Source organism: Macaca mulatta, chromosome 4 (genome assembly GCF_049350105.2).
Source record: "Macaca mulatta isolate MMU2019108-1 chromosome 4, T2T-MMU8v2.0, whole genome shotgun sequence".
NCBI lineage: Eukaryota > Metazoa > Chordata > Mammalia > Primates > Cercopithecidae > Macaca > Macaca mulatta.
In genome coordinates, this window is record NC_133409.1 from 165,082,078 (window position 1) to 165,330,768 (window position 248,691).

The window sequence follows — 248,691 nt, forward strand, 5'->3', positions numbered from 1 at the left end:
TAGAGAGAGCTCTTCTACTTTCTGCCCGTGATGTGTAGAATAAAAGCTAAAGTTCATTTGGTCCTCTGCACTCCTTAGGAGCAGCTGAGTTCTCACAATTTCCAATCTGAAGTCTTCACATATGGATAAATCCTTCAGGAAAGGCCTATGTTTCGTTTTGGCCTTCTTCTTTCTTCTCACTTTGTTTTAGTTGTGGCTAGTTCCAAATGATTCCAAGCTTATACAACAGCCAGGGACAATCCCTCTCCCATCACAATGTGGGCTGGAGCCTAGTCAAGCTATTCCTAAATGCCAGTCCAGGCCTGGGCTACTTCAGAATCAGGCCAGCCCAGACCTCCAAACCTCTGCCTAAGGGAAGATTCTGGCATCTGAGATGGTTCCAAAGGATGCTCAGCCAGGTGTGGGATCCTGGAGAGGTTATCATGCTTATGAGGCTGGCTTATGGGTCTGTGCATTGTTAGAGACCACAGACCCTATTCTGATCAGATGCCTGTCTTGCTCAGAAGAGGGCAAGGGAAGAGGGTTCTGCCAACCTGGGGCACAGACGGGTATCTCCATCAAGAGATGTGTCCTGAACTTTCTCTTCCTCACCATTGTCCCTGCTGTTATCCCGCTTCTGACCCTCCTCACTTCTAGCTTGGACATTCCATTCCCAAATAATTTTCAGTGTCTGATTTCTCTGGGGTCAACTCTTTTGTATACAATACTTGATTAGATTCCTAAAGCACAGCATTTCATTGTTTTCCTGCCCACGTGCTTAGTTCCTGCTAGTCTCTGCTCTTCCACAGCTATTCATATTGAAATTCTATTGCCTGTAATCCCAGCACTTTGGGAGGCCGAGGCTGCCAGATCACTTGAGGTTGGGAGTTTGAGACTAGCCTGGCCAACATGGTGAAACCATGTCTCTACTAAAAGTACAAAAATTAGCTGGGCGTGGTAGTGTGCACCTGTAGTCCCAGTTACTCGGCAGGCTGAGGCAGAAGAATCGCTTGAACTTGGGAGGCGGAGGTTGCAGTGAGTTGAGATCGCACCACTGCACTCTAGCCTGGTTGACAGAGTGAGACTCCATATTAAAAAAATATATATACACACACACACATACACATATATATACATACATATATATACACACACACACACATATATATATATCCTTTCCTCAATAACAAGAGCTACAACAATACCAATAACAACTACCATTTGTTGAATGTCTGTTACCTATGTGCCAGTCACCACACCAGGAATTTTACATACATTATCTCATTTAATCCTCACAAGAACCCTGTAAAATGGGTACTATGATACCCATTTGACATGCAAGAGAACCAAGGCTTGCATGTCCAAGGTAAACACAAAAAGTAACTAACAGAGGCTGAGCTAGGTGCCATGGCTCATGTCTGTAATCCCAGCACGTTGGAAGGGTGAGGTGGGTGGATTACTTGAGTTCAGGAGTTCAAGACCAGCCAACATGGCAAAACTCTGTCTCCACAAAAAAAATACAAAAATTAGATGGGTGTAGTGGCACGCACCTGTAGTCTCAGGTACTCGGGAGGCTGAAGTGGGAGGATCACTTGAGCCTGGGAGGTTGAGGTTGCAGTGAGCCGAGACTGTGCCAGAGCACTCCAGTCTAGGCAACAGAGTGAGACCCTTCTTTAAAAAAAAGAAAAAAAAGTTACAGAGGCTGGAAAACAAACCACAGTGGGTCTGACATCAAAATCTGCTTTTCCTACTCTGCTACTCTGAGTCCAGTTTCCTTTACTCCTTACTTTTTTTTTTTGTCTTTTTTTTTTTTTTCCTTTTTGTGGAGAACGGGGTCTCGCTATACTACCCAGGCAGGTCTTGAACTCCTGGGCTCAAGCTATCCTCCCGCCTCTGCCTCCCTGAGAGCTGGGATTACAGGCGTGAGCCACCGCGCCCGGCCTACTCCTTACTTTTTTTTTTTTAGACAGAGTCTCGCTCTGTTGCCCAGGCTTGAATGCAGTGGTATAATCTCAGCTCACTGCAACCTCTGCCTCCTGGGTTCAAGCAATTCTCCTGCCTCAGCCTCCCATGTAGCTGAGACTACAGGTGTGTACCACCACACCTGGCTAATTTTTGTATTTTTAGTAGAGACAGAGTTTCACCATGTTGGCCAGGCTGGTCTTGAACTCCTGACCTCAGGTGATCCACCCGCCTTGACCTCCCAATATGCTGGCATTACAGGCATGAGCCACCGTGCCTGGCCTACCCCTCACTTCTGTCAAAAGAATTATCATCTTTTCTATCTCCCATTAATTTTGTAACTCTTTTGTGGAGACTACATATTGCATTGAACTGTAAAGCATAATACTAACTCAGTATTGTTTATATTGCTTATATTTTTTGTGCCAGAAAAATAGAGATGAGTCAAGGCAAATCCATTATCACCCTTAGAAAAACCACTCACATGCACGTTCCAGTTATGTAGGTCGGCAGCTTTATTTCAGAAAACACATCTGAAGCAGTCACACTGTAGAAGTGAGAGCCGTGGTTTTTGAAGACCTGCATTTAAATCCCAAGGCCATCACTTCCTAGGTATGTGACCTTGGGCAAGTTGCTTAAATTGTCTCTTTACTTTTCACCGGTCAGTTATAATGAAGGATGACAGTAATAGTTTGTGCCTCATAGGGTTATTGTGAGGATTAAATAATGGAACTATGCTTGGTAAGTAGTCAGTGTTTAATAAATGTTATCTACTGTTAACTGTTGTGAAATGTAAATGTTCTTGTGATAAATGGTTTGGAGTCCCCCCCTGGGGGAGAATTCTTTTTCCCTGTTCCATTGCTGCTTGGCTTGACCGTGTGACTTGCTTTGTCCAACGAAAATTAAGAAAGGATGTGTACCATTTCTTTTTCTTTCTTTCTTTCTTTCTTTCTTTCTTTTTTTTTTTGAGACAGAGTCTTGCTGTGTTGTCCAAGCTGGAGTGCAGTGGCATGATCTTAGCTCACTGCAATAGCCACTTCCCAGGGTTCAAGCAATTCTCCTGCCTCAGCCTCCCAAATACCTGGGATCACAGGCACCTGCTACCACGCTTGGCTAATTTTTTGTATTTTTAGTAGAGATGAGGTTTCACCATGTTAGCCAGGCTGGTCTCAAAGTCCTGATCTGCCCACCTCGGCCTCCCAAAGTACTAGTATTACAGGCATGAGCCACTGTGCCCAGCCAGTGTGTACCATTTCTGAGCAAAACTTGAGGAGCTATTGTGTGGTCTGCCACCCTCTCCTTTCCTTCTGTTACAAAACCAGCGTTGTCTCAGCTAGGGGCTGTTTCGTCAGCCTAGGACTCAGAAAGAAAATGATAGAAGCAAAACCACAAGCAGGCTGTGATGGACAAGTCATGCGTGTAGGGCATAAAGCTTTGTGTAAGCCACTGAGATTCAAGAGTTGTTGGTCACCATACCTTAGCCTACGCTGACTCATGGTTGTTAAACTAGGTTTATAGAAAGCCTCTTATTTAAAAGTATTTGCCTGTTCTATGATTATTCTTTGATTCTCTGCAGACTTAAGACATTAGCAATTTTTAGATCAGCCTGGCAGGCTGATCTGCTGCTTCTGACTGAAATAGCTTTGGAACTTAGTCTTACATCTGAAATGGGATGATTCCAGAGTCCTTGGGATGTTTGTTATCTATCAGTTGTCTGCCAGTTCCTCAGAACCCATGGTGTTTCCGGTTTCTAAAGTAAAGCTATGCTAACAAGCTCTTCCTGACAAAGGAGCATAGACCAGGGCCCTCTTAGTGACTAGTACGCATGGCTGTATTCACTGGCATATGGTGGTCTGTGGGCATTGTAGGGATAGCTGACGGCTGGGCCAGAGTGCTCTGTCAAGGAAGCCTCACTGGTCTTTCCATACCTCAGCCCCAGTCCAGGGCCTCTAGCCAGGCTGGGCCAGCCCTCTGATGGGCCTTTACCTATATGCAGTGGGCCCACACTCTGAGCTGCTTCTCCTTGCTGACTCCAGAATGGGACATTGTCTGTCCAGCATCCCAAACTTTCCTGTTGTCATGATAGAAAAGTCCTTGCATCCCTCCCAAGTAGCTGGGACTACAGGCACACACCACTAGATTGTTGTTTTAAGACACTAAATTTTGGTGGGATTTACTACAACAGTAACCAAAACAGCTCTAGGGGAACGGAAACAGTTCTAGGGGAACGGAAGTCTTCAGAAGGATGTGAAAGCCAGTCTCAAGTATCTGAGGGGCTTCAGGTATAGCAGGAGTTAGATCTGGAGGCTGGGCATGGTGGCTCATGCCTGTAATCCCAGCACTTTGGGAGGCTAAGGCAGGTGGATCACTTGAGGTCAGGAGTTTGAGACCAGCCTGGCCAACATGGCGAAACCCCTTCCCTACTAAAAATACAAAAAATTAACTATGTGTGGTGGTATGTGCCTGTAATCTCAGTTACTCGGGAGGCTGAGGCAGGAGAATCACTTGAACCTGGGAGGCAGAGGTTGCAGTGAGCTGAGGTTGCGCCACTGCACTCCAGCCTGGGTGATACAGCAAGACTCCGTCTCAAAAAAAATTTGGCGTGGGAAGCACAAGGAGGCAGCACTTCTGTCACTGGGTGGAATGCCCAGGGATGCAAATCTGATTCTTCACCGAGGCCTTTCCTAGGTGAAGAACTTGATGAGTCCCCTGACTGAATTCAGCTTCTCTTCAAATTTGAGCACTCTGTCACCAGAATTCAAGCACAGAATGGGTGGCCACTTTGGGGGCTGCTGTAAAAAGGTCCACAGGACCCCCAAAGGCACCTTCAAACTCTAAAAAGGCATAATTCCTAATGATGTAAGGCTAAACTGATTTGAAAAATAAATGTTTAGTAAACACAGTTTTTTTTTTTTTTTTTTTTTTTTTTTGAGAGAGAGAGTCTTAGTCTGTCACCCAGGCTGGAGTGCAGTGGCTTGATCTTGGCTCACTGCAACCTCTTGTCTCCTGGGTTCAAACAATTCTTATACCTCAGCTTCCCAAGTAGCTGGGATTACAGTCATGTGCCACCATGCCCAGATAATTGTTTTGTATTTTTAGTAGAGACAGAGATTCACTGGATTGGCCAGGCTGGTCTTGAACTCCTGGACTCAAGTGATCCGCCCACCTCAGTCTCCCAAAATGCTGGGATTACAGGTATGGGCCACCATGCCCAACTAGTAAACTCTTCATAGAAGAGGTGAGGACTAATCTGGTCTTTAAAGTTGGAAAGGGTTGGAAAAGCAGAAAGAAGAGTCATTCTGCAAAGAAGCAGTGGGAACTGTTTTTTTTTTTTTTTTTTTTTTGAGACGGAGTCTTGTTCTGTCGCCCAGGCAGGAGTGCAGTGGCTCAATCTTGGCTTACTGCAAGGTCCGCCTCCCGGGTTCACGCCATTCTCCTGCCCCAGCCTCCCGAGTAGCTGGCACTACAGGCGCCTGCCACTGCGCCCGGCTAATTTTTTGTATTTTTAGTAGAGACAGGGTTTCACTGTGGTCTCGATCTCCTGACCTCGTGATCTGCCCGCCTCGGCTTCCCAAAGTGCTGGGATTATAGGCGTGAGCCACCGCGCCTAGCCAGGAACTGCTTTTTTAACCTGTAACACCAAATGAATCATGCCCCTCTCACCTTAAGACTTATTCTTCTCATCCATTCATGGTGTTATGGGCCATCATCCTCCCAATCCCTTTCTCAGTCACTTGCAATCCTTCCCCTCCCTCAATCCTCACATCCCATTGGTTGCTAAATTGTTCCGCTTTTCTCGCTGCAGTAAGTTCTGCATCTGTTCCTTCTGCTCCATTTGTGCTATCATTGGCTTTGTTCACGCTATCATCATCACCTCTCATCTGGATGACTACAATAGCCCTCTGGATGGATACAGTGTTGCCAAATTAATTACCCTGAATCAATGCTCTGAATATGTCAATCCCTGGCTCCAAATTCAAATGCTTCATTCAGTTCCTATTGCCTTTGCAATAAACATGAAATTTCTCAGGCACTCAAGGCTTTCATGATCTGGCAGAGAATGAGGGACAAGGAGAAAATGAGACAGAGAGGGGATTGATTAAATTTTGTATAACCAACCTTCCTTCCTTCCTTCCCTCCTCCCTTTTCTTTCTTTCTTCCTTCCTCTCTTTCTTTCTTTTTTTTTGAGACTGAGTCTACCCTGTTGCCCAGGCTGGAGTGCAGTGGTACAATCATGGCTCACTGCAGCCTTGACCTAGGCTTTCTAGCAATCCCCCTGCTTCAGCCTCCCAAGTAGCTGGAACCACAGGCACATGCCATCACGCCTGGCTAATTTTTTATTTTTTGTAGAGACAGAGTCTCCCTATGTTGCCCAGGCTGGTCTCAAACTCCTGGGTTCAAGTGATCCTCCCACCTTGGCCTCCCAAAGTGCTGAGACTTCAGGCATAAGCCACTGTACCTGGCCTCTGTATTAGTTTCTTAAGACTGCTGTAACAAATGACCATGAACTGGGTGGCATAAGACAACAGAAATTTAGTGTCTCACAGTTCTGGTGGCTAGAAGTCTCAAATCAAGGTGTCAGCAGAGCCACGTTTCCTCTGGAGGCTTCCTTTCCTCTTCCTAGCTTCTGCTGGCTCCTGGCAAACCTTGGCTTGTGACTTTATCACTCCAATCGCTGCCTCTGTCTTCACATGGTCTTCCTCCCTGTGTATCCAAATCCCCCTCTCCTTTCTCTAATAAAGACACTAGTCAGGCCAGGTGCGGTGGCTCATACCTGTAATCCCAACACCTTGGGAGGCCGAGGTGGGTGGATCACCTGAGGTCAGAAGTTCGAGAGCAGCCTGGGCAACATGGCAAAACCCCATCTCTACTAAAAATACAAACATTAGCTAGGCATGATGGCACACGCCTGTAGTCCCAACTACTTGGGAGGCTGAGGCAGGAGAATTGCTTGAACCTGGAAGTGGAGGTTGCAGTGAGTTGAGATCATGCCACTGAACTCCAGCCTGGGCGACAGAGCGAGACTCTGTCTCAAAAAAAAAAAAAAAAAAAAAGACACTAGTCATTGGATTTAGGGCCCATCCTAACCCAGTATGGCCTCATCCTAACTTAATTATTTCTGCCAAGACCCTGTTTCCAAATAAGGTCACATTCACAGGTACTGGAGGTTATGGCTTGTACATACCTTTTTGGGAGATACAAATTCAACCCTCTACAATTCCCATTGACAGAAACTGCCAGAGCAATGACTTAGCATAGGGATGGCATCTTGCTTGTGAAAAGGTCCTGGATAAAGTGAAGAATTTCAGGAATGGTGGGAGGTAATATTAAATAGGGTAGGCCAGAGTGGTTTTTTGTTTGTTTACTTGTTTGTTTTTGAGATGGAGTTTGGCTCTTGTTGCCCAGGCTGGAGTGCAACGGCATGATCTCAGCTCACCACAACCTCTGCCTCCTGGGTTCAAGCGATTCTCCTGTCTCAGCCTCCCTAGTAGCTGAGATTACAGGCATGTGCCACCATGCCTGGCTAATTTTGTAATTTTAGTAGAGATGGGGTTTCTCCATGTTGGTCAGGTGGGTCTGGGACTCCCGACCTCAGGTGATCTGCCCGCCTCGGCCTCCCAAAGTGCTGGGATTACAGGCATGAGCCACTGCGCCCAGCCTGAGAGTTTTTTGAACAATAGAATAGCATGCATGATTAACGGATAAAGTTCTAATTTTGTGAAAAATCAGTCTGGAAGCTGGATTTAGGAGTGATTAGAGGAAGGCAAAGCTAGGAAGGTTAAGAAGATGTCTTAGTAGCCCAAAAGTGAAGAGGTATGCACAGACCTAGATTCTTAGCCCCAGAAGGCTGGAAATTTCACCTCTTTCTGGGCAGCAGCCAAAAGTCTGTAGCAAAAGCCTGCAACAGTGTTTGTAACATAGTAGGGCGCTCAGAACACATTTGTTGAACAAGTGAATGGACAGGCAAAGTGAGATTGCACCAGTAGGAATGGAGAGGAGGAAAGATGAAACAGGCCCTTCAGAGGTGGACTGAGATAGCTGGCTCTACAATAAGGTGGGGCTGAAGTAGCTGTCTTCCAGTGTACACAGGGGACTGGCTCCAGGATCATCCAAAACCATTCACACTCAAATCTGACGATCAGCTCTGCAGAACCCACAAACAGGAAAAGTTGGATCTCCCATTTTTAACCTGCCAAATACTGTCTTTTCTTGTTTCTTTTTTTTTTTTTTTTTTTTTTTTTTTTGAGACAGGGTCTTGCTTTGTTGCCTAGGCTAGAGTGCAGTGGTGTGAACATGGCTCACTGCAGCCTCAACCTTCCAGGCTCAAGCGATCCTCCCACCTCAGCCGCTCCAGTAACTGAGACTACAGACACGTGCCACCATGCCCGGCTATTTTTGTAATTTTTTTTTGGCGAGATGGGGTTTCTTTACATTGCCCAGGCTGGTCTTGAACTCCTGGCCTCAAGTGATCCTCCCGCCTCAGCCTCCCAAAGTGTTGGGATTACAGGCGTAAGCCACTGTGCCAGAGCACGAATATTGTATTTTCAATTAGACTTTGGTTGAAAAAAAGCCACGTGTAAATGGACTCGTGCAGTTCAAACCCGTGTTGTTTGAGAGTCAAGGGTAGCGTCTTAACATCAGGCCCATAGCTCGGCACCTGGTGGAGGCGGACGAGGCCTCTTCTAGCACCTGCCCCACACTTTCTAGCATAATAGGTCTCCACGCCCTCTTTTCCACCTTAGCGTGTGCTTCTGCATCATGCTATGCATGTTTCTGTGTGTCCTCAACAGCACCCTGCACACAGTAAAACCTCAGTACATCTTCCAATAAGTGGATTTCTAGATTTAAGCAAAATCGAAAGATTCCTGCATCTAAACTCTGGATTTTTGACTTCTGTACGCTTCAAAATGCCTGGCACTCGGTGAGCGCATCTTAAGCACTTGTTGAACCAAACAGAATAAATCAGATTCGCCCAGTTCCGCCCTGGCAGCGAGGTCTGCATTTGGCAGGATGACAGAAACCATTGCTATTAAATTCTTATGTAAGAGTTAATGGCCCTTCCAGCCCACTTGACATCCCTCCCACGACAAGAGAGGCCGGGAAGGGAAGAGAGCACTATTTACAAACATACACTGTTTCGGTGGTGGATTCACAGATTCATTTCTAGTCTCGGTTCACCACAGAGATCTTAAAATACCGCTGCAGGCTCCGTGTGGGACAGAGGGGGCGGCGTGCCGGGGCTCGTAGGGGAAGGCCTGCCCACCCAGTGCGGCGGGCCGTGGTCCTTGCTGCCGTCCCGGGGCTCCGGGTGGCAGCGGCGCCAGAAGGCGGCTGGAGCTCACGGTATCCGGGGGGGCCCCGCGGGCGCCGGTGCAGGCTTGGCCTGGGAGGTCCCCTGGGGAAACAATGCGTCCCGCCCCGGACTGCAGCCTCCCCTAAGCGCCGCGCCGCTCGCCGCTCCCCTCACTGCCGTCCCGCCGCTCCAGGGGGCGCCGCGCGTGGCCGTGTCCGGCCTCTCCCGAGCCCCGGCGGGTGGCGGGAGCGGAACATGGCGGCGCGGGGCCCCGGGCAGCCGCGAGGGGCCGCGGCGCTGCGGTCTGCGCTGGGGCGGCGCGGGTAGAGCTGCGCCTGGGCCGGGCGGCGAGGCCTCCTCCCCGCCCGCCGCCGCCGCCGCGCCCCGCCCCGCGCGCCTGCCCCTCCCCGGGCCGCGGCCGTGCCCCGCGTCGCGCTCCCCCGGGATGGCCCGCGCGCCTCGGCGCTGCCTCTCGGAGCTCAAGGCAGAGCGGCGGCGGCCGCGCTCGGGGGGCGCGCGGCTGCAGCGGCGGCGGCGCCGCGCGTGAGGGGCCTCCTCAGGCCGAGCGGTCGCGGCGAGCGGCCGGGCTAGCGCAGCCAACATGTCGGATACCAAGGTAAAAGTTGCCGTCCGGGTCCGGCCCATGAACCGACGAGGTGAGGAGCTTTTCGCTCTTTTTTATTTCTGCTCGGGCTGAGGGCGGGGGCAACTTTGGAAACTGCGGGGCCGGGACGGCGAGAGCGCGGCCGGGGCGGAGGCGGCGTCCGCGCTGGCCGTGGTGCCCGGGGCGCCGTCTCCAGGCTCGGCAGCCTTCAGGGACGGAGCCCCGCGCGGCGCGGATGCTGGACTTTGCAACGTCCCTTTCTCTCTGTGCTTTCAGAACTGGAACTGAACACCAAGTGCGTGGTGGAGATGGAAGGGAATCAAACGGTCCTGCACCCTCCTCCTGCTAACACCAAACAGGGAGAAAGGTAAAGCGGGTTCCCAGAGGGCGGCTGGGAGGATCCAGCCTCTCGGGGTCCCGCAAGTTTGAGCCAGGAAAATGGGAGTGCTCTTTCCTATTGTTAGGAGGATGGCTTCAAGTTTGTCGCCCGCTCCTGTTTGAAGCTGTTGCAAGTCCAAGTTCCTCTCCTCCCTCGCCCGCCTTCCCCTCCATCTAGAGCGGCGGCAGGCAGGGCACCCTGGCCACAGCCAGCACCAGTCAGCTGAGTCCGGGCGGGCTGCGAGGCACCCGGGAGGGAGAGGGCCGGATGGGACCCTATAGGTGATTCGCCCAGCCGCCACATTTTACAGACAGGAAAACTGAGGCCCGAGGCCGGCAGGTGACCAGCCCACGTCCTCATTGTTCGTGGAACCCAGTGCCCGGGATTCTTTTCGTCACTGCAGCGTTCGTTTCCTTTGGCAGAATTGTTTAGGGACAGTGTGTGTAAAATGGGAGGAAAAAATAGAGCAAGTCTTGTACGATGCAGACTCAGGCTGGGCTAGTTAACACCTATTTTAGTTGTTGTTGCTGCTGAGTTGAGATAATGCCTCAATGTAATGCGCGAATTTTGATTTTCAAAGAAACAAAAGTAGGGCCCTGAACTGTATAGACACTGAGGGATGTTTAAAAAGGGGCTGTATTTACTAGATGGCAACATATTTGCATTTGAAAAGTGGTAACTGTTGGATCCTTATTATGTTCCATGCAGCAGTATGGGATAATGCCCCAAAATAATTTGAATATTTGGCATTTTTCTAGTAAGCCTCTGAGAAGAAATCGGTTGGAATTCATTCAATATAATAATGCAGTAGGTTGTGAATATATATGTGTGAAAAAACGGGATAGTTTACAAAATTAATTTTCATTGGAAAAATGAATATGAGTTTTTGTTTCCAAGAATCACCTGTTGATTGATGGAATACAATTTAGTGAATTTCGTTCTTCAGAGATTTTCACTGAAGAGAGACTCTGATGCAGGGTTTGTTACATTATTGCTTAGAGAAGCGATGCCTCCATTCTATAATGTGTGGTGTTCAAGCTCAGTTTTGCCAAATTTGGGGAAATAAATCATGAGGAGATAAGATTGGAGATTCTTTGCTTTTCGTGTTGAGCATAGCAGTTTTTATCCAGTTTGCAAACATTCTGCTACCTTTAGCAGATTCTAGTGGTGATACCAAATAGCTAAGCTATATTTAAAATGTTGTGTTTAACACTGGATGTAGTGTTTATTGTACATTGTACTGAATGTTGTTTAGTAATGGATGTATTTTTAGATGCATTTATAGCAGTGTAGATAGTATGGTATATTTCATGGTGATAGTAAGTCAACTCATTGAATACATTAAATATTTACAGATTAAATTAGATGCCCATATCACCAACGAATGTACCGCCCCAGCCCCCCGCAAACTGGGTATCGTTACATTGTTTCGGGAAAAAATTCTATTGGGTCAGATTCTTGAAAGCAGTCTGGGGGAACAGGTAGAATATTTTTTAGCTCCTGTTGTGTAGCTGCTGCTATTTTTCCTTGCTGGCTTGGCACCTGCTCCTTGTCACTCTTAACCATAAGGAGTGCGACTGTTAGCTACTGTTTAATGACATGAAGTGTTGTCATTTGTGAAGAGAAACAGATTTGATTTTGTGGAATTTGGATACAATCTATAACTGTGGACAGTTGGTTCCAAATGCTAAGTAATCAGTTGATCGTTTTCCGGGCTGAACCACGTTAGTTACTAATCAGGATCTTTTAGGTAAATATTTGAAGAGTGATTTTGGGATCTATTCATCTGCTTACTTACTGTGATAGTCTCTTATCTGGAGTTATAAAAATAGCATTGAAATATGGGTACTCTCGTGTTTTGTCCTTCTGACAGATCTAATTCTTTGAGTAGCAGATGAGCTTTCCATGGGATTCTGTCTGAGTACCGGTCATTTCGTTTACAGACAAATTGAGGAGTCAACACAACAGTGCTCCTTGTACATTAGGATGACTGTCTTTGCACAGATGAAGACACCAAATGCATTTTTATTTTCATTATGCAGCTTGGTTTCATATTTCTCCACAGACTTTTCCCTTAAAGTAACAGTGCGTTTAAAAATAGAAACAATTCCTCCCTTGGGTTCTGGGTTGATTAATTGCAGCAATGCTTCATGCTATGTTTGCAGTTCATTTCTGTCATTGGTTTTTAGATAGTGCTCAGGGCAGGGCAAAGGTGAAGAGTAGAATACTGAGAATGTTATTATTTTTCATACCTACAAGTCCAAGGTTTGAAGTGTAAGAGGTCTTTAAATGCATATTGGCAGACCTGTGTCGAATTGAGAATTACTGTTTTTCTGAAAGTTGTAAGAAATTACCAATGATTAACCATGGATAGAAATTCAAGGTTAGTGGGTGAAAGTTTTCAGTCTTACCAGTAAAAGCAAGTGAGATTGCACTGATGTCCAGGGAAAACAAACAAACAAACAAACAGATGGGGTCAACTTTCATGATTTCCCCATTTACAAAACCAAAGCCAACACTGTGTAGCAAGGACTAAAAGATCAGAGGATCTCTGAGGTTAAAGATGTTTGTTTTGTTGCTGAAATTCTAGTATTGTAATACATTGCATAGGTCCAGGTTAGTAATTGCTACGTATACTGATCACCATTCTGAAACATTAAGACATATGGATTTGTTTCTTAAAATACCATTGCATTGCTCTCCAGGAGACATGAAGTTCAGATCATTTCAATACCATGCTCAGCATAGGGGATTCTAAGATACTTGTGGATCTAGTACCTACACCAGAGTCACTCACCTTGGAGAGATAGGTGAGAGGGAGGAAAAAAATAGTTAAAATACAACGTGGTAAATTACACTGGTGTATACTTTTGCCATTTCCTGAACCACATAATTTCGAAATTCTGTTTCCTCTTCTTTCTCTCCCTTGAGGCTGTGAACTCCCTGAAGGCAGGTACCTTGTCCTACTTCTCTTTATGCCTCATGCTCCCGCATACTGGCACTTAGCAAGGGCTTAGCAAATGTGATGGGAGCATTGAGGAGGGGCTGTGGATGCTACCCAAGGTCCTGGCAACTTGCCAAGACAGGTGGTGTTTGTGTGGTCTTATGGATGCTGAGAGTACAGGTTCACTTTTGCAAGATGAGGAGAGAGTCCTTTGCCAATGAAAGTGAAAGCATACCTGCCACATGTTGCTTCTGGGTGATTGTACGTGTGTGAGTGAGGGTGTGGAGTACGATTCAGAAGCAAGGCAGTTCTGGACTGGGTGAGGTGGCTCACACCTGTAATCCCAGCACTTTGGGAGGCTAGGGTGGGTGGATCACTTGAGGCCAGGAGTTTGAGACGACTCTGGCCAACATGGTGAAACCCTGTCTCTCCTAAAAATATGAAAATTAGCCGAGTGTTGTGGAGCATACCTGTAATCTCAGCTGCCTGGGAGCCTAAGGCGGGAGAATCGCCTGAACCTTGGAGGTGGAGGTTGCCATGAGCCAAGATTGTGCTACTGCACTCTCGCCTGGGCAACTGAGTGAGACTGCATCTCAAAAAACAAAACAAAACAAAACAAAACAGCCAGACAGTTCTGGGGGTGGGGTGGGTGTGGGTGAAGGGATGGAGTAGGATGAAGGGAGCAATGGAATGAGAATCCCTAACTTGCTATAAAGGCTGACATACACAGTGAAACATCTCCCTCTTCACTCCTGCTGTCATCCCTACTTTGCCCATTTCTTCACCTCTCTGAAAATGGGTAGCCACTGTCACTTAGTTCTCATGCCTTTTTCTCCAGATATATATGTGCCTTTTTAATACACACAACTATGTACACAAATAAGTATCTTATTTATATATATTTTAAGAAATATCTTTGGTATCTTTCTTTTTTTTTTTTTTGAGACGGAGTCTTGCACTGTTGCCTGGGCTGGAGGGCAGTGGCGCAATCTCAGCTCACTGCAACCTCTGCCTCCCGGGTTCAAGCGATTTTCCTGCCTTAGTCTCCCAAGTAGCTGGGATTACAGGTGGCCATCACCACACCCAGCTAATTTTTTTTTGTATTTTTAGTAGAGACGGGGTTTCACTATGTTGGCCAGGTTGGTCTCAAACTCCTGACCTCGTGATCTGCCTGCCTGGGCCTCCCAAAGTGCTGGGATTACAGGCATAAACCACTGCACCCGGCTCCCTTTGGAATCTTTCAATACCAGCATATTAAGACTTACTCATTCTTTTTTACATTCAATGTGAATGGTGGTGGTGGTTTTTTAAAATATAGGTGGTTGGCTTATGGGTCTGATCCCCGTGACTTTTAGGATGCTATGCTGTGAAAAGAATACAGTGGAACTTGCTTTCTACAGAAGTTTTGTTCTTAATTATTTTATGTAAGTGAATTGTAAGGTAAGACTCCAAAATAAAGTACGTATCTAACCTGCTGTGTAAAAATAAAATGTTGGGCTAAATATGGGCTCTCAGTAGAAGAGCATGAAAGTTTTTAGCTTCCTGTTCATATTTTCCATATGGCAGGATGAACAATACACCTTGCGAATCGTGCGAGGGAGGGTCAGTGGAAGAAAGCTTCCTCTTAATCAACTTTGTATGTATTTTCTAGTTTATTCACCAGCGATATCCCTTTCTGAACATCTGAAATCCAAAATGCTCCAGATTCGTGGGGGCCAGGCGCAGTGGCTCACACCTGTAATCCCAGCACTTTGGGAGGCCAAGGCAGGCAGATCACCTGAGGTCAGGAGTTTGAGACCAGCCTGGCCAACATGATGAAGCCCCGTCGCTACTAAAAAAATAGAAAAGTTTGCTGGGTGTGGTGTTACACACCTGTAATCCCAGCTACTTGGGAGGCTAAGGCAGAAGAACTGCTTGAACCCAGGAGGCAGAGGGTGCGGTGAGCCGAGACTGAGCCATTGCACTCCAGCCTGAGCAGCAACAGGAGCAAAACTCCATCTCAAAAAAAAAAAAAAGAGAGAAAAAAAAAAAAGAATTCTCAGTTGGTAGGTATATAATGCATATATTCTAAATTCAAGAAAAATTCAAAATCCAAAACACTTCTGGTCCCAAGCATTTTGGGTAAGGGCTATTCAGTCTGTAAATGTTGCAAGTTTTTATTTCTAAGCTGGCTTCCTCCACCATTCTGAAGGCTTCTAGAATGGTTCCTTGGCTCCTGTGTCTCTGTAGACCAGAAATTTAAATATTAGTGAAAGTCATACATAATTAGAAAGATAAGTCACCTAAGAAGCGGTAATACTCCACATTATAAAATCACCTGTGGGACTTTGAATTCTCTTTTCTGTGTTGTTATTCTTATCTCTGCCCATATTACAGAGTTAATTGTAAGAAAGCAAAGAATAAGGCTGGGTGCAGTGACTCACGCCTGTAATCCCAGCACTTTGGGAGGCTGAGGCAGGCAGATCACAAGGTCAGGAGATCGAGATCATCTGGCCAACATGGTGAAACCCCATCTCTACTAAAATACAAAAAATTAGCCTGGTGTGTTAGCGTGAGCCTATAGTCCCAGCTTCTTGGGAGGCTGAAGCAGGGGAATGCTTGAACCCGGGAGGCAGAGGTTGCAGTGAGCCAAGATTGCGCCAGTGCACTCCAGCCTGGTGACAGAGCAAGACTCCGTCTCAAAAAAAAAAAAAAAAAATTTAGGTTTCACTAGTATAGGAGTGACCATTCTTCAGGCATGACATGAGTGGGAGTTTAAGGAGCGTTATAATGGGCTATTTTCATTAGCTATTAACATTTTCAATTTGTTTTAAAATAAAGGTACATGAAATCTTACTTTAAAAAACAAGACATTAGAGCTGGGCATGGTGGCTCATGCCTGTAATCCCAGCACTTTGGGAGGCCAAAGTGGGCAAATTGCCTGAGCTCAGGAGTTCAAGACCAGCCTGGGCAACATGGTGAAACCCTCTCTGTACAAAAAAAGACAAAAATTAGCTGGGCATGATGGCATGCACCTGTAGTCCCAGCTACTTGGGAGGCTGAGGTGGTAGTATCGCTTGAGCCTGTGAAGTTGAGGCTGCAGGGAGCTGAGATCACACCACTGCGCTCCAGGCTGGGTTACAAAGTAAGACCCTGACTCAAAAAAACAAAAACAGAAACAAACCAAAACAAAACAAAAATGAAAACGTTGGGAATGATAGTAAGAAGTGTTAAGAAAAATAAACAGGCCAGGTGCGGTGATTCACGCCTGTAGTCCCAGCACCTTGGGAGGCCGAGGCGGGTGGATCACTAGGTCAAGAGATTGAGACCATCCTGGCCAACATGGTGAAACCTTGTGTCTACTAAAAATACAAAAGTTAACTGGGCGTGGTGGTAGGCGCCTGTAGTCCCAGCTATTCGGGAGGCTGAGGCAGGAGTATCACTTGAACCCAGGAGGCATAGGTGGCAGTGAGCCGAGATCATGTCACTGCACTCCAGCCTGGCGACACAGGGAGACTCCGTCTCAAAAAAAAAAAAAAAAAAAAGAAAAGAAAAAAAGAAAGAAACAAAACTAAAAGTAATTATAATGCAGTGTAGTTTAGAGTTGTTATTTCATATTATTTTGTTGATAGTCAACAGTTAAAAATACATTTTAAATTATGAACTTGTATATGTATATTTCAAAGGTTCATGAAAAAATACTCTTAACTGTATGCGATGTTTTTCCGTCCCCTTCTGTTAGAATTCATTAAAAAAATGATGGCTGTGTCTTACTGAATTATTTCTCAACTCACTAATGAGTCACAAACTTATATTTTGAAAACCATAGGTTTAGTGAGTAAGAACTTGGGCCCTGGGTTTTTTTTTTTTTTTTTTTTTTAAACCTGTGTACACAGATTTAAAGTGTGAAGTAGTTATAAAATTTATAAAGGCTGTGTTAAAAAAAAAAAAAAACAGGTCCTCCTCTTCATTTCTTTCCCCAGAGGCAACCACTTTTAGTGGTTTTAGTTCATTGTTTTGGAATTTCCCGCCATATTTCTGAATAACATTCTGGTAGTGCTAGTTTTTTATTTGGTCTCTTTGTTCTCTTTCTCTGCTTTATTCTCACCTCACCCCCAAATTCTTCCCACCTGCTCCCTATTTTCCCAAAATAGTAATTTTGGTTGGATCAATATTTAGTGTTGACATTATTTATATGACTATACCGAACATTGTTGACATTGAGCTATGAGTTGTTCAACGAATTCTTGTCATACAAACCTTTTTGTTTTGCCTGGCGTTAATAATTGTTACTTTTTTCCCTCTTTTTTTCTTTATTTTGCTTCTTTTTCTGTGTACTTATTATGCCAACATCCAAACTCTCTGCTGCTTGCCTAAATCTTTTTTCAAGACTTTCAAACATAAAAGGTACTCTTTGGAGTTCCTCTTCTTAGAGGCATTTCTCCTTGGCTCTTCTTACGTGTTCTGTTGTGATCTGGTAGCCCTCTCAGCTTGGAGCAGTTGCCTCCCTGGGGTTTCCCGCACCATCATTCAGGGGATTCCCTTGACCTTTCTTCTGTGTGGCATCTCCTATTTTTCTATTTTCCTTCCCTTCTTCTTGGTTTCCTGCTTCCATTTTGTAGAGCACATCCTTCAGTAGTTTCCTAAGAAAGCATGATTGGAAGGTGAAGTTTTTTGAAACTATGAAAAGTATCTTAATTCCACCTACTCACCTTATTGATAGTGTGGCTGTGTATCATATTCTACTTTAAAGACATTATTCCACTGTCTTTTATCTTTCATTGCTTCTGTTGAGAAGTTATTTGGGTTTCTAATCCTTTGGATGTGACCTAGTTTGTTCCCCTCTGGAATCTGTTAGAATTTTTTTTCCCTGTTTTTGTTAAATCACAATAGTGGGCCTTTTTGACCTGGAAACTCATATCTTTCAGTTCTGAAAAAAATATTGTTGAATTAGTTCATTAATAAGACTTTCTATTTGTTTTCTCTGTTTTTTTCTGGAACACCTAATAGGACATGGGGTTTCCTGAACTGGTCTTCTGATGGTTTTATTTTTTCTTTTTACTTTTTACCTCTTGTCTTTTTGTCCTACCTTTTGAGAGATTTCCTACACTATATCTTACAAGCCTTATGTTTAATCCTTATGATTAATTTTTCTTTTCTGCTGTCACATTTTTAATTTTCAAGAGCTCTTTTTTTGGCCTCCTTTTTTTTTTTTAAGCATTTTATTCTTGTTTCTTTTGTGGTATCTTCTCTGTCTATCTGAGGATGTTAATGATAATTTTCTCCATATAGTTTGCTTTTTGTTTTCTCCCTAAAGCACATTGTTTTGTTTGTTTGTTTTGGTGTATTTTATGTTAAGGACATTTCTCAGATGTAACTGTATCTCAGCTAAACTCTGGGGTTTCTCCAGAGCAAGAACTATACATGATTTATCGTTGTGTTCTCAGTGCTTAGATTCAAGAATGCCCCACACCAAAAGCATTTTGTAAATTCTCTTTGCAGTTACTATTATTATTAAAAGTTTTTGTCAAATCCCTTTTCTGTTGAACTTCCAACAATAAAAGCAATAATTTTCTTTTTCTTAAGAACTTCGATAAATGCTAGAATTGAAGGTAGTAGCTACTGTAGACAACTCAGTTACCCACATTCATAAAGATAGTTTGTTACTACAAAAAGCTGGAATTTTTTTTTCTTTTAGATGGAGTCTCGTTCTGTCGCCTAGGCTGGAGTCCAGTGGCACAATCTTGGCGCGCTGCAACCTCTGCCCCTCAGGTTCAATCGATTCTTGTGCCTCAGCCTCCCGAGTAGCTGGGACTACAGGTGTGCATCACCACGCCTGGCTAAATTTTTGTATTTTTAGTAGACATGGGGTTTCGCTGCACTGGTCAGGTTGTTCTCGAACTCCTGGCCTCAAGTGGCCTCCTGGTCCGCCCTCCTTGGCCTCCCAAAGTGCTGGGATTACAGGCGTGAGCCACCATACCCGGCTGGAAAATTTTTAAAAATTATACTTTTTGCATCACTGTTGCAAAAATTTTAGTTAAGAAATTGTTTTGTCCTTTTTAAAAAGGTGTATGCCTATTAGGCTGGAGGAAAATGCCATATTATTATATCTTTTGTCTTACATCTTTTCAGAATGGTACCAAAATGGCTAGTTTATCATCCCACTACTTAACTCAGCTTCCTGTGGCGAAATCCAGCTAGAAATAGTGGAAAACTTGAACTGTCTCCAATTTTCAATAAAATTGCACATGCCATGTACTCATATTTTTAAGAAAATTTACAGGAATAAGTTTCCCTCAAATAGTAAACATTCTCCAGATATCAGTTTATTGGAGTAATCCAACTAAAGTTACCCTTTCTCAAATCTTCCCTGGAACAAGAGCAGAGAAGATGTTTATATGTTTAGAATTTAAAGAAATTTTCAGAATATTACCTGCAAAGGAAACAGAATAGCACAGAAATAAACAAGACATTCAGAAGCACTTAGTGAGATTACTTTGTACCTTGGCATATGAGAAATTTTTATTAATGTCAGAGCTATCAACAAGGGATGTAATGGAAATGCTAAAATTTAGATGAAAACATGTATTAAAACAACAGTTGATTTATGTGAGATCCAGTGGCTATTTTTTCAAGAAAGACCACTCTACAAAATATTTCTGGATATTTAGACATGCAAATGTAAGAAGAAATTCCTCCTTGGAAATTAGTTTATTTGGTATTTTACCGCTGAACAACTAGGTGAAAACTAAATAAAAACAAAATAAAGTTTTCACAGCTCTCTGTAAAATTTTATTTGTGAAAAATGTATAATTCTTATATGCGATTGTAGATCTAAGGTTAAACTCTGTAAAATTTTATGCGTGAAAAATGTGTAATTCTTATATTCAGTTGTAGATCTAAGGTTAAAAAGGAAAAGTAGAGAGGAGAATCCTCCTAGACTCACAGGACTAGAAAGACCTGATAGTTCACCAGTCCAAGCCCCCTCATTTGATTGAATCCAGTGTTAATTTCATGTTATTGTGAGATTAACAATTCGGTGAGTCATTGATCAAGTAGGACTATTTTATCAAATTATCCTTGCAATGTACTTTTCATGTCAAAGCACAATCGTGTCTTTTTTAAAAGTTGCATTGTTAGACACTCTAAAATGTTTTTGCATAGGTAACTTTGTAAGAAGCATGACAGAAACAAAAAAGGGATGTGAGAATCGTTGTCCTACCAAGCTTAACAAATCAGTTATTTTTCCTCGACGTTTATTTTGTCCTTGCCCATGTAATACAAATATTTGCTGTTATAATTTTGTGTTTTGCTTTTCTTCCACTTATATTTTGTCATGCTACATATAGTCATAGTCATAGTTTTCGCATTTATAATTTTAATAATTGAATATAGTCTCTTGAATTTTTAACCATTTCTATATTTTTAGGCCTTACAGTTGTTTCTATTAGAGATTACAAATAAGAGCATCTTCATGAAACATTTTAGTGTCCTTTGCTTGCTAGTTGAAAGGCATTTCTTCTCATGATTGCCAGCACAAAAATACATCTTTGCAATTGTGTGACAACATGAACTATTCTTTTACATTATAGTGAAGCTAAAAGTTGATAATTTCCATATTTAAGTACGAGAGACGACATGGCAAAAATGATTTTGTATGGGTAGTAGTAACAAGATAGGTGGTATTCAAACTTGAATGTACATCAGAATCACCTGGAGGGCCCCACCCTGACAGGTTCTGATTTGGTAGGTCTAGGGTGGAGCCTGGGAATGTGCATTTCCTTTTTTTTTTTTTGAGGCGGAGTCTCACTCTGTTGCCCAGGCTGGAGTGCAGTGGCACCATTTCGGCTCACTGCAAGCTCTGCCTCTCGGGTTCACGCCATTCTCCTGCCTCAGCCTCCCGAGTAGCTGGGTGGTGGCACATGCTTGTAATTCCAGCTACTCAGGAGGCTGAGGCAGGAGAATCGCTTGAACCCGGGAGGTGGAGGTTGCAGTGAGCTGAGATCGCGCCACTGCACTCCAGCCTGGGTGACAGAGCGAGACTCCGTCTCAAAAAATAAAAATAAAAAACCAGGTTCCTAACATAAGGACTCTCTAAACAGATGTATTTAATTAAAGTGCATCTTGCTATTTGTTTTTACTTGAATTACAGTAGAGGGGAAAGAATTACCTAACTTATCTAAATGCAGAGTACTTGCCTATCCTTCACCTGATACTGACTTGTTAGAAGACACAGGTTGTTTCTCAGCTTTCTGGTTTGAGAGTTTTGGGCTTCAATTCCCGGTTTCCAGTCCTGTAATGATGTGACAATTCCAGCAAAGCCATGGGGACCCCATCCATGCAGAGGCTCTGGTCTGGGCTGTGGAGAAGCAGCATGGCACAGTGAACTGTGAGAAGTCTGGGTGCCATCTGGTTCTGCCACCGACTTGGTCTGCTTCTTTGAGATAGCCGTTGATCCTTTTGCAGCTAAGTTTCTTCATCTGTAAAATTGAGGGCTGGACTAGATAGTCTGTAAGGGTTTATTTTCTTTAAGTTGTAATGTTCAGATTGATCCCAACTGTACTTAAATACAGAGTTGAGTTAAATAGAGTAAGTAGGTAACATTTATAGGAGCTGAAATACGTTGCATTTTAATTTACTTCTTGGCCAGGGTGTTAGGTGAACTGAAGAGGACAGGGTCACCATTCTTGGGAGGCTTGGTTTGCATGCAGTAGCTGATAGAGAATGGAAGGTGTCAAATGAAATAAAGCAGCAGCATGAAGTTGTTATCAGCTAGCTGAGAATCCTGGATTCCTTACAGACATTCTACATGCCTCCTTCATTGGCTTGGGTAGTAGCCTTTGCCTGTGTCTACAGAGCATTATAAGAAAATCATCTGATTTGAATCTTTTAATTAGTCTTCATCTTATACAGTTGTGTTATTTGTGGGATCCAGTGATTTTTAAGCTGTTCTTAAAGGTATACAGCTGTTTTATGCAACAAGTATATATGTGTGGGAGTGGAGAAATGACATTTATTGTTGGTTTAGAACTTCCTTGGGCATTGTGTTTTGTTTCTGAGGATTCTGTTGCAACCCTACCAAACTCCAGTTCATCTCCAATATTTCCTGTCTTCCACTGTGGAATAAACTCAGGTTAGTGTGTCTGTGTCTCTGGTTTATGCCCTTTTTCCCTTTCTTTCAAAAGCAGAGTGGTTATTGATTCTGTGGGGCTCTTCAAGGTCTGGTCTGTAGGTTTGTTGAACTGGCTGCTGTTGGAAGAGGCTTGAGGGAAACCTCTGTTCGTAGTTCCCTTAGGGAAAAAAGTTTGGAGCCTTGTTTGTTTTTTTTTTCTCTCTCTCTCTCTCAAAGATGAGGAACAGGAAGGAAGCCTTTGAGGAAAGGGAAGCTTTGTTCTTTGCTGTTGGCCCTTTGTATTGTCTTAGGGAGACACTCCCTAGACTGCACACCCACCACAAATGACCATAAATATTTCTGTGTATCAAGCTGGAGCCTCAGGAAAACCAGAAAGCATAAACGATGAACTGCATAGGCATCCGTTGTGAGTGTTGGAAAGATCTGTCCCGGATTTTGGAAGGGCCACATACAATAAACCAACATGTAGTTTGTTGGACAGATTAACAAGCCTTTAAACATACTTACGTTCTGTTCTAGGGTTTAATAAAACAAGTCCTCAGAATTGATGCCTTTGGTGCCCACCTATTTTCCCAGCTAAAGAGAGAATGTGTAAAGATTTATAGCTGAACTTGCAGTTATAATTGGACCTTTGTAATTGTAAGGTTTTTAAATGAAATACCGTTTTTGGTTTTGTTTTGCCTTTTTGCTCTCTACTTCTAATCATACAGTTAATTAAAGTTTAGTATTCACTATACAAATTGTAACAGGGAATGGTTACATTATGACATTGAGAGAGATCCTTAAAATTACTTGTTTCAAGGATAATGTGTTGAGTAAAGAGGAAGGAGGATAGTAGTGGGGAAGGTTTATCAAGATAACGGTGTTAAATTTGAGCAGCCGTATCCACTTTTAAGCATCTGCTTTTTGAGTCTAGACTTACAAAGAGTTACAGTACAGATAAGTAACATTAGCATGGTAATGCCATTTTAAGTTTTTTGAAGCCTTGAAGTATTGTTGGCTTTGATGGAATAGTATTCCTCTTTCTAGGATTACAGCCTAGTCTACATTTTTATGATGAATTATGCATTGGAAATAGTTTTCAAAAATTGCTGGTCTACTGTAATCCTAAAGAACTTTTTTTAAAGTTCTGTAGCTAGATTATTTAACTAGTTTTTTTCTTTTTTTCCCCCAAGAGTGAATGTTAGCTACCCTTGCTCATTGGTTCTCAGACTTAAGGATTTTTAAAAAACAGTAGAAATAAAAATTTGGATAAACAGAGAGTTCCCAACCTCTTTTAAATGTGCCAAGTAATCACACTGAAACAAGAGCAAGCCAGGCATGGTGACTCACGCCTGTAGTCCCAACTCTTTGGGAGGCAGAGGTGGGAGAATCGCTTGGGCCCAGGGGCTTGAGATCAGCCTGGGCAACATGACAAAACCCCATCTCTACAAAAAATAAAAACATTAGCTGGGTGTGGTAGTGTGCACCTGTAGTCCCAGCTACTTGCAGGGCTGAAATGGGAGGATCACTTGAACGCAGGTGGTCTAGGCTGCAGTGAGCCATGATTATGCCACTGTACTCTAGCCTGGGCCACAGAGTGAGACCCTGTCTCAAAAAAAAAAAAAAAAGAAAAAGAAAAACAAAAGCACTACTAAATCTTAATATTTTATTGTAAAATAAAGGTCAGCTTAACACCAGAATAGGAGAAGGGACATAATCTCAGGATGTAAACCTTGGATACATTTAATTTTGTGAAGTCATCACATTAATTATCTTTTTCCTGGAAATTGATAGAACTATCACCATAGCTATGTGACCCCTGAACTGTGAAGTGCAGTTAGATGTCCCTGGTGCATGCAATGTCTAACAGTACCTCAACTATTGGAGTTCTGAGAATCTTGGGTCCTTCAGGCCAGATCATACTATGAATCATTAAAGGATATTTTCCTTTAAAAATTGACCTGTCTCTGTTATTTGTATGTAGACTGAATTTTTTTAGTGGTAGGCTACATCTTTGCTTTTGTATTTTGATGTATTGAAATAACCTCACCAATCTTTTTAAAAGTTAGCCGAAATAAAATTGAAATTTGTAAAAGTGTTGTAAATTACTTTGTCTCTGAGCTGCAACTTCTCCCCTGGGAATCTCTTATTTGCCTTTTGCACTGTTTTGATAGATCCCTGTTGAGTATAAATAAGTAGTTTTGTAAAGCACTATCAAGTGTTGTGGCCAAGAGTGTGCTCTTTGGAGACAAACTGCTCAGGTAAATAGATACAAGGCTTTTAAGTGATTATAACCTATGTCTGTTCAGTACTCCTATCTGAGCCTATCACTAACATCCTTAGAAAGAATTCAGTAAGTAAGAGGATTAGGGAAAAGGAGGTGCCTGTCATTAACACTCATGGCCAGGCCTACCCAGGATGCAGATATTTAAGTCAAATATTGCATTAAGATTAATAAAGAAAGAGGGGGGCGGGTGAGAAAAGAAAAGGAAAGATAAAAGAAAACTACCTGGTAATTGAAGCAGGCAAAGTGCTGGAAGCATGTAACCGATCTGAAATCTATTTACTTTCACACTGTCATTGGATCTCCTCTCTCAGCATCCTGATATATATATAATTTTTGTATTTTTAGTAGAGACAGGGTTTCACCACGTTGACCAGGCTAGTCTCAAACTCCTGGCCTCAAGTAATCTGCCACCTTGGCCTCCCAAAGTGTTGGGATTACAGGCTTGAGTCACCATGCCCGGCCTGCTTTTATGTATTTCTATACACAGAAACTTAAATTGAATAAATGGATCGAAAACTGTTCTAAGAAAGCATGCATCAATCCCTTATTTAAGAAGACACAAATACATACACGGGCGTTTAGGTTTGTATGGCATATTTTAAAACTTTTTAAAAGAAAATAATAAATTCAAAGGAAATTAGAATGTTTCTGTTAAATATCCTAAATATAGTCTCCAAATTTTAGTGGATCAGTAAATGAATGCCAAAAACCAAAAGATTTCCAAAGTAAACATTTCTGGGGTAAAATATATTCGTGTAAGGGATGCCAGGGAGCCAGATATGCAAGTAAAAATATTTCTCTATTCTGAACTTTAACAGAGAGGCCCTCCAGTTCATCCTTTCCAGGATGGTAAACCCTGGAACAAGAGTCCTCAGCATCAGTATGGGGATAATAAAGTCAGTTGCCTCAGGAAGAAAAATAAAAGTCTAGAAACCTAATATTGTTGAACACAGTATGTCACTAGCTTTAGCCAATCATTTCCTCAGAAATCATTTATGACTAAGTAGTATTGGCAGTCTATGAATCCCCTATGCTAACTAAAGCCTAGTAACCTTATATCCAATTAATATAAATATAATTATGTAGTACAACAAACATTTAGTGAGTATATACTGTGTCTAAGATGGCAAAGGGCCAGCCCCCAATAACTAGAGTACAAAGCAGAAGATACCACGATTGGAGGCAGAGCCTCCAGCCATGTGGTCAAAACCTATTGCTCTAAATAAAGACAGTGACCAGTTCCATGTCCACGAATAATCTGCACAAATGGCTTATCATACCCTGTAGAGTATCAACTCCTTGTGAGCGGAGCCCCTTGTCTTACTTGTCTTTTGTTTCTTCCCTCTTTCTCGGAGCAGCTAGCATATGCTTTGTGCATAGTAAGTGCCTTGTAGATGTTTTATAGTTGAATACAATGAAGGATGTGGATATAGACTTTATAAGAGCTGTGCCTAGGTAGATGAGTCTGTGGATGGAGAGTCCTCAGGTTGTGTCTGTCACATCACTGGTGGTTCTAGTGCTTCTAGTCTGGTCCCTCTGAGACCTCTAATTTCTGCATTAAATTGTTACATAATGATAGCCTTTGTGCTGTCATGTGGCTTCTGGGGGTAATGGCAGTACAAATGTAGCTCTGGACCCTTCCAACTTTGGCTACCACTGCCTTTGGCTGACAGGCAGAGGCTGTAGCTGCTTAGGACTACATGAGATAAATAATGGTTGATCCAGCCAGGAGGTCACCAGTCTTTGACAAAGTTCACATTTTTAACATTCACTGCACAACCTATATAACAGCATTAGCTGCAAATTCTATGTAGGTAACTAGTGGAAGAGAATTCCATCCTAGGCAAAGTTGTGAGGTCGGAATGTTTCATTTCCTATACTGCCAGAGCTAGACACCCAGAGGTGGTATGTGGTCCCAGACTGGATGGGTGGACCCTACACCAACCTGATGTAGTTGGCATTCCTGTGAGTCAGCATAAGTTGTTCCTCCTGTTGTCATAGGGAGAGAGGGCTGGAGTGAAAGAATTGAGAGAAAGGAGAGATACTGGTAGATTGCCAGTGCACCTTCCTCCAGCTCCACCTGGAGTCCATTGCCTGTGAATCTGGGAGTGGCAGGGGCTGCTGGCCTGCTTACTCTTCTTCCGGTGAGTAAGGGGGCATCTCTGGTTGCTTTTCGTTCTCTGGTTCCTAATTGGCCATTGGGTTGGTGCTGCATCTTCCATTTACCCTTGTGGCAGTTTTCAGCATTTTTTTGTTCCCCACTGCAGCACATGTGTCAAATAATACGCCTAAGTTTGCCAGTCCCCCAGGGTTTCTCAGCATTGTGGGCAACTCTCAGCATGCCGTCCAAAAATGTACATTGGAATAGAGGTCATGTGAAAATGGCAGTCTACAGGGGATAGCTTTGAACCTGTTTTTATTTATATTTTTAAATAAGCCATTTGCAGGCTTTATTAAGCATTTATTAAGACCTTCACAGACTTTATTAAGCTTTTACAGACTTATTTAATGAGCACCTTATTAACAAGTTACTTGTGATATGTCTCACAGTGATTGTCAAACATCAGCGGGTCCTGGTCCCATGGTTGAGGTTTCTTGGTTCAGAAATAAGAGCAGGAAGGCAGACGGCTCAGTGGCTGGGCAGTTGAGAGCAGGAGGAAACCTAACACTGCAGGTCTTTCCTTTGGGGAGTAAAAGATGGGGAGCAGCTTATACAAAGTTGTTGCTGATAGCAGGCTGTGTATGGGGGCAGCTCATGACTGTGGAGATGAATAACCAAGCATCTCTGCTCCTGACACCGGCAATCTTCCAGAAAGGCTTCAGATAGTTTTCTCTGCCTTAGAGGAGTTTAGTTTTCCGTCCTTGAGTGATTGAGCATAAGATGAGTTCTCTCTTTCTTTATTCATATCATAAGAACTTTGTTTTTAATGTAACTTTTTTTCTAATTATAAATGTGATGCCCATTCACTGTTGAACACTTTGAAAATATACGATATTAGAGATAAAATTGAGTTTACTCATTCTTTTAACATCGTGATGCATTTTGCTTTTTCTGTGCTTGGTAGTTTATACCATAGTGAATAACTACTGAGTTTTTACGATTATGAAAACACAGCAATTGCATATTGCCTCGAGGCACGAGCACTATCTAAAAATTTACAGCACTAGGTTCAGCTGAGTGTTTAGTCCAAGTGAAAGTTCTGTCTGGTTGAAATTTTCTGTTTTGCTTTATCTTTAACATTTTCCTTCACCAAAGTTTTTCTCTCCTCAGATTACTTTTCCCCTGAGAAAGTGCTTAATACCAAAAGGGAACAGAGTGTCTACTAAATCAAGTTAGGTACTGCTGGAATATTTGGAATTTTCTTTCCTTAATTAAGGAAGCAGCATTAGGAGCATGAACTCTGGAGTCCAGACTCCCTCAGCCAGTCTTGGCACCTGCACTTCCCAGCTGGGTGATTTGGGGCATGCTGCTTAACCTCACTGTGCTTTAATTTCCAGCTTCAGGTAAAATGGGTAATGCACTTGGAGTATTTATAGCAAATACTCAAAAAGTGTTAGGTATTTTTCTTTGTGTGTGTTATTATTGTTCATGCAGTGGTAAGAATCATAAGACAGAGGGATGAAGCTGAAGTAGTGAGACACATAATGATATTAAGCATAAAAACACTTTTTGATACATTTCTCAAAATTATCTGATGGGAAGGATGTGGTCAAGTGAATCCATACTGATCCATGTTGAGACCATCCAGCACTGTGTTGTGTTGGGATTAGATCTAGGAGACGCTCTATATTTATTCACCCTCCTTTCTTGTTAATGCTCAGATTGTCATACTTGACCAGTAAAAGTTTTCTAAATAGTGGGGTTTTTTTTTTTCTTCATTATTCTTCAGAACTTTTGAAAGAATCCTGCCTACTCACTGTCAAAAAAAAAAAAAGAGGCCAGAATCTTGAAAACTTACTGTTTCAAGATATGAAATCCCTTTAGGGGAAAAGGACATTAGAGACAAATTCTAATGGGTATACTAGGGTATTCTCATGCGTACTAAGGTTGCTATGTTAAACCACTTTAGAGATGGAAATAAAAAATAACACATACATACATATGCACATACTTTTTAATGAGTTGACTTGGACAGTTTTCATTTTAGCCTTACTTTTGGTTTGTTTGTTTTGAGACAGAGTCTCTGTCACTCAGGCTGGAGTGCAGTGGGCACAATCTTTGCTCACTGCAACCTTTGCCTCCCGGGTTCAAGCAATTCTCATGCCTCAACCTCCCCAGTAGCTGGAATTACAGGCACACGCCATCACGCCCAGCTAATTTTTGTATTTTTAGTAGAGATGGGATTTCGCCATGTTGGCCAGGCTGGTCTCAAATTCCTGACCTCAAGTGAACTCTTGTCCTCAAGTGATCCGCCTGCCTCAGCCTCCCAAAGTGCTGGGATTACAGGCGTGAACCACCGCGCCCGACCCCATTTTAGCCTTACTTTTATCCAACCACCTACCTATTTGAGAAATAAGATTGTACATCTTTTTAATTTTACAAGCAAATAATTTGATGAGCTTGTGGTTATTCCTTTATCTAAAATTATGTCTAAAGGTAATATGTTATCTATCATCAAAAAGACAAACATAAAACAACAAAGTCAAGATCAACTCTGTTAATAAAGCTACTGGATAAGTAATGAGATTTAACATGACACATATCTTTATTGTTATGCTCTGGAAACATCTCACTAATGAAGCACAGTTAAATTGCTTTGTTTTGAGTCACTTGTAATAATTTATTTTCCTTCCTGCTGCTAAAAAGAGAATGGAACTTTTGACTCATTAAAAGCTATGTGAAATTTTGTAAGGATTAGAGAACCATTTCTGTGTGTGAACTCTGAATTTCTCTCAATCATTTTTGAAATACTTGTTATTAAAATGGTCTGTAGAGGATTTGAATCATATACAACAAAAGCCTTATTCATCTCTACCTATGATATTTCATATTTGAATACTATTCTTAGTAAAGTTTTAGATGGTTTGTATGGCTAGTCTTGGTGGAAACGACACTTATTTATCACCTAAGTAAATTTGCAGACAGAACATAGCTAAAGATTAGACATGATTAGAATATCTAAACATGATACCAAGAACAATTAGAGAAAATTAATCCAGACTTCTTGGAAAGCTTGTAACCTTTTCATTTGGGACACATGTGTTTCCTTTGATTTTTAAAATCCTGGCCCGGCGCAATGACTCATGCCTTAATCTCAGCATTTTGGGAGGCCAAGGTAGGCAGATCACTTGAGGCCAGGAGTTTGAGACTACCCTGGCCAACATGGAGAAACCCCATCTCTACTTTAAAAAAAAAAAAAAAAAGGGCCGGGCGTGGTGGCTCACGCCTGTAATCCCAGCACTTTGGGAAGCCAAGGCGGGCGGATCACGAGGTCAGGAGTTCAAAACCATCCCGGCTAACACAGTGAAACCCCGTCTCTACTAAAGATACAAAAAAATTAGCCAGGCATGGAGAATGGCATGAACTCGGGAGGCGGAGCTTGCAGTGAGCCGAGATCGCGCCACTGCACTCCAGCCTGGGCAATAGAGCGACACTCCATCTCAAAAAAAAAAAAAAAAAAGCTGGGTGGCAGGTGCCTGTAATCCTGCTACTCGGGAGGCTGAGGCAGGAGAATCGCTTGAACCCGGGAGGCAGAGGAGGCAGAGGTTGCAGTGAACCGAGATCACATCACTACGCTCCAACCTGGCGACAGAGTGAGACTCAGTATCAAGAAAAGCAAGACAAAACAACAAAAAACCCCACAAAACTTTTAGAATTCTAAAACCATTGACCTGAGTTTTCTGGGATAAAATCAAGACAACTGTGAAGCTCTACTGACCTAAGCCCATGAAAACTTTGCCAGACTAGTATCATTTCTGTCCAATTTTATATGTTATTTCAAAGAAAACCCTTTAAGCTTCTGTCTTTCTCTTCGAGAAAGCAGCATTGGTGCATGCTCATTTTGATAGGATTCCACCTACACTTTCTTCCTCACTGACGTTTTCTGCTGTTTTTATAAAGTAGATAACACTGACTTTTCTACTGATTTTTATAAATTTGCTTTACTTACATTTTATCCAATGATTGGGTTTAGTATTTAATTTTTGCTTTTTTAATATATATATTTGAGGGCAGTAGAGAATAAAGAACAGTTACTTGATGTCAACCTTTGAGAACCACAGACAAGATTTATTACAACATCCTTTTAGGCCAGTGAATGATTACAGCTTGTAAAAAGTAGAAACTTGGGCTTTTCTGATTATCATTTGCATTTTTCAAGGGTGTTTTATAAGAATTAGGGCGATGGCTATGATATGAGCTGCTAAAAAAGAAGGAAGAGAGTTAATGGAGCTGATTTACTCTAAACTGGAGAATTAGTTCTTGGATATTATACTTTAAAATTAACCTTATTGAGGGGTGTGGGTGTATGTGGGTGTGGATGTTCAGAGACAGGGTCTCACTTTATTATCCAGGCTGGAGTGCAGTGGTGTGATCACAGCTCACTGTAACCACAAACCTCCTGGAATCAAGCTGTCCTCCTGCCTGAGACTTCCAAAGTGCTGGGATTACAAGCATGAGACACTGTGCCTGGCTGAGGTATACATTTATCTACATTAAAATGCACCCATTTTAAGGGTACACTCTCTTGAATTTTTACAATTGCATATGCCTGATCCACCATCACCATTAAGATATAGAACATATTGGCCAGGCATGGTGGCTCACGTCTGTAATCCCAACACTTTGGGAGGCTGAGGCGGGCGGATCACAAGGTCAGGAGTTTGAAACCAGCTTGGCCAACGTGGTGAAACCCCCGTCTCTACTAAAAATGCAAAAATTAGCCGGGCGTGATGGCTCGTGCCTGTAATCCCAGCTACTCGGTAGCCTGAGGCAGGGGAATCGTTGGAACCCGGGAGGCAGAGGTTGTAGTGAGCTGAGATCACACACTGCACTGTAGCCTGGGCAACAGAGCAAGACTCTGTCTCAAAAAAAAAAAAAAATATATATATATATATAGAACATATCTATCCCACAGATCTCTTGGGGCCCTTTTGTGGTCATCAGTAATGTGTTTTTTCATATTGTAAGACCTTATCTATCCATGTTACTTCACATGACACTCTTTTTTTTTTGAGATGGAGTTTTGCTCTTGTTGCCCAGGCTAGAGTGCAGTGGCATGATCTTGGCTCACTGCAGCCTCTCCCTCCTGGGTTCAAGCGATTCTCCTGCCTCAGCCTCCCGAATAGCTGGGATTATAGGTGCCCGCCACCATGCCCAGCTAATTTTTGTTTTTAGTAGAGACGGAGCTTTGCCATGTTGGCCAGGCTGGTCTTGAACTCCTGATTTCAGGTGATCTGCCCACCTCGGCCTCCCAAAGTGCTGGGATTACAGGCATGAGCCACCGCACCCAGCCTTTCACATGACACTCTTACTCCCTCACCTCACTTCCATTGGTCACAACATTTAAAGGGAGGCAAAATTATTTGATGACTAGATCTGCTGGTTATGTAATTATAATCATATGGGATAAACAGTTACCTTTATGCACTTGGAGTTTACAGTGTAGTGGGAGAGGGGACAGACAGATCTGCAGTCTAAAGGGCTGAATCAGATGCATCTGAGTAAGAAACTTTAGGGCTGGAGTCAAGCATGAGGAAGATTCCAATTAAATGGAAAGGTATAGATTGGCTGTGTTACACTTCCAGTGTATGGAAGCTCAGAGGAAAGACAGAGAGAGAGAGAGAGAGAGGACGGCAGGAATTTGCCTGGCCAGAGTAGATATAACAGAAGTACTCTGTGGCTGAGCTGCCTCTGGGTGCATGTGGATGTTGTCCAGACTCAGCCCTACTTGCACGCAGCCCCCACACCAGCATCAGCTGTTCCTGAGGGCAGGGCCGGTACAGATGGTTGTATCCTGCCCCACCCTCTTTCTAGTGGAGCCTCTCTGGCTGCTGCCTCTTCCTGGCTGTGCTCATCTCTGTGGTCCGTGTCCTCTGCTCCCTCCGTTGCCACTTGCCTGCACAAATTTTCTCCTCACTCTGCTTTTTTAACGGTCTCCCTTATGACTTATTGCTTCTTCTCCTCAGCCTTTGCAGCAAAAGCTTGACCTTTTATGGACGTTTCAAGCCTGTTCTTTAATTTATTACCATATTTTTTTTCTTTATTTTTTGAGACGGAGTCTCTGTCGTCCAGGCTGGAGTGCAGTGGCGCAATCTCAGCTCACTGCAACCTCTACCTCTTGGGTTCAAGTAGTTCTCTTGTCTCAGCCTCCAGAGTAGCTGGGATTACAGGCACATCCCACCACACCCATCTAATTTTTGTATTTTTAGTAGAGATGGGGTTTCACCATGTTGGCCAGATTGGTCTCGAACTCCTGACCTCACGTGATCCACCCACCTTGGCCTCCTGAAGTACTGGGATTACAGGCATGAACCATCACACCCAGCCTATTACCATATTTTCAATGCACCTAAAGTACCCTCAATTATAAGACACATTGGTATGTAGGTGCCACACAAAAGAAAGAAAAACCATTACCAGTTGAACTATTAAACCTTGATTGTCAAATGTTTCCCAATTCTGAAATATTAAGATGTGGAAAATAGACAATATTGCCAACCAAACACGAAGCACCCCAACAGAGGAACACGGGGCTTAGAGGAGAATAAGAGAAGAATTTGAAACTAGAGGTAAGACCTCTAGTGTGCGCTGTAGTCTGTGTAGTTGCTGGAGGGGGACTTCGTATTTGGCTGGAGAATCCTAGAAGCCCATGCAAACAGGAAAATAACTGTTGTACAATTGTATATAAGAAGAAAACAAGCTAGTTGCTCAAAAAGAACATAACTATTCTATTTACTAAGCCCTGGGTGAAGTATCTTTCTGTCCTTTTAGTGTTATTTAGAGAACAATATCTTCAATAACATCTCTACCAGTCACTGGGCTGTTTTGTTTAATGCTGAATTTATGGTAGTCAGTTGGTAAAATATTAAAAGTGCGGTTTGACTCTACATGGTTTAGCCTAATTTGGGGAGAATATAAAGGGCTTAAAATATGCTTGGTGCTTATTGGGCCAATTTTGTGGTGGTTTCAGGTCCCTTTCATGCTGGGACATGATTTATGGCATATCTTAATAACTTACTTATTATCCCACATCAGTTGCTACCTTCCACCTTTGTAATCCCAGCTCGTTTCCAGGTCCCCTTACCAACCCACACTAACGAAGTCCACCTCCTTGCCAAGTTCAGATCTTATTAAGCTGCACATCCCAGTTTCCACTTCCGTATTTTCTCTAGTCCGAAATGCTCTTTTAGCCTCCTCTCTGCAAACTCATGTTCATTGGTTCATTTTGGATGTTTCAGCGTACATCTTCCTTTAAGAATCTTTCTCTGACCCTTGGCTTAACATTAAGCCCCTGTAACATTATGTAGATAATTTTAACCATATTTTTATGAACTTGTTAATCTGCTGTTTAATACTTTTTTAAACTGAAAGATGCTATGCTTCTTGAAAGGAGGCTTAGTTTCTCCTGCTTTGGATCTTGAAAGGTGTCTAGTGCAGTGTTCAGTACTCAATTCATACTCAAAAACAATGAAAGAATGAATGATATGTTATACTGTGAATTCACTCCTTGATGATGCGTCTTCCCAGATCATTTCACTTTTACTTTGCTGTTTCTCCTGCACTACTATATGATAGACACCACAATTCTTTACATTCCTTTATTCTGCTGGGAATATACCTCTGAGGAATGACATATAAAAGTATTTCTCAAACATTTAAAACCCATGGTCCCTTTGGATCAACTTAAAAATCTCACCTCCTCCTGAGAGGTGATGCTCCTGATATATCCCCTGGGTAAAGGAAGGAGCTGCCCTGTACCCCCACCCCAACTATAACTGATAAAAGATGATTCTCTTTGGGTAGTAGTATTGAAGGTTATTACTCCAAAATGGTCACTGATTTGTTAGCCAGGCTGATCACATTCGTAAATGCATAGTTAACATGCAGAAAGAAATACCTATTTGTGGGGAGAGTTTGCTTAGCAAAAACATCTTGGTTTTAAAGTTTAGCACTGTTAATTTTAGTTAAAGTTCATTTGTTAAGTTCAGTCAACAAACATTGGTGCCCAGAGGCTGGTCCATTAGTGTTTCCAGTTAAAGCAAAATCCAAAATTATTTTTTATACTCTCTCTCTTTTTCCTGCTCTTAAAGAATGTTTACTTTTTTTTTTAGTTACTGAAGAGTGATTTTCCCATTGACTCATACCCTTTTTTTTATGATTTTACCTTGTTGGCAGGTTTTAACTCCTAAAATTTCTCCATGGGTTGAGGAATCACAAATGCCATTCAAAATGAATGCATGATAAACCTTTTTCTAGACTTCAGCCACCGTTTGGGAGGACATGTTAATTGGTGAGAACTGAGATTTTTTTTTTTTTTTTTTTTTGAGATGGAGTTTCGCTCTTCTTGCCCAGGCTGGAGTGGAATGGCCCAATCTCGGCTCACTGCAAACTTCGCCTCCTGGGTTCAAGTGATTCCCCTGCCAGCCTCCTGAGTAGCTAGGATTACAGGCATGCGCCACCATGCCCGGATAATTTTGTATTTTTAGTAAAGACAGGGTTTCTCCATGTGGGTCAGTCTGGTCTCAAACTCTTGACTTCAGGTGATCCACCGGCTTCGGCCTCCCAAAGTGCTGGGATTATAGGTGTGAGCCACCACGCCCAGCCAAACTGAGAGCTTTTAATTGAATAAGGAAAGCTACCATTAGATGTCCCTGACTTTCGTGTTTATTTTGGGTTAATGTGGAGGTTTAAGAAATATAATTAAATAATCCTGCCTCAAGAGGAGTACTCTCTACTTGTTGATACAGAAGGTGTTGAGATCATTTTATTTTAGAGTTGTTTACACTGACTGCCTGTTTCTATCCAGTTTATTTTTCTAAGAATACATTCTTTCCTCTGCTGCTTTCCAGCCCTTGACTCTTATGTGTTCCTACAGAGAAACATCTGGTATTCTGAGAACTTTATTTTTGGTGGCAGTGGAATATTTTATAAAACTCTTTTTTTTTTTTTTTTTGCATTGCATCTCCGAAACATAATGTAGTATAAGTAATAAAGAGTAATTTGCAAATGTACTTAAAATACATGGCTTTGTATGGGCGTGGCTATTTTTCATGCAGGCTCTATAACATAGCTGAGGCTGTCTCTAGAAGCTCTTATGAAACTTCAGGCATGATGTCAGTTTTGCTTGTCATTGTATACCTAGCACTGAGTAAACAATGAATGAATGATAAGATGTGTGTAGCTCCTTAAACAGTGACCTGTATATGACTTATAGTAATTTTTTTTTTATTTAGAGGTAAACTACACAGCCTGGGCAAGATAGTGAGACCCCATCTCTACAAAATATAAATTTAAAAAAAAATGAGCCTGGCACGGTGGCTACTTGGGAGGCTACTTGGGAGCTACTTGGGAGACTGAGGCAGGAGGATTGCTTGAGCCTGGGAGATAGAGGTGGCAGTGAGCTGTGATTGCACTACTGCACTCTAGCCTAGGCACAGAGTGAGACCCTGTCTCAAAAAAAAAAAAAAGATTAAAAAAAAAGAAAAAGACACACAAATGTTAGCATTGTCAACATGGTTTTATAATTGGATTTTTATGTATTGAATAAGATAAGTAGTAGATGAAAATCAGTTTTGCATTTGGATGAATAAAACACCTTGACAATGGATTAGGTGGCGTAAATGGAATTAAAGTATAAGAATAAATCATATAGTTGAACTATCACATTGTATATTCAAGGTGAAGATGAAGAAATGGAATAAAACTGTCAAATTTGAAACATGAGGATGGTTGATAAAAGAAGTAAACTGCTGTTAGAATACCTATTGTTGTAGTCTTTGCGTCTCAAAATTCAAATAACAGCTGTACTACATCTATAGAGAATAGTTTTTACTATATATAGCTTCTAACGAATGTTATAAACCACAGACTGTATTTGCCTATTTATAGATATTTTACTTAGCAATTTCAGTTACTCAGAAGTTTGATGTATCTAACTAGATGTAGTCAGATGTGTGCTGTCCAGAACACCATTTGCAAATACAAGTATTCTTAAAAAGTAATTGGGAGGAACATTTCTGCTGAGAGGAATGGAGAGCCAGAGAATATTTTTTAGGGAAGAGTTTTTGCAAACCCCTTCAGTATCTTTTGGGGAATTTAGGTTGATTTGATGATCATCTAGAGATAGTAGATGAAATTAATGCCACCAAAGACAAATTGCAATTGATTAGAATGGCTGGTGACTATTCTTTGGTTAAATCCCTCATTGTGCCTGAGGTGTAATTGTAACTGTGAGTGGCAGCTTAGCAGCTTGTAGAGGCAGGTGTCTATTATATAAGAAGCTTTTTATTTCTGTGTCAGGTAATCAGACTGAAGCTACTACAAAAGCAGGGTCTGGTGAGGGGTTTTAGAGACGTTTCCCCATTGAGAATGTTTTCTGTGACTGTTTCCTAGAGGAAGGCTGGTCTAAGACCTCCGGCTGTTCTTTTAAAGTGTTTTGAAAAAGTGTGTGAAGTCATTGTCATGTTAAGCTTTATGACAATTTGAAGAGGAAAAACACCAAACAACTCTATCTGGCTATTAGACACATCATGTCTTTAAATATTGTGATAAGCCTGTGTTTTGGAAAAAACTCAAATTGTGTTTTCCCTCTGCTCTCACATCACAACAATCAACACGGAAGACTTCTGCGGCCAAATGTTCGGGGGTTTCCCCACCAACAAGCAGTGAACACCAGCTGGGTGTCCTCTGATTCAGTTCTGACAGTGTCTACTCAGAGATAGTGTCAGATTCCACAGGTTGAGGGCTCAGTCCCACAAGACTGCCCCCCCTATTTTAAACATCAGTCACAAGTCTGGGCTTCTGCAACTTCTGACTTACCAGCTTCAAGTTGGGGTTTCTAGGACCCCCTCTTTGGGTTTGATTAATTTGCTGGAGGGGCTCACAGAACTCAGGGGAGCACTTATATTTACCAGTTTATTATGAAGGTTATCTTAAAGGATACAAATAAACAGCCAGATGAAGAGATACATAGGGCGAGGTCTGCAAGGGTCCCTAGCACAGGAGCTTCTGTCCCTGTGGAGATGGGGCACACCACCCTCCCAGCATGTGGATGAGTTCTTTTTCACTGTCCTGTCTGCTGCCTCCACGTGCTCAGTGATCTGGAAGCTCTCCAAACCTTGTCCTTGTGGGTTTTTATGGAGGCCTTGTCATATAGGCATGATTGAATATGGATGGTATAAAAAAGTGATTGGGGCCTGGTGCGATGGCTCACACCTGTAATCCCTGCACTTGGGGAGGCCAGGGCGGGCAGATCACTTGAGGTCAGGAGTTTGAGACGAGCGTGGCCAACGTGGTGAAACCCTGTCTCTACTAAAAATACAAGAAATTAGCCAGGCATGGTAGTGGGTACCTGTAATCCCAGCTACTTGGGAGACTGAGGCAGGAGAATCGCTTGCACCTGTGAGGCAAGGTTGCAGTGAGCCAAGATTCCACCACTGCGCTCCAGCCTGGGCTACAGAGTGAGACTCTGTCTTAAAAAAAAAAAAAAAAAAATGTGATTGGACAGAAAGGTTGTGATCTCATACTAATAGACTGAGTGGGGAAACTCAGCAAGGCCTGTCTGTTCAGTTCCTTCTTGGCCTCTATGCTATGCAGCATTTCTTCCTCCAGAGTATAGATCAGAACCCTCTCTGGAATGAGGATTTTTTTGACCCACAACCAGATTAAAGGACAGGAGAAGGTCAGCGAGAGAGAATCTATTCCTTGAGGCCTCCTCCTGAGACCTAAAGTGCCCCAATATTATAGCAAAAGACTGTAACAAGGGGTGTGGGAGTTATGAGCCAGGAACCATGGACAAAAACCAATATATGTCTATCACCATAATATCGCAGCCTAACACCGCCTCTGCTGCTTAGGCATAACTTGCCTCCCTACCTAGACAGTAAATCTCTTGCATATTGGGTTTGTTTCTGTCTTGGTTGCTTTTGCAGTGCTAGGCACAAAGTACATGATGGACAAGACTGCTAATTAGGGAGGACCACGAACAGGTGGCACTTGGCTGCATGGTTGATGGTCTTTGAAAAAGTGTGCACGTGCTGCATTTTTCTGGACCTTCTTTGTAATGGACTTATTGTTGAGTGTAATAACAGAGCAGTAGTTAAAGGCACAGACTCTGGAGCCAGATTGAAAGTAAATCCTAGCCTTTTCACTTACTACTGTGTGATCCTGGATGAGTTACCTGTCCTCTCCATGCCTCAACTTCCTCACTTGTAAATGAGGATGATAGTACCTGCATCTTATATATGTAAGGGTTAAATGAGTTAACGCTTGATGAGTCCTTAGTACGGAGCCTGGCACTGTGAACCTAAGTCCGTTGCTTTGCTTGCTGTTCACGCTCAAAATGCTTGTCTGTAGCTTTAAAGCAGTGTTAATACACTTTTTAAAAATTGTGCTTATGATCTGGAAAATATGGCAGTCTTTTCAGGCAAACCTGTGTATAAGAATAGCAGTCACTATTAGTGGCATTACCTTTAAATATAAAAGACAATGGTTGATGGGATGAATACATTTGCATGTATTTAGGCAAAAATGTAGATGTGTGAACACAAATTGGCATGAATTAACTGTAGAGGTTAATGCATGGAAACAAACTACATTGAATTGGTGCAACCTTATCCTGAGACTCTGAAAGGAGTTACAGAAAATAGGAAATTGCCAGCTTATAGACTTAGTATACAGTGTCTTTGCTTTAATAAACCATGACTTTGTCTTCAGTATTATCTTATCCAAACAACCAAATCATTAAGGTTAGTTGCATTGCTGTTCTTAAATAAGACACATTTAAACCCAGAAATGACTACTTTTGGTATTACATCCAATATAGTGAATGTACATTGTCTTATGGGCACAAGAAAAGCACTTGTTCAAATATATTTGTGGAAATTATAGGGAAGATTTTACTTACTGTATATGTAATTTGTTTGGTCAAATATCCAGATTGGTGTGAAGGGGGAAAAGTCTACATGAAACTTTGCTCTATCAGTTACTCAAGTGAGCACTTCACAAATGAAAGAAGGCAGAGTGGGTGTTAAATGAATTGGTAGAATAGAGTTTGTTACTGTTATATTTAAATCAAACAGGTAGAAACCCAGGTTCTTGGTTCTAGTCCTGGCTTTGCTACTAACAGAAGGATCTGGAGTAACTTTAACACCTGTGGAAACTAGTCTCAGTTTGTACATCAAGGGGATTAGACCAGATCAGCTCTCATATTCAGTGATTCTGAACGTAAAGACTTGTATAATAATACTTGTAGGTCGGGTGCTGTGGCTCACATCTGTAATCTCAGCACTTTGGGAGGCGGAGGCAGGAGGATCACTTGAGCCCATGAATTCAAGACCAACCTGGGCACCAGCATTTTTTGTAGAGAGATATTCCATCTCTACAAAAAAAATTTTTTTTAATGAGCCTGGTGTGGTGGCACACACCTGTAATGCCACTGCTTTAGGAGGCCAAGGTAGAAGGGTTACTTGCGGCCAGGAGTTTGAGACCGGCTTGGACAACATAGCAAGATCCCGTCTCTTAAAAAATTTTTTTAAAAAATTAGCCAGGTGTGATGCTGTGTGCCTGTGGTCCCAGTTACTCGGGAGTCTAAGGAGGGAGAATCCCTTGAGTCCATGAGTTTGAGGCTGCAGTGAGCTATGGTCGCACCACTGCACTCCAGCCTGGGCAAGAAGAGTGAGAGCCTGTCTCTAGCAATGATATAAACAATAACAAAAAATCCTCGTAAAAATGCATGTAATAGACAATTTAGCTTTGGTTTGTGAAAATTTCTTATAAAGGTAGATATAATATTGATAAGAATGTAAAATCAGGTTATTAATATGAAAACTAAGAAAAATTTTTCCAGAGATGCCTAATATTATATTTTAAATTGTGCTGTGTATTATACTTAAAATGTAATACTGGTAGCTTAGTCAGCTGTATTTATTGAGCAGCTATTCTAAGGGTTGAGGGGATTTGTGAAAACCTTCAATCACCTACCCCCTAAAAGGGGGAATATGTGGTCTTTGAGCTATACGAGTTTAGATGTTGGAAAAATGCTGATCTGATTTCTTTTTTTTTTTTTTGAGACGGAGTCTCGCTCTGTCGCCCAGGCTGGAGTGCAGTGGCGTGATCTCGGCTCACCGCAAGCTCCGCTTCCTGGGTTCACGCCATTCTCCTGCCTCAGCCTCTGGAGTAGCTGGGACTACAGGCGCCCGCCACCACGCCCGGCTAATTTTTTTATTTTTATTTTTATTTTTAGTAGAGACGGGGCTTCACCATATTAGCCAGGATGGTTCGATCTCCTGACCTCGTGATCCACCCTCCTTGGCCTCCCAAAGTGAGCCACCGCGCCCAGCCGATTTGATTGTTTTAAATCCGTTTCCAAGAAAAAAAAAATTTTTTTGAGGAATGTGAGCTAAATTTTTTATTTGTTCATTTCTTGCGTTTGAAGTACTCTCCAGTGACATCCTTGGCCTGAGATTCTTTGCCATAGTCCTACTGTACAACTGCACAATTGCAACTAGCCACTTGACGGGGTTTTTCCTTTGTCAGTTTTACAGAAGCCTACCTGTTTCCCCTAGTCTCCTGTTGTCATCAGCCTTAACTAGGTTGATTTGGTATTCAGCACAAAGGGCCTGCACCAACTTGATATACACAGGCTCATCGTAGTTGGGTGCAGACACACAAAGATGGGCTGGCGCTTGTCTAAAGCTTTGCCAGCTTTGTGAATTCTACGTGCTAGGCCATCCTCATGTAAAGCAGTATTAACATCCATGACACCAGCAGTAGCGGTGCCTTCTTCGGCCATGCCGGTGGTTTACTGGTGATGGGGAATCTTCAGCGCACCCAAGCCTCTACCTCTGAATTTGATGGAGGCAGAGAAGGAACCCAAGGAATTTTTGTCATTTCCATTACATGACATCTGAGGTTTTAAAGATATTTTTTTTCCCTGCTTTTCTCCCTGGTTAAGAGAGGAGAAATAATAAACGGAAAATCTCCTTTCTTCTCTTTTGCTGTCTAAGTAATCATTTCTAAAAGTTTGGAGTGTATTCTTTGAGAAAGAGAGAATATGGGTGTGTGTTCAGGCTCTCGTGTATATGTATGGATCCATATGTTTTACATAAATAATATCTATATGAACTGTTCTCTAACCTGCTTTTTTAACCTAACAGAATAACGCCTTCCTTTCCATGTTAATAGATGTGTGTCTACCTCATTCTTTTTAATTGCTACATTGTATTTTATTATATGGATGAATGATAATTTCTTTGCTTAATCCCCTATTGATGGACATTTAGACTGTTTCCAGTTTTTCACTATAAACAGTGCTCCAGAAAGCATCATTGATATATTCCTGTCATATCCCTCTTAACCAACTCTCCCCTCCCCTCGTCTTCTCTTCTTCTCCTCCTCCCCTCTTCTCTTCTCTTTTTGTTTTGGAGACGGAGTCTCGCTCTGTCACCCAGGCTGGAGTGCAGTGGCAGGATCTCTGCTCACTGCAAGCTCTGCCTCCCGGGTTCATGCCATTCTCCTGCCTCAGCCTCCTGAGTAGCTGGGACTGTAGGCGCCTGCCACCACGCCTGGCTAATTTTTTGTATTTTTAGTAGAGACGGGGTTTCACCATGTTGGCCAGGATAGTCTCGATCTCCTGACATTGTGATCCGCCCGCCTCAGCCTCCCAAAGTGCTGGGATTACAGGCAGGCATGAGCCCCCACGCCCAGCTTTTCTTTTCTTACAGAGTCTCTCCCTGTCACTCAGACTGGAGTGGTGTGGTCATAGCTCACTGTAGCCTCAAACTCCTGGGCCCAAGGGATCCTCTGACCTCAGCCTCCTGAGTAGCTAAGACTACAGGTGCAAGCACACCGCTAAGCCTTGCTAATTTTTAAATTTTTTATAGTGGCAGAATCTTGCCATGTTGCCCGGCCTGGTCTCAAGCTCCCAGCCTCAAGTGATCCCCCAGCCTTGGCCACCCACAGTGTTGGGTTTATAGGCAGGAGCCATCACGCTTGGCCAGTTATTTTCTTAATATAAATTAGTTGAAGTGGAACCTAGGAAAAGACTATGAGCGTTTAAATTATAAATATAAATTGCCAAATTGCTTCTACAAAAGTTGGAAATAAAGATATTTTTGGAAGGCTAAAAACATTCTTTTAAGAAAAAAGATTTTTGTAATGAGGCACCAAATGTCCATCAACTGATGAATGGATAAAGAATATGTGATATATTCATACAGTGGAATTCATAAAATGGAATAAAGTGGTGACATGCCATGTATAACATTGATGAACTTTTTGTAAACGTAATACTAAATGAAAGAAGCCAGTCATAAAGACCATGTACTGTATGATTCCATTGATGTGAAATGTCCAGAGCAGGCATATTCGTGGAGACAGAAAGTAGATTGATGGTTGCCTAGGCTTGGGGGAATTGGGGGAAATGGAGAGTGACTGCTGAGGGATATGGCATTTTTGTGGGGGGTATTGAGAATGTTCTACGATTAATTGTGGTAATGGCCACATAACTCTGTGAATATGCTAAAAATCACTGAATTGTATGCTTTAAGTGAGTAAATTATATTGTATATAAATTATATCTTAAAGCTGTTTTTAAAAAATTTAGGCTAGTCATAGTGGCTCACATCTCTAATGCCAACACTTTGGGAGGCCAAGGCAAGAGGATCACTTGAGCCCAGGATTTCAAGACCAGCCTTTGCAACATGGCAAAACCCCATCGCTACAAAAAATTTGTTTACAATTAGCTGGGCATGGTGGCACATACCTGTGGTCCCAGCTACTCAGGAGACTGAGGCAGGAGGCTCCAGTGAGCTGTTTGAGCTACTGTGCGCCAGCCTGGGTGACAGAGCCAGACCCTGTCTCCAAAAAACTAAAAAATAAAAGTGGCATGAGGTGAGTTGCATCAGACCCCACATATGAATAAATGGATGGTTGGCAAAGTGTTATAAGTACAATTCCTTAGGTGTCCTTAAGTGTACTACTAAAGTGGGTTTGTGATAGCCCATATATTTAGTCATTTATGTTCAATAGTGTTATATTCATTTGAGAAATTATTTTAAGAAATTTAAAATTAAGAAAGGTTTAAAAGTCCTTTAGTAATTAGAGATTTTTCTAGGTGGGTGGATACGGTTGTTTCTAAGTATCCCACATATTTAGTCATTTATGTTCAATAGTGTTGTATTCTTTTGAGAAATTATTTTAAGAAATTTAGAATTAAGAAAGATTTAAAAAGTTCTTTAGTATTTAGAGATTTTTCTAGTTGGGTGGATAAGGGTTATTTCTAAGTGTCTTTGAGTATTTTTTGTCATATATTTCATTTTTTAGGTATGATTAAAAGTGTATTTGAGGACTCTTAGACACATAAAGATGAATTCCTCAGATTGAGAGATAGTTACTGCTTTTTAATTTTAAGATGCTCAGCTGTTGGATAAATAATGCTTTTGTTAAAATCCTGTGGGGCATTCATCCAACAAATGGGGTATAAGAAAGGAATGTGTGTTTGTATACATGTTCTTCTCTCTGTTGGTCCTAAAGAGTGTAAGAAGGTAAATTTGACCAGTGAAATTCATAATTACAGAGTTTTATTTGGTAATCCATTAATAAATCATTTTCTGAAAGCACATGTCTGTGAGTCATTATATTTTTAATCTTCTGTTCCTCTAACCAAATATATAAAGTTTGCGCTTAGATTTGTTTAAATCCCTTCTGGTTTGTTTGAACTGAATCAGCTTGTTCTCAGCTCTTCTTTTACTTAGATATGAGGAAGCAGAGATTTGTAATTTTGTATTTATGGAGATCAACAGGAAAAATCAGATACACTCTGAGACTCTGCCAGATGTAATTTACATTTGAACAAGGATTTACAAAAGAACATGGATTAAGTTAAACAATTAGAGCAGTATGCCACAGACTATATCCTAGGAAAACTATTTGGGTCAGTAGTTTTTGTTTTCAACAGACTCTTGCATTGTGAGTGCCCAGTAAATTGGTTGTAATTAATAATTGTCTCAGTACAAGTCTTTGTTCAGGAATAAGGGAGCTAGCTAAAGTAAGTTTGTGACTGCATTTTGTAGGAAAGATATGTTAGTTAATCAGTGTGTTTTATGAATGTAAAAATCTTTATAATTATTACTTTTAAAACCACCAGTAGTGCATTTGTTATCTCTTAACTCTGTTTAGATGACCTCTTAGTTTGTCATTCTTTAGGCGTAAAAACTCGAGTTGGCGTTCGTTTTCTTATTACTGTATATGCAGTATAATGACTGTGTAGTGCAGGACATTTAAACTGAAGGCAGTGAACCCCCGACATTAAAAGTAAAATGGTGTGTTTGTGTATGCATATACAGTTTCTAAGAGTGAGACTTCATGTCTTTGATCAAAATTTCAAAGGCTTCTGAAACTCTAGAAAATTAAGAACTGGTGACAGGTGTATTTTGTGATGGTGTTTACAAGTATGTTTTTCTTTTCCTTTCCTGTCTCCTCCCCTTTACCCTTAAGAGACCTGCACTAACAACTAAGTACATTTAGAGACCCCGTATGCAGTTAAGGTCTCCAGACAGTCACAGTTGTTTATATTAAAGTGCAGAAATAGATCAGTAGCTACTTATTATTTCTCTAATCACTCAGGAGCCAGAATTAAAATGTTGATGGTGGCTTTAATTCATAGCAGGAAGGCCTTTGTGGTTACTGTAATAAATATTAAACAGAGCCTTCTCCAAAGCCATTGGTCACATGCTTTGTCCCACTAGTAATTAACTTATCAATGAGCTATGGTACACTCTGGTGACTTTTTCCTAAAAGATTTATACTTATGACAAACCAGGGCATGATAAATTTTTCTATGAAAAGTGCCTTTTTGACCCAGAGGAGACTAATGCAAATTCATAATGAAGTATGATGTATAGTGGTTGGCGAGTTTTAGCATCTCCTTTGAGATGGTGTACATTCCCCTCTCATCTGGTCTTATTTTTCTTTGGGTCATGTTGTATATTGTACATTTGACATGTGTATTCATATTGAATATAATGTAAGAAAGGCAAAAGGCTGTTTAGTGTTAGTCGAAAAGTATTTATTAGAGTGTGGATTTTGCTTTCAGAGGGCTTATGCTCACTCCCTATTGCATAACGTGTTTATACTATTAATATAAACAAGGAAAAAAGATGTTTAGGCCAGGCGCGGTGGCACACGCCTGTAATCTTAGAACTTCGGGAGGCCAAGACGGGTGGATCGTTTGAGGTTAGGAGTTTGAGACCAGCCCAGCCAACATAGTGAAACCTGTTTCTACAAAAAACAGAAAAACTAGCCAGCCGTGGTGGTGGGCACCTGTAATTCCAGCTACTCACGAGGCTGACACAGAGTATCGCTTGAACCTGGAGGCAGAGATCCCAGTGAGCCGAGATTGCGAGATTGCGCTGCTGCAGTCCAGCCTGGTCAACAGAGTGTGACTTGTCTTTAAAAAAAAAAAAAAAAAGTAAATGGACCATATGTGGTGAGTACTGTGTCAAGTTTGGGAGCCAAAATGTTTCTCTTCAATGTTCATGCAGCCTAACTTACTTTGCTTTAGAAAAGCTACAGTGTTAAGAGAGTGAGTTGAATTCTTTCATTTTTTCTGAAGTTGGGAGTAATTTGACTGTGTATTTTATTTTCCAAAGAGAACTATACTCTTTTAAAACAGAAATTTGTTAATCTACAGGGTCTTCTCCCAGAGTGCCACCACTTTTGGTGCCATATAAAACCCTTGACTACTCAGTGACAGTTAACTTTAGTCTAGGACACTTTGGTGATGAATCTCTTCAAGTCAAGCCTATTCTGGCTGTTTCAGCATCTTTTAGTCTGAAACCAGTCGAGGGAGAGCAAGTAACTCGGTTATGTGATTCATTAAAATAAAACCAAAATAGAATAGAAAAAAGTAGGATAGAGACATTAAAAGTATATTCTCAGTATCAAATGATGTTTCCTGTGCCGAGTTTTTAGTGTCTCCTTGGACAACACAGTTTTAATTTTGAAAGAATGACAAATTGCAAGAATAGCAGACTTGCACATTTTAAAGCTTTGCTGCATTTGCCTTATATTTTTGTGGAAAAAATACATAATTTATTTTTTGAACTCTTTGAGAGTAGGTTAAATACACCATATAGCCCTTTAGCCCTTAATACTTGGTGTACTTTTTTTTTTTTTGGAGATGGAGTTTTGCTCTTGTCACACAGGCCGGAGTACAATGGCGCAATCTCGGCTCACTGCAACCTTCACTTCTCAGGTTCAAGCGATTCTCCTGCCTCAGCCTCCTGAGTAGCTGGGATTACAGGCACCCACCACCATGCCTGGCTAATTTTTTTTGTATTTAGTAGAGACAGGGTTTCACCGTGTTGGCCAGGCTGGTCTCGAACTCCTGACCTCAGGTGATCCACCCACCTCGGCCTCCCAAAGTGCTGGGATTACAGGAGTGATCTACTGTGCCCAGCCCTTGGTGTATTTTCTAAGACTATTACCAAATTCAGAAAACTTAACAGGCAATGAAGTTTTGAACTTTTGAAGTTAAGAAGGAATCTGAAAGAAAAACAAAGTAGCTAGCCTTAATTATTATGTATTATCAAATTTTGCTAAAATAAGTTTATTGTCCTTAAGTTGATATTTTTAAAATAGAACTATTTAGATTTGCTTTATTTAAAAAATTCAAAGCATTGCCTGTATAATAAAGGAGTATATAACTTATATATTAGGTTTCAACAGTTAAGAAAAAAATGTAAGTACCTTGTATCACCACCCAGCTTGTACTTTTTTGTCTCTTATATCACGTATTCCCATTTCCACTCCTTCCCATTGTACCTGTGAAAGGAAATGACTGTCCTGAATTTTATATTTATTTTCCTTAATTTTCTTTATAATTTAACAACTTTAATATTATATTTGCCTGGTTTTGATATTTTTGTAAATGGAATGATACTTTTTGAACTTTGCCTCCCACTATATTTGCTCATCTGTTTTTGGAATAGCTTTATTGAGGTATAATTTACATATAATAAAAATTTACCCATTTTAAGTGTACAGTTTTGATGAGCTTTGATAAATGTATATCCAGTTGTGCAACCACCTGCACAGTCAACTTTGTTCTTGAGATTCATTTGTCCATGTTGATGCACGTAGCTGAATTCACTTTTGCTGTTGCATGGTATTCCATTGTATCAGTATACTACAGTTTATCCTTTCATTGTTGATGGACATTTGGGTAGTTTCCAGTTTGGGGCTTTTATGAACAGTGCTGCTATGAACATTTGGATTGCTGGATCATAGCATGTGTGCATGTTAAACTTTACTATGTGCATGTAAAACTGATTTCCTAAGTAGTTAATATCACCAGTAGTATATGATAACGACAGTACTTAATATTATCAGAGTTAAAAATTTTTACTGATGTGGAGCATGTGAAATGATATTTTATTGTGGTTTTAATTTGCATTTCCTGCATAACAATGCAATGGAACATCTTTTCGTATATTTATCAGCCATTCATTTGTTTTCTTTTAAAAAGTACCTGCTCTCTTTTTACTCGTGTTCTCAATTTTTTTTGGCCTTTCAAAATTGATTCCTTGGAGTTATTTATATATTGTGTATATTAATCTTTTGTTATGCAAAATCTTTTTCCAGTTTGTGGATTCTCTTTTTGCTTGGTTTTATTTATTTTCTGATTATTAGAAGTTCTGATTTTTTAAATAGTGAAGTTTACCCTTTTAAGATGAATGCTTTATTGGCCAGATGTGGTGGCTCATATCTGTAATCCCAGCACTTGGGGAGGCTGAGGTGGGAGGATCGCTTTGAGCCCAAGGGTTTAAGATCAGCCTTGGCAACACAGCAAACCTTCATCTCTGTGTGTTTTTTTTTTTTTTTAATGTCGTATGTGTCATGTTTTAAAAAGTTCTTCTCTAAGCTCATACAAATACTCTCTTATACCTTCTAAAAGTCTTAAACTTTACAGTTCACATTTAAATCCTTGAAATTGATTTTTAAAAAATGGTATGAAGTAGATATTAGATTCCCCCCATCAAGATAACCTATTATCCTAGCACTATTTGTTGAATAGTGTAGCCTTTCTCACTGATCTGTGATACTGGTTCTATCAGACCAGGTTTCCGGATAACTGAGGATCATTTTCAGGGCCGTCTCTTCAGTTTCGGTGTTCTGTTTGTCTCTGAGGCAGTACCACACTGCAGTACTGACAACTGTAGGACCAGTTTCTTCATTGTGTTCTGCTATAGGGGTGGTTTGGTCATTCTTTTAGATGCCATTAAAAACTATTTTGGGATTGCACTGGACACATAGTTCAATGTGAAAAGAATTGGCATCTTTACAGTGTTGGATTTTCTAATTTGAAAACATGGCATATCCGTTTATTTAGTTCTTCTTTAGCAATAAAAATCTTACATAAAAAAGTCTTTATAAGGTTTTTGCATCTTTTTTGTTAGATTTGTATCTGGGTACTTAATTTTTTTTTTTCTATTGCAAGTGGTATTTTTATTTTTGTTAACTGAAGTATAATACGATACATGCATTTTTTCTGTATGGATGCTGAATTTTCAAGTTAAACTCTGGACCTAGATCAAAAAATAACATTAGCAGCTCCCTAGAAACCCTCCTCTTGTTTCTTTGCTGTTACTAACATCCCCAAGGGCTGCCACTGTCCTGACTTTTAAAATCATGAGTCAGTTTAGCCTATTTTGGCACCTTACATAAACAGAATCATACAGTATATGCCCTTCTGTATCTAGCTTCTTTTGCTCAGTGTTATTTTTGTGATCATCTAGTTGTAGTTCTAGATTGTTCATTGTTATTGCTGTAAGGTATTCAATTGCATAAATATACCAAAAGTGGTCATTTTAAAGAATTTTTAAAATTTCTGGTTTTTTAAATAGAGACAGGATCTTGCCATGTTGCCCAGACTGGTCTCAAACTGCTGGGCTCAGATAATCCTTCCACCTTGGTCTCCCAAAGTGCTGGAATTACAGAAGTGAACCACTGTGCCCAACCTACAAGTGGTCATTTTAAGTTGCATTCTCTTTTTCCTTGTAGCTTAGAAATGCTGTTGACTTTAGTATATACTTATAGACAGTAACTTTGCTAGATTCTCATTAATTCTGGTATCTTTTTTTGTCTTGGCTTTTCTTTATAGATTATAGATAATAATTTTGTTTGCTAATGATAGTTTTTTTCCCCCATTGGTGTTTATATCTTTCATTTCTTTTGATCAAGAAGAGAAGCAAGCATAGAATAATCAGATGCAAAAATCATGGGTTGTATATTTTATAAATAAATAGAAAGATTTTCTTTAGATTTCGGAAGTGAAATTGAGCTGGAATTTCTGCGTGTTTTGTGTTTCTGTTTTGTTTTACACCCTGGGCTTCTGCTGCCTCTCAGTGCCTGTGTGGTTTAGACAGGGGAGTTAATTTGGGGAGGAGTGGAACAAGACGGGCCAACTGCTTTGTCTTTGGCCTCCTGTTCATGTGTGTGCAATTGGAGGTGAATCTTTTTCTTGAGGTCTTGATAAGCTGTCACAATTGGTTAATCTTTTCTTGGTTTATTAGTGCAGCTAGATAACCAAGAGACGGGGAGTGGTAACTTGTGTTCTAGCATATATGCTTGTTATTTAATGGAGTGAAAATGGATTTGGGGCATACTGAACTCAGGAGGGCACTCAGAAATATGTTCCACTGTCCTGAGTTTTCATCTATAAGAACTTGTGTGTGTATGGATCAATCAATTAACTGGAACTCCTCAGAAAACGGGGTGAAGTTTTGAAAGCAAGTTAAAGTTACATAAAGCATTGAATCACAAATTACTTTGTGATTTCTCAGAGGACGTCAATGGTAAAGGCGGTAAGGCTAGCAGGTGGCACATGCCTGTAATCCCAGCTACTTGGGAGGCTGAGGCAGGAAAATCGCTTGGACCCAGGAGGCACAAGTTGTGGTGAGCCGAGATCGAGCCATTGCACTCCATCCAGCCTGGGCAACAAGAGCGAAACTCTGTCTCCAAAAAAAAAAAAAAAAAAAAAAAAAAATGTTAAGTCCTAACTAATTAAAAAGTCTGTCATAAAAAATGCTAACTACAGGAATTCTTGTTATGGGGAAAATGTGTAACACTTGAAATGCAAATAATCTTCTTTTATATCAAGCTAATTATGCAGCCATTAGTTCAAGCCCTGCCTTCTGCTGTCTGTTACATATAGCTCTCCTGTGAGGTCTCTTCCTGAAAACCCTTCACTGGTCTGGTAGGGGGAAGAGGGAATTCTCTCTTATCTCTGCTGCTGCCTCTTGAAAGAAGGAAACAATGACTGGAAAGACAAAATATGCTCTATCTGTGGTTGATTTTTGACCCCTAATTAGGTTTCATCTGTAGGTTCAGTAACAGCATTTTCCTACCATATGTAAAATTAAACAGTAATGCTTTCTCCATAACTTAATTTTGCTCGAATCCCTTGTGGATCAGCAGCATCAGCACACCCTGGGAGCTCATTGGAAATGCAGAAGCTCAGGACCCACCCCGGATTTACAGAATCGAAAAATCTGCGTTTAACAGTGTTCCTGAAGTGTCTGTATGCATATTGAAGTTTAAGAAGCATTTTGCTGATGTACCTTCAAAATAGTGTTCCAAAAGAAGAAGAGGAGGAAGAGGAGGAAGAAGAGGAAGAAGAATGAGAAGGAGGATGATGAGGAGGAGGAGAAGGAGGAGGAGGAGAGGAAGGAGGAGGAGAAGAAGGAGAATAAGGAGGAGGAGGAGGAGGAGAAGGAGAAGAAACAACAGCATTGCTCTGGATGGTGATAGTAGCAGGACGTTAATTGATCTTTTTATGAAAAATATTCTACAATGGATTTTAACTCTGTTTTCTGTTCTAGTGTTATATTTAATTGTCCTAGGGAGGACTTTCTCTGATACTAGTTTCCATGAGGAAACTGAAAGAAATACCTTACTGTTGAGAGAGTAAAGGAGAAATATATACAGTTGTTAGAACAGTGATAGGCATAGTACATATTCAGTCATGTTGTTTGTTATTATTATTACCACCACCATCGCTGCTACTACTACTGTAACCAAACTAAAGCACAGGTAGACTAAGAAAATGCCTACTGTATAAGTAATAAATGTAGCAAATGCTTTATAATGAGCAGTTTTTACCATGAATACAGATAGCATACCAACGCACCAGATAATTCATCCAGACTTTTCAACTCCTCTCTGAAACAAAAAACTGTAACAAAAATATTTAGAAATGTAGTGTACGGAGCGTGTTTTTTCCCAGTGAACACACTCAAGATCATTGTTATAGTCAGGACTTCTTTGTTTAACAGAGATCATTGCAGCCTTACCAGGAGATCTCTGGTAATACCAACTGTGAGCATGGTTACATGTGTTAGTTACAACTGGCAATCCAGAAACCTGGGCTCTGCCCCTGTCTGCCGGTGTCTAGCTCTGCTTACTTGGGTATGTTACATATATATGAAGTGAGATTTGTTTCATGCGCGTCCGTGTGAAGAGACCACCAAACAGGCTCTGTGTGAGCAACAAGCCTGTTTATTTCACCTGGGTGCAGGCGGGCTGAGTCCGAAAAGAGAGCGAAGGGAGATAGGGGTGGGGCCGTTTTATAAGATTTGGATAGGTAAAGGAAAATTACAGTCAAACGGGGTTGTTTTCTGGTGGGCAGGGGTTGGGGGGCGGTCACAAGGTGCTCAGTAGGGGAGCTTTTGAGCCAGGATGAGCCAGGAAAAGGAATTTCACAAGGTAATGTCATCAGTTAAGGCAGGAACAGGCCATTTTAACTTCTTTTGTGGTGGAATGTCATCTGTTAAGGCAGGAACCGGCCATCTGGATGTGTACCTGTAGGTCACAGGGGATATGATGGCTTAGCTTTGGCTCAGAGGCCTGACAATTTGACTTGATAATTGATGGTATTCTCTAATCCTCTGAGTGTATGTAGCATTCCAATACAGCCATGATGAGACTTCATTTCCGTGTTAAGATGTTACTGGAAAGGGGTCCTGATCCGGAACCCAAACGAGAGTCCAAGAATTACGGAATTTGGGCAAGTCCGTAAAACGAAGGCAAATTTATTAAGAAAGTAAAAGAGGCTGGGCGTGGTAGCTCACGCCTGTAATCCCAGGACTTTGGGAGGCCAGGCCGAGGCAGGCAGATTACTTGAGGTCAGGAGTTCAAGACCAGCCTGGCCAACATGGTGAAACCCTGTCGCTACTAAAAATACAAAAATTAGCCTGGCATGTTAGTGCACACCTATAGTCTCAGTGACTGAGGAGGCTGAGGCAGGAGAATTGCCTGAACCTGGGAGATGGAGGTTGCAGTGAGCTGAGACCGTACCACTGTACTCCAGCCTGGGCGACAGTGCGAGACCCTGTCTCAAAAGAAAGTAATGGAATAAAGAGAATGGCTACCCCCTAGGCAGAGCAGCCCCAGGGCTGCTGGTTCCCCATTTTTATGGTTATTTCTTGATTATATGTTAAACAAGGGGTGGATCATTCATGAGTTTTCCCACAAAGGGACAATTCCTAGAACTGAGGGTTCCTCCCTTTTTAGACCACATAAACTATCGTGGTGGGTGAGAGTTTCTTTTAACATGCTACTGCATTATAATTAGCATATAATGAGCAGTGAAGATGACCAGGGGTCACTTTCCTTGCCATCTTGGTTTTGGTAGGTTTTAGCCAGCTTCTTCACCTCATGCTGTTTTATCAGCAAGGTATGTGTGATCTGTACCTTGTGCCGACCTCCTACCTCCTCCTGTGACTTAGAATGCCTAACCTCCTGGGAATGCAGACCAGTAGGTCTCAGTCTTATTTTACCCAGCCCTTGGCTACATTCAAGAAGGAATCACTCTGGTTCTAACGCCTCCACCTCCGACAAAATGGTTAGATTCTCAGACTCTAAAGCAAAGAAGACTATATTCAGTGACAGCAAGACTGTTGAAGAAGAATAAACTCGAATGGCCTGGAGGAGCTATTATAAATAAAAACAAAGTATAACTTATAATTCTCTGTTGTGTTACAATGAAGTATATCATCACTGCTTTGTTGACTGTTGGATTTCAGATGTAGCCCTGAAACATCTGTTACTGAGATATGCAACAGAATGTCTTATATATTCCTTGCAGGCACTGTTGTTTATAGAGGTCTTCTGTTGTTTTAGTGTTGTTAACATGTAACAGATGCACAGGGAAAGGGGGAGGAAAGAGGATCCGGAAAGCCCCGTAAAGCACCTTAGAGTTTTTCTAAGATTTAAATTTGTTTCTTTTTATACTTTTACTCAATTGGAGAAAATAATGGAGGTCTTAAAGAAGGAATTTGTGCCAATTTGCTTACATAACTATTGCATATGATGAATTCAGTGACTCATCTCTTTACCATCATGGGGTTTTTGATATGCAAGGCTAGAAAATTTCATGAGATTGGTTGGCTACATTGAACTGGCTTTGTAGAACAAATACATAAAAATTAGTCCATTCCGTATATAACAACACGACTTTTTTGTTGCTGGGTGGAAAAAAAAAAAATCACTCTAAGGGAGTGAAATTTTAAAGACTTTCAGTTCCAAGTTGATGATTTAAGGAAATCTTCCATGTAAGAGAAGAAAATGGAGGAAAGAGATTTGTAAGTACCATGTTGAATCCATTATAGTTCAGAAAACGAAATACTAGATTCTGACATTTCAGTGAGATTTAGTTGTCAACTTTCTAGAAGGCTATTTAGAAGTTAATGCTTTTTTATTCTTTTTTTTTTTTTGAGACGGAGTCTCACTCTGTCGCCCAGGCTGAAGTGCAGTGGCTGGATCTCAGCTCACTGCAAGCTCTGCCTCCTGGGTTTGCGCCATTCTCCTGCCTCAGCCTCCGGAGTAGCTGAGACTACAGGCGCCCACCACCTTGCCCGGCTAGTTTTTTGTATTTTTTTTTTTTTTAGTAGAGACAGGGTTTCACTGTGTTAGCCAGGATGGTCTTGATCTGCTGACCTCCTGATCCGCCCGTCTCAGCCTCCCAAAGTGTTGGGATTACAGGCTTGACCCACTGGGCCCGGCCGTTTTTTTATTCTTTATATGAAGTTTGTTTTAGATCAAGTCATAAGCATATGTTTCCAGGCTGCCATAATATAATAAGCCCAATTCTTCATTAGATGAGAAGTTAGACTGGGGAATTGGAGAGGGTAGATGGTGTCCCCGTCTTTCAAGACTGTTCCATCTTCATGAAGCGCTTCATGATTTCTTCTGCCAGGAGCAATGTCTCCACCCTCCAAACTCCAGGCATGTTTCATACCTTTCTTATTACATTGGTCATGTTTTGTGTATACTTGTTTCATTACCATTCTTTTTTCCTTCCTTCATTCGGCAGGTCTTTGTTGTCTTTGTTGAGCACTTACGTGTCAGACACTATGCTTTCTAATTGGGTTGTAATAAATCATGTATTAAATGTAGCAATTGCCACATTTAATAGCAGTCTAAAGGCCAGGCGTGGTGACTCATGCCTGTAATTCCAGCACTTTGGGAGGCCGAGGTGAGAAGATCACTTGAGGCCAGGAGTTCGAGACCAGCCTGGGCAACATAGTGAGTCCCCATCTCTACAAAAAAAGTTTTAATAATTAAGTAATTAGGGTGGGGCACAGTGGCTCATGCCTGCAATCCCAGCACTTTGGGAGGCCGAGGCAGGCAGATCACCTGAGGTCAGGAGTTTGAGACCAGCCTGGCCAAATTGTGAAACCCCATCTCTACTAAAAATACAAAACTCAACTGGGCTTGGTGGCATGCACCTGTAGTCCCAGCTACTTGAGAGACTGAGGCAGGAGAATTGCTTGAGCCTAGGAGGTGGAGGTTGCGGTGAGCGGAGATCGTGCCACTGCACTCCAGCCTGGTCGACAGAGTGAGACTCCATCTCAAACAAACAAACAAGTAAAACCAAAAAAAAAAAAAAAAAAGGAAAGAAATTAACTGGGCAGGGTGTCTTGCACCTGTGGTCCCAGTCTAGGTTCTTGTACATTCGTATATTGCACAGTAATAGTTGGATGAATAGTGATGCTTGAGATGCAGATTCCCATCTATAGAATGCTAAATTTCACTTAGCAAAGACCTCAAATAAATCACTGCACTGCTGTATTTTAAAAGCAACTTTGCTTCCCATTACTACATGAAGAGACTTCTGTAAAGACGACACAATTTGATTTACTGTGTCTTCAGGACTGTGGAGGAAGTTATTGCAAGTTTTACTCAGACAGTTACAAAAAGAAACATATGTAAGGTCGAAGGACTAAAACAATTGGAGATCACTGCCGAGATCAGCGCAACCTCAGGAGTTTAATCTATATTGAGGGTGTGCTTCCTCTTGAATTTCGGACTCACTAGCAATAACAAATATTGGAATTACCAGAGACTTCCAATGGTCTGTTGGTTGCTGTTCTCCACTTGAAAGGGTTGGCTGGTTACTCCCGACTCCAGACTTCCTTTCCATTTATGTATGTATGTATGTATGTATGTATGTATGTATGTATGTACGTATGTAGACAGGGTCTCCCTCTGTCACCCAGGCTAGAGTGCAGTGACTGTGGTTGAGCTCACTGCAGCCTCAACTTCCCCAGACTCAGGTGATCCTTTCACATCAGCCTCCCGAGTAGCTGAGACTACAGGCACACACCACCACACCAACCTATTTTTTGTATTTTTTGTAGAGATGGGATTTTGCCATGTTGCCCAGGCTAGTCTGGACCTTCTGGGCTCAAGGGATCCCCGTACCTCAGCCTCTCAAAGTGCTGGGATTATAGATGTGAGCCACTGTACCCAACCTCCTTTTCCTTTTGCCCTAACAAACATTCTCGTTGTTGCTACTCATTTTTTTTCTCCCAAGGGAATGCAAACACACTTAAATGTAACACATAAATCTGCTTTATCATTCATTACATTTTTAAAAATGTTTGTATTATTTGTTAATATTGTGAATACAGTTTGTTGCATTACTGACTTTCATGATGTTTGTTAACTTCTCTGAACCTCATGTATGACCTAGGGCAATAATAGCCACATTATAGGATTACTGTGATTAAATGAAACAATATGTGTAAAATGCTTGGCACCAGCCTGGCACATAATACCTGCAAACTCTCTCTGCCTCCATTTTCTTCTTATAACGTTTGCTTGGGACTGTGAAACATACAATGGGGCGCTTGTGCACACGTGTGGGTCGGTGCCACAAGAGAGATCTTATTAAACTTAAGTTAGGGGCAATGGGCCAGGTGCAATGGGTTATCCCTGTAATCCCAGCACTTTGGGAGGCCAAGGTCGGCGAATCACTTGAGGTCAGGAGTTCAAGACCAGCCTGGCTAACATGGCGAAACCTTGTCTTTACTAAAAATACAAAAAATTAGCCAGGCCGGGCGCGGTGGCTCAAGCCTGTAATCCCAGCACTTTGGGAGGCCGAGACGGGCGGATCACAAGGTCAGGAGATTGAGACCATCCTGGCTAACACAGCAAAACCCCGTCTCTACTAAAAACACAAAAAATAAGCCGGGCGAGGTGGTGGCGCCTGTGGTCCCAGCTACTTGGGAGGCTGAGGCAGGAGAATGGCGGGAACCCGGGAGGCGGAGCTTGCAGTGAGCTGAGATCTGGCCACTGCACTCCAGCCTGGGCGACAGAGCGAGACTCCGTCTCAAAAAAAAAAAAAAAAAAAAAAAAAAAAAAAAAAAAATTAGCCGGGTGTGGTGGCGCATATGTGTAATCCCAGCTACTCGGGAGGCTGAGGTGGGAGGATCACTTGAATCCGGGAGGTGGAGGTTGCGGTGAACCAAGATCCCATCATTGCACTCCCAGCTTGGGTGAAAGAGTAAGACTGTCTCAAAAAATAAAAATAAAAATAAAGTTAGGGGCAATGAAGAGAGGCTCAGCCCTCTCCCTGGATGAATTGTTCTGATAGTGTCAAATTAACATGGACTTTGACATAAGGAATATGAAGGTACTTTTAATCATTCATATGTGTTTGAGTTGGTGGTCAGTGTGGGCTTTTTTCTCATTAGCAGAAATGTCCATCTTTTCGTTAAGAAAAAAAACTTCTGTGCACAGTCAGCGTAAGATGAAAGGAGCTATAGTTTAAAGAGAGGAAATATGGCTTTAAGCTCTCTTTAAAAGCCAATCAAACCTTCAGATTTTATCTTAACTCAAGAATCTGGTTGGAAATGAATAATTTATCTTTTTAAGAGCTTCATTTGTACTAATCAATGTAGTATACATCAGCTTTTGAAGTTTGAAAGTAACTAGCTTTTTGTTATATACTTGTAAAAATTGAAGTGGATAAACATTTTTGTTTACAGGGTACAGTTTTATGAGACTGTCAAGGGTAGTTCCTCCTTTTCAGATATGGAGAGAGAGCTACATTTTGAGAGAATTAAAATTCCCCCTCCTTTTTATGGGAAATTGGTGCTTAGAGCTTCATGAATCTGTTGGGGCAGTGGTTTTCAACACTGGCTACATGTTAGAGTCACTTGGTTGCTTGTAGAAAAATACTTTGTGCAGTCCCAGCCCCAGAGCTGAGCTTCTGATCACTTGGCACAGACAGGAGAGTGCAGGATGTGTCATTGTTCTCTGAACTGAGCCACTCCAACAGGTGGGGGCCAGGTAGGGACCATAGTGAGGACCCAGCTGCCTGCTGAGCTGAGCCAGGCCTCTATGGTGCTGAATTTCCCTCTCTGACCCCATGGGGGCTCAGCAGAAATGGCTCAGGGATTGAGCCTTAAACTGACTATCCTTAGTAGGAATTATTCTTTGCCAAGGACAGTGTTTCTTCCAAGTCTGATTGTGACATTTATTCGGGACAGCTATAGAAAGCACAGATTTAAGAAAAGAAGAAAATATTTCCAATCCCACTCACGAGAGAGAGAAAGAAGCATTTTGGCCTTTTAGTACTCCTCCCCCTCCCCAGGTAAATGGTGAAAATAACACAACTAGCCAAAAATAAGCTTTTGTTATTAAATATTTATTTTGGGCCAACAAGTGAAGTTGCTGTTGCCCTTAGAGTGGTGGGAAGCCGGGAGCACAGGTGTAAAGGAACTTGCTTCAGGTATTGCAGTAATAAGTCAATACAGGATCTGCCTCACTGCTAGGTAAGGGCCCTTGTGAAACTGATATGTTTGGTTATTACTAATGAAAATTGAGTCACTTTTTTTTTTTTTTTTTTTTTTTGAGATGAAGTCTCGCTCTGTTGCCCAGGCTGGAGTGCAGTGGTGCAGTCTTGGCTCACTGCAAGCTCCGCCTCCCGGGTTCACGCCATTCTCCTGCCTCAGCCTCCTGAGTAGCTGGGACTACAGGCACCCACCACCACGCCCAGCTAATTTTTTGTATTTTTAGTAGAGATGGGGTTTCACCGTGTTAGCCAGGATGGTCTTGATCTCCTGACCTCGTGATCTGCCTGCCTCGGCCTCCCAAAGTGCTGGGATTACAGGCATGAGCCACTGCGCCTGGCCTGAAAATTGAGTCACATTTTATATTAGATGGTGGCCATATTTATGACAAACAGCACAAGAGTATTATTTTTAAACGTCTTTTTTTTTTTTTTTTGGAGACAGGGTGTTGCTTGCTTGCCCAGGTTGGAGTCAGTGGCACAGTCATGGCTCACCACAGCCTCTACCTCCTGGGCTCAAGCGATCCTCCCACCTCAGCCTCCCAAGTAGCTGAGACCACAGGGATGTGCCACCATGCCCTGCTAATTTTTAATGTTTTTGTAGAGACAGGGTTTCCCTATGTTGCCCAGTCTGGCCTCGAATTTCTGGGCTCAAGTGATACTCCTGCCTCAGTCTCCCAAAGTTTTGGGATTACAGGCATGACCCATGGTGCCTGGCCTTGGGTGTCTTTTTGTTATGATATTATTGGGGATTCTGTGTTTATGATTTTAGAATACTACCTGCTGGAATATTTCATTTGGCTTTTTAGCTTTGGGAGCATGTAGCGTAGGGAGAATTGAAAGTTCCTCATTAGGAATGGGATGGTGTTCAGCCGCTCTTGTCTGCACTTAAGCAACTGGTGTAGGTTTCTTTCTTGCCTACCTGCAAGTGCATGCTGCAAGCCTAGGCCCTCTGCTCTGACCTCACAAAGGTCACTTCAGAATTTGAAGAAGGCCAATGTCCTCTGGCCATTAGACAATAGTGTGAGAGATGGAAAGATGGTGCCTTTTGTAATTACGAAGAAACTGTGTCCTGGATTTTATAAAAATGCTTGTCTTCTTTTTATTCTTTTCAACTTAAATGTTTACTTTTTCCCATTCTTCAAAAAAAAAAAAAAAAAAAAAAAAGTTGACCCTAATGACACAATTTAGATTGAATTGAGTTATAAAAGGCAGCTCTCTTTATTTGTAAGAGAAAATATAACTCGAAATCCTATGTTTCCATAGTTACATTGCATTATAATAGATAAAAGCAGGACTAAGGGATATGTTTGAAAGGCACTCTAGGAGCTGGCTGAGATAAATGTGATTATTAAGCCACTGTGCCAGGCTTTGGTGGGGAGCTAGGCAGGCAGGTCCAACTAGTTGAAATTTCCCATTAGAAGAAAGGCACTTCTAATGCTTTGTGTTGAAGGTAAAAGTGAACCACAGAAACACACTATTGCTTCTGCATTGGAAGTTTATATTTCACTCACACTTAGAATCAGAACTTGTTAAAGTAGTTGCTTTCGGAACTGTACACAATATTTTTCCCCCACGTCAGGAAATCAGTAAACTTAAAATCTAAACTGTTGGTTTGATCATTCTGATTTCTACTCCTCCTTATGTCCCATTTAGTTAATTATTTTCTTTATTCAAAGAATACTGGAAGGCCAAAAGATTGTGGCCCACAGCTGTACTCCCAGCACTTTGGGAGGCCAAGGCAGAAGATCACTTGAGTCCAGGAGTTTGAGACCAGCCTGGACTAGTGAGACCTCATCTCTACCAAAAAAAAAAAAAATTAGCTGGGTGTGGTGGTGTGTGTCAGCTACTTGGGAGGCTGAGGCAGGAGTATCACTTGAGCTCAGGAGGTTGAGGCTACAGTGAGCTGTGATCAGGCCACTGCACTCCAGCCTGGATGACAGAGTGAGACCCTGTGTCGAAAAGAAAAAACAAAAAGAATACTGGAGACTTTAGACCGAATATGTATTTCACTTGGTCTAAACAACTTGGTTCGAGTAAAAGTAGTTAAAAAGTGTCCTTAAATTGCGTTAGTTGTTTTTAAAAAATGAACATTAGGCTGGGTGCAGTGGCTCACACCTGTAATCCCAGCACTTTGGAGGCTGAGGTGGGCAGATCCCTTGAGCTCAGGAGTTCGAGGCCAGCCTGGGCAACATGGTGAAACCCTGTGTCCACTAAAATTACAAAATTAGCCGGGCACGGTGGTGCATGTCTGTAGTCCCAACTACTCGGGAGGCTGAGGTGAGAGGATCGATCACTTGAACCTGGGAGGTGGAAGTTGCCGTGAGCAGAGATGACGCCACTGTACTCCAGCCTGGGTGACAGAGTGAGACCCGGTCTCAAAAAAGAAGATCCATTTTTAAAAATATGCTTTTTTGATTATTTGAAATATGAAAACCAAAGTGGGGAGAGGGGGAAGGAAGTAATATATGATGGAAAATATCCAGCAATGTTTTCTGTTTGAAGGGTTTATTGTTGGTTTTTGGAAATGGTGTCTCACTCTGTCACCCAGGCTGGAGTGCAGTGGTGTGATCATGGCTCCTTGAAGCCTCAAACTCCTAGGCTCAAGCGATCCTCCCACCTTAGCCTCCTGAGCAGCTGGGATTACAGATCTGTGCCACCATGCCTGGACTTTTTTGGTGAAGATGAGATCTCTCTATTTTGCCCAGGCTGGTTTCAAACCCCTGGCCTCAAGTGATCCTACTGCCTTGTCCTCCCAAAGTGCTTGGATGACAGGCGTGAGCCACCACACCCAGCCTATTGTTTTTAGCCATAAAGCCAGACGGTCTATGTGAGGCTGTCCAAATTGTGTGTTTTTTTTTCTTTCTAAATTTAATCTGGAAAAAAGAGGGCAGAATCAAGATTTGGTATAAAAACTTCAAATCGTGATTAAAAGTCTCTACTGTAGAGTTGTTGCAAATAAGAGGATATCAACTGGTGTTTATTACCTTCCACCCACACCTTATTGAAACAGTGTAAATGTACAACTCTTTCAGCTGGCAAATGATGCTTGTTTGTGTGGCTCTCAATGAAGTTGGGAGATGAGTTTATGTTGCTTTCTCGGGATGGACTGAAAGCTTCATAGACTCTTCCTTTTAGACTGCATCACAGTTCCTCCTGCTGTGCCCTTATATGTGATATATGAGAGCAATACTAAAGACATTTATTGAACTTGAAGCAGGATTTTTGGCAGGCTATTCGTGAGGTTTTACTATTCTTGAAATTATTGATCTCACTGATTATCCTTTCCTTAAAAATCTGCTTTACAGGAGAATAGTTATTCTAATTCACAAGAAAGCTGAAAGTGCTTTCTGTTGTTTTTATTTTTATTTTTTACCCACAGGGACAGGATACCATTTATTATCTATGTCATCAAATTAAAAGGGCATGTTAATAAGATAAAATGTCAAAGTAAAAAAGGAAGTTGGAAAACCTGACTTAATTTTTTTTTTTTTTTTTGAGATGGAGTCTTGCTGTGTCGCCCACGCTGGAGCACAGTGGCATGATCTCGGCTCACTGCAACCTCTGCCTCCCAGGTTCAGGTGATTCTCCTGCCTCAGCCTTCTGAGGCTTATTACAGATACCTGCCACCACGCCCTGCTAATTTTTGTATTTTTAGCAGAGATGGTGTTTCACCATGTTGGCCAGGCTGATCTTGAACTCATGGCCTCAAGTGATCCACCCACCTTGGCCTCCCAAAGTGCTGGGATTACAGGCGTGAGCTACTGTAGCCGGCTACCTGATAAAATTTTAAGAAAAGTAGAACATTTCTTCTATTCTCTTATTTTTGTAAGTAATTCCAGGAAGTATCTGCTCTGAGTCAAAACCAAAACTCTTCATCTTTTTCATGTAAAATATATTATAAACATGGTTTTCTTTTCAGAGCAGTGGCCTAATTAATATAGTTTCATTCCCTCTTTCAACTTCCTTTCGTTTTTTTGAAAAAGGCCTCTCTGGCCAGTCCTCATTGGTGTACCCATATTGTGCTAATATTACCAGGGTTTCCTACTGGAGGTTGTTTTCAGGAGTCATCCTTCTCTTAATTGTAAGTAATTGTGTATGTGTATGTACAGGAAAAACAGCCGTAATAAACGAGATTTTTTTTTTTTACGGAATCAAATAAAATGACAATCCATGAGTAAAACTCTTAATTATGTCACATTACTTCATAGTAAGGAGGGCGACTAAATTGTGTGTGGGGAAAGCCTTCGTGAGAAAAGGTAAATTCTGTATTATATTTTCTAGTTGTTAAAGGTAGGGATAGCTTCATTAATTTGATCTCTGCATATGGATTCTGATATTATTAAATTGCTATTATTAATACAGGTGAATGGTCACTTTAAAAAGTAACAGACAGGCCTGACTGTGTCCAGTCCCTTCAGCTATTCAGAGGGCTGAGGCTGGAGGATCCCTCGAGGCAAGGAGTTAGAGGCCACAGTGCACTACGATGGTGCCTGTGTATAGCCACTGCACTCCAGTCTTGGCAACATAATAAAACCCCATATTAAAAAAAAAAAAAAAAGTCTGTAATTAGAAAAAAACGCTCCAACTTTAAAACAGAATAAACAAAGCAATTTTTGCAACCCAAAGCCAAAAAATATTTCATTGCACAGCTTTTGTTTAAAAGGAGGATAGCGCCTGAGCAAAGTCGTGAATTCTGTGTTTTGACCTTGGTCCAGTCAGTACCTCTAGCCATCCTGTGGGTCATTTTTCCCTAAAATAGGCTGCTGTTACCCTCCAGGTACCTCTCCATCTGTACATGCCCTCCCCTTCTTGTAACAAAATAGAAAAAGGTTAGATGATGGGCTATTTGTCCTCTTTTTTAGCAGCCATTGCACTTTAACTGGAACTCTTTTATTTGAAGTGTTACCTTCCCTTTAAGACTGATCTGTTATAATGAACATTTATTGATTGATTGTTCTTGTGCCAGGTTTGTAAGTCTTGTAGGGTAGGGGAAAATGTTTTATGAAATCCAGGCCATAAATCTCAGAGAGTTTAAGTAATTTACAGAAGTCACATAGCTCAGACACAGAGGTGCTAGGATTTGAATCCAGGTCCTCTTCTGACATTTAAACCTTGAGTCTTTCCTCTGAGCTACTTTGCCTTTGATGTCTGGTTGAGAGTTGAAAGGTCGCGCTTTGAAGGATACATCTGTAATACACAGCATGGTTGGTAGTCTGTGCTTGGATTTGGGAGTAGCATGCTTACCTAACTCTGACTCTATTGTCTGCCCTTTTGATGGTCCCATGTCATGTTTTATAGGTACAGATTTCTTGTTTTCTGGCACATACGTCACATTTCAGTGATGTTTCCAAACCTTAACCACCTCTCACTTTCTATCTTTTGAGTAGGATCTTCAGTATTCCTAATCATGTTATTGATAATAACAATAGCTAATACTTATATAGATGAGAAATTATTTTAAGTGCTTTATATAATCATTTAATCCTTACAAAGCCCGATTAAGCCCATTGCCTTAATGAGGAAACCAAGGCCCAGTGGGATTAAGTGATTTGCTCAAGTCACCTCGCTAGTAAATAGTGAAACTGGTATTCAGGCCCAGGCATTCTGGCTCCAGTCTGCAAGTAAACCACTCCTCTGCAGTGCCCTTCGTGTGCCTGGTATGCTGTGTCTACTTCTACTCAGGAGGTTTCTAACAAAGAAAGATGCAGTTGGAATGCACTCTTTATTGGTTAAGAGGAGAGATTGCCAACCAGTACATCTTTTATAGGTGCTGTAAAATCATATTATACTTGCACTTTCTTGGCTTTCCTTTGTTCCCATCACTTGACAACTCTTAAATTCATGTTCTCCAGCCATTCTTGTCATTCTTAATAGAAGAGAAACTGGGGCCCTGGAAGGTTCAAGGACATGGCCAAGGTCACAGGGCCTTTCTTTTCTTGTGAAGAAACAATGATACACTTTAGATATTCTTATCTTACTGTGAATTAATTTTGTTTTTTCTAATTAAGCTTTTTGGGTGACCTTGAGCAAATGAAAAGCTTGACTTTTTCCTCTGCTTTATTCTATTGTGATTTCCTTGGGGTTGGCAAAGATTTGGAAAGGGATGTATTCCAGAACTGGAAAAATAATTGGGCCAAATTAAGCAAAGTCTCTATGGGATGTTGGTGCCACTTACCCAGTTTTTTTGTTTTTTTTTTTTTCTTTCCTTTCTCACAGACTTCCTCCTTGCTTCAGCTCTCTCTCTGCTGTCTGAGTTAAGGCCTCTGGCCTGCATACAAGCTGCACGAGCTTCCATTAGCTTCTCTGGAATCTGTGCAGTAGTGCTCTGCTGTGGTGGGGTGGAGAAGACAAATACAAGGGTGTTGAGGTGACAGTTCCGGTGTGTCAGATTGGTGGGTCAGGGAACTGTTTGCTCAGTGCCAGAATGTTGGAAAACAAAAGCGAGTTTCTAAGTAACCCCAAAATAGATTCACAGACAGAATCAAGAAGCTAATGCAGATGTTCCTTATTTTTTAAAAAGAAGATCAAAAACCTTATGCAACTATGCAGAATTTAAAAAATGGATTTCATAAGGTCGCAATGTTACTAAATGACTTGTTTATTCAGCCAGCAATGTTTTAGTCTGGCTGACTCTTGGTGTTTAATTGCATTTGTTCTATGAAGCATTTTGTGATGTTGTTCACCCATGTACAAGGCATTCAGGCATACAATACAGTATTTATGCAATATTTAGGTGATTTTCAAAATATAAGCCTAGTGTCAAATATGGATGTAAAATTTTAGACAGTAGGTCTACCATAACCCATTGGGGAGGGGAAAAGTTATGTGTGTGTATCTCTGTGTGTCTAGCATGTGTCGGTGGTTCTCAAACTTCGACATACATCGGAGTCACCTTGAGGGCTTATTAAAACACAAATTGCTATGTCTTCCCCTAGAGTTTCTTATTCAGTACGTCTGCAGTGGGGCTCAAGCATTTGCTTTTCCAATGAGTTTCCAGGTGATGCTGATGCTGTTAGTCTGGTCACTGTAGTTTGGGAACCATTGTGGGGAACGGAAGCATAGAAACAAGTCTAGAAGGAAAATTTACCATTATTGCTTCACAATAGTTATCTTGTCCATGGATAATGGGATTACTGGGGCTCTTTATTTTTCTTTTATACTTTCTACATTTTTTTTCCTATTATCATCAGAAGAAATAGCATTTAAAAGTTTTTTGAGGCTGTAGTACCTACGCTGTCATGAACACACAGTTTTTACTGTCTTCCGTTGTTCAGTCTTACAATATTGTCATTTATGACAACAGAGCTTCATGGAACCAGGTGAGGTGGTACATAACTGGAGTCCCGCCTACCAGGGAGGCTGAGGTAGGAAGATCACTTGAGTCCAGGAGTTTGGGACCAGCCTAGGCAACATAGCAGGATCCTATTTCTAAAAAAAAGTTTAAAAATAAGTAAGAACAAAGCATCAAGAATGCAATATTTTGTGTCCCTGCTTTTTATTTTGCCTTCCTAAGATGTGAACTTTTAGGGTACATTTGTCACTTCTTATTTTAGTACATGGTGCTAAACACATGGTAAGTGTTCAGTAGGTCCTCAATAGCCCCGTTAGTTAGAATTGATTTTTTTACGCCACATCACTTCTCTTAAGACTTCATGGAATACTATTTCATGAGTGCAAATTGTATTTGATAGCCATTTGAAAGAGGAAGATCTTATCAAAATCTGAAAGAACAGTAAAGAATTTGTGTAAGGTAGCAAAATAAGACAAGGCTAAAATGATAATCCAGCTCTTGTGACCTTAGAATAAACTGGTCAACCAACAACAAAACTGTGGCATTAGAAACAGCACTTTATTATGTGAAAGCTCTCACAGTTTGGCCTTCAACATTTTAGGAATAATAAGTGTGTAACATCACACATGAAAAACAAAGCCTTAAGAATGTGGTGTTTTCCCATGAAAGAACAGCAAGGATATTATGCATATATGTGTGTTTCATTGATATTTTAGGAAGGCCCTTTGTTAATTGAAAATGAACCTGCTGGATATTGATTAGTGGAGAAAACACTTAAAATCCACAGAATAATTTTTAAGCCCGAGTCTATCAAATTCTAGGCAAGTTCCTTAACCCCTTGGGTAAACCCTGTTCTGTAAATGGGAACATTGGTTCTGTAAACACTTTGGATTATCACAATGATCAAGTGAACTAATGCTTGAGAAAGCCTGTTAGAAGCGTGTTAAAACCCTCTGAACTCCGGGGCAGTGATAGTAAGATGACCACTGTCCATTTTCTTTTCCCAGCCCTGTAGTCTATTGTGGAAACTTACTTAACTCCCTGGATTTTCTGTCCCAGGGAAGGTTACAGCAAAGTTTGGCAAATCCAGGTTCTTCTAGTCTACCTTCCATCCTGCCCAGCTAATTTGGCAGTACCACTCAGCCTTTGTATGAACTGTGAGGTCAGGCAACTTTAGCAAATGCAAGATAGCTTCTGAACGGTGTTTTTCCTGATAACGTAAGTTCCTTTCCTATTACCCTGTTTCCAGGAAATTAAAATAATTACTGTCTCTATGGAAATGCATGAATCCGTTATTTTAAAACATGATTTATCACCTGAGGAATTTGTTACTTCTTGTTCACTGCCTGTATTAGGAAGCTGAGGAATTAGGCATTTATGAACTGTCCCTTATACATTCTCATGGTGCTAAGCTGATACTTCTTTCATTTCCTTCCTAAATAAATACTCCCAAATGGTTTAATGTATATTGATGAAAGTTTCAAAATAAATTGTGCTTTTTTTTTTTTTTTTCCAGGAAAGAGGTAATTTTGTTCTCCTTTCTAGTTTCCGTAGCACTTGGCCAAGTTTTGTCACCTGTTAAGTCCTTTTATCCTTCAGAGAGCAAAAGGATAGTACACTTCACAAATGTTATATTTTTAAGCATTGCAGGCAGATTGTAGCCCCATTTTTAGTCCTGTTTGTTTGACTTAAGGTTTGGTGAGTCTTGTGTAACAGTTGCCCTTCTTGTCAGCTGTCTCTCAACTGTCCCATTGACTGTTGTCTGGTTGTGGGCTTAGTGCCATCATGAAGGCTGGCTAATGTATTTGCCTGTAGTGCCTCATGCCTGCTAGAGGAGGAGGTCGACAAGGTAAAACTAGGCCAGGTGTAGTGGCTTATGCCCATAACCCCAATACTTTGGGAGGCTGAGGCAGGAGAATCACTTGAGGTCAGGTTTGAGATCAGCCTGGGCAACATAGTGAGACCTTGTCTTTCCCCACCCTGCAAAAATAGTCGAGAGTGGTGCACACACCTGTAGTCCTAGGTGCTTGGGAGACTGAGGCTAGAGCATCGTTTGAGCCCAGGAATTCAAAGCTGCAGTGAGCTATGAAGGCGCCACTGCATTCTAGCCTAGCCTGGGTGATGGAGTGAGACCCTGTCTTCCCTGCACGCCCCTCACCCTGTCCCTCTCTCTGTCTCTCTCTTACACACACACACAAATAGGTAAAACCAGGTGATAAGAATTTCGTTTTTAGCCTAAAATATGCTTGACAAAGCAGGTAATGATTTAACAAATTGTGAGAATCCTGTACCTTTTTCTTAAAGAGCTCCTTTGTGTGTGTTTTTTTTTTTTTTGAGAAATTCTTTTCTATTGAGTTATTGCTGTGGCATGAGCTCATTCTGGAATGTTCACACGATCAAATTGTTTGTAATCTTGTGTTTAGCTTTTAGGTTATTTATAGTGTCTGTGATCCTACATTAAATTCTTTCCATTATATAATGGAAATATACATTTCCATTATGTACTAGTCTTTCTAAGTTCACGTTTAAATGATTCATGTGACCCAAGGTATTCTGAAGTTGAAGTTTAGGACTTGATGTGACCTCTGTTATGTGTTTTTCGTGAACATCATTTTAACCATCATAATTTTTTGGATGGTTATATTCTGATGACATTTAACACATGTGACCTTACTTGAAGCAGGGAAATAGTTTCTTACTTTGTGGTGTTCTAATGGTAAGCTATCTTGGACAGCATGATACAGAGCAGCAAAGTGAAGGTATTTATAGTGAGGCATTTGACTGCTTTGTAGTCTCCTTGTAGCATAGTAGATACAGCAGAATAAAGTGAACTCCAGATTTCCTTTTCCCTCAATCTCTAAGTAGCACTTTGGTCCATGAAGTAGAACCTGTTGTGGCTCCTCTGCCCTTTGGTGGTGGCCTCTGATGTGGCTAGCACCTGGTATTCCCAGGTTCTGTAGCTGTCTGGATCCACTGACACCACCACCTTAGGGCTCTGAGAGTGTCTTGATTCTCTCATGTTACTGATTCCAACTGATGTGGAAAGATTTCCTTGAACTTTATCTGAGACAGGTTTGGAGTATTTTGAACATTTTAGAAAATAAACCCCAAAAATATGTTCATACAAAATACCTGCGCGATAGAGAAGCATGTACATGAGGGGTAGTCATTTTGGTTCATGGAACTGTACTGTGCAAAGTCTGATGAAGATGAGATGAGTTGACCCAGATGACTAGCTCACAGACGTCAGTTTATGTTTCCAGACCTAAACCAGCCTGGGAAATAGATACCTAACCTTCTGCAGGAGGTCTTCAGCTGTCATATATTGTATTTTCTCACAACCTGCGTGATTTTGTGCAGTATACAGGACAGAAAGATTCTAGACTACCTTTCTCTTGCTGAAGCCTGTCTTTCACGTATCAGCTGGCTGATGACTGTGAGTGGTCAGGATGTTGTCACTGTCTGCTGGTGCCAGCCTCTGGAGCGTAGGGGGTGCTGCTCTGGTGCTGCACGGGCTCATGCCAAGAGGCCTGCCAGGTGGAAGTTGCTTGTTTATTCTGAGTCTTCTTGCCTGGACCAGCTTCCCATATCCTCACCATCCTTTGCCTCTGAGAGAAATCTCACTCTCTTACTCTTTCTCAGTACCTAGCAATTATGGAGGTGGGAAATTAATTGTACTCTGAGTCATATTTCTATTGTGGCAGAATATACATAACATAAAATTGATCATTTTAGCCGTTTAAAAGTGTACAATTCAGTGGTATCAAATATATTCACAGTGTTACACAGCCATCGCCACTATTCATTTTCAGAACTTCTTCTTCATCCAAACAGAAAGTCTATACCCATTAAATAACTCCTTATTAACCGCCCCCCACCCCCTTCTACTTTCTGTCTCTATGAATTTAACTACTCTGGGTACCTCATGTAAGTAGACTCATATAGTGTTTATCCTTTTGTGTCTGCCTTTTTTCACTTAGCATAATGTTCATCCATGTTGTAGCATGTATCAGACTTTCCTTCCTATTTATGGCTGAATAATATTCCATTGTAGTATATACCCATTTTGTTTATCCATTTGTCCACTGATGGACACTTGGGTTGTTTCTACTTTTTGACTGTTGTCAGTAATCCTGCTATGAATGTTGGTATGCAAGTATCTGTTCAAGTTCCTGCATTCATTTTTTTTTTTTTTTTTTGAGAGACAGAGTCTTGTTCTGTTGCCCAGGCTGGAGGGCATGGCGTGATATCAGCTCGCTGCAACCCCTGCCTCCTGGGTTCAAGCAATTCTTGCACTTCAGCCTCCCTAGTAGCTGAGACTACAGTCACATGTGCCACCACACCTGGCTAATTTTTGTATTTTTAGTAGAGATGAGGTTTCACCATGTTGGGCCGGCTGGTCTCGAACTCCTGACCTGGAGTGATCTGCCTGCCTTGGCCTTCCAAAGTGCCGAGATTACAGGTGTGAGCCACTACACCCAGTCCCTGCTTTCACTTCTTTTGGGTAGATTCCCAGAAGTGAAATTGTTGGATTCTGATTACATTTTAAGGAACTACTTTCAAATACTATCTACAAGTTGTTTATCATCTGAATATATCCTAATATACTGAAACATTCTCCATTTATTACACTCTGAGATTATAAGTAATTTTTACTTCAAAGAAAATTTCAATCTTCTTATTAGTCCAGTGCTTTTCCAGTGAGTGTATAATTGGGGATGCCTTCTAGCCGAGAAGCAGCTAGTGAAACTTTGTTCTAAATATCAGAAAAACTTCCTACATGTGTTTTAAAGAAATGTACCAGGGGCCAGGCGTGGTGGCTCACACCTGTAATCCCAACACTTTGGGAGGCCGAGGCAGGCAGATCACTTGAGGCCAGGAGTTGAAGACCAGCCTGGCCAACATGGGGAAACCCCATCTCTACTAAAAATACAAAAATTAGCTGGGCGTGGTGGTGCGTGCCTCTTATCCCAGCTACTCGGGAGGCTGAAGCATGGGAATCGCTTGAGCCCCGGAGGCAGAAGGTTGCAGTGAGCCAAGATTGTGCCGCTGCATTCCATCCTGGGTATCAGAGTGAGACTCTGTCTCAAAAAATGCACCAGGAGACAGGTAAATTTAGGAATTCGTGGAAGTTTACAAGAAATGAGTGTTGATCACTCTATATATTAACACAAGATAAGCAATGTATTTCTTTTCAGAATTAGTAGGACCGTGGACATGATGACTACTTCAATTATATGTCTGGTTCTGACATCTTCATTATAAGATGACCATTTTACATAAGAGTATCATAAATACAGCTGCCTCTTCTGGTGCTGTGGGCACAGCAGATTCTCTTAAGAGTTGGGTTGGGGGAGGTCAGTAGTGACTGACAAATTTAGTAATTGTAGCTATTTGTACTGCTAACGAAATTTTCCTTCTAATTTGCTGCTCCCCTAGCCAAGTATCCTCTTCATTAATGACTAATTTCCAGAGCTAACTACATTTTAGTGTCCTTACTCCTGAAAAACCCTTCCAACAGATAACACTGTTTGCCTTCGTCATTACTCTGGTGGCCCCCCAGTTCTCATGGGATGACTGCTGCTAATTAGACATGTTCCTTATGAAGTGTTGACGTGATGAACTTTGTTTAAATGCAATACACATACACTGAAGCACATACTGTCGATTATCAGTTCCTACCCACGGACTGTTGTTTATGTTCTCTCCTAGTAAAGTGTCCAGGAAATCTTTTGCTTTCTCTTGTGAGTTGTCTACTAGATTTGTGCCTTCAAAGTGATGATGGAGAAACCATGTGTATTTACTCCACACAAGACAGTGAATAATCGCATGCAGGTCCATAGCTTGAAGTGTCATCTTTATTTTGACCTCATGTTGCCTTCCTCGCTGCGATGTCTAATTAGCATCTCAAAGTTAGCATGTTTGAAACCAAATTCCTCATTTCTTCCACCAAATCAGCTCTTCCCACAGCCTCTCATTTCAGTAAAAGGCAACCCTATTCTTCCTCCTGCTCAAGCGAAAAACTTTGTTCTCAGTGATTCCTCTCTGACCTGCACACCTCAAATCAACTCATCAGCAAATCTCTTCACTCTAACTTCAGAATACATCCCAAAGGAGGCTGCTTCCTAACATCTTCGCCTCCCAGCGTGCGCTTGCCTCAGTGTTTCTGCACTTGTCTGCCCCTCCGCTTGGATATTATTCTCCCAGATATCGGATGGATACATCGGAAGCATTTGTTGATTTTTTTTTTTCTTTTTGGGGGGAGCGTGTTTAGAGGAAGGAGGGAATTTAATTTGATTCAGATATGAAGCTTGTATGTAAAGATACTAAATTTTCTTAGGACTATATCCATCTATTTCCTGTCTTTTTAGATATTACCCATCATATGGTGTGGGGAAATCAGTTAACCTAAGTGTTGTAGAAATTTGTTGCTGTCACTTCTGAATCAGCTAAGTTTTCATTCCAGACCCAGCTATGATCACTAATAAAAGAAAATATTGTACATGGAATGTAAAAATAATTATCTCAGTATGTTCCCATCCACATCTGGAAGACTTTGCTTCTTAGCAGCCACCTTTTAAGTTTTCGTTTTTCTCTGTCTTGCCCCTTCTCATCCACTTCTCGGCTTATCATGCCGTCCTTCCTATAACTCTTCGTCCTTGTTCTGTTGCATTTGTAAGGAAGAATTGGGCAAAAAAGAAGAATATTTAGTGTAACATAAATGTAAGCTTTAAGAGGTGCTTCCCCCAGTAGAAGTTTTGTTTTTTGCTTATAGACATTTCATTTTTCCTGCAAGTCCGTTTAGTTGAGTGACTAAAAAAATCTGCAGTTTACTTATGGAAGTACTTTTATTGATTAATTCAAAGAGAAGCTTTTAAATCAGAGAAAAAGGGACATCAAACACACTAATCCATTGAACTTTTAATTAACAACGTTGAAAGTATCATTGGGCCCCTAACAATTTAACTTATTTCAAGTCCACAACTAGAGATTGTTCGGAAAAATCCCCAAAATGTCTATTGTCACCAGCTCTAACTAGTATTGTAATTAGCGTTAGGAAAATGTTCCAGATCAAGTATGGGTCCTGCTGGAACCTGTGTAAGTGGCTTTTCTGAGCACGTGAGCAAATGGTTTCTGAAATACATGCTTAGAAATATTATCTCTGCTCAGATATCTCACGGTTTTAACATACATTTATTCAGTGATCCTGATAATTTTTTTAAAGTTTAAAAAATAGTTTTAAAATTCTGGAGTCATGTACATATGTATTTTTAACCAGTGAACATGTTATATGAGAGTCGTATCTTAAAGTAAAAGATTTTTCAGCTCTTCCATGTGTCGGATATTGAAGTGGGTGCTGAAGATACAACAGGATTGCAGACTGGGCCTGACCTGAGAGGGCTTATCATGTAAATACTGGTTATCATTCTCCTGGGCTGCTAAGCTGATTGAATCTTAGGGAAAGGTTTTTGAGAGTTGTGCCCTCACTGACATCTGAGATAAGAAATGAAGATGTCTAGTGTATTCTTAACTCAGACATTGGTGAAAAGGTGATTGAAGACTTAGAGGAAATTGAGAAAGGGCTAAAAAGCTTTTATGTGATTCTTGATGCAGCTTGTGAAAGATTTTGGTCTGCTCCCCTTTTACTAGCCCTTCTCATTTATCTTAAGTGCCATTTGAAAATTTGTGTTTCTTAGTGCAGTAATTGTGAAGAGGGTCACCCCAATAACCATATATTATCTTTCCACAAACATGAAAAAACCTAAATTACCGACCAGCAAAAACAAAAAAAAAGAAAAGAAAAAAAAAAAAAAAAACACCAAACCCAGGGATTCATGCCTGGCAGCCTCCAGGTCTTTGGAACAGGGAAGATGTAATGGAATTTCCTGTTTTAATTGTGAAGACTTACTGAATTCCAGGGGCATTCTTGACCTTCCCGTAGTTGATTAATCTCTCCTAACTGAAGTCTCCTGAGTCATCTACTTTATTTTTAAATTTTAAATTTTTATATTTGGAGAGAATCACTGCTTACTTTTTATTTTTATTGTTATTTATTTATTTAGAGACTATTTCAATCCCATTGCCTGGGCTGGAGTACAGTGGCGCAATCCTGGCTCACTGCAATCTCCACCTCTGTGACTCAAGCAATTCTCCTGCCTCAGCCTCCTGAATAACTGGGATTACAGGCACCTGCGACCATGCCTGGCTAATTTTTGTAATTTTTTATAGAGACAGGATTTCACTATGTTGCCCAGGCTGGTCTTGAACTTCTGAGCTCAAGTGATCCACCTGCCTCAGCCTCCCAAAGTGCTGTGATTACAGGTGTGAACCACCATACCTGGCCTTGCTTACTTCTTAAAATTGTGAAATATATACGAAGGTGATAAAACGTATGTGCAGGCTGGGTGTAGTGGCTCACGCCTATAATCCCAGCACTTTGGGAGGCTGAGGCAGGAGGATTGCTTGAACCCAGGAGTCTGAGACCAGCCTGGGCAACATAGTGAGACCCATCTCTATTTTTTTTTAATTTAAAAAAAGAAGAAATATGTGCAATTAAAGAATAATAATAAAAATGAATACCCACATACCCTCCATCTGGCTGAAAAAACAGATAACCCATGCTTTAGAAGAGTGGACCCAAAGGGGTGTCCTTCTAAATAACCTCACTTTCCTGATTTTTATGGTTATCATTTCTTTCTTTTTTTTTTTTTTTTAGTTTTGCATTTAACTGTATATCCCCAAGCGATATATTTTTAGTTTTGCCCTTTTGGGTAAATTTATGTAATAGAATCATGTTGAATATATTTTTCACGGACTTGCTTTCTTCTTTCAACATTATTTTTTTGAGATTCATCCACATTGATGTGTGGAACTGTGGTTAATGTCCTTCCATTGCTGTAAACTATTGCATTGTATGGAGTACCATGGTTTATTTTTCCATCCTCCAGGTTTGTTTCTTCACTGGTATTTGGAAAACAACATGGACTCCAAACTCTGCAGGTCACCTTGCTGCAGATCCCTTGAGTTGGGGGTTAGGAATTTCCAAATGGTTTGCTTTCCTTAGTGGAAATACTGGATGTTCTCATTTCTGGAGACCTTCTAGAGAATGGACTGTGATGGACTTTTGCAGGGACCATTAGCTGTTGAGCTAAGTCTCCTAGGTCTGGAGTTAAAGCCCTGTGTCTGCAGGATCTTTTGGACGGCCCTTCCCTGGGGTCACTCCTTCTAGTGACTTGAAATAAGTTAAATTGGACTTGAAGTGAGTTAAATTGCTTTGGGCCCAATGATGCTTCCAATGTTGTTAATTAAAAGTTCAGTGTATTGTGTTTGATGCCCCTTTTTTCCTGATTTAAAAGCTTAAGTTTCTCTTCGGATTAATCAATAAAAGTACTTCTATAAGTAAACTCTGCAGATTTTTTAGTCACTCAACTAATAGGACTTGCAGGAAAAGTGAAATGTCTATAAGCAAAAAACCAAAACTTCTACTGGGGGAAGCTTTAGAGCTTTAGGTAGATTGGGGCCAGCCAGGAGCCCAAATGGTTTAAGCAGAAGCAGGCTAGTCTTCAGAGCACAGGAGACACCAAGAGTTTTTGTTCTTCCTGCACTTGGCTTTCCAAGGGCATTCTTCTCCCTTCCTCTCCCCACCTTGATTCTCATCAGTTATTGGCAGATGTTCTGTTCCATTGTGTCCTCACTGAGGGAGTCAGTGAAGGGGCACACCCATTGTCTCATTTTAAAATACCCCAGTGGAAATGACCAAAGTGCAAATAAAAAACTCAACTGTTTGCATTTATTTGAAATTTAGAAAAACTTTCTGGAAAGATTGTACTGAGGGGCTACTGGCATCATTGTTATGGTCCTCTGACATTTTTAAAAGTAGATCTCTGAGTATGTTTTTCCTCCTTCGTAAAGTGGAGATTGTGAGTGTGTTTTTCTGTCTTAGCTGGTTATTGTTACTTGAGATTTGTTCAGCTTTCCTTGAAGTGTGGTCCCTTGAACTGGATGCTAATGTTTGCCATGCAGGGAAGAATGTCTCTGCAGTAAAATAAAGTTAAATCGGTTTATTTATTGCACAACTTCTCAGTGCACTTGATATGCTATCATGCTTTGAGAATTTTTAAGTTGGGGGCTTATAGAGGCAGGAGTTAAAAAAAATGTTTGATTATGGGACCCCCTACTCTGAACTACCATTAACATTAGTGTGCCTTGCTGCAGTAATCCTTCTCTGAATACTGTTTGGGAAAGGTGTCATTTATGTATTTTTCATTGTTTACATTGGTTCCATTTACCTAGGCCTCAGGATTGCAGTGGAGATTTTTCAGTACCTTAGGACAGCAGTTATCTTGAAGGAGGATGTGACCCTGTAAGGGCAAACTTATTTACAGTTCACTTTCAATTTACAACATTTATTCTAAGCAATACATACTACTAGTTTAGTTTAGTGACGGAGTCCTGCCCTGTTGCCCAGGCTGGAGTCACAGTGGTGCAATCTTGGCTCACTGAAGGCTCTGCTTCCCTGGTTCCAGCGATTCTCCTACCTCAGCCTCCTGGGTGGCTGGGATTACAGGTGCACGCCCCCACGCCCAGCTAATTTTTGTATTTTTAGTAGTGACGGGGTTTCACCATGTTGGCCAGGCTGGTCTCGAACTCCTGACCTCAGGTGATCCACCCACCTCGGCCTCCCAAAGTGCTGGGATTGCAGGCTTCGTGAACCACCACACCCAGCCACATATTACTTTTACATGAAAACAGAGTGAATAAGTAATTTTGTAAATAGATGAAAAGAATGAGGTCTCAGCTTTGAAAGGATAGTCATTGTCCTTGGAATGGTATTCCAGAAAAGTAGGAAGCTAACCAAAAGGGCCCAGACCAAAATTTTCTTTTTAATATCTCAAACAGAGAAAGATTTTGTGTATAAAAACACTAATGAAAATGATCGTTCTCCTTGATGATTGTAAAAGAAAAAAGTGTTCTTCCTATCCTCTCTTCTTCCCTTCTTTCGTTTTTGGTAAGTGGGGGAGAAGTGAAGGTGAAGATGCTATGGATGCTAGTTTATCTTTTATTTTTTTTAGACATGTTTCATGACAGGTTTCAGGCCTGCTGATTTGGCCATACCCAGTTGCAACTTTTCATTTCATGCCTCGTTGGGGTGTGTTTTCTTCTGTTGGTCACTCCTGTTTTCTTGACCTTGCCCACGTAATAGAGACTGGAACGAAAACTACATGTAATTACACCCTTTTGATCAAAATACTAAAACAGAAACCAAGCAAGCTGAATCCTAAATCATTGAAATTGTCTAGAATCTTTTATCTAAAATCCTCATCCAACAAAAAAATTTTTTCTAACTCAACCTGCTGCTTATGTCTTCCCTCCCATGAGTATTTTAACCAAAGTTAATTTTTCAGATCACTGGAGCTTATTCCTTCAAACACTAGCCCTTCACTGTTTTGCTTTATTTCTGCACTGTCGTAGCAGAGCCAGAGGCTGCTGGATGTCATCATGAGCATCCGTTACTTTCCACATGGTGAAAGGGGCTTGGGTTGCCCTCAGCTTTCATCTCTTGTCACGGCATTGGGCTGCCAGGAGACACCGTTCGGCTGGCACCCTCTCTCATAGCCCTGCTTGTTAGCTGTCGTATCTGCTGTGTGTGCTGGAAAACTAGATAATAGAACAGGTCAAATTGGGGTGGGTAAAGCAGCCACTGAGTGTATTAGGAGTGGAGACATGGCTGACCCCTTGGGGCTGTAGAACATCTATTTTTGGTACTCTTAGCTTTCTTACTTCTGGATACAGGAGGGTTGAAATCTCTGGGAAAAGAAGTGATTACTATTCTCAGCACCATGTGAAACTTAGATGAGCCCTTTGGAAATTTATAATCTGCTAGTTTGTTTCCCTGAATTGAATATGAATCCACCTTGGATCGTACGTTAATATAACTTCTGAAATTCTCTTAATGGTCTGATTTCAGCAGCATTGAGTACATAGTACTTCACCTGCACAAGACTGGCCATGTATTAGTAATTGTTTTTTGTTTGTTTGTTTGTTTGTTTTTTGAGACAGAGTCTCGCTCCGTCACCCAGGCTGGAGTGCAGTGGCAGGATCTCGGCTCACTGCAAGCTCCACCTCCTGGGTTCAGGCCATTCTTCTGCCTCAGCCTCCTGAGTAGCTGGTACTACAGGCACCCACCACCACGCTTGGCTCGTTTTCTGTATTTTTAGTAGAGATAGGGTTTCACCATGTTAGCCAGGATGGTCTCGATCTCCTGACCTCGTGATCCGCCTGTCTCGGCCTCCCAAAGCACTGGGATTATGGGCGTGAGCCACCGTGCCGGCCTGGTAATTGTTGAAGAGGGATACTTTCTACTGTTATGTGATGTGGTGTGATGTTTTGTGATGTTATGTGATGCTGTTCACATTCCGTTCGTATGTGTTCACAATTTTCACTATTAAAGCATTTGTAAAAACACAGCACTGTATGTATGTTTACTTGGTCTGCAATCCAAAGAGTGGAGTTATTCAGGGAAACATCACCACTGTCTCAAATGTTACTAGTGATCCGCTGATGTGAGCCAAGGACTGCATCCGTCCGTTCATTTAAGAGATACTGAGTGACTATTTCATGCCTGACAATGCTGTAGGCACTGGGAATGTATCAGGGAACAAGATAGACAAAGCTTCTCTTTCCATGGATCTTATAACTATCAGATCCAGGGGGAGATCTGTGGATAATAAGCAAATAAATAATGAAATGGTTTAACGTGGTGAAAGGTGCTGAGAAGAAAACAAAGCCGAGTAATGGGAGACGGAGTGACAGGGCCAAGCAGGATGGAGGTGGGATGGAGGTGGTGCAGGCAGCGGCAGCATCAACGTAGGGAGTACGGGAAACACTCCTCTGAGGAGCAAGCCCTGCAGAGGGTGTTCCAGGCAGAGGGAGCTTCTTGTGCAGATGCCTGGGGATGGGAGCGCTTTCAACTCCAAGTGATACCTCTCTTACCTGTAGGAAGGCAGCCCCAAGAAAACACAAGGTCCGTTTAGATGACTCGGCACACATACCTGCTGAGACCCAGAAGTGGGAATTAGCTTCCCCACTTGATACCTGCCACTTTAAGAGCTACTGAGTGATCCAGTAAATAAGCCAGCAACACATTCCTGTGAAAAGGACTCCAAATTAGTAGTTAACAGACATAAAATAATCATTTTTCTGTAGTAGTAAAATAAATGTAACTGTTACTTATATAAAAATAGGCTGCCATTTAAGTACAGCTTGACATAAACATTCTTTTGGTCTACAGTTCTGAGACTCTTCTTATGCATGTATGTATGTATTCAATAAACATTTGTCCTCTACTGCATGTCAAGCACTATGCCAGACCTGATAGGAGAGAACCTAGGGTGAGTGTGACCCGGCCTCTGCCTGGAAGGAGATGGGTGTGTCTAGTCAGGCTGAGTGCTTACCATGTGCCTGATGTGGGGTCCCTGACACCAAGCATGGCAGACCTAGGCATCCCATTGGTGCAGCTCTGTAAAGGGGACAAGACAGACAATAAACCATGACTCAGAGAAAGTGCGACAGGTGCCACGAGGAAATGGAAGTCCAAGACAGGAAGGTCAGGGAAGGCCTCTCCGGACCAAGGGGGAGAAAGAACCAGCAGGGGAGGGTATTCCTGGCAGAGCGGGCAGGAGCATGAAGCCTCCAAAGTGGAAGTGTTATGAATTCTTGGAGGGCGGAAAGGAAATGGGAGCTGGGAAAGGTGGGCAGCATTTACCATATCCTACGGACGACAATCAGGAACTTGGTATTTGTTTATTCCAAGTGTATTAAGGCATTGTTGCAGGATTTTAGGCCAGGGGAATGATAGGAAATGTATTTGGAAAAGATAATTCTGGTTGCAAAGTTAGCTGTGGTGTTAAGGGGATATATTAAAGGTCCTGAACTTGGTTTTAATACTGGTTTTGCCATTTACTTAGTCTTGTGAGCAGTTTACTCATCTGAGAAATGGGGCTAATGAGTCCACCTCAGTAGTGGTAAGGATTGATGAATAAGATAAGGTGTCAAGAACCATGTGTAAGGCTAGGTGCGGTGGCTCATGCCTGTGATCCCAACACTTTAGGGCCGAGTCAGGTGGATCACTTGAGGCCAGGGGTTTGAAACCAGCTTGGACAACATAGCGAAACCCCGTCTCTACTAAAAATACAAAAATTAGCTGGGCGTGATGGCGGGTGCCTGTAATCCCAGCTTCTCGGGAGGCTGAGGCAGGAGAATCACTTGAACTCAGGAGGCAGAGGTTGCAGTGAGCCGAGGTCGTGCCACTCTACTTCAGCCTGGGCAACAGAGCGAGACTCTGTCTCCAAAAAGAATCATGTGTAAAATGTAGAATATGCTCAATAATATTAGTTCCCCCTCCGTTTCCCTCCTTCCCATGGAGTAGAATCTGTGAGTAAAGTGTTCTGGCATCACGGAGATGCAGCACAGTCTCTAGTGACCTTGGGGACAGCAACACCAGCCCAGTGGCAGCTCCATGAGGGTTATGGGCACAGTGTCTAGTGGGGAACTTTTTTTTCCCCCTAAAGTTGACCTGGTCCATTCAAGTATTGCAGTAGTAATGGTGGCTTTATTTATAGCTTTTGTAATTGAGATTTTGAGTTTAGAATATTTGACAGATTCTTCCCTTCTTCTTCATGCCTTTTGCAAGAGAGAACAAAGTTGCTAATGCAGTATTACACGACTGTTACCCTTCACAAATGATACTCAGGATTGTATTAATAGGAGGAGAATCTGCAAAGTTTAATGCCACTTGTTCATACCTGGGGCTCTCCTCTAAACTAAATAAATTTTCTTTACCTGTCCATTCATTTGTATTTTCCTGTTGTTGTGAATCTCTAAATATCTTGCACAAATAATGAGTTTCCTATACAATTTGAGGAGTCTATGTTATTCTGAAGAATTCCATCATCATAATGGTATTGGGTCTATGTTGTGAGTTTGTCTAATGGATAAAAGATTTGTTTCTTTTTAACTACATAAATAGTACATTCAAATAAAATGCTCTTAGTGGAATGGGGGTAACAAAAACCGATTCAGACATGGCAGCTAGCCTGGTGGGGTTTGTAGCATAACAGGGAAACTTGCATCCTTATTTTAGCAATCCTTAGATTGGTCTCAGGTTTGCCTCATAGTGAATTCTGGGAAGGTAACAGGCATTATAGGGAGATCATATACACAGTGAGGTTTCACATGAGGGCAAGCTCCTTATTACCTACCCATTTATTTATTCTGTAGTGTGGTTGGATGTAATTTAAAATGGGTCCATGGATCCCCCTTTGACTGCTTTTAGGTTTATGTAGATCTAGAATCAAAATCCTTGTATTCCTAGTTTGCTGTCGACAATGAAGATTTTTAATCTCATATTTCCTAACCTAGAGAATAATACTGCCATGAACTCTTGCCACTAGTGTGACTTTTGTCACAGACATGTCATTGGCAGAGACTCATTTGTAGCTCCCAGGTCTGTATTGGGAATGAGGATGAGAAATGCCATCCTGCCCACTTAGCATGCCTCCTAAAATCTCATTCGTAATAGACATGGGATTCATTTGAACTGTAATATTTTATTTTATTTTATTTTATTTTATTTATTTTATTTTATTTTATTTATTTTATTTTTTGAGACAGGCTCTCACTCTGTCACCCAGGCTGGAGTGCAGTGGTGCCATCTTGGCTTACTGCAATGATCCTACCACCTCAGCGTCTTGGGTAGCTGGGACTATAGGCTCTTGCCACCACGCCTGGCTAATTTTTGTCTTTTTAGTAGAGACGGTGTTTTGTCATGTTGCCCAGGCTGGTCTGAAGCTCCTGGACTCAAGCAATCCACCTGCCTCAGCCTCCCAGAGTTCTGGGATTACAAGCGTGAGCCACTGTGGCTGGCCTGAACTGTAATTTTCCTGTCCTGGTGATTCAACTCTATGTGACATTGAAACTACATGGTTCTGCACAGATGTCCTACGGAATCAGTAGGCTGCTGAGTCAGGGGTTCTCTTGCTCCCAGAGTCCTCAAGGTGGCAGGTCCTGCATGCTGTCAAACTGCAAGCATCTGGCATCAGCAATGATAACTGCTTCTGTGGAAGATGGTGAAAAGAAGTTTGTAGGTAAAATAAATGGCCAAAAATGAGAGGGCTTTGCATCATGTGTGTTACTCTGCCGCCTTTAAAAGCTTTATAATATGTTAATTCACTTAACCCCATAACAGCTCTATTTGACAGGTGAGGTAACTGAGGCACTGAGAGCTTAAGCACCAGGTCCAAGGTCCCTACAAAGTGGTAGAGGCAAGAATGGAACCTGGGCAGTCTGGCTTCTGCATCCCTGCTCCCAGCCACCATCCTGGACTGACTCTCATAAAAGACCATTTGTGTGGCTCAGCTATAACCCGAGGGATTATTCAGCTAATAACCCTGAAGCTGTTACATGGAGCATGAAGTTTGGTTGTGACTCCCCCTAAAGTAGAAAAGTCAAATATATTATATCTTATTCTACCATAGATAAATGCTCTCAAGGTACAAGCTCTCACATAAATGGAAAACCAATCTTGGAAATAAAACCAAAATCAGGTAATTAAATGTATGAGTCCATCAAAGGATGTATTAATTGAAGTCAAGTCTTTAATAGTGGCAGATAGACCAGTGTGTATTTTATCCTGAGAATGACCGCACAGGGGTGCTTAATTCTTGATTTTTTTTTATCAAGTATTGGTAAATCAAGTATTGGTGCTTCACGCTGCATTTTTGGAAAGCCTCACTGTATGATACCTTTGAAGACATGACAAGAGAATTGCACAAGAGCCATGCTTTCTCTGCTTGATTTTGTTTTGGTTAACGCAGGGTGAGTTTCTTACTAGGCTTGCCGAAACTGGGAATTGCAGCCATGGTGATTAACAGCAGAAGCTCTGTGAGGTGGCCTGGAGAACACTTTACAGAGACCTTGCCCCACAGAGACCCTGCCACACGCTTTACCTGATGCCTGTGACCCGTGGCTGGAGTCGTCTGTGTGTTGTCTTTCAGAAGGATATTTCAGGTGTTACTTTCCTTGACAACATTTGAAAAAATGGCTGAGGATCCGTTATTAGTGGATAGTGATTACATAAAATAACATCATATTTCTTATAAAACTTCCCATTTGCATGTGTATGATTTAAATTTTGGAAATACACATATAGACCATGTAAGCATTATTGTTTTCAATTAGTAGTTATTGTGGATATACTCGTATTCATCTCAAGTTTTGCATTTTATTGTAATCTTTTTTATTATATTAACTGGTTGATTGCATAGAAATGAAAATCTATTCTAAATTAATTTTACTCAACTTCCGGGCAGCATATTTTAAAAACTTTCAGAAGGGATAGCATCACTTTTTTAGTGAAAAACAAGGGTCACTATAAATAATGTAGTTTAAAAGCAATAAAAATTTAAAATGTTTCACTTATTCTGGCATTTAGTACTTGAGATTTGCCTTCTAACCTGAACATTCTTTAGACTAAGCAATGGCCTTGGACTATGTGCTTCTGGAAACATCTGTGATAAAGGACCATTTCTTTTTCCTTTTTAATTCCATCAGGGACTGATACTTTTGTAAGTGTTGAGGGGAGGGAGGTATCATGGCATCTGACCTCTAAAGGAAGGTGAGATTGTGGCCCATACCTTGGAAGACATTGTTCTCTCTCCTCTGGGACCCAGCAAGTTTACAAACAGGCTGGCACTGAGCCTCAGCCTGTGCTTTGATGAGCTCAGGGATGGGTGGTGTTTCCAGATTTCGACCAGGTAATAACCACTTTCCTGAAAGTTGGTTTCCTCTGCTCTCCTTTCTGTCCCATTTTGTGTCTCCATCAATCCCGGTCCCTTTGGATTTTCCTTCAGTTTCAGGAGATTGTCGATGAATGACTGACTTAGTCAGTCCCCCCTCATTGGATTGACACCAGATCCTTTCTTCCTTGATGTTCCTGACAAACACCCTGCATCTTCCAGGGCTCAGCTGAGTTGACCATCCCCTCCTTATGCATCCTTTGAGTTGAAAACATGGATGAAATAAACACAGGCAACTCTTTGTCCTCACCTGCCTCTCAGTGTAACATTTCTCCTAAATCTAGTTTCTCCTGCTGGAACAGCAGGGGTGGAACTTTTTAATAATGGTGAAGTTTTTCCATTTTGCACTTTTCAGAACAGGCTCCAGCTCCATGTGGCTAAATCGCTGTAAGAGCAAGGAATGTTTGAAGTACCCATGCAAGATTATTTTAAGAATAAGAAGTTATTCATTGAAAAGAAAAATACTCAACTAATTATTGAGTACCCACTGTGTATAAAATATTAGTATACACTAATTCCGAAAATTCTATGAGTTTTCCAAACTCATAGAATGTTTCAGAATCTGTCCTGGGAACAGCTGCGTTCTAGCTCCCTGCTCCTCTCCTGATCCCGTCCTGCCTGCCCTTTGCTGTTCTGAGTTCAGAGTATTCTCTTAGTAAAAGGGACCAGTCTCAGTTTATTCAGAAGCTACAAGATGCTTAAAAATGTATATATGTATTTGGCTGAGCACTGTGGCTCATACCTGTAACCCCAGCACTTTGGGAGGCCAAGGCAGGAGGATCACTTGAACCCAGGAGTTCAAGACCAGGCTGAGCAATATAGTGAGACCCTATCTCATATAAAAAGTAAAGATAATTTAAAAATAAAAAAGATTAGTTATAAGGAAGTCTGAAGTTTCAGAAGAGTTCTGAAAAGGAGAAATTATAGAAATGTATTCTCAACAAATTCTCCTTTTACCATCAGTGTCTGTTTGGAGTTTCTCTGTTCAGACGCCAGTACCTGGACAGGGAGGATACCATGAGAAACAAGTAACCTTTTCTCAGTGCTTCCAAACCATTACTGGGAGGATGTTTATTTTCATGTGATCCCTTCTTCCAGCCGTCAATAGACTTACTGTAAGATAGTTTTAAAAACAAACATGAAGTTAGAGACTGAAAAAAGAGAGTTGAAGATGCATGATAAAACTCAACAAGGGTGGCATGTCCCAGATAAAGAAATAGGAAGTGGGGGTTCCATTGGTGTATTCAGTACAATTTAATAAGCATCATCTATGTGCTAATAAGTGCTTAGGATGAGAACAGTCGCAAGCCAGGGAAGTCCAGGCTCCAAGTGCAGGGAGCTTGAAGTATAGGTGTCTGATTCAAATCTGCATCCTCTGGAAGGTCGGCCAGGCTGATGCTGTTGTCAAGATCACTCCCAGTTTGGGTGATAGAACTGAACCTGGCTTTCTTTTCCAGAAGGGGAAATTTTGGTTTCTGAATGTTCTCCTGTCACTCTATCAAGTGATGGAAACTCAATTGCAAAAGAAAGCTTGCATTTTTTTTAGCTTTTAATTTTTCTGGGTATGTTGTAGGTGTATATATTTATAGGGTACATGAGATATTTTGATGCAGGCATGCAATGCATAATAATCACATCATGGAGAATGGGGTATCCATCCCCTCAAGCATTTATCCTTTATATTACAAACAATCCAGTTATACTCTTTTAGTTATTTTTAAATGTATAATTAAATTATTATTGCTGGCCAGGCACGGTGCCTCATGCCTGTAATCCCAGCACTTTGGGAGCCCAAGGTGGGCTGATCGTCTGAGCTCAGGAGTTCGAGACCACCTGGGCAACATGGTGAAACCCCATCTCTACTAACATACAAAAAATTAGCTAGGCATGGTGGCACATTCCTGTAGTCCCAGCTACTTGGGATGCTGACGCACGAGAATCGCTTAAGCCTGGGAGGTGGAGATTGCAGGGAGTCAAGATCATGTTACTGCACTCCAGCTTGGACTACAGAGTGAGAATCTGTCTCAAAAAGAAAAAAAAAAAATTATTATTGACTATAGTCACCTTGCTGTGCTATGAAATAGTAGGTCTTATTAATTCTTTTTATTTTTTAACCCTTTAACCACCCCCTGCCCCCACCCAGCCCCAGCCCATGACCCTTCCCAGCCTCTGGTAACCATCCTTCTACACTCTGAGTCTATGAGTTTAATTGTTTTGATTTTTAGATCCCACAAATAAGTGAGAACATGTGATGTTTGTAAAGAAAGCTTGTATTTTAGATTTTAAGCTCAACCTGAGTGACATTAAATTTCTTTTATTTAAAAAAAATGTTTTAATCCAACAAAGTTTTTATTAGAAGTGTATTTATAGTTACTCTTGTCATAGTGGAGAGGAACCTGATATCAGGAGAGGTTGGTAACTCACTGATAGGTTGACTGAGTCCTTTCACAAGACTTGTTTGAATACAAATTATTTGCAAGGCATTTGATGCACACCCAAAGGGCTGCAGTCAGTGGTGGAGGGTCACTACTCTGGGTTTCACCCCTCAGTCAGTGGAGATGGTTTGGCCTATGTGTCAAAACTTGAGTCTTGCTGAGTGCCAGATAGTGTGCATAGTGCAGAAAGAAAAATACTGATTGAAAACATTAGAATTTCATTGTATTATATTTATGAACTATTATACCTCTAAAAGAGTTTTTGGGATCATCAGAGTTTTAAAATAATGAAATTAACTTATAAAACTTGAATTTAGGTCGGGCGTGGTGGGTCAAGCCTGTAATCCCAGCACTTTGGCAGGCCAAGACAGGCGGATCACAAGGTCAGGAGATTGGTACCATCCTGGCTAACACAGTGAAACCCCGTCTCTACTAAAAATACAAAAAAATTAGCTGGGCATGGTGGCAGGCGCCTGTAGTCCCAGCTACTTGGGAGGCTGAGGCAGGAGAATGGCGTGAACCCAGGAGGCAGAGCTTGCAGTGAGCTGAGATCGCGCCACTGCACTGCAGCCTGGGCGACAGAGTGAGACTCCGTTTCAAAACGACAACGACAACCCAAAAAAACCCTGGAATTTATTAAAAACCCTGTGGTGAGAATTTTAAGACTTTGCTGTTACTGACTTTATTTCAGAAGTTTATTGCTTCTGTTATAAAGTTGACACATCTTTATTGCAGAAAACAGTTTTGACAAAAACCAACAGTTAATTAAAAAAAAAAAAAATCTTGTCTCCCTATTCATTTCAGTAGTCAAACTATTAAACTATAAATGCTTGATTCTGGCCTGTAGGATACCTCTTACATTGGTAATAATATCCTACTTTTTGGTACTCAGTTGGAAATCCAAGTTGTTTTGGGAAAGGAAACTGAAAGCTGTTTGGTCCCTGGTTTCTGTTTCTAATTTTGGAAATACACATATAGACCATGTGTTTGCTTCACCTTTTATTGCCAGCTTTTCAGGTCATGAGACAGTACTTCCAGGTTCTCTAGCTAGCGATATGGGCAATACCCACTACTTACCAAGTTGGGAAGTACATGCAAATTTTATAATATTGGATCTATTTTTAAATACGGACTGTTGTTAAATTTTAGACTATTATTCCTATGTCCATTTTGTCAGCTACCTTGGCCTCAGTTTCACTGTCATGCAGCTGTATTGTACCTTACATGTAGGTGTGGCTGTATGTGAGACCAGATGTCAGGGGTGGTTGTCCTGAAGTGTTTGTAGCATACTGCTCTTGGCTCTTTTCTAAAGAAATTCATATCATAATTTAGTTCTTATAAATATGTCCAACTTTATACATATTTATGTAATTCTTTCCAGAGTTTTTTTTCCCCCCACTCTCACTCTCTCTCTTTTTTTTTTGAGACGGAGTCTCACTCTGTTGCCCAGTCTAGAGTGCAGTGGCGCAATCTCAGCTTACTGTGACCCCCGCCTCCCAGATTCAAGCGATTCTCCTGCCTCAAGACCTCCCAGGTAGCTGGAACTACAGGCATGCACCACCACACCTGGCTAATTTTTATATTTTTAATGGAGACGGGATTTCACCATGTTGGCCAGGCTGGTCTCAAACTCCTGACCTCAGGTGGTCCACCCGCCTCGGCCTCCCAAGGTGCTGGGATTACAGGTGTGAGCCACCGTGCCCAGCCAAAAACCTTTTTTTCTTAAGGGAAAGAACCCTGTTTTAGAAATTCTGTCATTCTTCAGCTCCCAGTACCCTTTTCCTAGAGGAAATTTCGTTTGAGCAATGTTGACATTTTGCATGTATAATTCAGGAGGAATATTTGTTGTAACAACAGTAATAGCATCTAACATTTATTGAGCAGTAACTCTACATGCTAATGGTGTACAGCATTACCCACGTCACCTCATGACATCCTTCAACAGTGCTGAAGGAGTGCTCTTCTACTCCCATTTTAGAGGCTGAGACTCAGGGGTTGAGTAAACTTGTCCAAGGTCAACATGGCTAGATCATGGCAGAGCTAGGATTGTTTGACCCCCAATCCTGAACTCGTCACCACTGTGCTTCATTATAGCTTGAAGAACTTTAAGCCAAATATAGTTATGCCAGAAGGAAGTAGTTCAAATATACCAAAGTAGTCCAAAAACAAACCACAAGTCTATCTACTTCAGTACAAAATTAGTTGTTTTTCTTTTTGCATTTTATTGAAAATGAAAATAGATTGGTAATTTTTTAAAAAGAAGCAGGTTTTTTTTTTTTTAAAGAAGGCATATCAGGATTAGCATTTTTTAAAATTGCAAGTGTATTTTGAGTTCATTTTAATTTTATTTCTTTAAGACAGAGTCTCGCTGTGTCACCTAGGCTGGGGTGCGGTGGCATAACCATGGCTCACTGCAGCCTCAATCTCCCGGGCTCAAGTGATCCTCCCACCTCAGCCTCCTGAATAGCTGGGACTACAGGCACGCACCATCACACCTGGCTGATTTTTAAAAACAATTTTAGTAGAGACAAGGTCTTACTATGTTGCTCAGGCTGATCTTGAACTCCTGGGCTCAAGCAGTCCCCCCATGGTGACCTCCCAAAGTGCTGGTATGATAGTCATGAGCCACCATGCCCGGCCTCAATTAATTTTTAAAACTGTCAACAATATAATAAGTATCAAATGAATTGAAACCATTTTTTCTTCATCCATTCCATCAGGTCTGCTTCGAGGTCTGCTACTGAAGTCCCATGCGGAAAGTCCCTTCATGCTGTGGGGCAGTGATTCAATCTTTGTAGACGTGGTGGACTGGCTAGGTGGAGGGAGCACAGCACTCAACACGTCTTACAGATTTTTCCTTCAAGTTGTCTTTGTGTTCTGTCTTTCCGCCCTACTTTGTGTCTTGTCCTTGCGGTAGTGTCTTAACACACCGTGAGGGCTGCAGTTGGTGCCAGGCAGAGGCTCACCAGTGCATGTCTCACTGCTGACTCTAGATGGTGTGGCCTCTTAATTCACGCTTGAGTCTCACCCTCCTAAAACAGATCTGGCCATGTCATTCCCATTGCGCAAACCATCTGTGGCAATTTCTTCTGAGAAAAGGCTGAGTCATCATGGCAGTCAGTGCTGTCTGCGATTTGGTTCTTGTCTGTTCTTCCAGCTGTATGGCTCTCAATTACATTCTGTCTACCTGCTGTTCTCTGAACATATCTTGTGCACTCTGGCTTTGTTCCAGCTGTCCTTCTGCCTAGGATTTGCTCCCAACACATCTGCATCTACATTTTTGTGGCTTTATTTATACCCCTTTTCAGTGGCCCTCAGTTTCCTACTACCTCAGCAGGAAGTAGTCGTTTGCAGCCTTCTAACTCCATGTTGTCATACCAGTTCCTTTTTTTTTTTTTTCCATAAATGCCTTTCCTTCTTGGAGGTTCACTCTCTGTAGGTTTCTCCTACACATTCATGAAGGACACAGAAGGGCTAATTCATGCTATTAACCACATGGATAACCCTTGTAAGCATGGATGATCCACATCACTGAACATCCACATGGATTGCTATCCAATCAATACCTAGCCTAAGCTGAAAGAGCTCTCAACCAAATTCTTTGATGCCAGAGAGGCAATATGCAATAGCAGTTAAGTGTACAGTGTGCTCCAGCCAGAAACTGCCTGGGTTTGAATCATGGTGATGCCATTAACTGTGATCTTGTGAAAGTCATACAATCTCTATACCTTGTACCTCAGTATTTTTTATTTGAAAAATGATAATAAAGAGAGTTTTTATGTATAGGGTCATGAAATATGTTAAGTGAGTTGAAGCAGATAGTAACAGAAACCTATCTGGCACATAATTAGAGCTCAGTAAGTGTTAGCTATTAATTAAAGTAATGATCATCCATTCCAATTCACAGACATACTATATGACCAGGTTAGAGTTTACTACCCTGAAATGTGCTACCTCTGAAATGTTAGGTTTCACTTGTCGACTGTAGCATCTTATCTCACCCAGCACCTCTGCATCTTTACTCTTGAATTATATCCAGACCATGAGTTTCTTACCTCTACTGTTTTCTCCCAGTCTGTCATCCTCCTGACTTTACTTCCTTCTCTACTCAATTCTTGCCCTACCAGGTCTTCTCTTGGAACCATAGCTTCCCCTTGCCAGCTGCAAGAATTGTGTTCTTGAAAAGCACTGCAGCACCCAGGAATAGTAACTAATGCCTGTAATCTAAGCCTTACTTTGAGAGGCTGAGGCAGGAGGATTGCTTGAGCCCAGAAGTTCAAGACCAGCCTGGACAATATGCCAAGACCCTGTCTTGACCAAAAAAAATACAAAAATTAGCTGGGTGTGGTAGTGCACACCTGTAGACCCAGCTACTCAGGAGGCTGAGATGGGAGGATCTCTTGAGCCCAGGAGGCTGAGGCTACAATGAGCTGTTATCACATCATTGCACTCTAGCCTAGGCGGCAGAGTGAGGCCTCCTCCAAAAAAAAAAAAAAAAAAAAAAAAAAAGGAAGAAAGGGAAGGAAGGAAGGAGAAAGCAAAACAAAGCACCACAGGCAGTGAGATCAAAGTCTTAGAGGAAATAAGGGGTTAGGAGAAAAAAAAATAGAAAATGACATTAAGCGTATATCTTGAATTTAGTCGATTCTGAATGATCTATCCAGTATTCTTCCAAAACAAACGTGGTGGCACGTCTCTTGAATGAATCAGCCTCTTCGCATGTTCAGAAAATGTTGCTATAGTGATTGTAGGTTTGATCATCTGATGACTCTCCTTTTTAAAATTTTCAAACGAGCCTTTGTCTTGGAACTTAAAGTTTTTGACATTTGCGTTCTTCTTGTGATAGGTTTCAAAGGCTCTTCCAGATGCATATGTAACCCCTTCTACTTTTTATAATTCATAGAAGCTTTTGTTATATGTTTTCAATGTAGGTAATGTTAGATTATTGATACACAAGTATATAAACTTATCTCTAAACTACACTTAATAAATCTTGATTGAAAATGGTACCTACTGTCCTACAAAACCTCATCCCTATACCATCATCCCAGGTCTCACCTTCTCTGCTAACTGTAGTCTAACTGCTGAGCTTGGCAACAGAACGATCCCACGAGTCTGTGGCCCTCAAATGAGCTGTGTTCTCTTGGTGCTTTTTGTATAGATAATTCCCCCTATTGAGATAACATTTCTTTGGCTTGTCAGCTTGGTGAATTCCTATTAAGTCCTCCTAAGTTCTGCTCCAGGCGTTTCTCCTCGAAGAAAATTCCCCTTTGCCCAGTGAATCCCCTGCTTTTTTGGAGAGCTGCTGTGCACTTCATATTGTGTTGTGATATGTGTATAAAAAATCAGTTTCTTGTTTGAAAGACAAAAAGACTAATTTATTTTTGTATCCCAACAGAGTGGCAGAAAGTGCATGAGAAATGTTTGTTGACTGAACGTAGCTCTTCATTCCTGTCTCTGTTGTCACACTTATCACCGTCCACTTAATATTAGTTATACATGTATATATCTGTCTCTCTCGCATGGTTTTAAGCTTCCGGATGTCAGAGACCATGCCTAATTCCTCTAAATATTCCCTCAAAGCACTCATAATATGCATTATGGGAGTTAGTATTCAATAAATATTTGCTGATTAGGAGAATACTTAGAACCGGGGTGGCTAATCTTTTGACTTCCCTGGGCCACATTGGAAGAAGAAGAAATGTCTTGGGCCACACACAAAATACACTAATACTAATGATAGCTAATGAGTTAAAAAATTAAAAAAAAAAAATCACAAAAGAATTTCATAATATTTTAGGAAAGTTTGCAAATTTGTGTTTGGCCGCATTGAAAGCCGACCTGGGCCCCATGAGGCCCATGGGCCATGGGTTGGGCAAGTTTGACTTAGAAGATTTTGATGACCTGTTTAGTTCTCCAAGTTGGAATTGACAGTCACAGGCTTCATAATAAGGAATATGTCCTTAAACTAATTTCCAGGAGGCAAATGCCATTTAACTGTGTATCTTTCAGATCTAGGTTGCAGCCATTTCCAACACTTAATAAAATATTTTAATACATGAAAGAGAAATTTCTGGTTCAGAAGATACTTCTCTGATCACACACATCTCTCAAAGTACTGACTGGTATAGGCCATTGTACCTCAGAGCCTTTGGCCGGCAAACTTCTAAGTAGCTGATTATAGTCAATATGCTGTAAACAGTGGTCAGAGGACTCCTTGACCCAGTCATCTTTCAGAATGAAGTGTGGGGAAAGAACTTCAGCTGTTTAGGATTTTTACTGTTGTTGTTGCCACAGGCTATTTATCTTCCTTTATTTTAGTCCTCCTTATTGAACTTTCCAGGTCTGTACTACCTACTAAATTAAATACAGACTTCTCCTTTCAAGACCTGTCCCACTATAGGTCCAATTTATCTTTACCATTTCCTTTTTTCTTTTTAAGTCACAGTCTCACTCTCACCCAGGCTGGAGTACAGTGGTGCGATCTCGGCTCACTGCAACCTCCACCTCCCAGGTTCAAGTGATTCTCCTGCTTCAGCCTCCTGAGTAGCTGGAATTACAGGCATGTGCCACAATACCCGGCTAATTTTTGTATTTTTAGCAGAGATGGGGTTTCATCATCTTGGCCAGGCTGGTCTTGAACTCCTGACCTTAAGTGATCCACCCACCTCAGCCTTCCAAAATGCTGGGATTACAGGCATGAGCCACCACACCTACTCCTTTTTTTTTTATTTTTAGTAAAGATGGGGTCTTAGTGTGTTGCCTAGGGTGGTCTTGAACTCCTGGACTCAAGTGATCCTCCCACCTTGGCCTCCCAAATTACTGGGGTTACAGGCATGAGCCACGCCGCCTGGCAACTGTATGTTTTCTAGTGTTCCCCCTACCGCCCCCCGCCCCCTGCCAATATACTCTCTAATCTCATCAAACAGAACCCTTGCCAAGACACCTAGAATATTTTCATTTCATTTAAGTACTTTTGCTAACACAATCACCTCTGTTGGAAATGGCCCACATCCCTGTTAGAGTCTTCCCTGTTTTTGAAGACCCTTTCCAGATCCTCTCTCTTCTTGACCACCACATCCCCATGCCTGCATTCAGCTTTGATCCCTCTGTTCTGTGAGTTCTTGTGCCATTTTGTTTGTACCTCTTAAAGCACTTACGTAAGTACATATTTCAAAAGTCATTTAAAACTTATTTTTCTCTGATAATTGTGTATATTTTTAATAGCAACCTTTTTTTGTTCATCTCAAATTTTAGCCGTACTATCTATGTCAATACCTGAGATTATTGAGCTGCTAGATTTGTTGCAATATGGAAATCCCATGGCATCCTTTAAAATACTTTTTTGTTTATCAAAATCATTGATATGTTTTCCTCAAAATACGTTCCTCCAAGAAAATTTTATGATCAAATAAGTTTGGGGAATGCTGCTGTTGAAATGTTGTGTTGAATATGCAAGGAGAGTAACGACATATATTAGCATGTCAAAGTCTCTGAAAAGTACTGCCTGAAAGAAACCCATATTTAACTGTGTTCAGCAGCATTTCTCAATTTAGTTGATGTCAGAAGCTTTTTAAGGGCTTGACCTTTGTTAACATCTATTCAATTTCTATGCTTGTGAAATGCTGGTCTAGAGAAATAATTATTTTTAAGTAAGTCATCAGAAATATTCTGCATTTTCTGACAGTCTCTGAAGTCTTCACTACTGTTAAATGCAGGTAGTCTTGCCCCAAAATTGCAGGATTGTGGTGGTGATGTAAGTAAATCCTCACAACTGGATTATATTTAACTCACTAATGTAAAAGAATTATTTCTGAGTTCTTATACTGTACTCAGCCCTACATGAATAGATGGGATTGGGGACAGGGATTATATACCATGTGACCTGGCCTCTGTTTTCAAGGAGTTTAAATCTTAAAGATATATGAGACTCAAATGCAGACAAAGTTACTGAAGGCAACAGAACTTTATGTGTGCCAATAAGCGCTAAGCTGTTATGTTGACCCTAGGAGTCTTGGGATATTAGAAGTAGTGAAGGCCAAGGTAGTCTCCAAGGCTGGTGAGGAATTGAGAGAGCTGAACCTTGAACTGTGTCTTCAAGAGTGGGCAGGTATGATCAGGCAGAGTGGAAAGACAAAGTGGGATAAAGGCATGTAAATTGCATGAGTTGTGTGGTAAAATCTCATGGTGTGGGTGACCTGAAAGAGATCAACCTGCTTGTCCTGGGAGAGAAGAGGAGCTTCAGTGTTTTGCAAAAATAGAACTACTATCAATGTAGAAAATAAGAACTGCCCCTCCTTATTTTCTCTCCAAATCTTGGAACCTAGAATGTCTTCTAAAATGTCAAATTGTATTTAGTTTATTTCTTTGGAATATACAAAAGTACTAATACTTGACTACTTAGAGAAGTTCACATGATTAAAAACAAGGATGTTTTGGAGAATGAAGGGGAGGATGGGCATTGGAGAGTAGTCAGAAATAAACACACCTTTAGGCAAGTGTCAATGAAATGCTGTTTTCTAAGGAGTCAGCAACCAAACCTATGTGTCAGGGTCAGTTAGGTCTGTTTCAAGGGATGTTCTTTTTTTAGTTCACTAGATATTTACTGAGCAAAATCATTGCCTCTTTCTGTAATGAAGCCACGTAGGTATCTCAGCAGTAGTCTGTACTTGACTAAGAGTCATGGCTTTGACTGATACAATCAACAAAAGGCCTTTTTTTTTTTTTGAGACAGAGTCTTGCTCTGTCACCCAGGCAGGCATGCAGTGACCTGATCTTGGCTAACTGCAACCTCTGCCTCCTGGGTTCAAGCAGTTCTCATGCCTCAGCCTCCCTAGTAGCTGGGATTACAGGTGCATGCCACCGTGCCCAGCCCATAATTTTTAAAATACGTGTTTATATGATTTATGTTGAATCTGATAGATGTTTATATTATTCATTCTCATTTCATTTGTTTTTCAACTTGTTAAAAGAGGGACTTGGTGCATTAAAATGTTAAAGAATTTATTTGTGCAGATAGTGATTCAAGAATTGGGCAGCTCCAAACTGGAAGGGGTTTGGGGCTCCACTGAAGGGTCATGAAGGGAAAGCTTTTGTAGGGTGAACTCAGAAGGAAAGCAAAGAAATTATTTGATTGTTTAAAGTTGGAGCAGTTGTTTCATTTGTACTGTCCCAGTGGAAAATTCTTGATTATATACCTAATGCTCAGTTGGCTGCTGGTGATTGGAGGTGATTGGCTGAATTTAAGTTTTGTTTTGTTTATGTAGAAACCCAGGACCTTGAAGCCATCTCAGCCTGTTAAGTTTATTTTAGTACTTTATATATATGAAAGGGATGAAGATTAAGATAAGATTTCATATGTATATGAAATTTTTAATTTTTACATTGTAATATCACATGAGGTTGTTGGTTTTTTTTTCCACCCTAAAGGATAGCACACTGTATTCGCTTATAGTGTCAGTATTACTGATACTGGAAACCTTTTTTTTTTCCACAACTACCAAAGAAGGACATATAGCCTCTAGAGTTTGGGGCAGTAACCTTGAATCTGAATTAGGATGAGTGAGCAGCCCATCACCTCATTCAAACCTTAATAAGGTATATCAATGAATGAAGTACAGGGTGTATCAATGAATGAAGTACAGCGTATATCAATGAACGAAGTACAGGGTGTATCAATGAATGAAGTACAGTTATCATGCGCTATAGGGTTTACTTTTCCTTCTGTAGCAAGGATCCTTGTTCTAAACCGAATGATGAGTAAGTCTGGGTAGCAGCAGATGAGCTTTGTGGCTTCCCTTTTTTCTTTTCTGCCCAGTCTCCATTTATTCTTAACAAGCAGTCTTTACTCAGAAACACAAAAGAAGGTAGCAGAATTATGTTGGTATTCCCATGTTATGGGCTATCTTCTAAGTGATAAAGACTTTTAAAGTACTTAAAATGCTGAAATATAATTGGTTTTCTAAGAAGAATGAAGAAAACCTTCTTGGAATGTCGGTGAAGAAAGGATAATTTTGTTGCTGACGGCTAAGAAGGTGAATGTACTACTGGCTACACACCAGCACTGGTTCATTGCTGCTGGTGGTGGTTATTATTGTGCTGTGGCTGTGGCATAAAGGGCACATATGAGAATTCCAGAGAGCTCACTGGGATTCCCCTAGTCTGTCCCAGCCCCGTTGGTTACTGGGTTCATCATAACGTAAATGGGAAACCTACATTTAATTACCTTTGGTCCGTGCTGTTTCATATAATGGCCTTATTGTAACCCAAGTGACTTTTCTTTCCTTTGTTAAATAAAGCAGTTATTTACATGGCTTTTAAAGAATAAAGCAAGCAAAATGAGAAGGTGTAGTCAAAAATGTGGTTCATAAAGTTTTATTATTGTTCTGCCTACTTAGAACTGAGGCCTTTCTGAATAGTCTTCCACTTAAGAACATTTTCATGGCAGAAATCTCAAGTTTTTTAACAGTGTGGAAATCCATGACTTGCTTAGAATTAAAAACGCTTGTGCATTTTTATTTATAACCTCTATAAATGTTTATCTTGTTTTAAAGGGTAGACATACAAATATGTTGAGACTTGCTTAATGGCAGCCAGAGATACCAGTTATTCTAGTTCCCCTCTGAAACCTGAAGACAAAAATCACATTCCCATTGTGTCTGTCTGAGGGAATGACATAAGGCAATAAGGGGTCACTCTCTTTCAGCTAATTCGTAGAATTTCAAGAAAATGATGTTTCAACTTCATCATTATAGGAATGGGATGATTTTTCTTCCCTGCACTCAAAAGTATAGAATTATGCATGTGATTGGACATTTTTTTCCCCTGCTACTGAGCTCTCAGTTTTGTTCGAGTCCCTCAGAGCTCTGTAAGGAGTGTCACACCCAGTGATGGAGAAAAGGCATCCTGCTGTTTTTGCGTGTACTTTTCTGTGTCCTCTGCCCTGGAAAATCTATTTTCTTAGCCGCATGATTCTATTTCCTATGAAGAAGGATTAAAGCCATAGGGTAAATGCCCCCATTTCTTTTTCATAGTAATTTTACAGTTTATGAATTGAGGATATCAGAGGTTGATCAAGAGTAACTATCAGGAAGGCCAAGAATTGTCTTAGGATTGCATAACTTAGAAATCATAATTGAGCTCCTTAATTTTGTACATGAAGAAAATATTTACAAAGCAAGTCAACCTAACATTTTATTGCCTTGAAAACTGTTTCCTAGCCAAATGCAGTGGTTCACACCTGTAATCCCAGCACTTTGGGAGGCTGAGGTGGGTGGGGGGATTGCTTGAGGTCCGGAGTTTGAGACCAGCCTGGGGCAACATAGTATCTCTTAAGAAAGTAAAAAATTACCCAGGTGTGGTGGCACACACCTGTAGTCCTAGTTATTTGGGAGGCTGAGGTAGGAGGATCAGTTGAGCCCAGGAGTTCAATGTTGCAGTGAGCCATGATCGCATCACTGCACTCCATCCTGAACAACAAAGTGAGACCCCATCTCTGGAGAAGAAAAGAAAGAAAACTATTTCCTTTTCAGAGTTTTTTCCAGGTGCAATTTCAATAATTTCTGAGTTATTAACGTGTAAAAACAGACCTTTTAACAAGTGCATGTGTGGCTGATGGTGGGGAAAAAATGGAAACTTGCTTTTAAATGTCTATTCAGTGTTAAAGTATATGAGTTATTTAAAACCATGGTTTTTAAATGAGAAAAACTTCCACATATATTATCTTAGAGTATATGTATTTATCAAAGGAAAATACGCATATATTTTAACAAAAATTTAAGAAAAATTTAAATATAAAAATTGATTTAAAAATATTTAATCACATGCAGTAAGGATTGTGGCATCTTTATCTTGATGCTCTGCCATTGGCATTTCTTAAAAATCATTAAAAATATCTGAATGATTGTCCGATTTCATTCTATGGAACCAAGAGAGAAATCATTATGTCCATGCCATGTTTTTGAGCAAATATTAAGAGTTTATCACTTCAGTCAGTAATGTGTTTGAATTTGGTTTCTGATCTTCATGAAGAAGAATATCTTTCAGATCATGTTATCAAGGTGCTGAATTTACCTTATGTTTTTTCTCTTTCATTGTTTCCCTCTGATGTGGCTGCTGTGTTGACAACCCTCTGTATCCCTGCTGCTGAATTTTTTTTTTTCCATCATTAAGGAAACCTCCCAAGGTAAGCGCTAATATGAAATTTGGCATGTATACTGCTTTAGTTTGCAAAAATCCAGGATTTAATTTATCACTGTAACCCATGTAGAACATCTGTCTCACTGAGAACTAAAAACAGCATCCTAATTTAAAACTCACACCATGAACAAACAATTAATGTCAGTATTAACATAAAGTTAGAATGTCAGTCTACATTGACAGAGCACTTTCACACATTGTTTCATTCTCGGAATGAATGCTATAATCTTCAAAGCAAACCTGTCAGATTATTGTTTCTATTTTCTTGATGATGAAATGAGACTCAGAGAGATGAAACAGCGTATCCTAACTCACAGATTGAGTGAATGGAAGAGCTGGAACTGCACAGTATCAACACCCTAGAATGTGGAAGAACAACTATGGTGATATCATAGGATGGTAATTGGTAACCATGATTACTGATTGGACAAACGATCTTTTCCTGGCCCCACTGAGATTAGTTGTTATCATTGGAAAAGTTCTTCACACTTTTAAACAGAGATTCAACATTCTACCAACTTTATATGCCTCATTGGAGTTCCTAGCCCATCACAATGGCCACTAGTTAGTTTTTTCCCCACCTGCTCTGGCCAACCTTTGATGGCCTCTTTACCAGTGAGAAGCCTAGAAGTTAGAGAATAGTTAGAGGAGGGAAGTGGGGGAATATGAGAAGTAAGGAATCTGAATGACCAGCCCCTGAATAACTGAAGATTGATTTTGTTACCAGTGAGCATTTTGTTGAGTATCAGAGGGACACTTAGCACCAATAGGAATGAGAAATTTGACCAGCCCCTGGCCAGTGATGCTGATTATAGCTGTGTTTCTTGAGATAGGATTAGAACAGGCTTACCTACACAAACGCTATGGTTGGAATCTAAGACAAGTTGGGTGACGGTATGGAATCCAGAAAAGACAAAGCTTACTTTCCCCTAGGGTTATGAAGAACAATCCATCTCGGATTATGGAAACTCACTAAAATGCTGCTGTATGCCTTCTACTTACTTAAGACATTGTCCTTGGCACTAAGAGTTTCAGCTTTAGCAAGGAAAGCATGCATTGAACAAATGATATGAGATCTGTTAAGAAAGTAGAAATATATAATATATTAGAAAAGTATTGGCAGTGGCATTCTGGCCAAATCTAGGGAATCAGGAGATTCTCCCGGAGCAATTGTCAGTGTAGACATAATCCCCAAAATTGGTCTCTACTAGAATGTATAAGTGCTGTTTATCTAGTTTTTATATCCCTTGCTGTTGGTTCCCCAAAGTTTCAGAATAGTCAGTCTTGTAGTACAAAGTATTCCCCCACAGAAAAATATCAATGAAATACTGCACAACTCCACATATGCCTGCTTAGTGAAGGAAAAGCACTGAAATGAAAAAGAGATACAAAAACATTTTTAAAAATCACTATTGCTTTGTACACAGGAATGTTCTTGTCATTTTCTAGTGAGCATATATAGCCTAGTGGTTCCCAGCCTTATTTTTGCTGGATATCCTGTTGATTGTTCCTAAGAAGTGTCATGAAATTTTCAAAATAAAGGTAAAGCTGAATCACGATGTTAAACAATGCGTATATCGTGCCATAAGGCACATCTGGAAAGCATAAAGATCATCTTGAAATCAAATAAATGACTCAATAGAATCAAATAAAGATGGATACAAAGTAGATACAGGCCTTTCCTCATAGAAACATGTAAATGTTGAAAGAAAGTGGGAAAGAGCAAGGTGCTTTTAATGATGATTATGTAAGAATAAAATTTTATTTAAAACGATGAGATTTGGGCGTAAGTAATCAAAAGCATCGGAGAAGCCTGGTTATTTCGATTTAACAAATAATTATTCTGGGCAGGGGACAGCTACTGCATGAGTCAGAGTCCTAGCATTCTAATGGGAGTTGGGGGAGGGGAGTACAGTTGAACCCTGAATGACACAGGTTTGAACTGCCCAGGTCCACTTATATGCAAATGTTTTTCAACCAAATGCAGATAGAAAATACAGTATTCGTGGGACGTGAAACCCATGTATACAGAGGGCCAACATTTCCTATAGGTGGGTTCCAGGGGACCAACAGAGTAGGACTGGAGTCTGTGTGGACTTTGGTATACATGGAAGTTCTAGAACCAATTTCCCACATATACCAAAAGATGATTGGTATGTGTACAATACAATGTAAAATTGCTTATATTAAAGACAAGAGGCAAAATATTTGTGAAATTCATAGAATGAAAGTTCCTGTTCAGACTTCTGCTGTCAGAAATGACAAACTAAGTAATTAGCATTGCCTTTTCCACTGAGGACAACTAGGACTGGACAAAATATTAAAAACTTATGCCTGAAGGCACTGGAGATAAGCCAAGTTAGTGAGGAATTACTAGACCAAGATCCAGAAAGAGGTAAACATTTAGAGAGATGAGCCTAGCATTTAGATATATGCCGTTCAGGAAGGAGCGGCTTAAAGACGGAGCAAATACATCCAGACGGACTGCTTTGTGGGGCTGAGGAGGACAAAGTATTAGAGTTCAGGTCCTTCCAGAGGTGGAGTCCTTGCTAATCTCCTTATACTTTGGGTTGGTAAAGTTGATTGAGATGCCGCCAGGGGTAGGGTATGAAGGTGAAACAGAGGTAAACCAGCCATCACATGGATTCTTGTGTGGTTCCAAGTCGTTTGTATGATCCAGGAAATCTCAAGCACAAAAATTGGAACAAAGTGATACCAGAATGCAGGTGCCCATAGGCACCTGGCAGAAGTGAATGAAATCCTAAGTCTTTAGTGATTCCACAAACTGTTTTAAAAATACAATGTCCAATACACCGTCAAAGTTAAGGAGGTACATGACAAGATGTGAAGAGCCAGCAGAAATAATAAAAATTAGAAATAGACCCATAGATGCTTCAGATGGCCAAATTATTAGACAAGAACTCCAAAATAAATATATTTGTTATCTTCAAAGACATAAAATATGCGACTGAAAATGTTGGAGAGAACTAGAAATTATAGAAAGTGGCATAACTGATTTGGAAAATAACCCAATAGAAATAAATCCTCAATCTGAAAAACCCAAAACCGAAATTAATAATTTAGTACAAGGGTTTAGCAGCAGATGGATCCAGCTGCTTTGAATCCATTCTTAAGAAGATCCAAATGCCTAGCTGGTCCAGTTGAGTTAATGATAACTCAGCCATGGTTGAGTTACCATTATTCTTACCCAACTGCTATGCAGGAAAGGTCTCACATCCTTTCTATCAATCCCTTGGACTGTACTCTTTGAATACCATTATTAGTAGTAACAGCTTTCTTTAATTGAGAGGGAGTTGGGATAGGGATGAATAAGTAAAGCATAGGGGAAACTGTATTGTGTGATACTGTAATGGCCGATATATGACATTATGCATTTGTCAGAATTCATAGAACCATACGGCTCAAAGAGTGGACCTTAATATAAAATGTGGAGTTTAGTTATGAATAATGTATCAATATTGGTTCATCAGTTATAATAAATGTACCACACTAATAAAGATGTTAATAATTGGGGAAACAATTCTTAACAGTAGGGAGTGGGGACAAGCGAGACTATATAGGAACTCTGTAGTATCTGCCCAATTTTTCTGTAATCCTAAAACTGCTGTAAAAAACAAAAAGTCATGATTATGAAAAAATCACTATAATTCTTATTAACAGAATGAAAAAGAAAAACTATGTGATTATATCAGTAAGATGCAGAAAAAGGCCAGGTGCAGTGACTCACGCTTGTAATCGCAGGCCTTTGGAAGCCAAGGGGGGAGGATTGTTTGAGACTAGCCTGAGCAACATAGCAAGACCTTGTCTCTACTAAAAATAGAAAACCAAAAAAGTTAGCAGGGCATGATGGCGTGGGCCTGTAGTCCCAGCTACTCAGGAGGCTGACGTGGGATGATCACTTGATTATGGTAAGTTGAGGTTGTAGTGAGCTTGATCATGCAACCGCACCCCAGCCTGGGTGACAGACCCCCCCCGTCTCAAAAAAAAAAAAAAGGGGTGGGATGTGGTGGCTCACACCTGTAATCCCAGTACTTTGGAAAGCCGAGGTGGGCGGATCATGAGGTCAGGTGATCAAGACCAGCCTGGCTAACACAGTGAAACCCCGTCTCTACTAAAAATACAAAAATTAGCCCGGTGTGGTGGTGGGTGCCTGTAGTCCCAGCTACTTGGGAGGCTGAGGCAGGAGAATCACTTGAACCTTTGAAGCAGAGGTTGCAGTGAGCCAAGATTGCACCACTGCACTCCAGGCTGGGCAACAGAGCAAGACTCCGTCTCAAAAAAAAAAAAAAGATGCAGGAAAAAAAGCATTTGACAGAATTCAGTATTTACTTATGAATTTATGATACAAACTTGCAGCAAGCTAACAGTAGACAGAAACCTCTATATGATAAAAGGCCCATGAGAAATCTACATCTGACATCCTATGTAATAGTAAAAGACTGAATACTTTCTGCCTAAAATGGGGAATAAGGCAAGGACATTGATCTAACCACTTATATTGTGCATTGACAGGAAGTCCTAGGCAGTGCAGTTAAACAAGAAAGAGAAGTAAAAGAAATTCAAGATGGAAAGGAAGTAGCAAAAGTATATTTACAATAAGGTACAATAAGGTTGTATACTTGGAAAACTTTAAGAAAATCTGCAAACAAGCTCCTGCAAGGTGGCAGAAGAAAGGTCAAAATACATTTCTTTATACTATCAATAAACAATTCAAAAATAAAATTTTTAACCATCAAAACATCAAAAACAGTAAATACTCGGGATACATTGAGTGAAAAACATGCAGAGCTTCTAAAAGCCCACATATGGTTATTTGATTGTAGACAGATGTGCCAAGAGATAGAACTAGAAGAGTGTCAACTGTGCTCAGGTAAGGAAGGGCAAGGCATAGAGTTGGACTAAAGGTACATGAAGAGGAGTCCTGGGTGACTGAACTGTATTTACCCACAGCACTCCTGACACCAAATATATGGTGTTTTCCCCAGCACCAGTAAATTATCCAATTCTCCAAAATCAGCTGAGTGCCCTACTATCTGATTCTGGCACGTTACCTGGAGTTAGCACAGACCTACAGGTTAAGGGCTCAGTCCCACAAGGCTGCCTCCACTTTAGATGCCATTCACAAGTCCCAGGTTGCCACCTATACAAGAGTTCCCGTGTCCACCTCCTCAGGTTCCATAATTTGCTAGAATGACTCACAGAACTCAGGAATGCCCTTTACATAATATCACCAGCTTATGATAAAGGATAAGACTCAGGAAGAGTCAGATGGCAGCAATGCATAGGGCAAGGTATATAGGGCAGCATGAAGCCTCTTTGCCCTTTCTGTGTGTTCTGCCCTTCCAGTACCTTCTTGTGTTCAGCAACCCAGATGCTCTCCTATCCTTGTAGTTTAGGGATGTTTATGGAGGCTCCATCACATAGGGCTTAATTGATTGAATCCATTGAACTCAGTCTCTAGCATCTCTCCCCTCCCGGAAGTCAGGAATAGGGCTAAATGTCCCAACCCTCTAATCTTGCCTTGGTCTTCCTGGTAACCCACCCTATCTTGAAGCCACCTAGGGACCCCAGCCACCAGTCATCTCATTAGCATACAAAAGACACTCTTACCACTGCAAAGTATCACCCAGCTGTGACAGGTCTTGATGTCAGGGTTGGACCTTGATACGTTCAATGTCTCTATTGCCTGTTTTGAACAAAGCTTGATCAGTATGGAAGCTAGCAGTGGTATTCAGTAAAATACTTCAGAAAAAAAAGGTAGTAAGGGTTTGCACAGGAGCAGTGCCTGTGAGAGTAGGAAAGAGGAAGGGAAGAATTATGAAAACATTACAGAAATAAAGTAACCAGGACTTTGATGCTACCAGCATATAGGAAAAGACAGTACAGCAAGAGTCAGAGATGTGTCTGGGGTTTGAAACTGAGTGAATGAAAAATCAGCAGAAACTAAAGAAGGAAGAGCTAGTTTGGTTCAGTGGGAAGTTGATGGGTTATGTTCTAGCGTGGGCTGAGTTGGAAATGATGGCAGCCATCTGATAGGATGCTTTAGCAGGTGATACGAATTTGCAGACCCTGCCTTACAAAGATCAGGTAAATTATTGGGGTGAAGAGAGTAGGAAGTGGCGTAAGAGGGATGTCTTGAAAACAGGATTAAGTGGAATAGAAGATATGAGAGAATAGATGATAGCACCTTGGGATTCACTCTGCTTTGGAGAATGCAAAGAGGAGGAAGAACCAATGAAAATGAAGAAAAGCCACAGATTTATAAATGGTGCTGCTGGTGGTAGTGGGGTTGAGAATTCATACGCTTGTTCTGCCCAAATTGGGTTTCTTTCTTTTTTTAAGAGACAGGGTCTCACCCAGGTTGGAATACAGTGGCACAATCATAGCTCACTGCATCCTTGAACTGCAGCCTCAAACTCCTGGGCTTAAGCAATCCTCCTGCCTCAGCCTCCCAAATAGCTGAGACTAGAGGCATGAGCCACCACACTTGGCTAAGTTTTTAATTCTTTGTAAAGATGAGGTCTCACTCTGTTGCTCAGTCTGGTCTCAGATTCCTGGCTTCAAGCTATCCTTCTTCCTCGGCCTCCTAAATTGGGTTTCTTTTGTTCCTAACTCCTCAAAGTTATTTTTTCTAAGTGTTGTGTTAGGGCAAGGAGAAGATGAAGATATTCTTCCAGCTGAGTTTTAAAAGTTAGATTAAAAATTTTTTTATATAGCATGTGTAATGTAGCATGTCAGAATACAAGGGAAATGTATATAAGTTTCTGTCTTTATAAATTGCTTTGTACCATATCTTTGGATTTTTCTCTTTGATAAATGTTACATTTTCTAAATTTGCACTCTTGAGTGGAGAAACATTTATTTCAGCATAAGCCTCATGCATACCCTTTAGTACTTTTTACCAGTTGTGTATTATGATGTAGTATTTATGGAAGTGTGTTTTGTTTCTTTTAAACAGAAAAGCAGAAAAGCAAGCTTTTGGGCAAACATGAGACATCTGCTTCTTACCTCTCTGTAGTTTACAGGGGGAAAAGAGAGGCTTTGTCTCATAATTTGTAGGGTTGGAGTATCTTTCCTTCTCAGTGTGACTGTAGTTTTGAGTCTGAGGTTTTTGTCTGAGAAGTATTGCAGATAGATGTAAATGAGGGAAATTCGGCTGGATGTGGTAGCTCATGCCTGTAATCACAGCACTTTGGGAGGCTGAGGCAGGAGGATTGCTTGAGGCCAGGAGTCTGAGGCCAGCCTGGGCAGTATAAGGAGACCTTGTCTTTAAAATAACAATAACAATAACAACGTTATTATTATTATTATTATTATTAGCTGGGCATAGTAGCATGTCCTTGTAGTCCCAGCTGCTTGGAAGGCTGAGGTGGGAAGATCGCTTGAGCCCAGGAGTCTGAGGCTTCAGTGACATATGATCGTGCCATTGCACTCTAGCCTGGGTGACAGCAAGACCTTGTCTCTTTGAAAACAAAAAGAAGAAGAAGAAGAAAGGGTAAAGTGCTTGTTAGTTTAGCCACCTTCTGATTAACTTTGGATTTTGCAAGAGGTGGTGCAGAGGAAGAAGACACTTGTGTGGAGAATCACTACCTAATTATGCCATTACACATACTCTATTGATAGGTACAGGGCAGTGTCCTCAGTCAAAGCAGCTCTGCCTGCAGAAGCCCAGTTTCTGCATTCCCAGGTGGCCCCCAGAATGTCTGGCATGTTCCAAGACCCCTCGCTTGTCATGGTTTTGTCTTATCTGGCACAAGTATCTTTCCTTCCTGAGGAGCCACACTGAAACACACAGGAATAAAAAAAGAATTCTTCCTCCTTTTTTTCATTTTCTTCTTCTATCCCTCAATATTTATTGAGCACCTTCTATGTCTCAAGTTAGCACTACAGAGCTAGAAGAGATTTTGTTTTTTCTTTTCCCGAGACGGAGTTTCGCTGTTGTTGCCCAGACTGGAATGCAATGTGCGATCTCGGCTCACCACAGCCTCCACCTCCCAGGTTCAAGCAATTCTCCTGCCTCAGCCTCCCAGGTAGCTGGGATTACAGGCATGTGTCACCACACCTGTAATTTTGTGTTTTTAGTAAAGACAGGGTTTTTCCATGTTGGTCAGGCTGGTCTCGAACTCTTGACCTCAGGTGATCTGCCTGCCTCGGCCTCCCGAAGTGCTGGGATTACAGGCATGAGCCACCGCGCCCGGCGCTAGAAGAGATTTTTAAACTCTGACCCTTCAAACCTTTTTATTCAAGACCAAAGAGACTGATGCTTAATTGGCTAAAACCATTCAGGGGGAAGAGCTTGGCTCCAGTCTAGGCCTCCTGATTGCCAGTCAGGTACAGTCCAGGATGATTTCAGCATCTGTGGAGTTTGTTATCCTCGGGAGCTCCTGGAACCAGTCTCCAAGGATACAGAGGGACAACTGTATTTTCTATGACACCACATGATTATAAATGAGTTTTTCTATGTGTTGGATTTTATATGCCAAGATACAAGGAAAGAGTAAGAAGGAAGAATCTGGGGGGAAAATGTATAAATCACTGAAAAATCAGTTTGTGTAGGATCATATTCTTTTTTACTCCATTTGCTCATTTTAAACTCATGATTGTTTTGTTGAGTATCTTATAATTTCATGTGTGATTTATTTGAGTAGTTAGAGCTTGCGAAGTAAATTTACTTTCAATGTTTTTTGTTTTATTTATGAGTTAGGTTAGGCTACTGAACTTCAAGGTGTTTGATCTCGCTTCTATGTTTATAAATTTTTGGCAAAATTTTAAGCTGAAGACACTGACTACATTATAACAAAACAAAATTGTTACTTTTTGAAACTGAATCATTTGAAGAAGCGCACAGATACATACCAAACACCTGCCTTTATAAAATTTGCTCAGAAAAAGGGAGGGGGAAACCTTATTAGGTACAGTTTATGCCATCTGAAATGCAACTTTATTTAGTCTGGCTTCACAATCTGTGACTGCCTTCATTTTCTCTTGCCTCTGCTGTTTTGCTTCTAAGCATTTGGCCTCAATGAGGTAAGTTTTAGACCTGTACTATTCAGTACAGTAGCCGTTTAGCCACAAGTGGTTTATGAACATATGATATGTGGCTAGTGTTCCTTGAGATGTAAGTGCAAAATATATGCTAGATTTAGAAGAGTTGGTACAAGAAAGAAAATGTAGGATATTTTTTATATATTTGGTTAAATATATTATTTTTATATTAAATTATTTCATCTCTTTTTGCTTTTTTTTTTCTTTGTTTTTTTGAGACGGAATCTCACTGTGTCCCCAGGCTGGAGTGCAGTGGCACAATCTCAGCTCACTGCAACCCCCACCTCCTGGGTTCAAGCAGTTCTCTCACCTCAGCCTTCCGAGTAACTGGGACTACAGGCATGTGCCACCACACCCAGGTCATTTTTGTATTTTTCAGTAGAGACAGGGTTTCACCATGTTGACCAAGCTGGTCTCCAACTCGTGGCCTCAAGTATCTGCCCACTTTGGTCTCCCAAAGTGCTGGGATTACAGGCATAAGCCACCATGGCTGGCCTCTTTTTACTTTTCAGTGTGTCTACAAAAACATTTTAAATTATTTATATGGCTAGCATTATGTTTCTATTGGACAGCTCTGTTTCAGATCAAATACATGGCTTAGTACTGAACACCAATATGCTTCCTAAGGCTTTTGCTTGTTTCATTACCCAATCAAATGCAGCAGACTTACCTTGATCTTTTACATTTTTACTTTTATATCTGGGTCCAAGAGTGTTACAGCTGCATGAACTCAATGACAGCATAACCTTCTCGCTATGCATTTTTCCTACGAATTGTTTTTATCCATTCAAAATGTATTAATTCAGCAAACATTAAATGAAAACTTTCTGTGAAATGTATTGTGCAAGGAGTTTGTGGGGCTCGGGAGTGATTAAACTAGTACTTGTTTTCTGGAATTCATAACATGATGAGGAAGATTAGATATACTATAATCTAAGTAATGGAAAATAGATGATGGTAACGTCATCATTCACTACTTCAATACTTTGTGTCTTATGTCTTCTGAGGAAGGTGGCTTCACAGCTCAACATGGAGTTTCAGTAGGCCTTCCAAGTATGGATAAGATGTCAAAATGCAGAAATTTAGGATAAGAATCAAGATGTAGGAACCGGTCTCAGTGGCTCACACCTGTAATCTCAGCACTTTGGGAGGCTGAGGCGGACGGATCACCTGAGATCAGGAGTTCGAGACCAGCCTGGCCAACATGGCAAAACCCCGTCTCTACTAAAAATGCAAAAAAAAAAAAAAAAAAAAATTAGCCAGGCATGGTGGTGGGTGCCTGTAATCCCAGCTACTCGGGAGGCTAAGGCAGGAGAATCGCTTGACCCAGGAGGCAGAGGTTGCAGTGAGCCAAGATCCTTCCATCGCACTCTAGCCTGGGCGACAAGAGTAAGACTCTGTCTCAACGAAAAAAAAAAAAAAAAGAATCAAGTGGTATGTAAAAGAAGACAAACAAGAAAGTAATTGATGTATTAGGAAATAAGTTGCACACTCAGGTTAAAGTGTAGAGTACGTGAAAGGAAGATCATATTTTTAAAAAACTGGGAGAGTGTAATTTATAGAGCTTTGGGAATCTGGACTTAATCTGGTAGGCTATGAAGATCATTTAGGATCTTTATATAGAAAAGCTACATGATCAGAACTGTACTTGCAAGAAATTCATACGGCTGCAAGACAGAAGATAATTGATAAGTACAGAATGTAGGGTGGATAATGATCTAGGTTCACTTTAAAGGAACTGCTTTGTCTGTGAGTCTGCTTATGCTCCGTGATGCAGCAGTAACAACCTTTAATGTTCAGTGGCTAGAAACAACAAAAATATATTTCTCTGATGTTACATGTCAGCTGAGGTTCCCTGTGGCCGTGTACCATATGACTTCAATCTGGGCTCCAGATTGGAGGAACAACCCCTATCTGGGACTTGCTAATACTGTGACAGAGGGGAACAAAAGAAAGAGAACTGTGCAGTAGCTTCTTAAAGCTGTTGGCCAGACTGGCATATGTCACTTTGTTCATACTTAATTGGCCAAAGCAAGTCACACAGCCAAGCCTGATGTCAGTAGGGTCAGGAATTATATTCCTTCCTACTACAGGCACTGCATGCCATGTAGCAATAGGCAAGGTTGTGTAATTCCCTTACCAGGAGGGCCAGGAGTCGTTTGAAACAGTAATACAATATACCACACTTTGTCATTATAAATCGTATTTCTAAATGCTTTTTTTTCTCTTTTTAACAACAACAACAAAACAATCCTCGGAAACATAGGGTGGTGGTGGTGATGGTGGTGGTTGTTAGGTGGTGGTGTTGTTTTTGTTGTTTTGAGACGGAGTTTCGCCCTTGTTGCCCAGGCTGGAGTGCAATGGCATGATCTTGGCTCACTGCAACCTCCACCTCCCGGGTTCAAGTGAAGTGCTGTGTGTTTCTATCTTGAAATTCCTACAGGTTCTACTCTTCCCTTTCTTTCTGCCTGGCTTTGTTCAGAACCAGATGTTCTCACTGTAACTCTGTGCCTTTAGATGTCTACAGTGCCACGGACAGAGTACCAGGTCACAGGGAGTATAGGCCCCAGGAAGAAAAGATATCCATCTCCCTTGTCTCTTTGTTGATGCATCTCCCTGTCTAGAACAGTGAAAGCCTTCTGGACCAGGGAGTCTCTTGGCTCCCACTTGGCCCGCGTCAGCCCCAGCGGTGTGAACTCTTCATCATTCGTTTCCAGTGTGACTTAACTGGGAGTAAATGTTTGCAATCCCTGGACTGCCTCAGGTCCTTCAGCTTTGGTGACCTGGGGCCATAGAGTCAGCCTAACGTTCTCCTCTCTGTGGCTAGACGTACCTGGCACGGTGCGGTGAGGCAGAGGGGACTGGAGAGATAGACACATGAAATGAGGTCTTGGTCCAGAAGTTCTGAGCCAGACCCAGAGATTGCTCATGATGGTGATGTTAGCATGACTCAGATTTAATCTATGTTTTATTTTTCTTCTCATTTTTATGAGTAACAATAATCATTTATCAGAGATAGCAGATAAGATCTGATAGCAGATGCTTAGATATTTGCAACTTATCTTCTAGACTGTTTTTATTGAAGAAGAAGTATTCTGTGTTTGAAAATATCCACATCACCTTTGAATGTGCTGTTGGAGACGTTATTTGGGTGGCTAGGTTTTTTGAGAAGTGATCAGGATATGAAAGAACTGGAAATACCACAGATTGTGCATTTGTGACACTCCCACCCCCACCCCTCAGCAACCAGTGAAGCGGATTTTGAAAATGAATGATAAAGGATTAGATATGAAATGAGTAGAGTATTTGAAAGAGTTAGAATTGAATTAGTGCTTCATTGCTTATGCACCACTAGTTTATGTGTACAGTGTTAAATGGAAGCTCTGTGCTGTTATAATATTGGTCTGGGTTTTGAGAGGATGATTTCCTGTTTTCAGATTTATTCATTAAATGAATGAAAGCATGAATTAGGTCTTTGTAGAGATACCTTCTCCATGCATCCACAGAAATTTGAACTGCAATGCAGAGTAGTATTTTCCAAAGATAGTAGTTTCCTAGAACAGACTGTGCATCCCCCGAGATCAGGGACAATGCCTTGTAGATGTGCAGCAAATGCTGCTGGCTTTGAATCTTTAAGAGGCTTTCACATCTTCACAATCAGTCAGTGCCAACTGTGTAATGTAAGACATTATTTGGTATGTATATATAGGCATATGTAAAGGAAATGATTAATTACATTGCCAAAAGACAGCTGTTACTTGACAGATGTTTAAATGGGAAGGTAGGTCTGTCAGTAAAACTCACCAGTAATAAGGGTGATGACTCTAGCGTTCCTTAGGAGATATGTTGAGATACAGGCTGGAGTTCCTGCTGGCAGAGCTGCTTTTAGAAAAGCAGTAGTGAAGGCAGTTCTGTGATCACACAGACTCTCGGTGCTGGGTTTTCCTTTCAATTTCAGTCCAGTTCCTCTAAGATGAATGAAGTTTAACTCTTCCTTTTTTTTTTTTTTTTTTAATGAATCTTCACATCTTTGATATTAGGAGAAAGATGAAAAAGAGAAAAGTGTTGAAACTTGGCATTCAAAGAAAAATTTGAACGTGAAATCTAAAACTTTACTTGGTATGACTCAGTATTCATAACTGGTGTGGTGAAATGTGAACAAATTCGAAGTGTCACTTTCATATTAATTGCAGTCTTTCAAATTGACAAAGTTGAAACGTAATCACAAAACAGGACATTGGCAAGCTAGTGTTCCTAAAACTGGAGAAATGGGGCTTTTCAGAGAGCTCTGGGGCTCAGTTTTCAAAGTAGGTAGTGGCAGAACAGACTGTTAATGGCAGCTGGGTCTGCAGATGTGAACAGCGGATTAATTGTACAAAGAGAGGAAGAAGGCAGTGTAAAGGAGAGGACACACTCCTTCATACAAAGCAAAGCAAGTCCACATAGAGCAGACTTTTTTCCCGAAGGGAAGCCGTTTTGATTTTAGATTTGGGTGCTAGGAAGTAGTGTGCTTTGCATTGAAATTTTTGACACAGAACCAAATAGTCTGTAGCAACTCCCACACACATGGCCTTTTTTTGTCTTTTCACTTCTTCTTTCTCTTTAATTCAGCAAATACTGAGTACATATCTACACTATCCTGTACCTAGAGGGAATAAAGATAAGTTAGCACAGTCCCTTGCTCAGAAAACCTCCCTGCTTGGTGAGAATATAAAGTATTCTCACTTTTGGTGAGAAAGTTGGTGCCTGGTACCCAACAAATGCTCTACAGCAGTAGCGGTGCTATTAATGGGGGAGAGAAGTCCATCAGTATATAATGATAATATTGATAACAGTAGCTGCCATAGACTGAGTTACACTGTGTGCCAAGTATTATCTTAGTAGGTATTCCATTTATGTTACGACAATCCTAAATTAATGTAAAATGTGCAGTTATTTAGGTAGATGAGTGTGTATTAGAGAGGGAGAGCTGTTGGCTAAGACAGAACAGAGGAGGCAATAATTACAGGGAGGAAGTTGAGAAAACATTGGAGGAGGTGACATTTGAGCAGGTCTTGAGTAGTGTGAGTTGTACTTCACTAGGCAGGGAGGCAAGGTGAGGAAAGGGAGAGAATTACAGGAAGGAGAAATTCCCTTATAATTCGATATTCCCTTCTCTTTTTTTGTTATTATTATTATTTCCTTTTAGCAATAGGATCTCACTAGGTTGCCCAGGCTGGAGTGCAGTGGCTATTCACAGGTGTGATCATAGTTTGCAACCTCAAACTCCCGGGCTCAACTGATCCTCCCACCTCAGCCTCCCAAGCAGCTGCGACTGCAGGTGCATATGACTGTACCTAGCTCTCCCCTTCTTTCTTTTTTTCCCTAGACATCTCACTGTGTTCAGTATATGCAAAGGATTTCTTGGTCATTGGTGGAATCTCTCAGAGCTGAGAAGGTGACTGACCATTGACATAATATACAGATGTATAGGGTCATTGCTTGTGTCTTTTTGGGAAAGGAGTGGGAATCCAGTAAAGACAAAAATAATGCCTGTAAGGTGACAGCAGTCTGTTACTGTGGCAGTTGAAGTAAAAATGGAGACTTTGGCAAAGTACTGTTGGGGTGCTGCTATCCTGGCTGTGCCACTGAAGGATTTACACTGACTCGTCTGTGCTATTTTAAGCAGACGTCACACGTGAAAACAAAGATTTACATGATTGTTTAAGAGGTAATTCACCAGGAAGTTGCCTTAATTTTTGTAAATTATTTTTATTTTATTTTTTAGAGACAGCCCTGCTCTGTTATGCAGGCTGGAGTGCAGTGACATGATCACAGCTCACTGCGTCCTTAAACTTCTGGGCTCAAGCAGTCCTCTTGCTTCAGCCTCCTGAGTATCTGGGACTACAGGCACATGCCACTGCACCTGGCTGATGTTATTTTTTGTAGAGACTGTGTTGCCCAGGCTGGTCTTGAACTCTTGGCTTCAAGTGATCCTTCAGTCTCAGCCTCTCAAAACACTAGTATTATAGGCGTGAGCCACTATGCCCAGCAAAAGTTGCTTTACAATGTAAATTCGCAGAGTATTTTTGTTTGGTAATGAAAAGATTAGGGAAACCAAGGCTTTATCCTCTAAGAATTAATATTGTAGCAGAACAAAGGGAATTGTATATAAATAGATGTATACATATATACACACTTATAGAATCTGATTAGACAGATATGGAAATTCAGGATGAGAAATAGTATCCTTAAAAGTTTTATAAGGAGGCTGGGTGAGGTGACTAACGCCTTTAATCCCAGCGCTTTGGGAGGCTGAGGCGGGCAGATCACTTGAGGTCAGAAGTTCAAGACCAGCATGGCCAACATGGTGAAACCCCATCTCTACTAAAAATACAAAAATTAGCCAGGCGTGGTAGTGGGCGCCTGTAGTCCCAGCTACTCAGGAGGCTGAGGCAAGGGAATAGCTCCAACCTGGGAGGCAGAGGTTACGCTGAGCTGATATCATGCCACTATACTCCAGCCTGGGTGACAGAGCAAGACTCCATCTGGGAAAAAAAAAAAAAAAAAAAAAAATTTTATAAAGGAGTGACATTTGAGATGACATTAAAAGGAAACAGAAATTAAAAGGTAGGTTTTGGCTTACCTTGCAAAAATCTGATGTATATGTCCAGAAATATTTCTTTACATAAAATTAAATTATCTTGACATAGTAAGTATTAGATTAATCACTTTGTGTCTGAGGAGGGTTTCTGAGAGGTATTAAAATGATTTTAGGGAAAAAAATTACTTTTCTTAGAAAAAGAATACTTGTTTTATGTTTTACCTTTTTAACTAGATTGTAAGCAAGAGGATACAAATAGGCCTAGTACATACTTGAGTTCCCTACAGCCCCTAAAAGTGAAAAAGGTAACAAGTGGGTGTTAGTTTATTGCTTTCCAAATTGACCATTTTGCAGTTGGAGAACGTATTAGTGAAAGCACACAACTCGAAAGGACAAATGAAAGGATACAGAGGTAATAAGGTAATGCAGTTGAAAGTGCCTTCACGTCTCATTTTCATGGATCAGAAAAATGGTTACAGATTCCATATCTTAAAACGCGGATGCCTTCTGGTTCTCCAAGGAACATAGAAGATCTTGCTTCTTTTTTTATTTTTTTGAGACAGAGACTTGCTCTGTTGCCTAGGCTGGAATGCAGTGGCACAATCTCAGCTCACTGCAACCGCCATCTCCCAGGTTCAAGCAGTTCTCATGCCTCAGCCTCCCGAGTAGCTGGGATTACAGGTGCATGCCACCATGCCAGGCTATTTTTGTATTTTTAGTAGAAACAAGGTTTCACCATGTTGGCCAGGCTGGTCTCAAACTCCTGACCTCAAGTAATCCGCCTGCCTCCACCTCTCAAAGTTCTAGGATTACAACTGTGAGCCACTGCACCTGGCCATTGCTGCTGCTTTTTTTTTTTTTTTTTTTGAGATGCAGTCTAGCTCTGTTGCTGGGCTGGAGTGCAGTGGCGCGATCTCAACTCACTGCAACCTTCTCCTCCCAAGTTCAAGCGATTCTTCTGCCTCAGCTTCCCGAGTAGCTGGGATTACAGGCATGTGCTGCCATGCCCAGCTAATTTTTGTATATTTAGTAGGGACTAGGTTTTGATCTCCTGACCTCGTGAGCCACTGTGTCCGGCCCTTTTTTTTTTTTTTTAACTGTAAATTGAATTTTGCTGAAATGCCATCAGAGATGACTTTTAGATAAGAGTGGAGTTTAACTGTGCTACATCCTATTCGTAAGTCATGGAACTTCATTACCTCAGATTATATATATCATTCAACACATTTGCCTTATTAAAAACAGCTTTAGTAACTTTATTAGATATTCAGTGGTTGACAAAAATGCAAAGCTAACATTTTTAAGAGCCTGATAGAGGTGGAGCAGATGTATCGCAAGCTGCAGAGAATTAAATGCTGGTATGGGTTTTATAAGTTGCAAACTAAGAGGAAGGAGTGGGATTCTGAGAAGGTGGAGTCAAATGTTGTTGAAAACAGTGAAGGCAATAGCGTTCAGATTTCAAAAACAACTAGAAAACATCTGTGCTTTTAGCTCTTTTTTTAGTTGAAAAGGTTTGAATGCCTTTACAAAAAAATGTTTTCACAATGTTGGTTCTTATTAATAAAATGTAAAATTTATACTTGGTTTGCGTTTTGTTGTTTTACTCAGCTGTATGCATTAAGAAGTCTTCTGGGCCAGGCACAGTGGCTCAGCATTTAGGGAGATTGAGGTGGGAGAATTGCTTGGGGTCAGGAGTTCGATACTAACTTGGGCAACATTGCAAGACCCCATCTTTGCAACAACAACAGCAGCAGCAAAATTAGACAAGTATGGTGGCATGTGCCCGTAGTCTTAGTAGTCCTAGCTACTCGGGAGGCTGCTTGATCCCAGGAATATGGTCCCAGGAATATGATTGCCCCAAGCCCCACTGCACTCTGGCCTGGACAACAGAGCCTTTTTTTTTTTTTTTTGAGACAGAGTCCTGCCCTGTCGCCTAGGCTGGAGTGCAATGGTGCGATCTTGGCTCACTGCAACCTCTGCCTCCTGGGTTCAAACTATTCTCCTGCCTCAGCCTCCCAAGTAGCTGAGATTACAGGTGCGTGCCACCACACCTGGCTAATTTTTTGTATCTTTAGTAGAGATGGGGTTTCACCATGTTGGTCAGACTGGTCTTTAACTCCTAACCTTAGGTGATCTGCCCACCTTGGCCTCCCAAAGTGCTGGGATTACAGATGTAAGCCACCGAGCCTGGCCCAAGTCTTAAATAACATTTTTCTAGTATAATATGATGGGTTTGCAAAAAATAAGACTTTATTTTTCTTCAGAGTCATCAGTTTCTGGCCAGCCATGGTGGTTCATAACTATAATCCCAGCACTTTGGGAAGCCAAAGCAGGAAGATCACTTGAGGCCAGGGGAATTCGAGACTAGCTTGGGCAACACAGCGAGGCCCCATCCCTACCAAAAAAAAAAAATTAATAATTAGCTGGGCATGGTGGCATGCACCCGTAGTCCCAGCTACTTTTGGGAGGATTGCTTGAGCTGGAAGGTTGAGGCTGCAGTGAGCTATGACCATGCCACTGCATTCCAGCCTAGGTGACAGAGCAAGACCCTCTCTCTAAAATAAAGTTTTTAAAAAATTAGAAAAAAACGAAGCAGTCAATTTCCAAGAAATAAGTCTTGAGAAATTGGTTTTCTCCCTTTTGAAATGTCAATGTATTTTGTATGGGAAAATCAAAACTACTGTAAAGACCTAAGAAAAGCATGTCTCCTTTTGTAACAAACATTGTGTTACTCAATTATAATTACATTTTGGCATGAAAAGAAGGGTAATAGTTTGTAAATAATTTATGGAACTAACAAGAGATTGCAAGGGAAATGTCAAGGACATGACAAAGGAATTATTTTAAACATCTTTAAAACTGTGTTAGTAACGGCCATAATTTTTCTAGTGACAGTCAAACAAATAAATGTTCTAATTTCTGTGCAGACTACAAATTGTGCATGATATACCCTTGCTTGTTTATCCACCTGTACCATGGAGTAGTGATGCTGAAGGGGACCCCAGTGCTCATCTAGTGACCCAATCCTTATTTGACCATTGCAGGAACCAAGTTCCCCCAAACCACGCATGTGAAAGTAATGAAACATCTAAAAAGATACCCTCCAGCTTGAACCTCTGCTTATTCATAATAGTTCTTACATCCACTCCATACTCTTGTCTGTGTTCCAACTCCTTCCCCTGGTAATATGTTTATTAATTGAAAAAATATTACATACAGTTGCTGCCTGTATGAGACACTGAAACAGGCGCTATGGGGTGCATGGAACATAGTCCCTGCTGTCATGGAGCTCACCATTTAGATTTGGAAGTAAGACCCACACAGAAGAACCAAGGCATAAAACAGGACCGTATGTGAATCAGTGTCTTGGGAGCTACAAACTGCTGTAAAATTTTATAGGAGGGAAAGGGGATTGGGAGATCACCTCCAGCTGAGAAAAAAAAGAATAACAAGAATTTTTCTATTCACTTGTTTTGAGTTTTAGGGAAATCATGTAGATTTCTGGACTTCAACTTTCTTCCTAGTAAATGTTTAGTAAAATAACAACCTGTACTCCATGACTGGTTTGAGGTATCACCATTCTAAAATGCCTGTGATCAAAGATTTTGAAATTCGAGACATAATGTAGTTCAAAGGGTGCTGCTATTTGGCAACAGTTGTATCTATCAATATTGTCAGGACTCTTTTTTCGTCTGCAGGGTTTTAATATTTGTCTGAATTCTAGGGGGCAGATGCTTAAAATGAAAATTTTCTCATGTGCCCTTTTATTAGCAAAAACAACTTTAAATGATTAACTTTGTTAGAAATTTTCACAGACTTTGGAATAATTCTTACTGACAGGTAGACCCTCAAAATTTGGGGTAGCTCTCATTTTATTTTAAGTAGTGTTACTATGAATGTCAAGCTCTGGCTCTCTGACCTTATTTGAAGAATAGCAAATTGTCAAATTAAGTTTGACCTGGGTGCAGTGGCTCATGCCTGTAATACCACACTTCAGGAAGCCAAGGCAGGAGGATCGCTTGAGCCCAGAAGTTAAGACCAGTCTGGGCAACACAGCATGACCCTGTCTCTATAAAGAAAAAAAAAAGAAAATAAATGATTATTCCACTACATGTAGCAGTAACTGAAGAAGTGAATAAATGATGATTCCACTATATATAACAATAACTTTGTTCAAAACAGAGTCCTTGAACACACAGGTGCTCTCTGTCCCAGTGCCTTGGCACCTGCTATTGCCTCTGCCTATCCGTGCTTTTCCACAAGCTTTCATAGAACCTGCTCCAGTTTTCTCCAGTACCCCCACGCTGTTACATTTTTGTGTCACTGATTACCTCCTGGCGCCATATGTGTTTATTGTTTGCTTGCATATTGCTTCTCTCCCTTCACCCCACTGGGAGCTTCATAAGGGACATGAATAATATAAGTATTACTACAGATAATGCAAGGAATAGGATACTCATGAGCTCCACGAGTCTTTGCATGTTTATTCACTGCTATAATTCTAGAGCTTAGCACACAATAGGTACTCAATAAATATTTGTGAATGGATAAGTGAATTAATGAATTAGATGACTACTACTAGGCCTGGTTTGTAGGTCATGCTCAATAAATACTGACTGCAAATTTTTTCAGTGCAGAAACCAGAAGTTCTTGAAAGCGGCACAGAATGAGGTTGAAAACCAAAGGTTCTTGGTGGGAGGATTTTTTTTTTTTCTTAATATTTAGGATGATGCATGTCACTGAAATTCACCATGGATCAAGCTTGGGCACAGTGCCTGGGATATAAGGAGAGCAGTAAAGATAAAAAAAAAAAAAAAAAAAAAAAAAAAAAAAGAAAGGAAAGGAAAATAGCCTCTATTGGCTGTTTAAAGTAAGGAGAGTTGACTTAGGTCAAAAGAAAAGGAAAATGTCCTGGGAATAAAAGTTAAGTATTGTAAGATGCCATTAAAGGGAGTTTGTGGAATCTCCTTTTCTGGAAATGTTTAAAAACAAGATAGATCTTCATCTCTTAGAAGTGTTGAAGTTCAGTCCTGCCCAGAGGCAGGAAGATTAACTGGATTACGCTTGTGTGGTCGGTCTCTAGAGTCATTGGAAGAGCCCTTGAATGCAGTAAATATTCCACATTCTCTTGGCTGAAACTATTGTTTCATAACTGTTCATTTGAAACTTGGCTGTTATAAAACCAGAGTGAATGTTTAACAAAATTGAATTTGGATCTGGGGTTGATGATGTAAGTTGAGTACATCATATATACCTAAATCAGTTTTAAAAGCATTAAAATAAAGTATATATAGTGCCGAAACTACTCAGAACATAACTTAGTCTTTTTTTTTTTTTTTGGCAAGAGAGAGCATTGCGTACAATTTATTAGTCTTTTATAATATACAAAACTGCCTGCTTCCCTGCAAGATCTTAATGCCATTAATCATTCAATAAGTAATTATAAAGTGACTACTATAAACATTGCAGGCTTCAAAGATGAATTCGATATGGATCCTGCTTTCAGGGAACTTAGTCTACAAGTGGACATAAAATATATATATAGGCCGGGCACAGTGGCTTTATGCCTGTAATCCTAGCACTTTGGGAAGCCAAGGTGGGAGGATTGCTTGAACCCAAGAGTTTGATACCAGCCAGGGCAACATGGCGAAGCCCCATCTCTACAAAAAACACAAAAATTAGTTGGGCGTGGTGGCATGTGCCTGTGGTCCCAGCTACTCAGGAGGCTGAGGTGGTAGGATCAATTGAGCTGATTGAGGCTACAGTGAGCCATGATAGTGCCAGTGCACTCCAGTCTGGGCAACAGAGGGAGACCCTGTCTCTGAATGAGTGAATGAGTGAATGAATGAATGAATGAATGAATGCTATCTCTCTCACACACACAGATCATATACATGATAGTGAAAAATAAAATGATTGAGATAGGAGCCATAAAAAAGAACTCAACAGTGTTGTAAGGTTTCAGAGAAAAAAAGATAATTCCTTTGGATTTAAACAAGAATGCTTCTGGGAGGAAAAAATATATCGAACTGGGCCTTAAGGGGTATGATGTCTTTTGAAGGGTGGAAAAGAAGGAGAGAACAAGGACAGAGATGAAATTATAGTTAGTAATTCTGAGGTAAGGATAAGTTCCACTGGAGCAAGAGGAAGCTGGGGTTAATAGGCTGGGAGGGCCTTTTGTGGCTAGTCTCAAATGCCAGGCCAGAGAGCACGGGTTCTGTATGCTCAGCGCTTAAGATCTCTTGAAAGTGATTAAGCATTAAAGGATCCGGCCCATGGGAGGTTTGTAATTTACTATTTGGACTGCAAGAGACAAAAGGCAATAGCAGTGAGCCCAGGAAGACAGCTACTGAGTCACCTGGGCTGCATTTCCTAAGGGATGTGCTGAGAAGTAGTAGTTCCAAGGCATGTTAATAGATGTTACTCCAAAAAGGGTCTCCTCACCAGAATGAATTGGGGAAATAAAACGTTAAACAATCAAATAGACTTCTTTATGGACTTCTTTTCTGAAAAGTCTCTGGAAGACTTTTCAGAGCCTTTAATATTGAGAATTAGCATTGAGAATCTCAAATAGGATAAAACGTGTACCACTTCCAACATGATTTGATCTTTTTTTATGGATTAGCTCATGAAACTCCGGTTCCTTAGAACACACTTTGGGAAACATTGCTCTACACATTTGATAATAACAGCTGGAACACAAGTGATGGTAATGGGCATGAAAAACAGCAGTTAGGGCCGGGTACGGTGGCTCGCGCCTGTAATCTTAGCACTTTGGGAGGCTGAGGCAGGCAGATCATTTGAGGTCAGGAGTTTGAGACCACCCTGGCCAACATGGAAGATGCTGTCTCTACTAAAAATACAAAAATTAGCTGGGCATAGTGGTGCACGCCTGTAGTCCCAGCTACTTGGGAGGCTGAGGCAGGAGAATCACTTGAACCCAGGAGGTGGAGGCTGCAGTGAGCTGAGATTGTGCCACTGCACTGCAGCCTGGATGATAGAGTGAGACTCTGTCTCAAAAAAAAAAAAAAAAGGAAAAGAACAGCAGTTCAATGGGAGTCCTTACAGAGGAAGCACCAAGAAGCACCAGCCATTCCTGGTATATAGGAGACATTCAGTAGCTATACAGAAAGTTAATTCATATAAGAGTGAATTAATGATTTAATACCAGTAGATGTTGGTGTGGATGCAGTGAACAGGGAACACTTTTACATTGCCGGTGGAAATGTAAACTAGTACAACCACTATGGAAAACAGTGTGGAGATTCCTTAAAGAACTAAAAGGAGAACTACCATTTGATCCAACAATCCCACTCCTGGGTATCTACCCAGAGGAAAATAAGTCATTATATGAAAAAGATACTTGCACATGCATGTTTATAGTGGCACAACTCACAATTGCAAAATCGTGGAACCAACCCAAATGCCGATCAGTCAACAAGTCGATAAAGGAACTGTGGTGTGTATGGGGGTGTGTATGTGTGTGTATATGTGTGTGTGTGTGTGTGTGTGTGTGTGTGTGTGTATGATGGAATACTACTTAGCCATAAAAAGGAATGAATTAACGGCATTTGCAGCGACCTGGATGAGACTGGAGACTATTGTTGTAAGTGAAGTAACTCAGGAATGGAAAAATCAAACATCGTATGTTCTCGCTATGAGGATGGAAAGGCATAAGAATGATACAGTGGACTTTGGGGATTTGAGGGGAAGAGTGGGAGAGGGGCGAGGGATAAAAGACTACAAATATGGTGCAGTGTATACTGCTCGGGTGATGGGTGCACCAGAGTCTCACAAATCACCACTAAAGAACTAATTCATGTAACCAAATACCACCTGTACCCCAATAACTTATGGAAAAAGAAAAAAAGAAAAAACATGAAATTAGCCAGGCATGGTGGTGAGCACCTGTAGTCCCAGCTACCCAGGAGGCTGAGGCAGGAGAATTACTTGAGCCCGGGAGACGGAGGTTGCAGTGATCCGAGATTGCACCACTGCACTCCAGCCTGGGCGACAAAGCAAGACTCCAACTCAAAAAAAATTGAAAATTAAAAAAATATGAAGAGATACTTTTACATATAAAAGACATGCCAAATACTAAACATGTAAAATTGCTTCACATCTTTACTTTTCAAGGAAATGCATATTAAAAATACAGTAAGAACCCCCCCATACACACACCCAAAAAAAAAAACAAAACAAAACATGCTTTGCTGGAGATTGCATGCTGAGACAAAAGGGGAAAGGAGTGCAGGATAGGAATATGGAGAGTTTTGAGCTCCAGTATGCTAGAGATGGTATCATGGAAAGCTAGGAGAAGGAACTGCTTTATATGAAAGTTGAGTATTACTTGAGAAGCTGAGGGAGATGGACCTGGAAGGGTCAGTGGATGCTGAAACCATGGACTTGCGAGAGAAGACGTTGTTTTTGCTTTTTGTTTTTTCTCATCAGATGTATTGTGGAAAAAAATATCTGGTTAAAGTGTCTGGTTATTTGAATTCTAGATAAATAGCAATTTTCATGTACAACTTATTCTAATACAGAAAGCTAATCATATATTTAGTCTAAAAGAAGTATCATAGGGCCAGGCGCGATGGCTCACACCTGTAATCCCAGTACATTTTGGGAGGCAGAAGAGAGAGGATCACTTGAGGCCAGGAGTTTGAGACCAGCCTGAGCAATAGGGCAAGACCTCCTGTCTGCAACAATTTTTTTTTTAATTGCTCGGTATGGTGGCGTGCACCAGTGGTCCTAGCTACTCAGGAGGCTGAGGCAGGAGGATCCCTTGAGCCCAGGAGTTTGAGGCTGCAGTGAGCTGTGATAGTTGCAGCTGCACTCCAGCCTGGGTGACCCTGTCCCCCAAAAAGGAGGAAAATAAGAAATTTTATGGTTAACAAAAGCACCAAACCTGTAGTGATTTTTTTCAATCAGGCAGTAGTGGCCATCCTTCTCATCTTCACCAGTGATTTTTTTTTTTCAGTCTGATTTACTCATAAGAAGTTAATTAATCTTTAAGCTTAATATTTTGTTCTTTCATTCAGGTATTTGCCTTTGATTATTGCTTTTGGTCCATGGATGAATCTAACACTACAAAATATGCTGGTAAGTTTTCTCCCTCCACACCTGACAGTTGGGCTTCTGGCCTCTTCCTCCATTGAGTTTATTGTCTTTAATTCCTCTGAAGTTTTACTTTTCGTATGTAATTCACACCTATGCTTTCCAATTATACCACATGGGTTTTGAAGTCAATAAGATTTGGTTTCAGAATCTGTGTCTGCCACTTACTTGCAAAATCCTTGAACAGATTTTTATTAAGCTTCAAATTATTCACCTGTAATGGGGGGTATTGGTGTCTTCAAAGATTTTCTAAAGATTTGAGATAATGAGGGAACCACCTCAAGCCATAAATGGTAGCTTTTGTGAGAGTCATGTGAAAAAAGGTTTCATTTGCCATGCCTTTCCTTATCACTAACTTTCAGGGCATCGCCTGCTCTGTTTTGTGTGTGTGTGTGTGTGTGTGTGTGTGTGTGTGTGTGTGTGTGTGTTTGTTTTTTGTTTTTTTTTTGAGACGGAATTTCACTCTTGTTGCCCAGGCTGGAGTGCAATGGTACAATCTCGGTGCACTGAAACCTCCGCCTCCTGGGTTCAAGCAGTTCTCCTGCCTCAGATTCCCAAGTAGCTGAGTTTACAGGCATGTGCCACCATGTCCGTCTAATTTTTTGTATATTTATTAGAGACATGGTTTCACCATATTACCCAGGATGGTCTCGATCTCCCGACCTCAGGTGATCCGCCTGCCTGGGCCTCCCACAGTGCTAGGATTACAGGCGTGAGTCACTGCGCCTCACCCCCTGCTCTGTTTATATAAGGAGAGCACAGGTGATGTGGTTTCCAAAACTCACTCAGGTCCTGAGCGTCCTCAGCTATCAGTGGTCCTGTGAATGAGTACTACATGCTCCTCAGGGAAGTGCTGCCTCACAGCCCCACATTTTGCTAGGGTTCTCTCCTTGTGGGTTTGTTTGTTTGTTTGTTTTCAGAAAAGATGGAGTCTTGCTCTTGTTACCTGGGCTAGAGTCAGTGGCACAATCTCGGCTCCCTGCAACCTCTGCCTCCTGGGTTCAAGCAATTCTCCTGCCTCAGCCTCCCGAATACAGGCACTGGGATTACAGGCACCTGCCACCACACCCAGCTAATTTTTGTATTTTTAGTAGAAACGGGGTTTCACCACGTTGGCCAGGCTGGTCTCGAACTCCTGACCTCAGGTGATCCACCCGCCTCGGCCTCCCAAAGTGCTGGGGTTACAGGCATGAGCCACCGCACCCGGCCTCCTTGTGGTATTTTATCCTCATTCCATCCAACACAGATGACTGCTGTTTTATTATTTATGACCATAGACTTTCCTAGGAGTCAGTCACAATTGCTTTAGTTCCAGAGGGAAGCATTTGGTTTGGTGGAGGAAGTTGTTGGTTCTTTTGCTTCTGATTATGCCCCCTTTTTCTTAGATGTTTCATCTTTTTAAAAATTTATTTTTCGGCCAGGCATGGTGGCTCACATCTGTAATCCCAGCACTTTGGGAGGCCAAGGTGGGCAGATCACTTGAGGTCAGGAGTTCAAGACCAGCTTGAATAACATAGCAAAAGCCCATCTCTACTAAACATACAAAACTTATCCAGGTGTGGTGGTAGGCACCTGTAATCCCAGCCACTTGGGAGGCTGAGGCAGGAGAATGGCTTGAGTCCGGGAGGCAGAGGTTGCAGTGAGCTGAGGTCTTACCATAGCCTAGGTGACAGAGTGAGACTCTGTCTCAAAAAAAAAATTATTTTTGTAACTGGCAAATAAAAGTTGCATATATTTATCATATACAGCGTGATGTTTTGAAATATGTATATATTGTGGAATGGCTAAATTGAGCTAATTAACATGTGCTTTACGTCATGAACTTATCCTTTTTTGTGGTGAGAACACTTAAAGTCTACTCTGTTAGCAATTTTCAGGAATACAATACGTTGTTATTAACTATAGTCACCATGTTGTACAATAGATCTCATGAACTAAATATTTCATCCTAATGAGGGTTTTCTCCTTATTTCTACTTATAAGAGAATCAGCTGAATGACGTTCTCATTTAGTTAAAAACAAAAAAAAATGAAGGGAGGGTATTGGCCTTAAAAGATTTGGAGGTAAAAGCACGTGACTGACTTAAAGAGAATTAATGTTTTGTTTATTGATAGGTTTTTCCTTGCCATAAAAAGCAAACTTGAGAAATTATTTGATAACATAATTTTTTCAAGAGTTAACAATTTTGAACTAGGAAAATTCCTTCAGTTGCTCACACTGGGTAAATTAGCCTTTCCAAATACCATTCCTGCAACTTGAGCAATATATTTTATTAAAGTGAATAAGTAGTTCATAATGTTGGTTGTAATTAATTTGTCTTTTTATTAGTCCTTTGGTACTTTATGTGATAAGTTTTCCAGAGTCTGGAACAGTCTTGACTTGTTAGCACTCTGTGTATTTTTGTGCCGGGTATGTACTTTTAGATTTAAATCAACAACAAAAGTAAAACATTTCCTACAGATGCGGAGACAAATGGGGGTAAAAGCTATGGTTTTACAAACCCGTCATTAACCGTGTTCAATTTATGTTATTCAAGATGCAGCCATATATATCTGCCTGAACTGGAGGTCTTCTCTTGTACTTCTCAGATACTTTCCAGGACTCCTCATCACAGGCTAGAAAAAAATCTGTACTCCTTCGACTACATTTGATGTTCTTTATTATATAGCCCCATTCTACCTTCTCCATCGTCTCTTCTGGGACTCCTCTCACCGCTCATTCAGTACCTCAGCCCAGTGTCTATTGTTGGTTCCTCTCATATAACTCAGGAATCCAGAAAGTCTCACAATAATTTTTTAAGTATTCGTGACCCCCCACTACTGTGTGTGTGCAGCCCAGGAAGCCCTTGAGAAATCCAAAAATGAGTTAGAAAGCAAAAGAAGTGCATACCAAATAATATTTTGAGACAATATTTAAACTCTAAATTTTATAGATTTTAAGTGTTACATAAAATCCAAGGAGAGAGAAAATCTGGAGAGGCACCAGATTTTAAAGAGATAAAATCTGGAAAGGCACCAGTTGTCTGGGAAGGCACCGTAGAGGAGATGGAACATAGAGGAGATAAGTATTTGAGAAAACACACATATTAAATAGCCTGATTCAGCCATTCCACAAGGGATACATATATCAGAACATCATGTTGTATACCATAAATACATATGATTATTACTTGTCAACATATGAGTTGTTTAGAGTTTAGTCAAAGGAAAGCCTAGAAGACATCCAGACAAGAGGAAGCAACATGTATCAAAGAGAACACATGGACTTTGATGTGAGACCTGGGTTTGAATCTCAGGACCTCTGTCTTGGTTCTGTTGGACAATTTATTTAATTTCTCTGAGATACAATTTGTTTTCTATAGAAGAAAGTAAAACTGGCAATACCTATGCTATGTGGTTGCTGTAAGGGTTAAATAGGTCACTTTATGTGGTGATTAATGGAAGGTTCCCATAAATGATATTTTCATTTAACTTTTCCATAAAGGAAGATGCAGAGCCATGGTGGTAATGCTGGTCTGAGCAGTAGGTATATCTTGGGGGCGGGAAGCTGCAAAGTTAAGATTAAAAGAGAAAGAAAGAAAAATAAGAAGGTGCATCTTGTGGGGGATGCTATGGGAGACTGTTTGTACATGTTGAGTGAGGCCAGATGATAGGAAATTCTAAGAACTTTAGACGAATATGGTGAAAAATAGGGGCTATTGGAGTGATATGGTTAAAATAATGCTTAAGGAAGATTGTCTTTCTCTTTCTTTTCCATATCTTCTGGAATCACATCCTCTATTAGTGCCCACAGAGAACACTCTAGCCTTCTGCAATATACCACTCATGTGCCTGGATATACAACAAACTTTTTTTTTTTTCCAAACCAGAAATGACTTTATTACATACAAATGATAAAATTTAGTTGTGAAACTCAAGATTTCTGTAGCGCTTCATTACAAATAGTTCAGATATATTTTAAAGATCAGAATGATTTTTAAACATATTGATAGCCTAAAATTTAGTAAAATTTAGTAAATTTTAGGCTGCATGATCACATTGAGTACCATGTTCCAGTTAGCCCTGAAATTGGGTTCTGCCAGCTCATAGAGCACTGTCTACTTACAAAATTTGGGAGGATATTTTCTTATTCTTCAGATATTCCCATTATCATACAAATACTATGACGCTCCTCCTCCTTAGCAAAAGGTAAAATTCATGCTTACTATTCTCTCAAGTTTATATCCATTGTAAATAATCTACCTAGTAAATATGTTACATGTAGATTAGTTGATGGTTTCCATACTAATTTATTTTCTGTTTATTAAAAAATAACAATTCCTTCTTAATTGTGAATAAAAAGATTAAGATAGAAGCATTCATTGTCTGGTGGAAAACAGGGGAAGTGGAGAAGGGGAAGCACATATTTCCTGAAACCGACCTATTTGTCAGGCTTAATGAATAATGGCATCATTGATACTGAATCAGGACTCTCAAAGCTGCTCTCAAAACTGGGGAGTAGCAGGGAGAGAGAGAGAAAGATAAGTGCATGGATTGAGAAGGCAAAGAGAAGCAAGGGCTCTAAGTTTTGTGTGGTGTGTCAAAATAGTAAATTCTCCATCATGTCTTGCTATTTATAAAGCTATAGGAAGAGCCTCCATGCTCCCACTTTCTGATTTAGAAACACGTAATTCTCTAGTAGGTATAATGGCATTGCAGTGGGTTGGTTGGAGCAGTTGAAGAATATGAGCTCTTAAGTCAGACTTGGTTCAAATCCTGGCTGTAACACCTTCTATTTGTGTAAGGCCGGGTGAGTTACTGAATCTCACCATCCTTCTGTTTCCTCATATGGTAAATAAGGATACTAATAGTTCTGATCCCATAGGGTTGATTTGAGAACTAAATGATGTATTCATTTAAAGTGCTTAATCTAGTAAGTACCTGGCTACTTAGGAAGTAGGAAGCACTCCCTTAATATTTATCGTCGTCTTTATTATTGTCTCATTGTGACAGGAGTCAGTACTTTGGAAAGAAAATGCAATGTACTGAGATTTATGACAACTGGTTTTGCCACAAACTGCTAGACCTTGGGCAGGATAATTTCTGTGGGTCTCTGTTCTTCATCTGTGAAAGGAGGATATACAGCCTGGAATGATCTCAGATCCCCTCCAGCTCTCTGATAAAACATGAATCAGCCATTTTATGTTGGCCACACAGCTGTTCCAGTGGACTTTTCAGAGGCAAATTAAAGGCTTATTTGTTAAGCCATTCACATTGCATTGAATCATGCTTTGAGGTATTTTACATTTTATTTATTTATTTATTTATTTATTTATTTATTTATTTATTGAGAGGGAGTCTCGCTGTGTCGCCCAGGCTGGAGTGCAGTGGCACAATCTTGGCTCATTGCAACGTCCCGCCTCCTGGGTTCAAGCGATTCTCCTGCCTCAGCCTCCTGAGTAGCTGGGATTACAGGCATGTGCCACCACATCTGGCTAATTTTTGTATTTTTTAGTAGAGACAGGGTTTCTCCATGTTGACCAGGCTGGCCTTGAACTCCTGACCTCAAGTGATCTAGCCGCCAAGTGATCAGCCTCCCAAAGTGCTGGGATTACAGGCATGAGCCACGGCGCCCAGCCAGGAATTATTTTACATTTGAAATATATTATTTCTTCCTCCTATTACCTTTTGGCTAGGTAGTTGTAATAATGTTTGTCTGGCAGGTAACTCTGAGTTTGAAGCAAAAACCCTGTGTAAGGGCTAATGAAGAAAACAGAAATAACCTGCAGAATTAGATACCTGGAGCTTGGCATTTCGACATAAACTCGTATGTTCTCCCGAACTTCATATATACATGCGGATATATGCAGATCCACATTTAAGATTATAAAGTTAGTATATTATAGTCAATACTGATAAACTTGAAAGCAGTCTTTGTAAATGTTTGAGTCACTGCTGATTGCAATTAAAGCATTCTTGACAATGAATCAATACATATTTTAACATTTCTAAAATGTGCCATGTTACTAGATAACAGTGACTTCCAGTAACTTTGGTTTTTATTTTCTTCCCAGATCTATAGAAATCTTCATACCCCCCCCCAAAAAAAAACAAAAAACAAAAAAAACCGTCTGGTAGTGACATATCTGGGGTCAGTGTGGACGTGAACATTCCCTGGCCTGAGAGATTCTAAACTGTTGACTCAGAAATTATATAACAGTTCTTGCCATATGGCATGTTGCTCAAATGTGCTGAAGCCATGTGTTTTCGAGCATTGTTGATGCCCTGCAACTCAGGAGAAAGGTCGTACATCTGCCTCTTATTCTGCTAGCATTGCTTTATACTGTGAGGGGTCAGAAGAGCACCTCCGATCTGTGGACTGATGCTGTGGGAACAGCACCCATGTTTGATTCTGTTCCCATGATGGGGGATTTTCTGTGCTCAGAGCTAGAAATGATTTCTGCTTCATATTGCTTAACCAAAGCAGAATCGCAATGAGTCACAACATTTGTGCAGCAAAATTTACATTCTAAAAGCCAACAGTAGCCAAAATAGAACCAATTTCTTAGCAGAGTTCTACAATATTAATTTGTTCTAGCATATTGTATTGGTTCATTATTTTACTATTCAGTTGGTCTGTTTGAATGAAGGCTTTTTTCTAGTAGTGAAAAGCACAAGCTCTGGAGTCACACTTCTTGGGCTCAAATTCTGCCTCTGCCACTTCCCAGCTGTATGGCTGTAGGCAATAATAACAGCACTTCCTTATTATAAATTTTGTGGGTTGAAATGAGATTATGTATATGAAGCACTCAGCAAGTGCCTTGGAGGAAGCACTCAATAATTGTTAGCTATTGGGTTTAAACCATAAAAGTTTTCTGTATAGTTGGCCAGGGGCGGTGGCTCACACCTGTAATCCCAGCACTTTGGGAGGCCGAGGTGGGCGGATCACGAGGTCAGGAGATCAAGACCATCCTGGCTAACGCGGTGAAACCCCATCTCTACTAAAAAGACAAAAAATTAGCCGGGCATGGTAGCAGGCGCCTGTGGTCCCAGCTACCCGGGAGACTGAGACAGGAGAATGGCGTGAACCTGGGAAGTGGAGTTTGCAGTGAGCCAAGATCGCGCCACTGCACTCCAGCCTGGGCGACAGAGCAAAACTCTGTCTCAGAAAAAAAAAAAAAAAGTTTTCCCTATAGTTATGAGCAGCACTAGTAGTTGCTACTTGAACAGTTTGTTAAGGTAGGGATTCGTTATAAATGATGCATGCCATTTTAAAAGACATTTATGAAAAAATCTAAATAACAAATCCTCCTAGATTTTTGTTTTTCTTTTATGGTCTTTTATAAATTATCTCACCTCATACTTGATTTGTTATTTCTTTTGGTGACTCACCTTTATCAAGTTGTTCCTAAGCATTGTATTTAGAGTTTTCTTAGAATCAGCAACCCTCTTTTTGCATTTGTTAATGAAATTATGTAATTACAGAGAAGTACAACTGACATAGAACAGTTTAGGAGCAAATACAACTGACCCTTTGTACAAGCATAACTCAGCTGGTGAGAGTCCAGAGAGTCGCCTCCCAGCTGGGGTGATTTAGCATGCAGGGGGCATTTCATAGATGGAAGAGAGAATGTTGCTTAATCCAGAGAACTGGACAAGAAGATCAGTTAAGAAAAATTTTTCTTGTAAAGGATGTTAAAAAATAAATGAGCTTTGCTAATCTTGTTAATTTTTTTTTAAAGTGTATATATATGTGTCAATGTTTTATATATGCTGCTTTTTTGTTCTCCCCTTTACTCACCTATTTTTTATCCTATCAAATCCCCCTTTCTTCAATACCTGCCTTTCTTTGTCCACATTTATTCATTATGGTACTTGTTGGCACCCAGAAAGATCCTTTAACTTAATTGTGTTTAGAGGGGTGAATAACAATAGCAATAGACAGTACAACCCTGAGCATTGAATCCCAAGCACTGTGCCGATCCCTCTACATGCACTAGGTGATAAAATTGTCAAAGCACCCAATCAGATAGAAACTATTACTGCCCCCATTTTACAGATAACAAAACTGAGGTTTAGCAAGACCCTGCTCCCTGTGAGAGCACTGAAAGCATTGGTAAATGTGGACGTTAGTTAATGACATGTATGCTGGTGAAAATTTTATGGATTCTACTCCAGCCTGTGGTGCTCCTCTCCTCTTTCATCCTGAAGAGTCACTCAGTGACTCCTAAGGAAGTCATATTGAAGTGCTCTGGCTTAGAACCTAGCCAGGAATACTACTAAGGGTACCTTTACTCCTGTCAGAAGTTCTCTAGGATCCTTATATTTGGTTTGGGCTTTGTTTCAACCTCCCCTCAAATACTATAAATATTGTGCAGCCCACAATCCAGAAGAGATGTTGAGTTGGGTCTGCTTCTTTATCAGAGAGAGCGGGTGTAAAACACCATCAAATCAGATAGAAATGAAGGTTTACTTTGTCAGCAGTTGTTTTTTGGGAACCACCCTCCTGTATGACTCCAACACACATTCTCTGTAAGACATTCTTCACAGGTGAGTGGCTTTATATTCTTTCTTCATTCTCGGGACCAGTGCCGAGGGCAGTGGTTGCATGACCTCCTCCTTGGTGAATCACCCACTTTGTCCAGCAACAAAAAAAGACCATGCTCGTGGCCAGCCCCAGTGCTGTTGCTGTGGTGGAAACATCCATCTGGGTGAGTCACCCATGCCATGCTGCAAGCCAGACTTCAAGGACTGTAACACTGATAGCTCTTGGATGCTACCATGGAAAATATGTCCGTAGTCTACCTTTACCCTCATGGCCTGGTTTCTTGGGATCCTCTTACCAGGCACCTCAATGGCAAACATTTCTGTAGTTGATTAAAACTTAAATCTAGCAATACTAAGTCAAGCCTTACAGCTTCGGTTTCTTTATCTGAACTCTGTAGTTTTTGGTCATTTAACTTAAACCAGGTTTGAAGTCACTACATATGAGAATTTTTGAAAGCTGCACTTTCATACACTAAAGATTTTTGAGAAGGGGATTTATTTAAACCTCATCCAAGCTGGGCATTCTTCACCCCTTCAGGTATGTGAGAAGAACCTGTCTGATCTTGTGCTGTCCAGGTGCTCTGATTTGGAGCTGGGCCACCTGCCAAGTCCAGACTCATCAGAATCGCTGTGCCTGTCAGCCCTGTTTAGAAGTGGAAAAACACCCTCACAAATGAGTAGGCCCAGGAATTCCAAGTCATAAATCGTGAGCCCAGCCTTTATTTTTATTTTTTCTCTCCCTACTTTGATTCCAAAGAGAAGAGATAGGGAAAAGAAGGAAAACTGGGGATTCAGTTTAAACTGGTGAAATTATCGATCGTGTTCAAATCTTGGATGCTTTTCTATTTAGTTACTTTAGAAAAACAAGAAATACTCTGTGCATATGCCAGGTCTGATCTGTGCATCACCATGCTTAGTGTTTTATTCAGCCATGGGCCATAGGTGTCTGCCTTGTTTAATGCAGATTTTAAACAAGACAGGGCTTATATCCTCCCATTTCATTCTCTCACTTTCTAGAACACAGCCCACTGTGACTCTTTTATCCTGTGCCTCTTCAGTCATCAGATGTTGGGCATAGGAATGATAGCTGCATTTTTCCTTCCATCCCTGGTTTCTTTCGTGCTTTGCTATCAGGATATTACCATAAAAAGAGATTTCCTTGGTTACCCATCTCCCAGTACACACACATGGTAGCTTTGAGCCTATTGTTGCTGTTCTAAGTAGGGACAGATTATGCACAAGTGTGGACACCCAAGAGTGTTAGCTTTTCAAAGATCTGTATCAGGCTGGGTACAAATGACTATAATTCCAGCACTTTGTGAGGCCAAGGGTGGGAGGCTCACTTGAAGCTAGGAGCTCAAGATCAGCTCAGACAACATAGCAAGATCTTATCTCTACTAAAAAAATAAAAGTAAAAAATTAGCCATGTATGGTGGGACACGTCTATAGTCCTAGCTACTCAGGAGGCTGAAACAGGAGGATTCCTTGGATCTCGAGGAGTTAGAGGCTGTAGTGAGCTATGATCATACCACTGCACTCTAGCCTGGTGGAAGAGCAAGACCCTGTCTCTTTCAAAAAAGAAAAAGATTCATATTGTATGTGACTCAGGTTTGGGTGACTCAGTTCTGTGACTTTGCTTGCAGAAATTCCATACAGCAGCTCTCTTTGCTGTTCTGACATTGTGTTATGGGTTACTTTGGGCATGCCTGTATTTTAAGACTTGTTCACATGATTATAGAGGGTCTAATCATAAACCCCAAAGGAAATTGGCATTGCGGTCATGGTTATTAACAAGTGAGGTCAGGCTTGCCCTGTGAATTTGCCGCACCAGGCATGTGGAGCTAACATCTGCAGAGTGGCCACCGCCTTTTTGGCATCGGTTCCGCTGAAAAGTCACAGGCCTCTTGGATTTGACAATGTTATGGCTTTGCTCGGATTGTCTGGGCTAGAAACAAATACTCATAGATCCTCCTGCTTCCCACGGGACTTACGAACCTTCCCTTATGGGCTGGTGTACTTTCCCCTAGACAAATAGCACTTCATTCTATTTGAGTGTAAACTGTAGTTGGAAAACGTTTAGGGTGGAGATATTGCATCTTTTATGGGATCCACCCATGCACTGTTTGAATTCCCTGATTCCCACCACTCAGCATAAACGGTTCCTTTTTTCATGAACTGAGGTTCAAAAAGCAGTTGGCAAGTCATTTTTTCCTATGCTGAGAAAAGGGACCGTTGTGTTTAAAAAATAGAAGTGAACAAAGCAAAAACAATCCAAAATAAACAAACAAACAAAAAACCCTTCAGTCTTTTGGATAAATTAGGGTCTCTTTAAGAAACCATATGAGGGTTCTTGATATTTCATATTTTGTATTGCAGAGTAAAGTGTAGCCATCATCTGTGTTTCACCAAGAGCTGATTGCTAGAGAGGACAGAGACTGTATCAAGAGTCATAGTGCCTTTTAGGCTTTGGTTGACAGTTTGGCCTTTTTTGTAGTTGTTTTTACTATACCCAGTGTTGCCCTGAAGGTCACAGAACCAAAGAATTGGTTAAATATAACTCCAGCTAGGGTTCACACAGCTGAAAAGGCACCAGAAGGGCAGAATAAGGGGAGCTCTAGAACCTGTCCCACTTACAGTTTTGCTGATACAGTTTATTATATTGTTTTTTTTCCCTGTACCCTTCTATCTCAATGTTAAAAAAAAAAAAAAAAGAAAGAATTTTTCTTATAGTAGACAATATAGGTTAGCATACCCTGGCCCAAATAATGATACTGTTCCTTCTTCTCATCATGTCTATGCACACATGAACACACACTCCACCCTTTCTGTCCCCCCAATCCTTGCAGGTGAGAGTCACCACCATTACATCTGGTCAGTAATATGTTTTAAATGGGACCCCTGTGGGAGCTAGAAAAATAGCAATGATTGGTTCCTTTCAGAAATCTTTCTAAGAACAAGTATCTTTTCTTTTTAATGTCTTAAGAGATAGGGTCTTACTCTGTCGTTCAGGCTGGAGTGCAGTGGCACAATCATGGCTCACTCTAGCCTCAACCTCCTAGGCTCAAACAATCCTCCACCACCATGCCTGGCTAATTTTTTATTTATTTATTTATTTATTTTTTGAGACCGGGTCTCACTTTGTCACCCAGGCTGGAGTGCAGTGGCTCAATCTTGGCTCACTGCAGCCTCCACCTCCTGGGTTCACGCCATTCTCCTGCCTCAGCCTCCCGAGTAGCTGGGACTACAGGCACCTGCCACCATGCCTGGCTAATTTTTTAGATTTTTAGTAGAGACAGGGTTTCACTGTGTTAGCCAGGATGGTCTCGATCTCCTGACCTCGTGATCCGCCTACCTCGGCCTCCCAAAGTGCTGGGATTATAGGCGTGAGCCACCGCGCCCAGCCCATCCATGCCTGGCTAGTTTTTTATTTTTTGTAGAAATGGGAGTCTCACTCTTTTGCTCAGGCTGGTCTTGAGCTCCTGTCCTCAAGAGATCCTCCTGCCTCAGCCTCCCAAAGAGTTGGGATTACAGGCATGAGCCACCACACCTGGCCTTTTTTCTTTTATCTTTGAAATTGGATTATGCCACAAAATTGTTGCAAAAATGAAGGAGCCATCTGAAGGAAAAATAACTAGATAATTACTTTTTATTTGCAGTAAAATGAATTATAATTGATTAAAGACTTAAGAGATAATAATAACTAAAATATATTCTAGATTTATACTGGCCACATACTGTGGTAAGTGCTTATCTATATTGGTTTATTAAACCATCCCAGTAGCCACTTAGGTAGCAACTATTAGTCTTATTTTACCGATAAACTGGGAACCTTCCCAGTGTCACATAGCTGGTAAAGAGTAAAACTCAGGTTTGAAAGTCAAATTGTAAAAAACTGGTGGTGCGCATCTGTGATCCCAGTTGCTTGGGAGGCTGATGCAGGAGGATTACCTGAGCCCAGTCATCTGAGGCTGCCATGAGTTATGATCCTGCACCACACTCCAGCCTGGACACAAAGCGAGATCCTGTCTCCAAAATAAATCAAATAAATAATAACAAAAACAAAACTAGAAGAAAATATGGGTGAGTTCTATATAATTTGGGGGTGGAAAAGGATTTGTGAGGCATAACACATATCATAGGCAAAAATCATTAAGGAAAAGAGAAAAGATTTGAATATGAAAGACCAGAAGATTTTGTATGACCAAGAATAATGTAAGACCGATAGACAAATGACAGACTGGGAAAAAATACTTATAACCTATAAGATAGACCAATGGTTAATATCCTCATATATAATGAGGATTTTAAAATTAATGAGAAGAAAAGCAATGGCTAGCCCAAGGACTTAAATAGTCAACTTACTAAAGTGTTAGTACAAATGAACAATAAATAGAAGAAAAATTATCCAAACAAGAGGCTTTTTTTTTCTTACTGACTCCGTCAGAACTAAGAATAATAATCATAGGGATTGTTGTTGAGGGTGTTGAAAGTAGAGACTCATGCATTTTTAGAGAACTTGGACATTTGATTTTTTGAAGTTTTGGCTAGTAAAGTCAATAGGAAACTGCACAGAGGTAGACATATAAGAATAAATATTGCAGAAAAATAAAAGGAAGTAATCTAAATATCCATAGTAGGAAACTGATTGCATCCGTTATTCATACAATGGAAAGCTGAGCTCCTATTTAAAATGCTAATATTGATGTATATTTGTAGAGATGGGAAAATGTTCATTATTTCTTGTCTTAAAAGAGAATGCATTGTCTTTGAGACACAAAGCCATAGTAATAAAATGTATTCCAGTGTCTCTAGACTCCAATCTTGCGTAAATCTGTAAAAATACATGGAGAATGAAAAATTTTTTCAGAAACGTAGTATAATTGTTTTCAATTTTTTATGTTGTTTTTCTCAGATTTTTTCTTTTCCAATTATGAATAAAGCTTTACTAAATATGATAAATTTGAATTATATTCTATCTGCCAAACATAACTGTAACTAAAAGAAGCTGACTACATTTGAAATCACATGTATATATTTAGTGGAAATCAGAGAGACTAGTTTTTATTTTTTGTCATATATTTTATTGTCATGTCCAGGAGGTACTGTGTATATTAGTAAAAATGTGATCTGTAATTTTATCAAAATTACCTCATTAGTACCTACATAGTGTGTTGACACATCTATTCATACCCCATTGGCTTATTTAACAAAGACCTACTGTAGTCTTATGGGATTCATTAGAATTTCAAAAACAGTCATACTTTGACCAAAGTGTAAAGTAATTAAACATTTATTTTTAAGTTCAAAGAACAATTTTTTTTTTTTTTTTTTTTTGAGACAGAGTCTCACTCTGTCACCCAGGCTAGAGTACAAAAGTACAGTCTTCTGATAACTTTTTGTTGCTGATGAGGAAAAGGCTCCCACCCAATTAAAAATACATTTTTCTGAGAACAACAATATCAACACAGGAATAATTCAGTGAATACAAATGCCTATTGCATGCCAGGCACTCTACTAAGATACAGCAACTACTGTTTTCACAATCTGGCAGTAAAGGTGAACACACAAAAAAAATTGTGCCAGCCAGGGGCAGTGACTCACGCCTGTAATCCCAGCACTTTGGGAGGCCAAGACAGGCGGATCACCTCAGGTCACAACATGGTGAAACCCCGTCTCTACTAAAAATACGAAAATTAGCGAGGCTTGGTGGCGGGTCCCTATAATCCCAGCTACTTAGGAGGCTGAGGCAGGAGAATCGCTTGAACCCGGATGGCAGAGGTTGCGATGAGCCGAGGTTGCACTGCACTCCAGTCTGGGCGACAGAATGAGACTCCATCTCAGAAAGAAAGAAAAAAAAATGTGCAGTGTGATGAGCTCCGAGAGTCTGTTAAAATTATCCTGGAGACCAGAGGTGAGAGCAACTGATTCCCAGTGTCATGCAGCATGAGTTACTGATGATGAATGGAATCAGCCTTGACAGTAGGGAGTCACTATAAGCTGACCCAAACCCTGCCATTCACTGATAATGAGATCTTGGGCAAATGACTTAACCATTTCAAGCCCCAGTCACCTTATCAGTCATAATTCCTACCTACTCTACTTGGGTATTGTGAGGATTCAATGATATAGAACATGTAATCCCAGCACTTTGGGAGGCCAAGGCGGGTGGATCAGGAGTTTGAGACTAGCCTGGCCAATATGGTGAAACCTCATCTCTACTAAAGATAGAAAAAATTAACCAGGCATAGTGGTGCACACCTGTAATCCCAGCCACTCAGGAGGCGGAGACGGGAGAATCACTTGAACACGGGAGGCGGAGGTTGCTGTGAGCCGAGATCGCGCCATTGCACTCCAACCTGGGTGACAGGGCAAGACTCGTCTCAAAAAAGCAAAAACAAAACAAAACACAAAAACAAATAAAATATATAAAGTACATTGCCAACAGGACAGTTGATAAAAATTATCTTTGCTTTTCCTTAGTAGCGTAAATAATAAATTTAGAATACAAGTTTAATAGGTTAAATCATGTCCTGTTTAGTATTTGCAACAATTTGGTCATGCACTAAACTGAAATTTACTCTTGTAATTTTTTTTTACAATTTTTGTAGAGACAGGCTCTCACTTTGTTGGCCAGGCTGGTCTTGAACTCCTCTCCTCAAGCCACCCTCCCACCTCGGCCTCCCAGAGTGCTGAGATTACAAGCATGAGCCACCATGCTCAGCCTACTCTTGTGTTTTTATATGCTGGGGAGTTCTTCGATCATTTCATTTATTTTTCATGCAATTTTAGTATACACATCCTGGTGGTTTGTTTCATTTACATCATAAACCTATTTCATACAGCTATATAGCAGTCATCCTTGTTTTTCCAACTAACAATCTTCAGTTTAAAAGGCCATTCCTACCAAGGAAAAAGACACATTGTTATTTACTCTTGAAAGAACCTAGGAAAATAATTCCTGCTAATTCCAGCGTATTCAGCATCAGAAGCAGAAACCAGAAGTACCACATTTTACTCCCTAATATAGGAATAGATATAATAGATATTAACTTTAGGCTCTAAAAAGCCATAATAAAATCTCTTTGACCACAGTGCTTCTCTGCAATTGAGTCCTTTCACCAACTCAAGCTGTGGGTTTTTTTTTTTTTTTCTCAAGTTACTAAATATGAATTGAAATCATGAATTATGGTCAGGATGCTTGACTTAGCCAACTCTTGAAGTCTCTTGTCCCCACCCTCACCCCACTCCCTTCCTGGGGGCTGGTTAACCAGTGTGGAAGATCAAACAGGATTGCTCCATTCAGCTGCTTGTGCCAAGAATGTATTGCTTTTAGAATGCCATCAAATGGCACTTGGGTCTGGCTGAGGACCACAAGCAATTCTAATAAGCCTGGGCACAGGCTGGATTTAATTCTGGGTCCTCTCTGATATAGGGCTTGGCTCCAGATTTAAGGCCTGCCTTTTAGCACAGGGCTTGGGAACATCCGTGGAATAAGGAAGGTCCTTTGAGAAAACATATGAGAAATAAATATTAATGTATATGAAAGATCACACACCAGAGTGGTCAGGTATTTTCTTCGTGAGCACAAGGCTATCATACTTGACTATAACATAAAAGCAATTTGTGAAGCAGATAATAATTTTGATTATACTTTATTCTTCTCTGAATATATACGTATTTGCATACGGATCTTAAGGTACTCTTCACAACAGACCTGGGTGTTTAGAAAAGATTCTTCTGATTACACCCGTTTTTAAAAATCCGCATATTCCATCAACGAAGTTACCAAACATCTATGCTAGATGGTAGAAGTTAGCAATAGAGAAATAAAGTTATATAAATTTGGTATATTTTTTCAATCCATTTTTTACACTTTAGCATTTGTAGATCTCTCTCTTGCATAGACACCAGCGTGCGCACACACCCACTATTTGACATAAGATTTTACATTATACGTACAGTTCTGAACATGGCTTTTTTTTCACTCAACAATGTTCTTTAATTTGAGCATTATTTACACATAGATGTGGGTGTTGGGGATTTATTGTTTTTAAAAAAAGGTTATGTAGTATATTCCATCATATAAAACAGTCACACTTTACTTACTTTCATACTTATGGGCATTTAACTTGATTCCCATTTACAGTATTATGAATAACACTGCCATGAACATCCTTCACAGGGCCCTTTTCGGGAATGTGTCTCTAGAATGGACGCTTCACAGTGGGTCAGACACTGTAGGCATATTCCCTTTTACAGATGCTGTCAAGTTTTCCTTCAGAATGTCTGTGTTCATTCATTCTCCCACCATATGCAGCAATATTTGATGTTGTCAGAATTTTATTTTTTGCCAGCCTAATGGTTGCAAATTGTATTAGTCTGTTTTCACACTGCTACAAAGAACTACATGAGGCAGGGTAATTTGTAAAGAAAGGAGGTTTAATTGACTCACAGTTCCGCATGACTGGGGAGGCCTCGGGAAACTTAGAATCATGGTGGAAGGTGAAGGGAAAGCAAGGCACATCAAGGAAGGCACGTCTTACATGGCAGCGAGAGACAGAGAGAGAGGAAAGAACTCAGAGGAAGCCACACACTTTTAAACCATCAGATCTTGTGAGAACTCATTATCATGAGACCAGCATAGGGGAAACCGCCCCCATGATCCAATCACCTCCCACCAGGTCCCTTCCTTAACACGTGGGGATTACAATTCGAGATGAGATTTGGGTGGGGACGCTGAACTAAACCATGTCACAAATACTATCTCGTTTTGTGTCGAGACACTTTTAAGAGTCTCATCCTGCAATCATCATATATCATAGTATAATAACAGACTCCTAAAATCAGATCTGAATTTCCATAAAAGAAAAACGTAAAACCAAAAGCTTATGTTGTGTTACATTATTTTCAAATGTAAAAGGAACTATCATGTAAGATAAAAACGTTAAATTGACTCATTCTTTCAACATTTATTAAGCATTTTGTACTAGGCTGTAGGATTATGAAAATAAGCAGGTTATAGTTTTGGGCATCATAGAGCTCTCATTCCAGTGGAGGAAACAGGTGCTTAAACTAGTAGTTTCTGCAAATGCTGTAGAGTGAGTGTTCTAAGGACTATAAGAGGACAGGAAGGAGGATATAAGTCTCATTGTCTTAGTGATGCAGAATGAATATTAAAAATCACCAAATTCAAAGGGTAGCAAATGCTGTCCTTTTATGTGTTTAAAACAGATTGTCACACATTTACTCTTCAGCCCCGCTCTGCCATAATGTAGTACATGACACAATCCCCCCAGGAGATACAGAGAGATTCACGAAAGAGATCTTGTCCCCCACTCCCCCTGTGAGGACACAGGTGACGGGTGCTGTGAATCTACAAACAGCAGCTGAAGTTGTCAATCTATCCTCAGCAACTAACGGTTTTTCAGCACTTGGCATTTACAAAACACTAAGCTAGGTGTTGAGGGGGATACCGAGGTATGTATAACATGGTCTTGTTCAGTGGCAGTTCAGAATCTAGCTGGGGAGATAAGGCAGTTCATATTTAATGACATTGTAGATGCTCAGTCATAAGAAAACACCACCAAATTTGAATGATGCTTCCATATGGCCCACTCACAATGGAAAGAAAACTTTAATATTTAGAGAAATGTCTTAGAGGGAAACAGTGTATCCACGTCCAGGTACTGAGCTGTAGTTTAGAAGTGTGGATGAAATTGTATATATCAAACTTTTAATACACAGCCCTGTACTTAGTAGGCACTCTGTACACTTTTAACATTTTTTTTGAATTGATATAATATTGTTATTAATACAAATATATCAAGAAAAATTATTCTTTTTATTAGTTTTTAATTTTTGGCTTGTTTTTTAGGTCAAGAAGTGGTTTTCAAGTGCCTTGGGGAAGGAATTCTTGAAAAAGCCTTTCAGGGGTATAATGCGTGTATTTTTGCATATGGACAGACAGGTAAGAAGTTGCTTTTATAGTCCAGATGTGATAGATCGTGCCTGTAATCCCAGCACTTGGTGAGGCTGGGGTGGGAGGATTTCTTGAGCCCAGGAGTTTGAGACCAGCCTGGGCATCATAGTAAGACCCGTCTTTACAAAAACTAAAAACATTAGCCCAGCATGGTGGCACACCTTTAGCCCCAGGTTCTCGGGAGACTGAGGTGGAAGGATGGCTTGAGCCCAGGAGTTTGAGACTGTAGTGAGCCATGATCACACCACTGCACTCCAGCTTGAGCAACAGGGTTTGAGGCTAAGTTGGCCACTTTTCTGCTCTGTTACCTTGGCCAGTATATGGGGAAACCTTGTATGGCTGAAGCATTGCATTTTGCTTATTCTTTTACCTGTTCTCTTTTTGCTTGCTTCTTCTCCAGGTTCGGGAAAATCCTTTTCCATGATGGGCCATGCTGAGCAGCTGGGCCTTATTCCAAGGCTCTGCTGTGCTTTATTTAAAAGGATCTCTTTGGAGCAAAATGAGTCACAGACCTTTAAAGTTGAAGTGTCCTATATGGAAATTTATAATGAGAAAGTTCGGGATCTTTTAGACCCCAAAGGGTAAGTTAGTAGTCAAGATTAAGTGTGTTAATAGGGGGAGATAATTTTAAATGATTCTAAAGTTAAAATTGGAAGTGAAATACGTATTTAAGCTCTTGGTGACTACACTGGTTTTCATTCATTTACAGAGAAATCATCAGCTTCTCAAAGCCTGTTGGTATACCCAGTGTTTATCCTACATTAATGTATTAAGTTGCCTATGTATGCCCTTTGAAAAGATGTTGTTACTATTGGTATTATTTTTTTGCCACCCTGAACTATTCATAAAAATTGAGTTAGGAATAACCATTAGTTCTTCCATTTACATTGGAAAGCGGCACTTCTGTGTTAAAGGTAAAAGGGTTGAAGGATTGAAACATCCCAGCCAAGGCAAGCAATTCCCTTCCCTGGCTGGGCGTTGGAATCATGTGGGGAACGTTTTAAGCATCCACTTGCCTGATTCCTACCCATAGAGACTAGATTCAGTAAACCTAGGGTGAAACCCAGGGATCTATATTTTTTTAATTAGGTGATTAAAAAATATATTTATTTGATTCATAGAGGCAGGGGGACCATTTACTTTTTTTCAATTAAAAAATTTGGAGCCGGGTACAGTGGCTTATGCCTGTAATCCCAGCACTTTGGGAGGCCAAGGTAGGCAGATCATCTGAGGTTAGGAGATTGAGACCAGTCTGACCAACAGAAACCGCATCTCTACTAAAAATACAAAAATTACCTGGGTGTGGTGATGGACGTCTGTAATCCCAGCTTCTTGGGAGGCTGAGGCGGGAGAATCACTTGAACCCAGGAGGTGGAGGTTGCAGTGAGTTGAGATCGTGCCACCGCACTCTAGCCTGGGGAACAGAGGGAGACTCCATCTCAAAAAAAATTTAAAAACAACTATACTGATTTAAAAATAATATCTATTTATGGAAAATTTGAAAAAATAGGTAAAGTGTAAGAGGTAAAAATGACCTATAATCTCACCATTCAAAAATAATCACTAAGGCCAGGCATGGTGGCTCATGCCTGTAATCCCAACATTTTGGGAGGCCGAGGTGGGTGGATCATTTGAGGTCAGGAGTTCAAGACCAGCCTGGTCAACATGGTGAAACACTGTCTCTACTAAAAGTACAAAAATTAGCCGGGCGTGGTGCTGGGCACCTGTAATCCCAGCTACTCAAGTGGCTGAGGCAGGAGAATTGCTTGAACCCGGGAGACAGAGGTTGCAGTGAGCCAAGATCGTAGCACTGCATTCCAGCCTGGGCAATAGAGTGAGACTGCATCTCAAAAAAAAAAAAAATATATTAATAACCACTATTACTACTTTGGTGCATTTTGACCAAAATTATGAGTGATGAGGAAGTGACCTAATCAAAGAAAACGTTTATATTTACTCTTAAGAAGCTGTTAACTATTTAATGTATACAAAAGAACATTTATAATACCTGTAAGGCGTAAAGAGTAATAAAAACAACTACCTATCTACATTGGCTTAATAAATGGAACATGACTTAGCCAAAAGTACTCTAGCTAAAATTAAATAAATAAAATGGAACATGACCAATAATTGTGAAGCTCACTATATGTTCCTCTTGGATCCATGTTCTATCCCTCCCCAAGGTAACTACTATTGTGAATTTTGTGTTTAGCATTCTCTTCCTCTTCTTTAGCATGTAGAAATAATTTTGCACAAGTTTTAACTTTGTATGATATCATAATATGTGTTCTTTGGTGATTTTTCCTCCCACCATGATTCATTTATTCTTATATATGAAGTGCTAATGCATTTTTACTGTTGTCTAGCCTTTCATGGCGTGATTATATCAATAATTCATCACTTTCTCTGTCTTTTGTGTGGTTCCTGCTTTTATCAATACAGTGCTGTTCTGAAAACATTGTTTTGCAGGTCTCCTGGTATATAGCATGCAGGAGTTTCTACGTAACACATCTAAGGGTGGAATTGTAACTCACAAAACATTGAATCTCTAATTTTATTCAGTAGCACAAACTGTTACCCAAAGTGGTTGTAACAATTTCCACTCCCACCAGCAGTGTACAAGAATTTCCGATATTGGACACCATCACAGGCACTTGATACAATGCTGGGTTTGCTTTTTCTTGCTGCTGAATAGCCTTATAGAATCTCTGGCAAGCAGAGTAAGCTGTGTACTGGATCGTGTGCATCTAAGTAACTCATTGTCACATTGAATTCTTCATCTTTAAAATAAAAGTGGTAAAGCTTACTTTGTAGGGATGTTATGAAATTAAACGGCATAACTGAAAAGTGCTTCAGAGAACAATGCCAGGACTTTGGGATGCATTCAGTGATGCTTCTTAGCTGCTGCTTCCCATATATTGCTGATGCTAAGCAATGACTCTTAATTTGAAAGATGATTAATATGCGATGCCCTGAATAAGATGGCATACACGATATGGTCAGTATATACATAGCTTTGCTTTTAATCTCCATTGTCTTTTGTATGTTCAAATGGGTTCCAAACCAGGTTTATCATTTAAAAATTCAAAAGAGCTTTAAAACTGTCATTAGCAGAACCAATTCTAAATATAGGACAACATCAGTAATTACAAACAAACTCTGTACTATAATCTCACTTTCTGTGTAAAAAAGTGTAAGCATAGAAGTAGCACAAACCAATGCAGACTTGAAGTAAACTTTAAACATTTTAATATTGTTTACTACTAATTCAAAAATTTTGGCCGGGCTGTAGTGGCTCACATCTGCAATCCCAGCATTTTGGGAGGCTGGGGGTGGAGGATTGCTTGAGCCTAGAAGTTTAGGACCAGCTTGGGCAGAATAGTGAAGCTCACATCTCTACAAAAAATATAAAAATTAGCCAGGCATAGTGGCATAGGCCTGTAGTCCCAGCTGCATGGTTGGCTAAGGTGGGAGAATCACCTGGGTGGGAGGTTGAGGCTATAGTAAGCCGGGGTCATACTACTGCACTCTAGCCTGGGCGACAGAGTGAGACCCTGTCTCAAAAACTAAATACAATTTTAAGACATTATTTACTGAGAAGATGCTTATTTATGAAATAGCCTAAAGGTTAATTTGATCTGGCATGTTTTTTGGTTCAGTTTTTTCCCCCAACCCTCCCCAAAATGTAACTGACAGCCTGACCCAGTAAGGTTTGTGACTAGAGATAGAATGTTTAAAATAGTAACATACTTTAAATAGAAATCAGAGCATAAAACACATTTCTCATGTGAAACATCGTTTTGCTAATCCAAATAAAGTAGCTTTTAGATTTGTTGAGGGGAGGAGTCCTTAAAAAATTATTTTGAAATTGTTATCCTAGTTACTGTGTACTTAAAAAGAAAGAAAGCTTCCAGCTTTGGTCTGATTCATTTATTCCTTTTTCCTCCCTCCCACAGGAGTAGACAGTCTCTTAAAGTTCGAGAACATAAAGTTTTGGGACCATATGTAGATGGTTTATCTCAACTAGCTGTCACTAGTTTTGAGGTAAGTCATTTTTTTAAAAATGTGATTAAAAGCTGACTATAAATCCTATATAAGTGATACTGAGTATATTTTATGTGGACGCTTTATAGCACAATGATACTACTCAGGGCCTCAGAAACCCAGTATCAGCACACTGCAAACAGAGAGGAAAAAGGCTTTTAATCACACTCTTCAAGCTGCTTTGTTGTGAAGGTTTTACAGTATGGCCAGAAAGCCCAATGTTTTCAGGTTGCTGCATGTTTTCACTAATACTACTCTGTTAAAACTGTGCTCCCAATGATGCCAGTGACATCCTTCTAGGCATGTGGTAGTCTAAACACTATTTGGCAGTTAGTACAGCCCTTTCTTTTTGGCAGGGTCTCCTGCCTTGGTTTCTGTCACTTCTTGCTCTCCTGTTTTTCTGAATCACTCCTCTTGCCATTGACCAGCCTGTTTTACTTTATTTACTCTTTGACTTACATGCCTTGTTAAGATCTAACTCAGGATTCTGCTTCTATTTCTATAGTGATTGCTTTAGAAATCTCATAACGCAAACTGCTGTCTCTGTTGCTAAAGAATGTGAATGAATGTGTGAATGCATGAAGGAACAAGCAAATCCCTGCACTTTGTGCTGTTTGTGGGATGTGGCTGGCCCATTATCACCCCAGATTTAGTACGGCTAAAACTAATCTGTGCAGTGACTCTCCAGCCATTTAAATCAAGATATATATGGAATTGCTCTAATCAGAAATAAGAGCACAGTGATCATTTTAAAAATGTTTAGGTTCTGACATAAATGGATACCTTTTTGGTCTAAAGGTGCTAACTCAGCCCCTTCGCTGAGGTCCCTGGTTCTTAGCTCAGTGTGGTTGAGGTACGTGTTGATGTTATCCTGTCACTTACTAGTAGGAGCCAGGGTGCTCTTGATTTGCATCCCAGTTCTACTGCTTACTGGATGTGGGAAAAGTTGCTTGACCTCCATGAACTTCAGCGTACTTGTATGCAAAACCAAGAAAATAAAGTTCATTCAGCAAATATTTCATAAGATCCCATAGGCTCTAGGCATTCTAGAAGCAAGTGTACAAAGTGGAATAAGGAAAAAACCGTGCCATCAGGGAGCCACAGTGTTGGAGGAGGGAGGCGGACAGGCAGGCATCAGCGAGTTGGTAAGCACCGGAGAGTTAAATCAAGTCACTGCTCTTATTGATTGTCGGAGTGCTCAATAAATATTAGCTACCCCAGGAACCCAAAAAGGAGCAAACAGGGACTCAACTGAGAAAGAAGACAGTTGGGAAAGAATAAGGGGAAACATTTCATACATTAGAAAGCCCTGAGTGAGGTAGAAGCTCAAACCCGGCTCAGTGGAGGAGCAGCAGGCAGGTTTTTATGGAAGGGTGGTGACAAAGGCATCAGAGGAATCATAATTAATACATACACCTGGCGTGCAGGACTGCATTCTTGTGTTTTTGCTTATGGTCTTTCCTTATGCTTTGCCTCTAGGATATTGAGTCATTGATGTCAGAGGGAAATAAGTCTCGAACGGTAGCTGCTACCAACATGAACGAAGAAAGCAGCCGCTCCCATGCTGTGTTCAACATCATAATCACACAGACACTGTATGACCTGCAGTCTGGGGTGAGGGATTAGGCAGAACCTTTGAAGGGGGTGGAAGAACTGAAAGTGTCCATATAGGTAAAGCCTTCCATGGTTGGGTTCAGTGGCTGAGAATTTTACGTTGGCTCTTCTGCTTACTAGGTGAGCTGCCTTGCTTACATCATTTAATTTGTTAGGTCTTCCTTCATATTCGACTTTTTAAAAAATTGGATTTTGGCCTGGTGTGGTGGCTCATGCTTGTAATTCCAGCATTTTGCGAGGCTGAGGCGAGAGGATTGCTTGAGGCCAGAAGTTCAAGACCATCTTGTACAATATAGCAACACCCGGACTCTACAAAAACAAAAAAGAAAAATAATTGTATTTCTTGTGCAAAGTCCCTAACAAGTGTGATGACATCACCATACAGCTTTTAATATATATCCTTTCATGCTGAAATTCCCATGGAAACAAGTCAGCTTCACAGTCCTTGAGGGATATTAAAGAGGACACCACAACCTTTAGCCTGAACTTTTTTTCAAAAGAAGAAGGATTTGACCTGAATGTGCAGAAATCCTCATGTCCTTCTATTTCCTCATAGGCATTTAAAATCTCCAGCTTTCTGACTGTATTCCAGAAAGCTGGGTGTACTTTCTGCAAAACAAAAATGCTACATTTCCATGCCAACTTAAATTTTAACTATGAAATTAATTGCTAGTTCAAATAACTCTTCTGACCATTTAAAAACTTAAGAAATTTGCCATGTGAGTGGGATGGATTGCTCAATTATAGTGCTAACATGTATGTAGATATCCATGTGGTTTTTATTGGTAAGTTTTTTTTCTCTCTCTTGTTTCCTGTAACTAGAACTCCGGGGAGAAGGTCAGTAAGGTCAGCTTGGTAGACCTGGCGGGTAGCGAAAGAGTATCTAAAACAGGAGCTGCAGGAGAGCGACTGAAAGAAGGCAGCAACATTAACAAGTAAGGTGGTCCCGGAACAGCCTGGGTGATTTCCTTCTGGGGGGATTTGTTGCATTATGAGGGTCAGATGGTTCTGATGCACAGGTTGTTTAAAGTCTGTATTGCTTTAGTAAACTGGTTTGAAGAAAAACAACAACAACCTGTGTCTATTAAGATGTATGAGGTTTTTGGCCAGGCATGGTGGCTCATGCCTATAATCCCAGCACTTTGGGAAGCCAAGGCGGGAAGATCATCTGAGGTCAGGAGTTTGAGACCAGCCTGGCCAGCATGGCAAAACCCCATCTCTACTAAAAAGACACAGTCACACACACCTGTAACCCCAGCTACTCGGGAGACTAATGTAGGAGAATTGCTTGAATCTGGGAGGTGGAGGTTGCAGTGAGCCAAGATTGCACCACTGCACTCCAGCCTGGGCAACAGAGTGAGACTTTATCTCAAAGAAAAAAAAAAGATGTATAAGGATTGTGTTTGGGTATGGTGGCTCACGACTGTAATCCCAGCATTTTGGGAGGTCAAGGTGGGTGGATCAGTTGAGGCCAGGAGTTCAAGACTAGCCTGGGCAACGTGATGAAACCCCTTCTCTACCCAGTCTATACCCTGTTTCTACCCATCTCTACCCCATCTCTACTAAAACACAAAAATTAGCTGGGCATGGTGGCGCACTTCTGTAATTCCAGCTATTTGGGAAGCTGAGGGATGAGAATCACTTGAATCTGGGAGGCGAAGTTTGCAGTGTGCCAAGATTGCTCCACACTGCACTCCAGCCTGGGCAACAGAGCGAGACTCTGTCTCAAAAAAAAAAAAAAAAAAAGGACAAGGTTTAATTAAATGAAACTACATGGTGCTCAAAAATGGCACAAATACCATATTCTGACATATGTGGAAGCTAAAAAATGTTGATATCATAGAAGTAGAAAGTAGAATAGTGGTTACTAGGGGCTGGAAAGGGGAGGACAGGGGGAATAATGAGAGGTTGATTAGTGGATACAAAATTACAGCTAAATTGGAGAAATAAGTTCTAGTGTTCCATAGCACTGTATGTTGACTATAATTGACAATTTGTTGTATATTTTCAAATAGCTAGGAAAGTGAATTTTCAGTGTTCCCAACACAAATAAATAAGTGTTTGAGGTGATGGATACACTAAATACCCTAAATTGATCATTATACTTTATATACATGTATCAAAATATCACACTGTACCTCATAAATATGCACAGTTGTGTGTCAATTAAAAATAAAAGCAGGCTGGGGGCAGTGGCTCACGCCTGTAATCCTAACATTTTGGGAGGCTGAGGTGAGTGGATCACCTGAGGTCAGGAGTTCAAGACCAGCCTGGATAATATGATGAAACCCCTTCTGTACTAAAAATGTGAAAAATTAGCCGGGCATGGTGGCGGGCACCTGTAATCCCAGCTACTCGGGAGGCTGAGGCAGGAGAATCGCTTGAACCCAGAGACAGAGGTTGCAGTGAGCCAAGATGGCGCCACTGCATTCCAGCCTGGGCAACAAGAGTGAAACTCCATCTCAAAATAATAATAATAATAAGAATAGTACCTACTTCACAGATTTGTTAGGGATAAAATGACCATAATGTGCTTAGAGAAATGCCTGGCACTTAGTATGCAGTGAATAAATATTAATTGTTATAGCTGTTGTTTTTTATAATCAGGATAACCATTATCATGATTCCAAGTTCGCAGAAAGTAGTTTAGTGTATACTTGTAGTCTTTTTCTGTTGAACTCTAATAACTTAGGGTTTCGTTTAGGACAGAACGTGATAAGAGGAAATATATTCAGGAACATGTTTGCACAGCTTGCATTTAAGATGATGTTAACACATTATTATTTTAGTATACAAAAGTTTTAAAATTAGAAGTAAAATAGTGGCCCCTGTATCAGACGGACACAACCGTACTCACTGGGAAAGACCACTACTATAGGAAGTTAATCATCCAGTCATTCTGTCTCCTGCTCTGATAACAAAGGATTTTGCTGTATTTCCTGACAAGGCATTGCAAGATTCCAGACTGGCACTGCAGCCCTGCATTCCAAAATGAGTTCGAAAACCAGGATGGGGAGGCAGAAATGGGAGTGTGAAGGAGCAGGTATCAGAGAAAAGATTGCCACACCTCCTGGAGATTCATTTGCAAGTGCTGGGCCATGCCTGCCTGTGGGGCTTTTGGGATCACACTGGAAAGTCTGTAGACTGGTTGGAATTTAGAGTGTGTGTGTGTGTGTGTGTGTGAGAGAGAGAGAGAAAGAGAGAGAGAGAGAGAGAGAGAGTGTGTGTGTGTGTGTGTGTGTGTGTGTGTATGACTGGCCTAGATGTGGAATGACCACTAACATTTATTGAGCTCTTGCTAATGCCAGGCACGATTCTGAATGCTCCATACGCAATGTCACATCAGCATCAAGGCATGGGTCTATTATCCCCGTTTTACAGATGAGAAAACCAAGACAGAGCACAGTTTAATGATGTCTCCTAGGTCACCAAGTTCTAAGTATGGATTTTGGGAATGGTTGCAGTCAGCTGGTCTCTGAGCCCAGGCTCAGCCACTGTGGCTACACTTGTGGGGGTGGCTGTGCATTGTGTTTGCCAGGCAGCATCTGGATGATACTTTTGTCCCAGAGTAAATGTAAATAGTGCCCCCTTGATTTTGGACATGAATTTATGTAGTGGCCCTTACTGGATTACCCCAAGGCTTGGTGATTACATGATTTAGATCATTTAGTAACTGGCTCTTTTTTCATAATGACTTATCGAATTGAATAGAATTCTCTCAACATCTTACTCTCTTTTCTTTCTTCCTTTTTTTTTTTTTTTTTTTTTTAAAGAGATGGGGTCTCACTATGTTGACTAGGCTGGTCTTAAACTCTTGGCCTCAAGCGATTTTCCCATCTTGGCCTCCCAAAATGCTAGGGTTATAGGTGTGAGCCAACGCTTCTGGCCTCATCTTATTTATATATGGTCTCTTTCACAAATGGATTTGTGGATTCCTTACTAGTTTATGAGATATGATCTTCCTTTTTAAGGGTTCTTTATGCTTTTCAGAGCATTTTCATACACTCTGAGAGGCTCATAACATGTATTTTTAATCTTATTTTAAAGATGAGAAAACTGATGCTTAGAGACATTGAATAACATAAGTAAAATCCCAGCAAACATTTTGTATGCCTTGGCTAGGTGCAGTGGCTCACCCCTGTAGTCCCAGCATTTTGGGAGGCTGAGGCAGGTGGATGGCTTGAGGTCAGGAGTTCAAGACCAGCCTGACCAACATGGTGAAACCCTGTCTCTACTAAAAATACAAAAATCAGCTGGGCATGGTAGTGGGCGCCTGTAATCCTGGCTACTCAAGAGGCTGTCTCAGAAAAAAAAAAAAGTTGAGTTCCAAAACTAAAGAAATCTCTGACATGTTCTTAAGCTTTCTCTCGGCCTCCCACTTACGTTTCTTTGGATGGAGCATTAATAATCCTCTTAAGCAGACCTGTCAGGGACTTCACACAAATGTCAGTGTCTGCTTAATGGGCTGTAGATTTAGGAACTTCATGTCTCCTGAAGCTCTAAGACCTTTAAGCACATGTTACTCCTTTCATTAAAGAATTAAGACACTGTGTGGCCTGCTGCCAGGGAGTGTTTGGAGCTTAGGAGGTATAGGTCATCTGTGGACCGTCTTTGCAGGGGAATACGTTTGAAAAGCCAATCTGCTGTCTAGTGAAGGTGGAATGAGGGAGCCTTTTCCTTGTCACTGCAGTCTGGCTGCTTCAGCTCTGCTGAGAACACATTTAGATCATAGAGCACTCTCTAATACCCCCAGACACTGAACATGGTTCCATTTTATTCAGTAATGGCCAGTCAAAATTTGCAAAAATGCAAACAATGTTTATCTAGTTCTCAGTCTCATTTCTATTTCAGTTCCTGTGGTTAATAAGCTAACATCTTATCAATAAGCTAACATCTCCAAAAGTGGGTTCTATTGAGCACTTGTTCTAGAGAAATTAATGTATGTTACTTCTAGGATTGTATCAATATAATTTGTTATAGTAGAATAACTTATAAACATGATATTTCTAGTATCTAATCTGACTCGGTGATACGGTATGGCTGTGTTCCCACCAAAATCTCATCTTGAATTGTAGCTCCCATAAATACCACGTGTTGTGGGAGGGACCCAGTGGAAGTTAATTGAATCATGGGAGCGGTTTCCCTCATACTGTTCTCATGGTCGTGAATAAATCTCACGAGATCCGATGGTTTTATAAGGGGAAATCCCTTTTCCTTGGTTCCCATTCTCTCTCTTGCCTGCCACCGACGTGCCTTTTGCCTTCTGCCATGATTGTGAGGCCCCCCCAGCCACATGGAACTGTGAGTCCATTAAACCTCTTTTTCTTTAAAAATTACCCCAGTCTTGGGTATGTCTTTATCAGCAGCATGAAAATGGACTAATACGCTCAGTCTTCCTTTTTTTCTTCTTGAGTACTTTCCGTGATTCTTGTTCATTCTCTTACAGAAGCCTCACTCTAAAGAGGTATTGCCTGAATAACAAAACATGAATTTGTATCGAGGGAGAAAAATAAAATGGCTTACTTCTGTCCATTACTCAAGGGTGGGTGTCCTTCTTAATTTATGACTTGTATATTATGGAGTCCATACATGTGAATTAAAAACCTGGATAGACATATTTGCATTTAATATGAGAGACCCATAAAGGACAGCAAAACTCTGCTCCTTGAGACACAGTAGCCGCATCGTTGGAAGAATTTGATAGGGTTACCCAAGGTTTCCTAAAGCATTTTTGTCAAACACTAGTTCCTCAAATGGCTTGGAAAGAAGCGAATCCTTGGACAAGTTATTTTGAGAAAGAATAATTATAAAATCTTTCTTTGGAGATTCACAGTGCTAAAAGCTCAGAGACGTCCTGCAATAAAAAATCCTATAAAACTTTGGCTTGTCATTCCCCAAACTTATTTGATGACAGAATTCTAGGTTTAACATATATTAAGATCTCCAGAACAATAAAGTATACAGTAACATTTTAAAGTATACACTAACATTTTCAGAAATGTCAGTGTGTACTCTATTGTTCTACCACAGTGGTTGAAATGGAAATGAGATTGGGAATGATATGCATTAGATGAATGTTGAGTTTAATGATTGGCATTAACCACTGGAAAACAATTTGAAAGGAAATGAGGCTGATACTGTGGCTATCACCATTTTCTTTGCTCACCTGTCATGTGATGGTACTGTCCTTTCCTCATAATTTGCCATCCATATTATTTTCCATTTCTCCTTTACTGTTAAGAGTGAGGACTTACTGGGGAGAATGCTAAACTCAAATCCACCTATTTCATCAATCTTTCAACTAATTATTTCCTTTTTTTTTTTTTTTTTTTGAGGTGGAGTCTCACTGTGTCACCCAGGCTGGAATGTAGTGGCACGATCTCGGCTCACTTCAACCTCCATCTCCTGGGTTCAAGTGATTCTCCTGCCTCAGCCTCCCAAATAGCTGGGATTATAGGTGTGCGCCACCACACTCAGCTAATTTTTGTGTTTTTAGTAGAGACAGGGTTTTACCACGTTGGCCAGGCTGGTCTCAAACTCCTGACCTCAGGTAATCTGCCCACCTCAGCCTCCAAAGGTGCTGGGATTACAGGTGTGAGCCACTGTGCCCAGCCTCAACTAATTATTTCAAAGCCAGAGATTGCATTCTGCTCTAGGCAACAGAAACCAGCTACAGTGACAATGACATGAGTTAATTTTTCTCATTTAACAAGAAGTCCAGAGGCTGGTACAACACCTCAGAAATGCACACAGCTCTACTAACTTTAATGTGTGTTCATGTCATCCTCGTGATCTCAAGATGGCTATACCATTCCAAACATCGTATCCGTATCTGTGGTACAAACCCGAAGAAGGAAAAAAGAGGAAGGGCAAAAAACCACAGGCTTTCTGTCAGCTGAATTTGTACCTTCTTTTATCAGGAGAGCAACAGTTTTCTTGGAAGCCCCACCCAGTAATGTTTACCTACATCTCCTTGGCCAGAACTGTGTTTAATGGCTACCTGAAGCAGCAGAGGAGTTTGGAAAAGAGAGTTTTTAGTCCAGCACATTGCTTCCAGGAAAACCAGTGTTCTGTTAGCAAATAGCACTCGATGTGTTTTCCAAAACCATCATTGAATTAGTCCTTTTTAAACAGAGGTCCATGTTTTGGTCTTCACTGGATCTAGATTCAGATTAACTCTGCAGATAGTTACTGAGTGCTTTTAGTCATAAACCAAGCACAGTAATTGCATGGAGGAATGTGTATGGCAAATTACACTGTCTGCCTTCAAGGTAATCATAATCTAAATAGAAAGGCAGAGAAATAGCTACACAAATAACTCCAATAAAGTTTAATAAGTATTATATGTATGATCTTAGACCTGGTTATTGGACTAATAAGTAAAATAATATTTGAAATCTGTCCTATACAATACAGATAACACATATATCATATCCACTCCCAAGGAAAGAAATCTAATATCAGAGTTTCAGGGGAAATGGTGCAGGTTAGCGGAAGGTGCAGAAAAGAAAAAAGTTGAATTATAACTCAGTTTTTTCTCACTGATTATATTTATTGGAGTGGCTTTTATTTTGCTTTTGACCCTCCCAACTTTCTTTTACTTTTTCTATCCTGAGTTCTTCATTATGTTAGATTTTTTTTTTTTAATTCTATCTTAAAACATGATTGTCCTTTTATAAATGTCATCTCCTAGCTTAAGACTTACTTCCTCTCCAGTCAGGCCCTTCTCACCCCTGCCTAAGAACTTACGGTGAGAGATTTAAAGATTAGAATCTTCCTTACTATATCCAACTTTAGGAGCTGTGCTTTAGTAGAATCAGAAAGATTCCTGGAATAACTTATTTTTCCACTAAAATTGGCAAACAACTGTTCCCTTGGTCTGTATACCTGTGAGGCCAACAGGCTGCCTGCTGGCCTCCAGCTTAAGAAGATAGTATTAGCAGGACCAATTCTTAGTGGTTTTATTATATTTTTAAGTTCCCTGAGAATAAAATAATTCATTAAATATGTAACCCTGGCCAGGCTCAGTGACTCATGCCTGTAATCCCAACACCTTGGGAGGCTGAGGTGGGAGGATCACTTGAGCCCAGGTGTTTGAGATCAGCCTGGGCAACATAGCCAGACCCCATCTCTACAAAAAATTTAAAAAATTATCCAGGTGTAGTGGCGCACACCTGTGGTCTTGGCTACTTGAGAGGGCTGAGGTGGGCGGATCACTTGATCCTGGGAGGTCAAGGCTGCAGTGAGGCAGGATTGTACCACTGCTGTCCAGCCTGGGTGACAGAGCAAGATGCTATCTCAAAGAAAGAAAAATTATATATGTATAAGTGTATATATATACACACACACATATGCTTACCTGTGTGTGTATATATATATAAACACACATACATGTACTTACGCATATGTGTGTGTATAGACACAAACAGACATATAAGCCTGTGATTCGCCTTTCAGACGCTGAACTTTCTAACAGGTTTTGGGATTCCAGAAGCCCCTGCATCATTGCTTCTGAGTGGAACATAGACGAAAAGGATAGCATGGGCTCCTCATCCCCGAGTGACCTGATTATCTCTCACTTGCTATTGAGTCCCACTCACCCTGCAGTTATTTTCATTCTGTTCCAAGGGGACGGTAATAGATTTATATAGAGTTCTTGTTTTGAATGTGTGCATACTGTTGGATAAAAGGGGCAGCTTCTACTAATGATACACTTCTCTAAGTGAATGAGTTACAGAGCAAAATATACGTGGGAATTGGAGTCATATAACCACTTCCTACAGCTCCACCCCTCTGATGCTGCTGCTTACATGCTATACTGATGTAGGGGAGAAAAAATACTTTTCCTCTATTTGCCCTGTAAATTAGACTGGCCAAAGACAGATTAACAAGAGAAAAGCAACAGAATTTTATTAGCATATGCGTCTTGCTTACACATGGGAGCACCCAGAGATGAATAACCCAAAGTGGTGATTATAACTTGGGCATATGACTGGGCATGGTGGCTCACACCTGTAATCCCAGCACTTTGGGAGGCTGAGGCAGGAGGATCCCTTGAGCCCAGTAGTTCAAGACCAGCCTGGGCAACAAAGTGAGGCTCCATCTCTACAAAACATTAGCCAGGTGTGGTGGCATGCGCCTGTAGTTCCAGCTACTCAGGAGAATGAGGCTTGAGCCTGGGAGGTTGAGGCTGCAGTGAGCCATGATCATGCCAGTGCCTGGGCAACAAAGTGAGACCTGTGTTTAAAAAAAAAAAAAAGGAAAAGGAAAAGGGGTTTTGAGCTTCTGGATGGGGAGGCAGGTTATGGTAAGGTGACCAGGAAAAGTATGGTGAACAAGAGTTGTCTAGAGAGGTTTGTTACACAGGTTTCTGTCACTTCTCCACCTTGAAGAGTTGTTAACAGTACTCCCCTTCTTGGTGCTAGAGAGGGAGACACCTCTACAAATGGAAATGTCCTTTACAAAAGGAAAATTGATGCCCTGATTTTAGAGCTTTTCCTGAGTCTGCTGGTTCTCAATGGCCTCTAGCTTAAAATAATGCATATTCTGGCTCCCTTCAGTCAGCTTGCAGACAAGACGTATGATGGACATTGATGACACTGTATCATTTCCTTTTTTCTCTCAAAGTGCTATTCAGATTTCATGTTTCTACATTTAGGAGTACCAGAAACTTTCTGTGTTTCCCCCTTACACTGTCAAAGTAGGAATTATAAGTAGTTGCCACAAGGCAGAGGAAAGTCTTCTCTTGGTGATGGATAAGTCCATGTCATCTCCAAAATGTATTTTCACATGAAAGGTCACTGTCGGCCGGGCGCGGTGGCTCAAGCCTGTAATCCCAGCACTTTGGGAGGCCGAGATGGGCGGATCACGAGGTCAGGAGATGGAGACCATCCTGGCGAACACGGTGAAACCCCGTCTCTACTAAAAAATACAAAAAACTAGCCGGGCGAGGCGGCGGGCGCCTATAGTCCCAGCTACTCGGGAGGCTGAGGCAGGAGAATGGCATAAACCCGGGGAGGTGGAGCTTGCAGTGAGCTGAGATCCGGCCACTGCACTCCAGCCCGGGCAACAGAGCCAGACTCCGTCTCAAAAAAAAAAAAAAAAAAAAAGTCACTGTCAACCATAAAGTTACCAGTATTGACGTTTAAGTCACTGAACTCTTTAGAGCTTGTGTGAATTAAAATAATATCTGCCATACATAGATAGTAAAATATCTGGGATAGTTGAAAGAATTGTTTCCAATCAAAAATAACAATAGTTGCAAAATGCCCTATATTCTATATTAAAGCAGAAATGTGTTTTTACCTTATATTGAACTCCTACTTGCCTCTATTATCACATACAGTATTTTTTTCAAAAAATTGTTCCTTTGGAGGAGTGATTGAACGTATTTGATTTTTTTAAACAGCTGTATTAAGAAGTAACTCACATACAGTATAGTTCGCCATTTTAAAGTGTTCAATTCAGTAGCGTTAATATATTCAGAGTTGTACTGCCATCACTGCAATCTCATTTTAAAACATTTTCATCATACCCAAAAGAAACCTTGTACCCAAATCATTCCCTTTTACTCCCACCCACAGCCCTAGTCAACCACTACATCCATCTCTATAGATTTGCCTATTCTAGGTATTTCATATAAACGGAATCATACAGTGTATGGCTGTGTTAGCTTCCTATTGCTACTGTAACAGATTACCACAAACTGAGTAGCTTAAAACAATAGAAATTTATTTCTCACAATTCTGCAGGCCAGTCTGAAATCAAGGGGTCAGCAGGGTTTGTTCCCTCTTAGGGGGTCAGAGGGAGAATCTGTCCCGTGCCTCTCCCCTTGTTTCTGTAGGGCCAGCAATCCTCGGCGTTCCCTGGCTTATAGATGCATCACTCCAGTCTCTGCCTGCATCTTCACGTGACCGTCTCCCCTGGGTGTCTTTATATGACCTTCTTATAAGGACATCACTCATTAGATTAGGGCCTTCCCTAATCCAGTATGATCTCATCTTAACTGATTACATCTGCAAGGACCCTTTTTTCAAATAGGGTCACATTCTGAGGATCTGCCAGACATGAATACTGTTTAACCCAGGACAATGGCCTTTTGTGTTTGGCTTCTTTCACGTAAAATAATTTGCCAAGGTTCATCCGTGTTGTAGTTGTTGTAATACATGTATCTGAACTTAATTCTCTTTTATGGTCAAATAATATTCCATGGTGTGTGTATACCAGATTTTATTCATCACTTCAGCATTCGATGGGCATGGGGTCGTTTCCACATTTTGACTTTTGTGGATAAAGCTGCTTTGAATATTCATGTACAAGTTTTTGTGTAGACTTATGTTTTCATTTCTCTCGGGTTAAATTTGTTTAACCTTTAAATCTGTCAAATATGATACACTTTTTTGTATAACTGTATGGGGTACAAGTGCAATTTTGTTACATGCACAGATTGTGCAGTGGTCAAGTCAAGGTTTTTAAGGTATCCATCACCTGAATAACATATATTGTACTCATTAAGTATTAATTAAGCTTCTTGGCTGGGCACAGTGGCTCACACCTGTAATCTTGGCACTTTGGGACTCCACGGTCACCTGAGATCAGGAGTTCAAGACCAGCCTGGGCAACATTGTGAAACTCCATCTTTACTAAAAATACAAAAATCAGCCAGATGCGGTGGCAGGTGCCTGTAATCCCAGCTACTCGGGAGGCTGAGGCAGGAGAATCGCTTGAACCCGGGAGGTGTAGGTTGCATTGAGCCAAAATCATGCCTCTGAACTCTAGCCTGGGTGAGAGAGTGAGACTCCGTCTCAAAAAAAAAAAAAAAAAGAAAAGAAACTTCTTGTCATCCTCTCCCCTTCCACTCCCTCACCCTTCCAAGTCCCCATTGTCCATTCCAGTCTCTGTGTCCATGAGTACACATTATTTAGCTTCCACTTATGAGTAAGAACATACAGTATTTTCTGTGTCTGACTTGTTTCTTTTAATTTTAATTTTAATTTTTTTGACTTGTTTCACTTAAGAAGATGTACATATTTATGCCACTCTGTGGTAATGGCTGTTATTAAAATTCTAACAGCCATTCTGATCAAATGAATTCTTGCTCATTTTCTGAATCTTGAGTTAGCCTTGTATTTCGGGGACTTTTCAGTGACTCGTCTTTGGGGAATTATGTTTTGTGGGAAATAGGCTTCTTTCCTTTCAGCTTGTTTGATGGAAATCTATTGTTAACATTACAAAGAAAGCTGTCTAGTCTTTCACTTGCTAGTTTGTGTCCTTCTTTGTTATTTGCAGTAGCATTTAACTTTTTTTTTTGAGATGGAGTCTCGTTCTGTCGCCCAGGCTGGAGTACAGTAGCGCAGTCTTGGCTCACTGCAGCCTCCGCCTCCCGGGTTCAAGCAATTTTCCTGCCTAAGCCTCCCAAATAGCTGGGACTATAGGCACACGCCACCGTGCCTGGCTAAGTTGTATTTTTAGTAGAGATGGGGTTTCACCGTGTTGGCTGGGATGGTCTTGATCTCTTGACCCCTGACCTCATGATCCCCCTGCCTTGGCCTCTCCCACAGTGCTGGGATTACAGGCGTGAGCCACCATGCCTGGCTGCATTTAACTTTTTAAACCATTTACAAAGCACTTTCTCTTTGTGATATTTTGGTTTTTGTGGGGTTTCTTTGTTTTTGTTTTTTTGAAAGAGTCTCACTCTGTCGCCCAGACTGCAGTGTAGTGGCGTAATCTCGGCTAACTACAACCTCTAACTCCTGGGTTCAAGCGATTCTCCTGTCTCAGCCTCCCAAGTAGCTGGAATTGCAGGCATCTGCCACCACACCCAGCTAATTTTTGTATTTTTAGTAGAGACAGAGTTTCACCATGTTGGCCAGGCTGGTCTCAAACCCTTGGCCTCCCAAAGTGCTGGGATTACGGGCGTGAGCCACCAACACCCGGCCTCTTCCCACAGCTTCTTGACAGATTAATAGAGACTTGATTATATTAACTCTGGAGCTTTATTGTTCTGCATATTTTGTACTTAAACCAAATAAACATTCCATAAAACCAATTTTTCATTTTTTCTTGACAGATCTCTTACAACCTTGGGGTTGGTTATATCATCACTGGCTGACCAGGCAGCTGGCAAGGGTAAAAACAAATTTGTGCCTTACCGAGATTCAGTCCTCACTTGGCTGCTTAAGGTAATCCATTGCTCTGGTGTTCTTTTCCAACTAAAAGTTGGCTATTCCAGATGTGACAGAGTAAAGGTGTGTACAAAGCTTACCAAATACCTAAAGAACTCTCCTGATGACAGTTATTCTAATTCCTAGGAACACAGAATGAAAACTATTTTCTACTCCTTTTTATTCCATTTGAATGCCGTTTGACAGGCATTATCCATTGCTTGAATATGGAGAGGACACATTTCATCTTGTCTTGACATTATTTGTGAAATGCCAGTCCATTTCCACATAATGTTTCCTTCGTAAAGAATAATGTCATACATAACACGTTTAGTGCTTTTATCATATGCGTTGTCCATGGAGTGGGCTTCCTAAAATGCTGTTTGAAATACTTGGCAGGACAATTTGGGGGGCAACAGCCAAACCTCTATGATAGCCACAATCAGCCCAGCCGCAGACAACTATGAAGAGACCCTCTCCACATTAAGATATGCAGACCGAGCAAAAAGGATTGTGAACCATGCTGTTGTGAATGAGGACCCCAACGCAAAAGTGATCCGAGAACTGCGGGAGGAAGTCGAGAAACTGAGAGAGCAGCTCTCTCAGGCAGAGGTAAAAGCAGCCTTGTGCTCCCTGCTGGTAAAGTTCCCTGGCTTGCGGGATTTGACTGGCAAGGGTGTGCTCATTTGCAGTTGCAGGTCATCTGATATGGTTTGGATTTGTGTCCGCACCCAAATCTCATGTCGAATTGTAATCACCAGTGTTGGAAGAGGGGCCTGGTAGGAGGTGATTGGATCATGGGGGTGAACTTCCCCCTTGCTGTTCTCGTGATGGTGAGTTCTCACCAGATCTGGCTGTTTAAAAGTGTGTGCCACCTCCTCTTTCACTCCCTTCCTCCTGCTCATCGTGTAGGATGTGCCTGCCTCCCCTTCCACCATGACTGTAAGTTTCCTGAGGCCTCTCCCCAGCCATGCTTTTCATACAGCCTGAAACCCCTTTTAAACCATGAGCCAGTTAAACCCCTTTTCTTTATAAATTACCCAGTCTCAGGTATTTCTTTATAGCAATGTGAGAACGGACTAATACATCATCTCAGTGTGGTTCAGCACTTCATTGTTTATTGGCATCTGCCAAATGCTAAGCATTGTGAAGACCAACATGAGTAATACAAGACTTCTGTCCTAGGAACTTATAGTCATGGAAACAAACAAATAAGAGATAATTCCTGCTACTACCTGATCATTTACTTCAGTAAATCAGTTGGCCTTTGAACTTTCAGTGGGAAAGTGTGTTGTTTATATTAACATTATAAACTATTATTTCCACAGGGCCTTGCAGTTTTCAGGGAATTTAGTTAGGTATCATCTCCTTCTTAAGCCATGGAAATAGCATGATCAAAGATAATTAAACATTAGGAATAATTCAGAAATCTTTTACTTTTCCATTTATATCAGGCCCTGACAGGAAACAAAATCTTTTTGCATTGTTTATCTTCTTTCTTTGGCTTTACTCAAACCTTAATAATGATACTCTTCCAAATAGGTGTTGCTTTTTACAAACTATTGGGCAAGGCACTGTCTTATTTGAAATATGTAAGAGGACAGCTTTGGAGGCCAAGTGCCTTAGTTTAAGTCACAGGGTTCCACATGCCAGGACTTGGGAGTGTATCTGTCACTTCTAAGTTCGCATTCCTTCACCACTCTCTTCTGACCCCACTGTAGTTGGGAGGGTATTAAGTTGTAAGAAAAAAGGAAAGAAAAACACAGTTAATGGCCATTGTTTATGGAACATTTACATGCCAAGCACTATGTTAATACTTTTATCCATCAGCATATTTCATCAAAAAGTATTCAATAGAAGACTGAAAAAACAAAAAGGTGAAGCCAGAAGTCTGAATACTCTATTAATTGGTGATCTTGGCATTGCATTGTAATTGTTTGTTTATATATCTTTCTCTTCTTCCAGGCTGTGGCTCTTAAAGTACAAGATGCTGCGTTTTATTAATTTTTTTATCCCCAATCCCTAGCCTAACATTGATACTAGAAAGCACTTACCACAATACCTTGCACATAGTAAGTGCTCAATAAATGTTGCTGATTTTTATTATTATTTATAATCATTCAGTACATTAAGTATAATTTTTAGATAGATGGTAAGAAGGGTGGCAAAACACCAGAAAAATAAAAATGCTGATAAACCTTGAAAATAGTCATGATGCTAGGGGGAAAGTATAATGGTTCTGCAATGTATTTATAGGTGGATTATCTACTTATTTGCATTTCTACTATGACCATATAATCTAGGCCAGATGGCTCAAGCAATACCTGGCCAACGGAAACAAAAGAAGAGCCACATAGGTCCACCTAGAATTTTCTTTTTCTGTTTCTTTTTTTTTCTGGGCGGGGGGTGGGTGTGGACAGAGTCTCGCTCTTTTGCTCAGGCTGGAGTGCAGCAGTGCCATCTTGGCTCACTGCAACCTCCACCTCCTGGGTTCAAGTGATTCTTTTGCCTCAGCCTCCCAGGTAGCTAGGATTACAGACAGGTATGCGCCATTACACCCAACGAATTTTTTTTGTATTTTTAATAGAGACAGTGTTTCGCCATGTTAGCCAGGCTGGTCTCAAGTGATCTACCCACCTCAGCCTCCCAAAGCGTTGGGGTTACAGGCAGGAGCCATTGGCCTGGCCTATAATTTTCATATATGTCCCACTGTACTCAGCACTAAATGCCACTGTCAGGCTCTGTTAATACCATGAGCCTCAGGCATACTCAGCTAGCTTTCACATCTTCACATCTCAGCTTCTTGTCCAAGCTCTGCCATCTTTCTTGTTCATAGAGTTTTACTCTGTAGAGGCTTATGTTACTTTAAGGTGTCAAAGCACATTATTGACAAGTAAAGGCCTCTCCCCTCAAAATTTTGTTAAGCTGCAAATACCTGTATTGAAACCTCTTAGTTACTCTCCCTGAACAAACTAGAAGGGAAACCACTGCCCTTTTAGCCAGCTGTGCTGCTTCTGTGTGAATGATAATGATAAATAAGCAAAACGTATGACCATCAGTGGAGAAAGGTAGTCTGAAGGCCCAGATTCAAAATTTAAAATACATGAGAAGTCTTTACCTTTTCTTGCAGATTAATTTAACTGGAATTCATTTATTGATGATGAGTGTTAACCTCTGTCTTACTGAAAAAGAAATCTGCTTAAGTAATATTTTTCCTGCTTATCTATTTCAAAGTTGAACGTTAGCATCTTTTAGGGCTTTAAATGTGAAATTTAAGTATGATGGATAAAATGACTCTAGATTGGTTTCATTTTCATTCAGAACACTGGTGTTTCTTTTTCAGGGAGCAGCCATGTTCTCTTACATTTGTTTGATTAATAAAGGTCAAAAACCCACCCCAACAGCATATAACTTAATTTTTTCCAACAAACTATTGATAACTGCTTCAGAGGGACAGTAACTGATTATCTTGTACATCATGGAAAAATGTTGAACATCAGATATCTCTGGTTTCATTTTAAAGGCCATGAAGGCCCCAGAACTGAAAGAGAAGCTCGAAGAGTCTGAAAAGCTGATAAAAGAACTAACAGTGACTTGGGAAGAGAAGCTGAGGAAAACAGAAGAGATCGCACAGGTAGCTTGATAATTTAGCCCTAAAATATTGGGATTCTTTTTCATTTCTTGTCTTTCCTGTGTAGTTTCCTGTCATCTTCAGAAAGTCTTTTTTTTTTTTTTTTTTTTTTTGGCGGAGTCTCACTCTGTCGCCCAGGCTGGGGTGCAGTGGCATGATCTTGACTCACTGCAGCCTTCACCTCCTGGGCTCGAGGAGTTCACATGCCTTAGCCTCCCGAGTAGCTGGGATTACAGGTACCTACTACCATGCCTGGCTCATTTTTATATTTTTAGTAGAGATGGGGTTTCACCATGTTGGCCAGGCTGGTCTCAAACTCCTGACCTCAGGTGATCTGCCCACCTCAGCCTCCCAAAGTGCTGGGATTACAGGCGTGAGCCACTGTTCCCGGCCTTGGAAGGTCTTCTAAGGGCCCTTTTCTGCTGAACCAGAGATTACAAAGATCACTTTTTTTTTTTTTTTTTTTTGAGACAGGGTCTCCATCTGTCACCCAGGCTGGAGTACAGCAGCTCAATCATAGCTGTTTTGCAGCCTCAACATCCTGGGCTCAAGTGATTCTCCTGCCTCAGCCCCCCAAGTAGCTGGGACCACAGGCACGTGCTACCATGCCCAGCTAATTTTATCTATTTTTTTGTAGAGCTGGGGTCTTATTTTGTTGCCTGGTCTGGTCTCAAACTCCTGAGCTCAACTGGTCTCATACACTCTGGTCTCAGCCTCCCAGAGTGCTGGGGTTACAGGCGTGAGCCACTGTGCCTGGCCCAGCAAAGATCACTTTGAGACACTGACGTCATGTCTTTTTATCAACGTACAATTTGGCCCATGTATTTGCTAGACGTGTTAGATAGCACTAAATTTGAACAAGCATGGTTACAGAAAATGTCATTCATATTTCCTGCTCATCACATTTAAGCGAAAGTCTGTTTTGTGAATTTTTTTTTTTTTTTTTTTTTTGCAGACAGATCTCACTCTGTCACCCAGGCTGGAGTGCAGTGGCGCAATCTTGGTTCACTGCAACCTCCGCCTCCTGGGTGCAAGCGATTCTTCTGCCTCAGCCTCCCGAGTAACTGTGACTAGAGGCTTGCACCACCACTCCTGGCTAATTATTTTTGTACTTTAGTAGAGACGGGATTTCATTGTGTTGCCCAGGCTGATCTCAAACTCCTGAGCTCAGGCAATCCATCCACCTTGGCCTCCCAAAGTGCTAGGATTACAAGTGTGAGCCACTGTGCCCAACCTTGTTTTGTGATTTTTAGATCACCTGGCAAAGCATGAGGCTACCTGATTTTTATTTTATTTTATTTTGTTTTATTTATTTATTGAGATGGAGCCTTGCTTTGTCACCCAGGCTGGAATGCAGTGGCGCAATCTTGGCTCACTGCAACCTCCACCTCTCAGGTTCAAGCTATTCTCCTGCCTCAGCCTCCCACGTAGCTAGGACTATAGGTGTGTGTTACCACACCTGGCTAATTTTTGTATTTTTTTAGTAGAGACAGATTCGCCACATTGGCCAGGCTGGTCTCGAACTCCTGACCTCAGGATATCCACCTGCCTTGGCTTCCCAAGAGGCTACCTAATTGACAGAGAATTTGTAACATATAGCATATCATAATTTTTTCAATGTATTTGATTATTTGGGCTTGTTAGGAAATGCTGTATGTTTATATTTTAACTTTTACTTAAGTTAAAATATAAAGGAAGTACTATTTCTCGGGGTTGTGTGCATTATGAATTTCTCTACATTATATATTCACGAACATTTTTAATCTTATTGATCATTTGGAAATATTGGACCATCCCGATCACGTAGCTTAACAGCAGTCACTGGAACCCAGTCCAGCCTTCTGCTGATATGTTTCTTATAGGTATCATTCACACCCACACATACCCTTACTCCTCACTCACTACCCCGCTTAACATTGCTTTATGTTTCTCTGTAGTACTTAACACCACTGGAAATTCTGTGTACCATATTGACTTAACTGTTTTCTTATGGCCTGTCTCCTCCCACCAGAATATAACTTGTCATGAAAGATGGGACTTTATTGGGTTCAGTGCTGTATTCCCAGCCCAAGATCAATACCTACTACATTGTAGACTCTAATAAATATATCTTGAATGAATGAATGAATGAATACAAGGCTTTCCGCAGTAGAGACCCAACCTTCTCTTCCAGCCTCAACTCCCACTGCTTTCCCATATTTGCCAGGGGTTCTTGGCCCCTGAAATCATCTAGTATGTCCTGAACCTTTCATTACTGTGCTTCCGTATGCCCTGCCCCAAGAACACCCTATCCTTATATTTCTGTTGAAATTCTTCTTATTCTTCAAGAACTATCTCAAATATATTCTCTTTCTCCAGCCTTTCTTGGTCTCTTAACCCATCATGATCTCTCTCCTTGGAAGCCCCTGGCATTTTGTACCCTTCCAATAGCACAACACTCTCTTCTTTTGTGCTCTAGTTATATGGTCTTGTCTCCTCTACTAGACTCTAAGCTCCTTAAGAGCCAAAATGGTGTCTGGTTCATCCTTGGTGCCCCTATCACGCCTGCCACAAGATGTCGTGCACTGTAGACTCTCTGTTAATGTGGTTGAGCAGAGCAGCATGTGTAATCCCATTGGCACCGTCCCCAGAAACAGTGACTTACTCTTTCCGTGGATACGTCTTATGAATAGAACAACAAATAGAGTTTCCTTCTTTTGTCTGTTTTTGTGCACAGGAAAGACAACGACAACTTGAAAGCATGGGGATTTCCCTGGAGATGTCTGGTATCAAGGTGGGGGATGACAAATGCTACTTAGTCAATCTGAATGCAGACCCTGCTCTTAACGAACTTCTGGTTTATTATCTAAAGGTAGGAGAACATATAAATACATAGTTGCAATCAAGATTCATTCCTATATAGTTCCTAGTTGAATCTGGAAGCCTGTCTCTGTGATGTTGCTTTTTGTATCCAGCTTAGCCCTCAATAAAACTAAGACGGATAGTGCCCTCAGATCCCCACTAAGAAGGAAAAACAGCGATTTTGTATCATCTGGGGCTATGCAGTTGGGGCTGATCTCCTGTGAGTCCAGTCTCAGAGGGGCACAAGTGGACAACAGTAGGTATGAAGGTGATGCCTCGCTATATGAGAAGGCTCTAGGTGTGAGATGGTGAGGATTCTGGGGAATATCTGTGTTCTTCCACAAAGCTCCCGAGAAGCTCTAGAGGTTCTTAGTTATGCTTCTGAGTAATTCCAAGGAGATCTCAAGATCAACACAAGCCTAAAGCAGACCCTCGTCCTAGATTAAATAGACAACAGTGTTCTTCTAGTTCTATCCCTTGTAAACCTACATCCTCAGGAAATAACTTTTGGTCCCATAATCACCCTTCAAGTGTAGAGGTGGGATGGGGCCGCCCTGTTGCCACTGTGGTTGCGGGATATGCTATGTTGGATAGCTTACTGTAGCAGTTCTCAAATTTTCTGACTTCAGAACCCATTTACACTCTTAAAAACTATCAAGGACTCCAAAGAACTTTCGTGTATCTGGGTTATATCTGTGTTTACTGTATTGGATGCTAAGACTGAGAACATTTTAAACTACAAACATAAAGGTACAACCCTTAGCCTTCAGGGCTATAACATCATTACATGTCTCATAGACTCTGGAAAACCCCACCAATTCACGCGTGATAAAATGAGAGAGCAAAGGCAAACAACATGTTCATGTTTCTATTAAAGTAGTTTTGACCTCATATACCTCCTGAAAGGTTCTCAGAGACCCCAGGGGTTCTCAGGTCACATTTTTAGAACTGCTTGCTTACTCTACAAAGTGAGAAATAAGATATCTGATTGACATGGATTTAGGACACCACGACTGACATAAGGCATTCAGCCAACCATCAGGGCATTTTTAATCTCACACATACACTTTCTGAGCTACAGAAACAAACTTTCAAGGACTGGGGACCTGGGGACTTGAAGGCAGCTTGTATATGCAGTTCACACACCTAAAGCTCTAAATGCAGAGGTATTGCCCGCTTGTGAACAATGAGGCACCTTGTTAAGGATTCTGATCTGCCTAGTAAATATATGAAATGCAATGGAGAATAAGCCAAAATTGAAGCAAGGAGCCTCAGTCTTCTATGATCCTTTCCCTTCTACTTTCCTAGAGACTAAATATGGTACAGATAGCCCCTGAGTTATTGAGAGTCCCCCAACAAACAAGATTTGTTCATTTAGACAATGAGTAGGGGTAAGGAATTGTCTCTGAAATCTTAATTTTGAAAGACCAATCCTTATACTTTCTCTGTCAAATAGGGAAGTATTATTGTAGTTATTAAACTATTTTAAGAGCAATAGTAAAAAAAAAAAAAAAAAAAAAAAAGGGACAAGCAGTAACTGAATCACCAATAGTCACAGTCCTCATATGTCTGCAGTTCGAGTACTTAAAAAATCACATGAGGCCAGGTGTGGTGTATTTACTGTATTGGATGCTGTCAATATCAATCAGATGTCCTGTTTCTCACTTTGCAGTGTAAGCAAGCGGTTCTAAAAGTGTGATCTGGGGTCTCTGAGAACCTTTCAGGAGGCCTATGAGGTCAAAACTACTTTAATAGAAACGTGAACATGTCATTTGCCTTTGCTGTCTCATTTTATCACGCATGTATTGGTGAATGGAGTTTTCCGGAGTCTGTGAGACATGTAATGATATCATAGCCCTGAGGACTAAGGGTTTATGTTTATGTTTGTAGTTTAAAATGTTGTCAGTCTCACGCCAGTAATCCCAGAACTTTGGGAGGCCAAGGTGGGAGGATCACTTGAGGCCAGGAGTTCAAGACCAGGCTGGCAAACGTGGTAAGACCCCTGTCTGTACTAAAAATAAAAATTAGCCAGACATGGTGGCACATACCTGTAATCCCAGCTACTCGGGAGGCTGAGGCAAGAGAATCGCTTGAACCCAGGAGGTGGAGGTTGCAGTGAGCTGAGATCGTACCACTGCTCTCCAGCCTGGGTGACAGAGTGAGACAGCATGTCAAAAAAAACCCCACAAGTTTGTACATGGTGTGACCCACAGGCAGCCATGCTCTATGTCATATCAGTATTAGAAATCCAACATTTTTAGCATTTTCAAAGTTGGATATTTTAAAATATGACTCTCAATGAAACTGCTTTTTAATGGTTCTTAAATTTATGTAACTGTTTTCAAAACACTTTCACTGTTAACTCAGATGATCCTAAAAGAAATGTAAGTAGGTGAAATGGATAATATTATCCTGGTTTTGCCAACAAAGAAATTGAGGCTCAGAGAGTGAAATGGCTTGCCCGTGGTCAAGTCAAAAATGAAACTCAAAGTATTCTACTGTCAAGTCCAATTTCCTGTGTTAAAAACAACAACTAATCATTGTCAATTGGGGATTTTTTTTTGGTAGTGTTTAAACATTTTTTAATTTGGTGTATTAAGGGTAAGCTTTTTACTTTTAATGCTTAAGATATTTAACATCTCTGGCAGGATTCATTTAATATTTTTGTGCATATGTTGATGAGTTATTCAAACTGACTGTGATAAATTTTTGTTGAGTTACTCATAAGTGTGAGTTTTTCTTTCTTTAATAATCTTTTACTAGGATCACACCCGGGTGGGTGCAGATACCTCTCAAGATATCCAGCTTTTTGGCATAGGAATTCAGCCTGAGCACTGTGAGATTGACATTGCGTCTGATGGAGATGTCACTCTTACTCCAAAAGAAAATGCAAGGTAAGAAAAGTAAATGGCGACTTCACGTGTCTTGTGTGCCTTATTTTCAGAAGGAGAAGGCTGCCTCTTTCTGTTTGCTTTCAGCTATATTAAAGTTAAGGATACACTGGGTCCTCCAGGGGTCCTGGCCTTCTGATTGTAGAGAGTGATTACTGTGAAGGAGTGACTATTTTTGTATGGGAGTTCTAGTTCCACTTATTCCATAACTCTGAGCTTTAGAACCCTGTAAAGATCAGGAGTCCAATAATGAGAGTAAGTGAAAAGAGTAACTTACTGGAAAAGTAAAACTCAAAATGACACTTCTTTTCTTTCATCAAACTTTACCTGACAGTCCTTTGGCAAATTAACCTTCAATTAACTATTTAGTTATCTCGTCCACCTCCAATGTTTTGTTTTGTTTTTAAATACCAGAAAATTGGCTAGGCGGGGTAACTCACACCTGTAATCCCGGCACTTTCAGAGGCTGAGGCAGGAGTATTGCTTGAGCCCAGGAGTTCAAGACCAACCTGGGCATTATAGTGAGACACCATTGCTACAGAAAATAAATAAAAAAATTGGCCGAGCATGGTGTTCAATTCCCGTAGTCCCAGCTACTTACAAGGCTGAGGTGGGAGGATCACTCAAGCTCAGGAGGTCGAGGCTACAGTGAGCCATGGTCATGGCACTACACTCTAGCCTAGCCTAGATCGAGACCCTGTCTCAAAAAAAAAGTAGAGAGAATAATAAAAAATGTAGAGAGAATAATATAATGAAACCCCATGGACCCATCCTCCAGTTTTAAAAATGAGCACCTCATAGACGATTTTGTTATTTATATGCCTTCCATATCTCCTCCCCCTTCCTAAAGCAGGCCAGGAACAGTGGCTCACACCTGTAATCTCAGCACTTTGGGAGGCCGAGGTGGGCATGTTGCCTGAGTCCAGGAGTTCAAGATCAGCCTAAGCAACATGGCAAAACCCCCTACTCTACAAGAAATACAAAAAATTAACTGGTGTAGTGGTACACACCTGTAGTCTCTGCTACTCGGGAGGCTGAGGTGGGAGGATCACTTGAGCCCAGGAGGTTGAGGCTGTAGTGAGTCATAATTGCGCCATTGCACTCCATCCTGGACAACCAGAGTAAGACCGTGTCTCAAAAAGAAAGCACAATTATTTATTATTTATTTATTTATTTATTTCGAGACAGAGTCTCACTCTGTTGCCCAGGCTGGAGTGCAGTGGCAAGATCTTGGCTTACTGCAACCTCCGCCTTCCGGGTTCAAGCAAACCTCCTGCCTCAGCCTTCCAAGTAGTTGGGATTACAGGTGCCCACCACCACGCCCAGAAAAAAAAATTATTTTAAAGTAGATTCCAGATTTTATAACATTGTATCCGTAAATATCTCAGTATATCTCTCTAAAAGATGAAGATTCTTGTAGTTTCAATATCATCATACCTAAAATAATTAATAATATTTCCTTACTAATCATCATATAGCCAGTCAGTGCTGAGATTTCCCCAGTTCTTTCATCAGTGTTCTTTTTCAGATGTTTCTGGAAATTAAGATCCAGATAAGATCCTACCATTGTTTTATAGTATTCCTCTTAGATCTCTTTTAACAAATGGGTTTCTTCTTCCTCTCTTCTCTCTGTGTGTGTGTCTGTTTATCCCTGTCTCTCTCTGCCTTTCTTCTTCCTTGCATTTTATTTGTTGAAGTCACCTCATTGTTGATCCTAGAGGTTCCCACAGTCAGGATTTTGCTCACTGCATCCCATGGCATAATTTCACATCCTCCATTGTTCTCTGTATTTCCTAAATTGGCATTTAAATGTGGAAGCTTGATCAGGTTCAGCTCAAATTTTGATAAGAATAGCCATGGGTGGTGCTTTCTGTCTCCATCAGGAGTGCATCATGTCAGGTTGTCATTCTCTGAGGGGTGTTGGCGGCCCTTGGTCCTCATGACTTAGATCATGTGTTTTCATAGTGGTTACACATTCTGCTCTTCCTTCTTTAAGCATTAGTTGGAATGCATTTATTCAGAGAAAGCTCCCCTAGTTATCTCTTTGGCTACCAGGGCAGGGTCTTGTGCTCCTTCCCATTCATCTGGTATTTTCCCTCGTGTTCTCCCAGGTCCTGTGTGAACGGCACCCTTGTGTGCAGTCCCACCCAGCTGTGGCATGGTGACCGAATCCTATGGGGAAATAATCACTTTTTTAGGTAACATCTTTGTGTTCTGTAATATATTATCGTATACGTTTTTTCTGTTATCTATTTAAGTGTAAAGCAAGTTGATTTTCTCTAATGGTGAAAAACCCCACAGAATAAACTTACCTAAGAGGAAACGTCGAGATTGGTTGAAAGACTTTGAAAAAGAAACGGGTCCGCCGGAGCATGACCTGGATGCAGCCAGTGAGGCTTCCTCTGAACCAGACTATAACTATGAATTTGCACAGATGGAAGTTATCATGAAAACTCTGAATAGTAATGGTAAGACCCTCACGCTGTATTCCAGCGCCTTGGACATTTCCTCACCTCACACCACCGAGTGAGGGATAAGCATGCATCAAGTGTCATTCCGCATTCCACATTTTAAACACATAAAACTGCTCATTTCTTTAAAAGGCCATCAGTGAATAACTAATGACAAGATATGGGGGAGATGGTCTTCTCCCTCAGTTACAACCAGGATATGGATGGTCCTGTTATTGAGACCTCTTATTCCCAAGACAATTATGGTAACATTTCCACGGGCCTGCAATACTGAATGATTTTGACAGAATTCCTTACCAAATTTCTCATCATCGAGCCTGTCATATCTGAATCCTTGAGAATGTAACAACCCCCAAGAGAATATAAATTCAGGAATTTCAAATATAATCTAATGGAAAGATAAAAGTCACAGCATTTTAGTATAAACTCAACTGGAAATTGTACCCCAAAGATACTTATTTAATAAGCCCAGATCACTTTTACAAAAGTGATAGTGAAAATGAAATGCTTTATAGCCTCTTTGTTTGACTTATACTCCAAGTTTCACGTCTAAAAGTCTGTGTTCCTTCACCTTTTCTTTCTTCTTCTCTGCCTATACACACCTGCCTGCATTAAATAAAATAGACACCAAATTCTTTCCTTTTTTGCTGTTTTATAAATGTACTTTTTCTTATCCCATCATTCAGTCTCTTAATTACTAGACTTGATGACTGGGACTTAGAAACCAGACAGCAGTTTTCTCCTGTTACCAACCAGAAGATGACATTTCTGGGACTAGAACGATTTTATGAGGATAAAACTGAGGCTGTTTAGGGGCACCTGAGAAAGGTAGTTTGTAGGCTCAGTCCAACCTCCCCTTCCCATTCATCTGATTTGGGGCACCTGAGGTTCCCTAACTTGAACCAGGGTGGACCTTCAGGGTCCTGACGGCCACAGGCCGCCTCTACCTGACAGGGGGCTTGAAGAGCATTTTGTTTTTGAGAGTTGAGCTCTTCCCTTAAACAGTGGCTTTCTCACTTTACTCTTTGAGCCTATCTGGGAAGAATTTGAGCATAGAGAATTTTGGCATATGTGCTGCCAAGGCAAGCACATGGTGAGAGAATTATCAGTCAGATCTCTGGCATATCAAATTGGGGATTCTGTTGCAGGAATAAAGTTTTTGGCCTTTTCATTGATTTCTGATTATGAAGTTTTTGCCTAGGGAGCCTCTTTTTTTTAATTATAAAAATGAAATAAAGGGTTGGGCATGGTGACACATCTGTAATCTCAGCACTTTGGGAGGCCGAGGTGGGCGGATCACCTGAGGTCAGGAGTTCGAGACGAGCCTGACCAACATGGCAAAACCTAGTATCTACAGAAAATACAAAAGTTAGCCAGGCATAGTGGCACATGGCTGTAATCACAGCTACTGGGAAGGCTGAGGCAGGAGAATCGCTTGAACCAAGGAGGCAGAGGTTGAGCCAAGATCGCATCACTACACTCCAGCCTGGGTGACAAAATGATACTCCTTATCAAAAAAAAAAATTTTATATATATATATATATATAAATTAAAGGCCAGGCATGGTGGCTCACATCTGTAATCCCAGCACTTTAAGAGGCCAAGACGGGCAGATCACTTGAGGCCAGGACTTGAAGACCAGCCTGGGCAACGTAGTGAAACCCCATCCCAACTAAAAATACAGAAATTTGCCAGGCATAGTGGTGCGCACCTGTAATCCCAGCACTTTGGGAGGCTGAGGCAGGCAGATTACTTGAGGCCAGGAGTTCGAGACCAGCCTGGCTAACATGGAGAAACCCCATCTCTACTAAAAACACAAAAATTAGCCAGGCGTGGTGGTGCATGCCTGAAATCCTAGCTACTCGGGAGGCCGAAGCACGAGAACCACTTGAACCTGAGAGGCGGAGGTTGCAGTGAGCTGAGTTCACACCACTATACTCCAGCCTGAGCAACAAAGCAAGAGTCTGTTTCAAAAAAAGAAAGGAAAGGAAGGAAAAAGGGAGGGAGGAAGGAAGGAGGCAGGGGTGGGAGTGGAGAGAGAGAGAGACAGAGAAAAAGCCAGACTGTGAAAAACAAGTGTAATGTATTTATATAAAGAGTATAGAGGCCAGGCACGGTGGCTCTTGCCTATAATCCCAGCACTTTGGGAGGTTGAGGCAAGTGGCTTACCTGAGGTCAGGAGTTCAAGACCAGCCTGGCCAACATGGTGAAACCCGTCTCTACTAAAAATACAAAAAAAAGATTAAAAAAAAAAAATTAGCCAGGCATGGTGGCAGGTGCCCATAATCCTAGCTATCCAGGAGGCTGTGGCAGGAGAATCGCTTGAACCTGGGAGGCAGAGGTTGCAGCAAACCGAGATCGCACCATTGCACTCCAGCCTGGGCAACAAGAGCAAAACTGTCTGCCAAGGGAAATAAAAAAAGAAAAAAAGGATAGAACCACAAAGAAAAAAGTGGGAAATAAACAACTTTATGAGAAAAGTTTGGCAGTTTCTGTCTTTAAACAGAGTCGAGTGTTAAGATTAGCCACTGAGGCTTTGGGCCCTGCAGTGCAGGGTGGACCATAGCTAGAAATCAAGCTTCATTCCACACTGCCACTTCCCCACCAATTGGGAGGAATCCCAAAGACATTCCAAAGTGATATTGAGACGTCAGAATCACATTAATGGGTCATGTGACTACCTGCCTGAGCGACAAGCCTCCTGTGAGTGATCTTTTGGACGCCTGAGTGAACACAGGGTGTCCAGGAGGATGTAGGATGTAGACTCTAAACTCCAGGTGGAAGAACTCCCATTGGAGAGAGCTCATGGCTTCAGCTAACATTACAGAATCTAGACATCTCTAGTTGCTAACTGCAGAGTTTACAGGTGGTATTGGTTTCACCATTTAGCCATCCCAGATCATAGGTTTCTTATTTTAATCAATTACTACTTTCTTATGTATAAATTAACTCCTTCAATAACCAATGAGTATTTAGAAAGCATTTGTTAATTCCTCTAATCCTCTCAGCCAAACCAGTTAGAGTCATCAGTGGCCTGGTGCACAGTGTTAATGTGAGTTATTCTTTTGTATCCCACATCAGGCCTTGCTCTCCAGTGTTGATTTTGTCCATGTAGAAGTTATATTTATGGCCGGGCGCAGTGGCTCACACTTATAATCCTAGCACTTTGGGAGGCTGAAGTGGATAGATCACTTGAGGTCAGGAGTTCGAGACCAGCCTAGCCAACATGGTGAATCCCAGTCTGTCTTAAAAATACAAAAATTTAGCCAGGCGTGGTGATGCGTGCCTGTAGTCTCAGCTATTCAGGAGGCTGAGACAGGAGCATCACTTGAACCTGGGAGGTGGAGGCCGCAGTTAGAGGTGAGATTGCGCCATTGCACTTCAGCCTGGGTGACAGAGCAAGACTTCATCTCAAAAAAAAAAAAAAAAGGAAGTCATGTTTCCCCCTACCCCATCCTTTACGCATTTCCAGTGGAGCTTCCCTTTGGGGGCATACACACAGTCTCTGATGCAAGTGCTGCCGTGCTGGCAGCTGGACGGTGTTCACTGTGATTCTCCTCTACTGCTAGGTGGCTTCCCGATAATAAGCCTGTCTGCCTGGTGGTCATCCCCTTGGTGGTCTTATTTGAAGATCCTCTTCCCTCTCATGTGGTTTCAGACGAAGGTCCTCCACAAACACTGGGAGAAAGGTTTTTAACTGAGTGGCATTGGCATGAGGGAGCTTGGCTGGTTTTTAGCAGTGCTGCTGATTGATACTCATGCTCCATGCTTTGGCAAAAATCTAACTAACATGATTGGGAAGAAGCTGGAGTTTTCTGGCTGATGAAGGTGCCCTGTATTCTTCATTGAGGAATATTCCTTTTCAGTTATGAACACCCCACCTCAACACATAGATACACACACACACCATGTCCCCATTTCATTTGCCGCCCAGATTTTGGTTCAACTCTAACAGCAGCTGTTCTTCTCTATGCTTGCAACAGCACTGAAAAGTATTATTGGTGTTATTACTGCTGTTATTGATGGCTTTATTGCTGTTGACAGCAAAGCAATTCAGGTCAGTAGTACTTGCAGATATATATTCACCGACATTATCCCAGTAATAGGTAAGAATAATGTATTTTTTAGTTTCTAGAGTAAATACTGATCTAAAACCCAATTCATTTGAATTAAAAGTAAAAAGAAACCTAGTATTTGTGGACAATAATGCCTTCTTCACAAGGGTTTGAAATTGGAATCAGACAAAATAAGAACCATCTCTTTTTTCAATGTCAATGGCAGCTCTAAAGAAAGAGCAACTGTGCCAAGCGCAATGGCTCTCTCCTGTAATCCCAGCACTTTGGGAAGCCAACGTGGGGGGATTGCTTGAGGCCAGGAGTTCAAGACCAGCCTGGGCAACATAGTGAGACTTCATCTCTATAAAACATTTAAAAAAATAAAGAACAATTAAGGGACTGACAAAGGGTCATACATAGTGCCAGTTTGTTCCATCTGGGATCAGATAGTTCTTTTTTTCTCCAAAGATCTATTTCCCCTCAGTTCAGTTTTTTAGACATTTTGGTGTGGATTAATTCTAATTCTGTTTCTCATATAAATACCCTGCTACCGGCACTACTACCACTGCCGTTTTCTCCTTTCCATCCTTGGGATGATGGGTCGGTTTGAGCTCATTGCATAGTTACCTACTAAGTAAAGAAAAAACTAATGAGGACGAGAAAGTGCTATGCCCAAACTAAATGTGGTCCTTTCTTTTTTCCTAAAATACTTACCTCTTCGAGATCTTGGCTTTGGGCACTTGGCTCAGTATTTAAAACAGTTTGTTCAAGAGAAGGAGAGTGATCGGAAAAATAAACCTGTGGACAATCTCTCGATATTTGGTTGGTATTTTGAGAAAGGGCCAAATAATCTTTGGTTTCTGTCCTGGGCCACAGCATAGAATCAGATCAACGTGCTGATCTGGATGGTCCGTTTTAAAATATACTGCTTGTAGGAGTAAAGACTTGAAACTGGTTAATTGATCTGAAAAGAAAATGTCATCAAACATGTCCGTGAGAAAGGTGTTTCCAGACTACTGTTAGGGATCAGAGGCGAAACAAAAACCCAGCCCCTAGACCTCCACCATAGCTGTGTGTGATGAGGGCAGATCTGGGAGTTCCGGGAACGGGGCTTGCAAGACTCTACTGTGGGAGTCTCAGAGGAAGGACGCGTTGAGTTGCTCTCTCTTCTGTATTTGCACTTCGATCTGTGGCCACTCATCACTCCCGGTGAGTAGTGGTAGTGCTGCGTCATGACAGCTGCTGGTGCAGTTTTAAACAGCCTCACTCACGTGGCCTGTGTCAGCATGGAACCTTGGGGTGAGATCCCCTCTGCCTCAGTCATTTGGGATCATGTGTGTTTCTGCACTACTGACTAACAATGGAAATGTGGATTATGTATCTTATTCAGAATCTCGTAGCAAAAACCCTATAATGCAATTTTATAAAATGGTGTGTTTTCCAGTTTCTCTGAAAAAGATTTATAAACGCTGTTAGGACAGTTGGGCTCTATCTAAATATAAATGGACAGCAAGTACTGTAACACCCTGTCCTTTCTTTTTTAAGCCCAGAGCCTTATATACTGTTTGAGAAATATGTGTATATATATTTTTTTAATTCTGAGAGAACTTTTCTTCTCTAGAGCTTACATTTAAAATGTCTTCAGATGCCCTCAAAAAATTTTACCATATTTCTCATATTTTTTTTTAGAAGTTATAGGACTTTGTTGGAAGTTCTGATACTTAGGAATACATAGGTTATTATTATACAGATAATGTTTTACCCACCCAGGATCTACCTTTGCATAAGATTTTTTGTTTGTTTTTTGGTTTGGGTTTTTCCCCCCAGTTTATTTTTTATTTTGTTTATTTATTTATTTATTTATTTTTTTGGTGGGCGGGGGATGGAGTCTCACTCTGTTGCCCAGGCTGGAGTGCAATGGCACGATCTCAGCTCACTGCAACTTCCGCCTCTGGGTTCAAGCAATTCTCCTGCCTCAGCCTCCCAAGTAGCTGGGACTATAGGCACATGCCACCACGCCCAGCTAGTTTTCAGTAGAGACAGGGTTTCACCATGTTGGCCAGGCAGATCTTGAACTCCTGACCTCAAGTGATCGGCCACCTCAGCCTCTCGAAGTGCTGAGATTACAGGCGTGAGCCAACACGCCCGTCCCCCAGTTTGTTTTCCATCAGCTTTTTAAATGATATGTTTTAGGGACTCATTTCAGGACTCTACAAAGAAAACTATTTTGCTTTGAAAAAAATGCTGAATTTTAGAATTTTATATCAATAAAACAGTATCTTTTTTAAAAGTATCACTCTTTTGCAAAATACTAATTGTAAGCAAAACATTGGAGGTAAGAATACAACATCAGTTTATTATCAAGTGAATGTCCTACCCCAGCCAATCTGTTATCTGAGTTCAAAACCTGACCCTGTCACTTTGTAGCTACATGATGTAAATCAGCTATTTAGCCTTTATGAGCCCCAGTTTCCTTATTTTTAAAATCAGGATGTATCCACACTTAGGCTTGTTGCAAAGCTTTCATGAGGTGATGCATGCAATGCAGATAGAGCCTCTACCTGAGATGTAGCCAGGAGCTGGTAGGGTTATTGTTGCCATTGTGGTTGTCATTTGTATTAAAACAACTCACCTATACTGAGCTTTTCTTGTGATTTTTTAAAAATTGGTTCTTTTTGTTTTGAATTATTTAACTTTATTTTTTGAAGCTAACATGTTATCTTTTTCTCTTACTACTAATATAGAAAATTAGTACAATCTACATGTGTATTTTACAAGTTGATAGGGTATCTTGGAAAAATCAGTCAATAGCAATCAGGTGATATAAAAATTCCTCCTGAGTGACTTTAATTTTCAGCTTCTTTTCTGGAAATTAAACCGAGTACCAGTGTGTGGGGATACAGCATAAATGGCACTGAATAGCAGGCAAATGTGTGAATGTACAAGGAGGAAATCATGTCCCAGGCTGGTCTGAGAATGCATTTCTCAGTAATATAGTTCTGGGAAATATTAACTGTGATGATGATTTTCTTGTTCTACTGAGATTGTCTAATATTCTCCTTTCCTACACTATCCTCACTTAGTGACGTCGGTAAGTTTCTCCTTTTGTGCATGTGACCAGAGCCTTAGTCTTTCTCCACAGTATCCAGCTCACTGGTCATTACCAAGTCGATGTCCTGCCCAGCCCATTAGGATTTACCTACACCACAGCCATCAGGGTAGCTCATTGGAGCAGGATCTGTTAGTACATCTATACCTGTTCACCCATGTGCATGGTGGTGAGCTCTGTATCTGTACACGTGAGATGTTAGAAACAGGTTTTTCTTATTTTTGCAAGTGAATTGTCCTTTTAGATACTAGTCTGAGAAATTGCCAGACCATATCCTTAACCAATATTTTCAAACATATGCTGTGATCTATAAGTTTCCTCCCACCTTAGAGAAATTCAAGAGTAATAAGATTTGTGGTGAAAGTCATAAATCTTTGTCATATACCAAAACTGATATTAAATGGACATAGAAATGAATTACCATAAAGAAAGATCAAATCTTATGTGCTTCTGTGTTTGGAGTGGTCCTAGATTTCATGAAGTTTTTCTTCCCAGTGGATAAGATCACATTCCCCTCTCTTCCCCCATCTCTTGGTAGTAGATTAATGATTTATCGAAATGTTAGAATGAGCTCATCAAATTGAAGAAAGTAACATAGAGGATGTGGAGAATGTATACATACAAAGGGCATTTATCTGCAATGTCAATAACAAAGAATTTGAGAGGATTTCCCTGATGTGGCCCCTCAGGCCTCTCACATAAAGTGTGTTAACTGGCTAGACTCTTTGCTAGAGGAAGCCCCCACAGGCTGCAGTGCTTGGGATGAATGCTTGTTTTAGCCACCACTAAGACACCTTGCCTTGTCTCTTGGCTCACTAGACCCAGTTCAAAACGTGGTTCAGGTCCTGGAGAAGCAATACCTAGAAGAAAAGAGAAGTGCCCTAGAGGAGCAGCGGCTCATGTATGAGCGGGAACTGGAGCAACTCCGCCAGCAGCTCTCCCCCGACAGGCAGCCACCGAGCAGCGGCCCTGACCGCCTGGCCTACAGCAGCCAGACAGCACAGCAGAAGGTGACCCAGTGGGCAGAAGAGAGGTAAGAACTGCAATGCGGGCAGCCCAGAGTCAAGGCCATGGGGCTTTGAGGGAGGGGTTTGTGAGACATGTCAGGGACAAACGTAGCAATGAGAGAACTCTTAATCCCATATCTGACTTACTGCCTATTAGCTTTTCCTTTCACAGATATTGCCCACCCTAAGTATGTTTACTATAATATTAGCTGTTAAAGACCCCTCCTACCCTCACAACCCTTTACCCTTCAATAAAAATGGTGCCAGGTTGCAAGGGTTATACAGGTATGTATTGAAATTTAGAAAGTTTGAATAATTTCTTTAACACAAAAGCATTTTTTTCTTATTTCGTATGCTTTTGAATCTATTTAAATACAACTTCAGTGCTGATTAATCTACTAAATGTGAAAGTTTGAGATTTATAGCTGGGTGTAGTGGCTCACACCTGTAATCCTAGCACTTTGGGGAGGCTGAGGCGGGAGGATCACTTGAGCCCAGGAGTTTGAAACCAGCCTAGGCAACATAGTGAAACCTTGTCTCTACAAAAAATGAAAATTAGCCAGGTGTGGTGGTGCATGCCTATAAGGTCACTGGGAGGATTGCTTGAGCCCAGGAGTTTAAGACCAGCCTGGGCAACATAGCGAGACCTTGTCTCTACAAAAAATAAAAAATTAGCCAGGCATGGTGGCTCGTGCCTATAATCCCAGCTCCTTGGGAGGCTGAGGTAGGAGGGCTACTTGAGCCCCAGAGATCAAGGCTTCAGTGAGCTGCGATCGTGCCACCACACTCCAGCCTGGGTGACAGAGAAAGAACCTGACCTGACTCAGGCTGGGCGCGGTGGCTCACGCCCGTAATCCCAACACTTTGGGAGGCCAAGGCGGGTGGATCGCCTGAGGTCAGGAGTTCAAGACCAACCTGGCCAACATGGTGAAACCCTGTCTCTACTAAAAATAGAAAAATTAGCTGGGCATGCTGGCAGGCGCCTGTAATCCCAGCTACTCGGGAGGCTGAGGCAGGAGAATCACTTGAACCCAGGAAGGGAAGGTTACAGTGAGCCAAGATTGCACCATTGCACTCCAGCCTGGGTGAAAGAGTGAGACTTTGTCTCAAAAAAAAAAAAAAAAACAACCTGACTAAAAATAAAAGATTTATGACTTTAAAATATTTATATCAGAACTCTCAAAGGAGAGAGTGGTGGAGTGTGGGTGGTGAGCCACCCAGGTGCCAAGGCAAGAGACCGAGGGCACACGCTGCTCCAGTGTAATAAAATATATAGAATAAGAATAGTTACACTAGAAATAGATTATAGATATGATTATATATGATTATATGTAAGTGTCATTAATCATTAGTTTGTAGCATTACTCTTTATTCCAACATTATAATAATCTTTGTTCTACAATTGTAACCTAGGAAAAACGAGGCCATACAGAGAGATAGGAGCTGAAGGGACAAGGTGAGAAGTGACCAGAAGACAGAAGAGTGTGAGCCCTCTGTTATGCCCAGACAGGGCCACTAGAGGGCTCCCTGGTCTAGCAGTAATGCCAGTGCCTGGGAAGGCGCCCGTTACCTAGCGGGCCTTGGTCTAGCGGTAGTGTCAGTGCCTGGGGAAGGCACCCGTTACTTAGCAGACCAGGAAAAGGAGTCTCCCTTTCCCCGGGAGAGTTAGAGAAGACTCTGCTCCACCACCTCTTGTGGAAGGCCTGACATCAGTCAGACCCGCCCGCAGCCATCCGGAGGCCTAACCGTCTCCCTGTGATGCTGTGCTTCAGTGGTCACACTCCTGGTCTACTTTCATGTTCCACTCTGTACACCTGGCTCTGCCTTCTAGATAGCAGTAACACAGTTAGTGAAAGTACTAAAAGTATTTGAAATACATGGAAGAAATAATGGCGTAAGCTGTCCTCTCTCTCTCTCTGCCTTGGCTGCCAAACAGGGAAGGGCCCCCTGTCCAGTGGACATGTGACTTGCGTGAACTTGCCTATCATTGGAGGTGGCTCACACTCCTTACCCTGCCCCCTTGTCTTGTATCCAATAAGTAACAGCACAGCCAGGCATTCAGGGCCACTGCCGGTCTCCGTGTCTTGGTGGTAGTGGCCGCCCGGGCCCAGCTGTCTTTTCTTCTGTCTCTTTGTCTTGTGTCTTTATTTCTACGATCTCTCATCTCCGCACATGAGGAGAAAAACCCACAGACCCAGTAGGTCTGGACCCTACAGTAGAGGAAATGGTAATAATAATAATCATGACTGCCATAATAAGGACAATAGGTTATTGAAGACTTCTGTTGTGATTGCCATAGTCCAGGCATTTTATTAACATCCCAGCAGCAGTATGCCATAGGAACTGTTATCCCTGTCTTATAGGTTAGGCAGTCAGTTTAAATATCCTGCCTTAATCAACCATCTAGTAAGTGAAAAAACCAGAGTTTGAACCCAGGTCTCTCTGCAGTCTCCTAATAACACCTGTGTTATGATAATAATTAATAGTAGTAATAAAAGCAGCACCTGGCTGGGCGCAGTGGCTCATGCCTGTGATCCCAGCAGTTTGGGAGGCTGAGGCGGGTGGATCATGAGGTCAGGAGTTCAAGACCAGCCTGGCCAAGATGGTGAAACCCTGTCTCTACTAAAAATACAAAAATTGGCTGGGTGTGGTGGCAGGCACCTATAATCCCAGCTCCTTGGGAGGTTGAGGCAGAAGAATTGCTTGAATCCAGGAGGCGGAAGTTGCAGTGATCTGAGATCGCACCACTGCACTCTAGCCTGGGTGACAAAGCAAGACTGTGTCTCCAAAAAAAGAAAAGCAACACAGCAACACCTTATATCTATAGACCATTTTATACCATGTGCCAGGTACTAATTGCTGTTCCTGTATTCCTCTAATCCTCACAATTGCTACTGCCTTTACACATAAGGAAACTGAGGCTGAGAGGTAAAATGATTTACCCAGATGGTCAGTTTGCTGGTAAGTTGGGCGATGGGATCAGAGCCGTGACAGTCTGACTCTAGAGCTCTTCCTGTAACTCACACACACACACTGCATCTCTCACTAGCAATGAGATGCAGAACGCAGGCCACACCCAGAGAAGGTGACTCCCAAGAGGAGAAAAGGGAACCCTGCCCTGCAGTGAAAGGCTTGCAACAGTCATGCACTTGTTAATGTTAAATAAAGAGAAGGGAGTCAATTATATTTTCCCCAGGAGCTACCCACTCATCTGTCTGTATACTGAAATAGGAAGATTATCATACTTCTGTTACTCTTTTTTCTGAGATGGAGTTTCGCTCTTGTCACCCAGGTTTGAGTGCAATGACATGATCTCTGCTCACTGCAACCTCCGCCTCCCAGGTTCAAGCTATTCTCCTGCCTCAGCTTCCTGAGTAGCTGGGATTACAGGTGCCCACCACCACACCTGGCTAATTTTGTGTTTTTAGTAGAGACAGGGTTTCACCATGTTGGCTAGGCTGGTCTCGAACCCCTGACCTCAGGTGATCCACCCGCCTCGGCCTCCCAAAGTGCTGGGATTATAGGCATGAGCCACCGCACCAGGTGTTATGTTACTTGTTATACTTTATTGTGCCTGGAAGAAACAGAAAAAGGTTATCAGATAGTCCTTTTTCTGAAGAGCTGCCTTTTACACATTTACTATGAGCTGGTGGCTTTACGGCAAGCAACAGCTAGCTGTTTAAGGGTAACTGATATAATTATACCCATTGATATCCTTTCTATTTACTAAACAATATAAAAGATAAAAGCAAAAGTGTCTTCAAAAGAAGACATACATGTGGCCAACAAAGCATATTAAAAAGTGTTCATTATCACTAATGATTAGGGAAATGCAAATCAAAACCACAATGAGATACCATCTCACACCAGTCAGAATGGCTATTACTAAAAAGTCAAAAAATAACAGATTCTGGCAAAGTTGCAAAGAAAAGGGAACCCTTATACGCTGTTGGTGAGAGTGTAAATTAATTCAACCATTGTGGAAAGCAATGTGGCAATTTTTTGGAGAGCTAAAAACAGAACTATCTTTTCACCCAGCCATCTCACTACTGGGTATATACCCAAAGAAATATAAGTTGTTCTACCATAAAGACACAGTACATGTATATTCATTGCAGCACTGTTCACAGTAGGAAAGACATGGAATTAACCTGAATGTCCAACGATAGACTGGATAAAGAAAATGTGGTACATGTATACCATGGAATACTATGCAGCCATGAAAAAGAACAAGATCATGTCCTTTGCAGGAACATGGATGGAACTGGAAGCCATTATTCTTAGAAAACGAATGCAGGAACAGAAAACCAGATACCACGTGTTCTCACTAATAAGTGAGAGCTAAATCATGGGAACCGATGGACAGAAAGAGGGGAACAACAGACACTGGGGCCTGTGGGAGGAGGAGGGAGAGGCTCAGGAAAAAAAGAAAGAAAGAAAACAAAAACTGTCAGGTACTATGCTTACTACCAGGGTAATGAAATAATCCATACATCAAACCCCTTAGTCATGAGTTTACCTATATAACAAACATGCACATGTACCCCTGAACCCAAAATAAGTCAAAATATTTACATTTTAAAAAACAAAAGTATCTGATAAAGAAAGTGGTTTGCTTTTAATCATAGTGTTTTTCAGTTAAATAGTTTATAATATTTTTTTCATTTCCCTTAATTCCAGATTTATTTTCTTTGGGGCTTAAATTCTTCAAAAAAAAAAAAAGAAAGAAAGAAAAGTAAAGAAAAGTGTAGAGGCCGGGTACAGTGGCACAGGCCTATAGTCTCAGCTACTCCAGAGGCTGAGGCAGGAGGATCACTTGAGCCCAGGAGTTTGAAACTGTAGTGCACTGTGATCACGCCTCTGAATAGCCACTGTACTCCAGCCTGGGCAACATAGGGAGACCCTATCTCCAAGAAAAAGAGAGATAGAGAGAAGGAAAGAAAGGAAAAGGGAGGGAGAGAAAGAAGGAAGGAAGGAAAAAAAAAAAAGATAAAGATCTATTTTGGGAATGTCATTCAAAAACATAAGAATAGTTGCATTATTGATTTTTGTCAGGTTTCACTGGATAAAATTAAGATGTCATTAATTGTATGTGATTATATAAGAAGCTAGAACTCTTACCTAAGTAAATGTTGATGGGTTGTGAAATAATGAAGGACTCTTACCTACATTGTTATTGATGGGTTGAGAATCAAGTATATTTAATTCTGGTGAGAATTACAAAGAAAGCCACAGATGTTATTTATTCTCTTTGTACACTTAGAATGTGGTATGAAACAAGATATAAACTTGTGGAAAAATTAAATCATAATAGTAAATTAAAGAACAGTTTCATTGAACAATAGGAAACATTAGGATTATATATTAATAGTTATTTGTTTGTTTTCTATCTCCTACTCTGGAAAATGAGTTGCAAGGGACAGAGAATCCTTTGAAGTATCCCTAGTGCCTAGAATGATGTGGTCACCTGGAAGGTATTTAGTAAATATTGTATGCATTGAGTCTTCTACAGGGATTTTCAGGGAGAAGGAAGGATTTCAAGCGCATTTGAGAGGTAGAGTTTGACCAGCAGAGAGAAAGTAGAGGACATTTTGGATGGGCAGATTGGCATGAACAGATGAAAAGCAATGGAAGAGAGTAAGATGTATTTGGGAGACTGCAAAAGAACTGTTTTGTGTAGTCTAGAACAGGGGTCCCCAGTCCCTGGACCACAAACTGGTACAGGTCCGTGGCCTGTTAGGAGCCAGGCTGCACAACAGGAGGTGAATAGTGGGCCAGCAAGCGAAGCTTTGTCTGTGTCTACAGCTGCTCCCCATCACTTGCATTACTGCCTGAGCTCCACCTCCTGTCAGATCAGCAGTGGCATTAGATTCTCATAGGAACACAAACCCTATTATGAACTGTACATGCAAGAGATCTAGATTGCATGTTCCTTGTAAGAGTCTTAAGCCTGATGATCTGTCACCGTCTACCATCACCCCCAGATGGAACTGTCTAGTTGCAGGAAAACAAGCTCGGGGCTCCCACTGATTCTACATTATGGTGAGCTGTATAATTATTTCATTATCTATTACAATATAATAGTAGAAATAAAGTGTACAATAAATATAATGCACTTGAGTCATCCCAAAACTCTCCCTTTCCCCAACCTCGGTCCATGGAAAAGTTGTCTTCCATGAAACTAGTCCCTGGTGCCAAAAAGGTTGGGGACCACTGGTGTAGAAGGTGATTTAATGGAAGAGCAGGGAAAATTAAGTTCAAAAGTATTAGATAGGGGTTGTGGGAGGCTACAGACTCAGAATTTGGGATTTATTTTATGGGAGAAGAGGAGCCCTGCAAGGCCTTGAGCCGAGGAATGGCCTGGGGAAGGCAGGGCTTGATAAGGACTGCCTTGCAGTGGAGCAAGAAGAGCCTGGGTGCCGTGAGATTATTGGGAAGGTGTAAGGGCTCTGAGCCAGGGATATGATAAAACACAGAGAGACTTAGGAGATGCTTCAAAGGAGGAGTCAATAGGCTTACTTTTTGGACGTTGTAGAAAAGAGAAGAGACCGAACTGACTGAACAGATCTAAGCGTGGGTGACCAGAAAAATGGTATCACCATTTTTCTTTTTTTTTTTTTTTAATAGAGATGAGGTCTTGCTATGTTGCCCAGACTGGTCTTGAACTCCTGGCCTCAAGTGATCCTCCCACCTCGGCTTCCCAGAGTATTGGGATTATAGCCGTGAGCCACTGCCCCCAGCTAGTAACACGGTTTTAAGAAACTGTTTGCTTTACATTAGCATCCTCGCAGCATGTATCCTCTGTCATTTCTAAGGTGACAAGTGGGGAGTAGAGATTTAGATGCTTTGAGCTCATTATTTTTCTATGATATAAGAGTTTCCTGCAGTGTGTAAATGGTGGAAAAGAGAAGTTATATATGGCGCAGAGCAATTGCTAGATGGAGTGACTTTTGAACCCAGATTCAAATGTGAAATCCAGAAGCACTCTTTTCTTTATTCAGGGGGCCTTTTTTGAATATCCTACAATGGGTCGTGCACTTGGCCAGGAGCTAGTGTAGTGCAAGCAAAAAAAGACATGGTCCCTGCCCCGGGGCACTTAACAGCCTAGTAGGAGACAGGTATTAAATAATTACACCAGTAAAAATGAAAAGTTCTAACTATGGCAAATGCTATGAATGCTAAAGGCATGGGGCTGAGAGAACATGTAAGATGATTTTGACCAATTTGGGATATTAGAGAAACTTTTTATCAGCAAGTAATGTTGTGCAGAGAGTTGAAAAAAAGAATTCCTGCTGCAGCAGAACTACCTTACCACGGCATGACTTTTGCCAGCTGCAGAAGTCATGAAAAATACTTTGTTCTCCTAACTCCAGGTTTCTCTCATCTACCAGCCGCTCCCTGCCGCACCACCCTCCCTCAGCACACACAAGTCATAATCGTCGTTTGTTTTTCCTGAAGAATCCTGTACTGGTTTTTTGCATCCTCATATCACAATCTGATCGTTTTCATATGTTACATAATTAACGTGGTTTTCAGTTAAGTCGCTCAACAATTTGCTCTCCATCAGTAGTTCTCAACAGATAGCCCGTCTGTGGGCAGGAGGGAAGGATGAGAGGTAGTCTGGTAAAATAGTTTGAAAAATACTGCCCGAGAGGAGTTTTCTACCATTTTCTAATAAGATGCTCACTTAGAAACGGGATTGCAGTTTTCTTTTAGATTTTCTCATTCCCTTTTCTGTGACACTGCAGGGACGAACTCTTCCGACAAAGCCTGGCAAAACTGCGAGAGCAGCTGGTTAAAGCTAACACCTTGGTGAGGGAAGCAAACTTCTTGGCTGAGGAAATGAGCAAACTCACTGATTACCAAGTGACTCTTCAGATCCCTGCTGCAAACCTCAGTGCCAATAGGAAGGTAAGAATGTCCTTCAAGTGAGAGGGCAAGATGTACAATAGTAAATACTGTAAAACAGGATCTAAAACTGAAATCCCAGAAACATTCCTTAGGAGATCCTGATATCAGCCAGAGGTATTTATTTTTTTCAAGACATTCTTTATACACCTCATTGGGTAAGAATGCTATTTAAATGATGTTTTTAGATATGTAATAAGCAGAATACACAGAATTTTAGTGGCTGAAGGACTTCCTAATTTATATGCCTTCTTTAAAACAATAAAACTAGAAACATATTTTACCTGTTTTTTTTTTTTTTTTGCATGTAAATACCCCTTTCTGAATTGGGGGAATATGTGTAGGCTATAGTACCTGGTTTTTGTTTATTTGATTTTTTTTTTTAGACTAAGTCTCGCTCTGTCACCCAGGTTGGAGTGCAATGGCATGATCTCAGCTCACTGCAGTCTCTGCTTCCCTGGTTCAAGCAATTCTCCTACCTCAACCTCCCGAGTAGCTGGGATTACAGGCGCATGCCACCACACCCGGCTATTTTTTGTGCTTTTAGTAGAGACAGGGTTTTGCCATATTGGCCAGGCTGGTCTTGAACTCCTGGGTTCAAATGTTCCACCCACTCGGCCTCCCAGAGTGCTAGGATTACAGGCGTGAGCCACTGTGCCTGGCCTGCTATGGTACCTTTTTAAGAGTGAATTCTACAAGAAAGGAAGACTTTTTATGATACCTGACTTCAAACACACAGAACTCTTTGCAAGCGTTTGAGAGCTTCCTGTCATTTCACCTTGAAAAATTTTTCCTGTAGAGAGAAACTTTCAAGAAAATTGTTTTTTGTTTTTGTTGTTGTTGTTTATCAGGGGAACCCACCCCCAATATTTCAACGTAGGTTCTCTATTTTCCATAAGTGTCAGCCGGCTGAGAAATAAAGAGAAAGAATACAAAGAGAAGAATTTTACAGCTGGGCCGCTGGGGGTGACATCACATATCAGTAGGACCGTGATGCCCACCTGAGCCTCAAAACCAGCAAGTTTTTATTAAGGGTTTCAAAAGGGGAGGGGGTGTAAGAACAGGGAGTAGGTACAAAGATCACATGCTTCAAAGGGCAAAAAGCAGAACTACTAATACTGGTCTAGCAAAGATCACATGCTTCAGAGGGAACAGGACAAAAGGCAAAAGCAGAGCTACTGATAAGGGTCCAACAAAGATCACAAGGCAAAGAGCAAAAGCAGAACTACTGATAAGGGTCTGTGTTCAGCGGTGCACGTATTGTCTTGATTAACATCTTAAACAACAGAAAACAGGGTTCGAGGGCAGAGAACTGGTCTGACCACAAATTTACCAGGGCAAAGTTTTTCCCCACCCTAGTAAGCCTGAGGGTACTGTAGGAGACCAGGACATATGTCAGTCCTTATCTCAACCAGGTAAGACAGACATTCTCAGGGTGGCCATTTATAGACCTCCCCCCCAGGAATGCATTCCTTTCCTAGGGTGTTAATATTAATATTTCTTGCTAGGAAAAGAATTTAGCAATCTCTCTCCTACTTGCATGTCCATTTATAGGCTCTCTGCAAGAAGAAAAATATGGCTCTTTTTGCCCGACCCGCAGGCAGTCAGACCTTATGGTTGTCTTCCCTTGTTCCCTAAAAATCACTGTTATTCTTTTCTTTTTCAAGGTGCACTGATTTCATATTGTTCAAACACACGTGTTTTACGATAAATTTGTACAGTTAACACAATTATTACAGTGGTCCTGAGGTGACATACATCCTCAGCTTATGAAGATAACAGGATTAAGATATTAAAGACAGGCATAATAAATTATAAAAATATTATTTGAGAACTGATAAATGTCCATGAAATCTTCACAATTCATGTTCCTCTGCCACAGTTCCAGCTGGTCCCTCCGTTCAGGGTTCCTGACTTCCTGCAACAGTTGTTTTTTGAGATGGAGTTTCACTCTTTGCCCAGGCTGGAGTGCAGTGACATGATATTGGCTCACTACAACCTCCACCTCCTAGGTTCAAGTGATTCTCTTGCCTCAACCTCCCAAGTGGCTGGGATTACAGGCATGTGCCACCACGCCCAGCTAATTTTGTATTTTTAGTAGAGGTGGGGTTTCACCGTGTTGGTCAGGCTGGTCTCAAACTCCTGACCTCAGGTGATCCACCAAACTTGGTCACCCAAAGTGCTCGGATTACAGGCATGAGCCACCGTGCCCAGCCAGAAAATTGTTTTTCTATGACTCAGAAAAAAAGAAAAACTAAATTTAAATAAAGTAAGAAAATTGTTTTTCATCCATTCATTTTTTCTTCCAGCAAGCAAGCTAGAAAATGAGTCAGGGAGTATCTTATCAGTCTTGCTGGGTTTTACTCTTTTGACCTAGTAGTTCCCCTTTGGGAAATTTATTCTAAGCCCATAGTCATTGAAGTGTCCAGGATGCTTATCATAGTGGACTTTATAATAGCAAAAACTTGAAACAGACATGATGTCAAACAATAGAATAACTAGTCAAATGTATAGTAGATCCAAATGCTATGGATACTGCTATGTTGCCATTAAAAAATCATGTTTATGGCTGGGTCTGGTGGCTCACGCCTATAATCCTAGCACTTTGGCAGGCCAAGGTGGGCAGATCACTTGAGTACAGGAGTTTGAGACCAGCTTGGGCAATGTTACAAAACCCCATCTATACAAAAAAATGCAAAAAAAAAAAAAATAGTCAGTCATGATGTCATGTGCCTGTCGTCCCAGCTGCTTGGGAGGCTGAGGTGGGAGGATTGCTTGAGCCCAGGAGGTCAAGGTTGTAGTGAGCTAAGATCATACCACTTCACTCCAGCTTGGGTGATAGAGCAAGACCCTATCTTAAAAAAAAAAAAAAAAAAATTCATGCTTATGAAGAATATTTAACAATACAAGAAAAATGATCACAATATCAAAACTGGAGAGAGGGAGGATTGGGGTGTGAAGTTATACTTTTGTTTAGTCTTGATTGTGATAAAAGTTAAGTGTGCATGAGTGTACATAGAAGAGAGAAAATAAATCAGACTATCCCTCTAGGTGGTAGAATTTTATCTTCTTTTGTATACATGTATGTGTTTTGCAAACTTACTATGTTACTATTCTATATATATTACTTTAGCAATCGAAAAAGGAGTTATAACCGTTTGTTTTTTCTTCCTTATGCAGAGAGGTGCAATAGTGAGTGAGCCAGCTATCCAAGTGAGGAGGAAAGGAAAGAGCACCCAAGTGTGGACCATCGAGAAGCTGGAGAATAAATTAATTGATATGAGAGACCTTTACCAAGAATGGAAGGAAAAAGTTCCTGAGGTAAAAGAGACAAAATGTAAAGGAGATTTTGTCGTGTTAAAAACAGAGAATATAAGCGATTTAGCATCTCACACACACACACACAGATGTGCTGATGATACTTGAGACATTTATATCAGGAAAATAAATTACAAGTGATTTTGAAAGAAGTGCTAAGTCGAATCAGTAATATAACACGTGATCCCCACACAGATGGGAACTAAATGAAGAAAACGTATAGTAGATTCTTATCTGGCTTCATGTTTACTACATTTCAAGTGAAAAGAAGTAGAATGAAGTAAATTTATGCCATTTTATCGGTGCTGTGAAAAATCAGCTTGGCTGGAGCCAGTGTGGATTTCACATTCATTAATGTGTGTTCACACACCCCTAGCTGTGATCATGGCTGGGTAGATTACTAAGAGTAATTTTAGCTTGCATAATCCGTTTTTTGGACATTAGCAGTGGAAAAGAAGACTTGGCAAAGGAGATGAGGCAAAGCAAAGGGGATGAAATGAAAAAGCTGCAGGTGAGGTGGGTAGGGACGACAAGGCAGGGACTGAAGAGGAATCCTCTGCACAGGCATCACTTAGCTCCCCAGCAAGCAGGCCCCTCCTATGGGCTAATTTTTTTTTTTTTTTTTAATGGAGACAGAGTCTCACTCTGGCTGGAGTGGTGTGATCTCGGTTCACTGAAACCTCCATCTCCTGGGTTCAAGCAATTCTCGTGCCTCAGCCTCCTGAGTAGCTGGGACCACAGGCATGCACCACCACACCTGGCTAATTTAGTTTTTCTTTATGTGACATTCTAATTTTACTTCCTGTTTAAATGGATAGATTCTTTAAATTTTTTTTCAAACTCTAGTTTTAAATAATATTATTTAAATTGATGTTGTGTTTCTTATTCATGCACTCACTGGCTCCTCCTACTGCTCAGGCAAAGAGACTCTGCGGGAAACGAGGTGACCCTTTCTATGAAGCCCAAGAGAATCACAACCTCATCGGGGTGGCGAATGTGTTCTTGGAATGCCTCTTCTGCGATGTGAAACTCCAGTATGCAGTCCCTATCATCAGCCAGCAGGGGGAGGTAAGCACAGGCCAGCCTTGGAGAACGATGGTGGTTCAAGTTTTTCATTTTATTTTGTTTTTCATTCTGTTTAAGCTGTGTTCTTGAGGTGGATCAAGAAACTAAGGCAAATAGTCAAGATCTGCATTCTTCTTTCTCTACTAATAATCGATATTAGAAGCTTTGAGGATTAAGTCATGGTCTTAAAGGATTATTATAACACATTTAATATTTGGAGGTCACAAGTTTTTTCTTTGTTTTAATCAAATTGGAAATATTTTGGAAACCATATTCAGCTCTGTGCCCCATATTGCTCTCTCTTTTTAAAGGTAATCTCATACTTTTGCAATATACTCTAGTTCCTTCCTGGCCCCTAAATGGTCTTTATAAGATACAGCTTAGGAGGATTATTTTGCAATCCAGAGTACTCAGACAAAACAGGCTTTAATGACTCCTTGTTACCCTCCTTTTAAACTCTGGTGTTTCAGCTATTTAGATATAGTGGCCTAGGTAGGCATAAGGTATTTCAGAAAATGTACCTTGAACTACCAAATTATTTCTTGTGATTCTTAGAGCAGGCGAAGAATAAGATGCCATTCTGCCCAAAGTGAAGCTGCAGTATAGACCCACGTTCCCAGTTGTTGGGTATAGGTGCACAGCCCACCATCCACTATGGAAACACGCCATGGACATTCTGTTCCAGAGGACCAGTGCCTAACGGTGCTTTTTCCCATGAGAAAAATGGGCACAGTTAGGTGTCTGAAACTAGCCTGGTCAACATTGTGAGACCCCATCTCTAAAAAAGAAGTTTAAAAATTGACCAAGCATGGACAGGGCGCAATCGCTCACGCCTGTAATCCCTGCACTTTGGGAGGCTGAGGCGGGTGGATCACAAGGTCAGGAGTTTGAGACCAGCCTGGCCAATATGGTGAAACCCCACCCCTACTAAAAATACAAAAAAATCAGCCAGGCATGGTGGCGGGCACCTGTAGTCCCAGCTACTCGGGAGGCTGAGGCAGGAGAATCGCTTGAACCCAGGAGGCAGAAGTTGCAGTGAGCCAAGATCACACCACTGCATTCCAACCTGGGTGACAGAGCGAGATTCTGTCTCAAAATAATAATAATAATAATTAACCAGGCATGGTGATGAGCACCCATAGTCTCAGCTACTCAGGAGGCTGAGGTGGGAGGATCACCAAAGCCCAGGTAGGTCTAAGCTGCAGTGAGCCGTGATCATACCAATGCAGTCCAGCCTGGACAACAGAGCGAGACCCTGTCTCAGAAAGAAAAAGTGAGCACAATTAAGATGGCAGAGTGATTCAGTGGCTGAGTCCCTAGCTCAGGACTTCTTAATTTGGAGTCTATGGTGTGCTTTGAGTATTCCATGAATCCCCCTGAAATTATATTAAAGTGAATTAGATTATCGAAAAGCATTAAAAAAAAAAATTAAGAACAACTATCTTCTGATTTCTTTTATTTCCTTTCTTCCCTCATCTTACTGCTTCTTCCGTATTTGTCTTACTTCTCAGATATCATCATGTGATTTCTCTTAGGTCCTTGGTGCCAGTGCCAATTGCTGTGTGGAAGTTGGATCTAATCTACCTTTAAAAATAACCTTCCCTGTTTAGGATGACAGCGCACTACCAGAACATGTGTCACCTTGGACACATGTGTAGTGACAGCCACAGTTATTACAACCTGAAACTGTGTGACGAGAGATAATTAAGACAATTAAAGCACTCCAAGAATGCAAATTTCAGAATAATCCTTTTCCTCTAATTTGATTCTGTGCAGCCAGCTTTAAGAGAAACATGGTTAAACTGACTCCTATCCAGAGAGCCACCATGATAGAAAATTTAAAGCCTTTTAATGAAAAAGTTTTAAAATAACTTTCCTCATATTTGTGTGGCTTTCAATATGCTGTTCCTCCTGGATTAGATCTAATGGCACTGCTTTATGGAACCCTCCTTCATCCTGCTCTCAGCCCCAGTCTGAGTTACACACCCATTCTCCAATCTCAAGAGAATAAAAGCTGCCCGAGCCCAGGAACCTTGTCAATTTGGTTTGCTGTTGGATGCACAGCACTTAGCACAGTTCCTGGCACAGTTAGTTCTTGGTAAATATTTGCTGGTGGGTAAGTTTATCCTATAACAACTCGCACACGTATCTATTATAGCAACTAATCTATGCTGTTATTGGTGAGTTTTGTTGCTGTTGTTGTTTGAGACCGAGTCTCACTCCGTTGCCCAGGTTAGAGTGCAGTGGTGCGATCTCGGCTCACTGCAACCTCTGCCCTCCCCTGTTCAAGCAGTTCTCCTGCCACAGCCTCCCAAGTAGCTGGGACTACAGGTGTGACCCACCATGCCTGGCTAATTTTTTTTTTTATTATTTTGTATTTTTAGTAGAGACAAGGTTTCATCATGTTGGCCAGGCTGGTCTTGAACTCCTAACCTAAGGTGATTCACCCGCCTCGGCCTCCCAAAGTGCTGGGATTACAGGCTTGAGCCACCACACCTGGCCTGTTAGCGAGTTACTTCTCTGTCTTGCCTCCTTTGACTGCTCCCTGATGGCAGAACCTGTTTTTATTTTGGTATTTCATGAGCTAGCTCTTTGGTCAAATGAATAAGTGAATTAAGCATTTTATATTCACTCACATGAATATTTTAAAAAACATGGATAGTCAGATGCAGTGGCTCACGCCTATAATCTCAGCACTTTGGGAGGCCAATGCAGGCAGATCACCAGGTCAGGAGTTCGAGACCAGCCTGGCTGATACGGTGAAAACCCGTCTTTACTAAAAATACAAAAATTGGCTGGACACAGTGGCTTACGCTTGTAATTCCAGCACTTTGGAAGGCCGAGGCATGCGGATCATGAGGTCGGGAGTTCGAGACCAGCCTGGCCAACACAGTGAAACCCTGTCTCTACTAAAAATAGAAAAATTTGCTGGGCATGGTGGCAGGCACCTGTAATTCCAGCTACTTGGGAGGCTAAGGCGGGAGAATCACTTGAACCCAGGAGGCAGAGGTTGCCGTGAGCCAAGATCGTGCCACTGCACTCCAGCCTCGGTGACAGAGCTAGACATCGTCTCAAAAAAAAAAATTACCTGGGCTTGGTGGCACGCACCTGTAATCCCATCTACTCAGAAGGCTGAGGCAGGAGAATCGCTTGAACCTAGGAGGCGGAGGTTGCAGTGAGCTGAGATCGTGCCACTACACTCCAGCCTGGATTATAGAGCAAGACTCTGTCTTGGGGAAAAAAAAAAACAACACATGGATACTAGATGACTCCAGGTAGACTGTGAGAGCTGCCTTTAAGCTATTCCTGGGCTGTCCTGTGGAAGGATACGTTTGAGGATGACTCCAGAAGGCAAGTTGCAGGGAGGCAAATTTGGCTCACACTAAGGCAGGACAATCACAGGGGCAAGTGGTGGAATGGGCTGCTCTGGTAGTAGCAGGGCTCCCGTTACCGAAGATGACCAAGCAGCAGCTGCAGAGCCCCTGTCCAGTTTCATTGTAGAAGGCACGTCTGTCTTAGGTCGAGGTTGCCCACAAGACGTCTATTAACTCTGAGGTGCTCTGGTTCCTTGACCCAGGTTGCAGGGCGTCTCCACGTGGAAGTGATGCGTGTTACAGGAGCTGTTCCAGAGCGTGTGGTGGAGGATGACTCTTCGGAGAATTCCAGTGAAAGTGGCAGCCTTGAAGTTGTAGACAGCAGCGGGGAAATCATTCACCGAGTCAAAAAACTGACATGTCGGGTGAGAGGACAGTGATGGGAGGCTCATATGAATGACCTTTTTCGTGCAAAACCATTTTACAAAAAATCTTATGAGAGTTTTTCATCCAGGGTAGTAAAAGTTGAATTTTGTAACAGCAGATACAATGGTGGACAGTACTTTGTTTTCAGAAATATAGCACACTTTCTATTGACAGTTGCATCAAATTTCAAAAGTATCTATGTATTTGACATGCAAGAAGTGTATGTTGCTTAGTGAATTATGTTTTTCTGTTAAAGGTAGCCTCAGTCATTAGGAAGTGTGGGGGAAAAGAAAGAGAGATCAGACTGTTATTGTTTTCTTTCTTTATACTTTGTCTCTGTGTCTCTTTCTTTTCTCAAGTCTCTCGTTCCACCTGATGAGAAATGCCCACAGGTGTGGAGGGGCAGGCCACCCCTTCAGGAAGCTTTTGCAGGGATGTGTGTATTTGTTGCCAAGTTTGTATACTATAGTTACAGAACTGTGGTACAGATTTCATTATCGATACAATCCTTAGTGTCACAGTGTCAGATATAATATTTTCAGATGTCAAATGCATGACCGATTTATTTAATTGCTTACTGTTAAATTTGAGGTAGCTGAAATAAAAGAATGTTTAGTGTTTATTGGAGTTTTATTTGTATTGTTTATCTCTTCAGGTAAAAATTAAAGAAGCAACGGGACTGCCCTTGAACCTCTCAAATTTCGTCTTCTGTCAATATACATTCTGGGACCAGTGTGAGTCTACAGTGGCTGCCCCAGTGGTAGACCCCGAGGTGCCTTCACCACAGTCCAAGGACGCCCAGTACACAGTGACCTTCTCCCACTGTAAGGTATAGATGCCGTTACCAGATGAGCTGGGCAGGAAGCAGCAGAAACGGGTGCAGTTCAATAATCGATTGTCCCCATGAGCATTTGTTTTAAGTATAATATGTTTATTAGGATGTTTTAACCTCAAAAATGTACCTTCTTACACATGCAAATAGTTTACAAATATTTAAAATAAAATCTCAAAGATCTCTACCAACAGTCTTGTTCCCCAAAGATATAAACCACCAATGACAGGTTGCTACATATTTCATTAAACTACTTTCTATGCTCTACATCTTTTATATGTGTATGATAACATATGTACAAACACCCTTTTATATCATGCACACGTAAGTTCTTTAAAAATGCTATACAAAAGTGGGATCACATTATACGTATTTCAGAATTTGTACGTCTTAACATGTAAGTTGCTACATATCTCATTCTTAGGAAGATAGCATTACATTCTAATGTGTCATATGAGTGATATATTTCATGTAGATTTCCTCACAAGTCATATGAGAAAATAGAAAAAGGGAAAGGTGAATTTGTGGTGAATGTGGTTGGATCTCCTTTGAGACATCATATACTCTTCCTGGCTTTCACAAGGGACTGCTGAGAAGTCATTTCTGAAAGACCAGCTCCATCCTCTCTGTAGTTTTGATATTCCTTAGACAACCCTTCATAGATACTCAAGACCCCTTCTTTTGCAAATCATGCTTATTCTTTCTGGTTCTACACTTAGAAAACTAACCCATATCACCACCTATAAAATTTCACATAGGTAAAGGCTGTCAAGTTTTTCTTTTTCTGAAAACAAATAGCCTACATTTATCTGTATTCACCAAGTCTGTTCCTCAAAATCTTTATTAATCATTTTTATTGTTGTTCTCTGAATATTCTTTTAAATATTCCCCATCTTTCTTTGAATCCACAAAGCTGCTTGTTTAGAAAGATGAAATCTGAATTTCACGTGTGTTCTGGTTAACAGCTGTTTTAATAAATGCTAGTCCCAGAGCTTCTGGGCTCTTGTGATCTTGGAGTTTTTTCATCTCTAAAATGTATAGATTGTCATGAAGTTTGTTTTTCTTCTTAAATTCTGGGTCTATCTTCAAATAAAATAGACTGAAAAGCAGATGCTATATGGTTAAATAAATATAGCACAACTGTTTCTGCAAATTAGCATCACAAGAGATGTCTTCACCTGAGATTCCACTGAGAGACTAATGGAAAGAAAATTAGCTTGGCTCGTTGCCTACTGCGTTTCTCTGGGTGATTTGCCACCCATCTCGGTCAGTTCAGTATTCATTTCCTCACAATCATCTGTTTGGGTTTGTTTTTGTTTTTAAAGACGATGTCTCACTCTGTTGCCCAGGCTGGAGTGCAGTAGCATAATCATTGCTCACTGTAGCCTCGAACTCCTGGGCTCTAGTAATCCTCCTGCCTCAGCCTCCTGAGTAGCTGGGACTACAGGCATGCACCACCACACCTGGCTAATTTTTACTTTATAGAGACAGGATCTCGTTTTGTTGCCCAGGCTGGTCACTATCTCCTGGGCTCCAGCTATCCTCCTACCTCGGCCTCCCGAAGTGCTGGGATTACAGACGCGAGTCACCGTGCCCAGTCTGTCTGTGTTTTAGAAAGAGGAGATAGGGTAGGAAAGCTTAAAAGCAAGAGCATAAAGTCATGAAGATAACCATATAAAATTTAATTCTGTTATTATTCTCCTAAGCCATGGCAAGGAACAGTTCATTGAGTTAGTCTGTGCCACCTGAAAATCAGACTGGTCCTGTGGACCTGAGAATGAACCAAGTGTAAGACAATGTAGATTCAGCTCTGTAACTAACAAACCATATGACTTTGGACAATTTGCTTTCTTCATTTTCTTTATTGATACAAGAAACAGGTTGAGGCTGGGTATGGTGGCTCACGCCTGTAATCCCAGCACTTTGGGAGGCTGAGGTGGGTGGATCACAAGGTCAAGAGATCGAGACCATCCTGGCTAACACGGTGAAACCCCGTCTCTACTAAAAATTTAAAAATTAGCCTGACGTGGTGACGTTCGCCTGTAGTCCCAGCTACTCGGGAGGCTGAGGCAGGAGAATGGCGTGAACCTGGGAGGCGGAGCTTGCAGTGAGCGGAGATCACGCTACTGCACTCCAGCCTGGGCAATGAAGCAAGACTCCATCTCAAAAAAAAAGAAACAGGTTGAATTAAATTGCCTCCCAATTTTCCTTTCAGATCTAATATTCTGTGGTTCTTTATGGTTTTCTGTAAAACAGAAGAGATGGATTTAAGGTCGAGATCAGGCTAACATACTCTAAAATAAATATAACAGTTGAAAGGTCAAAAGGAAATTTCACAGACTCCTTTAAGCATAATTCTTGTGCTTTCCCCCACTTACCCCAGGACTATGTGGTGAATGTAACGGAAGAATTTCTGGAGTTCATTTCAGATGGAGCACTGGCCATTGAAGTGTGGGGCCACCGGTGTGCTGGAAATGGCACCTCCATCTGGGAGGTTGATTCTCTTCATGCTAAGACAAGAACACTGCATGACAGGTTTGTACTTGGCTGTCAGTTTTAGATACAAGGTCAAGACTAGGACTTGAGCAGTCTCTGAACCTACTCTGGCCTAGGAGGCTGCTCATAAAAAAAAATAAAATCATTTAATAAAAAAAAAAGAATGGCCGGGCACGGTGGCTTACGCCTCTAATCCAGCACTTTGGGAGGCCGAGGCGGGCGGATCATGAGGTCAGGAGTTAGAGACCAGCCTGGCCAACATGGTGAAACCCTGTCTCTACTAAAAATACAAATATTAGCCAGGCATGGTGGCATGTGCCTATAATCCCAGCTACTCAGGAGGCTGAGGCAGGAGAATCTCTTGAACCCGGTAGGTGGAGGTTTCAGTGAGCCAAGATTGTGCCACTGCACTCCAGCCTGGGTGACAGAGTAAGACTCTGTCTCAAAAAAAAAGAAGGAAGGAAGGAAGGGAGGGAGGAAGAGAGGAAGGGAGGGAGAGAAGGAGGGAGGGAAGGAAGCCAGCCTTCTCTGATCCTATTTCCTCCTTTGTAAAATGAAAATGATGAAAGAAACTACCAGGTACTAAAGAAGTTCAATGGGGAATTGTATGTCCTGTCAACAAATGAGACTGAAACAACTACATCTCTGTGGAGAAAAATCACCCTTGTTCTTGACTTCACACCATATACAAAAATTAATTTGAGATGAACCATATGTAACCTTAAATATGAAAGCTTAAACTATAATGCTTACAGAAGAACACAGGATTTTGAGATAGTCACATATTCTCAGAAAGGCCACAGAAAGTGCTAACCATGGAAGAAAAAAAATGTTTAAGTTGGACTTAATCAAAATTAGAAGCACATGCTCATCAAAAGACCACTACGAAAATGAATACACAAGCCACAATCTGGAGGAAAACTGGCATTTTCTTGTCAAGTTGATCATTCGCCTCTTTTATGACCCGAGAATCCCACTCATAGGTATTTACCCAAGATAAATGAAAATGTCAGTCCACAATAGAATTGTACACAATGTTCTTTTTTTTTTTTTTTTTTTTTTTTTTTTTGAGTTGGAGTCTTACTCTGTCTCCCAGGCTGGAGTGTGCAGTGGTGCGATCTTAGCTCACTGCAGCCTCCACCTACTGGAGTGAGTCTCCTGCCTCAGCCTCCTGAGTAGCTGGGCTTGCAGGCCTTTGCCACCATGCCTGGCTAATTTTTTTTTTTTTTTTTTTTTTTAGTAGAGACAGGGTTTCACCATGTTGGCCAGGCTAGTCTCGAACTCCTGACCTCAGGTGATCCACCCGCCTTGGCCTCCCAAAGTGCTGGAATTACAAGTGTGAGCTACCACACCCGGCCTATGTGATGTTCATAGCATTGTTATTCATGGTATCCCCAAATTGCAAATAGCCCAAATATCCTTCAGTGAGTGAATGGGGATAAATTGGTATTATTCATAAATAAAGTATTACTCTGCATTAAAAAAGAAAAAAACTTTTTATCCATTTGGATGAATCTCAGAAACATTATGCTGAATGAAAGAAGCCAGACGCAAGAATACATAATGTGCGATTCCATTTATCTGGAGTTCTAGAACAGGCAAAACTAATCTCTGAGTTACACGGTTGCTACGGGAGTGTGGGGATTGAATGGGAATGGGTATGAGCAAACTTTCTGAGGTGATAGGGCAAGTTACACTCATATATGCATTTCTCAAAACTCATCGAACTGTATACTCAAGATGTGGACATTTCAGTCTACCTCAATAAAATAAATAGAAACAATATGACAGGGTGGTTTTGAGAGTTAAATAAGGAAGTAACTTATACGAGATACATGGCAGAGTGCCTAGCACATAGTAAGTGCTCAGTGAATGGTGGCTTATTACCGTTACTAACAGTGTGGCTGGACAGTGAGGCTCTTGCTTGTTGGAATGTGTTTCTGCAGGTGGAATGAAGTAACGCGAAGAATAGAAATGTGGATCTCCATATTAGAATTGAATGAGTTAGGGGAGTATGCTGCCGTGGAACTTCATCAGGCAAAAGATGTCAACACAGGAGGCATCTTTCAACTTAGACAGGTACCGGGTTTGTTTTCGTTTTTTTTTTTTTTTTAATGTTTTCTCTCTGTTCCACTCTTACACATAGTTTCTGGGGATTTTCTAACTATTTGTATCTTTGTTCTCTAATCCTTTTCCCCTTCTTTATCCCCTTCCTCTTCATTATTATTCCTGGCACTCATACCCCTGCCCACCCTCTTCAGGGTCATTCCCGTAGAGTGCAAGTCACGGTGAAACCTGTGCAGCATTCGGGGACACTGCCGCTTATGGTTGAAGCCATCCTTTCGGTATCCATCGGTTGTGTGACTGCCAGGTCCACCAAACTCCAGAGAGGGCTGGACAGTTACCAGGTAAGACAAGCAGACTTGAAACAGTATTTAACAAAGCTTGGTTAATGCAGAAATAAGGCATTTAATGATCTCCGATGGGGACCTTTTTGCAAATATAACAGAATTCCTTGCCTTAACCGTAGGTCTTCCCCCAGTTCACATTTCCATCCATTGCCTTTTTTCTAGCTTTAAAATCTGTTTGCTTAGTGTCGGTTAATAATAATTCTGTTTATAAACACACACATCCTAATGCTATAGCAGTCATTTACTTTAGGCAGATTTTATTTTATATCTGGCCTAAAATATGTTGTATCTTTGGCATTACTGCTTGACCTGATCTACTTTTTGGGGTTTTTTTTGTATTTTTTTTTTAAAGATAAGGTTTTGCTTTGTTGCCCAGGTTGGAGTACAGCGGTGTGATCATGGCTTACTGCAGCCTTGACCTCCTGGGCTCAAACAGTCCTCCCACCTCAGCTTCCTAAGTAGCTGGGACTACAGGCACACGTCACCACGCCCAGCTGATTCTTTTATTTTTTGTAGAGTAGGGTGTGTCATTCTGTTGCTGACCCTGGTCTCAAATTCCTGGACTCAAGTGATCCTCCTGCCTCAGCCTCCCAAAGTGCAGGGATTGCAGGCATGAGCCACCATGCCTGACCACTTTTATTTATAGTGTAAAATTATTTTCATACATTGTCATAATCAACCAGTTCTTTGAAAGCTTTACTTCTTTTGTTAAAATTTGTCCTTATGATCATTTTTGTTCATTAAATCTTGATTTCCTAAACATTGTATTCTCATTTTTAAAATAAAAAGATGAAAACCTCTAAGAACTGATCTAAGAACTGATCATATTATCAGTCAGAACATTCAGTACTCCATGAAAAGAATCTCTAAAATTAGGAACTTGGCCAGGCACGTTTGCTCATGCCTATAATCCCAGCACTTTGGGAGGCTGAGGTGGGAGGATCACTTGAGCCCAGGAGTTCGAGACCAGCCTGACCAACATGGCGAAACCCCGTCCCTACTAAAAATGCAAAAAATTAGCCAGGTGTGGTGGCCACATGACTGTTGTCTCAGCTATTCAGGAGGCTGAGGCATGAGAATCATTTGAACCCGGGAGGCAGAGGCTGCAAGTGAGCCAAGATCACGCCACTGCACTCCGGCCTGGATGACAGAGGAAGACTCTGTCTCAAAACAAATAAAATTAGGAACTTGTCCCCCAGTAGCCTAAAAAAAATGTGTGTGCTTCATTGAGTCCCCAGTTTACTACCAGATACGAATTAGGAACTGGAAAGAATCACTGTTAAATCTGCCTCCCTCACCGCCATATCTGTTTGGGAGCACTCTCCCTATCGTGCTGAGGAGAAAATATTTCTCCTCTGTGGAGTCTGAGTCTAAGCCCAGCCAATCTCGAGGATGTTTTCTCTTCTATCTCGGTTTCCTTTTGGCTTCATGGCTTTTAGGCAAAGACTTTTCTGAAAGCTAAAAGTCAGTGCACAGACTATTGGACTTCAAGGCAGTAATAGCTTTGTCAGACGCTGCCTTCCCTCTTCAAGCCCAAAATTCCCTCTAGCTTGGAACATCTGTCCACACTTCATTCAGAGTATGAGTGTGGGTGCAAGGACAGGGCTGCTGTGGTTTGGCAGTCTTCACCAGACTTTTCCTTGTGTGTGTGCAGCCTGTGGAGCAGGAAATGGGATTGTAGGTATTCTCATAGCAGTTCAGTCCTTCACTTAGCCATCAGCTTCTACGTGGCTGCACAGTTGAAAGAGAACACTAGACTTAGAGTCAGGAGACCTGGGTTCTTAAGTCTAGTTGAGCTTCACTAAATGGTTATCTTGGCTGTATAATTTAAACTTTGAGTTCCCCTTTTCTCCAAAATGATGAGGTAGACTTAATAATCCTGAGGTCCTTGTCCACATAATCCTGAGGTCCTTGTGGCTTAATAAATCTCTGATGCTCAATAAAACATTGAGTTTGTTTGCTTCAAACCGTGACCTGCAGTATATGGATCATCAGCTAACTAAATGTTCTCATTTGAGGAACATTCCAAAGATCAACTATTTGCTGCTTTTTTTTTTTTTTTTTGAGTCTCATTCTGTCACCCAGACTGGAGTACAGTGGTGCGATCTCAGATCACGGTAACCTCCGCCTCCTGGGTTCAAGCGATTCTCCTGCCTCAGCCTCCAGAGTAGCTGGGATTACAGGCGCCTGCCAACGTGTCTGGCTAATTTTTGTATTGTTAGTAGAGGTGGGGGTTTCACCATGTTGGCCAGGCTGGTCTTGAACTCCTGACCTTGCGATCCTTCCGCCTCAACCTCCCAAAGTGCTAGGATTACAGGCGTGAGCCACTGTGCCCAGTGTTTTTTTTGTTTTGTTTTTTGTTTTTTGTGTTTTTTTGGAGATGGAGTCTCTCTCTGTCACCCAGGTTGGAGTGCAGTGGCACGATCTCAGCTCACTGCATCCTCCATCTCCCTGGTCCAAGCGATTCTCCTGCTTCAGCCTCCCGAGTAGCTGGTATTACAGGCACGAACCACCACGCCCAGCTAATTTTTGTATTTTTAGTAGAGATGGGGTTTCACCATGTTGGCCAGGCTGGTCTCAAACTCCTCACCTCAAATGATCCTGCTGCCTGGTCCTCCCAAAGTGCTGGTATTACACGTGTGAGCCACCACACCCAGCAACTATTTGCATTTTTTTAAAAACAGCTCTACCTCTGAGTTAAAACTGATTTTTGTCAAATTACAAACTTGAAAATATTAGCCTTTCCCCAGTGCTATATGCTCTTTAAGAGCATAGTGCTCTTGGCCAGGCGCGGTGGCTCACGCCTGTAATCCCAGCACTTTGGGAGGCTGAAGCAGGCAAATCACCAGGTCAGGAGATCGAGACCATCCTGGCTAACATAGTAAGACCCCATCTCTACTAAAAATACAAAAAATTAGCCGGCCGTGGTGGTGGGCACCTGTAGTCCCAGCTACTCGGGAGGCCGTGACCTGCAGTGTATGGATCATCAGCTAAGTAAATGTTCTCATTTGAGGAACATTCCAAAGATCAACTATTTGCTTCTTTTTTTATTTTTTGTGAGTCTCACTCTGTCACCCAGGCTGGGGTCCAGGAGAATGGCATGAACCCGGGAGGCGGAGCTTGCAGTGAGCAGAGATCGCGCCACTGCTCTCCAACCTGGGTGAGAGAGCGAAAGTCCATCTCAAAGAATAAATAAATAAACAAAAATAAAAATAAATTTAAAGAAAAAAGAGCATAGTGCTCTTAAAATTTGAACTGTAACTATTTTAAAGGCTTTTTTTTTTCTTTGCTACCATGTTCCAGGTTATGTCTGTTAAGTGTTTTTGTTGTTGACACAGTGCTTTAGAACTATTCTGATGCAAAAAAAAAAAAAACAATTATTCTGATGCAGTAGCTGAAACCAATGCAGAATATGCTGATTTTGCAACAATTTTACATCGTGAATGCTTAGGCCAGTTTTCAGTTAATAGAACTACCTCCGTAGTTTAAAATTATGATAAATTAGGCCGGGCACGGTGGCTTACGCCTGTAATCCCAGTACTTTGGGAGGCCGAGGCGGGCGGATCACGAGGTCAGGAGATCGAGACCATCCTGGCGAACATAGTGAAACCCTGTCTCTACTAAAAATACAAAAAATTAGCCGGGCGTGGTGGCGGGCGCCTGTAGTCCCAGCTTCTCGGGAGGCTGAGGCAGGAGAATGCCGTGAACCTGGGAGGCGACAGAGCTTGCAGTGAGTGGAGATTGCGCCACTGCACTCCAGCCTGGGAGACAGAACGAGACCCTGTCTCAAAAAAAAAGAAAAAAAAAAATTATGATAAATTAGAGCTATTTGTTCTTTTATATTAATAGGAAGCATTAGTTCAAGATAAATTGCTTCGAGATTAGGATTGCATTTAATGAGTTAGTCACATAACTGATAATGATGGTTACCAAAATTAAAAAAAAAAAAGCAGTTCATTTTGAAGTATATATGAAAATAATTTTGACTATATTCTTAAAGCACTTTTGTAATCATAAATCTAAATTAAGGGATTCTAGATTCTTGTTTCTAAGGAAACTTTTTTCAGCCAAGACCCTTTTGTTTTCAATATGATTACTTTGTTTTGCCAAATGTTTTTGCCAAAATTTTTGCTTTATTTAGTTATTTTACAATGTTTCCTTGTGTTTGGGACAGTTGTGATTCTTTCAAGTGATTGTTATGGTCAGTAGAGAGTACTGACCGATCCTTATATTCCAAATAGTATGCTGTTGCTTTTATTTCAACAGTGTAGTACAGACCCTTGTATGTATATAGCCCCAGCTTTCCCCTGGGATGATTGCATCAGGGAAGATGGCTGAGGTTGGAGACCTCAGACATGGCTTACAGTTCTGACCTGCCATTATCTGTGTGATCGTAAGGTTAAATCATTTCATCCTTTAAGGCTTAGTTGCCTCATTGCTCAAACTGAGATTGGGCAAGAGAATCTTCCTTGTAGTTTTGCTATTCTGTCTTCCTAAGCCTATCTCAAATCTCAGTCAAATAGTCTACCCCAAAATATGTATCAGCTGTCTGTATGACAGTGGTGTAAGGCCTGGCCCAATTATGTTGGTTCCTATCCCCAGCTAAGAGATTTCTTATTTTATTTAATTTTTTGTTTGTTTTTTGGAGACAAGGTCTTGCTCTGCTGCCCAGGCTGAGGTGGAGTGCTATAACCAGAGCTCACTGCAGCCTCCATCTCCTCCTCTCAAGTGATCATCCCACTTTAGTCTCCCAAGTAGCTGGGACTACAGGTGAACACTATCAAATCCAGCTAATTTAAAAAAATTTTTTGTACAGATAGGGTCTTGCTATGTTGCCCAGGCAGGTCTCGAACTTCTAGCTTCAAGAGATCCTCCTGCCTCAGCCTTCCAAAGTGTTGGGATTACAGGCATGAGCCCAGCCAAATATTTGTTTCAATGATTCTTTATGTGAAAAATTCTTTATAGACAAGTGAATTAAATTTAGTATACCATTTTTGAGATTCAATTTAGTGTTTTATTGTGCTTATGTATGTGAGCTGTCCATTTTAATGTGTGTTAAGCTTAAAATAATTATTTTCCCTGTATGCTGTTTAAAAAACAAAATGCTTGTCCTTTGTGTTTATTTTTTCCTACCAGAGAGATGATGAGGATGGTGATGATATGGATAGTTATCAGGTATTGCTACTGCTGTCAATCCTGTGGCATGGGGCACAGCTACTGCTAATTGCCAGCATTCGCAAAGCAGAGGCCAGGGAGGAGGAAGGAGGGCCCTAGAGCGAGAATATGCAGTTTTTCACTTGCTTTTGATTTGCTTTATATGTATTCAAACACAATACTATTTCTATAGATTGCCTTGTCAGTTCAAAATTTGTAACCAAATACTGCCTTTTTGCTATGCCATCTTGATTTACTGTCTTATTGCTAAGCAATATCATTATCACTGTATTAAAATGGATGATCTGGAGACTGATTTGAGTAATAATAAAACTCCAGTCTCCTACAAATTAATTAATTAATTAAAAAATGGATGATCTTAAAATATTGTAGTTATCCATCCATAATCTTTTAGATAGACTCTTACCTTTCCTATGCTAAAGTGCATTTTGCTCCTTACATCCAAGAGCTAGTATTGTTGTAATATGCCATTTTACTTCACAAGACTTTCGCTGAATAGGAAAATTGGAGACATTTTATGCACATAATTGTGTTTTGTTTAGCCAGCTTTCTTCTCTCATTTGGGTAACACTTAGTTCTCCATAACCTATAGAATTTAAATCTCAGCCTTTTCTGGTTGGAAATCTAGAAAAAATATATAGATGTACAAATTGAGATTATACCTAGTCAGCACTGACTGGCCTGATATCATGGAGTGTGGGGTTATGTATAAATTGTCAAAGCAGCAAACCAAGATGAAGCTTTCTGGGTTTGGTGCCCAGTCTTTGTACGGATTCTCCACACACATCGTCAAATGATGTTTTCCCAGGGTGCCTTCCTACATGTAAAATGTGGGTACAGTGGCTGGGCACAGTGGCTCACGCCTGTAATCCCAGCACTTTGGGAGGCCGAGGCGGGCAGATCACAAGGTCAGGAGTTCGAGACCAGCCTGGCCAACATGGTGAAACCCCGTCTTTAGTAAAAATACAAAAATTAGCTGGGCGTGGTGGCGCGTGCCTGTAATCCCAGCTACTTGGGAGGCTGAGGCAGGAGAATCGCTTAAACCTGGGAGGCAGAGGTTGCAGTGAGCCGAGACTGTGCCACTGCACTCCAGCCTGGGCAACAAGAGCGAAACTCTGTCTCAGGGGGAAAAAAATGTGGGTACACTGTTGGTAAAGTTTCAGAGGTAAAGGTATCTATTCTTGATGTAACGTCTTAAGTGTTACACTAGAATTAGGCAAGTCAAAGAGCATTTTTAATAGAATTGATGGATTTTCTTTCCCTACTCATAATTCCACTAAGAAGAACCTTTAAGGGAAATATCAGTATCCCCTTGAATCTCAGCAGTGCCATTGACTAACGTCCTGCGGCTGTTTGTGCGCTTCCTGGCAAGTTTTTCACAGTGCAGTCCAATGACTGCCTAGGGGATTTCTTAAAGCATGGCTGACTGCATGTTGGGGTTTGCATGGGAGATTTTTGGTTAGCCTCATGGTAGTGGTTGGAAGTAAAATGTTTGTGGCAAGTTTGAAAAGTTCTCTGCTGACCTACTCTTTGCATTTCAGAAAATCTGTGTTATCAGTGACCACTGAACTATGAGCTATGAAAATGCCTGTCATTTTCCATTCCATTTGTTGTTACTTGGTTTGGGCTGTGTTCGTGCTGTCCTTCTGTTGGGATCACAAATCCTGCAATGAATAGCTACGATTTAAATATACATACACTCATCGTAAAAAAAAAATCTGACAGCTGGTATAGTTTGAGCTTGTCTTGCTTTTAAGTGTAATTATCCTTTTGGAGATCCAGGGGCTCTGATTTCTGGGCAACAGCATCCTTGATCAACATGCAGTGTTACTGAGGCCTCTCTGCTTTCTTGCATATTAATCACACAGCAATGTTCAATAGCTTTTCCTAATGAAAAATTTCCTAGTCAATTTAAACATCTTTTTAAAAAAGAAAGAAAGAAATCGTTGTCTGTACAGTCTACAGGAAAGTATTTTCCCTCCCTGATGTTAGGAAGAAGACTTAAACTGCGTAAGGGAGAGGTGGTCAGATGCACTCATTAAACGACGAGAATACTTGGATGAACAGATAAAAAAAGTCAGCAATAAAACAGGTATGTGAGATCAGACTCTCTTTTGGGGAGTACCTTTTTCACTTTTACACAATGGCAGTAGGTTGTTTTCTTCCCCTAACTGGACAGTAGTATCTTATTTTTGTTGTTGTCGTTGTTGTTTTAAGACAGAGTCTCACTCTGTCACCCAAGCTGGAGTGCAGTGGCAGGATCATATCTCACTGCAGCCTCTAACTCCTGACCTCAAGAGATCCTCCTGCCTCAGCCTCCTGACTAGCTGAGACTACAGGCACAAGCTACCACACCCGGCTAATTTTTAAACGTTTTGTAGATGGGGGGGGTCTCACTTTGTTGCCCAGGCTGGTCTCAAACTCCTGGACTCAAGTGATCCTCCCACTTCAGCCTCCCAAACTGCTAGAATTGCAGGTGTTAGCCACTGTACCCAGCCTGTTTAGTTTTGTGAACTTGTAACAGTTATAGACATTAGTCAATCATATTATACATTGTTGGTTTAAGAAGCCTCCAAATTTGAAAGTGATACATTTTCATAAAACTCTGAGTTATCTCATAAAACTGTGACATTAAATGTCAAATTCAAATTTCATTTTGATGAACACAATGTGATAAATACCAGTATGTCAATACAAAGTACTTTAGGCACCAGGACCTAGGACATACAGCAACTGAATGAGCAGGTCAGCACCTATCCACTGTTGGGCCATTGCCATGCACTCCGCTGGTTCAGGGTGGCCCCTGCAGCTCCATTCACTGCCACCCACCTCCAAGGGTGCAGCTTGCTTATGCTAGCAGTAACCACTTGGATTCTATAGTAGAAATATGCACTTAAAATCCTTAGTCTCTCATCCAGATATCATGGTCCACTCACGTGGTTGGTTCTGCAGCAAAGAACACACACATCATGCATATTAATCCATTTCATGTAGAAGCTAGCGGAAAGTCTCCCTCAGGAAAACACCTTGGCTCGACATGTGGTGTTGCCTTGTGTATGTGCTCAGGCTGCTAATGAAAACTCACTTTGACTGTACCCAGGGAGCCCCAGAGTTGAATTATGAATAAGCGGATTTCAAAGTGTATCAAATAAAATCCCATTCATGGTAAGCCTCAAGGAAAATAAAGGTGATTTTACAGAGTAAGGAATATGGTGGGTTTTTTATTTTTTATTTATTTATTTATTTTTTTGAGACAGAGTCTCGCTCTTTCGCCCAGGCAGGAGTGCAGTAGCACGATCTTGGCTCACTGCAACCTCCTCCTCCCGGGTTCAAATGATTCTCCTGTCTCAGCCTCCTGAGTAGCTGGGACTACAGGTGCCCGCCACCACACCCGGCTAATTTTTGTATTTTTAGTGGAGACAGGGTTTTACCATATTGGTCAGGCTGGTTTCGAACTGCTGACCTCAGGAGATCTGCCCACCTCGGCCACCCAAAGTACTGGGGTTACAGCCGTGAGCCACCGTGCCTGGCCTATGGTGTTTTTTAATCCTCTGTCTTTGTAGCATCATGTATAGTTCTGTAAAGCAGTGTTACGTCCATATTTCATTTGATCCTTCCAGCAAGTACATGAAGTAGACATGACTTCTTTTATCCCTGTTTGACAGGTTAGGGAGACTCATCTGTTGGATAACTTCCCCAAATTACAGAACCAGCAAAATAACCTAAGTCTCGTAATTGCTTTTCCAATGCCCTTTCTGCTATTTCTGGCTTATGGTTCCTTAAATTGGTGTCGCGGCCCCTCTCAGCTCCCTATACATGCTCTTGCTTGAACTTCAAAGACTCAAATCCATTTTAGGGACATAGTGGATGTTTAAGCCACTTATAGATAGCTCTGAATGAAATCTGTTTATTGTTTTTGTTTGCTTGTTTTTTGAGACAGGGTCGCTTGTCTGTTTTCCAGGCTTTAGTACAGTGATGTGATGATAGCTCACTGTAGCCTTGAACTCCCAGACTCAAGTGATCTTCCCACCTCAGCTGCCCGAGTATCTGGGACTACAGGCATGCCTGCCACCACCCTGCCCAACTATTGCTTTTTTTTTTTTTGGTAGAGATGGGGTCTCACTATGTTGCCCAGGCCAAAATCTGTTCCTTGTAAATTGAGAAGTCATACTTTCTCTCTTGTTGGCATTGATCCCCTCATTTTTTTCTGCAGAGAAAACAGAGGACGATGTGGAGCGGGAAGCCCAGCTTGTGGAGCAGTGGGTAGGGCTGACCGAGGAAAGGAATGCTGTACTGGTGCCGGCCCCAGGCAGTGGGATTCCTGGGGCACCTGCCGACTGGTAAGGCTGCCCTCCCTTCTGTGCAGATCGAGGGAGATGAGATGGTACAGGTCGCCTGTGGCAAGAGCCATGCAAGAGACTTTCCAGGATTGTCACAGAAAATGCCAACCAGCTGAACTGCTTAGGGAATGTCCACTCATCTCTAGTGCTTCCATCCCTTTTTTCCTTCCCCATTGAAGCCAACTTTCTCCCACAGGAAGCCAGAGAGCATTGATTACCTGGCCAGGAATCACATATCCCACTCCTTTATTCCTCTGCATAAGCAACTTGGACATTGTTCCCTGATCTCCAGAAACTCTTTTATCTTGGCTGGAAAGTATTTGAAGAGGGCAGAAAATACATTAGTGGAGCTATCTTTTTGGTAGTACTGTGAGAATTAGAGATAATGTATATAAAATACCTTATATATGATAATATTATCTTGTATATTATAATGTGTATAAAATACTTTTCATACCCATTCGTTAAATCCTAGCTGATGCTGCTTATTCTCATTCTCATTTTTATTATTATATATCCAGAGCATTTAAGAGAAATCAGGGCCGGGCGCGGTGGCTCAAGCCTGTAATCCCAGCACTTTGGGAGGCCGAGACGGGCGGATCACTAGGTCAGGAGATCGAGACCATCCTGGCTAACACGGTGAAACCCCGTCTCTACTAAAAAATACAAAAAACTAGCCGGGCGAGGTGGCGGGCGCCTGTAGTCCCAGCTACTCAGGAGGCTGAGACAGGAGAATGGCCTGAACCCGGGAGGCGGAGCTTGCAGTGAGCTGAGATCCGGCCACTGCACTCCAGCCTGGGCGACAGAGCGAGACTCCGTCTCAAAAAAAAAAAAAAAAAAAAAAGAGAAATCAGATTCCTTTTGAACACAGAATGTACATGCCCAGTTAGTCTTTTTTGAACAGGCATAGAAACATTAGTGACAATACCCGCATCTCTAATGATAAACGGAAATGTAATCAATTTTGTGGTCTGTTTTCTGAAACTAGAAACTCTGAATCTGCAGGCACATAATTTATAACCTGATGTTTCTCCCTGCAGTTCCTGCTGTTGTGCTGGAATCCTGTAGGTCTCTTGCAGTAATTCTGCCAGCCACTTCTTATGGACAGCCTGCTCACCCCAATCTTGTTCTGGCCCTCAAAACCCTCTCTCGACAGTTCTTCTCCCTACTTCAGTCTCTCTGGTGTAAAGTGTTTTGAAACTTCAGATCATCTTGAGTGTTTGTAACATGTAGGCCTGGGTGTCATCCCTAGTTATTTTGATTCAGAAGAGAAAGGAAGGACCCACGACTCTTCTTTTTTTATTTTTTTAAGTAAGAATTTGCTTTTTTTGTTTTTGTTTTTGAGATGGAGTCTCACTTTGTCGCTGAGATCTCCACTCACTGCAAACTCTGCCTCCCGGGTCACGCCATTCTCCTGCCTCAGCCTCCCAGGTAGGGACTACAGGCGTCCGCCACCGTGCCTGGCTAATTTTTGTATTTTTAGTAGAGATGGGGTTTCACCGTGTTAGCCAGGATGGTCTCAATCTCCTGACCTCGTGAGCCACCACGCCCAGCCAGGAATTTGTATTTCTAAAGGGACTCTTCACTTTAAGAGGCCTCTGAGGCCGTTCTATTGCAGCTGGGCAAGTTGGGGTTTTTTTTTTTGTTTTTTATTTTTTTGAGGCAGGGTCTGTTTCCCAGGCTGGAGTACAGTGGCACGATCTCAGTGCACTGCAACCTCCATCTCCCAGGTTCAAGCCATCCTCCCACCTCCCAAGTAGCTGGGACCACAGGCTTGTACCACCACACCCAGCTAGTGTTTTTTGTTGTTGTTGTTGTTTTTTATAGAGACAAGGTCTCCCTGTGTTGCCCAGACTGGTCTTGAACTCCTGTCCTCAAACCATCCTCCTGCCTTGGCCTCCCAAAGTGCTGGGATTACAGGCATGAGCCACCACGCCCATCCCTGGTCCAGTTTTTGATAAAACACTGCTTGATCTCTTCTGTACACAACCCTACCTCCTTTCACACATCTTTCATTCTATCCTCCTTTCAGCTTTTGTTTACTTCTTCTAGGCTCTGATCCTGTCCCGTTACCACCCTAATAACATCCCCCTTCCCTTTCCCTCTCACGGGAATTATTTTTAGAAAGGCTTAAAATTATCTTTGTTTCAATTAATTACATGTAACTCATATAACTGGAAGTTCTTTTATGTAAGTCGTATAATTCCCATGATTTATGTCTACAGGGAAGTCAAGAAATATGAAAGTATTTCATTAGTGGAAACTGCATCTCCACCATGGTTCTCTTTGCTTCCACGGCTCTGCGGTGTTTTATCAGCTAACAAGATGTAAAATACGTATTTTGTTATGATTAAATGTTGTTATTAAATTTAGGATCCCACCTCCTGGAATGGAAACCCACATACCAGTTCTTTTCCTCGATTTGAATGGTAAGTAGACACTTAAAGTCACAGGGATTATTGTATTTAATTAAGGTTTGTAATCTATTCAGACTCACCTTATTTTGATCCTTAAATCACTCTTCTAATCATTCATGTGCCAAATTAGGTGACATTTTTGTTCTAATTAAATGTACGTAAGCATGATTATGTGGATAATTTGAAAAAGAGCACGTAGGGTGATTGAGAACTGCATACAAGAGCATTAACGCAGTTGCTCTGAAACAGCGGACATAGAAATTACCCTGGAAAGTAATCACCCCCAGAGAGTCTGAGTCTTTAGGCTTGGCAAGAGCCTATTAGTCTGCATTTCTGACTAGTGTTCTTAACTCTCCTCAAACAGTTTTGATGGCAGAAATGATCACACTATAATGCTGCCTTCAGGGTTGTCCTTCATACTGCAATTACATGGAACCTGGGCAAGTCTAGAACAATGGTTTCCAACGTGCTTTAGCGGAGCAATCCTTTTCTAGATGAAATATTAACCGGAACCCCACGTGTAGAAAACAACCGCAGAGCTGCTGAGTTTGCGGTGGGCAAGCTCCTGGTAGATCCTTTGGCAGGGCCCTAGGGCTCCTCAAAACAGGAGCCTGAAAACCTCTGTTCTAGAAGGAAGCCCACTAATGATGGAAGACACAGGGAGGGTGGCTTTGGCTCTTCATGTGAAGAATTTTTTCTTTTTAAAGCCTAGATGTTGAATGTATGCCTCATAAGATAGTGAGTTCTCTGTCTTGGGAGGTATATAAACAAAGACTAGTTGGCCATTTACAGAGATTTGTGAAGGGTAAACCCCATATTGGATAGGACGTTGGAAGAAGATAATCTTCATATTTCTCCCAATGCTCAGAACTTTGATTTAAATAGGTAATTTAACTGCTAAAATCTCTAATTTATAGTAAGTTATTAAGTAGGATAACAAACCTAACAGTTTACAGGAGGAATTGACATCAGAAAGCAGCAAAATTCTAAGATTTGTTTTGTTTAGGTTTTTTTGAGACAGAGTCTCACTCTGTCACCCAGGCTGGAGTGCAGTGGCGTGATCTCAGCTCACTGCAACCTCCACCTCCTGTGTTCAAGCAATTTTCTGCTTCAGCCTCCCAAGTAGCTGGGATTACAGGCACCCACGACCACGCCCGGCCAATTTTTGTATTTTTAATAGAGACGGGGTTTCACCATCTTGGCCAGGCTTGTTTTACACTCCTGACCTTGTGATCCACACACCTTGGCCTCCCAAAGTTCTGGGATTACAGGCGTGAGCCACCATGCCCAGCCTCCAAGGTGTGTTTAATGAATATATTTGTACCTAGGACAACAATAGAATATAGTCATTCCGTCTTATAGGAGACTCACAAGGCAACTTTTTGGCTCCTATTGTATTTTTAAAGAATAAACCGGCCAGGCGCGTTGGCTCATGCCTGTAATCCCAGCACTTTGGGAGGCTGAGACGGGTGGATCACGAGTTCAAGAGATGGAGACCATCGTGGCCAATGTGGTGAAACCCCATCTCTACTAAAAATACAAAAATTAGCTGGGCGTAGTGGTGCACACCTGTAGTCCCAGCTACTTGGGAAGCTGAGACAGGAGAATCGCTTGAACTTGGGAGGCGGAGGTTGCAGTGAGCCGAGATTGTGCCACTGCACTCCAGCCTGGGCGACAGAGTGAGACTCTGTCTCAAAATAAAAAAGAATAAAAGCTGTGGGGCACGGTGAGCTCGTGCCTGTAATCCCAGGGCTTTGGGAGGCCAAGGCAGGAGGACTGCTTGAGTCCAGGAGTCGGAGACCAGCCTGGGCAACAAAGCTGGACTCCATCCCTACAAAAAATTTTACAGAGTAGCCAGGCATAGTGGTGTGTACCTGCAGTACCAGCTACTCAGGAGGCTGAGGCAGGAGGATCTTTTGAGCCCAGAAGTTCAAGGCTGCAGTGAGCTATGATCAGGCCATGCACTCAAGCATCAGCAACAGAGCAACACCTTGTCTCAAAAAAAAGCCAAGTACAGTGGCTCACAACTGTAATCCCAGCACGTCGGGAAGCCAAGGCAGGAAGATGCATTGAGTCTAGGAGTTCAAGACCAGACTGGACAACATAGTGAGACCTCATCTCTATTAAACATAATTTTTAAAAAAGAAAAAAAACTGTTGTGAGTCTTGGAGTCTCTATTTCAGCTGCAGGATAAGGAATGAAAGAAAAAGTAAAGATGTGTTATGTGTAAACGTCAACTGTAGGCCGGGCGCAGTGGCTCACGCCTATAATCCCAGCACTTTGGGAGGCCCGAGGCGGGCGGATCACGAGGTCAGGAGATCGAGACCATCCTGGCTAACACGGTGAAACCTCGTCTCTACTAAAAAAAAAAAAAAATTAGCTGGGCATAGTAGCGGGCACCTGTAGTCCCAGCTACTCGGGAGGCTGAGGCAAAAGAATGGTGTGAACCCGGGAGGTGAAGCTTGCAGTGAGCTGAGATCACGCCACCGCACTCCAGCCTGGGCAACACAGCAAGACTCCATCTCAAAAACAAAACAAAACAAAACACACACAAAAAACGTCAACTGTAAAAAGCATATATTTAAATTTTGGGTGTTTGCTGAAAAACTGACTTTCCCCTACTGTTTTTTCTGTGCCCCTGATGTGGTTAGCGGATGACCTCAGTGCCAATGAGCAGCTTGTCGGCCCCCATGCGTCCGGCGTGAACTCCATTCTGCCTAAGGAGCATGGCAGCCAGTTTTTCTACCTGCCCATCATAAAGCACAGTGATGATGAGGTAATTCACCTCCATGTTTCTCTTAAAAGGCTTCAGATTAGCACACAAGCCTGTGGGCCTGCTTTCCCACTCAACTGCTATAGTTTGCTTTGGGGAGAAAGACTGGGGCCTTTAAAAAACAGAACATTTGTGTTGCTGTTTTAAAAAGGTGAGGAAAGAAATATTTGATTACAGTGATTTGAATTTATTTTCTTTCTCTTGTATGCCCTGTAAAACTGCTACGGCTGACCTGTGTCTTGTTTCCATCTCCTCATCATTCCCTCACTCGTAGGTTTCAGCCACAGCCTCTTGGGATTCCTCGGTGCATGATTCTGTTCACTTGAATAGGGTCACACCACAGAATGAAAGGATTTACCTAATTGTGAAAACCACAGTTCAACTCAGCCACCCTGCTGCTATGGAGTTAGTATTACGAAAACGGATTGCAGCCAATATTTACAACAAACAGGTAATAACAGGGCCTGATTCTGCCATTCTGGCTCTGAGCTCAAAGTTTTTTCCCCCTATCTAGCACAAAGCAGTGTTTTTTGGTGCTAATGTAGGGGATGTGCAAAACATGACCATCCTGGCCGAGTTAGAGTCTGATTCTCATTTATCCAAGATAGTGGGCATTAGGATAGCAGAGGTCAATGTCATCCAGTAAGGGCATTTTCACCTTGACTGATTGGAGAGGTATAATCCTACCAGGCGGTGAAGCTGTGATATTTCACTGTTTGAAAAGTAGAAAAACGGAGGCTGAGAGATTAAGTACCAGGTCCAGGCAGGTGAGTGACAAAACCAGGACAAAAGGCAGACTCCAAACAAATCCCTATCCTACTGCTTTGACGGATGCTATCTCAGAGGTGCTAGTGAAACTGATCCTCTCCAGTGTTGTTCTAGCCATCTCAGGAAAGACTGATTAAACCCTGGAGAGATCACAGGAAGGCAGCAAATGGGAGAGAGAAGCAACCACAGAAATCCTGAACATGCTACAGATTCTGTAGTCAAATTCTCAACTAACAGCTGGACGTTAGTGTCCCTCGGGGTTGGAGACAGGGATTCTTAGCTTCGGTTTTTTTCTGTTATGCTGAGTATTGTGCATATCAAAAACATATTAACTGGTAATGCTTTTACAATTTGTAAAATACAAAATAACTTACCTTTGTCACATAGCTTAATCCAGCTTTTTTTTTTTTTTTCCTACCAGAGTTTCACACAGAGTTTGAAGAGGAGAATATCCCTGAAAAATATTTTTTATTCCTGTGGTGTAACCTATGAAATAGTATCCAATATACCAAAGGTAAAATATATGCTACTTTAGGCCGGGCGTGGTGGCTCATGTATGTAATCCCAGCACTTGGAGAGGCCGAGGCGGGTGGATCATCTGAGGTCGGGAGTTCAAGACCAGCCTGACCAACATGGAGAAATCGTGTCTCTACTAAACATACAAAATTAGCCGGGTTTGGTGGCACATGCCATAATCCCAGCTACTCAGGAAGGCTGAGACAGGAGAATCGCTTGAACTCTGGAGGCAGAGGTTGTGGTGAGCTGAGATTGCGCCTTTGCACTTCAGTCTGGGCAACAAGAGCGAAACTCTGTCTCAAAAAAAAAAATTATATATATTAAAAAATATCAATATCTAAATAATGGAGAATGTGTTCATTCTCCAGACTTCTAAAACATTTTCTCACCACACTTTGGATGAAAACATTGTTCACATCAAAGTATTGTCAATTCCTTCCTGTCCTTTTAGGCAACTGAGGAGATAGAAGACCGGGAAACGCTGGCTCTCCTGGCAGCAAGGAGTGAAAACGAAGGCACATCAGATGGGGAGACGTACATTGAGAAGTACACTCGAGGCGTGCTGCAGGTGGAAAACATTCTGAGTCTTGAACGGCTCCGGCAGGCAAGTAACTGAATATCTGGACCGAGAATGAAATCACCAGCCTTCACCCCCAGTGGACAGATATGAATTTACTTACCAAATACCTCACTAAATCTATCAGAGAAGGAGCACTTGAGCCATCTCTGTTGAAAGGACTCTGGCAAAATAGTAACCAAAATAAAAATAGTGACTGACTTTCATTGAATACTCCCTACTTGCCAAGCACTGAGCCTGAGCAATTTAGATATATTATTTCATTTAATCTTCAAGGTAACCCCCTGAGGTAAGTACTGTTGAAATCCCCATTTTCAAATGACAGATTGAGACTGACAGAAGTTAAGCTAGCTCACCCGTGGTTCCACAGCTAGGAAGGGGTACAAAGTCAGATGTAAAGCCAAACAGCTTGACTCCAAAGGGCATATGCTTAACCACAGACTATTACTGTCTCCCTGATTTTTAGACCTGAGTTAACTTTTGAGGTGACAACAGGACATTCAAGAGAAAATAATCCACTAAGTAATGGAACTATAAGACAAGATATGTCATTTCATAGGAGCAGTAGTTGACATTATGGGGGGTGGGTGTTGATTAATAGGAGGAATGTAATTGGCATCTGTCAGAAAAATCTTCCCTTAGTGGAAATCCCACCTGAATTGCTCCATGAACAAAATACAAACAGCATCACACTTCATTGTCATTTTGCAAATTAGATATATGGTTAGAGGTACCTCTTCTACATTTCTCTGTCCACCTGTATAAAAATTTCACAACATAAATATCTTTCATTCTGCTGTTTTCCTGGTTTTATTTACTTGTTTGTTTATTTTTGAGACAGAATCTTGCTCTGTCGCATAGGCTGGAGTGCAGTGGCGCGATCTCAGCTCACTGCAACCTCTGCCTCCCAGGTTCAAGCAACTGTAGTGCCTCAGCCTTCCAGAGAGATGGAACCACAGACACCCGCCAGCTAATTTTTGTATTTTTTAGTAGAGACGGGGTTTTACCATGTTGGCCAGCTGGTCTCAAACTCCTGTCTGTGATCCACCTGCCTCAGTGATCCACCTGCCTCAGCCCCCCAAAGTGCTGGAATTACAGACATGAACCACCACACCCTGCAGTTTTATTTATCTTAAAAAAATGTTTTTGAGGCCAGGCGCGATAGTGCACGCCTGTAATCCCAGCACTTTGGGAGGCTGAGGCAGGTGGATCACGAGGTCAGGAGTTTGAGACCAGCCTGACCAACATGGTGAAACCCCGTCTCTACTAAAAATACAAAAATTAGCCGGGTGTGGTGGCGTGCACCTGTAATCCCAGCTACTCAGGAGGTTGAGGCAGGAGAATTGCTTGAATCTGGGAGGCAGAGGTTGCAGTAAGCCGAGACTGCGCCACTGCACTCCAGCCTGAGCAACAGAGCGAGACTCTTGTCTCAAAAAAGAAAGTTTTTGATAAATTGCTAAGCAAATAATAATAAATGGGTAAAATAATATTTCAGTTTTATAAATGTGTGTGTATATAGAACTGATGTAGTCTATATTTAAATCTATAAATAAACATATGTTACTTTTATAATTAAAATAAAACATAAAGTAATGGCCGGGTGCGGTGGCTCATGCCTGTAATACTAACACTTTGGGAGGCCAATGTGGGCAGACTGCCTGAGCTCAGGAGTTCGAGACCAGCCTGGGCAACACAGTGAAACCTCGTCTCTACTAAAATACAAAAAAAAAAAAAAATTAGCCAAGTGTGGTGGTGTGCGCCTGTAGTCCCAGCTACTCGGGAGGCTGAGGCAGGAGAATTGCTCGAACCTGGGAGGCGGAGGTTTCAGTGAGCTGAGATCGCATCACTGCACTCCAGCCTGGGCACCAGAGTGAGACTCCATCTCTGGAAGAAAAAAAAAAGTGTTATTTTCAAATTATTGTGTTTACAGGCCGTCACAGTCAAAGAAGCACTTTCCACCAAAGCCCGGCACATTCGGAGGAGCCTCAGTACACCAAATGTTCATAATGTAAGTGCATCCTGCCAAGGATCTGCTCCTATGTGACATGTCTCAGGCTCTGGGGTGGGGGAAGGTAGGGTTCACACAGTGGCAATAGAGCTTATGGCCCTGGTGTGGGCATCCCGAAGTGTAGCCTGCTTCTCTGTACCAGGGACGCACACCAGGGAGCACAGTTGTCTAAGACTGAGCCATTTGTTCAATCTTGTGAATTCCTATTCAGCAAATTATCTCCTTGAAAGAAGTTCCTTAAGATATAAATTGAGTTTAGTTGGTTAGAGATGGTGGAGTCAGCTATGAATCCTGGCAGCTGAGTCCCTGGATGCTGGCTCTGCCAGGGTCAGCTGCATGTAGGCACTCTTGGAGTGCCTAGTTGTTCCTTTGACCATTTTGATTATTTTTTTCAACCAGTTCATCTAGAAAATCCAATTGACAGAAACTGATTCTAGCAGGGGGGGCACTGTCACAGAGACAGATTAGTGCATGGACCACTTCAAAGCAGCCGCTTCCCAGAAGCAGCTGAGTAGAAGTAAGGTCTTTCCAGGGAAAACCACAGGCTTATTTGCCTTCCTGTTCTCCAGAATTGCCAGAAAATTATTTTAAACATGATGACCACTTACAAAAATTGTCCTCCAGTGGGCTACAGAGCAAATCCCAGTAGTCCTTATCACACAGATTACTTCTTCTGACCACAATGCGTTTATTAGAAATAGATAAGAGAGACGACTCGTAGTTGTAAATTGAAAAATGCTTTTCATGAACTCATCTCTCAAAGAAGAAATTATGATGGAAATTAGGATGTATTTATAACTAAATGAGAATAAAAATGGTACATAGATCAATGTTTGTGAGATGCAGTTAAAGTGGTACTTAGTTAGACATTATTAGCCCTAAATTCCCTATAATTCTGTATAAAGAAGAATACTAGACAGTAGAAAAAAATGAGAGAATGAGGGCTACTATTAGGAAATTTATAGCTCTTATATTAAAAAATAGAGTGAAAAAGAATTAGGTAAACATCTAGCTTAGAAAGTAAAGAAGACCGGGCGTGGTGGCTCACGCTTGTAATCCCAGCACTTCGGGAGGCTAAGGTGGGCAGATCACCTGAGATCGGGAGTTCGAGACCAGCCTGACCAACATGGAGAAACCCCGTCTCTACTAAAAATACAAAATTAGCCAGGCATGGTGGCACCTGCCTGTAATTCCAGCTGCTTGGGAGGCTGAGGCAGGAGAATCACTTGAACCCGGGAGGCGGAGGTTGTGGTGAACCGAGATTGTGTCCTTGCACTCCAGCCTGGGCAACAAGAGCGAAACTCTGTCTCAAAAAAAAATAAAGAAAAACTGCTTATGAAGTAATCTAAAAAAACAAGTTTTTTTCAACCTCAGTCTGATCAAGACTTTAGATTTCTTTGGGAAGCCAAGGTGAGAGGATTGCTTGAGGCCAGGAATTTGAGACCAGCCTGGGCAACATAGCGAGACCTCATAAGCTAATGTTATGCCAATAAATGTAAAAACTTAAATAAAGTGGAATGTCCTGTAAAAACTGAATCAAGAATAAATAGAAAACCTGAATACAGCTATCCCCAAAAAGAAGGACTATACTGAAATAGTGACTATGACTATGCTCATTGATGAGAATTCACAGTATCAAAAAATTGGCATGTCCTTAAGCTAATCATTCTCAACAGAATTTTTTGTAAGATTTGATAAGCTGATTCTAAAACCTGTATGGAAAAGCAGTAAAAATATACTCATACTTTATGTACAACCCCGAGATTTCATCCCTTAGATATATACTCTAGAGATTCTCATAAATATACAAGTTGTATTTAGAACTAAATGATACTAAAAATAGTACACATATCAATACTTGTCTAGACTATTGAATAAGACTGTATGTAGTAAGATACCACTTATGTGAAGTATAAAATACGCAAAATAGAAATTTCACCATGGCATACCATGGCCAGGGCCAGAAAGTACAGAAGGTTATGGTGCAGCCCATCAACCTCATCTTCAGATACTTAAAAATAGATCCCGGATTCAGGTGTGGCTCTACGAGCAAGTGAATATGTGAATAGAAGGCTGTATCATTGGTTTTGATGAATATATGAACCTTGTATTAGATGATGCAGAAGAGATTCATTCTAAAAAAAAGTCAAGAAAACAACTGGGTCGGATCATGCTGAAAGGAGATAATATTACTCTGCTACAAAGTGTCTCCAACTAGAAATGATCAATGAAGTGAGAAATTGTTGAGAAGAATACAGTTTGTTTTTATATGTCCTTTGTCTAATATGAACATTTATTCATATTGTTTTGATTACCCTTGTGTTATACAAGATGGCAATAAATGCTGTGGGATTGTTTGTATTAAAAAAATAAAAATAAATAAAAAAATAAAAAATAAAATATGCAAAATAATATTAACTATTGGTTATGAGTATATACACATACAATTATATAAAACTTGTATGGGAAAAATAAACCCCAAATTGAGAGTATTCACTACTCCTGGAGAGGGAAGAAAGAGGAGGGAAAGAGTGAAGACTACAGGCTTCAACTGTGACATTCTTTTTATTTATATAAAAAAAAAATTATATTAAATATATAAACCATATTGCTAAAACCATTCTTCTCTTATAGGTCTCTTCCAGCCGACCAGACCTTTCTGGCTTTGATGAAGATGATAAGGTATGCACCTATGGGCATGGCTGGGTTTTCAGCAGAATCTCAGTCTGGAAAGCTGTGGGATCTTGGTGTGTTTAAAATCTCTGGGCCTTACCTGGTTGATCCTGTCATTTAAAAAAAAAAAAGAAAGAAAGAAAAAGAAAAATCTCTGGGCTTCCCATCTTAATTGTAAGCAAATAACTCTCTCCACAACTCCATTCCCAGATTCAAATACTTGATGTGGTATTGCTATGCACTTTTTTTTTTTTTTTTTTTTTTTGAGACAGAGTTTCACTCTTGTTGCCCAGGCCGGAGTGCAGTGGCACGATTTTGGCTCACTGTAACTTCCGCCTCCCTGGTTCAAGTGGTTCTCCTGCCTCAGCCTCCCAAGTAGCTGGGATTATAGTGGTTTGCCACCACACCTGGCTAATTTTGTATTTTTAGTAGAGATGGGGTTTTGCCATGTTGGCCAGGCTGGTCTCGAACTTCTGACCTCAGGTGATTGATGCGCCTTGGCCTCCCAAAGTGTTGGGATTACAGGCGTGAGCCACCATGCCCAGCTAATTGCTACGCACTTTCAGTATTACGTTGTTACTTACCATGATAAGTTCCATACCAGGACAGTACCACAGATAATTGAATAAATATCTGTGTGTTTGTGGGTTTAACTCTAAATGATTGGAGAAGGTGTTACATCCACCATAGCATAATCAAAATTATTTCAAATGGATAAAACGAGATTTAAAATTAAGGACAGATTGCAACATTATCTTATTCAACAAATATTTCTTGAATGCATATTATATATGAGTTACTGTGCTAGAGACTAGATCCAAAAGGTATAAGCACAGATTTATGTCCTTAAGAAGTTTAAAATTTAGTCCTCAGAGGCAATCAACTTCTGAGAAGTTGAAATAAGATTAAGTAAGCTCGTATGATATGCCAGAGTTTTCTCTATTTTGTATATCAATACTTTATGCCTATTTGAAACTTCTAAATCTCAAATATAGGTAGAGTAACCACACTGCCAAATTTGCCTTGGACAGTCCCAGCTGTGCCTGCTACCTAGGCAGAATTACTGATGGAACAGTTGTCCTCTGAGAGTGTTTCAATTTGGTCATTAAATTACCAAGTCACTCTGGATATATGCCACATTGCTCAAAGTGACTACCTTTGGGGAGGAAGGAAGATGAATGGGACCAAAAGATTACACTACATTTGTAATAATTTTATTAAACCTTTGAGCAAATATAATAAAATATTAACGTTTACTCACTCTGGGTATACCTTGGGTATGACAGTATTTTTAACAATATTCAGCCCTTTTCTGTATATTTGACATATTTCATAATAAAAATAAGAGCATATACTGCCATTAAAAAAAATAGAAGAAACTCCAACCTGGGCTTTGTTTCTCATTTTAGAGTGACTCAATTACAGTTAACTCGTATTTTTACCTTGTAGGGTTGGCCAGAGAACCAGATGGACATGTCTGACTACAGCTCCAGTTACCAAGATGTAGCATGTTATGGAACTTTACCCAGGGATTCTCCTCGAAGGAATAAAGAAGGCAGTGGTGAGATTATTTTGCAGTGATATTTCTTTGTAATTACTTAGAAAAAGCGTGAAAAAATGTCTTTCATTAATGGCATATAATAAGGTATGGAGCTGATATTCTAATTAACTAAATGATTCAAAACTGTCTTACTGAATGGAACATATCACGTTCACTTATTTATTTTTGTTTTGTATCCAACATATCACTCAAATAGGCTTTTTGTATATCACTTTAGAACTTCCAAATCATTTTTCATATATCATTTCCTGACTTTGAAGTCCAGTTTTGAGACACACGCAAATCCTATTATTTTCTACCAGAAGAATATCCAGCTCTGTCATGTTTGTGTACTGAAAGGAATTTTTAAAAGAACATGACTTTGATTCATAAAGCAGTTTTCAAAAATGATACCCAAAATGAGTTTGATTCATGGTAACATTATTACCTAAATTATGTAGTCTACCAGTGCCTTAATGGGAACTGTATTCTTTGGCCACATGTATCAGTTCTGTTACCTTATACCTTATATCAGTAGGTAAAATATAAGGTGTATTTGCCATTATACTAGCAAATTGGAAAGGGAGGAAAGAGGCCAAAGAGATAAGAAATGATACAAGCAAGAAAGAATTGTCCTCTCTTAGTCATATAGAGCAGGGTGGCCCAATGGGGGAGAAAAAAGAGGCTCGCAAGAAAATTTACACAGTATTAATTCATTGAGTACTTATTGAGCCTCTACTTTCTGTCTTAAAATATAATTATGGAAATAAGATACACAGAAAATAAGATGTTAAATGATAAGGTGCCAAAATGAACATGCAGATAATAAGGGCTGTGAGAATTCAGAGAAATGGAAAATCAGCATGAGCTGAAATTGGTCTGGTTAGTGGTGCTTAAGCTGGATCTTGAAAAGAGTGAAGAAATTTGGTATCTCACCTTGTTCACACACACTAGCACTTTAGTAACTCTTTGTGACTTCACAGATTTATCTCTATTCTTGCCTACATCTGTTCCATAGTTTTTTGGGGTTTTTTGTTTGGTTTTTTTTTTTTTGGTTTTTTGTTTTTGTTTTTAGACAGGGTCTCTCTCTGTCTTGCCCAGTCTGGAGTGCAGTGGCACCGCTATAACTCACTGCAGCCTCAACCCCTGGGGCTCAAGCAATCTTCTCGCCTCAGCCTCCTGAGTAGCAAGTCCAGCAGGTGCACACCACCATGCCTGGCTATCTGTTTATTTATTTTTTTACAGACTGGTCTCCCTATGTTGCACAGGGTGGGCGTACCTCTGTTTTAATGTTTAGCCAAATATTAGCCTATGAATTTCATTGTTCTCCTAGATATTCCCATGGCTGGGTCATTGCCTCATTTCCTATGTTTTGCTTAAAAAGTATTCAGTATCTGTAACCTCATAACTTCTCATCTTTCCCAGGTTGTACATCAGAGACTCCTCATGCCTTAACTGTCAGCCCTTTTAAAGCATTCTCTCCTCAGCCGCCAAAGTTTTTCAAGCCCCTGATGCCTGTAAAAGAGGAGCATAAGAAAAGGATAGCCCTTGAAGCACGGCCTCTTCTAAGCCAGGAGGTAAATGCTTGACTTGTCTGTACTATGCAGAATAGAGCAGAGTTGTGTCGCCTGTGAAGCAGCAGTGTGCCTTAACAAGCTGAGTGCTGCACGTAGACATGCATGGTCATCACTCCATGGATCCCGTTCTGGAATTCCTCTTTCTGAAGCATGCAGAGTCATGGTAGAATCTCTTGTTTGTTATTGCTGCTATGGTTTTATTTCTTTGTGTTTATGGCTTTTCAAAGTATTTTTTTATGTTTCAAGTGAGAAAGATGTTTTCTAGGTGTTTTGAAAAGATTAAAGGCCTTTTTTAAAAGTATTTTTCTTTTTTGTCTTTTTGGGATTTCTAATTTTGTTTTTTATAGAGATAGGGTCTTGCTATGTTGCCCAGGCTGGTCTTAAACTCCTGGCCTCAAGTGATCCTTTTGCCCCAGTCTCCCAAGGCACTGGGATTACAGGCGTGAGCCATTGTACCTGGTCAAAAGGCGGTTTTTTTAAAATAAGACTAATTATGCCTTTTGCCACAGAATCTGTTTATTCCTGTCATATTTCTCCAGTAGTTTAACTCTGGCCTGCAGAATTGGCTGCTGCATTACTCACATGTAATAAGAGTGTTAGCACTGCTTTTCTAACTTGCATGTACTTAATATGTATTTTGGCCGTCGTCGTCTTTGTGTGTGATGCATCTGTGTGTCTTAACCTTTGCAGAGCATGCCTCCACCTCAGGCACATAACCCTGGCTGCATTGTACCCTCAGGAAGCAATGGCAGCAGCATGCCAGTAGAACACAATAGCAAACGTGAGAAGAAGATTGTAAGTTCCGGAACCATTTCTGTCATATTGCCTGGTGGTGGGTTTAAGGCCCTTTCACAGACAATCATCCAAGTGCTAGAAAAAATTAAGTCTTTGTCTTAAAGAAAATAAAAGGTCTTTGTCTTAAAGAAAATAAAAAGGTCTTTGTCTTAAAGAAAATAAAAATGTGACCATTGGTAATGATATTTTGCATGGATGTGGCCATGACCTACAGTTTTATTTTATTTATTTATTTTTTGCTTAAGTTTGTTTAGAAAAAGGGAGAAAGGCACTTTTATTGCTTCTGCTGTTTATAAAAAGTGTAACAAAGAGATCTCTTCAACTAATACCGAAATCTTTCTAATGTGCCTATACATATTGCCCAGACTCTGAAGTTAATCTACCTAGAGGAATTGCACTTACTGGGAGCAAGTAATCATGCATTTAGCTGTGGATATGTTTGGAAGCTTTTTTATGTTGCCTGATGCTATTGCCAAGATAATTCTGTAGTTAGAGCTGCACTAAAGTCTATCATAATCACCCTTCATCATCTCACTGTCTAAGGTAGCCTTTGTTAATTAGCTGGCAAAATATATTCCAATACCTTGGTGCCAGCCTTGCATTCAGGATGGCTTATGTATATTTTGCCACAGGTAGGTTGAAACTCTACCTGCAAAACCTCATTCCTTAGCACTTGGTTTTAAAATTATAAATTTGAGATATAGTTTTAAAAACACTGCATACCTGGCACCTTAGGTTATAAATTATACCTCAATTTACAAAAAAAAATAAAATAAAAAAATAAACCTGTTTATTCTCAAGCCTGGAAAGAATTCTCTCATTTTTTTTGTCTCAGCTTTCACCCTCCTGTGGCTTCCTAGGCTTTGAAAAAGTAAAACCACCTCAGGGAGACAGGAGACTGCTTGATGTTTATGTCACATCTGATCGTCTCTATTGGGAAGAATGTAGAGAGTCTCATTTCCCAGTGACACCCTGTCACACCCATTCCCAAGGCTCATTAATGTGAGATCCTTTAACAGTTCCTAACGCACACTGTGTGAGAACTAACTCACTGCAGCTGAATCCGGATGTGCAGTTGGCCACCCACCTGCATGCTTGGGGTGCGGGTGGATCTTCAGAAACAACCTTCTCATTCCTAACGTGAAGAAAGAAGAAAAGCACCATTTTCCCTCCATTTCTTCATCTCTCTTCCCCTCCTCTGCCTTTGGTTTCTCCCTGTCCCTCTATCCCAATGTCCCGTCCTAGTTCTTCATGGAGAAGAGTCTGCACATTAATAGCTGCTCCTTCATCTCTCCAAATCTTACTGAGCTGTTCCCTCACTTACCTGACCACCCCCTGCTCAATTAATAAGGGCTGCATTGTGGGCTAAAAAGGCCAAATGACTAGTTTGTTCCCCTGCCAATTCTCTGGCTCTGTGTCTGATTGGATCTGGTTATTGGCATGCCACTTACCCCTGTGGTACACAGCCACTCCATTTAAACCTATTGCAACAATACATTTTGGTACAACACCATCAAGAGACTGCTGAATGACCCTTCTGGACTGTTCAGCAGATAGTTTCACAGTTCACAGAGCTAGGTTCATGTTTTCTTCAATTTCCCTTTGATATTTTAAAATAAAGCCCATCTCAGGGCTTTCAGCTAGCAGAGGGAAGGATGAAACCAGATTCCCTTGACCCAGGAAGTCTCGAGCAGCAGTTAGACTCTATGACTGAATGCACCGTGGAGTACAGTAAGGAGGATTTGATGGTGTTATTGTTCTTGCTGGAGTCTTACTTGAAAAAGCTGTCTCGACTCTCCATAGGAAACGGGCTTGCTGAGCACCCTGCACCCAAGAGGCATTTGGGCTCTTTAACTCATTCCAGATAGCAGTTTTTCAGGGTGTTTTGGTAGAGTTTAAGTGCATTGTTCGTTTGACCTGAGGTTCTTGTTTCTCCTTGGGAAATGTTAATTTTATTTTTTCTCTTATAAATGGGTATAAACTGTTTTCTTCCTTTGTGACTAATTCACGTTCTTTTCTCTTCCACTCTTTCACAGTCAGAGTGACTCAGTTCACACTGATGAGGAGAGTTTGAAATCATTCTTGAGAAGGACAGTATCAAGACATTGTTCCTGTTATTGTTTAACCCACCTAATTACCATAGTAACTTAGATGTACTTCATGTCTCGTATGACTTAAGACAGAAGCAACAATATGCTTTTGGAGTCTTTTTAAGTCATAAAGCATAGAGAATAGCAGAAAGTCAGTGATTTTTTTCCCAGTATCCACACGACCCTTCTATTAGGTCTTGCATAGATAGCATGTGGTTTATTCCTCTCGTTTACAGAAGAAGAAACAAAGGGTTATAATTGTTCAGCAACTTCCTTAAGGTCTCACAGTTTATGAGAGCATAAGACCAAAGAGCCCCATTCCTCAGCATAATTGAGGGGACTCCAGTGACTCCAGGTGCTTCCAAAAATAGTGCAGTTCCAGTATGCCCTGCAGCTGCTCTTCAAAGCGCTCACTCCTCAGTACCATGGACAGAAGTACTGGAGCCCTTGGCTGGTACAGTTCTGCAAACAGAGACCTCTGGTGAACAGCACGACATGATTATAATAGGAGTGGAAATTGCATTAATCAAGGAAAGTCCTTACAAAGAGTCACTGCTTTAATGTGGATTTCAATCCCTTTTTAAAATCAAGGTGTTTTCTCTATAGGTAAATATCAGCTGCATAAGTTAAATTGCAAAACTCAAATGAAGACTGTAGATATAGAGAAGCTTGAGAACTTGACTCCATGTACCACTTTAGATAGGCTTTTAATTATCTTTGTCTTTAAGACATTGTAGGAAGGTGTTTAGTTTATTCTTAAGATATAATGAGAAATGATGTTTCTGGTATAAAAAGTCTAAACCAAACTCCTTCAAAATACAAGTTCAAGCCAATTAAATCCTCCCTTAATTGGCAATAACTCTTTCAATCTCCTTTTAAGTATTGGAAAATGTTTAATCTCTACTAAGTTTTCCTTTTTCTGGAAGAAGCTGTCCCTACTGTTTTAGTCTTTCCCTCTGGGCTTTATGGGTTATTTTCCCCACTGTGAACTGCTCCCTATTTGAACTTCATCTCTTGGGGCTTTGTAGATTCTTAGTTTTATTAATGTCATTCTAATCCTTTAGGAATAATTTATTATCTTTGATAAATTTACAACTATTTCCACTCAATAAATTCATGATTACATATTTCATTCAGCAAAATTGTATTTTAGGATAACAGGCCTTTCCTTGGTCTCAAGAAGAAATAACTTCAAGCGTATACTTCCAGATTACTAATTCTCATTTTTAAATTTGATTTTCCTTGCAGTAAATAACTTTTTAGTAATTAATTATAGTAAATAGTAATTTAGTAATTAATTGCATCAGGTATGCTTGGACTTGGAGAATTGTGTTTCTTTGCCAGCTTAAATCAAAAGGAAATAGAAGAGATACAAACACTTGAAATTTAATTTTGTGCCAGGTGCAGTGGCTCACACCTGTAATCCCAGCACTTTGGAAGGCCAAGGCAGGCAGATCGCCTGAGGTCAGGAGTTCGAGACCAGCCTGGCCAACATGGTGAAATTCGTCTCTACTAAAAATACAAACTTAGCCAGGCATGGTGGCAGGCACCTGTAATCCCAGCTACTCGGGAGGCTGAGGCAGGAGAATCTAGAAAATATAGGCAAAGGCTACTGGTTCACACAATTCTGTTTAATTTTTGTTCCTTCACCAACATTCTCCCCAACCCTAGGAAAGAATGTTCCACCCTACTTTTTTGATAATGCTACTTAATTTAGAATGCAGATAAAGATAAGATGGGAAGAGATTAGTGTTGCCAAAAATTTTGTTTTGCCAGTTTCAAGAACTTTATCACTGATATTTGATATTCATCTTTGATTAACAGCTAAGGAATTAAGATCGCCAATTCCTTTACACATTTATTTTCAGTCACATTTTTACAACTAAGTTATAAAAACAATTATTTTAAAAGCTGAGAAGCATTTAAAAGAGTATTAAACTTTTTTGAGGTATGTAGAATCTTGAGATGCAAAAGAAAATATTACTACTAATCTAAACAGATGAAATTTATGTTCATTTGTGAACACATATATGCCACGCCTTGAAGATATCGCCCTCCCCCCACACACCTTGATTAAAATGCAAATTTATGGGCCAGATACAGTGGCTCACACTTGTAATCCCACCTACTCGGGAGGCAGAGATTGGAGGACTGCTTGAGCCCAGGAGTTTGAGGCTGCAGTGAGCTACAGTTGCATCACTGCACACTAACCTGAGTGACAGAGCGGGACCCCTGTCTGTAAATAAATAAATAAAAATAAATAAATCCTAGCCAGGCACTGTGGCTCACGCCTATAATCCCAGCACTTTGGGAGGCTGAGGCAGGTGGATCACCTGAGGTTGGGAGTTCGAGACCAGCCTGACCAACATGGAGAAACCTCGTCTCTACTAAAAATACAAAATTAGCCTAGCATGGTGGTGCATGCCTGTAATCACAGCTACTCAGGAGGCTGAGGCAGGAGAATCACTTGAACCTGGGAGGTGGAGGTTGCGGTGAGCTGAGATCACGCCATTGCACTCCAGCCTGGGCAACAAGAGTGAAACTCCGTCTCTAAATAAATAAATAAATAAATAAATAAATAAATCTTAAAAATAAAATAGGTACATTAACAAAATGCAAACGTAATGAGTAAGGTTGATGTTTTGGTTCCAGGTCTTTACCTGCACCTAGTAGTTATAATTGTACAGATGCTTTAAACTGGATGACCAATGAAAGAAAGCTAACTGTTTTTGAGGTGTCTAAGTTTACCTGTGAATGAACTTTTTATCCATCCATGCAGAGTCCAGGATTGTTCTAAGAGCAAGGACGCAAAGTTGTAATTCTCTGGGGAGGGACCATGCCTTCTTTTGCTCATCATTGCTATTCCCAAGTCCTTAGGACAATGGCTGCCATGTAGTGGATGTTCAGTGTGTATTTGTTGAATGAAAGACACATTTCAAAAGCAATATTTGTGATTTCATTAGGTGCTTCGGAGATTAATTAGAAATGGCTAGAGAGTTTATCAGTTACTTTATTTGGTCTTAAAATGCCCACATTTTTTCTACCAAATATAAAAGAGTCATTCATTTGAAGAGAGACTGGGGAATTGGTGACACCCACTTTTGCATGTATTTACCAATTTTTATGAACAGGGTTTGAAAACTGTTTTACAAAGGAGATTTTCATTTAAACTTTACTATGCCTTTTTCACCTTCTAGCCAAACCTTCTACTCATACTTCTCAAAGATCCTAGAAGACGGTAGTTGTCAGATTGTTAGTATTTTATAGCCTTACAATATTTAGCATAATATAAGAATGACTGTTGAAATTGTGTTTTTTGCCCTTTTGCAGTTGGGTTCTTTGTTTTACTCCCTTTTCCCCCGTAAAATAGCTGAGAAACTTTTTACAAATTACCTTAACTACCTGCACTTTGCTTCCCAAGGTGAAGATTCTAAAGACAAATGGAGTGGTTCTTCTCTGCTTCTGCCTGTTTCTCTGCTCATTTAATGAGAAAGAGAAAACATCACAACTAAAAACTAATTTTGAATAACTAATAAAATGTCCACTGCATTTCAGTTCCATTTTTTCTCTTAAACCAGGGAAGGAATGATTTCTAACTAGCACTGAGTGAGCCTTTAAGAACTAAATCCCATTCATATTAGATGGTAAGGGGGTTATACTCACAGGTCTCTGAGAATACTGATATACCTATGTCTGCAATAGGTGACAAGATCTGGCCAAATTTGGAAAGACAAAAAGAAAACACTGAACACCATGTGAATGTGAATGCCTTTAACAACCAAGTATTTAAAACTTATCTCAACAGTACAGTTGCTACAAGGAGCTAATGACTGACTTTTGCTTCACTTCTATAGGACTCTGAGGAGGAAGAAAATGAGCTGGAAGCTATTAATAGGAAGCTAATAAGTTCACAGCCTTATGTACCTGTGGAGTTTGCTGACTTCAGTGTTTACAATGCCAGCTTGGAGAACAGGGAATGGTTTTCCTCTAAAGTAGATCTGTCAAACTCACGGGTCTTGGAGAAAGAAGTGTCCCGTAGCCCTACCACCAGCAGTATTACCAGTGGCTACTTTTCCCACAGTGCCTCCAATGCCACCCTGTCTGACATGGTGGTCCCTTCTAGTGACAGCTCAGACCAGCTGGCCGTTCAGACAAAGGATGCAGACTCCACCGAGCACTCCACACCATCGCTTGTGCATGATTTCAGGCCATCCTCAAACAAAGAGTTGACAGAAGTCGAAAAAGGCTTGGTAAAGGACAAGATAATTATGGTGCCGCTCAAGGAAAACAGTGCCTTAGTCAAAGGGAGCCCGTCATCCCAGAGCATCCCTGAGAAAAACTCCAAATCACTGTGCAGGACTGGCTCATGTTCAGAACTAGATGGCTCAGTTCAGAACTGCCCCAGCAAAATTAGCCAGCCAGCCAGGGGATTCTGCCCCAGGGAGGTGACGGTAGAACACACCACCAGCATCCTTGAAGACCATTCTTTCACAGAATTTATGGGAGTGTCAGAGGGAAAAGATTTTGATGGTTTGACAGATTCTTCTGCTGGAGAGCTTTCCAGTAGGAGGAACCTACCAAATAAAACAGGCAGCAAGACTGTCTCCGATGGGCTCCACCACCCCAGCCAGCTGCATTCCAAGTTAGAGAATGACCAGGTAATAATTCCAGAGGCAGCCCTTTGGGTTATGTGCTGTCGATGAGTATGTCTAACTGTATGCCAACCCCAGAGGCCCTTCACCACAGCAACTTGGTAGGAAATATTCATCCAGATGTTTCTGACAGCAAAGATGAGCCCACAAAGAAGCAGGCTCACTTCCTGCACAGCTGTCTCTGTCAGAGAGCAAGTCTGTTTTGGGAACTAGAATGCAACTGTGAAATTATAGGACCAGTGGATTTTCTTTACCTGGTATATGGGTTGGTATTGAATTAAGTGTTAAGATGGATAAGGATCAATCTCATATTCGTTCCCTGAGATGTTTAGTTACCAGCTTTCCCAAAGTATTCTGGTAGCATCTACCATATTTCATCAGATCTGTGATTCCTTTGATTGTTATATGATCCATTATTTTTTGTATCATTAAGAAAAAATACTGCCAGGTAAACTTTATCATATCAACAGTTGTAAGACATCCCAATTTCAGAGATGGTAAAATGTGGAAAGAAAAACATATATATCGTAGAATTGGAAAAAGACAGTCGTTTGGTGCCCATAGGTGAAAAGTGCTTTGGGGTGGTATAGGCAAATTCCACCAGCAGTTGAAGTTTGGACTTTGGAAGTAACTCAGGTTAGTTGATAATATTGGTTAATTTTCTCTTTTTTTTTTGAGATGGAGTATCACTTTCACTCTGTCACCCAGGCTGCAGTGCAGTGACACGATCTTGGCTCCTTGCAACCTCCACCTCCCTGGCTCAAGTAATCCTCCTGCCTCAGCCTCCTATGTAGCTGGGACTACAGGCACGTGCCAGCACACCTGGCTAATTTTTTTGTATTTTCACCATGTTGGCCAGGCTGGTCTCAAACTTCTGACGTCAGGTGATCCATCTGCCTTGGCCTCCCAAAGTGCTGGGATTACAGGCGTGAGCCACTGTGCCTGATCAATATTGGTTAATTTTCATATGAGAACAAAATGAGCTTTTGCCACTATTCCTAAGGAAAATCACAAATTACATAAATAAGAGATATTCTGCTTCTGAGTATTCTGCTCTGAAGTGCCACCATTGATTCGCCTTCACATTCATTTGTTTGGTCCCCCAACTGTAAAAGGTATGGGAGAGTCATGGTTTAGCAAAATAAAGAACTGACAGAGCTAGAAAGAGGCTTGGTAAAAGTAAGATAATCATGGTGCTACTCTATCCCTTTGTTTTGCTGAGCAAGTTATTCCATTGATGTGGCTTTTTGTCCCAACGCTTTTGCCCCTGCTTTCCATACCAGCCCTTAAAATTTCAGTGTATGGTCATTTATACAGCATACTCATTACTGAACTGCCAAAACCTAAACAGTCATCTCTGACAAGAAGAAAAAGACTTCCTTTCCTGACATAAGAATAATAATGGTCACTCACCACTGTTCTTGCAAGCAATACATGCATTTGTTTAGGTCTTCAACTTTCTTTACCTGGACTAAAGCAGAAGCTGCACGGCTGGTATACATCAGCTTGTCAACCCTTGTTTGTCAAGAAGGCCAGTGTCAAAGACTCTTTAATTCTTTGGTGTAAGATTAGGTTTGCTTCGGCCGGACACAGTGGCTCACGCCTGTAATCCCAGCACTTTGAGAGGCCAAGACGGGCAAATCATGAGGTCAGGAGATCGAGACCATCCTGGCTAACACGACGAAACCCCATCTCTACTACAAATACAAAAAATTAGCCAGGCGTGGTGGCGGGCATCTGTAGTCCCAGCTACTCAGGAGGCTGAAGCAGGAGAATGGTGTGAACCCAGGAGGTGGAGCTTGCAGTGAGCCGAGATCACACCACTGCACTCCAGCCTGGGCGAGAGTGCAAGACTCCATCTCAAAAAAAAAAAAAGATTAGGTTTGCTTCTCAAACCTAAAGGTGCTACAAACTCTAGGGGCAAGGAGGGTGTGGCAGGCCTCTTAAAAATTCATATTCATGGCCGGGCATGGTGGCTTATGCCTGTAATCCCAGCATTTTGGAAGGATGAGGCGGATGGATTGCCAGAGGTCAGGAGTTCGAGACCAGCCTGGCTAAATGGCGAAACCCCATCTCTACTAAAAATACAAAAATTAGCCAGGCATGGTGGCACACGCTTGTAGTCCCAGCTACTCGGGAGGCTGAGGCAGGAGAATCACTTGAACCCGGGAGGCGGAGGTTGCAGTGAGCCAAGATCGCACCACTGCACTCCAGCCTGGACAATAGAGCAAGACTCCGTCTCAAAAAAAAAAAATTCAAATTCACCTGGGCTTGGTGACTTGCACCTGTAGTTCCAGCTATTCTGGAGGCTGAGGTGGGAAGATCACTGGAGCCCAAGAGCTCAAGACCAGTCTGGACAACAGAGCGAGATCCTATCTCTGTTTAAATAATTTTAAAAATTAAAATTAAAAAAAAAATTCAAATTCCCAGGAGTCACTGCCCTCCAGCCCTAAGATTTTGCTTTATACAGTGTGCAATAGGGGAAATAAGGTATTCACAAAACCTTCCTTCCTCCCCATCCCCTTGTACCCCCATAGAGTAATAGGAGACGGGGTATCTGAGGGCCATACTGTGGGAAGCACTGCCCATGGAAGAGGGAGGAGGAGCAACAACCCCCTTTTTGTTTTCATTGCCTAGATTATTTAGAACCCAACAGGAAAAGATAAGGATTGGAAAGTTTCCAGAATAATGCGTTCCTCCCAGAGATCATGGTTTAAAGTGAAGTTTACAAATGTTATATCAAGATGATGGGATTATAGAGATTTTTCTCCTTTAAAGAGTTTTTAGTCGAGCGAGCGCAGTGGCTCACGCCTGTAATCCCAGCACTTTTGGAGGCTGAGGCGGGTGGATCACCTGAGGTCGCAAGTTTGAGACCAGCCTGACCAACATGGAGAAACTCTGTCTCTACTGAAAACACAAAATTAGCCGGAAGTGGTAGCACATGCCTATAATCCCAGCTACTCAGAAGGCTGAGGCAGGAGAATCTCTCGAACCTGGGAGGCGGAAGTTGCAGTGAGCCGAGATCGCGCCATCGCACTCCAGCCTGGGCAACAAGAGCAAAACTCTATCTCAAAAAAAAAAAAAAAATTTTTTTGGAGCCGGGCACAGTGGCCTGTAGTCCTAACACATTGGGAGTCCACAACAGGAGAATTGCATGAGCCCAGGAGTTTGACACCATCCTGGGCAACATAGCAAGACCCTGTCTCTACAAAAATTTAAGATTTTTTGATTTATAATGTTTTTACTACATTGGTTTTAACAAGTTGTTTTGACAGTTTAAAATTTTTTCTGAGAGGCCGGGTGTGGTGGCTCACGCCTGTAATCCCAGTACTTTGGGAGGCTGAGGCAGGAGAATGGCGTCAACCCGGGAGGTGGAGCTTGCGGTGAGCTGAGATCGCACCACTGCACTCCAGCCTGGGTGACAGAGCGAGATGCCGTCTCAAAAAAAGAAAAAAAAATTTCTGAGAACCATAGTTTGACTTTTGTTCAAACCCCTGATATGACTTAGACTGCACATCCAGAAGTTACTATTTTTTTTTTTTTTAACTTTTACTTTGGGTGTTACTGTCATTACTTTTCCTAGAAACATCACCTCGGGGCTTCTACAGTGTGAATTCCAGCACTGGATTCCATAATAAAACCAATCCTGTGGGTCCCTTTAGGAAGAGCCCCTTGTGGTGGTTGTGGACTGGGCTGAGAGTGGGTGCTGTGGGTGAGGTGGGCGGATGGGGATGAGAAGCATCAACTCACCAGCCTCTGCATTCCAGGGAGGCACGACCTCACGGTGAGAGCCGCAAGCACCCCTTCCTCAGGCCACAGCTTGGCGTCTTTGTTCACCTGGTTACCTTGGGCAAGAACCAGCCCCATCTTTAAAACGCGCTGCCGCCTGGCTGGACCTCAGACCAGAAGCTGGAGAATCTACGCCGTGCACTTCCTGGGCCACCTCCTTTCCCCTCCCCAGCGGGAGAAGCGGCACTTTGTCACTTGGGTGAATCAACAGCCTCTGCTTTTTCCAGAAAGCAAGAGAACTGAAAATCCCGGATTAACTAAGTGACAGTATTTTTGTTTGCACTTACTACACACCTCCACTGTATAGAAACCTCTGCAGATTTCAAGAGACTTTATTCTTGTACAATTTTAATCAGTTCTTACTGTAGAATCTGGAGTCAATGCTCTAATCTGTTTTTTATAAATAATATATATTATGTATATGAAATGTGTATCTATAGTATGTCTGGAGACAGACAAGGCTGCACACTAAAATGCAGATAAAGGTGATTTGTAGAAAATCATAAGGTACTGGACTTTGTTACAAAGCAACTTGGGCGATCTCTTATAACATGAGCAGATGAAAAATATTTTATTGCCTAAGAATGAGCTTGCAAATCCCTCTTTGCAGAAAAGGTTATAGAATGCTGTTCTTTATAACCAAAGAACTTACATAAGACAACATTTTTGCTGTCCACTCTTTTGTATGAACATGTATGTTTGACTGCAAGTTTGGTGCCATAATTCCCTTGGCTACCAAGCCACGTGCTGCCGTTCTCTGTCCTTTGTTTCATAAGCACACTGAGAAATCTCACAGCTATATTCTTTGGTCTTCCACCTGCCCCACCACCTGCTGACTTGACATTGTATTATAACTGTTGACAGTGACTGGGGCTCTGACTCCGTAGTTGCCTGGACCGTGGCTCAGCCCAGCTGGGCAGGTGGAATGAAAAGAGCAGTATTACTGTAAGAAAACACAAGGACAGCCAGGAGTTGTGGTGGCGTGGGTGGGGTGGGAGGTGTTGATTTTTGTGTGTTTTTGTGTGTGTGGTTTTGTTTTGGATTGGTAGGTTTCACTGTGGTGTGGTTTTGCTGTTATTTTGCTTGATTCTGGAAAATGCTGAGGAGACAGACTGAGCTATGAAGTGCAACGGTTCACACTTTACCATGTTTGCAGGAGATGATCGAATACAGATGACCCTGCTGTCATGTCTTCATTTGTAAAATTCTCCTACGAATGGAGACATTGAAGGATTATGTGTATGGAAATTTTTACAAAAGTCCTTTCTGTACCTATTCTGTAGATGCCTGTATAATCGGTCTGGATGTACAGCTATAAATGTGTTGTGAGAGCAAGAGAGAGAGAATGCGTACACAGCCTGCTGTACCTTTTTTCTTTTAAGTTCTTCGAGTTGGTAAATGAGTAAGATATTGGAAACCTTAATGAAAAGCTGCTGTTCATGATTTGTGTGTATAGTGAGCTGACTGTAGTATTTTACTATTGTCTGTTAAAAAAAGAAAAACTGTAATTTATATCCCCTTTCAACTTTATTGTGTTTAATTGGTACAGATTTCTGTGTGTGTGTGTGTGTGTGTGTTTTAGAATACAAACCGTGTAATTCAGATTTTAAAACATCAATTGTTTGTCTTTAATAACCCTGCCTTTAGTTTCAAATCTAACTTACCATATTTCTATGTGTGCATGTCTCTGTAGTGTTAATAATAATATCAGCTAGCATTTATTATGGGTCAACTGTGTATTAGGCACTGTTCTAAACATTTGATATTCATTATCTCATTTAATCCTCACAGCAACAGACCCATAGGTACTGTGGACATTAAGTGTTTGACAGGTGGAAAACTGAGGCAGAGAAGTTACTGATGGAGCTGTAGCAAAGCCAGGATGCAGGCCACACTTTGCTTGTCACTCTCTGTGTTCAGCCTGGTGACATGTCATGGACGGACAGGCCTCTTGAAAACTGGGCACCTTCAGAGGACAGAAGGGTGTGGTGAGTGTCACAAGTTCCAGACAGACCAATCCCATCGTGGTGGAGGGGGGCTATCTGGAGCAGGTAGGACATGGTATGTTACACCTGTTAACGATGCTTAAATCTTTACAGCAAGCAGCAGTGCCCTGCCACCTGTGAAATAGTGGCTGAAAGTAGCTTATCATAAAAATCTTATCTAAAAACAGAATTATTACAGAATCTTTTCAGAAAAATCTCAGCAGGCCGGGCACGGTGGCTCACGCTTCTAATCCTGGCACTTTGGGAGGCCGAGGTGGGCGGATCACGAGGTCAGGAGATCGAGACCATCCTGGCTAACACGGTGAAACCCCATCTCTACTAAAAATACAAAAAATTAGCCGGTCATGGTGGCAGGGGCCTGTAGTCCTAGCTACTCGGGAGGCTGAGGCAGGAGAATGGCGTAAACCCGGGAGGCGGAGCTTGCAGTGAGCCGAGATCGCGCCACTGCACTCCAGCCTGGGCAACAGAGCGAGACTCCGCTCAAAAAAAAAAAAAAAAAAAAAGAAAAGAAAAATCTCAGCTGTTCAAAATACCCTTTCTGAAGTTACAAAGAATTAGATCTAGCCTGTTCTGGACAGAAGGGTGCCCTGTAGAGACTTCCCTGGGAAAGGAGAGAAGGGACCCAAAAAAAATCCCAAAACTTACTTGAATTTTAGAGAATGGGTTTGGAAAGAGGAAAGCAGCTATTTAATAGTTAAATAAAAGATAACAACTAAGTGTATAGTTCAAGACAAAATGAACAAATATCATTCGCCTTGCTAGTATGAGACCAGTGGTATTCAGGTCAGTGACATTGTCATCTGTCATGACTAGAACAAACTGGGTTTAGGACATTTTATTGGCTAGTTAGAGGCATGGGTTTAACGATTATTTCCAAGATACAGTAGTACCAGTGTCAGCACATTTGTTGATAGTTTTTTGGACACACATTTTATCATAACAGAAATACAACCTTGTGTTTCTATGGCACCGACTTACGGGGAGAATAGCTGTTTATAAAAAGACCTTTGGGACTATAGCTCGAACTGTCCTCTAGCACAGGAGTAGGAGTCGTGGGGACCAGCTGCAGGGTCCTCATTGTGTCCTCCTGGGGAGAGGAAAGGGTCATTTGGAGCTGCCAGTTTCCCTTCCTGGAGGCCTCTGGCGGTTTGGTGAGAAATGGAAAGAATTTGCTCAAAGGGAAACCAGAAAAGAAGCAACTCCTTACCTAAAAAGTTCATTTTGCCTTGGTTGTGAGTTCTTTCATTAAGGAAGATAAACTCTGGCCAGGCGCGGTGGCTCACGTCTGTAATCCCAGAACTTTGGGAGGCCAAGGCGGGTGGATCTCCTGAGGTCAGGAGTTCAAGACCCACCTGGCCAACATGGTGAAATCCCGTCTCTACTAAAAATACAAAAATTGGCCAGGCGCGGTGGCTCAAGCCTGTAATCCCAGCACTTTGGGAGGCCGAGACGGGTGGATCACGAGGTCAGGAGATCGAGACCATCCTGGCTGACACAGTGAAACCCTGTCTCTACTAAAAAATACAAAAAAACTAGCCGGGCGAGGTGGCAGGCACCTGTAGTCCCAGCTACTCGGGAGGCTGAGGCAGGAGAATGGCGTGAACCCGGGAGGTGGAGCTTGCAGTGAGCCAAGATCAAGCCACTGCACTCCAGCCTGGGCAGCAGAGCGAGACTCTGTCTCAAAAAAAAAAAAAAAAAAAAAATTACTCGGAAATGGTAGCACATGCCTATAGTTTCAGCTACTCAGGAGGCTGAGGCAGAAGTATCATTCAAAGCCGGGAGGTAGAGGTTGCAGTGAGCCGAGATCACACCACTGCACTCCAGCCTGGGCGACAGAGTAAGACTCCGTCTGAAAAAAAAAAGAAAATATATATATATATGCCACATGATTCAAAACTAAAGAATGTAGAGCCTGAAAAAAACCAACAGTTGGGAGTAGCTTCCTTGGGAATAATGTCCTTTGCTAGACCAGCTTTTGTAGGCACTATGTTCTTTTTTTTTTTTTTTTTTTTTTTTGAGATAGAGTCTCACTCTGTCACCCAAGCTGGAGTGCAGTGGCGCAATCTCAGCTCACTGTAAACTCTGCCCCCTGGATTCAAGTGATTCTCCTGCCTCAGCCTCCCGAGTAGCTGGGATTACAGGCTAGCCTGCCACCACACCCAGCTAATTTTTGTATTTTCAGTAGAGACAGGGAATCCACCCACCTTGGCCTCAAAGTGTTGGGATTACAGGCATGAGCCACCATGCCTGGCTGACACTACGTTCTTTAAGGAACAAGGCTATGATCCATTTAAAGATTTGTACCATCTAATAGAATACAAAGGAAATCATTGCTAGGTGACCGTGAAGATTCTTTGATGTTTTTTCAAAAAGACAAAAATAAGGTCTGGTTAGAGAATGAAAAATATCTACATCTCAGAACAACTCTAGTTAATCTAAAAAGCTCCCTACGATTGCCAGCCTATTTGTAGTCTCTTAATACGTCCAGCCAGTACATGAGAAAATGTTTTTGGTTCCGCAGGATGTAGAAGATAAGATATTTTTAATTTAAAAAAAATTTTTTTGGAATCTATCACAATTATATTTCAGACACAGACACTGTGGTATTTCCGTGTTTGTGGTATTTACTGTGCAGTTTGTCATTAACAACTTGCATGGAGTAGGGCGCCATAGAATTTGCCTTAGTGTTTCAGTTCAAATAGAGATTCTAATTCAAATGTCATAATTCAAATTCAAACACAGTATGCTTGTTGTAGAATTTATGAGGTTTGGTGATGTTTCCTTTTTTATTAAAATTTTTGCAGGGATAATATATTGTGACAGTCTTTGCAGCTACGGAGAACAGGACAGGCCATCAGGGTATCTGACTGAAAACCTAACAAACCATCTCATCTGTATCCTCCCACTAACAGGCTGTGTCATTTTGGATTTCTGAGGTCTGTGTCCTTCTACGTAAAGTGAGGAAATGAAACGAGCAGCGGTTCTCAAAGGGTGGTTGAGGAGGGGCGGTCCTCAAGAGACTTTCACGGATAGTCAAGGTCAAAGCCATTTTTATATTACTAATACATCATTTGTCTTTTTCACTCTATTTCTTTCATGAGTGTGGAGAGGAGTTTTCCAGAGGCTACCTCACGTGTGATATTGTAACAGACTGAATGCAAAGCAGCTTTGGGAATCCAGCTTTCATCTATTAAGTCAGACATTACAGAGATTTACAAAATGTAAAATAATGCCACTCTTCTCACTAAAAATAATTTAAAAAGCTTTAGGGTTAGGTAAGGACAAGATACTGTGTTCTACTAAATTATGCTGCCCCAGCCAATAATTATTTTTTTTAATTATAATATTTTAGAAGCTTTAGAATAATGTTGAAAAAAAAAGCTAATTACATGACTATGCTTTATTATAAAGTAACGCTTTCTGGTCATGTAATTAAAAAGTATTGAAAGAAAATGTAACTGAGGCCTGCAATCCCAGCACTTTGGGAGGCCCAGGTGGGGAAATCACCTGAGGTCAGGAGCTCGAGACCAGCCTGACCAACATAGTGAAATCCCGTCTTACTGAAGATACAATGGTGGCACAGCCCTGTAGTCCCAGCTATTTGGGAGGCTGAGGCAGGAGAATCGCTTGAACCAAGGAGGCAGAGGTTGCAGTGAGCCGAGATCGCGCCATTGCACTCCAGCCTGGGCGACAGAGCGAGACTCCGTCTCAAGAAATAAACATTAAAAATATAAAAATTTGCTGGGCATGGTGGCAGGCACCTGTAATCCCAGCTACTTGGGAGGCTGAGGCAGGAGAATCGCTTGTACCCGGGAGGTGGAGGTTGCAGTGAGCCGAGACTATGCCATTGCACTCCAGCCTGGGTGATGAAGCAAGACTTCATCTCAAAAAAAAAAAAAATGTAATTGAGTAAGAGTTCTTGCTCTCCTTTTCTGCTCCAAGAGCTAAAAAGAAAAAGTATGCGCGTGTGTGTGTATAAATAGGAAAAATATATAAAGATGTCAGCTAGAGTTAGTTATCAGTTACCCGAAAGCTCAACTGGGACTGGGAGAATCCACTTTTAGAGTGGATCCACTTCCTCGCTCTGTAGACCCCTCCATACTGCTTGAATGTCCCCACAATGTGGCAGTTGGCATCCCCAGAGCAAGTGGTCCAAGACAGCAAGCAGAAGCCACAGTGCCTCTTCTATGACGTGGTCTCAAGTCACACTTCACTTCCACCATAATCTATTCATGAGCAGTGAGATACTAAGTCCAGCCCCCACTGAACGGGAGGGGAACTGGGCTCTTCATTTTGTGAAGAAGACTGTCAAAGGATTTGTAGACATATTTTAAAACCACCGTAACTATTATGAAGTTACATACCTGAAGCCATGGGGCAAAGCGAAGCTAACTGAAACCTCTCAGTGAACTGGGAATCCAACTCCTTTATTCATAAAGAGCAGAGTCAAAAGGAAAGGCACATCCCATGGAAGACAAAGGAGATATTAATAAAGAAAAAAGTCAAAATACTAGGATTATCTGAATGTGTGACTTATAGTCAGTAATCAAACTGTACTGCTATTCCTGGTGGAGGCAAGTGCACTCCGTCACCCAGGCTGCAGTGCAGTGGTGTGATCAGGCTCACTGCAGCCTCAGCCTCTTGGACTTTGATCCTCCTGCCTCAGCCTCTTTAGCAGCTAGAACCACAGGCACGGGCCACCACAACCAGCTGATTTTCTCATTTTTTGTAGAGACGTAGTCTTGCCATTTCAGGACCTCTTGAGCTGTCAGGAGTCTCTGGCTTTGAAATCCTGAGCTCAAAGAGATCCTCCCGCCCTGGCCTCCCAAAATGCTGGGATTACAGGCATGAGCCACCACATTCGGCCCACCTCTATTTTTAGTTGGATTGTTCTCATTTGATGCTTTGCAGATCCGCTTCATTAGAGACACAAGCATACCAATATATTTTATGGCTTTGGTCAAAGTAGGAAATTCAGACACATCTTTACTTACTAAGGCATATGATATTAACAATTAGATTTAGGAAGAAAACTGCCAAAAAAAGGAGTTTATGAATATAGGCTTTTTTTTTGCTGAAGATATTGAAAGATCAGATTTTTTACTAAGATGTGTTACACATCCAAATGTTTCAGAATAAGCAAGGGTTCAAGGCTCTTGAAGCTCGTAAAATGAAACTTTAAAGCTGGCTAACTGGAAAAAGAAACATAAAGGGATTTATGAAGTTTAAAAGTTTTCTTTAAAAAATAAAACTTTTTAATGAAACTTAAACGTTTTCTTTAAAAAATAATTTTTTTTTTTTTTTTTTTTTTTTTTTTTTTTTTTTGAGATGGAGTCTCACTCTGTCACCCAGGCTGGAGTGCAGTGGCGCGATCTCGGCTCACTGCAAGCTCCGCCTTCCGGGTTCACACCATTCTCCTGCCTCAGCCTCCTGAGTAGCTGGGACTACAGGCGCCCGCCACTAAGCCCAGCTAGTTTTTTTGTATTTTTAGTAGAGAGGGGGTTTCACCGTGTTAGCCAGGATGGTCTCGATCTCCTGACCTCATGATCTGCCCGCCTCGGGCTCCCAAAGTGCTGGGATTACAGGCGTGAGCCACCGCGCCCGGCCGGTTAAAAAATAAATTTTAAAAAATTTAATGAAACTTAGAAGTTTTCTCTTAAAAAATAAAAAGGATTTAAAAGAGAATAGTTTTAAAAGGAAAATAAGCTAACAAAAAATAAAATGTAAAAATAAACGAACTATCAAAAACTGGTACAGATATGTAGAAAAGTATTCCTGATCAGCTTCTTCCTGTTTAAGCTCTTGCAGGTAAATATTCAATATGCACTCAGCCTCAGAGTTCCTTTTCCCCTCTTGAAGTCTGTCCCCTGAGCCCCATGCTTCTAAGGATGGGTCTGGAAGGTTCCTTTTTTTATCCTATTGGCCAGGGTAGCACCTGTAATCTGTTGTCTTCTGCTAGTTTCTGCTGACCCTGGTTGAGGAGTAGTTTTCTCATCTAATTGTTGGTCATAGATTTCTGTCCTGGCCTCACTCACCACTGATGTCAATAATGGTCTGTCCTCCAGGAAACTTTCTGCAGGACAATTGCCTGGCAAACTCTGCTCAAAGCTTTTCCCGCTGGTCTTGCACTGGTACTTATGAGGCTCAGCTGCCCTTGCCTCTGGCTCCGGCTCTGGGCTGTCTGGCACACAGCCCCTGCCATGGCACCCCTGTACCATACCTGTGCTGTGGTGAACCTGGACAGTCATAGTGACTCTTAATTTTCAGCATTCTTGGCCAGGCGCGGTGGCTCATGCCCAGCACTTTGGGAGGCTGAAGTGGGCAGATCACCTGAGACCAGGAGTTCAAGACCAACCTGGCCAACATGGTGGAACCCCGTCTCCACAAAAAATACAAAAAAAATTAGCCAAGCATGATGGTAGGTACCTGTAATTCCAGCTACTTGGGAGGCTGAGGCAGGAGAATCGTTTGAACCTGGGAGGCGGAGGTTGCAGTGAGCCAAGATCGCGCTATTGCACTCCAGCCTGAGTGACAAGACCACGACTCTATCTCAAAAAAATTTCAGCTTTCTTCTTGCATTACTCATGGGTTCTTTCAGGAACTCATCCATGCCTCAAAGAGGACCAACCGAATGTTTTTTGGAGCCTATCTATCTATTCCTTCCATTCTATCCAAGCAAGCCTGGGAGGGTGCCAATAGAAAGCAGCAAAGCACCAGCCGATGCTCTCTCAATTTCTCTCTCAAACTATCTGAGCCTCAAAAAGTGTTGCTCATACCCAACTCCTCACCTCAGCCCCAGGTGTAGAGCACTGGGTGTCCTCTTACGGACTAAGATGCACCCTCCCCCCAGTCTCAACCTCCTGATTCCCTCTGCCTCACTTTTCTCTTCCCCGCCCCTGATTTCTCGTTTCTCCTTCCCTTCTTGTCTCAGAGGAACTACTCTTAGATCACAGAGCCTACACTCTGGCTTATAACAAAGTACTGACTTCAAAGCTTTTTTTTTTCTTCGTAATAGAGATAAGGTCTCGCTATGTTCCTCAGGCTGGTCTTGAACTCCTGGGCTCCAGCAGTATTCCTGCCACAGCCTCACAAAGTGCTGGAATCACAAGTGTCACCATGCCTAGCCCTTTTTTTTTTTTTCCTAAGAGATGAAGTCTCAGGCCGAGCGCAGTGCCTTATGCCTATAATCCCAGCACTTTGGAGGCCCAGATGGGTAGATCACTTGAGGTCAGGGGTTCGAGGCCAGCCTGGCCAACATAGTGAAACCCCATCTCTACTAAAAACACAAAAATTAGCCGAATGGGGTGGCACGTACCTATAATCCCAGCTATTCGGGAGGCTGAGGTGAGAAAATCACTTGAAGCCGGGAGGCAGAAGTTGCGGTGAACCAAGATGGTGCCACTGCACTCCAGTCTGGGCAACAGAGTCAGATTCTGTCTCAAAAAAATATATAAAAAATATGTCCACTGTATTGCTATTTATTAAATGTAAGAGATTTAATATGCATTGCTCCCATAATCATTCCAACAGCCTCATGAGGTAGATACTGTCATTAACCCCATTTTACAGATGCGGAAATTGTGTCTCAAAGGGGTTAAGGATCTGTCAGGATTACAGAGTATCACTTAATATGAGCTTACAAAAAAACAACAACAAGGCCGGGTGCCGTGGCTCACACCTGTAATCCCAGCACTTTGGGAGGCTGAGGCAGGCGAATTGCGAGGTCAGGAGATCAAGACCATCCTGGCTAACACGGTGAAACCCCATCTCTACTAAAAAATACAAAAAATTAGCCAGGCGTGGTGGCGGGCACCTGTAGTCCCAGCTACTTGGAAGGCTGAGGCAGGAGAATGGCGTGAATCCCAGAGGCGTGATTCACCGTGCCGCTGCACTCCAGCCCGGGTGACAGAGCAAGACTCCATCTCAAAAAAACAACAGCAACAGAAGGTCACAAAGGGTCAGGGGCAGTAGCTCACACCTGTAATCCCAGCACTTTGGAAGGCCGAGGCAGGCAGATCACGAGGTCAGGAGTTCATAACCAGCCTGGCCAACATGGTGGAACCCCATTTCTATGAAAAATACAAAAATTAGCTGGGTGTGGTGGCACACGCCTGTAATCCCAGCTACTTGGGAGGCAGAGGCAGGAGAATCACTTGAACCCGGGAGGCGGAGGTTGCGGTAAACCTAGATCGTGCCACTGCACTCCAGCCTGGGCAGCAGAGTGAGACTGTCAAAAAAAAAAAAAAAAAAAAAAAAAAATCACAAAGGCCAGAAAGGGAAGGAGCTAGGCTTCAAATCCAGGAAAATTGTTTGCATCAGAATCTGTCAGTCTCAGCCGGGCATCGTGGCTAATGCCTGTAATCCCAGCGCTTTGGGAGGCAGAGGTGGGTGGATCATAGAGGTCAGGAGTTCAAGACAAGCCTGGCTAACATGCTGAAATCCCATCTCTACTAAAGATACAAAAATTAGGTGGGGCGCATGGCTCATACCTGTAATCCCAGCACTT

General features: G+C 41.3%; 1 protein-coding gene and 1 pseudogene across 17 annotated transcripts; both read left to right on the forward strand.

Annotated features, from left to right (window-relative positions):
• The first annotated feature begins 9,664 nt into the window (after positions 1–9,664).
• KIF13A (kinesin family member 13A) lies at positions 9,665–239,791 on the forward strand. 17 transcript variants are annotated; one of them, XM_015135607.3, is made up of 41 exons: positions 9,665–9,891; positions 10,116–10,206; positions 98,597–98,609; positions 123,314–123,374; positions 141,789–141,881; positions 142,294–142,474; positions 145,850–145,937; positions 147,417–147,551; positions 148,374–148,486; positions 160,621–160,732; positions 161,114–161,326; positions 164,238–164,348; positions 167,062–167,196; positions 169,950–170,080; positions 172,189–172,275; positions 172,379–172,545; positions 176,118–176,237; positions 180,532–180,745; positions 188,468–188,630; positions 191,808–191,948; positions 192,864–193,013; positions 196,588–196,749; positions 197,406–197,579; positions 199,966–200,117; positions 202,025–202,157; positions 202,340–202,486; positions 207,626–207,664; positions 209,657–209,756; positions 211,878–212,004; positions 214,378–214,433; positions 217,073–217,197; positions 217,469–217,645; positions 218,384–218,476; positions 218,930–219,082; positions 220,986–221,063; positions 223,698–223,745; positions 225,186–225,297; positions 226,702–226,853; positions 227,544–227,648; positions 233,593–234,396; positions 238,158–239,791. In XM_015135607.3, the coding sequence occupies exons 1-41, from the start codon at positions 9,837–9,839 to the stop codon at positions 238,176–238,178; spliced, it is 5,532 nt and encodes a 1,843-aa protein (XP_014991093.2). In that variant the 5' UTR covers positions 9,665–9,836; the 3' UTR covers positions 238,179–239,791. The 17 variants fall into 17 exon arrangements, with proteins under 17 accessions (XP_014991093.2, XP_077857049.1, XP_014991098.2 ...); XM_078000923.1 differs by lacking the exon at positions 227,544–227,648 and adding an exon at positions 228,014–228,055; XM_015135612.3 differs by lacking the exon at positions 227,544–227,648.
• Positions 222,909–223,395, forward strand: LOC106997814 (small nuclear ribonucleoprotein E pseudogene; annotated as a pseudogene).
• Positions 239,792–248,691: the final 8,900 nt, after the last annotated feature.

Bases quoted from the DNA above. Each gene is read 5' to 3' on its own strand.
- KIF13A (XM_015135606.3), top strand. From the start codon at position 9,837: ATGTCGGATACCAAGGTAAAAGTTGCCGTCCGGGTCCGGCCCATGAAC. The intron at 161,327-164,237 runs GTAAAAGCAGCC...TTCATTTTAAAG, and splicing joins AGCAGCTCTCTCAGGCAGAG to GCCATGAAGGCCCCAGAACT. The intron at 209,757-211,877 runs GTATGTGAGATC...TTTTTTCTGCAG, and splicing joins AAAAGTCAGCAATAAAACAG to AGAAAACAGAGGACGATGTG.